The sequence below is a fragment of the Colias philodice genome, chromosome 8, assembly GCF_061535455.1.
Source record: "Colias philodice isolate Cphi_HAF_F1 chromosome 8, ilColPhil1 Martin Lab GWU primary, whole genome shotgun sequence".
NCBI classification, from domain to species: domain Eukaryota; kingdom Metazoa; phylum Arthropoda; class Insecta; order Lepidoptera; family Pieridae; genus Colias; species Colias philodice.
The window spans coordinates 2,477,972-2,707,430 of NC_143093.1; the positions used below are offsets into that span (position 1 = coordinate 2,477,972).

General features: G+C 34.5%; 17 protein-coding genes, 1 long non-coding RNA gene and 1 pseudogene across 26 annotated transcripts; 8 read left to right on the top strand and 11 right to left on the bottom strand.

Moving 5' to 3' along the window:
* Nucleotides 1–5,069: 5,069 nt before the first annotated feature.
* On the bottom strand, nucleotides 5,070–43,512 carry wash (WASH complex subunit washout). Of its 2 annotated transcripts, none has more exons than XM_089697973.1 (6): nucleotides 43,410–43,512; nucleotides 38,640–39,040; nucleotides 38,270–38,563; nucleotides 34,037–34,401; nucleotides 14,622–14,748; nucleotides 5,070–8,079 (listed from the first exon to the last, which is right to left on the bottom strand). In XM_089697973.1, exons 2-6 carry the CDS (start codon nucleotides 39,012–39,014, stop codon nucleotides 7,894–7,896), a joined length of 1,347 nt encoding a protein of 448 aa, XP_089554099.1. In that variant the 5' UTR covers nucleotides 39,015–39,040; nucleotides 43,410–43,512; the 3' UTR covers nucleotides 5,070–7,893. The 2 variants fall into 2 exon arrangements, with proteins under 2 accessions (XP_089554099.1, XP_089554100.1); XM_089697974.1 differs by lacking the exon at nucleotides 43,410–43,512 and adding an exon at nucleotides 39,144–39,283.
* On the bottom strand, nucleotides 21,853–22,714 carry LOC149486355 (uncharacterized). The gene is made up of 3 exons (XR_016315945.1): nucleotides 22,393–22,714; nucleotides 22,205–22,266; nucleotides 21,853–22,130 (listed from the first exon to the last, which is right to left on the bottom strand). It is a non-coding gene; the product is annotated as an uncharacterized LOC149486355 (long non-coding RNA).
* LOC149486356 (cytokine receptor-like) lies at nucleotides 39,324–43,402 on the bottom strand. Its single transcript, XM_089697972.1, has one exon. It carries the CDS (start codon nucleotides 43,083–43,085, stop codon nucleotides 39,324–39,326), a length of 3,762 nt encoding a protein of 1,253 aa, XP_089554098.1. The 5' UTR covers nucleotides 43,086–43,402.
* Nucleotides 43,513–43,939: 427 nt separating the features above from the next.
* l(2)k05819 (transmembrane protein 94-like protein l(2)k05819) lies at nucleotides 43,940–64,512 on the top strand. Of its 2 annotated transcripts, XM_089697685.1 has the most exons (27): nucleotides 43,940–44,159; nucleotides 44,612–44,868; nucleotides 45,340–45,447; nucleotides 45,947–46,095; nucleotides 46,466–46,618; nucleotides 46,989–47,197; nucleotides 47,490–47,709; nucleotides 47,936–48,139; nucleotides 48,676–48,860; nucleotides 49,702–49,825; nucleotides 50,048–50,182; nucleotides 50,409–50,554; nucleotides 50,936–51,066; nucleotides 53,262–53,338; nucleotides 53,547–53,743; nucleotides 54,885–54,986; nucleotides 56,396–56,528; nucleotides 57,036–57,197; nucleotides 58,442–58,570; nucleotides 58,772–58,851; nucleotides 59,058–59,181; nucleotides 60,371–60,493; nucleotides 61,482–61,649; nucleotides 63,148–63,424; nucleotides 63,718–63,811; nucleotides 64,026–64,196; nucleotides 64,326–64,512. In XM_089697685.1, the coding sequence occupies exons 1-27, from the start codon at nucleotides 44,047–44,049 to the stop codon at nucleotides 64,396–64,398; spliced, it is 4,044 nt and encodes a 1,347-aa protein (XP_089553811.1). In that variant the 5' UTR covers nucleotides 43,940–44,046; the 3' UTR covers nucleotides 64,399–64,512. The 2 variants fall into 2 exon arrangements, with proteins under 2 accessions (XP_089553811.1, XP_089553812.1); XM_089697686.1 differs by lacking the exon at nucleotides 54,885–54,986.
* A 93-nt stretch (nucleotides 64,513–64,605) lies between these two features.
* lic (dual specificity mitogen-activated protein kinase kinase lic) lies at nucleotides 64,606–67,840 on the bottom strand. Its single transcript, XM_089697744.1, has 3 exons — nucleotides 67,486–67,840; nucleotides 67,148–67,313; nucleotides 64,606–65,702 (listed from the first exon to the last, which is right to left on the bottom strand). The coding sequence occupies exons 1-3, from the start codon at nucleotides 67,551–67,553 to the stop codon at nucleotides 64,926–64,928; spliced, it is 1,011 nt and encodes a 336-aa protein (XP_089553870.1). The 5' UTR covers nucleotides 67,554–67,840; the 3' UTR covers nucleotides 64,606–64,925.
* A 303-nt stretch (nucleotides 67,841–68,143) lies between these two features.
* On the bottom strand, nucleotides 68,144–71,198 carry LOC149486359 (DNA excision repair protein ERCC-6-like). The gene has a single exon (XM_089697697.1). It carries the CDS (start codon nucleotides 71,059–71,061, stop codon nucleotides 68,272–68,274), a length of 2,790 nt encoding a protein of 929 aa, XP_089553823.1. The 5' UTR covers nucleotides 71,062–71,198; the 3' UTR covers nucleotides 68,144–68,271.
* Nucleotides 71,199–71,688: 490 nt separating this feature from the next.
* Nucleotides 71,689–76,689, top strand: peng (Pumilio and CPL domain-containing protein penguin). The gene is made up of 8 exons (XM_089697713.1): nucleotides 71,689–72,445; nucleotides 72,531–72,936; nucleotides 73,359–73,486; nucleotides 73,823–73,988; nucleotides 74,290–74,466; nucleotides 74,858–75,089; nucleotides 75,425–75,624; nucleotides 76,496–76,689. Exons 1-8 carry the CDS (start codon nucleotides 71,907–71,909, stop codon nucleotides 76,670–76,672), a joined length of 2,025 nt encoding a protein of 674 aa, XP_089553839.1. The 5' UTR covers nucleotides 71,689–71,906; the 3' UTR covers nucleotides 76,673–76,689.
* A 264-nt stretch (nucleotides 76,690–76,953) lies between these two features.
* On the bottom strand, nucleotides 76,954–85,070 carry LOC149486361 (thymidylate kinase). Of its 3 annotated transcripts, none has more exons than XM_089697755.1 (7): nucleotides 84,892–85,070; nucleotides 84,609–84,782; nucleotides 79,219–79,319; nucleotides 78,685–78,832; nucleotides 78,213–78,330; nucleotides 77,843–77,929; nucleotides 76,954–77,584 (listed from the first exon to the last, which is right to left on the bottom strand). In XM_089697755.1, the coding sequence occupies exons 2-7, from the start codon at nucleotides 84,685–84,687 to the stop codon at nucleotides 77,488–77,490; spliced, it is 630 nt and encodes a 209-aa protein (XP_089553881.1). In that variant the 5' UTR covers nucleotides 84,688–84,782; nucleotides 84,892–85,070; the 3' UTR covers nucleotides 76,954–77,487. The 3 variants fall into 3 exon arrangements, with proteins under 3 accessions (XP_089553881.1, XP_089553880.1, XP_089553879.1); XM_089697754.1 differs by having other exon boundaries at nucleotides 84,609–84,771; nucleotides 84,888–85,070; XM_089697753.1 differs by having other exon boundaries at nucleotides 76,955–77,584; nucleotides 84,609–84,777.
* A 540-nt stretch (nucleotides 85,071–85,610) lies between these two features.
* Nucleotides 85,611–88,413, top strand: Drep4 (DNA fragmentation factor-related protein 4). Of its 2 annotated transcripts, XM_089697740.1 has the most exons (5): nucleotides 85,611–85,822; nucleotides 85,985–86,120; nucleotides 86,593–86,781; nucleotides 86,901–87,035; nucleotides 87,118–87,285. In XM_089697740.1, the coding sequence occupies exons 1-5, from the start codon at nucleotides 85,718–85,720 to the stop codon at nucleotides 87,135–87,137; spliced, it is 585 nt and encodes a 194-aa protein (XP_089553866.1). In that variant the 5' UTR covers nucleotides 85,611–85,717; the 3' UTR covers nucleotides 87,138–87,285. The 2 variants fall into 2 exon arrangements, with proteins under 2 accessions (XP_089553866.1, XP_089553865.1); XM_089697739.1 differs by having other exon boundaries at nucleotides 86,901–88,413.
* Nucleotides 88,414–93,385: 4,972 nt separating this feature from the next.
* LOC149486363 (ribosome biogenesis regulatory protein homolog) lies at nucleotides 93,386–95,780 on the bottom strand. Its single transcript, XM_089697975.1, has 5 exons — nucleotides 95,550–95,780; nucleotides 95,070–95,348; nucleotides 94,592–94,811; nucleotides 93,867–94,129; nucleotides 93,386–93,585 (listed from the first exon to the last, which is right to left on the bottom strand). Exons 1-5 carry the CDS (start codon nucleotides 95,696–95,698, stop codon nucleotides 93,432–93,434), a joined length of 1,065 nt encoding a protein of 354 aa, XP_089554101.1. The 5' UTR covers nucleotides 95,699–95,780; the 3' UTR covers nucleotides 93,386–93,431.
* A 393-nt stretch (nucleotides 95,781–96,173) lies between these two features.
* On the top strand, nucleotides 96,174–97,088 carry LOC149486364 (INO80 complex subunit C). The gene is made up of 2 exons (XM_089697978.1): nucleotides 96,174–96,514; nucleotides 96,830–97,088. The coding sequence occupies exons 1-2, from the start codon at nucleotides 96,367–96,369 to the stop codon at nucleotides 97,027–97,029; spliced, it is 348 nt and encodes a 115-aa protein (XP_089554104.1). The 5' UTR covers nucleotides 96,174–96,366; the 3' UTR covers nucleotides 97,030–97,088.
* Nucleotides 97,089–97,394: 306 nt separating this feature from the next.
* Nucleotides 97,395–98,948, bottom strand: U3-55K (U3 small nuclear riboprotein factor 55K). Its single transcript, XM_089697976.1, has one exon. It carries the CDS (start codon nucleotides 98,768–98,770, stop codon nucleotides 97,415–97,417), a length of 1,356 nt encoding a protein of 451 aa, XP_089554102.1. The 5' UTR covers nucleotides 98,771–98,948; the 3' UTR covers nucleotides 97,395–97,414.
* A 774-nt stretch (nucleotides 98,949–99,722) lies between these two features.
* On the bottom strand, nucleotides 99,723–102,493 carry SC35 (SR family splicing factor SC35). Of its 3 annotated transcripts, XR_016315946.1 has the most exons (5): nucleotides 102,150–102,492; nucleotides 101,915–102,055; nucleotides 101,545–101,733; nucleotides 101,084–101,144; nucleotides 99,723–100,506 (listed from the first exon to the last, which is right to left on the bottom strand). XR_016315946.1 is itself a non-coding variant. In XM_089697980.1 (4 exons), exons 1-3 carry the CDS (start codon nucleotides 102,329–102,331, stop codon nucleotides 101,553–101,555), a joined length of 465 nt encoding a protein of 154 aa, XP_089554106.1. In that variant the 5' UTR covers nucleotides 102,332–102,493; the 3' UTR covers nucleotides 99,723–101,144; nucleotides 101,545–101,552. The 3 variants fall into 3 exon arrangements, 2 of the variants coding, with proteins under 2 accessions (XP_089554106.1, XP_089554105.1); XM_089697980.1 differs by having other exon boundaries at nucleotides 99,723–101,144; nucleotides 101,545–101,694; nucleotides 102,150–102,493; XM_089697979.1 differs by having other exon boundaries at nucleotides 99,723–101,144.
* A 356-nt stretch (nucleotides 102,494–102,849) lies between these two features.
* On the top strand, nucleotides 102,850–104,150 carry LOC149486367 (protein CFAP276). Its single transcript, XM_089697793.1, has 3 exons — nucleotides 102,850–103,195; nucleotides 103,523–103,691; nucleotides 103,901–104,150. The coding sequence occupies exons 1-3, from the start codon at nucleotides 103,002–103,004 to the stop codon at nucleotides 104,039–104,041; spliced, it is 504 nt and encodes a 167-aa protein (XP_089553919.1). The 5' UTR covers nucleotides 102,850–103,001; the 3' UTR covers nucleotides 104,042–104,150.
* Nucleotides 104,151–105,092: 942 nt separating this feature from the next.
* Nucleotides 105,093–108,748, top strand: LOC149486368 (uncharacterized). Its single transcript, XM_089697982.1, has 5 exons — nucleotides 105,093–105,188; nucleotides 105,303–106,040; nucleotides 106,128–106,211; nucleotides 108,177–108,319; nucleotides 108,399–108,748. The coding sequence occupies exons 1-5, from the start codon at nucleotides 105,167–105,169 to the stop codon at nucleotides 108,717–108,719; spliced, it is 1,308 nt and encodes a 435-aa protein (XP_089554108.1). The 5' UTR covers nucleotides 105,093–105,166; the 3' UTR covers nucleotides 108,720–108,748.
* A 785-nt stretch (nucleotides 108,749–109,533) lies between these two features.
* Nucleotides 109,534–123,377, bottom strand: stc (nuclear transcription factor, X-box binding stc). Of its 2 annotated transcripts, XR_016315947.1 has the most exons (18): nucleotides 123,234–123,377; nucleotides 121,759–123,123; nucleotides 121,375–121,551; nucleotides 120,886–121,105; nucleotides 120,451–120,614; nucleotides 119,713–119,914; nucleotides 118,826–118,935; nucleotides 118,581–118,708; nucleotides 118,041–118,194; nucleotides 117,526–117,722; nucleotides 116,975–117,099; nucleotides 116,169–116,354; nucleotides 115,353–115,442; nucleotides 114,795–114,993; nucleotides 114,012–114,164; nucleotides 113,197–113,342; nucleotides 111,085–112,778; nucleotides 109,534–109,981 (listed from the first exon to the last, which is right to left on the bottom strand). XR_016315947.1 is itself a non-coding variant. In XM_089697981.1 (17 exons), exons 2-17 carry the CDS (start codon nucleotides 122,981–122,983, stop codon nucleotides 112,649–112,651), a joined length of 3,606 nt encoding a protein of 1,201 aa, XP_089554107.1. In that variant the 5' UTR covers nucleotides 122,984–123,123; nucleotides 123,234–123,377; the 3' UTR covers nucleotides 110,067–112,648. The 2 variants fall into 2 exon arrangements, 1 of the variants encoding a protein (XP_089554107.1); XM_089697981.1 differs by lacking the exon at nucleotides 109,534–109,981 and having other exon boundaries at nucleotides 110,067–112,778.
* Nucleotides 123,378–124,722: 1,345 nt separating this feature from the next.
* Nucleotides 124,723–131,690, top strand: LOC149486370 (uncharacterized). The gene is made up of 9 exons (XM_089697794.1): nucleotides 124,723–125,062; nucleotides 125,623–125,769; nucleotides 125,899–125,970; nucleotides 126,046–126,126; nucleotides 126,386–126,512; nucleotides 126,727–126,913; nucleotides 127,842–128,015; nucleotides 128,277–128,349; nucleotides 131,526–131,690. The coding sequence occupies exons 1-9, from the start codon at nucleotides 125,015–125,017 to the stop codon at nucleotides 131,688–131,690; spliced, it is 1,074 nt and encodes a 357-aa protein (XP_089553920.1). The 5' UTR covers nucleotides 124,723–125,014.
* On the top strand, nucleotides 128,721–130,862 carry LOC149486371 (NADH-ubiquinone oxidoreductase 75 kDa subunit, mitochondrial pseudogene; annotated as a pseudogene).
* A 422-nt stretch (nucleotides 131,691–132,112) lies between the features above and the next one.
* LOC149486372 (thrombospondin type-1 domain-containing protein 7A-like) lies at nucleotides 132,113–214,961 on the bottom strand. The gene is made up of 29 exons (XM_089697983.1): nucleotides 214,847–214,961; nucleotides 186,879–186,976; nucleotides 164,697–164,787; nucleotides 164,100–164,207; nucleotides 162,859–163,004; nucleotides 159,190–159,318; nucleotides 158,792–158,997; nucleotides 158,465–158,570; nucleotides 158,068–158,276; nucleotides 157,480–157,675; nucleotides 156,905–157,059; nucleotides 156,560–156,672; nucleotides 156,080–156,189; nucleotides 155,609–155,794; nucleotides 155,112–155,256; nucleotides 141,230–141,328; nucleotides 140,902–141,002; nucleotides 140,463–140,643; nucleotides 140,122–140,283; nucleotides 137,605–137,755; nucleotides 136,982–137,135; nucleotides 136,572–136,660; nucleotides 136,260–136,402; nucleotides 135,572–135,695; nucleotides 135,216–135,389; nucleotides 134,379–134,533; nucleotides 133,980–134,113; nucleotides 133,725–133,815; nucleotides 132,113–133,559 (listed from the first exon to the last, which is right to left on the bottom strand). The coding sequence occupies exons 2-29, from the start codon at nucleotides 186,970–186,972 to the stop codon at nucleotides 133,517–133,519; spliced, it is 3,795 nt and encodes a 1,264-aa protein (XP_089554109.1). The 5' UTR covers nucleotides 186,973–186,976; nucleotides 214,847–214,961; the 3' UTR covers nucleotides 132,113–133,516.
* Nucleotides 214,962–229,459: the final 14,498 nt, after the last annotated feature.

Consider the following 229,459-nt stretch of genomic DNA (forward strand, 5'->3'; position numbering starts at 1 on the left):
ACGTTATTTACAATGTTTGAAATGAATAATTCAAACTAATTAAGTATATGGTATTCCCTAGTTGGAAGAGAAAACCGAGCACTCAAACGACAAAATATTAAATTTTGCGTTTTACCTGACGATCGAAAATTTTGTTGTTGTAATGATTAATTGCAATATTGCGATAAATAATTTTAAATAATAATGATTTAAAAATAGAAGAAACAGAAGATGCTACCTAACTACACATTTATGTTAGAAATAATTGAATATCATTAGATTATGATCAGAATTTTTTATTAAAATAAACCTTATAGGAAGATAGTTAACATTAAGAACACTTACTAAGCTAAATAAAATTGAAGTAAGTTCCTATACAGATTAGGATTGCTCGGCGAAATCTCGTATTCTTCTGTCCTGCTTAAAACTGTTGGCATCGCTATATAAATTATGTACCCACCAACCTATTCGACAATAACACATGGAAACAACAACAGTACATGTATCATTTCCATAGCAGAATCACATCACATCTCAATAGGAGCGAGAACATGACATGAGTTAAGACCTCTTGCGTATTACCTAAATATATCACTTAACCACAAACTGCTTCTAGTCGTTATCACAAATCTCCCTAATCTTCGCTAAAAGCTATCCGCTCGTTGAGACTTGAGGCCAGCCACTTCCCGGAACACTTTCTGATTCCGAAATACATTGCTACTGAGAAGTGCGTTATTCTGGGCCGGTACCCGAAACGCGGGGCTCTGCCTCCGTTATGAGATGTCGCTGACCGCTGTGATCGTCTTGCGGGAATCTCGAAGCTTATGTAGGTATCAGTATAGTTGCAAGTTCTAGGCAGACAAATGCATTGCACTATTGCAATTTTACGCATTGCTTTTCGCTACTTGCTAACTGCAAAAGGGGTAAACTTTTGATCAGATCTGTTCTTATGAACTTAAGAGGCAAAAAACATTGACCAGTGTAACTGATTACAGCTGATGTGGTGCTCTACCTCACTATATTTATTTTAAATTAAGATTACTCAATTACTCATAGGAAGTAACCTATAATTTTCTATTTTTACTGGTTAATACGTTTGTATACATTTTGAGTTGCATAACAGTAAAAGCTTGCTAAATTTGTCACGATAGGTTTATTGTAGGAAAAACCAACTTTGAAAAAACCGAACACGCCCTTCGCGGGGAAATATGTTAAATATTTGTAAACCATATTTGCAGTGATTTTTGTAATAGTAGCAAAACATTCTGCTGTCATAACAAGTTGTTTATTAGGTCACTCAATTATTGTGAATAGAAGCAACGTTTCTATGAACATATTTACTTAAGTCACTACCTGTTTTGTAATTTGTGAATTTATCATACAGGTTTATAATATTTTGCAACTTACCTCCATGATGCTGAAATCTGATAAGTTGACTTAAAAATCAAAATAAATAATATAAGTATACATAAATCCTGAAAACATATTTAATGTTTGTATGTGTGAGCTTCTTTATTCTGCAATAAGTTATAATCAGGCCTGGAATAAATCGAAGTCTTGTACTTTTTTATTTGTGAGTATTTACTACCATTTATAGATTAAATTTGCGATTTCAATTTCATAAAGATGAAGACAGGAACTGAGTCAGACTATAAACAAATATCAAGCACAAATTGAAAACATATACATGAGTAATCTCAAATCAGGACATCATTTGTATCATGCTTATGCATGTAAGACATGATTCGATACTAAATTAATCACCTTATATGATAAGATACTCAAGTTTTGAGATACTATCGAAGCATCAAGTAGTATGCAGACTTGCATTATCTCACGAAAGATCTTCATCTCGCGATTTTAACTGGGTCGAGTCCCGACTCCATATCACGGAAAACTATCTTCATTAACAGCAAATTATATGTGTCAAATACTCTACAATCGAGTGCATTATAATCTCAAAAGGTTCATAAAATAAAAGAGATTTAAAATTTCAATATTTTATTAGTTACATAATAACAGTTAAATTTCATTCGTACAACAAATACGCGTACATTTATCTGATTCAAAATGCGCTATATATACATCTTCCATGTTTCACTTACACCTAAATCGGAAAGTGCACTAACGTTACCAAATCAGCTATGGACAGACATTCAGACGGTTAAACAGATGACATTTACACTAATCAATGCTAAAAATAGCATATTATATTAATTGCATTGAGTTTTAACGCGAACTGTAGCGTGATACAACATAATTACGAACTTTGCTATCACACAGGACATTATTATAAACAGTTTTTAATTGCAAGCTCTAATAGTATTAAAAGTCCAAAATTACATCGCAATATCACATTACAGTTCGCTACTTGGACACTAGTCACTAATAATGACAATCGAACATTGTTTATGACAATATGGAACAAAAATAGAACATGAATCGTCACAATAACACGCAATAATTAACGACACGATATTTAATGCACTTTACACATTTACACACAACGTGCTATAAAAATGACCATCGACATTGTGAATTACATTAACTAGATCTGACTATTCGTTCAATAGCGGTTCATTTTGCGATGACTTTAAAAATGCAGTGTATAAATATAACACATAGATTAAAATCAATCAGTCAAAACTTAACATAATTATAATCTAAAATAAGGCAAGTAGCTAAATATTAAAATTACGAATATACTTAACGTTTATACAATAAAATATACCACTAATAGTATGTATGTACATTAACAAATTCATATAATAATATCATTGTAGTTAGTAGCTTCCGTTAAGCCGATTATAAAAGCGTCTTAAATTATTCAGATTTTATTCATATTTCAATACATTTCATAAGAGCGGGTATTTATTGATAAACATTCAATTCTTCCATATATAATTTAATACATAATTAATAAAAATAACGTGATCGTTAAATATTTCACTATAGTCTGTCCACTATAAGAATTGCTTTTTGACAGCTCGACGGGTGATACCAGAAGTGATGTCTAAAAGATTATCGATTGTCATACCATTTCAATTATAAATTCAAAATATTATCATAAATCGAATTAGGTACGTAAATAATAATTACAACGTAAACGTACTCATAAGATATGTGATAATAAGACCACTTATCTATGCATTTTATGTTAAAACTAAACTAAACTAATATTTTATTATTTATTGGTTTCTATCTTACAATTTGGTTGTCTTTATGTTTAAATTTTATAACTTATTAGAAGAGTTTTTCTGTATCGGATATATTTTACAGAGTATTTCTATCGATTATTATAATCTATCGACCCATCATTGAATAATTCTGTGTAGACATCACTAAGTGGGCGGGGCCTGTCCATGAAGTACGATAATTATTTGTATGACATTTTAACATAGACAATACAATCCTTCATAGGCGTGGAGCTGTCAAAAAGCAAATAATATAATGGACAGAGTATACACACATTAAATATCCACCCGCTTTTATGATTATGTTTGTTTGATTGCAGGCGATTCGACCTTAAGCTAATCTAAATACAATGGCATAAAGCACCCATAATCCGCGTGAGAAACGAAATAGCGTTTTAATTCGATTAAATGCTTTCTTTTAAGCTAATTCATTTCTATCTTGCTCTAACACAGGCAAATGCATGTGTCAGAGCGAGACGACACGATTTTTAAAAGTTCACACCGCAAACTGTTCACGAGAATAATTAATACCTACATCGTATTTATAAATTATAATGCAACACTCAACAGCTTAGCGAGTAAAACAGATTTAATTATAAAACACAAAACCCATTTTCCGCGTCGCAAAAGCTCGTTATACACTCAGCTGCACTCGATGCACGTGGTTTTATACTATTTTGTATTTTCTTTAGAACTTTAAAAGCAACTCCATATTTCCCGCTTGTTTTATTGAATTAAAAAGTGTTTCTAGTGAGATGTGATTCATGCTTTAGGCAAGAACCGGCTTAACTTAAATAAATGGAAAGTCGACGATTGTTGAGAAATTATATTTGCGCAACGATTTTTATGTCTACATAACATGGATTGACCAAATTAAATATTATATTGTCCAAGAATTGATAGTGTGAGATGAGATTATTTTTCAAAATAGCCATCTGTAAAAAATATACCATCGTTTTTGATTAATACACGTCTAAATCTTATGAATTATTTAGATACATTGTAAAAAACCCTATTAAACTTTCTGTAAAACGCGTTTAAAAAATTAATTGGTCTCTAAAATAAAATTGTCCGATTCTATGAATTGAATACAGTATAATTATTCATCCAAACTTCAATCATCAAAAAGTTCCAGGAACTGTGTGGCCGAAAAAAATTGACGTTGTCTATGATTTCTTTCGTTTAGTTTCAACTATCAAGTGACCATAGACTATAGAATACACGGTCATAATTGGAAACGCCAAACATGTCTGTCGTCTATGACACAGTATCGTTAATCCACGTCAAGTAGATCCACGTATAAGCTCTTTCCTCGGAACTAACTGTAGCGGCCACGAGTCTCCCGAGCGGCATACAAATGACGAAATCCAAAACACCAATACATTTTACAATTGACTAAATGTTCCCATTCGTTACCACCATTACCTACGTTGCTGCTTGTCCACAAAACAGTAACCCAGAATGCGAATTTTTAACGCAATTTACATATAAAATATTTCATAGGTACTATTCTAGCCTATTCACATATTAACATCTAATTATCTTAGCGACCATATGATCCGAACGTATTTTTTAACGCGTTATATAATCTTAGTGCCAGCGACCTGTCGTCCCGTAACACCATTATCCCAAACACATGTTGACATTTATCAGTATTTCACAAAAACTCCCAAAGGAGCCCTACGGCCCAAACACGTGACAACTCTAAATAAACTTTACATAATAAATCATCATCCCTTTACTTGAAATAAAATTTTTGTAAACCATCTACGAATACGTAATATAAATTTAATGATGAACAATTTTACTTTTACAATAAAAAAATTCGAATGTAAAACATTGATTAAAATTTTAAATTCAAATATAACGTTGAAACCATTAGTTTTTTCTAAAAGGAAAACAAAATGTAGCATCTACTCTTAGCACCCCTCTAGGCACGTCAATCACAATCTCATATTTCATTTTCCCTATCTAGATATTGTCTTCCTACCTAACAGATCTATGCACCATCTTCAGTCGTATATTTTTCCGATAAATATTTATATTTTCGAAGTTTCATACCTACTTAAAGATTACATCTTCCAATAAGATTAACATTACAATAACATAAAAATTTTAACGTAAAAACGTGGAAGCATCAGTAATAATTTTACGTTCGTTGTATTATCTATGGTATATTCATTAAAAATCAATATTTTATTTTTTTGAAGTGAAAACTTCTTTAGCGGCGTTGGGTATAAAATCTTAAACTCGCGTCAGGACACGTGGCCTGATCGAAAAAGCGTAAGACGGATTTTTTTTAGCCCTTATATTCCATGCGTAAGACGGATACCATTCCAAAATATCAAACATGCTGAACGTTAATAATCAAGTTTTCACTTCTGCCGGCACTCCCGGAGTGCAACCCGTCTTTTTTTTAAATAATATTTCTATCCAATAAAGACGCGACGATTCGAACAAAATTCTAGAACCCGTAGATTACAAAAAAAATCTAATACCATTCAACAGTACGCGTAAACGACATTTTGGAATACGTAAACCTTTTAAAAATTTTAAATGACATAACAACGCGCGTAAACAAAATTCTGGAATAAAAAGAACGTGCTTCTTTATAAAAATCGAATAATGACCATTTGAAAAAACGCGCGTAAAATATTCTGGAATACGAATTTAAAATTGGAATAACGAACACCGTTTGACAAACGCGCACAAACTTAAAGCTAAGCGCGACCGGTACTCGAGCGGCTGGTTCCGCGCTATCTCGGCGAGATTACGCTTTTTATTCTCAATTCTGGAAATGCTAATCACCCGAACCAGTTGATAGTTTGCGTCGAAGGCTGTTTATGTTGCGGTGCACCTTCCACGAAACGAAAGCGAGACGCTAGTGGGAAACGCGATTATCGTAATAACCTCCAGGAACTTGGCCCTTTCCGATTCGAAGCGAAGAGATGTACAATGCGCGCCACTTTATTACTGATATCTAATTGTTGTTACGTTTGATATACTTTATGTGTAGGACGATAAGTATAATTTATTACTTACATCCTGAGCCGGATTTAGTCTGAATTGTAAAAGTAATTTGTATAAGAGATTTTTTTAAGGATTTTCGGGCTTATTTATAAAAATATATAATGGTAAAAACAATAACATAAGTGAGGAAAGTGGAAACACAAACGAAACCCTCGTTTGTGTTTCCACTTTCCAACCAACCGTAATTTTTTTTTAATTGAAGAATAGCGAATTTGATTTACCTGTATTGCGTATTGCACAACAAAAACTGAATTCAACTATTGGTGACCCGAACCCTATGTCCGTTTTAGAAGCCATACTATACCATCACACTGCATAGTTATAACCGTTCGTATACACGCATATTCGTATCTGACATTTGACAGTCAAAGCCAGTCTATTCAAGCTAGTTACAATACAATCGATACAGAAACTCGACCCACTTCCGAGAAGCCGCACCAAAAACCGCACAAAACCGAAACATTGTACAACATCCTAAGCCAAAGTTCCAAAGTTCTAAACATCGGTGTTTCCTCAAAAACATTTATGTTTTACGAAAATACGCATTATATTGTCCAGTGATAACGGTTCGGAGAATGCATTACGTAAGCCGCCGATTAAAAGAATAAAGTAATCCCTTTAGTAATCAAATTTCTAATTATGTATGTAAATAATTTGTAAGCGCGCTATTTTATGAAATTATTATCAAGTGTTCTTGCATATATAGACTTCGTAGTATAGACTTTTAGAATTTGGTTCCGAAAACCTAAAATGACATATTTATATAAAATGAATATATTGATCAGATATTTCGAAACACAACCGCCGTTGCCGCTAACAAATATCCGATAAGAGTAACCGTTAAGAGAACTTAAAATTAAATTCTAATAACATGCTGTGACTACTGTTAAATAAACATGCGCTACCAGAACATGAAACCGTTCAATCAATCAATTTCAAAGGTTTCATGTTCGGATACATTCGTAAGCCTATGCTTGCATCTCTCGAGGCTTTTGTCTAAATATGTTACGAAATTCCTCTTTCATCAAGGTACCTATTGCTGGTCTAATAATTCATGTACAGTTAAATTGAATACAATACAAACTCTCAAATTATTCCATCAAATTATACAATTTATAACTTAACGCAGTTGAAAGAACTAGACACAGAACCCTAAAAATATAATATTAAGGTAAATAATAATAAATTTTCAGGTTGGGTATTTAGTTTATCAACTGCGATCAATACAATTTCAAATAATTTACACAGAAAACTTTACGTTAAATTTAACCATCTCAAACAATACCTCACGAAAATACAATTCATTATTTCATATTTTCGAACAAAATTATTGTTCTCTTCACAAAGGAAATATTATATTTTCAACTACATTTTCTCAATAAACACGAAACATTTTTAATAAAAGATATTTAATAACATAGACTTCTCTATTCGTAGATTCTGTTTTACATATTGAGAACACTGATGCACTATAAAGAACTAGACTCACAATTGCCTATTAAAATGATCATCAAAAATATCGAAGTGGCATTTTTTAAAACCATTTATTGAAATTAAAACCATAGAGAACTCTGCCTAAACACACGTAAGGAGAGTTTTGATCGGACACTTTTTAGGCTTGATTGTAAGTCTAGTTCTTCATACATCAATTAAGACCAACACACATCAATACAACTTCCACCATACCGCATCACTCCCAATCCTCGTCGCTCGAGGACTGCTGCGGGGAGGACTGATCCGGCTCCGGTATAACACTGGCCAGGGTATGTAGGACGGTGCCTCCAGCTCTCTCCGCGCCGGAGATGCCACGGCGACGCATGGACAGCTTCGCGTGAAGGTCTGCCATCAGATCACCCCCTATAGCTGGCTTGGTGTCCTGACAAACAAATATAACTTTGGAATCTTGGTAGTGTCATAGAGGTAAATGATAAATATTAAAAATATATAATGACGATTCAAAAGTGCTTCTAGAAGAAGTCTAATTGAATCGATAAATGATTGAGTTTGTGAGGGTTAATTATGTTTATGGATATGCGATAAATCTTGACAGATTAATTTAAAGAGAAACTTTTTTTCTAGGGTAATAGTATCAATAAATTGAGTTAGTCGTGAATGATGACAGCGGTATCTAATCTTTTCTTAGCTAGAGAAATAGTAATGATAATATGAATATTATATTTCACTTTCTTTTTAGGATACCTTGCTCAAAAATAAAAACATGGATAGTCAGATTTTACAATTGTAAATATTTCGATTGAATGTTGAAATATTCGGAGCCTAGATGGTAAAATTATTGCGTAAGAGATTCGATACTATGAAATATGAAAATATAATAAATAAAAAAGCGTTATGAGTATTGTGTACAATGTATTCTTATCGTTTAAATTTACATATCTGTAGCATGATAATAAATAGTGGAAATAACTTAATTAATTATCAATATAGTCCACTTATAAGAAATTTTCATGGCCAGGGTTAGTGCTGTTTTATTAATCGAGAGAAAATAAATCACTACTAAGAATTTATACAGGATCCATTTATCGTGGGATACAAGGTCAATGACATACTGATAAAACGTTATATGGAGATATCACAAAAATAACAATCAATTAGCGGAATAATAATAAACTAGTTATCTGTTATCGTGTGTTTGTTGCTTTTCTAATAATTCCACAATCAAACAATTAAAAAAGCGCTTCCAAGAATGACACTAAAAATATCAATGAGTTTTATTTAATGACGACTCGTGAGTAAGCGATGCATTTTTTTTGTTTCTCAATAACTACTGAGTAAAATTTGTTTGCGGTAAAACCCATAAGCGGCGATATTATAATGATGACGGTACACTTATCGATACATCGAAAGATAAAGGTGCACAAAATGCATAACACTACAGTCATTGAGTTCACAGAAGGGTCAACAATGTCGTACAAAACGGACGGATACATATTCTGTTAGCTCAATCTTTCCACACTTAACAATAACGAGCGCTATCTCCTGGCAATTTGCCATAACAGGATAACGTTCAATTGAATAATTTTAGTAATAAACATTTGGGCGTGGACCGCTTCGCCTCTTCCTTTTTAATACCAGGACATTTCACGAGCACCTACCGAGAAGCGACACAAAAAATACGAGAGTGAAGGCATTCTACGTAGTGCAAAATGTAAATTCTTAAGATGGTCATGATCATTCCAAGGATTCATAAATGCGTACGCGTGCACTCGCGTTTCGGTAATGGTAATCGTAATTGCTGCCTTCCTGTAATACATACGAATTCGTCAAATAACACGGATGCTTGCGTATTGAACGCCGATATCGGAAAGCCGGTTCCACCGATCGCACCTTACTGCGCCCTAGGTGTACAGTTTCAATACGGTTTTGTTTGACTAAACAATATAATGGGAGTCAGTTTAATGCAATCTTTCGCCACGGAGGAGTTAAAAGCCAACGTTTTACCGCCATGACACGGTCATTTTTTATTTACCTGACTTCATAAAAGCCTGCACTAACCGAGCATGCGGTATTGTATGGAACAATGGCCATTTGACACGGCTCCGAGTCCCGAGATGTCGCCCGCTAGAACGTACGCCGTACGGGCATTCTTTACAATTCCGAATAATCGAACCATTTTACGATTCTCTAGGACTCGTTTCATTTCCTTTGTGCTATGTTATTTGACGCTCATATGCTCCTATTTCCACGTACAAGGTAAAGAAATTAGTTTGTGAAATGATGACGTCAGTTTACGAGGTAAAGGTTAAGCGTGGCTTGTTATTTGAGTTCCATATTGTAATGATACAATCTCCACTCGGGATTGTTTAAGGTCGCACAAATATTAAACACGAGTGAGGAAATGTTTCAAATTTATAGAAACCGCAATACAGCCTATGCGGCTTATATTTATTATTGAATGTTAGTAAAAGCCTACGAGAACGTGAACTTCAATAAAGGATAGATGAGAATACTATTAATTCATACAACCGACGTCCGTTGACGTATTCAGCGAAAAATCTATAAAAACAATGAAACGCACAACGTGTGTCCAAAAGAAGCACACATACACAGAGGATATCTTCATTTGCGATTGATGATTTGGAGTCGTAACACAAAGCAAGAGGGACTATAATTACTTACACGAATTCACCAGTATACATACACGTATTCCCGGGAAGCGCACGACAAAAGCCGACTCATGAGAAATAATGCGTTCAGGCATTCATTGATTCTGTGTAAAAGTCCATTCGCTCGTAATTAGCGATGGTTTTAATAAATTCATTATGATCGTATGCGTGTTTTCGTTCATCATCTTATCTGATTCTAGGTAATATATCTCAATAAATGGCTAAGCCGTTCAATAAAAATCCTATAGTTCTGTTCGTCATAAGTCATAACAAGCAAAATTTGAAGCGCGTTATCGATGTCAAATCAACATCTTGATTCATGCGTAGCATTCGCGTGTGTTTTTATAAGCGGAGGGACAAGTTATGGAAGTGCGAGGACAAAATATAAATGTTTCAGCGAAGGAGGCTGCGGAATCCGCTGACATCGGACCGGTTAGCCGTGAATTGATACGGTCGCGACTTCATTACCTCGTCCGAAATATTCCATGTAAATCATAATCAAACTTTTCAACGAGTGTCAACTTATGTTTTTTATGATGATGATACTGTTTAAAAAATAATTTAGGCTGCTGTCGTAGATAATGTAAAAAGTTTATTAAGGATTTGATTAAATTTCATTAAAACAATGTAAAATAAAAAAAAATTATAAAGAAAAAAAATCTAATTTGACCTTTATTCTATTACATCAAACATTTTTCTATAATTATAAATTTATTTGTATAAAATTTTTATAATAATATTTTTTTTAATTTCGTTTCTACAGCCAAAACCTACACGCTTTACAAATTTTTCCTAAAATCGTTCATTAATTCTAAACAAAAGCGGCTATTGAGAAATATACTATAATAACAAAAACTAATAGTTCCACGGAGGGAAGTGTTATCTTACTGCGTGTTCCTGCCTATTAGTTCCTGTGATAACATTCCTTTACTCGATTAAAAAAGTAGCTACGATGGAAACTTAATTGCATACAAACTACTATTTTAAGCAGCTGTATGTAAATATCCTATTAATATTATAAAGGCGAAAGTTTGTAAGGATGTATGGATGTATGGATGTTTGTTACTCTTTCACGTAAAAACTACTGAACCGATTACAATGAAATTTAGCACACATATAGAGGGTAACTTGGATTAACACATAGGATAGGTTTTATCCCGGAAATCCCACGGGAACGGGAACTATGCGGGTTTTCCTTTGGAAACGCGGGCGAAGCCGCGGGCGGAAATCTAGTATGAAATATTTATACAACAATTAGCTTGCATTATACTATCACATTTAATTTCATCATTCAAATGAGACCTACATCTCTAAACTTTATCCCCCTATTTAGTATACTATTTAAGTTCCATTCGATCCCCTTTCCTGTGTACTTTTTATATTACACTAGGTTTCCGCCCGCGTTTTCAAAGAAAAACCCGTTCCCGTAGGATTTCCGGGATAAAACCTATCCTATGTCCTTTCTCGGGTATCAAAATATCTCCATACCAATTTTCATGCAAATTGGTTCAGTAGTTTAGGCGTGATTGAGTAACAGACAGACAGACAGAGTTACTTTCGCATTTATAATATTAGTAGGGAAAATACCAACTACAACACTTAATACCAAAACAAAATATTATTGGCATGTCATCTGCCTCAAAAATATTTGCCGCATTAATCTTACAAACTTTGCCTCTGCATAATACGTATACTAGTGTGAATTTATAGGCCTTATTTCCCTTGCATGCATAAGCAGTTGTGCGTACACCGCCGGCGCCTGTTGCCTCACAATGAATATCTTTACGCAATTTGTTTATGCGTCTACACGTGGAATCACAAACAATGATATGATTATCATTATTACGTTATCGTCTTCACATGATACCGTTCCGAGAAGCGGAATAGCCTCTACAATTATCACTTCGCCGAAGCAGCCTCCGATCGTAATTATAATGTACGATCGTTTCGTTCTAACAGAAATAGATTAAACACTTTTTATTTCAATGAGTCACCGGCGCCGGATAGTGGGGACAAAAAATTGTAGCAACGCACTTCGTGTCTGTTATATTTAGAGGTTATTTCAGAGGAAAATCTCGGTGGATGCATTCGGTGAAGATGAATTGTCAAACCATCCCAGACATCGTAAAATTAACGATCGTAACTACATATTATTTAACCTGTTGCTAAGTAAATTTCTGCGGCCTTAAACTTGTCCTAAGATTACAGTCTCTGACGTACTATACGCTATTGCGTTATACCGCAACATCTAATGAAGTTTAAGATCTTTGCACTCAAAGTGCTTCAAGAGGCGTTGAAATTGAAATAAATTATACTCATTTCAAAGGACTGTTGAGAATAAAAGCATCAGTTAATGAATTGGTATCCGCGCAAGGCTCTATAGAGTGGCGCCAGGAGAATTCATTCCGAGAAGCGTAGGTTTCCATCACATTTCCACCACAAACAGGTCTCGGAAAATAAACACATTTAACTCAGTTTCTAGCTACCGTGTTGCGGATGGATGCTTTGGATGTCTCAATGGGATCGCGTCGTGAGCGGTCAATTAAACTTTAGATAGCTTTTTATCGATTTTGTTCACGTTTTTTTCCAGGCGCATCGCGTCAATTCGCGCATTTTGCGCATAAAAATATCTGATTATTTCAGAATAATTGATAGCTGCTTTTCACTTTTAATTAGCTCCTAAAATAATTATTAAATTATAGATGGACAGATAATTTTCATAAACATGTATATTTGATAACCTATTTATTATCCAAATCCTTATTTAATGATATGCCAATAATAATAGGACATAGGCATAGTTATTTGTACAGAAATGAGGAAAACAACCAAACTTATATAATAGACGAATTGTTATTATTCTATTTGGTATACAATCAAATTAACCGTTGCCGTTAACAAGACAAGAATATTATACCGTAATATTAACGCAGTGAAGCTTTGAAAGAGAAATAGTTTATATTTGCATAAATCATTTAGCTTTGAAACAAATTTATGTACGTCAACATACCACTAAGCTAATTAACTATTTGTTTTTGTAACTTGTATTTGGTCTCTCACATGATTCCTCTGCTTTGCTCTAATATAACTCGTGTTCCGACGTATTTGCAGACTATCGTACAAGCAAAGGGAATGTTTGAGTTTATTTGATTGAAACTACATCGGGAATTCTAGAGATGTGGATACCATATAGATACTTTATATGTAAATAGAATGAATCAAGGGAAAACTAATTTGACTAATGAACTACCTACATTCCGATTGAACCCAGACGAACTATTAAATTAAAATGAATTAAATTTAATATTGATGAATAAATCTGTCCCCTTGTATTTTCATTAATCGCCATAAATAATAATCCAGACCGTTCATTAGGATATGATAGAACCTTAATTTGGACCATACAAATAAGGATATTTGTATATTTTCCTTAAGATAATTTAACTGTTATTGTAGTAAATTGGTACCTGTTATTGGCAGCTGTCTGAATGTCGTATGAGTAACTATTATTTGTCTATGGTTTCAACTTACAATTATTATTTCATTTGTATCAACGGATTTTAAACGAAATTAAAGAATTTGAAATCCAGTAATAAACCCCCATAATATATTATCTAGAAGAAAATTGATGTTGGTATATTTTTCTTGCTTACGATGTTTTTTAGTAGATATAATATATCATAGTACATTTCGGGTCTCCTTTGAACCAATTGAGAACGATAAAACTGATGACATCTGAAAATGACTTGCATGAAATGACGGTCATTGCCTCTTATATGAATTAAGGTTAGTCTATTTGTTGTGCCACAAAGTAAGTTGTGTTCTAAATATATTTTTCACAATAACCTGCTCAACTAGCATTCTAGAAGCATCCAATTAACATTAAGGTTACTTCATTTTTAGTGTATTATTTCTATTAACCAGGTATTTATTTAATTAAGCGTAAACTACAAAAGGGTACTTTATTTCTTATCAGCGATTTCTTCCAAGCTACCTATAAGCTGTAGTCATTATGTCTCAAAGATTATTGTCACATAAACTTGCTTAACTGGACTACCAGCTTATCACCAATACCATCTAATTAATATTAAGCTTACTTCATTTAAGCGCCATATTATTTGTATAATCTATTTATGTACCACACCATATAATTACACGTAAAGTATAATAGTTGACCTTATTTCCACAGCTGTTTCTACCAAGCTACCAGAAGTATAGTCGTTATATTTCAAAGATCTCTATCACAGGAACAGCTATGTAGTAGCAAACCAGTTCAACTAGAAGTGATAGTTACCTTATCAAGTGCAGTTTCGGCAGCTGGCTTCAGTTTAGCTCGACCCACGCCTCCCGCCTGGCGAATGGCCGCCATGAGGCTTGCGTGTGCGTCGCCCCCCGATGTAGACTTGGTTGCTGGTTCATCTCTATTGGACAAAAGGAGAATATATTCGTAGGGATCAAAATGTTTCTGTTAATGAGTCTAAATGTGGATATAGTTTTAAAAATAAGTTAGTCTTTGAATTCTTGTACAGAACAGTTTACTTTTACTACAAAGAAGACAAAACTTTTGCTTCATATTGGTCTTACAGAAGTGTCTCAATAAAACTAAAGCTCTAGAGTCTAGAGATAGACACGGCAATTCGCCCTAGTGTTTAGTTGTTTAGATAATTTTCAGTTTAAATAAACATCTATCGATATATTGTATTTTCAACTAGAAAGTATAAATTTGTCAAAGATAGTTTGAAATAAATATTTTAATTAAACTTTCGAATACTTGACACTGAGTCTGGTATCGTGTCTCAATTATATCTCGCACAATCTGCCATGCCATTTATTGAGCCACTCGCGTGATTCGTCAGCGAAGAAAACAAATAACTTATCTCTATAAATACATTTGTTTTGATTGTACCTTATTATCATTTGACTATTTCGTACAACTGTAGTACTTCCGCGAACATTTATGTTATGCATTATTTATCTTGTCTTATGTACGTCATGTATTGTTTCAATTTGTCCTTAACAAAAAACAATTATCATATTACTGATGTTTATGATCAACTAGCTGTGCCCTGCGGTTTTACACGCATTACTCTGCTCCTATTGGTAAAAGCATGATGATATATAGCCTACAGCCTTCCTCGATAAATGGACTATCTAACAGTGAAATAATTTTCCAAATCGGACCCTTGTTCCTGAGATTAGCGCGTTCAAGCAAACAAATATTATAATATTAGTAAAGATTATTGTACGGGCCCGGACAGCGACAAATAGTAGGGGAGGCCAAGAGGGGATTTTGGGATTTACTCGAGCGCGTCAGATTACTATAAGGGAAGGTACCTTAGCTATTCATTAGTACCTCTAGTCAATATGAGCAGTTATGGTTGGTGGGTGCGCTCAGGGGCCCCGCTGGAAAATTTGAATAATCCATAATTCCCTAAGGTTGAGCTCGAATCGTCAGATTAGCGAAATGGGGACTTCTTATATTGTAATTAACCCCCCCATATATTAATCTGACGCGCTCGAATAATATTACTTTAATTTTTTACCCTTTCTTCATAGCGATTAAATCGCCACTTAAATCGTCAGATTAACGTATACTTTTTTTCAGTGACGTCCTGGAGCATGCAAAATATCAATATCTAACGCGCTTGAGTATTTCCAAGCCAATTTTTTTCTTTTTTAAATTAAAAAAAATCAAAAAACCCTTCCCCACCGCTAAAAGTGAAAACATTATAGGACCTTTTTTTCTCGCTATGGTCTAATCTACCAATTCTAATAGGTTCCCGTGACGCTCGAGTAAATCCACATTTAGCATCCTGGGCTCCCCTACTAAAACGTCAAGATAAGTAATGTGTGGTACATGCACACTTCGCGATCAATATTCAACGAAGGGAGTCAAGGCCGTACGGCACCATGCTAATATGTTCATTGTATGCTGGCTAAATAATTAGCTAATGACTATGCGGGCTCGATGCGATGCCGCGCTAAAAACAAATGCGATTTTGCTAGGGCTGACAACATCGAATCACAGACAAGACGAATGTAGATAATAAATTATTCAAATTTCCAACGAAAAATGGCAATTACAATTATTAAACTTCGATTAGTACCTTCGCGTTGGTTCATTCCTCCTTTGCCATCATAGACATTTATATAGAAGTTGAAAGATTAATGGCTTAACAAGTTATTGACCGCGAAAATTACATTACTGAAAAGAATTGACGACCTCCGATACAATTTAACAATAGTTTCGTTAGTGTACCTACATGATTTTCAAGAATGTTTCAAAGAACCAAACAAGTCTAAAGGTGAATGTACACGAATGAAAGCAAAGGTGCTAATTTCGATGTAAGCATTGTATGAACTACGAAAGGTGACATTGTAAATAGTAATGAAGTCGTGAGTACCATCCTTACGACTGTCGTTTGCGAGTTAAAGGTTAACAGTGTAGTCTTGATGTATTTACACTGTTGCAGTTTAATTAACGTGTTCGTACATACAAAGATTAATACAGCTACATTGAAGAATTTTAATATCAGTGTTCATTATGTATATTTCTCCGCTTATGGACGCTTATGGACGCACGCATAAGTAAAAGTTCAACTTTTTTAGAAATTGCGTTTTGATTTTCAAAGTGTCTTTATAAGATAGAGAAGACATAATTATCTCACTACTAAAGTAGTAATGAATGAATAAAGCTTAGTACACTATATTCAGTATTTATACTGCAGCAATAAAAACCTTTAACCTGCTTGCCCTAACACATTTCGTTCAATAAACAAATGAATAATAATTAATACTGCATCGTATTAATTTCAAATTCTCGCTGCCAATCGCAGAGCCCTACATTCTGGTGTATCGATTATTCCCCGGTATCTGCCAATTAGAAGCTCCCAGAGGCAATGTTTTATACAACACCGGTGACTTAGTCACGTAGGCGAATCAATTGAACCACCGTTACTTTCCTACTGACTTATTGCCAGGAACTGGTTGCGGGCCGATAGCTGGAAGTTATAACGTTTAAATAAACAGCTCTATTTTATTTAGAAAATTGCAAGATGCCTTTAACGCACAACAAATTGCTAAAGGCTTGCCTTCTTGATAAGACGAAACCTGTTTAGATATTCTCTAACGTTAAACCTAACTTGCCGTGAATACGCGCCGGGTGAAGCACAATCTTGTTATTGTATATTCTGAAAGAAAACAACGCTAGCATACGTTTGAGCGTAATGAGCTTTATGTTTTCTCCGTATACATAAATTACATTATCGTACGAAGAGACACATAATAAAAGACCTAATAAAGACGTCATCTCTATCAATTAAGATCAAACAAACTAATTCCGACAGCGAGAACCTAAACGCCACTACAAATCACTTGCGATCTAATATTGTCTCATATAAACCGTTGCACCAAACGTTAGCTCATAAACCATACTGATTACAATTCAGACATAACAGAGGACATGAATATTTTAATCAACATCGTCTGAAACGCGTCTAAGGATCTAAAATATCTCATGGCAAGCAGCCAATCGTGAGCATCGTTGAATAAATAGGCGCCTCAATTACTAGAAGCCGCCGTTTATTTGCCAAACTAAAACAATGCTATCTATTTTAATTGTGTTCTTGATTACTTAGAAAAGATCGTTGCATTTTTTCAATCATCATCAATCTATTAATTGTTTATTGCATTATTGCTTATTAATTACTAGGTTCGTTGAAAATTATAACAGATACATGAAAACAGTTGAAAAAAAACTAATTGAATATATTATAGTGCCGTGATTATGATAATGGGAAATTCTGTTATAAAATAACTATTTACGTGTAACTACGGACACATGATTATATTTTCTGAGAAGCTGATACGGAGGGATATGAGAAGAACAACGGTGATTAAAACGTACCACTAGAAACTAGAGACAAATTAACAAAGATTAGGGTGTCCAAAAATACGCTACGCGCGCGTGTGTGTATGTGTAGAATTGAGATCAGGGAAAAAGGTGTTAAACTAGGGCTCCAAGAGACATTGACAGTGAAGTCGAAAATAGAAAATTTTCACGCGTACTACTCTCTCCGAGCGTTCCGGGAACGAGGCGGATCGTGACGGCATCGACACACACGAAACAGAAATAGAACTTCGTGGGAAAAACTACATGCTCTTACGTTTCCTTCCTTCATGTAAATTCATGATGGCGTTTATTAATCGCTGACTGCATGTATATTTGTTGTAATGCTTTAAGTAACAAGTTGAAATTTGAATTAAATAATCGTTCATCGTGTAATGAATATGTTTTATAAAATTTTAATGTATAATTATTATCTCATTTGTAAAATATATGTAATTGCTCAATTAAAGAAATGGTAATTGGACATGATACTTATTGACTTCATATATTTTTTTAAATTATCACCGACATTACTCAGTACATAATTATATTAATCTCTAGTATTTTGTATTTCGTCGTTAAAGCGTAATAGATAACCTTTGCTTTTTTATTTAAAAATAAACAATATCATTTCCTATTCGTTGAACTAGTTAGAACTATAATGGCAGCGAACTCATAATTCTTCGTGAAAATCGCAGTGCCATTTCAAAAAGTGGGCTGAGTGGATCCTTCACACGAGCCTTTAGAAACGTAGAACTTCTATCCTATTCACTTCAAACTTCAATTCACGTGTATCACATTATGCCTTACTAATTAACGTATGCCGAGTATCATTATCAATTTCATAATCACAGCAACCCCTGTTAAATTGCATCCCACCCCGTGCATCGAGTCGACCGGTTATTAGATTCCAATGCAAAATAAACAGATTAGGATTGTTCGTTTCACATCGCTCCCTTATTTAGATGCATTAGCTGTTCCGGCAAATGTTGTTCTGACACTATCACTTAGGGGTAAAAGATGTTCGATTCTACCTACCCGATATGCACACAAAATTTCATGAGAATCGGTCAAGCCATTTCGGAGGAGTTTAACTACAAACACCACGTCACGAGATTTTATGTTAGAAGATGTAAGATCGAAGTCATCAAAAGTTACAATACATTCTAATCATCTGAAATCCACAGATTACGGATCAGAGTTCGATATTAAAACCCACGTACAGTATAAACCAAGTTATGGTGCGTTGTGACGTCACCGCGTATCACATCCTAGACACGTCACGGCTACGTATGCCCACTTCTTTGAAACGGTCCATTAATTATATCGCTGTAATTACACGCTCATTGTATGGTTTTATACACAACTTACGGAGCTAATATATTAAAAAGAGTGGGTATCTAAATTTTAATTGGCATACGGATTCACAGAAGCGAGAGATAAAATTTTGATTGTGGTTAATTATAATTTCTGATGTAACGTTATTAATTTATTATGAACTAGCGACCCGCCCCGGCTTCGCACGGGTGCAATGCTGATACTAAATACACTACAGAAAAACTGTGAACGTTCGCGTTTTATATAAAAACATAGCGGCCCGGCCGGCCGGTACCGCCGCAAACGCTACGTCCCGCAATTTTTAAATCTGTAATATCTTCGAAAATATTCACTTAAATCATACGGTGTAAAGTGCCATATAGATCTATATTAAATGAACAATGTATTCAAGGTATTTAATTGGTTAAGGATTAATGCTGTATTGGTGAAAATCGCTTCGAAAATTAGCTATTATTTGTCGTAAAAAGTAAATGACAAAAAAATGTTATTGTGGGTTATCCATAAGAGATAGACATATACCATCGCGGACTTTTCTGTAGACCTTTTCAATGTGTATAATACTTAGTACATTATTTTGATAAAACTCGTAGGGTTCAGCCTGCGTTTGCAATATAAGCGGAAACAATCTAATTTTTTACGACATCACATTAGAAACCTCAAAAATAACAGTACTTCTCCACTATTTAATGGATGTTATTATACATATAAACCTTCCTCTTGAATCACTCTATCTATTAAAAAAAACCGCATCAAAATCCGTTGCGTAGTTTCAAAGATTTAAGCGTACAAAGGGACATAGGGACATAGGGACATAGGGACATAGGGACAGGGAAAGCGACTTTGTTTTATACTATGTAGTGATGCAAAGTAACTATCTATATATGTCGGTCACATCAGGGGCTTAGTATATGGGATAGTCTGAATTTTTAAGAACCCAATAAAACACCTCCCTGACCACGTAGTAAATGGCGTGGGCGCAATTTACGATTATTGTTTTTATTTTTAAGACACTAATAATTTTGGATTTTTTTTATAACCTCTATCTTTGACAATTTAAAAATATGAGTATTTATTTAGCATTCCAAATCTACATCAAATTGACTTAGTAAATTAATTAGCATGAAAATGCACTTAAGACGATACACAAAAAAAAATCCACTGCTTGGCGGGCGGAGTCTAATAGCTCGCCATCGCGAACGCGGGTGTGCGCGAAGTCATTCTTGCAAACTCGCCGCGCTGCCGCTGGCCGACTCGGGACAAACATGTATGGAGTCGTCATACAGTTATAATATTGTTATACATTTATTTAATTGTTGATTTATTGGTTTTATTTTCTTGCTTATAAACAAATAATCTTCTTTTTAACAACTAATTAGACATTATTAATAATTATTATTATTTCGTAATGTTTACTTTATTACAAAATAATACAGGTTATAAATAATCTTTAAAATAACAAAAAATATTGTTACTCTGAAAAAATGAAATGGTAGGTACTCAATAACGCGGACTACTGAATTCATTTAGATAGAATTTGATGCTGACGTAGATATTACATCATGCCCAGAAATGAAAGGTACTATTTCTGAAAGAAGTTATAAACCCTAATTCTTCTCAGTCAAAGTCAAGAGTGGAAGATATCACTAATACAGTAAAACTGATGCGAAACTTTGGATGTTAATTTGTATATTTTTTTGTTAGTTGTTACTCACGTCAAGACTACATTACCAATTTTGATAAAATATAGCTAATTGCCTGGATTTACACATAGGATACTTTTTATCCGAACTGAACACTTCTGTGGGAAAAAACAGGATTCACGATATAACCTAATTCCACGCGGGCAAAGCCGCGGTCAGAATAATATTTTTTTAAATAAAAAAATTGTTTTAAAAAAAACACAAAATATATTGACGCATGTATTTATTTTTTGCGCTCTATTATAATTGTAATTATTCATTACAAATAATCAAAATAAAATAGCCAGAACAAAGTTAGGCCCTGGTAGGGTAGGTAGGCAGGTACAGCAATGTGAGATGAACACTGGCTTATTTATACCAATAATAATGTATTATAAACATTAAATTAAGTTTACAACAAAAATACATAATATTAGCTAATGTGAAAACGAATCAACCAATGGCAATCATCACACAACAATGAAATGTGCACACAAATATTCATCCAAATCGGTTCATGTGATTAGGAGGAGTGACTGCAGCGCCATCTTCCGGGCCCAATTGTGTTTCCAGATCACCCAGGAACTCAATTTAATATTTACACAAAATTATTCGAAATGAAAACTCACATTACTATGTAAATATGAATATAAACCTGTTTTATTACTAAGCAATTTCCCGCACAGGTGTAGTAAGTATAAATGAAATAAATATCAACATCAAATTCTTTATACAACATACTTATCTACCACCTTCTAAGAAATGTAATTCTTGAAATTATTTCGTATTTTTTTTAAATATAATACTACTCCAATGAGCTCCTGTTCCATATTATGTCCGCCATACTTCCACTAAGTTCACCATGATTTTTTATTTCTTTGCACTTTGTTGCTTTTTGCTAAAAATGGAATCATGCGATAAAACCAGTAGAGCGTTGATAACATACATTTTTGACTGAATAAAGGTACTTACGAAGGAGTGGGTTCACATTGTGAACAATCAGTGGGTTTATTTTCCTTCTGGATTCCGGATTTCTGAAAAGATTATCTATGCTTTAAATGAAAAAATCTTACACGTTCGTTATGTACTTAAAACAGGGGTACATATCAAACATCGTCTATAATACAATTATCATCAAATTTAAAATAAAACCAACTTACTTCATTAATTTGTTCCAATTGTAAGCATTCTTTTTCCTCCAACCTTTATGTTTCTTCTTCTTATTTTCTTTATTGTCCCCATTTGTCTCATTTTGTCTTATCGTGTTGTCACCCTTTTTTACGATTGTGCGAGCGACACAAGTTCCCCGTGTGACGGCCGTAGCGGGAATGACTCGTGCAGCGATCGGGGTAGGAAGGTACAGGGCGGCTCTCGCTATATTGGCTGGTCGCGCGCTAATTTCAAGTATTTCTTGTTTATTTCAAAACCATCGCATATTTCAAAATTCTAAATCGGTAGACGTATCGGTTGTATATTTTATAGTTAATATCCAAAAAGTCGTAACTTTACGTTTGTTGTTTTGAAGATGCCAGAGATTAAAAAAAAATAACAATGAGAACTTTGTATTTTTTTTCTATCGAGAAAATATTATGGAATCATGTTTCTAAAACGGTAGACGTATTGTGTTACTATTGAACTTTCTTGTTAAGAATTTTCATCACGACAACTTTAATAATATAAAAATTACGAAGGTTTAAAAAGGGCCGTAAATGTTAGAAAAATTAATTCATCACCTTAAAACAATTATCTGAGTAAATCGATTACATACCTACATGAATCATATTCATGTGTCTAGATATTAGGTAACGAGGAACCACGCTTTATGCAAATTGTCCAGAAAAACAATTTTTAATTCAATAGGACAACAATTAAATCCTCTTCTTAATCCATCACAATGTTGTTAAAAGAATAATCTATTATATTGTCAATTATATTTAATGAGCTCACGAACGCAACAATAACACGAACTACACAAGAAGCAAGCTTTCCCTATCTCCTAACTACATTATATTTTATACAAGATATCATTTTTAGTTCCGCCATTATTCTCGTTTAGCTGAATACATCTTTAATGTGCTTGCACTAACGAATGTCTTTCATAAAAGTCCTTTTAAACTTATTCTTGCTCTATATTTTCACTAGCTACATTTTTCATGAACCATGATTAGACGATGCAATTTTGTATATATACAGTTTTGTATTCACATTCCCAGTATCATGGCTTGTAGCGTCAGCTATCATACAAAAATGTTATTTTCGATAATCAAATTAGATCCTAAAAATAACCTTGCCTAGGTCGAAGTATTGTGTGCTATAAAAGAGAAGCAAACACACACACATGCATACCAAATAGTAGAGACACTAATACAAATACATGTACCATGCATGTGAGTGGCACATCAACCAAAGTGACAACACACACACATGCACAGTCAACAGTGCAGTCGATGGTTCCGACTTATGTCTGTATATCACATGCACCATAATACAGGAAACTAGCAGACGTGAGTGTATGCACATAAATAACGACATTTATCTAAATTATCGCGGTTACATAAATTGTTCCATTGTTCTGCGAATTATGCAAGTACAATTAAACATCGCTAGCGTTGGCACGATAATAGTATAAACTTCTTATAAATTCGTTTAAAAAATTCCCTAGGACATATTCCGTTGAATTATCTGTAACAGCTTTTGGTATAGAAATACCTCATACTGTTTACTTGAGAACAAATTGCCGAGGATTCCCTACTGCGAAACAATTTAACAAACAACAAGGCTTAATTTGAAATATCAAGTTGGATTACGACTATCGATTTCCTGGTAAACATATAAATTGGAAAGAAATCGTGCACATATCTAATCGCGTGGCATTTAGCAGTGTGAGATTGTTATTGAGAAATGCAACCATAATTTGTAAGTACCATTTATTATGTGTTAAACAAGGTTAATCCACAATTTCTCAAAACTCAAGTTATCCATATAAAGCTTTACGTATATAGTAAAATCGTAAAAACTTGGAGCATGATTTTCAATCAATATCCAAGCTAAAACATATAGTTTTTAGAATTTTTGTTTTTACTTCAACTTTTGCATGAATATTACTAAACGGTCGGATCAACATATAGATTATAGGTTACGTATAATATCATCAGTCATCACGCTAAAACAAATAGAAGCAGAGCAATGCGGGTAAAACTCCGGGGCACAGCTTGTAAGACATAAATAATTTGGAAAATCCAAAAGTGCACGCCTCATATTTTTTTTTAATAAATATTTATTAATTATTATTTTTGTTTATTTAATAACAATTAAACCACATCGAATCAGACCCTGAAAAATGAAAGGGTTCTATTACTGAGCATACTCAAGCGTAAGAGAAAAAAAAAGACTCGATTAGTAAAGTATTTCGGTCGCTATCGTGTTAACAAGAAAAAGGATCCGCACATACAGACACACGGACGTCCAAGACAGAACTTTTTTAAACTGTTTTTTAACTAGTTTAAATAACAAAAATGACATCAAAAATATCATGAACGTTAAAAATAGTGTTTTTTCTTAATATGTGTGTGTATGTATTATCTTACAAGTGCAATGTATGATACATAAAGACATTTTAAGTTTGAAAAATCAGATGTTTTGCGCGAAGTGACAGTAGTACCCACCTCAACGCTTCGCTTATGAGGCGTGCAATATTTTAAATGGCGCTATCCCGTCTTGTACGTATGAGAAAATAAAACAAACACATTTCTATGAAAGAGTCCCAATTACCACATAAAATGCGTGCGTCACAACTCAAAAGTGGATTTCTGAGTTTCGCTTATCGTACATTTTTCTTTGCAGGACTATTACATAATGCGACACACAGAAGTATTTTAATTTATTCCTATCTAATCTTGCCATAACCGTAATGAGTTCTGTGAAAACATCTTTCTCTGTACAATTCTTGTACTGCCAATTTGTGAAGATACGTCATTTACCCTCTCGGTTTCCGAGTAAAGAATAACTCAGCATATTTTAGTTTCAGTCGTATCTTGGTTATATTAGAATTTCAAATACTCAGTTGAACTATATTTGCCATATTTTACGTATCATGTGGCATATGTTTTTTTTTTCTTAATTGCCATCTTAAATCTTAGAATCAAAGCGGATTCGAGCAAAGGTGCGGGCATCTTCTGTTATTTGGAACAATAACACCCACAAGATTATTGCCGTTTTTATTGATATTCGTATAATTTTACATACTCAATAAAAATATAAAATCATTCGCAATAAATATACCTTGAGCAAATTCTGAGAAACGTAAAGCCGTTCCTACATTTACATAAAATATTATCCAGTTTTGTCCAAATGTTCATTTGATTTTCAGAAACAATTTATTTGAAAAATGTTAAAGATTATAATAATATTAATTTTTTGTAATATTTATCATACAACTCGAATCGATAGCGGACGGAACCTGATATTAACGAGCCATTGCAGTAATTTTAACTTTACGTTTTGCTTATTAAGATCTAAATTACGTTATAAAGATGTAAGGGAGCAATACAGTGATTAAATTTCATGTTCGCAACATTTCGGAGAAAAATTTCATAGAAGCCAATTATAACTAGCTAACACGTTTTTTTGCATCTTAATATTACTAGGAAATGGAATTTTAATTACATACTATATTCACTAGTATAAGGTTAAAGCTGTCACTTACTATGTTAGAAATTTTTTATTATTTATTTGTGATAAAAATATGAATATTTAAATAAAAGTTAAGTAGAATTATGCTTAAGAAAATGTTTTAGAATTATATATGAAACGTAAAATATAACGTGTGTATATGAATTTGAGAATACAAAGCCTTTGAAGAAAAATAGACTATACCTACCACCGAAATTGATCGTATTTTCAATTTTGTAATACAAATAAAGTTAATGAGTCCACACTCCACAGTGTGTAAGTAAATAAGTGTACTGAAAACAACACTGCATCGTGTAAACACTTCTCAATAGGAAATATATTATCTTTTAATGAGAACCGCATTTACATGCAACTCGACCATTTAATTATTCATTGAAGCGATGAAAGCATAAACGCACAATAATGCGAATAAATAGATTTCTATATTTCTTTGAAATACTAATTATAATCCTTCCGTTTATCTATTTTCCATCAAACAATACAAACGTCACATAATATTATGTTGGGAGACATCACGTAAGAGCTAGCGCGCACGAGCAACTTTGTCTCCGCAACTATTTTGTCTCTCCCATCAATTTGTATGGGGAGTTGCGTCGCTACGTGCGCGCACTTTCATACTAGCCCATAGGTGGGAGAGACAAAATAGTTGCGGAGACAAAGTTGCTCGTGCGCGCTGGCTCTAATAATTTACTAGGTACCTATAACCCGGCCAATATAAACATTTCAAGTTACATTAATTACCAACAAGCTGATATGTAGTTAGAAAAATTGATTAAAACATAAAAAAATGAAAATTTGAGAGTTCCCCATCATTCCGTTACGAGCTAAAAAAACTATTCAAGGTCAAAGATATGAGTTTTTCGCTATTTTCTCGTAAACGGTAAGTTTCATCAAAAATTACTTCTGATAAAAATTCTAGATCTCAAAATTCTCTACAAAAAGCAGCAGCTTGATGGTAATTAATGTAATTTCACTCTTCTTGTTTGGCTTAATTTGCCCGGGGTACCTACTACTCGAGCTCCGTAAAGATATTTAACAAAAAATATATATTCATGTTTATACAAAGAATACATTGTAGATTTTTTATATTATATTCCAAGTTATATTGTTATAGAGGGACATATAAAAAAAAAAGATTTTTTTATAAAATGTACTGCTATGCCAACGCATTGATTCTAACCACCAACTAAAAGAATCCTCGTTTATTTTTTACATCGAAGCACTTTTATTACATAAAATTCCGCTCCATTCAAAGCATGCAATTCCAAAAATGAATATAAGTTAGAACTTATAACAAAGGACAATTCCCATTGCCTCGTCAAAGGGATTCGCCAAAAATGAAAATAATTTTCGTTTGTACACACAAAAATAACTCATATGCGCCGTTTTTATCACCGTGAACAAAAACGTGTGTTCCGCGAATTGATTAAAGGCCACCGGGATAAGCTTGAAAAGCTTTATATTTTCATTTATCGCTGCTAGTTTGTTTATTGAAACGAGCAAGTTCGCAGTACCACAACGGGTTCGGTTTCACTGTTTTCCCAACTCCTTTAAAATAACACCGTTCTCAATGGAAACTCCGACCGACTTCTGAGAACTATTGTTTGTATTAATTTAAGAAATGCTCGTTTCAAAAGTTTTAAATTCAAACGTTTTGTTTTGAAAACAATAAAAATATTGCGGTAGCCATTGACGGAAAATTCTCGACAAGTTTGCAACTGAAACACAATGTTAGTACAGAGAAGCTATTAAAATAACACGGTAAAAGCAGAAATTTACATAAGGCTGCGAGGAATTTATATTCAGATTCCAGTTGAAACTGCTGTTATCATAATATTCGAAATACTCAAAATAAACAGTGGATATTTTCATAATTCAGCCAATGTTTGATTTGCCAAAATAAGGCTTGCCACAATCACATCAGCGAATTTGAGGTCCATATCCGTACCTACGTGCGAACATTAATGGAATAATTAACGTCGATAATGCATGCTTTGTCACTCGAAGCCACTCATTAGCATCAAAGTCATGCCAAATTAAAATATCATGCATCCAAATACAAACTCTATTGAAGCTTAACCAGACATGTACATAAGCGGCCCCAAATCTGGCGCGCATTGTTAGAACAGCTTTGCTAATTATTTTCCTGTTATTTAAAACGTGTGTTTATTCTCCTCAAGATATAGCCCATATTATTGGCAATATATCTCTATTAGCTAATATGACCATTTAGTGTTAATAATATGTGATAAGAGGCATTTTGAGAAACGATAAAATTTATTGCGTATTTTTTCGGCATGTGTTGTCAATGTTGATACGTTGTGCGGACCCCACACAGTGGGACAAGGGCGAGAAGATGAGAAATGATACAAAGTCATCGGTTATGCAATACATATTTGTTTTTGAAGTTTGAATTGAATTAAATGGGCAATTGATTTAAATGTCTAGCACAGAATTTGCAATTTGTAAACCTTCTGGTAAAGTCTCTTTTCTAGAATCGGGCGAAAACAATTACATATAATAATTCCGACTTGCTTATTCTATCATAACAAGTAATAAAGATACCTTAAACAAAAATTCCTTACACAGCTAAGAAATAAAACAAAACACCAAACGTTTTAAAATATTACATCAAGAAATCTAGCAATTATATAAAATTCTCTCCTTTTCACGAGCGCCCACTGGGTTCAGAAATAACTTATTATAGCAAATTAAGAGGCGTAAGCGCTCTGAAGCATCTTAACAAGGTAAGCTTCTTACAATAAGCAAATATTGTTACACAGAGTATTACTAAAACCCACCCACTTTATAGCAGGAATCTTGTTGTACCTTTATTTGCAAGTCTTAAAATTTCAGGTTTACTTCGTCTTCAAAGGTTGCAATAGATATTAAAATTATAGAACATTTTATTAATCGTGTTGGCCTTAAAGTTAAATCATAAGAAAATAGTTTTGCAACTGCACATAATTTAAATAAACAAGCTTTAATTCGTAAGGTTTTAAGTACTAATTTATTCTACTTCGCATCAACATTATTTCAATTCACACATCCTAACATTTCGGGTAGGTACAAATTTCAAAGAATTCGCACTCAACATTACCGCAACCAGGCTCCACTAATTTGCGTAATCAAGTACATACTGTCAAACCAGCAGTGTGAGGCTAATGTTCAATTTCCAATCCAATCATGGCACCCCCGATAGCCGATTCAGTTAATACAATCTGTCGATCATCATCATTCGTCGATCCATCATATTTCGACGTCTAATCAATTTCTAATGACTTACATGTAATACTCGTAATCAATATCTCGGATATCTCGTGGGGGAAATGCACTTTTTCATCACGATATTGATAGCTGGGAAATATTTTTTGTTGGTATGTTTATGTTTCGCTTTCGAAGTAATAAAGAGGTATATTTAGACATTTCATTATAATTAATAATTCCTTAATCATTCTTTCATTATAATTAATAATTTAATTCCTTTTAACAACAGGGTGTAACATTCATCTTATAATGAATACGATGAATAGCTCTTTACGGGCATTGTTCGTCACGTAAAACATCTTTGAAAATCCTACTGTTGAAGAATTTTAAATACAGCTCTACAGCAGTTATCACGTTACACTATTATTTGAAAAAAAAATTAGTAGAATCAAAAAAAACACATTACCATGTAACGGAAACTTTTGAAACTTACAATGTTCGTACAGAAGAAATATCGAGCCTGATTTAAATACCGACAATACCTCGACCTTGGGCAGATATTAAAATGCATAATTACAATTGAATGAAACAATGTTATAAAAAATGGAACAATAGAATTGCTCAAAGGACACTTTCAATTGGTCTCAAATTGCTGACCGCGTCATAATTTTACTCAAAATCTATAAACTTGAATATGATTAATACATTGGATGTGTAATTTTACTTATATTGCAAACTATAGCTCCAATCAGCCTCGGAGCTGTATACAACCTTCGTATTTCTCTCGAATTTCAGATGAAAGCAAACACAGTCGAAATTAATACGTAGTGTATAGTTAACAACTCGTGTATCCCTTATTAATACACAAAACAACATTCCCAATCACAGGACTGCAGCAAAACAAATTGGAGCGTCATTGAAAATGACTAAATACCCGATAAGATAAAATTCGCTTCCGCTGTTCACCTCTGAAATGTTTAGAAATAGACATCCACAGGTGCGTATTAGGAATTCGCATTGTACTGTAGAGACAATAGGAAATAAAAAAAACAACGTGTAAGTCACGTCTATTTTATACTATTCCGAAGAATTTCGGGTGTAAACAACCATCACGTTCTGAGCTACATACAAATTAATGCTGAGTTGAAGCAACGTACGTTGGACTAAGCCTAGTGAGTGACCATTGTTCATTGTAAGATGAGCGTTGAGAATTACTTATGGAAAAGTTTTTATTAAACCACTTTTAAGGTTAGAAATTTGGTTAAAATTTTACTTTGCTTTCTAGAAGCAAAATAATGTTTAAGAATACACATATTATATGAACTCTTTACACTGGAAACTAAAAAGGAACTAAGACATAATAATTAATAAACTAATCAATAACTGAGATATCTTTAGTATTATCTTGATCTGTCAGCGGATATAGAGCTTAAGAATTACGACATAGAGCAGTTAAAATATTTTACCTAGTATTCAATCTTATCTTTTTAACATCTCAATTCCTCTTTAATTTATCATCTTTATCTTGAATATAATATTTACCATGTTCTACGTATCTATTTCAGAAAATTCACATTCGAATATTAATTTAAAACTTTCGTTTTATCCTGTACCTAATGTAAAATTTTCATTACTCATATTTTATATTGGTATATGACTAAAGTTGTGACAGTTGAGTTACAGAAATTTCTGGAATTTCCATAATATAGCTTCAAATCTGTAAACTGAATCGATTGCTTGTATAATTCACGTCTACCATCCCTTAAAAGGGAGTTTCAAGAAGCTATCTAAATATAGAATTCATACAGGACAGACAGGTAATCTATACAAATTTTATAAAGAGTTAAGATCCGAATGATTGTTTGTAGCGAACTTTCAAAACGTAATATTTAGCTTTAAAGCACTTTCAAAACGTAATATTTTTCATAGCATTAAATGTTTTTTGATATATTTTAAAAAGCGGAATAAATTAGATCACGAGGCGTGATTTGATCCCGCGTCTATTTGCCATACCGGGACAACATGGCGCTTTGGCCACCCGTGAACAATTTCGCCACTACTTGCTAATTATTTTACTTTATTCCTGCATTATATTTATGCACCCACAGCCGGGACAAGTATCTTCTATCTAGCATACAAAACATAACACAATATTCCGTTGATGACGTCACCAGCACACGCGCCGCGTATCTGCTCCTACAACTTGTCGTAAACACACGATAGCCCACGACGCGACGGGTCGGAGGTGAGAGGCGCTCGCGTTATTACTGATAACGGTTGGAGTTATTGAGCTTTGCATCGTAATTCAATGGAAACGATAAGACCGCACGCAATTAATCAATTTTCTTTAGGCTTAAATTTAACTATTGTTTATGTAAACAGATTAGGTTCGTGCTGTATCATTTTGCTGGTCATAAGTCAGACATTCCGCGTAGATAGTAAATTAAAAAAAATATTCATGTGTCTGTTAAGAAAAAAGATAATTATGAGAGAAAGCCATAAAATTGGTTCTACTCTCCGCGGGTTACTATCTCATTTCATACATTAGTTATTAGTAGAACCCACATTCCATGTAGACACGACTATAAACATAACAAATAGCATCTAGCATCAAAATAATTAATCAACGGCACCGGTTTGTCGTCGCACAAGCGGTGCCAAGTGAAGCCGCGTTATTTATTACGGCTCTTAAGATTCACTTCTGCGAATCACACAAGGATAGCAGCCTTAGCCAACCCGATGGCTTACAATTTCCAACCGAACGACCTTTGCCAAAAAATATCGACCGTAGCTAATGAGCAGTTATCGCAGCTCGCTATGCGTCATCGAACGCAAACAAAATGGTTATTTGTACTTACGTTCTAAGTAAATCGCACTGTTTTCAAAACTACGTCCACTCGAATACTCGGAAAAGTTGTAGTTTGTAAATTTTCCGATTTTATTATTGATAGTGTTATTACGAGAACGGTAAGAATGTTAAATGGCAAGGACATGATGTCGACGCCTGATAAACAAACGATATAGATTGACACGCGTTTACCACGCGATTTACTTACGAATACAGTATATTCTCCAGTGAATCTGATTATAGCACACGTTTAAAAATAATTTCAGCATTCACACCCACACACGCTATCAAAAATAAACTATTACCATAAATATATACCTACACACGTTAATTATTTTCATTCTCGCCCGTAAATAAACAGGTTGGATATACTTAGTGGTGTTAAAAATAATCACAAACATATTCTAGTGAGTTGATAAAAAATTAATTATAATATTCCAAGAACTCCGACAAGCATAGAATATTGTCGATTATGTTTTATGTTCAACAGAAAGGATAATAGATCAAAATAATAGATGCACGATGTAATTGAATCGCTGGGTGGTAGATATACCGACACTGCAACTCATTGTTATTGGATTTTTTTAACGACGGACTTTGTTAAGAATTTCATTGTAAATCTGGTTATTTTCAATTACATACACATGATGGTTATTGCGCTTGTTAGTATGAAATCCGCGAAGGCAGTAAAACACGAGTAAAGGGAACTCGAAACTTCGGAAGCGGGCGCGGCCGCGGCGCACCGAGATCCATTACACCTGAATAAACGGTGCGACGTGCGTCGTTTTAAAACGCTTTTGATGGCTTATTTATGCGACATTTACCCTATTTTATATTCCATCGACGGGCTAAGCAAGGGTCAAGTGACCCATAACTCTAATCCCGCTAGCGCTGTACATTCGATTTACATTTTTCTACGAAACGCCTTTCTAAAACGTCTCCTAACGATGCCACTTACGATTCACGCAATGCAACATCTGTAGAAGCCGGTTTACAAAATATATGAACGTTACGAGAATCCGAATATCTCGGAGAAGCTGAATCTAAATTCATCGCGAGTTCCCAGTTTACGGAAACAACGCTGCGCGCATTGAATTTACTGCTAGTTGGAAAAATGTCGTTACTGTTCGGTGTTCGCTTTACGCGTAAACCTCGTTCATTTACCGGTGTGCCTTTCTTGTATTCACTATTTTTATGTGGCCTCTTTCCCGTGGGGATAATATGACATTTTTAGTACATATACTAATTGACAGAACTGTTACACTTATAACTTTACAAAAAAACTCCAAAAGAAACTATAAACATTACTGTTTAAAGTATAACAAAAAATTATAATATTAGGCTAATTTAACAGCGACGAGATAAAACTGAGTGATGAATGATAATCGACTTTTTTGTAACGATCCATTTGGAACACATGGCAAGGGTTCCCGGGGAACAAAAAAACAGGTAACAAAGTGATAACAGGCAGGAACTAAAAAAAAAATTAATCAGTGCCGTTTACGTAGCATTTGGAAACCAAACTCCTATTTTAGCAGTATCTAGTGTCCAGTACACAACAAATATATGAATTATTAATGAAATTATAGGCCGCCTTTCTAATCCAGAAGTTGTAGTGATAAAGCAATGTTGTTTATAATTATACAGACATGGATTTTACTCCCGGTTGAACCAGAAGAACTGCCTGAGCCTGACCTTTTCGACTTTCCCCTACAGTGCCGCAGTAACAGGAATAAAATCGTATAAATACATAACTAATCTATACTTCTGATAAATAAGTACGATTAATTCCGATTCGTTCTGAGTTTATCTGGTTTATATAAAAAGGGTCTAAAAATTTAACACGTAAAATTGTTTTTGACAAAATAAAATCTGTACTTTGTAAAAGTGGTTTCGCAAATTATTTTGAGAACTGCCGATAACGTGAAACGGACGGCAATCGTGGTCGAGAAGCTAGTTTTATATTTATGTATTTGTTAAAAGAAAAGTCCAAACACACATTTTGTAATAATTTTGTTAATACAAACAGGAAGTGACATATATATTTTGCGACTTACCTCGTCTTTACTGGTGTTACGATGTCCATCGGTGGAGGCGGTGGCGGCGGCGGAGGCGGGGCCGGCATCGAAGCGATCGGTATCGTTGCCACCGGTATCGCCGGTACCGGTGCCATCGGTGGCGGTACCGGCAACGAATCCGGTATATCCTCGACTGGGACTGTACCCACTGTGACTGCACTGTCATCTGGCTTCACATCAGGCAGTTGAGATATATCCGGCAATTCTGGTAACGTCACAGTGGGTACAACTGGTGACGTCACGGCTGATGGAGCTATCGTGCCGTCTTCTGTTATGGAGTATTGTATGTCACCAGCAATACCCGGTAGATGGGGTAAGTCGAGGGGCATGTCTAGTTCTGGTACCTGATGAGCAAAAACCTTTATGTTTACAGGAACTTAGAATTTACAGCTAAAGTATTATACTCTGAATTGACAAATAAAGGAACCATTAATCATCAATGTCTAGCAGAATGAATTTATTACCTATAAACTACTTTGCCATATTAGGAATGCTATATGCATCTAACGAAATCATACTTCATTAAAATCAGAAGTAGCGGAAATAAACAGGCAAACAGGATGCGATTTAGCTTTCTATATCAAAAGGACATCAATTCAAGTTTCTCTGAAGCTAACAATCCGGCATTATACAAGCGATCCATCTCGTATAATGCAATTTAAATTGGTAAAGCGGTTGTCGTTTACAATCAAGTGACCCGCATACATAATAAAATTCGTACGCAAAACGTTGGCAGATGCATATCTTTCTGCCCACATAGGTAAGAACCCGAAACATTATGTCCAAATAAAGAAAATAACGGATTTACAATGCCGATAAAGCACAGGTTCCTACGAATTACAATATGACGTTTTTATTGCAAGGGATTAAGGTGATGAATTAATTTTTCTAACATTTACGGCCCTTTTCAAACCTTCGTAATTTTTATATTATTAAAGTTGTCGTGATGAAAATTCTTGACAAGAAAGTTCAATAGTAACACAATACGTCTACCGTTTTAGAAACATGATTCCATGATATTTTCTCGATAGAAAAAAAATACAAAGTTCTCATTGTTATTTTTTTATAATCTCTGGCATCTTCAAAATAACAAACGTAAAGTTACGACTTTTTGGATATTAACTATAAAATATACAACCTATACGTCTACCGATTTAGAATTTTGAAATACGCGATGGTTTTGAAATAAACAAGAAATACTTGAAATTAGCGCGCGACCAGCCAATATAGCGAGAGCCGCCCTGTACCTTCCTACCCCGATCGCTGCAAGAGTCATTCCCGCTACGGCCGTCACACGGGGAACTTGTGTCGCTCGCGCAATCGTAAAAAAGGGTGACAACACGATAAGACAAAATGAGACAAATGGGGACAATAAAGAAAATAAGAAGAAGAAACATAAAGGTTGGAGAAAAAAGAATGCTTACAATTGGAACAAATTAATGAAGAAGTTGGTTTTATTTTAAATTTGATGATAATTGTATTATAGACGATGTTTGATATGTACCCCTGTTTTAAGTACATAACGAATGTGTAAGATTTTTTTCATTTATAGCATAGATAATCTTTTCAGAAATCCGGAATCCAGAAGGAAAATAAACCCACTGATTGTTCACAATGTGAACCCACTCCTTCGTAAGTACCTTTATTCAGTCAAAAATGTATGTTATCAACGTTCTACTGGTTTTATCGCATGATTCCATTTTTAGCAAAAAGCAACAAAGTGCAAAGAAATAAAAAATCATGGTGAACTTAGTGGAAGTATGGCGGACGTGATATGGAACAGGAGCTCATTGGAGTAGTATTATATTTAAAAAAAATACGAAAAAATTTCAAGAATTACATTTCTTAGTAGGTGGTAGATAAGTATGTTGTATAAAGAATTTGATGTTGATATTTATTTAATTTATACTTACTACACCTGTGCGGGAAATTGCTTAGTACTAAAACAGGTTTATATTCATATTTACATAGTAATGTGAGTTTTAATTTCGAAAAATTTTGTGTAAGTATATTAAATTGAGTTCCTGGGTGATCTGGAAACACAATTGGGCCCGGAAGATGGCGCTGCAGTCACTCCTCCTAATCACATGAACCGATTTGGATGAATATTTGTGTGCACATTTCATTGTTGTGGGATGATTGGTTGATTCGTTTTCACATTAGCTAATATTATGTATTTTTGTTGTAAACTTAATTTAATGTTTATAATACATTATTATTGGTATAAATAAGCCAGTGTTCGTCTCACATTGCTGTACCTACCAGGGCCTAACTTTGTTCTGGCTATTTTATTTTGATTATTTGTAATGAATAATTACAATTATAATAGAGTGCAAAAAATAAATACATGCGTCAATATATTTTGTGTTTTTTTTAAAACAATTTTTCTATTTAAAAAATATCATTCCGACCGCAGCTTTGCCCGCTTGGAATTAGGTTATATCGTGAATCCTGTTTTATCCCACAGAAGTGTTCAGTTCGGATAAAAAGTATCCTATGTGTAAATCCAGGCAATTAGCTATATTTTATCAAAATTGGTAATGTAGTCTTGACGTGATTAAGTAACAACTAACAAAAAAATATACAAATTAACATCCAAAGTTTCGCATCAGTTTTACTGTATTAGTGATATCTTCCACTCTTGACTTTGACTGAGAAGAATTAGGGTTTATAACTTCTTTCAGAAATAGTACCTTTCATTTCTGGGCATGATGTAATATCTACGTCAGCATCAAATTCTATCTAAATCAATTCAGTAGTCCGCGTTATTGATTACCATTTCATTTTTTCAGAGTAACAATATTTTTTGTTATTTTAAAGATTATTTATAACCTGTATTATTTTGTAATAAAGTAAACATTACGAAATAATAATAATTATTAATAATGTCTAAGTAGTTGTTGGAAAGAAGATTATTTGTTTATAAGCAAGAAAATAAAACCAATAAATCAACAATTGAATACATGTATAACAATATTATAACTGTATGACGACTCCATACATGTTTGTCCCGAGTCGGCCAGCGGCAGCGCGGCGAGTTTGCAAGAATGACTTCGCGCACACCCGCGTTCGCGATAGCGAGCTATTAGACTCCGCCCGCCAAGCAGTGGATTTTTTTTTTGTGTATCGTCTTAAGGTTCATTTATGTTTAACGAGTATTTAAACATATTTTCCCTTACACTTTATCGACCAACTAATAAGGAGCTATAGTGTTTCGTAGAAAGAAATCCCATTCGTACTATTATTCTCGAACAGTAAGAGGCTATAAGTGGTGGCTTGATCTAAATACATAATCTAATAGTAATATAATATCTTTGAAACATAAACTCCCTATATATCTATTTCTGGAATGGAACTGTTAACCTGGACCGCTCTTATAGTACCGTTAATCGAAGTAATAAGGCAAAACACGCGATTTTTAAGACGCTTTTTTTATATCCATCGCGAACAAAACATAATATTATATGTAAACATAATATTATACCTATCTATCTATAGTTGCGGTAATTATGCGTTTATTTAATTATCATCGATTCGTGAAGAGGAAATACCCTCATACGAAATTATAAGAAACATCGACTTTGATTATGAATTCATTTTATCCTTCTCCGGTGAAAGATATGTATTAGAATTTTAATCAATGAATATCGTAGGCATCTACATCTAAACTGACTTGAATGAAATAATATATTCTAAGCAATTTGTATACAACAAGACGACACAAAAGGATTTATACATGTACAGGTGACCTTACTATAGAATTGAACGTTATAGAAACAGATTTTTTTTTTCTTTTTGTAAGATATAAATTATAAACGATGTTAATTAAGTTTGAATATTCATTAACGAAATTTGTAAAAAATATTATGTAATTTTTAAAAGTATATCAATTAGATAATAATCACCACATTATCGTAAACATGAATTAGTGATAGTTATTTTATTTATGATTTTAATTACATATATAATTTAACCGTTAACGACCGAAACATTAGATAAATATTAATATTTGCAATACTATTTCGCAAATTCAAAAACAATAACAATTTTGGCATAACTACGTACTACGTAAAAGTTGTTCGTATATATGTAATTTAAACTTCTTTATTTGAATTTAATCGTCATACCTAAATTCAGGCAGTTTTATAAACACATTCCAGACATCTCATTCATCCAAACAATATTATTGTCATGAAAACAAATAAAACTTACCACTCCCATGCCGGGTGCGTACATGTATTCATCGATTTCTCGCTTTAGCACATTTCTTTTCATGATAGAAGGCGGTGCTTCGTCCAACAGCGACTTCTGAACGTCAGTGTGTACCCTGGGCACGTAGGCTTGCTGCTTGCTGGGCAGCCCCACATACGGACTCTCCTCTGTATTGAAGATCAAAAGGTCTCCTACAGACGACACTTTGTCAATAACAGTTTTAATGTCGAAATCCTGTTTGGGCTTCGGATTTTTCGGTTCCGCAACTTTGACGTGGAAGAAGTGGAGCTTTTCCTAAAGAATAAGAATTGTTGTTACTAAATGAACTTGAAATAGAAATAATGAATCGAGCAACTTTCTAGGAGTTTACCTGTATTCCTTTTTCACTGGACGGCCTCTGCGATTTGCCGCTAAGAGTAACCTTTTTAGGCTCATAATGATAGGTGTTTGTGTCAAATATGGAATGATAATGGTCGTGTACAATAGACGAAGGATATTTAGCACTAGAGAACACCTTAATCGCCTTTTGCATTCCTGTTAATTTCTCGACTTTAGCTCTAGAAACGTCGATTTGCTCTCTGAGCTTTGTGGTCTTATCCATGTTTTGTTTGATCCTGCTCGATATACGTGAAAATACATCGTCGACTATTCCGTTGAGATTGTCTAACGTATCAGCGATTTGAAGAATTGTTTCCTCCACACTGAGATCGTTTGGTATCACATTAATTTTATAGATACCTTCCATTTCTATATTGAGTATGCAAATGATTTCTGAAACAATATATTTTCCAAATAAATATAATTGTTCAGTTTTACTTCAATGCCGTTCAACGAAAAGGCAAGCTTCTCTAATGTAGATAATGATAAATCTTACCTATAGATTCTATTTAATGACCTAAAATAAATTAATAAGGCACAAGAATTATCACTATACAACACATATATTTTCTTGTGTTAAATAATGTCCACTTTGTAAAGCTACATAAATGTATTTACAAATCACTACAAAATTTACATTTATCAGTACATTGTCACTTATGTCGACATAAATAATTTAATTCTTAGGGACGCTTCTCGAAGGTGAGTCCGCGAGTAACGAATGCAAGTTATCGTTCGCTGGATCCGTGCTCCATGAGAACCGGCAGTACGCGTCAGGGGACATCGTCGGATCGAGGATCGCAGACTCTTCAGATAGTTGTCCAGCAGACAGCATATTATTGAGATGCTTATTTATCACAACGTCGCCGGGGCTGACGTAACCATTGGAGGCAGGTGGTTTTAATGGCACAGTGTTTCGCACACTTGTTTTAAGACTAGGCAATGAATCCAATGATTGCAATTGTATATAGCTATTGTCTGCACTAGGTTTAACTGGCGGCGGCAAGGAAGGCAAGGTTGGCAAGCTTTCGGGACCCATAACTTTGGGTGCCGTCGGCGCTAGCTTCGGGAAGCCCATCATTGATTTGACTTGAGCTTCTTCGGGAAGAACATATCCCGACGATGGAGCAGGATTTAAGCCTTTTATTGGCGCTGCAGGCATCGTGAATAGCGGCGAAGGCAATCCGGCCATAACATAACTTGATGTAGTAGGTTGTGAATTTGGTATTTGAGGGGTGTTCTTATTAGCTGGGGCAGATTGTACATAGCCAGTAGCCGGATTTACTACTGGCTGTACATAGCCACTGGTAGGATTCTTTTTGAAATTCTTATCACTAAAGTATGGTGAGCTTTCACGAGAACTCTCTGTGTCCTCATTAGACGAGTCTTCTTCTTGCACTATTGTGCTGTCATCTCCTTTATCAGTTTCTGCTTCTAGATGAAGTGATGAGTTTGATCCATCATCTGATGTAGATACTTGTCTATCCACTGGACCGGCTGATGAATCTGACAGTGCTGTACTATCAGTATGATCACTTGCAGCACAGTTGTCATCTTTTTGTTTTATATCAGTTGATGATACAGTGCTTTTGCTGTTGGGTAATAACAACATTTCATCTGAGGATGGCTTTTCATCTTTATTAGATGGATTCCAATCTGGATAGGTAAATTTAGTTCTATCTTTCTCTGGTTCTCCTAACCCATAAGGTAGAACTGGCTTAATGTCTTCCATCTTCCTGTATTTTCTATACAATTTTATGGCCCCATATACAAAACCTCCAACAGCAAATAAGCCCATTAATATCAATATCATAGCAAGACCATCCCTGCTTCTACAAGCTACCAGGCTAGGTTCACTCCAGGGACCGGCATATATTTCAATATTACTGGAATTTCTTTCTGTTATATTAACATTTCCCATCACTCCATGATACAAATCTTCATCATAATTCAAAGCTCTTACTTGGTAAGTCTCTGATGAAAGAACTCCATCGCAGTGTGTAAGCGAATAAGACAAATTAGTTGTGTTTATGAATTCAGGTTCCTTATCATCTCTTATTCTCATTATTTGATACAAATCCACGGTACCACCTGGAATATCTGGCGGGTCCCATTTCAGTACATCTGGATTATTTGTAACGGTTGGAGCTCTTAGTCTACTTGGAGCACCAATTCTTGTTCTTACAAATATTCCATTCTTAGGACTTGGCTTGGAACATAACCCAATGGCAATATTGCATGCTTGGACTGACAAAGAATAGTTGTTAAAGCCTTGTAGCCCTAACAAAGTCACTTTTCTACTAGAAGTGTCAGTACCAGGGACACTATCAACATAGATTTCTTTATCATAATTGTAAATAACATATTTTCCTATATTACCATTCCGTTGCAACGGTGGATCCCATGAAATTACCAACGAATCATTCCTTACATTGGATATTACTACATTTGTAGGGCTAGTTGGTCTATCTTCTGAAGTAGTTAAAACTGCCGTGGCATTGCGAACAGTTTTCTGTCCATAAATTGTATCTATAGCAATTGTAAATTGATAAGTTCTGAACGGTAATAAATTTTCTATAGTAACATAAGTCTGTTTTGGATCTGGAATATACAAATCTTTGCTTGCAACAGATTTATCACACAAAGTACTAGTTTTTATAATAGGACAGTAACTTATATTAAATCCAGTAATGATCCCATCTTGCAGGATGCATTCCATTTGCCATCTTAAGGTAACAAAAGATTTTCCAGGTGCATCATAGTTTAGGTTGAGATTAAAGCGATACATAACAAAACCTTCCTTTGATATGTCACATTTTGCCCAAACCATTCCACTAGTTCTAGACCCATTGTTAGCAGATATAGCAAATTGATACCTATGTTCTCTTGGTAAGTCTATCACATGATGATTCTTGTGCGGCTCAAGCACAGCAAAGTCCATCTGACCAGCACAAATATTTGTACTATTATGCTGACACCAGAATAAAGTGTAATTATCAATATTTTTTATCCCAATCCACGATAGTTCATATGTTCCATTTTCATAGGCTAGCTTTGTAAATGAAGTTAGACCGAGTGAATGAATATCCCTTTCAGGTGGAATATACAAATGACTACTGTTCACTGAAGATCCATTTATATTGAAAGACCAAATATCCACATCCAATGAACTAAGAGAAGCGTTCAACATCACATAACTTAAACTTTTACTCTTATCTGGGAATAATGTCTGTGTTTTGTTATCTTGTGACACAAGAACTTTGTAAGTGAAATTAGCACCTGCCTCTTCATAGTATTCTAACTGCTTCCAGTATATATACAATATCCTTCTGTCAACATAAAGGGATCTATCAAAGGCACCTGCTGCTGTATCAGGAGGCCTCTGCGGTCTTTCACTAGCTGTATAGAATACAACATAACTAAAATCTGACCAGAAATCTGGAGAATCTGGAGCCATGACTGACTTGATATATATTCTGACCTCATACTGCATATGTGCATATTCAAGATTTGTTAAATTAAACTTGTATGTTTTATTCTTTATAGGAAGCATTGAAGTATCAACTTCATGAAAAGAAGTTTTATTATCTATTTTTGCAATCTGATACTGTATTTTATGCTGCACTCCACAAGGTACAAAATCATACATATTATTTGATATACTCCATTTGAGAACAACTTTATGGGTTCCTATTTTAATGGTTTTCAATTCTGATGGAGGCTGAGGCTTAACTATGGCATAGTGATTTATTGTAAAGTTTTGACTATTACAGCCAAAAACATTGCATGCAGTTAAGTTGAAGAATTGTACCTCTTCTTGTTGTCTATATCTAGGCTTACTTGTTGTATTCCATACACAGTACCTAGTCCTTGAGTTTTCTACCTTCTCTGCCACACATGGTTTCACAAAGTTACCATTAGCTGCAAATGTCAAATTATAAGTAGTGATACTTAAGGATTCTGGGCTTGTCCATGAGCAATTTAGAATCTCTAGATTTTTTGAAATACATTTAAAGTCTAAAATATCTTCAGGTGGTGAGTCAACAAGTACTCTGCTTACACATTTTTTGTTTGTCTTTGTATTTGCACAAAAGTATGGATAAACATTCTTTTCTAGTTTTTCAATATACAATCTCCGTGACGTGGAGTTGATCACTTCTGATTCCACTGGTTTTCCAGAAAGCGTAAACACGATATCACTCGAAGAGTAATTTTCAGCAACACAAATTAATTCTAAGGGTTGTCCATAAGGTAGTGGAAAATCTCCTTCTGGGTATATTCGAACTGTTAAATCCACAGTCAAGCATTTTGAAAATATACACGGGAAGCTTATTAAACACTGCAATACTAAAATCCAAATCCATGTTCGTAACTGCGGAACTCTTCCAGTTCTTGAAATACACTTTGTTGTTATACGCGAATCTATACAGTCTGCCATAACTGATACAATCGTCCTAAATATCTTCCATTTGCCACATAACGAACTAGTACACTAGCCGTTGTTTTAACAAAATTACGAGAAACGATAAACACATTCCTTATTTTTTATCTCACGAGCTCAATGGCGCACTGCACTTGAAATGTAGACACAAGACCGACTGACTATGCTCAGTCACGGAACCGTACTTTTATTTATCTATCATCACTGTTCATTTCGCGAAATCAAAACTACAAAATCTACACATCGCAATAGCATGTTAAGACCCGGATCCCTGAAGAATACATGAAAAACTGAAAATTTCGTAGACTAACAATTACTTACATAAAATTAAAAGAAAAACTTTGAAATGTTTCCAAGTAAACGCCAACTTCACTGCGATGTCGACAAGTCGATATTGAAATGTTGCCTATATTCAAAATATTTTTTATTAACAAAACAGTAATAACTCTATTAATAATTTTGAAATAAAATTCGTGCGTGGTTTTTTTATTAACCATACAATAATACAATAATATATTTCAATATAACTGTAAATATATTTCAATATAACTTTATACTGTGCTTCGCACCATCGCATTGGTAACACCAAAAAAACGTTCAACACTCGGCTATCAACACAGTTATTAGTTATCAATTATTTATTATCTGAACATTACCTGTATAAACGGCACACGCTGATATTTTTTTAAACAAAATATACTAAAATCTATATCTACAGTTTATCTTATGATATAGTATTAATTGTAAAAAATGTGATAAAAAATTAATAGAATATGGTCCAATTCTCTCTCATACATTTTTAAACTTAAAGGTATTTCAATCTACTGCTTTTGTCAATGTCCTGTGGTCAATGTCATTGTCATCATTCTCCTGTGTTTACTGTTTTTGAGGATTTACAATATTTTTGTATTAATAAATTTTAGAAATAGCAAATAATTATGTGATTTAATAGTTAAAAATGGGAGATCCTAATGAGCAGATACTTGGGTATTCTACAAAAAAAGCACTAACAAAATTGCGAGATGATATTCAAGCAGTAATAAAGGAACACAAACAAAAAAATCCAATCGGGTAAAATATTATATAATATAAAGTTTTTATTATATGAAGTAGAAGTAGGTTGTGAAGAACTTTTAGATCTTACGAATAATTTACGCTGGAACATATAGGTACTATTGAATTTAAACATCTAAGTACTGGTCTTTATTACATATATCGAAAAATTTAAACAGGACCGCTCGTATAGGCCTTTCCGATCATATGCTAGCTCATTATCGCATATTTCCAACAGAGTTTTAAAGATTTTGAGCATGCATATAATAGTAAAATATATAATATGATTATAATGATAAATCTGAAAAACACACCTTTAAAAGTATCTTTTTGTATATATGTATTCTATTTATTCGATTACAGACTGATAATTTTACAAGCCCCAACGAGAATGAATTATGCTATTATTTTTATTTTTAAAATGCAGTGCTTTAAAATGGACATCAAATAATATTAATTAAAAATTACAGGTTTGACATCATACGTAACATCATATCATTTGCCTCGGAGAAAGTTTTATTGTCAGGAGTTGCATATACCGTCACAATAATTAATATAGTATGTTTAGTTCTAACTTATTTAATTGGAGGAACTATTTTGGCACAAGGAGACTTATTGTGGGAGGCATTGTTTTTGTTTTTTATACTTGTAATTAACTTTTTGGTGGCCTTGAATGAAGAATATTTACACAGGAACGAGATACCTCATAGAGTAGCTAAAGTACTTGGTAAGTTATTTTTTGAAGTGAAACTTCTTTATCGGGGTTGGAAAAAAATTTAGTGTAACATTTTTTCGTTACGCGTGACATTTTTCCGTTACGCGCCATCTTTTTCTTATCCCTACCACGAGTGATTCGACGTATTTCTGTAAAGTTGCATATAGTAAATTTTTTTTGAAAATTAAGGTCATAAAGAAGTTTCACTTCTTACGTGTGTACACTAGTACACGCACACATGTTTTTAGTAATATAAATCACTATATCTCACAATCAATGTATCTCACTGATCAAAACTAAACATATCTCTTAAAATATGTGTAGCTATAGTATTTATTGCTTATTCTCAAAAGAACTTATATTTATTTTATCAATGTAATGTATGTAAAAATACTTCTTATCCATTTAACATGTTATTTACATGGGTATTTAACAATATACTTGGTATCAAAGACTATGACAAGTATAATCATTCTATTCCAGATACATTAAATGAAGCAATAGAGTCATGTAAGTGGAAAGAAGAGTTTTACCCACATTTATGTGCACCTTTCTCACCTTGTGTCATTCTGCAGTGGACATACAGAGATGGTAAGCTTATAACGTCTATTTGATTTTATACAAAAATAAAACTTTTGATCATAGAACTTGGATTTATACATATTTGATATAAATTACATTTTTTTTCTATAATTGTAACTGATTTAATTGTAAAGATAATATTTTACCAAAGGCAAATCCTACTAATCCTATGTAAATACGAAAGTTTGTGAGGATGTGTATGTGTGTTTGTTACTCTTTCACGCAAATACTACTGAACCGATTAGAATGAAATATAGCACAAATACAGAGGGTAACTTGGATTAACACATAGGATTGGTTTTATCCTGAAAATCCCAAGTGAACAGGAACTATACAGGTATTTCTTTGAAAACGCGGGCGACGCCGCGGGCGGAGGGCTAGTAAAATATAAAAGGCTATGTAGCATTTAAAATGTATGAAGATGACAAGTAGTATATATTTATATTTAAAAATAATAAGCTTTATTATACAAACAAGTACATATTCTCATCTTTATGACATATTCTAGGTACAATAGTGAATCTTCCATGGGCTTTACTAGTGGAAGGTGATATAATAGTTCTCCGACCAGGTCAAGAGGTGCCTGGTCACTGCCAGGGGCTGCAGGCTGATGATCCTGAGATGTTCTTTGGCCAAATATTTACGCCAGGGTCCCAGGTGTTTACAAAATTAAATTAAATTAAAAAGAAATTATAATTGGCTATCTGTATAATTGCGTATTTTCTTGTGTTTTAACTTATAAATATTAAGCATAATATGTCATTAAAGAAAAATGAAGCTTCCCTGATGTACAAACTGCAAACATTAGTTTATACATTGTGCATTATATTTTTTTGAATCTTAATTAAACATGTCAAATGTAAATGCAGAAACTAATCAAAAACAATTCTTATTCATAATTATATGCCTTTTTCATGTTATGCAAGAAGAAACGAAATAACAACATTAAGTTTCTGCCGCAATCTAATAATTTGATATCTATCACATTAATTTCTTGTAAAATATAAACTTTCTCATATTCTTACAGGTAAAAGAAAACTCCAATGTGCCAAGATCCCGAACACCTCACCCAAACAGAGCATACAAAATGTGTGAAACTCCATACTTGAAGAATTTGAAACTTGTTCTAGAACATTCTACTACAAGACCTGTCACAGTGTTTGAGAAACAGAGGTACTTGGTGAGTTAGCTCCAAGTTCAATATAATTAGTTAATGCAATATCTTTGTTGAATTAAAGCACAGAATATTGTTTACTTACCAATAAAATTAGTGAAATATTCCGAGGTCATAGTTTATTTTTATTTGAGACTAAAAACTTACAAATTTCTTGGCTATATTTACAGAAAATTGAAAATATACTTGCATAAATCGAACGCAATTACCTGGGAAAGTAGACAAACATTGAGCACAAACTATAAATAACTTTAATGTGGTAACTAGTATTTTATTTGTTCAACTCAAATGTTTCTTTCATACATTAACTAACTGTATAGTGTATAGAATGCAATTCAATTATTAATTAATTAATATGTATGTAATATCATTACAGTGCACAGTAAAAGTGATGGAAGGCATAGTATTACCGCTCGTAATTATCCTCATGGTAGTGGCAAGTTTCTTCCGCCATATATACCACTTGCCCGGCGTCGCTCATTGGACGGAGATATACTTCTTACAAACGATCGCTGCGTCTTTGCCCTTGTTACAAATTATTTTTCCTATCGCATGGGTGTCGTTGAATTGCTATGGACTAGCTAGGTAAGTTTATCTAGAATGGACATGAGTTAACTTGAACGGTGTGTCATGAAATCGATTGTATGACTTCCTTTTTTACAAAAAATGGCTTCCAAAAAGATAAATTTTTCGTATTAAATTTCTACAAGAGCTTCTTTCTACAATTGATATTATTGCGTATTCAAATTAGACCTAGATTTCCTTATTCAAATGCTGAATATATATTTTTTTCGTGTAGCTACCATTTTTTTTCCTACAATTGGCGTGTTTCTGGACAGATTGAACAATAAATCTAAATTCAAAATTCAAATTCCAGATTCAAATCGTTGTCAGAAGTGCGCCAAAAGTACACCCGTCCCAAATCGTGCTCCATATCAGAAGACGCAAGCGATCCTCTGATTAAAGCGCTCAGTGAATCTAATCTTAAGCCACAGAGTATAAAAACGTTGAGTAAAACGTTCTTCAATATCCTGATTGGTAGAGAAGATATGGTCACTAGAACGGCAAATATTGTACATGTTCTGGGATCATTATCGGTAAGTTTAATAAAAAGACTCCAAATTGTTATAAAGCTCTATCTATATGTTTCTTGTATCTACAGAATAAATAAATAACATAATGAAAAAACTTTATTTATTCGATTCTGATTTTATTGTTATTCTTTATGAAAGAGAAATACGAATAATAGGAAACACTTTAAATTTTAAAGTTTCCCGAGTCACCTTAATTGTTGTTATAAATTAAAAACTGCTTAAATTTTAGGCATTATGTTGTGTGGACAAAAAAGGCATATTATCATGGCCTAATCCTACAGCAGAGAAAGTGTTCTTCCTTCGCAACTCAAGCCCAGCGTCGAATAACTCGAGCAAAACCAGCTTAGTTGGATCTATGGGCCACCAAAGCCAAACCACGCTTGATCAGGCGGCAGATAGCAAACCAAATACGGAGCCATCTACTATTGTTGAGGTATTACTTGCTTTTTATAATGTTGTTTTTATTTTAGGTCGAGTTGAAGGAAAATGCACCAAATTTGGAATTGAATAATTAATATTAATATATTTTAATAAACTAAAAAACATGCTTAAACTCAGGATATTATTGTATTGTCACCGATCCATGATAAGGGTCCGAAGTTTGAATTAAATCTGTCCGATTAAAGTGAGTCAAAATTATGTCTAAACGAGTCTGGAATCATACAAAACAAACTTACAGGTGAAGCTTAAAAAGCGTGTTTAAGGTTGAAAATCCGCATTAATTTTTCTTTGACGCGACAGCGTCTTATAATTCGATAGAGCCGGCTGCACGCACGAAAAAACATGACTCATGCGGCGTTACCTCGCTCTGAGGCGTTCCGTAAGGTTTGAAGTGCAAGCGAGAGCGCGGAACGAACGACAAAGAAGCACAATCAGACGTTGTCACGTTCAACTGTCGTCAGTAAACCGACTTTACAGACAACCAATTTTTTTTTCAAAAATAGCTTTAAAAATCCCGTCTCATTGTAGGTGCTGGACCTGACGCACGACCAGAACGCGCCGTTCCGCGTGGAGTTCGACGAGCAGCGCTGGCGGCAGCACCTGGCGCGGCTCAAGCCGCTCGGTCTCGCGGCGCTGCTCAACACGTGCGCGCCCGCGCACACGCACACCTACGCGCACTTCTGCGCGCACCTCACGTGCGAGGCGCAGTACAGGTATATAAATATATAAATTATTAAATATAAATATTTCGGGACAATTTTCACACACGGCACGATCTGAACCCATACTAAGCTTTCGCTTGTGTTATGGAAACCAGATGGCTGATAAACATACATATCTAATTTTAAATAAATACTTATATAGATAATTAACACTCAGACACGGAGCAAACATCTATGTTCATCACACAAATATTTGCCCCGGGTGGGAATCGAACCCACGCTTGGAAGGCAGGATCACTACCAACCAAGCCAACCAATCAGTCATATTGTGTGTATACATGCACACACACACCCCATCACACATACGCGCGCGCGCACCCATACATACCCACGCAGTGCTACACGCACGCATACTATAGACAGACACGCACGCACGCGTTTGTACCCATACACAAATACAAAAAATATTAATTTTAAATGGATTTTTTTTAAACCGAAATTTGTGAATATTATTGTAAGAGCTTTGTTAAAAATATAAAAAAGCAGTACCATCTAATATTTAATTAAATAAATAAAAATATCATGTACACCGTCTCAAAAGCCAATTAAATTCCATCTTGGCTTGTGTATGTTTTATGAAACAAGTTCAATTTTCACATTTTAATGAAAAAAATTAGTTGTCTGTGAAGTCGGTTTACTGACGATAGTTGAACGTGACAACGTCCGATTATGCTTCTTTGTCGCTCTTTTCGCGCTCTCGCTTGCACTTCAAGTCTTACACGGAACGCCTCAGAGCGAGGTAACGCCGCATGAGTCATGTTTTTTCGTGCGTGCAGCCGGCTATATCGAATTATAAGACGTTGTCACGTCAAAAATATTATATTATTTTCAGTGAAGATTTGGTGCCCGTAACAAATCGCAGATGTCTCTGTGAGCTAGCGAAACAAATTGGCTTCACCGATGCTGTAGCAGACGCGTACCTTGTGCAAGAATGTTTAGCGGTTTTTAGGCACTTGGTAATTATACTTTTTAAGATTATCTAATGAACGTCGTAATGTATTTTTTTAATATGTAATGTAATGTAATCATTTTACTCATTAGGTAAAGTACTTTCGATATCAGTTTAAAGTTTTTTTGATATCTGTAATAGTTACGGAATAATCGCCTATGCACACTTAACGATTAGATCCGATATATTCGATGTAGAAATTACATCAATTTTTACTCCATTGTTATAGCAAGCAGACACGATAAGGCGCGAGACACGCTTCGTGCGTTCTTTGCACTTGAGCACGCGTGTGAAAGTGCCCTTACCGCACATGCTGGCTGTCATAGTGAAGGATCAGGCGAATCAGCTGCAAATGTTGACGCAGGTTTGTGGGAATATATAGATAAAAAATACTTTTTTTTAATGATAAGATACGTTTCCTCTTGTTTATCTGAGAACAATAGAATGAGAATATTAAACCTTATTTTTTTAATTTTGAATACTTCTACCCTTTTCAGGTTATTTTTTTAGTGATGTTATTTTTGCTAGGGTAAAATCAATCTTATGGCGCTTTATTTACGACGCATTTTTTTTGTATTTTTATTATACAGGGTACAGCAGACATAGTACTGGATTCGTGTGTAGACTACTGGAATGGGAAAGATCTAACCCCAATATCGCCATCGGATCGCAAGAAAATCATCGATTTCTACCAGAGGAACTCACTGACTGCTTATTGTACTGCATTTGCGTACAAGTAAGTGAATAATTTTAAATATATTCGAAATTTGAAACATAATATTTTAAAATAAAGGAAATTTTGTTTTATTTATAACTCAAGAATGGCTGGACGAATTTTAATATTTAGTTTGATGTATCTGTTATATTGCTCCATTCCAAGCGGGAATAAGAGTAAACACGCGAAATTTGAAAAATTTGCAAAAAAAATGTCTGCCAAACGAAATCCAGGAAAGAACTAGTGCTTGTTATGATCATGATTTGATAATGAAATTCCAAATTTCAATTTCATAAATAATTACATTAAAATACATAATTGTTACAGGCCGCTAATGGCGGTATAAAATCAACTACTAACCAAATAAAAAAAAAACATAATTTTCCTCCTTATTCCATACAGACCGCTAACCCGCGGTATAACATCAACACTAGCGCGCACATACCTTGAACTACCAGCTGACAGCCGCGCGCTATATGCTCCACGTGAACAGCGCTGGCACGATGCGCCCGCACTACACTTTCACTCTACTGGTAATGTATACATACATACATAAAAATCACTTATAAAGTTATAATGCACAAACACACACATATACGTAAATATGCACGCACATACCTCGAACTACCAGCTTATAGCCGCGCGCGAGAACAGCACTAGCATGATGCACCTTTACACTTCCATTCTACTGGTAATGTATGCACACACACACATGTATAAATACATACATAGACACACAGGCACATATACGTAAACGTGCACGCACAACTCACCGGCACGGAATCTTGGCCACTTACAAATTTGCCGATAAAAAAAGTTTGAAGTGTTTTTCACGGTTTTTTTGTATGCAGATATGTTAACTTATTATTTGTTTAATTTTTAGGTAAGAAATCATTAAGTTAGAGAATTATCTTTTACCACTTTTTAAGAGTTACTCGAAATTTGTGATTTGTGCGGTTAAGCCAAAGTTACGAATTGTTCGTTTTAAACTTTTTTCGATAACGTTTATGCCGTTTTAAGATATTGTTATTATTGTACTATTGTCAATGATCATAACAAACAATAAAAAATGCCGTTAACATCTGAACAACCTGCTCAGGCCATCACAATGTTAGACCAATGACTGCCGCAACATAAAGTACCTAATGTACAGTACGTACCACGTTCAGCGATGCACTTTACATGGAGAAGATACCAGGAGACTGGCAGCTCCACGTGCAGACCAGAAAATGAAGGTGTGAGGTGCACATCAGCTCGAGAAGACCCGTTTATTGTTCTAGAGATACTCAAAAATGGCTTTCTGACAGTTTATGAGATACGCCACCGACTCTAAAACACCAGGATAATAAATGTGAGTGTGCAATCGATGAGAAGACTAATGAAGGAAGTTAATTTGAAGGTTTGCAGACCAGCATGCCGTCCAGAACTCCTCAGACATCACAGAGAAGCACGTCTTCGTTTTGCACGAGAATATGAAAACTGGACCCACAGCCAGTGCGCTCGTGAAGTGTTCACAGATGACTGCTAAGGCACTTTACGAGCTTCTGATAGCCAAGAGTCAGTATAGAGAAGACGAGAAGAGAGGTTTTCACCCATCACCACACTCAAACTGCCATTTTTCATGGAGGGTCAAAAATGGTATGGGGAGGTATAAGTTCCGATGCTCGCACGGAGTTAGTTATCGTAGATAATGGCTTAAATTTGATCAGGTACATCGAGGAAATTCTCCAGAAACATGTTCAGCCCTATTACAGGTTTATCAGTGAAGAAAATTTGCTACTAATACACTATAACGCACGTCCGCGTGTCGTACGACGCGTATAAGAGTACCTTCAAGAGGTTATTATTGAAAAATTGGAGTGGCCAGCTCGTAGCCCGGATCTTAATCCAATAGAACACATCTGGGACATGCTTAAAAGAAACATAAAGTTCGATTTCAAACCAGCACCAATGTTAGATGAGCTTAGAAATACAGCTGGGGCCGTTTGGTACACTATAGCTTAAGTGGACATCAAAAATGTCTTCTATTGTATGCCAGACTGGATGCAAACAGTGTTTAAGGCAAGAGAAGGAAACACCCTATATTAAAAAGTTCAATTTTTTTTTATGGAAACGTTCTTTCTAATTTTTATGCATTTTTTAAGAAATCATTTAAATTTCACAGGAAAAGCGTAAATTCTTGTTTAATTCATATCTACGCGGTAGTACTTCTTATAAACTTCCAATGATTACTAAAAGTTAGTAAAAACATTAAAGAAACTAATTTTGATTAAATTTTTATTGAATTTTGTAGTAGAAAATAAATAGTGTTATTTTACGCAAAAATTTGCAGTGGCCAAGATTCCGTGCCGGTGAGTGTACGTAAAAAAAAGACGTATGGCACTCGGGGACTGCCGCGGTAAAGCTATTGCATAGCATGCCTTCAAGCCACACCTCCGTGCCCGTCGGAGTGGGGAGCGTGAGGTTTTTTCGTTACGGAATTTCTGGATTCGGTCCCCGCGCTCAAGGCCCGCGATAGAAGCTATGCAATAGCTTAACATGCACGCACCCACGGACACGTATACGCATACATGCGCATATGTACGTACCAAAAACAGAAATACAAAACACGCACTGTCACATGCACGTAGAATTCAAGCACACACCTTCATAGTGCAATGTGCAATAACAGAATATCATATATACCAATGTATTGAAATTTTCACGATATCGATCAATTCTTTTTCAGATTCTTTGCTCTTTAACGAAGTGACAGATGAAGATGTTAATGACGTTGATGGTTTTTTCGATCTGCAATGTAATCAGGTATAAGTACAATAATTATTTTATAATGAAATAATATTTGAAAGATTAATTTCCATATGAAGCTTGAAAGTTGTCATTTATTTAGAAAAAATGCCTATATCTTTGAACCAAAAAATGTCTGCCTTTTATAAAGCCGCCCTTTTGTTTAATATACTGTTTTCTCTATCTTTTCTGCTTATAATAAAATATAAGGAAATACAATTTCCAGGTGTTCATAGGAATGGTGACAATGCAGTACCAAGCGCAAAGTGACATGGTGGAACTTATAGAGCGTTTGGAGCGTGCGTGTATACGATTCGTTCACTTCAGCAAAGAAAATGAACTCAGATCGAGGGTTTTTAGTGAAAAAATGGGGCTGGAGTCTGGTTGGAACTGCCATATATCGCTCATGAGCCAGCCGTTGAGGTAACCTAGTGGTATCCTGGAAAATTTGGAAGTCATTTATAGGGTTAGATTAATGTTTTGACTGAGTCGAATTTAAAATTTTTAACTAAGACTTTGATATAACGCAAGTAAAATGTTTCGTAAAACGACGATGGACCTTAAAAACTTATCAATTTTTCTCTAGATTCTCCTCTATTCAATTTATGATTTGTACATATTTTGTGTGTAGCTTTAACAAGCACTTTTCATCGGATATATAGCAGACTATTATGGTCGTAATAACACCACTGGAATCAAGCATGTTTTAATGACATGAAAACAAATTTAAAAATGTCAAAGATTTGTCATCGATTTTTTAAGGGGAGCTCATAACATAATATAAAATGAAATAATTACATAATCTGTGGCAAGGATAAAACATCGTTCACGTTTGATACTAACAATTGGTTTGAATTCACGAACACAACACTTTACAAGTCTTCTGATTATAATTTTTTCTGAGCAACTGCGATTTTTTTTAGGTCCTGAAAAATAGTTGATGTTGTGATCCTTTTACCAGTAAAACTACACTATTTTATTTCTAGTCATAGATAATGTTTTAGGACTCCATTTAATTTTAATACTGTTTTATTTTTTGTATTAGAAGATAGCTGGCTAATATGTCCCAGTTATGTTATTTGAATTTTGCATGTGTTTCGATGGTGTCTAATTTTTTTTTAATTTGGTTTTTTGTAACATCTATGTTAAATCTTTAACAATGATGACGTGAATGCTTATACCCTTTAAACTTCAAGTAATATCAAGATTTCTACAATAGAAAAAGAGGATATATACCTGTGTATAGATTATTATAGATTGTATGAATGTTTCAAAGACATTTTACAACATGAATAACTAGACTCATATTAATGTTTAGAACTTTCCAGTAATGTATTTATTTTAGATAGAATTTGCCAAAAATTTAAAATATACAAATTATGCCAATTTTTACTTTTCTGCCTAGTGGTAGGCAGAAAAAGCATATTCAGCCTATTTAAAAAAGCATTAGAATGTATTTTTGCTCCCTTAATGTTTTTAATTACCTTCACACACTTGGGTGGATCCTAAAATTTTAAAAGGGTAAAAGTTAACTATCTAAGATTCTGAAACAAACCGTTAACAGCAAGCCGAGCTCGCCGCTGTCGTCCCAAACGTTGTCCCGCGAGCGCCCTAACACCGCAACGCAACTCACTAGGCCCGATACGGGCGACGCCTTTGCGCATAGGTTCGTCTCGCTAGACAACTGCGATGTGTTACATCTCTATCGCGGACGAATTATTGAAGTGTAAACTTCTTTAGCGGCGTTGAGCACTTTTTCTGTAATGGGTATAAAATCTTAAACTCGCGGCAGGACACGTGACCTGATCGAAAAAGCGTAAGACGGATACCATTCCAAAATATCAAACATGCTCAACGTTAATAATCAAGTTTTCACTTCTGCCGGCACTCCCGGAGTGCAACCCGTCTTTTTTTAGAAATGGTATTTCGTTAACTCCCGTATTCGTAGTAAACATTTGTTTAGCAACAATGTAATTTTCACATCATCATCATCATCATCAACCCAGTATGTTTCCACTGCCCGACACGGGCCTCCCGTAAGGGATCAGGCCGTAATCCACCACGCTAGCCAAGTGCAGGTTGGCGGGTTGCTCTAAAATTGTTTTAAATCATGAATACGAAACATGCAGCAAAAAATTATCTCTTTTTTTCTTTATGTCTGTATTTAGTCTATTGTATAATCTGGCGCGTTTTTTTTCGATAAATCATTTGCACGTGAAGACGAAGCTAAATTTTAATTTCTGTTTATGATGGCCTTTATTATTTACTTACTTTACTATATTATAAGATATCTAGGACAAGCCTTGATGCTTTTACTCTTTAATTTTATTAGAGATGTGACATATCGCAGGTGCTTTTCTAATATTTTTCATTTATTTCACTCGTTTTGTAGATATCATCCGCTACATCGCTTTACGCCCACTGAGTTCTTTATCTCTTTTTAATATTATTTGCAACTTGCTTATGTCTTATTTATAATAAACAATTTAATAAATTAATCATAAGCAAAATAATTTCTAGTTGTTTTGTTAGCTTTCTCTAACACACAGCAAACACAAACAAATCACTTAAACACGACACACTATAGCTAATCAAGTATCTATTATATCAATAGATACAAATGCATGGTTTTAAGCTTGGGTACCTGGAACAATGTCATCATACAATAGGTCAGGTTATGGTTTGCTTCAAAACGGGCTAATGCTAGTTATAATTATTAGGCCAATTAATGAAAAATAAATAGGTGATTAATCCGTTCTACATGGTATAAACGGAAATTACTAACAATTTTTTCCCGGCAAACTTAATGACAAAGCTAAAGTTGGTGCTCATTTATTTGTTCAATTGCTTTATTAAACTCCTTCTCAAACCTAAGTAACGATATCACAGGCTTGAATTTCTGTATTTTTATTTTTTTTGAGTTAAGAAGGCTGTCGTAAGTTTGGCGGGAAATTACTTCAGCTCCCGGGTTTTGGAATCGCATGTCGCATGCACCATATTTTATCGCCTAAAGCAATATAACCTGAGTTTGTATGAAAATTTAATTTTTTTTTTTCTAAATTATCTGTTGTGCAGCGGTAATATGGCGAATTCCAAAGTGTTATCCATGTCGGCACCGGGAGCCATAAACTTGGAACAAGGCACGGTCAAGTTTGACAATGAAATCAAGAAGAATAGAAATTCTATAACAGCACAAAACGCTTTAAAGGTAAGCATACAAAAATTGTTTAAAATTGAAAGATTTTTGATACCCTAAAGTAGCTTTGTAATAGACTATTCAAAAATTGTAAATATTTTTACCATTGTATAATAATTATACCCTATAGTAAAATATTTTGACTGATTGGATTTATAACTTCACAGGCGTGTGTCTTATTTCTTGCACATAATTCCAACTTATAAAAAACAAGTACATTCACATAAAAATCTCCAGTGTGATTAGTGGCTAGGCATCGGTCATTATACATACTTTTACAGCAAAAATTTTAATATTATTCCTCGATGTCATTTGTATTCAAATTATGGACTGTACTTCAGACATTGTTAAATACAATTTGCTACATTTTCAATGTGAAACTCTTTTGTCTATATAACTGAAGATCTTTACATATAAACCATTTTTCTCTCATCCATAAAAATATCAATATACCCTTAAACATCGATGCCTACCCACACGGATCATAACCTAAACCGGTATGAACCCGGGTTGTTCTAGCACCTAGAACGCAACAGTATCCCCGGAGGGAGGATGTCTACGGACTCTGTACTAGACGGGGAAGAAGGCACCGAGTCGCCGGGAGACGCGTGCCGGTCACTATCCTGTCTTACCGACTCTACTGACCATTCTGCTCCACTGCATTTCGATATGAGCAACCGGGTGAGTGTTCCAGTAGGATTGTATTAGCTGTTCTTTAGGTTTGTGTCCGTTTCCTGATGGTCTGTGGTAAAATTCAATAGCATCCTATTGGACCAGCACAGAAAGGAACTTGTGTCAAAAATTGAGAAATCGCTCGATGAAATCTCGATACGGGGGCAGAGTAACTTAGTCGAGTTCAACCCCTCAAAAACACAAGTCTGCGCTTTCACCGCGAAAAAGAAGCCTTTTGACGTTGCGCCCCAATTTCAAAACACTCTCCTTAAGCCCACGCCTTGTATCGGAATCCTCGGGGTTGACATTGCGAGCGACGTTCAGTTCAGGGGTCATCTGGAAGACAAGGCTAAACTAGCCTCAAAGAAGCTAGGGGTGCTCGCAAGAGCGAGACAGTATTTCACGCCAGCTCATCGCCTACAACTTTACAAGGCCCAAGTTAGGCCACATATGGAATACTGTTCTCATCTCTGGGCTGGAGCACCCCAATACCAGCTACTTCCTTTTGACCGCCTTCAACGTCGAGCCTCTCGAATCGTCAACCGACCCGAGCTCACCGATCGGCTGGATCCGCTTGCACTGCGGCGTGATGTTGCATCGCTGTGCGTATTTTATCGGATATACAATGGAGAGTTTTCTGACGAGCTTTTTGGACTAATACCATCCGCGCAATTCCACAACCGCACTGCACGACACAAACTGAAGTACCATCCACACCACCTGGATGCGTGGCGCTCGTCTACAGTGCGATTCTCGAGACACTTCTTACCGAGAACCACGCTGTTGTGGAATAAGTTACCTGCTTCGGTGTTTCCTAATCACTTTGACTTGGCCACCTTCAAGAAGAAAGCCTACAAATTCCTAAAAAGCCAACAAAGCGTTCGTAAAGTCTCTGACAATGCGAACGTTCATGGGCGGCGGCGAGCTTCCAGGAAGTGAGTCGCCCGCTCTTTTGTTGGAGTTAACATAAAAAAAAAAAAAGCATCCTCGGATGTTTTTAATGACATATAATAGCAAGTAATACAAGTTAGCAGATATTAAAGTCGAGACTTTCTTTCTTTGAAAAACAAAAATGTTTGAAAATGCTTTAAAACGACTTTGCTCTGGTCACAAAACCAGATAGTAAATGGTATTTTTTCTAAGCTAGACAAAACATAATATTCTTTTTACAACTTCTCCATTATTTCTGAAATATTATTATAAACACCAACATATCTCCTTTTGGTTAAAATTATGTTTAATTCTATTTACAGGCCAAATTACCTCGTGGCATTGAAAATATTCGTCCTCACATAGAACAAGTTGACAATGTGCCTTTACTTGTCTCTCTATTCACCGACTGCACTCCGCGGTCTGTACAAACAATGATACAAATTATGCAGGTAAGTTATTAAGAAATAGAAAAAAGTATCCTAGTATTATTTTCATTAATAATATTTAAATATATCTACTATACTGGACAGTATGTACTGGACGTTTTTAGGTGAATTCATGTCCAATAGATGCCCTGTTTTTTTTTTGAAACAGTTAACTTTTAGTCAAAAAATTTCTCAATGTTACTTATACTTATGTAAAACTTCCAGGATTACGGTGAAGTGGTTTGCGTAATGGGATCAGCTGCTAATTGTCTGAATATGGAAATATTTATGCAAGCTGATGCAAGGTGAGATATTCTGTACGAAAATGTTACTTCTAGATTTAATTTCCGTATAAAAATATAGCTTTACTTATTCAATAAAGTTCGACGCAAATGTCTCCATCCATTTTTTAACTGTCAATCATATTAATAGTCTGATTAACGAACTATGAAACGTGGAATTATTCCTCGGGTATTGCTTTGTACATAAAGCGTGAATATATTTGTTATAGCGTTGCAGTAGAGCCGCTATATCCAGTACTATGTCAGAAGTTGCCTCCATACAAAATACCGCAAGACTGCATCGGACCAATAGATTTGGCTCGAGCTTTGAATTCACTGCCGTGTTCTTTGTCGGTAAGGTTATCTTTATATTGACTTTAAGTAAGACAGTTTTGACGAATAAAGAGTACTTATGAGATTTAGCTAATGTTTATATGGAGTCAAATTTCAAAAAGATAAAATGTTTGATAAACGTGTTAGACGGTAGACCCCAGTTACCAATTGAGGATTATGTGTCTTGAAAATCAATAAAATAATATGCTTCTTCCTGTAGTTTATGGCACTTTTCAATTCCTAGGAGATATTGATATCGTTATATGTCACATTTATATTATGTATATGAATATCTGATTTAAAGAATAGGGAAATGAACCTAATCGTCTTTCTTTAAAATAACATTTTGGAGAAAGACGATTAAAAAAGTTGAATTATATTTAAATATTACTGTCTGATTTGACTCCTGGGTGTCAATTGAGAAAGTAAATAAAATCTTTAAAAAACATGTAATAATGGATTGGTTCACTGAAATATACTTGTAATAAATTGCTCTTGTCCTGCTTATTTCCAATGCCTAATGCTTTTTAATTTAACCTGATACTATAGCATTAGTATTGGCTATAATAACCATATTCAATACTCCATATATGTATATGTAACTTTTGCTTACCAGTATACTTCGATTCGAAGAATATCTGCTCCATTTATGTTATCTATGCCTATCTTACCTTATACATTTCCTCGCATGCCGCCTTTAAAGTTGAAAAATAAATGGCAACACAATTCTTTCACCAACTACTGCAGTTCTCAGGTATGGTATTTATTAAATCAACTGTAAATAGTATAGTTTTGGTATACTAAGGATATTTACATATAACCTATTGAAATATTTGTGTAAGGCATTATTTAAATTCATCTTCAATGCAATAACATATAGCTTATTTATTATAAATGAATTTCATTTTAAATGTGTCTCGACAATTATTTCGTCCTAAATTTTGTAAAACCTTAAATTATCTCTTATATATTGTACTTCCACATCTTTTTTCCAACCTTTTCCCCTAGCTAACAGATATTTAAACAACCATGTCATAACAATCTGTATATTTAAAATTGAGTTTCGACTATTCAGAGTTCAGACATATATTAGTTATTATCATAAAAAAGTTCTTTTGATCTGTTTTTTTCAAACTAAGCACTTAGTTCAAATAGCAAACTACCCTCGCATAGTATAGGAGAATATTCCATTCGATCATTTTCAAACCAGATGGCGCGCGAGACGGACGTGTCTCTATTCGCGCTGATCACAATGTCGCGTCACTTCACCGCGTGCTTGTGGAATTGCACGCAGTTCTGGATCTGTAGCGCTTGTTTTATATCGCTGTTGCAGGTACGTGGATGAACATTTTTTAAGTTATTTTTTTAAGTTGAGTGATACGATACAGTGATGAATACAAATTTTCTACAATATTTATTATTTTCAGGCTTCTTATCTTGCTTGTTGGTTTTGTGGATGTTCATATATTAGCCCCTGTAGTATTCAATAATTTTTTTAGAAATTTCGTGGTAACCTTAACTGGCCATTGGCCAATTTTACGCCCCTTATAAGAGCGTATACGCACTATGCGGGTAGCCGTCCGGCTGACCGCAAGCACAATTATGTACGTAATATTCATTTCTATGCGCACTGCGATGCGGCTACCGCAGACCGCAAAGTGCGCATAGAAATGAATATTACGTACATAATTGTGCTTGCGGTCAGCTGGACGGCTACCCGCAATGCGGCTACCCGCATAGTGCGTATACGCTCTAAGTATTTTGTCTATTAATTTTGTATGTATTAAGATTTCTTATTCCGTGTCTTTATAACTTCATTCACCGGAATGATATCCAAATTATATTTACCACCATAGACCGCGTCACCGGTTTCCATCAGATGGGTCTGTGGTCTAATGTCTATCTATACTTAATGTAATAAAGCTGAAGAGTGTTTGTTTGAACGCGCTAATCTCAGGAACTACTCGTCCGATTTGAAAAATTCTCTCGGTGTTAGATAGCCCATTTATCGAGGAAGCTGGCTATAGCTATAGGCTATATATCATCTCATTAAGACCAATAGAAATGAAGCAATGCGGGTAAAACCGCAGGGCGCAGCTAGTCTTGTATATAAAAAAAAAGACGGGTTGCACTCCGGGAGTGCCGGCAGAAGTGAAAACTTGATTATTAACGTTGAGCATGTTTGATATTTTGGAATGGTATCCGTCTTACGCTTTTTCGATCAGGTCACGTGTCCTGGCGCGAGTTTAAGATTTTATACCCATTACAGAAAAAGTGCTCAACGCCGCTAAAGAAGTTTTCACTTCAAAAAATGTGTTTAGGTGTCGTCGCTGTACGCGTTCCTGCCGCTCGCGCTGAGCACGGGCGGCGCGGTGTGGAGCAGCGCGGCGGGCGTGCCGCTGCTGGCCGCCGCGCTCGCGTTCGCGCCCGCGCACCGACACGTCATGCAGCGCGCCGCCACGCGCCCGCCGAGAGCCCTCACTGCCAAGGTGTTTGTACGGGCCAAGAAGCTTATATCTAACTAGCTTCCGCCCACGACTTTGTACGTGCATCCCAGTTTTTCCCCGTTCCCGCAAGAATTTCGGGAAATCCTTTCTTAGCGGATGCCTTCGTCCTAACATCTACCTGCATGCCAAATTTCAGCCCGATACGTCCAGTGGTTTGGGCTGTGCGTTGATAGATCACTATATCAGTCACCTTTGAGTTTTATATATATAGATACACTGGAGATTTCAGTATGAACATTAACTTGTAATAAGAAAATATGACCTTGAATGACGCCTGTATGTTTTTTTATCCCATTCACACCTAACTAACTACCTAGGTGTGAAAGGGATAAAAAAACATACAGGCGTCATTCAACGTCATATTTTCTTGTTACAAGTTAATGTTCATACTGAAATCTCCAGTGTATTAGATATAAGCTTCTTGGTACGGGCTAGCCGTACATCCTGAGTCAGCGATTTGCACGATCCTATTACATTACCGTAAAAACATCATCTTTACGAATCAGTCTGCGCTCGCGGCTCGTGTAAAGCGCTCGGGGTGTATGCGCTATATCAACTATCAAATCATATCATATTATCATCACTAGTTTATATTAATCAACAATAGTAGTGATCAAAAGCTGGTTTTACATCAAACTATCAATTTATCAAATAAAGGAGTGTATGTATCATATCAACTCAGCAGCTCATACAGTGTTTGACGACAAGTGTTCATCAAAACGTGTTATCAAACAAGATCAACAAGAATCATCGAAGCAGCAGATGACCTAGTTAAAGTCAGCTCAGCTTGGTGATCGGTAATGGAAATTGTAGCGACACCTCGCTCTGTATCGCGTAAGCGAAATGTTTTCGCTACTAAATTTATTATGGCCAATTTACTCATTAGGTTAAGTATTTTCGATATCAGGTTAAAGTTTTTTGATATCTGCAATAGTTACGGAATAATCGCTTGTGCACACTAACGATTACACCCTTTATAACTTTCCGACAACATCGGGGCCTTAACGGCCGGCCAGTCGAGTTGACTGGTCGAGGATCCTCCCTTTTTCGATGGAGGAATTCCACCTTCCTTCCTCCACAGAAATATATGGGGAGGCTATGTCCAATAGTGGACGTCCAAAGTGACAGGGAGCTGCTGGAGTCGGGCTGCTGGTGATCGATTATAGAAACCTTTGGGAAGACCAATGTCCCGAAAAGGCTGAAACGACATCGAACCTACCATAATAATTATTACAGCTTAACTATTATCTGCATCGTCATCCTTATCAGCATCATCATTTAGGCTGAAACGACATCGAAAGATACTGTTACAGCATATAATTCTTAGTAAAATCTTTGTCATCATCATCCTTATCAGCATCATCGAAATCAACAACGCTACCACCGATTTTGGCACAACTATTATCTTTCTCATCAGAACGAACTTATTCCTTCCTTCAAAATTTTTCAAAATAAAAAATTAACTCAAATCTCCCAACAGATGGCGGTATTCGTGTTCTGGTGTTACGCGTGCAAATTCCTACCGTCCGTGATCTCAATACTAGTGCTATACGGGTTCACGTTGCGCAGTTTCTGTCAGCAAATAGCGGAAGTGACGAATGCGACTGACTGTTGGCTTGTATATCCGGTGAATGTGGCCAACTTCACGGCGGAACATGACTTGACGCTGCGAAGTTGGCACGGGTGGGGAGATATATTTTATGATGGGTTCTACCTGGCGCAGCATATCACGCTCGCGCTGGTTACTTTGCATTTAAGTAAGTGGTAATGTTTTTTTGTTATTCTTTTTGCAAGTGCACAGATAGATTGAGTAGCTTTAAGCGAAATTTTATGCGTACTGGGTAAATGTATGATTGTGTTTAAGTCTAGATATATATTTATAGCGCTATTTTATTAGAAAATCAAATCCATTCATAGCATCCAGAATATTTCTTAATAATAATTAGAATAGGCAGAAATCTATTGTGATTTTTAATTCAACCATTTTAGGGAATTGTGAAGTGTATTTTAAGAATTTAGATCTTTTTACTTACATATTAATATATTTCAGTTATCATATCATTGTCGTTTATACACCGACATTCCTCTCTGTGGCAGAGAGGTTTCTGGTCAAACAGGGTTTGGTCCGTGGCGGTTATAGTTTTGTAAGTATTCGACTGTTTCAATTTTCTGAAGTTCTAAATCGATGTAAACTATTGATTATCTAATAGCTGGAAAGCCCTTCTGCACTATTTATATTTTGTGTTCGTCGTTAAACTATAAATTTAATTTAGTAATATGTAATTGTAAAAATTGGCATAAATTTGATTTAAGTATATTAAAAGATGTTCACATCTTACAACATCCATTACTATACAGGGTGATACTCCAAACCGCGTTCAGTACCGCACTGCTGCGCAAGCGCTACGGTGCGTGCGATTTATGGGCGTGTCCGCAATACTACGTGCCCGCACCACTATGGGCCGGTTATGCGATATCGCCTATACTCGTGCTCTTGTTGAACGAACTTATCAAGTACCAGGAGATCAAGTGAGTATGGGGAAAGGTTGGAAGTTCTAGGAGGGTACTTTTAAAATTGGACGTTTTTAAATTTGGAAAATTGTTTTTTCAAGGCAGTGTCTGTCTTAACTTATTAATTAGAGAATGTTTGCATTTCAGAGTGGATGAACGCAATCAGCGTCGTGCTCGACTAGACTTCGGCACAAAATTAGGAATGAATTCGCCGTTCTAACGAGCGATTCTTCTTCTAGTCAATTACGCTTAAATTTTACTATTAAATATAATTTTAATGATAAAACGACGTAACTAATATTATTTAAGAAATAAACGAGACAGTAATTTTTTATTTTGTACTTAACTTATTCAAACAGTCCTATTAAGCTGCCAATTTTTTCAATAAAAGTGTGAAATGAAGTGTTGTTTCAATAAAATACCTTAATTGTAAACAAATATTTTATTACGACTAATTTCCTTGTGATGTGTTAAAGTTAAATGCTATACGTATAGCAGTCGTCGTCGTAACAATACGCAAGCCAATTTAAGAGGCCACAGTTTGAGGTTAGCGTTACATTTGTTTCAAGTATATCTATTTTTACGTAATTATTATCGCCTGTTACTTCACTACACATCTACATGGCTAACCTTCTGCTTAACATAAATTAATGTGTTAATGACAAGAGTTATGTTCTCTCCATAATCTAAATTGTTAGTTACTAAACACTTGTACTTATAGGTAGGTAAAATAAACAAATCGTAGTACTAGGAGTCGTCAGGTATATCAAGTATGTCTTGAACAAATGATGCTACGTCTGTCTCCTTCTGACTGTGTTCCAAACAGAATGGATGTGTCAGTAAAGCGTCATAGTTGGGTCGTTTCTTGTAATCTTTTTGCAGCGATTTCGTTATCAAGTCTTCGAATTCGGGAGAAAATTGTCCAGTCGGAAGTCTTGGGGGGTCATCTTTGACCACTTGCTTTAATTGTTCGAAAGGAGTACCCCATGTGTTGTACGGGAATTTTCCAGTGGCTAATTCAATCAAAGATATACCGAGAGACCAGACATCGCTGCGGATGTCATACTGTCCTGGATTTCCACTGGGATCAATTCGTTCTGGTGCCATATATGGTTTGCAGCCAGCGTCAATAGTTTTTGCAACCGAGTCAACTAAATATCCAGATATACCAAAGTCGCACATTTTAACTTCACCCTTTCTATTTATAAGTATATTAGAAGGCTTCACATCTCTGTGTATGACTCTTAATTTGGAGTGTAAGTAATGCAAGGCACTGACAACGGAGAAGGCGATTTTTCCAAGAATATTCTCTGTAATTGTTTTGTTATTTTTGTAGACTTTTGTATAGAATTTGTCCAAGCTCATGTCCATGACCTCCATACAGATCCAAACATCACCCTCTCTGAACATAGCACCGTAGAAGTGAACTGTGTAGGGGCAAGCACTGGCTCTCATTGACACATCAAGATCCATGAGCAAGCGTTTTAATTCCAGTGATTGGCTGTTAAATGATGCGGAAATTCTCTGAAATAACAGTAAATTTTATAATGACTTTATGTAGAATTGTCATTGTAATGCAACTTTTATTAAATAAGGTCAATATTTTTGTTCAAACAAACTTATTTTAGGAATTAGTTGTTCAAATTAGAATAGGGTTTTATAACCTAATGCTATGCACAAAGCATAAATGAAATAAGTCCTTTAGAGAACAAATCATTCTTTATGAAATTGCATAGGTCAGCAAGTGCTTTTCTTATGGAGTATATAATTTATTGGGAGAAAATTGAAAAAATTTACTTTACAAATCATAAAATATATAGAATCAAAACTATTGCATCATTATACATTTTTTGAGTGCACACCTAAAGTATATTGATCATGGTCTATACAAATAAATATATATATATTCTGCTATGGGGCAGGGCTGCAGATATAGAAACTATATTTATATTACAGAAAAGAGCCATACGCTCTGTATATAATTTACGTGCTAGGGACTCACTAAGAGATCTCTTTAAGAATACTGGTATCCTCACTGTACCATCACAGTATATATTTAATAATATTTTATATGTACACAAAAACGCAGACTTACACACAAGAGTAGGAGATAGACACCGATATGGCACAAGGAACAGAAATAAAATTGAAATGCCATTTTACCGGTTAGCTAAAGTTAAAAATTCATTTATGGGCCAAGGTATACTTTTTTACAACAGAATTCCTCATAGTATTAAAGAGTTTAGTAGTGCTAAATTTAAAAATTATGTAAATAACGTATTAGTTCAGAGAGCCTATTACAGCATTAAGGAATATATGGAAGATAAAAGCCCATGGAGGGTTGTCGTGTAAAAACAACAGGACAGTTCTTTGGCATATTATGATAATATATACGTACAGTTACTTACATATTTTGTAAAATTAAAATTGTAATACTGAAATGATTTAAAAGAGCAACTATGGAGTTTCTTGCCGATTCTTCTCCATAGATACTGCTTTCCGAATCGGTGGTAAATTTTAAAAATATGTATTGACGTTTCAAAAGTGCTTCTCGAAGAAGTCTAATTGAATAAATAAATGTTTGAGTTTGAGTATATGTATATGAACATAATTTAATATTTTTTTGTATGTATAGGTTATTTACATAATGTTTTAATTAGTTAACAACATTTTTATAGTTTTTGGAAAACTGATGGCCCTGTTTGAAAGTTGGTATTGAGATCAATAATAGACTGGATAGGTACATGCTTATCTAATTTCTATACAGCTACCATTTCTGCAATCCAATTTGAAAAATAATGTATTGAAACTGACCGAGTTCTATTTTGTATAAAACTGTATACTATTTTGTTATTTTAGTGTTCAATTCCAGTTAAAATTTGATAATAAAAATTAATAATAATAGATGAAATATGAGACAAAGTATTCAAGCCCTAAATTGTACATAACCTGAGTAAAAAAATATTTACCTTAACAGCCATTGTGGTGTTACTGGGTTTATGATGCATCTTCTCAACAATACCATAAGCCCCTCGACCAAGGTCACATATTTTTACCAGATCATCTGCATGTACAGTAAATGTCTTATCATCTACTGTGATAGTTGTCTGCTTATCCAGATTTCTTGGAGGCGTCCTAAAAGGAACAAAGGCTAGTTCAAACTTTAAAAAGCTCAGAATAATCAAATTGTTTTACTTTGACAACCCTAAAAGCAACAAGGAAAATCATAAACAGATTTGATAACTTGAATTTTTATATTTTCGTAATATACATGTATGCAATTTAAGATTAATATTGTTCAACTCACACATCCACTTGCTCCTCCTGAGGTTTGAAACTAAAACCAGGCGGCGGAGGTTTTCTTCTGCCAGACATATTCGGTGCTATTTACGAACAATATAACACCGATTATGTCTCAAGTATGTTTCCAATAGGACCCAAACCAAATCACTAACGCGATATGATTACATTCACAATTTTCCACAAATAAAGTCGACCATGTTAAATTATATTTTTAGAAAATTGACACAAATTATAAACGTCGTGCTTGTTTCTCACTGTAAACGATTTTCTTTACGTTTTCAATGAAATCAAACCTCGATCTTGATTCTTGACTTTAATCCTCACTCCTCTTCCTCTTGGAATGTGACGTTTATGAGATAATGTTGCCACGCATCCACGGCATATAGACGCATTAAAAATTACCAGTACCATAAAAATCTCAGAGTGAGATAAAAATCGTGTAATTTCAAAATTTATGTTTTGCGATAAAAATCTATGTATGTAACTTGTATGTAACATAGTCGCTTTAATAAGAAGACCTTGTGTGTTAATTATATAGGTTCTCACAGTTCAAAAACAAGCAAGTAATATGTAATTCTTGTAATTATGAAATTTTGTAGAAAATATTGTGTACTTAGTACTTACCTATAAATACTTTTGGTTGATAATGATAACAAAGAAAACGGTTATAAATATTTATTTTGATAAAAATAAGTTTTGTATTTATTTCCCATAATTAAAAAAATCACTTATATTTAAGTATCACAAAGTATTAAATAGTTTATGCTTAACATAATATTATATAAAAGGTTTATGACGAAAATTTCAACGCCTTTACTGCTTTTTTAGCTTTCAAAACAGCTTCTTCTTTCATTCTAAGCCGTTTTTCTTTTTCCGCCAATCCCACAACAACATCATGTTGTAATGCATTTTTAACCCCAGCCTTAGCAAATAATTTTGTTAAAACATAATCATCATCATTCATTTTCATTTCTGATTCTTTTTTGCTCTTTTTATGCTTTACTTTCTTAATAGCTATCAGATTTTCTATTTCTGTTTCGCCTTCGGAATGTTTTCTCTTTCTTGATGTATTGGCAGTGATAGTTCCATTATCTCCAACTTCAGGAGCAGTTTTGTCTTTATCTAATTCAGTGTCTATAGTCTCATTATTAGGTACTGGTTCAGACTCAATCTTTTCACTGTTTAACACTTCATTAATTAAATTTTCTTCATAATCTCTTTTAACATGTTGGTTTACAATGTCTAATTCAGAAAGGACATTTTCAAAGGGAACGCTAACTTCCTTATCATCTAGAATATTTTTTGTTTCTGCTTCTTCAACTTCAGGTGGATTTAAAAGAATATCTCTTTTTTTCTTATAAGCTTCTCTAGGATCTTCTGGGGTAGTTACCTTAGTTTCACATGATTTTGATATTTTCTTACTAATTTCTTTTGCTAACTTTCTCATAGCTGCTAACTTATTTTTAGTGAATGAGTTCCCATTTTTTACTTTTGACTTCTTTTTTTCATTAATATTTACTTTTGTGTGTTTGAAAAGAGATGCTGTTTCTGTGTCTCCTTCACAATTGAGTTCTTCTAAAGTAAAAAGACCCTGTAAAGTACTGGTTGTGAGAACATTGTTTTGATTGGGATCCACAAGTATTCTATTGCTTAAAAAGTTTTTAAATATTTGTCTTTGATAAATTTTTTCCTCAATGGTACCAGCTGTTAACAGTCTGTACACAGTGACATCCCTTTGCTGTCCTATTCTCCATGCTCTCTCTTTGGCTTGATTATCAGTTGCTGGATTCCAATCTGGATCATATATTATAACCCTGTCAGCACCAGTCAAATTCACACCTAGACCACCAACCCTTGTTGTAGCAAGAAAAACTAAATATTCAGGATTTTCATTGAAAGTCTTAATTAAACTTTGTCTCTGCCCAACACTGACACTACCATCCATTCTTAAATATTTAAATTCAAAATTCTGTAAATGCTGTTCCAGAATGCACAACATAGCTCTTGATTGGGTAAAAATAAGTGTTCTGTGTCCTTGTTTTTGCCATATTTTAAGCAATGAATGAACAACAGACATCTTTCCAGACCTTTTCCAATGACCAAAAGATTGATGATCTATTTCTTCTGTCTCATCGAATGCTTCATACAAGTAAATATCTGGATGGTTACAAATTTTCCTCAAAGTAGACAGAGCAACCAAAATTCTTGCTCGCTGGGGTTCTCCAAACCTACTTTCTTTATCCAAAATGCCACGGACTGTTGCACTCATAAGATAGCCCATGTACAAATCTTTCTGCTCCTGACTAAGTGCACAAAACAGGACTTGTTCATTCTTCTCTGGCAAGTGAATTAAATCTTGAACTTCAGCTTTAGTTCTCCTCAGCATATATGGAGTTATTATTGCTTTAAGGGCCTTTGCAATTTCTAAAGCAGTGGCCTCCTGCATTTCTGTAGCATTTGCATAACCACCTTGAGTGATTGGGACGGCAAAATGCTCCATAAAAGCAGTATGTGTTCCCAACAGACCAGGTCTCATAAAGTCAAATAAAGACCATAGTTCCTGCAAACTATTCTGCATAGGCGACCCTGTTATCAACAATTTATGTGGAGTATCAAATTTCCTGACAAGTTTACTGACTTGAGTATCTGGATTTCTTATTTTATGTCCCTCATCCAAAATTATATAGTGCCACTTTCTAGTTTGAAGATCTTTAGCATATTTCACTACCCCTGCATATGTTATCATCAATATCCCATGTGATTCATGCAAGTCTCTAATGAGTTTATGATGAGTGCCGCCATGTGAGCCAGCTTGGTGTAGTACTGCAATCCTCAAAGAAGGGTTCCAATAATGGAAATGGGATACCCACTGGAATATGACTGTAGCTGGTGCAACTATGATAGAAGGACCTAGTCCTCCCCAAGTGCCACTATCTGTATTTGCCAATCCAGACAAAAATGCAATTATTTGAACAGTTTTACCTAATCCCATTTCATCGCCTAATAAACCACCACATTGAGTCTGATGTAGTTCCCATAACCATTTGACGCCAATTCTTTGATACTTATACAATTGCTTCCATATGTATACAGGTACACATAAACCATTTTGAAGTTCATGTTTTTCATCAGGGTTTTTGTTACCGTCTAATATATATTGAATGTCTGCTGACATATATGATGGGTTTGAATTTCCAGCTTCAACTTCACTTAAACTTTTTCTCCAATTTTCGACTCTCTCATTATAAAGTTTGATATCACCGTCATCTATTATTTTCTTTATATTTTGTTTTGAACGGGAAGATGTAGCTAAATTTGGTAAGCGCACTTCAACTTCGTCGTCAGAAGACGGAGTATATTCCTCATCTTCTTCATGTTCTGTAGACTTCTGGCGTTGGTCTTTACATTTACTAGAACTTTGTGATATTTTTGAATGTTTATCTTGTTTCTTAGCTATACGACCAGCAGCAGATTTACTTTTATCGGAAACTTGTTCATCATTGACAATTTTTGAAACTTGTTTTTGTTTAGCTAATTCTAATTGGGTTTCTAGATATTTATTTATTATAATATCAACCATTTTATTAAAATTATTCTTTCATCGGCAATAATAGGTAACAATTACTACAACAACAGTTTTCAATTCTAAAACTTTGTCTAACACTATTGTATTTTGTAAATTTAAAATAATATGCCAAAGGAAAACACTCGGTATTGTACAACCTGTGACATAGACTATAAAGATCACAGATTAGAATATACAAATTTACTGTACCATCTTTGGTACCATCTAGTCACCAGCTAGTATGATCTAGTACTTTATTGTTATTTCGTATTTGATCAAATCTAGATGTGAAGTAGATGATAAGGTAGATGATGAGTATAAACATGCTCAAGTCGATGACCTAATTAATAAGCATTACAACCAAATGCAAACATGTGGAAACTGGTGAGTTAGATATCACATGGGAAAGGTATTTAATATATTTAGGTGAGGATAAAATTTCTAAAAACACTAGGATTCGGAAAACCAGGTTGAGTTGATATATTTTTTGAATCAAAAAATCGTTGATGAGTGGATTATATACCATGGTCGTACCTGTGGTCGTACCACGCTGATTACAATTTTTCAAAGTTTTGGGGTATGCTTGACAGATAATTTTGACTTTTGAAGTGACATGGATGAAATTGACAATTGACATTTCAGTAAAATCGATTTTGTAATTTGTTGCCTTTGCTCAACGCTCATGTGGGATTTTCGCACGTGGAAAAACTTAATGTAAAGTAATGAAATTAGGATAATTTATGAGAAAATCGATTACTATTACTCATTTATTATTTATTCTCTCTTTGCGCCTATTGTTCACCTTTGATATTAATTAAAATCAAATCAAAATAAACCTGCAATAACCTCTTATAAAAATAATGCAGAAAGTTAAGAGAAAAGCTCCAGAAGATAGTGCATCGCCACCAAAGAAAAAGAAGGTACAATTCGATGAATCAAAACCTGACACAGTAACAGATTTTGACATCAAAAAGAATAACAAAGAAAAGTTTAATAAAAATGGAAAAAAGGACTTCACAAAAGGTAAAAAATTCAACAAACCGGCTTTTCAAAAGAATCAGAAAGATAAACCCAGTTTTGCAACGGGTAGACCTGCTTGGAAAAAAGATAATCAAGGTTATAAGGGCAAAAAAGCTCCAGGAGGAAAGGCAGGTGAACAAACAGACAAACCAAAATGGTCAGACACGAAGGGTAAACCTGGTTGGAAAAAAGACAACCAAGGTTTTAAAGGTAAGAAAGGTCCAGGTGCAAAAGAAGGTGAACAAACAGAAAAGCCAAAATGGTCAGAAATGAAAAAAGAAAAGAAGAATCTTAGACTGGAGAGGCGTAAAGCAAAGGCTACAGCGGAGATATTTGAAATATCACACAAAGCTAAACTACTATCAGCCCAAATACAAAGGTAAAAATCTAACTTTAATCTATAATATGCTTTAAATTTATGATATTTCTATTATATTTAATTTCAATAATAATACATTTTTAAGGAAAGTAGTGAAGCAAGATTTCCGTGAAAACTCATGTAAAGAACTGCATGGTCTTTTGAAAAACCAATACAAATCAATAGCACTTACTCACGATTTGAGTAGAGTTATACAGGTCTTGTTAAAATATGGTTCGGAAGAAATCAAGAGTGATATTACTAAAGAGATCATGGATATCATGGTACCAATGATGCAGTCCAAATATGCGCATCATTCTGTTAAACGCATATTGAAGTATGGGTCAGATGCTATTCGTCATCAGGTTATAAGCAAGTTGTTTGGTCATGTAGTTGTTCTGGCAGCCCACACTATCAGTGCCCCAGTTTTAGATTATGCATATGGCGAGTTTGCGAATAAGAAAGAGAAGTTGTATATGCAGCAAGAATTCTATGGAGATATGTATAAGAATGTAAGTTATAGATCATAATACTATATAAATTTATAAAGAATAGAAAAAAATTGATCACGAGGCGGGACTCGAACCCGCATCCTTTGTGTCCCGCCCGCAGTCCCGCCTCATGATCGAATTTTTTATATTCTTTATAAATTTATATTTATAAAGCATTTTAATGCCATAAAACCAAAATATAAATTTCATCATAATACTATTTGAGAATATTATAACCTGTATAGCACTTTCTTTAAATGTTTTTTTGAACCTTATGTGAGTGGATCCTATGTACAATTAGTTATTAGTAATTTATTGCTACATTTTTAAGTTGAAACCTCTATTGCTTTAATTTTAAAAGTGATAAATTTCCACATTTGTGTTGTATGTGTATTTATTATCTTCTTTTATTCAAATATATATTAAATTTAACTGTTTTCTAGACAAAAGATGACAAAGTAAAAACTCTGAGTGACACATACAAGGACAGTCCTGAAATGAAGTCGGCTATATTGCAGTCTTGTAAGGCCAATGTGCAGAGGATTCTTGACAAAAACCTCCATGATAGTGAGTAAGTACAGGCAGTGAGATAATAAGACACAACTTATGTTTATTATTGTGTGAATTGTTTATTTATTCATGTTTTTCAATCTCCACAAAATTGAATTTTGAATAGCTTAGTTCTGAATAGTATCCCTTTCCCATTTATAGTGTAAGCCTAAAGCTAGTATATTAAAAGTTACTTCATTCATTGTTAAGACTGAAAATATTTCTCGAAAATATTTATTGTAACAAAGGAAAATTGTATTCTTGAAATACCCACGAAAAATCTTGTAACAGCCATAATTTACTTTCATACATTTTTTATTTATTAAAAAAACAACTACAATTATAAATGTTATTACAGGCTCTTACATTCAGTCCTATATGACTACATAAGGGAATGTTCGGCAGAAGACAAGGCAGAAATGATATCCACACTCAGTCCTCTAATCGTACCTCTCAGTAATTCACTACCAGGTGTTAACGCTGCTTGCATATGTGTGTGGCAAGGCACTAATAAAGATAAAAAGGTAAGAAGTAATTTGTGTCATATTTAGAATGCATACTACATTTTTTTTTAGTTTTAAAATAGTGTTATGTGAATAATTTGTTATTGTGCATTTTGTATTATTTTCCTCCGGCTTAGAATAATAAAACAAATCAGTAAAAAAAAAATAGTCGGTATTTTTTTTTATTACTCAACACTCATACTTTTTAATAAAATTTTAGGCTATCACACAGAAAGGAAATTATTTCTAATAATAGTAAATAATATTTTAAATGGATTAAGTAGTTTATAGGTTTAGATTGATAACAGTACCTTTTTTTTAGACTATACTAAAAGTGGTAAAAGAGCATGTAGTACCCTTAAGTAAACACAAGACTGGATACAGGCTATTAATTGCCATATTTGACTCAGTTGATGACACAGTACTTGTGAAGAAAACTATTGTATCAACAATAGCAAGCAATTTGAAGGATATCGCGAAAGATCATTGGGGCAACATGGTAAGATATTTTTATTTATTTCTTTTCGCCTGCGGCTTCGCTCGCGTAGTCAAAGAAAAACCAGCATAGTCCCTGTTCCCGTGCGATTTCCGGGAAAAAACCTATTGTATGTCCTTCCTCAAGTCTCAAGCTATATCTGTACCAAATTTGAAGTAAATCCATACAGTTCTTTTTGAGTTTAGCTCGGAAATACATACAAAGAAACAGAAATACAGATAAACAAATAATAATTCTAAAAACTTTATTTTTGGCTTCGGAATCTATTGTAGATCACGCCCCAAGTATTCTTTAAAAAAAATATTCAATGTCCATTTTTTACTTTCCAACAAAATATGCAAAATTGTATCTTCAAAAAAAACACAAGCATTTTATCTTTCAATTAAATTTGCAGACACTCCACTGGCTCGTCAAACCGAAAGACTCGGCGGCATTCCACCCGACGTTCATCAAGTTCCTCGAGGAGGGTTTCAAAAGCGGCACATCCAAGAAGGACGCGGATATTCGTATCAATGAATTGCGTGAGGCAATATTGCCTGCGCTGAAGGAGGATATGGGAAGTGACCCGCAGTTCTGGCTGAGCAGCAAAGCGGCCATGTTGCTAGCGATCGCCGTGTTGTCTATCGGTAAGTGCTAATTTTTTATGGAAGAATAGATACATTAATATCTTTTATGATAGAATTATATATTATAGAGTATAGAGTAAGTCTATAGTGATTTCTCATACATTAATTATTTATTTAAAATTAACAACAATCTTGTGAAAATATTGCACACAAAATTTATGATAAATTTACCAAAACTACAATGATTTATTATTCGTGACATAATGTTTGTTTAACATTTTATACATTCTCTCTTTAGAGACATATTATTTTGAATTATTAGTTCCCATATATGCTTGAAATGTTTCAATTCTAAAATGTAACTATTAATCTTTAACACAAAATATAACTTACAGAATCATCAAAAGAAATATTAGAAGCTCTAGCTGGCGTCATTTGTAAGGAGGATTGGAAAATAAGCGTAAATGAAAAGGAAGTACTCGCCGTAGAAGACGCCGGCATTCACATGTGTTTGAAGAAACTTGCGGCGTTGGATCAAACTGCAGCCGACTTTACACTGGGCAATGCTGTTTGCGAATGTTTGTCAGCAGAAACGGTAAATGAAAAAATATATTAGTATCTAGTATTCATGTTATATAAACCTTTTTAGTTCGATTTAAAAGCATTTTGACTTCTTTAGGCGTGTTGAGAGTAAAATTCATCGCGTCATGACAATACCGTCACGTCGTGAAGTATGGAGACGATTTTAGTATCTGAATCTTGCCAAAAGAGTTTCACTTCTGACACGTGTGCTTGGCACACTCGCTCCTTTTTGTTTTGGTCTGTCTAATTATTAAAAATATTGTTTTCAAAATTAATTAACATAAAGTATGATTTATGCTACACCTGCCCCATATTGCGACCAAGCCTTGCCTCTCCGTGGCTCAATCAAACACTATTGTATGACATTGAGGTATTATTACTAGAGAGGGCACCACAAACGCCGCGCTTGTCGCAAAATCTATGCGACAAGCGCGGCGGCGCGGGACGGCTAGTGAGTCATACACTTTGTAGATATTCGGCCTCTTATTACTTATAAATTAAAACCAATCAATGTATTATGTAACAAATAAATATTGTTTATCTTATTGAAAAATATGAATAAACTTATCTTAAAACCAATCAATGTAACAAAAAAAAAATGATTTTGAGACGATTGACTCTAACTCGTGTTATAAATAGTGTAGTAGCGATGTCCTCACTAGTACGTAGTACATGTTACTCAATGTTGTATGAAGTGATTCATGCCTGAACGTGGCTCGAACGGGGCACCGCGTTGAAATGTGAATGAATATTGTTTCCGCCACCATGTAACATGAAATGCTTAAATGTTGAGGGGCCGTTCATAAAATACATCACACAAAATTCAGTAATCAACACTTTTTGATTTTACAATTTAAATTAAACAATTTTTTTTATATTTACAGCTGAATGCATGGCTCCCAACAAATAGAGGATGTTTCTTCCTACTGAAATTAATTGAGAACAATGCAGAGGCCATCTCCAAGAAGTTGAAGAAAAAGATATCTTCACACGCAAAAATATTAAAGCAGCAGTCGTCAGAAGGGGCAAAACTACTTCTTAAATCTATTGAAAATAAATAGACGACTTACTAAAATAAGGATTTTATTTATTTATTTCAACATTTGTTTATGATTATTACAATTTAACAGTAATTACACTTGGAAAACGTAAAGAAATGTAAAATTAATCATAACATTGTCTAGTTATATTTAACTTATTATGTTATTACATATTAATTATTAATGAATATTTTGAGGTACAATTATTAGAAATGCTACTAGTAACACTGCATCATTTAATGTTTAAGAGTCATATAAAATAATAAATATACATAATTAAATATGTAGTCATTCCAAAAAGTCTATTTATTATGATTCAAAATATGTATTTTCAATTTTGTATGTAGTAGTAATTTATCAAACATTGAAAAAACATGTATTTGTGTTATTATATTAGTACAGTAATAATAGTACTTGATAATTACTTTGAATAAAAGAAACATCAAGCACAGATGATGGAAATTAAAATTTGAGACAATTGAACCACTGTACTACAAATAGTAAATAAGACAGACGGATTCATTTATAACATACAATAATGATAAATCAGTAGAAGCTTATACATAATGAATGTCAAATTTTCTACACAATTAAAAAAAAAGTTTTAGTCACTAATGAATATTACACAATTAAATTGACTACTTATCGGCACACTTATAAAGGAAAATAGGAAAACAAATGCTATTAGATACATTAACTACATTTATTATCTAGATTTATTCTTATAATAAACTTATTCAATATCTTCTGTATATTATTCTAAAAGTTTAATTTACTGACAACCTCAGCACAGCTATTTATTTCAAAATACTTATAAAAAAGTTGGTTTTCACGAATTATTTCTTAGTCCAAATCTTCCCAATTGGATTTTCGATTGTATTCAGAATGTTTAATGTCCTTTTTAGTAAGTCTTCTTGAATTTCTTCCGGCGTCCTGGAAAACGAAAAACTAACATAGTCGCATAAGATAAAACATTAAAATTTAAAACCCATAATAGATCTCATATCTATTATGGGTTTTAAATTTTAATATATCACGTATTTTATATTGTACTAGCTTTCCGCCCGCTTTGTCTAAAATCTAATAAATTATATACTAAAACCTTCTTGAATTACTCTATATTTAATGAATATTAGTGACCAAAGATTTAATTAAATGTTTTTTAATGTATGTTTTAACAAGCAAGCCTACCTATCAGCGTCCAATACATCCCAATCGTCTTCTTTTAATTCCTGGTAAGTTTTGATAACTTTTTTCTGAAATTCTGGCACTTCATACCTAAAATTTGTAAAATAATGTATGTTAAAAGTACCAATAAAAGTTCATCAACACATTGAAATTAAAAAACATATAAGTATTCTGAGTGTGTTTGTATGAACTTTAGAAATAATGTATATTCTTCCTAAAGAAAATTAGTATAATACATTTCTTTAATGTAATAAGAAAACGAGTTGCCACAAATCAACTTCAAACAAAAACAAAACTTCTAAGGAACCACATCAAATTTGATAAATCTTTTTTGGGATAAAGCAAATAAATTAAAGATAAAATTAATTCTTACCTTTCATTTCCAAAACCTTTTCTTTTTTGCATCACTTCTAGTGGGATTGTTAAGTAAAATACTTTATCAGGTTTTGGTAGTCCAACATCTGATGACTTACACCAATTTAAATCCAGTCCTGTCAAATTTAAAATAAGTAATTAGAGTTAAGATCTGTTAATATGTAATACAAGAACACACAAAAATGTGCAGGTGTAATAAAAAAATTCCTAACTTAATTCTAATAATTAAAAAAAACATAAATAGTACAAAACTTTATCATCTTATATGTATATTATAAAATTCCCCTGTCACAATGTTAGTTACCATACTCTTCCAAAACGGCTGGACCGATTCTCATGAAATTTTGTGTGCATATTGGGTAGGTCTGAGAATCGGCTAACATCTATTTTTCATACCCCTAAATGATGAAGAGTAAGGCAGAACAATGTTTGCCGGGACTACTATGGTAAAGTTTTGTACTAATATTTACCTTTTGCAGCTGAAAATGCCACTCCAGAATAACAGTATCTATCTACAACAATGGTGGTGCCTGCCTCCAATGTTTTAATAATATCTCGTAACCTTTCCCAGCGATTGGCTGAGAACAATAGGTGAATGGCTTCATCTGGAAGGTCATTCTGTAAAATGTCTTGATATTATTAAATTTAGGGATTGATAGTTGAATGATAATTAATGTATTTTATGGAAATCATAAATAAAATATAAATGTGTCAAGTTGCACAAAATTTCATTATATTTGAGTAATTATAAAAATGAAGAAATAAGTAGAAATTTACAATATTTTGATGAATGATATCTGATGTACTTTTACATTTACATCTTGTTATTATCTTAATCACCAGTTTGACTTTGGTACTCAAACTCAAAAATATGCAGAATTATTTAATGAGATAAAAAAAAACACCTCACATAATTTATGGATGCCCCCTAATCCTTTCATAAGAAAACTTACTGACCTAAATCAATTCGAGGTATTGATTGCAAATATAAATCAGACATTTACCTTGGATGTTAAATAACTGTTGATCACTTTGCCTATTTCTGTATTGCGGTTTGGGAAATTTGTGTATTCAGCCAAAATGTTCCTTTTTCTTAAACTATCAACTGAAATACATATATTTATGTTGGAATCAATCAGATTTATTGAACTTACTATCTATGTTATTACAGTAGAGACTTGATCATCAAGCCATTTCAATTATAGAGATTCATGATATGATATTATGTGTTCCGTTTGACGTCCGTAGTCCATTATGAGAGAGTACATCGCCTTTTTCCCCGTGAAGTCGCTAGATGGTGCTAGTTTTAAGCCCGTCACGTGGTACCGCCGCCAGCGCCGCGAGTGGTGGGAGACAAAACTCACCACAGTTCCGGCAAGCCACCAGAAATATTCTCATTGTTGCGTCGTTTTTCAAACCGTACGCAAGTCGTTAGATTATATGTAATTTTAAAATACTGTATTTTAAATTACATATATACATAATTTAAATTAAATTTAAATAATAATTTTATACGAACTTTCGAGATTGAAGTAGAAAGTTCAGTTTTTTCTTTTTAAATAGTTTTTATTTAAGTCCGTTACGTTTCATAGTGAAATGAATATTCAAGTGTTACCTGCGTTATCGTTATTTCAAACGAATAACGAAAATCGGATTTATTTGAAGTATAAATCTGCAACCACGAGCGTGGCATCGCGACCATAAGTCTATAGCGCAGGCCATGGGCCTACCGAATCGTGTCGAGCGTCTTAACAGCGCGTTTTCTACGTGTTCCGAGCTGAGTTCTTCTTGTTCGGGGTCCAGCGACGACGAGGAGCCGCCGCAGCGCGTATAGCGCCGCCAGCGCGCGTTCAGCCGCTCGTGTGCAGGTTTGAGATTTGGTCTCAACACGGTGAGTCATGTTATTAATACATTATACGTGATTTACGATGATTTCAATACAAATCGTTCAACGTTAATGGTTATTACTGGATGTTACGCGTTAGATAACCTATTTTCACAAATATCGGTTTTAAGATAGTATATTAATTGCCGAAAGCAGATTCGAAACGTGTTTCGATCTTTTGATTTTATTCCTCCTTGAATCGTATTCGCTACGCGGACATTCTAAATGTATGTGAATTGTGCCTTCCTTTTCCGAATTGAGGGTAGATATCAAAAACGAATTCTCAATCTCGTTAGATTAGAAAATTCATCCGATACGAGTCGAATCAAGTAGAATGTAGTTGCCTATATCTTGTAAGCACAATAGAAATAGGTAAATTATTACGAATTCTTACAAATTTATCAATAATTTTTGCCTGACGCATTAAATTGGTCCGCGACTCTGTGCCTAATTACTGCTAAATTTAAAAGCGACTTCTATTCTCTATACAAATAAACTTAAGAATTAATAGAGATGCTTTGAAGGGGATTATTGATAAGTTTAAAGTCATATAAAATTCCTCCCGCTGTGGAAAGAATTTTTAACTTACTAACATGATTAGTAGCATATGCAGATAGGCGGATTTGATAAGTTGGTTTAAAACTCGTCACAATCAGTTTTTACCAGTACATTCAATAACCGTTAAGATCGACTTTTTAAGTCGTTTCAAATCATTTCATGAATACAAAAGGAAACACCAAAAGAATAAAAAAGGGGGGGGGGGGGAGATTTTCAACAAATAAAAGCTCAAATTAATCTCGTCACCCTCGAATACCATGTAATTCGAAAACCAGCCATAGTTTTCACATAAGAGGTAATAATACTTATTTATTCTTTAACTCTGACATCACACTTTATGTCTTTGAAGATTTAAGTCTCTATTGAAAATCAGGGGTTCGTCAAACGAACACCATGACTATTGTTAATCACCCCTTTTCATAATTAAGAAAAGCAAGTTCTGCAAATACAGAGTAATTTTCAATTTCACACCCACTGTTAACTGTGACATGACATACTCAACATAAAATCGTAAATTTTTGTATTTGCGAGGCTATCGACTACCCGTACGTATCGACGCCTCCTATATCCTTGTATCACTATTGTATACCATATCGATATTATAATTATAAATACATCATAAACGAAGGTCAATTACTTAAGATATCGTATCAGCCCTTCGGGCTAGCGTCAGCTCAAAGAATGTTTGAAGAACCAAGGGGCTGTGGCCTTTACTTGGTGATTTACATGGGCAATGATTTGCGCTCACCAGAACAGCATGTACACCACATTGAAACGAAATGAAATGATTTATTTTGCAAGAAATGTGAAAAATTTACATATGTTATATTGTTTCATTATTCCGCACAAATCGTCAATTGATTGGCTTGCAGAGACTTTGGAATTGCAATTCAACTCAATTCAATTCGAAATAAAGTTCGTCTCTAACCTACTTTGGAGTATCAATCCGATAGAATCTATTCTGACACCCGAGCGTTGCTAAGATTTTCTACGAATGGTTTGGAGCACGGAAGCAAATTTGAAATTGGCGATGGAAATTAAATTGAAAGTGTCAGTGCCTAAAAACAGGCTTAATAGCAGGCAGTTGGTCCCTCAAGCAGGCATACCACCTCTTAGGGTTTCTCAACTTTGCAACCTTCATCACCCTCCGGGGAAGGATGCACTGCCGCATGCTATAGCGCCAAGGGAACGCCTCTCGGGGCTTATTACCTTTGCAACCTTCATCACCCTCCGGGGAAGGATGCACTGGCGCACGCTGCAGCGCTACAGAAACGCCTCACAGGCTTATCACTTTTGCAACCTCTATCACCCTCCGGGTAAGGATGCACTGGAGCACGCTGCAGCGCTACACGAACGCCCCACGGGCTTATTATTATTTTTGCAACCTCCATCACCCTCCGGGGATGGATGCAGTGGCGCAGCACGCTGCAGGGGTACAGGAACGCCTCTCAGGCCTTTTATTTTGAAACCTTCATCACCCTCCGGGGATGGAAGCACTTACGCACGCTGCAGCGCCACAGGAACGCCTATCAAGGTTTGTCATCGTTGCAAATTTTATTACCCTCCGGGGAAGGATGAACTGACACACGCCACAGCGCTACAGGAACGCCTCTTTGGGCTAATCAACTTTGAAACCGTTGTCTCCCTCCGGGGAAGAATGAACTGCCGCTCTTGTTAAAGATCTAGTTCAAAAACATCTTTTAAAAGCAAGTAAGTAAAAAAACAAGTATAATATCTACCAGCCGTACCCAATTCACAGGATAGTCTTGGCAGTGAATGAAAGGACCTTGGACCCAGTGCCATTGAAATGTTTGCAGTAATAGCTTTCCTAATCTTGACTGTCGAGGTAGTAAGAAAAAATTTTATTCAAAGGCAGAACGAAATCTCTTTGACAAGAGTTATTAGTTTGAACGTTTGAACACTTCACAACCTTCTAGGGCTGTACAGCTAGGAAGCCGAATTCTAAAAATAAATTTTAATCACAGCTCAAACAGCTTACGTTATTTCAAGTAAGACAGTCATAAACAACCGGCTCTATTGCCTCTAGTTCATTATAATAGTACCCAAGTGGAAGAAACCCTCTTTGCACCCAGACCTCAAGAGGCGTGCTACTATCAGGATAAGTCCTCTCAATCTTTCACTGACAAACACGCACAGGTTCAACTCCAAAGCAAATACAGAACCTACAGCTGAAAGTATGGCTCATTTTGAATAGGTCAACCTGTTGTACACCTTGATGGACAGCTTAAAAAAATAAACATACATAGACTGCTGGTGGCCACTGACCAGGCTATAAAAGGATGCTAAATACTTAGCTAAATTATGTATAACTGACGGTTTAGTACACTATTCTTATACATAAAATCAGTCGGTTTGTATTAAAATAATATTTTATTAAAATTTCATCTGATCATTTAAGCAAACATTACCTTAGGGTATTTCCTTAGCTAGAACAAATCTTTCAAAATTACAAATCCGGAAAGTAAGGAAGGTTATTCAAAAACTCTTATCGAGATATTTTTAAAATAAATCAGCATAATAAAAATAATTATTTAACTATGTGATTTATAAAATTAATAAAAAATTGTTTGCATTTATTAACGCGCAGCTACTATACTGTTATTAGCTTTTGGACGTGTTCTCTATTTATTCCTGTTTACATTGCAATTCAAAACAATGGGTCGAGAGTGAAGACGCGTTTACCTCGCATTCCGCAAGTTAGCTAAATTTTTGTCACATATTATGTAAATATGAATCCAGTTTCAAGCGCATTTTCCAATCCATAAGAGGTTCTCTGACTAATCTGTTTATTACTACACAGCATCCGGTGAGACCAGCTACAGCGGCTATCATAGGTGGCAGGGTAAAGTGAGCTCTTTTAGAGTGGAGTTTGAAATCTGGGTAATGTTACACAGTTATAGTAGCATCATCAATCTATTTGGAGAAATATCTAGTTATATCTAGATATGTTTATAAACATTATTATTTACTTACAAATTTTTAAAGAATATAATAAATTCGATCACAAGGTGGGATTCGAACCCCCGTCTTTCCGCCACAGGGTGGAATTATTATTATATTATTGTCGTAGTGTATCTAATACTAATTCGTCATTAGTAATCACAATCGAGATATTTCAGCCTACTCAGGTTTAAGTGCATATTATACTGATTAAAATGTTGTCAAGATATACTTGTAGTATATTTATGGATGTATTTTATGCACGGTATTGAGACAAATTTTCAATAATTATCAGTCATGATTTTATACATTATATACTTTGTTTATAGGATGTATGTAAGCTTTTTGGGGCATTACTCTATCACATTGTTGCATCTTATTTATCAAGCCACCAGGAGATATCAAACAACTCTCTCATAATGGACTACGGACGTCAAACGGAACACATAATATATAAATTTTACCTTAAAATAAAATTTGTATTATGTTTCCTAAGACGTCCGTAGTCCAGATAAGGTCTTCCTGGTGTTATTTTTGCACCATTCATTCCGTATCATTTATGAGACGAACAATGAGAATATTTCTGGTGGCTTGCCGGAACTGTGGTGAGTTTTGTCTCCCACCACTCGCGGCGCTGGCGGCGGTACCACGTGACGGGCTTAAAACTAGCACCATCTAGCGACTTCACGGGGAAAAAGGCGATGTACTCTCTCATAATGGACTACGGACGTCTTAGGAAACATAATACAAATTTTATTTTAAGGTAAAATTTATATATTTATAATGTCAGATTGGACCCACACATGTACAATAATCATTTATCATGTTATGAAGAACTGTATCAAACATTTTTAAATTCATTAGACAGATCACACTACTAAATACATAAATGGTAAATAGTTAAATAAAGAAAACATTAAATTCTATTTTTAATTATATAAAATACAATTTGTTTGCATTGAAAGAATATTTAAAATATTAAAAAATTACCTAGTTGCTTCGCTTGTGTTGTTTTTCCGGTTCTGTCCACTCCTTCAATAACTATGAAGGCTCCTCGTTTCACTATCATTTTGTTAATATTTACTTATAACAGCTGACTGAATTTACTACCACCGTCACTTTGTTGTTATGAAAAATGAATTAATATTCAAACCTGAAACTGAACTGAACATATATCACAGGAATTTTCAATTTTGCAAAAAAGAAAATGTACTTAGTAGCTTAAATCGTATTCTGTGAAAATGTATCGATGAAGATTTTGTAGTTTACTTACTTTATTGCTGCGTTTGTGAAACTTACAATATCTTGTTTGTACAATAGAAATAACTAGGGTTAAACTGGTGAACTTAAAACAATACAAGGATAGTTTATTTCACAGAGCAAGTAATATTCAATTCAATTTGATAGCAGCCAGCTGATATGAATTATGAACTGTGATTATGAATCTTCAATTTTGGAGGGAAAAATGACATTACAATTTACAAAATATGTCACTACTGTCAAATTATAGGTTTCGTTCCAATCTGCACATACACTTGTCAATTATAAAAATAGTATTTTATAACGTAGCTGTAGGTCTTCTGTAGGTACTTTATATAGTTTACTGTAAATAAAATATAAATACGTTTACCTTTTTATGAAATACAAGGAAAATAATAACTTTTCAAATAAAACGACTATGGAATGTCTCTTATCATGCAAAATTAAATGGATTAATTAAATGGTACAGAGACAAAGCTTCATTTACTTATGTGACAATAGTATCTAGAACGCTATATTATATTAGTAGGTAACATGAAGACCGTGTATTTCTAGCCACTGGGCAATACGAGGGGCAATAGAATTTACCTTGAATATAAAATTATTACATTTTTTTTTTACCGCGTTATGCAGAAGCAATGACATATTGTGTTGACACTTGACAAGTGCTTGCAGCTTGACATTATGACAGATGACTCAAGTTTGAAATGTCCAATGTCCAGTTTAGTATGGAATTTCATAGTGATCGTTTGTTTGGTTAAAAATTTAGTCATAACATTTCTTTCATAATAATTTCTTTGTTTATAAAGTGATAATTTAGTAAATCGTTGTTATCGAAAATGAAGAAGGGATATAAGGTGACAGACGTTAAAAGAGAGAAAAAAATCGGCGTTGCCGCGGAAAACTTACAAGAGCTTATCGAGAAATCATGCAGAAAGTTAGGCGTAAGTAATATTATAATGTATATTTTGAGTTCAAAGTAAAGGCTTTGAATCGATGGCCTTTTACAGCTTTATGTGCTTGGTACCTGTTGGTTAATCGGGTCAAGGGTAGCAGCCTTGACATATATTCGTAGCCCTGACCTAATTCAGTATGTCGGTTTTCAGTTCAATGTCAGCTGCGCGGAGTGCCGGCTTCACGTCGCGGAGGACGGCACTCTGGTGGATGACGACGAATACCTGAAGACCTTGCCGCCGCAGACGCTGTTTATTTTGTTGCAGAAAAAAGAAAAAATGGTAACTGGTATGTTTAGTTATGAGCACGTTATGAGGCAATGTTCGTAAACCCTTCATTTGCTTGGAGGTCTTAGGAATCAATAATTATTATATAATTTTTTTATTTATTAAAATGTAATGTGATTTAAAAATTATTAAAATATCTGGACAGGATATTCAAAATTTCAAAATCAATTAAATATCAATAGAAAGCCTCACAGGGAGTAGTAGTACCTAGTAACAATTAAGAAATTCAGTGGTAATTGATTTCTTATCTTTAGTTTCCAATGAGACAAAAATTGTCTTTATCATTTATAGATAATATTATAACACATCAGTATATTTACTCTTTGTTTATTTTAATTTACAAGTTCTAATTAAATCACAGGTTTATCAGAAATATACATGAATAAAGTTTTGTTTGTCAATCAAGACTTGCCTAGTGACTAAAAAAATAATTTTTAAATTATTATTATACTTATTCAAAATTATTATTTCAGACTTTGATTACTACTACAATTTGATTAGATCAGCAAAGAAGGATTTCATTAATACTGGACGGGCTGCAAAAGAGTTCCTTGATACAAACTTGCGGGAAAAATTCAAGGTGTTCCAGAGATATATTACAGCAGCTGACGATGCTAAGACTATGGTTAGTGAGAGAAATCTACATCCAGAATGGTTTGAAGGTAAGAAAATTCCTTTAATTTCATTCATGATTTTAATTTCGTTCCATAAATTGAAAGTTTTTAATAATAATTTTGTTATGAATCTGTAGTGTTAATATAAACTAAAATTCGTTTTTCAGGTCTTGAGCCTTCAGAGAAAACAAAAGAGCAATCCATGTCGAAGCGAGTCAAAGAAAGAATGAGGGGTTATTATTACAAAACAAAAACAGCTTTACAATCTTCCGAACTGTATACACATTCCAAAAACGGGCACGGTAAGAAACTCATAGATCAGTTCCTTTTAGATCTACGTAAGTTGTTGGAGAGTAGCAAATATAATGAAGGATATTTTAACAGAAAGTTTGAGAAAAAGATGAGACTGTGTGATGAAACTGGTCTTTTTGAATGCGGAGGGCTGTGGAATAACGAAAAGTGTGCTTACGAAAACGAACATATCATAAACCCATACAGAAGTCGCGAAGAACGCATCATATTCCAAACATGGAATTTGGATCACAGAATCGAATTATCTAGAGCTATTATACCAAAGATAATCCAAGCCATAGACAAAATATGCAATGGTGTCGCGACCTGCGTAACTTGTAACAAAGATTCTCTCTGTTATAATATTGAAACTGATAGATATTATCTACAAATATTTACGCGGGAAAATTTGAAACTCGTTCACATTGTTTGCCATTATAAAGGCAAACATGAAGTAGAGACTGGTGTTTACACGATCTGCAATATGTGTCTGGTGAGAAAAGCTTGTATCTAAAAACGGATTATTTATGAGAATAATTTTGTTTATGGTCAGGATAATTAATAGAAAATTTAAGTCATATTAGTTATAATAATTTTTAAAGATTAGAAATTCAAACAAACAGAGTATATTTCGAAAAATATGTTAAATAATATGATTTATGGTCTACTAGTTGTTTAAATTTCATGAATTACATTAATAAATACAATCATTAAGAGCATTTATACTCGATAAATATATGTACTACTATTTAAGTATATAAAAAGCTTAAAACTTCTCTCGTCTTATTACAGTACATACTAAAATTTTACAATGTTTGTTTAAATGTATTGGGATCTAATCTGAATACATTTAGCAGATCAAAAAATCAATTAAATACACACTATTATTATTATAGTATATTTTTATAATGTATGTCTATATCATGGACGTATAAAAAAAGACGGACGCCGTATTACGAACAAACAACGTGAAGCCACCATAGTAAGCTAGCGATCGTGTAAAGACAATAAACACGCACACACTCTCACCATAGTAAGCTAGTCGGCCGCCATTACGACGTGAACTACCGACTGATTAACTGCGTCACTGTTTCACAAAAAATATTTAAAATGCCGTCTTGCGTGGTTAAATGGTGTCGCAACAGTACAATTTTAAATAACAAAACACGAGGGATTACATTCCACAGGGAAGCAAATTATTTCTTTTATGTTTTAATGACAAAATTATTACGGCAAAATTTATAGAAAAAAATACAGCCGCCATTGTCATCAGGACAGCTGTTGCCATGGCAACATGGCACACTCACATGGAAGTTTCGCCGCCATTACTAGGCTTCACTCAATGTTTAGGCGATATACCGTCCGTCTTTTTTTATACGTCCATGGTCTATATTTATTATTTTTGCATCTTTTTCATACACATATTGATTATTTTTTTATATTTGAAAGAATAGTTCAGAATCGATTTAAATCAGAGTTTCGTGTCATGTATAACTAAGGTAATGGAACAATAATAAAATTATTGCCCAAATTAAGGGCAATGTCCTTAATATATCAAGTAGCCTTTCTATGTAGTGATTATTTACATTATATTATTGTTGTAATTATTGTCATTAGATAAGTTTTCTATTCCTTAATTTGATCTCCTGTCCCTTGAGTTAGAATTAAGAATTTTGTTACTGGCTTTAGATAGTTTAATTTAATAAGATAAAAAAAAATTCGTAAATGTATATTTAAGTAACTACATTACGATAAGTATGTATCTTTTTTTTCTTTTGTATGGTAAGATAAAGCATCGTTTCGTGTTTGGATAAAATGAAGACAGCATTAGCATAATAATTTATAAGTCATATACTTTTATCAATTCCATTTATAATTTTATAGCAGATTTTACTATCTAAAGCCAGTGTCAAATAAAATATTATAGATATTATTTAAGTGTTAGAAATCACTTTTTAACATGTTAAACATGTATTCTGTAAACGATATGCAAACATGAAATTTAGTTTTTACACTATTTTATACCTAAGCGAATAATTTTATTATGACCTTTATGTAAATTTTTTACTAAACACAGGGTTGTAGATAGCAACAAAATTGGTTTGAAGTTGAGTTTTTAGGAGTTTATTTTTTCTTGATCTCAATAAATGTAATATTTACATAAATCAACACGGATTTTATTCGAAAAATTAATTAAAAATAAGTATTTTTGTATACATCTCAAGTACTTTCAATTTGAGACATCCTTCTGGATGCTGGAGCTTCTGCTCTATTAGTATTTATATATAAAAAAAATTAAGAAGATTGTCTTAAAATAATTATACCTCAACTCAGCTATTCCGTCATAAGATAGAAATTTCTCTGCCTCCAGATATAGAACAATAATAAAATTTAGATGCAAAGTGATTTGAACTTTTTCAATTTATTCTTTTGAACCAGTATATTTTTCCTTCATACTTGCGTTCTCTTAAACTTTTTAGTACTCATAGTAAGGAGTATTTATTTATTAGTACACATGTATAATTGAGTAGCTTTATTTTTAAGCTATTGCATAGCTTCTATGGGACCGAATCCAGAAATTCCGTAACGGGCTCGGAGGTGTGGCTTGAAGGCATAGCATGCAATAGCTTTACCGCGGCAGTCCCCGAGTGCCACACGTCTTTTTATTATTAAACAAATATCATAATACATAATACATACATAATTATATACATAATTCTTGAAATATATATTCTGTGCCAATTTTTCATATTTTCATTCAAAAGAAAGGGTTGTAATTTGTCGTGGAATAACAAGGAATTATTAAGAATAGAATATTTAATTTTAATTAATAAAATTAAATGTATACTAGAGTATAATTAATGTTATAGATGAAGAGATATTTTTATTACTATAAATGTTATTAGAGCAATATTATTGTGTAAGTACCTATAGAAGATGTAGTGATGTTTAATGCAATCTCCCAATAGAAAAAATAAAAGTCTCGGCCATTTTATGGCGATTAACTATAAAAAGGAGTCGTAAAACCACAAACTACATGAATTGTTCATAATATATTGCATATACATCACGACACCTTTGGGCTTAATAAAATGTACACGTAGACGCTTCCAAAATAGCTTTATAGAATTATTAGCTGTAGAATCTGTATCGACGTGATAATAAATAAATATTTACGACGGTTTTACGGCTTATTAGACCAACTTCGTGTTCATTAAACTATCGATTGTTAACGTCGTAAAACCCTATTGAGAATATATAAAAATGAATCGCAAAATGTGTTGGTAAGCGCATAACTCGAGAACGGCCGAACCGATTTCGATAATTCTTTTTTTATTATATTCCTTGAAGTACGAGGATGGTTTTTATGTAGAGAAAATGTAAATATGTACCACGGGCGAAGCCGGGGCGGACCGCTAGTTGAGAATAAAATTAAATAAGGTAAAAAACAAATATTTTAAAAGTATGTTTGTTCATCATAAATGTTAAGAAAACTTGGCGCATAAAGGTGCTTTTCCACCAATAATATGCGAGGATGTGAAGCGAGGAATCTGGAATGTGTTTGTAATTAATCAAAAGTACTACTAATACGCTTAAAAGTTCAAACTAAATGAAGCGATATGATTGGTTTTTTACAAACACATCCCTCGCTACGCATTTTCGCACGTCTGGTTGAAAAGCACCATAGGATGCATAGAGTATTGTTTTGGTACTAGTTAAATATGTATCACATACACATGCATTTTAATATGTGTAACTTAAATTATAATATAGTCGTAAATTATCACGTCGTTATAGTAATTGTTTTGTTGATGTAGATGTTAGGCGTTTTAGAAATTTTCGGTATACAGTATTAATATTACCTTCTCCGATGTTATAGAGCTTATATTTTCGTGATGTTAGTCGGTAAATAATTAAAAACATGTTCATTGCGATTGGTGTAATTAGAATATTAGTGTCATCAGGATCAGACGTACTGTAGAAGAATCTCAAAACAAATTTTCAATTAAGCTTTGTGATCTTATAGGTGCCTATGTTGTTTTGCACGCCTCATAAGCGAAGCGTTGAGGTGGGTACTACTGTCACTTCGCGCAAAACATCTGATTTTTCAAACTTAAAATGTCTTTATGTATCATACATTGCACTTGTAAGATAATACATACACACACATATAAAGAAAAAACACTATTTTTAACGTTCATGATATTTTTGATGTCATTTTTGTTATTTAAACTAGTTAAAAAACAGTTTAAAAAAGTTCTGTCTTGGACGTCCGTGTGTCTGTATGTGCGGATCCTTTTTCTTGTTAACACGATAGCGACCGAAATACTTTACTAATCGAGTCTTTTTTTTTCTCTTACGCTTGAGTATGCTCAGGAATAGAACCCTTTCATTTTTCAGGGTCTGATTCGATGTGGTTTAATTGTTATTAAATAAACAAAAATAATAATTAATAAATATTTATTAAAAAAAAATTATGAGGCGTGCACTTTTGGATTTTCCAAATTATTTTTTTTTGCTTTTATTTTTTAGAACTAACTAATTATTAGAATGTATAGTGAAACTATAAGCTATCTTGAGGGATTAAGTACTACTGGATGTATGATCTATGCCAGAACTAGAAGAGTTGGGTTTCAATAAAATATTATTGTATGGAGAGGAAGATGATTTGCTTATCAATAAAACCGTATATTATGTAATTATTGTAGTCAAATTAAGTCAATGGTCTTTTTACTAGAACTCTGCTTCTTACTTTTATAAACTGTGTTCTTTTAAATGTGATTTCAAGAGAATTTCATAGCGAATTTACATAATGATGGTATGTATTACATTCAAATGTGTCAATCATTTCAACTGTTACAAATTGTAATGATATAATACTTATATATATAAATATAATTTATGTATAAATTCTATGGATGTTATATTTTAAAACTACTATGTACCTAACATGTTACTGAATAAAATTATTTATCGAATATATGTGTGTTTTATTTCAAGTAGGTACCTACCTTTTAAAATAAACCATGAATAAACCACAAATATTACATCAATGCATATGTACCTACATCGAACTGAGTACCTAATCGTTTAAACAATAATAGATATGATTTTTTGTCAAATTCATGTCAGTAAATTATTCTGACCTAACTTTTATGAGCTGCGGCTACAGCCATGGTAGGTAGGAGGTGAAAGCCGCGTGTTAATTGAATCCCGTGTAATCGTATTTCATCTCTATGTCCCATCGGCCATCAAAATAATATTTTAAGTACAAGTATGTAATCATAATCTTAATATATATAAATCTCGTCAGATCACAATGTTTGTCCTCAATGGACTCCTAAACCACTTAACTGACTATAATAAAATTCGCACACCATGTGCAGTTCGATCCAACTTGAGAGATAGGATAGTTTAAACATGTAGGTACCACGGGCGAAGACGGGGCGGACGACTAGTAATATTATAATAAACAGTGTTTCATATAATTATTAGATTCTTTAACTATTATCTCAATAGGTGGCGTGGGTGTTCCTCAGAGTAAAATAAATTCAGGCAGGCGAAAGACGCGGATTCGATCCGCTAGGAGTATTCTGTGGGTTCGATCCAAGTAATTTTTTGTCCTACAACCCGAGATTTTTTTTAATAATTAATGAATAAAATGTTTGGGGTAAACACGTTTGTTTAAAATATCAGCCATAACTACACAGGTATTCGCTAGGGCTAGATCATAACAAAATACGAATTTCACTCAAAGCTGTCGGTCGTATTATGGACTTTGTAAACTAATATTCAGAACGCGTCAGGGCCGGTAAAAAATACCCTATGGTCAGGGCTTTTCTTCATTGCTACAACGCGTCGTGGTTGTTTACGGTTACGGCACGAATTTCGCTGTTTTTATTTCTCTATGACTTGGAGTTAACTTTTCGCTCAACGAACGGTTTCGTTAAAATATATTGTTACGATATATACTTCCCTATTTTTGTTTGTATATTCTTTAGTATTTTATGAGACACAACTCACACAGTAATTCATGTGGTTGTAATCTATACTGTTTGTTTATGTGAATGCGCTAATCTCGGGAACTACTGGTCCGATTTGAAAAATTCTTTCGGTGTTAGATAGCGCATTTATTGAGGAAGGCTATAGGCTATCATCTATACATCTACGCTAACGCTAAGACCAACAGAGCGGAGCCACGCGGGTAAAATCGCGAGGCACAGCTAGTTTAAAGATATTCCTCAATGGGATACAAATATTTGTTTCAAATGTTCTGTGTTTAATGCATTTCTGTCTGGTTTCTTTGGGATAGAGGTGTTAAGATAAGTAGAGAAATACGATGTTAGAAATAAAACCAAACTTTTAAAGTATAATATTGTTTATTACGTTTTAGACTTATAACTACTTCACCGCCTCTTTCTTCCTGGGTTCTTTTTGTTAGGATTCCGTTGTCCCTTGCCACCTTTGGGTTTCTTTGCAGAGAAGTTTGTGGCATTCCCTTTACCCTTAGCTTTGCGTGGCCCTTTCATTGGTTTAGTGTTCTTTTTCTCTTCCGATCTCCTGGAAAATAGATAGAAACATAAGTTTAAAACAATCAAGTACATTGTAGTATAAAATACAGTTGTAGATTGAAAGGAAGTCAATATCTCTATTGCATGTAAATAAAAAAGTTTTAATAACACCATATAGAGATGGAAATATTCTTTGCCGAAAACTGTCTAGTTCTACACTATACGGAAAATACCCAAAAGATAAAATATGGACATTGTGCAAAATTTTAATATGTATTATTAATTATTTTTTTCAGATACATAATGTAGCAAAGTATATATTTTACTCACTGCACTTGCTCCTGGTGTATATGCTTCGACACAGCCTTTTCCATATCAATTTTGGGCCGTTTCCTCAAGATCCTGTCAATCATGTTCAGATTGTTTTCCTTCTCTGCTTGAGGAGTAGGCACTGGCAATCTCCGTTTCCTTTCCTTTCCTGGGATCAGCTCGTGTACTCCCTTGCCTCTCGCTTCTTTCTCTTTGGGAAGTTTGTCTTGGAACTTCCCTAAGGATGCTGTTGAAGCTTTCGCTACTGTTGTTGCTGTGGCTAACTGTAAAAATATAAAAATATGTTAGAATGGCTTGTTTGTGTTTGTGATGGTGTAGCAAAGGATCATATAGGTCTACTAGATTTCCGCCCGCGGCTTCGCCCGCGTTTTCCGTGGGATTTCCGGGATAAAACCTATCCTATGTGTTAATCCAAGTTACCCTCTATATGTGTGCTAAATTTCATTGTAATCGGTTCAGTAGTTTTTACGTGAAAGAGTAACATTAGTAGTATAATATTAGTAGGATTGCATGTGAACTGGCGGTTGAGGGATAATGATAGCTGTGACATATTATATACAACATAACAACTGTGGCTTTTTTTAATTAAATTAAATTTTTTTCAAAATTGTTCATAATAATGATTAAGTTGTTTTTTTCGATTTTGAGTAAAAGTTAAACAACAAGCTTTTAAGTTATAATATTAGTATGTAGTAGTAGTAGTAAGACTTTGACATGCTTGTTACCTGAGAAGATGTGGCTTTATCTGAAGTGATTGGAATTCCCACTCTTGGTATTTTGACTTTCCTAGCTCTGGCAATATTCTTCAACCTCTGCAGCTCATTTTTGGCAACTTTCTCAGATTTCTCAGAGGCTTTCTTCTCATACATATCTGTCATAGGATCTAAATTTTGTGGCACTTCTATCAACCAATTTTTCTCTTTTTCCGCAGCTGACTTTTTGAATCTGTAAGTTGATACAAAATAGAATTTCTCCACTGAGTTATAAGTAGCAATAAGCAGATATCTATGATCATTTATCATTTGTTGTTATAAAATGCTTTTTTTTTATTTAGAATACATCTTACTTGTAAATATACAAAAATAAGATAGTGAACAAGTGAAATAGTGACATTGCTTTTCTTTTATTTTTGTTAATAATAACTTCTAAGGTTGCATTCAACTATATTCAAGCAATAAGCTATTTAATTATAACAGTCCTTACCCATATAAAGGCACCCATTTTTGCAACTGTTCATCCCATTCTAACTTGGATTTCTTCTGCTTAGTAATACCCTTAGCTTTAGCAAACTCCTGCCACTTGGTCAGCGGCTTCGGTTTGGGAACTGGTTTAGCTCGCGGCAACACAGTTGTGGGCTGCGGAAGACGGACTACAATAGCTTCATCTATCCTCTCCGTTGGAAGCTCCCATATTTTGTTTAGCAATAATTGTGTGTTGTCGCGCGTTAACGCTTGCAAATATGCGTCTCTGTCCTTTTCTGATCTGCAAAATTTTAATTGTTAATGTGACTACACATATAATATGTATATGTCCATGATATTACTATAAACTATTTAAATATTTAATAAATATTTTTTATTAATTATAAATACAAGACATGATTTAAGATTTTTATTATTATAAAATGGTCTCCAAAAATTAAAAATAATATATAATATACAGTAAAATGTAAAAGCTTCTTACTTTATTGGTTTGCTTTCTAAATCATTTGTGTCGCACGCTACAAGTGTGCCGATATCAAATTCCACATCCAAATGCTTTTCAACAGTGATAGGTTTATATTTCTCCGCCTTCTTCTGTTCCCGTTCTAAGATTTCATTGACTATATCCATTTTAGTTTATTTAAAATAACTATTTTAACCTATCATAATTTTCAACGTTTACAACAAGAACATGTGGTAATATCGAATGTCAAGTTGAAGTTTTCTCATTTCTGAAGTACGACTGACAGTTGAGATTCGTTCTGAAATCTACATTAAATTTTTTTACAAACAAATATATTTTTTTTAATATGCCCAGATTGTAATCACGAAAGAATCAGATGATGCATTATTATTTAATATTTAATTATCTATATATATAAAAATGAAACCCGTTTTCCGTGGTCATCACGCGTGAACGGTTGGACCGATTTCGATAATTCTTTGTTTATTATATTCCTTGAAGTACGAGGATGGTTCTTATGTAGAAAAAAACGTAAATATGTACCACGGGCGAAGCCGGGGCGGAGCGCTAGTTATATCTCGTTCATGGACGATGAAAATTAAAAAATTAAATCACGTCATAACTCATAACTCATAATGACGTCTGACGTCTCTGACTACTGAAGACGTTGACTTATTTGTATTTACTATTTTGTTGTTGTTGATCAAATTTATTTGCAAATGTGTTTTTTATTCAGGCTTCAATAGTTCCTAATTCCTTAACAATTCATGACAAAAATTATAAATAGACAAGAATAAAATAATATACTTCAAGTAATAATTGTACAGAAACAAACATGACCGGGGAAACCGAAAAATCCTACAGCTTTAAAACCGAAAACAAATTTATAGTGAAAAGTGGTTGCAAGAAACGAATGTGGAGGTCTTTAAAACAAATTTTAGCTGCTGACAGAACTTTACCTTGGCCTGATGATGCCGTTCTATGTTAGTTAACCTTTTTTTAACCTAAATCTTAATCAAAATACAATCTTTAAATAAAATACAATAACACCATTGTGTTTTCAATTTGTAGTGATTTTTTATGAGAAAAATAATTACTTGAATATTTTGATTTCATCCAGCACCAAACAAATGTGTATGCTCTCTCCATCCTGATTTGAACAACCATTGCATTGTGTTACTATTTCTCACTGGCCTGTTAGGGTTTCAAAATATAAGTCACAAATATTTCATTTTTTAAATTCGTAGATAAATTCATGTGTAAAGCAACAACAATAAGTCTAATTATATTATTTACAGATTATTCAATAAACGCACCACCAACATTCAAACCCACCAAGAAATATTCAGATATATCAGGCTTACCTGCGCCCTATGTGGATAGACATTCCAAGCTCTACTACAGTAATGCTGAAGAATTTGCCACTGTGAGAAATCTGCCGATGGACATAACAGCTGGATACCTTCAATTAAGAGGAGCTAGTACTATAGTAGGATGATTGGGTAACAACTGCTGGAAGGCCTCTTAACATAAATATCAGTATGTAACTATCATGAAGTTACTTATAATGTTATTAATTTATTATTACTGGCCTGTATTAAGATGCTCCCTACCATTGGACTGTGTTATGTCAAGGTATTATTTAATAAATAGTTTTATATTCATTGTTTCTTTTTTATTGAACCCTTTATTAATAAAAACAAACTGAAAATAATGGAGATATATGTAAGCTAATTTATATAAGTAAATACTCAATTTAGTTTGAAGTAAGAAATAACTCCTCGCATTATCACAGAGTAAATAAAAGTAATAAATCAAATGCTAGTAAGTGTTGTCAGTAAGAAGTAAAGAAAAAATAACAAAATGAAAAATAATATATTTTATTACGCTTGTAAATTAATATTAAAATTGATAACTAAAAAACCATTCTTGGCACTGTTTTCTTTGAACCATCTCCCTGACTTGTGTTCCTGCCCCACTGCTGCATACAATTGTTTACTATCACTGCTAAATTGCATGCAGTTAACAAAACCATTTGCTTCTATACTAAACATTGGTTCAAATTTTCTGTACGAATCAAAAACTTTCCATAGCCTAATATGATTGTCATACGATCCTGAAGCAAATAGATCTGAATTTAATAAAGTAGCAAGACTTGTTATCCATCTTGGTATACCATTATCAGAACCATGTGCTTCTAGTACAGTATAAAGAGGTTTCTTTTTAAGTACACTCCATAAACACAAAGTACCATTGTCACTTCCTGATATAAAGTGTTCTTCATCAAGCAGTTTAACTTCATCTAAGCTGCCTTGTGGACCATTGAATATGAGCTGTGACTCTTCTACTATTTTCCATATTCTTATTGTTGTATCTCTACCTCCAGCTGTGATTGCTCTCTCCCTTGTTAAAGCATCTATTGCAGTGATTGGTGACTGGTGACCAAACAGTGTTTCAACGTATGCCATTTCATCCAATGACCAAATTTTCACTGATCTATCTTTAGATGCTGAATATAAATCATGTGTGTTTTTCCTAAATACTAGACCAATAACAATGTCCTTGTGTCCTTTAAATGTATGTAGGTGTTTTAATGTGTGTGGATCCCAAATTTGGATATCATTAGAGTTATCAGATGAGGCAAAGAATTTAGAATCAGTTGATATAGCTATAGACGTAATACCTCCTTTTAGGAACTTGGAATGTGTTTTGTATGTTAGAGTGCCGAGCTTTTTCTTTTCTTTTATGCCCCATTTAATGATGGTTCCTGTTTTGCAGCCGCTAAATATATATAATCCATCATTACTGACACAAATGCACGTTAGTGGAAGCCGGTGTTCCTTGGCGCGAATTAATCTGACGTCATCTTTTGCTGGCGCACTGTAATTGCTCGCAACTTCAACACGTAATTTACCTTTTTGTTCCAAGTAGTCTCTTTGTAAACGTTTTTCAACTGCATCGTCTAGTTCCTTAAATTCAGCTCTCTTCGCCTCTTCCTTCTCTATTTCTTCTAAATATTTCTTAGCTAATCTTAACTTCTTTTGTTCGGCGGTTTCGTGGTCGCTTTCAGACTGTTCGCCATCGGAGAACTTTTTAATATCCAAATCACTGTCCGACGATTCGTGACCATTTTCGAGGTTAGGGGCATTTGCCTTTTTTGGCTTCTTTTTATTTATTTTCTCACCCTTTCTTTTATGAACTTGTCTTGATTTACCTTTTAGGAAAAATGAAGAAGACATTTCATAAGGCTTAATTTATAAGAATAATTATTTAACGATTTTTTGAAGTGAACATTGAAGACAGGCACCACGTTTATTTGAAGTTGACTTGTATCTTGTACTATTTTGACAGTTGACAATTATTATGAATATGGCATTGACACTTTCAATTTTTTAATTAGAACAGGCGGACGGCAATAGCACGCAATTAGTGTTTTGGTTCGACATCAATTTCCTTATTCATTGGTCAATAATAAACGAAAACGATTTGAGATTAAATGGCGCTAAATATTATTTACTAACCATGTTTTACTATTACGTACTAATTACTCTAAAATATTATACATGAAGACTGATGCAGACATTACACAGAGACACTCGGAGCAATTATCAAGCCGGCTTGTTAATTGCTCCGAGCAGAGAAAAGACATGTGGGAAGCATTACATGCTCTGTGCGAGAAGCGACTTTGCTTCTAAGGCCGCGTTTCCATCTGCAAGAAATGTCCGACAGTCAGCAGTCTGTCTGACAGCAGCTTGCAAGTCTACTTGCAGGTGGAAACGCGGAATTAACTTGCAAGCTGCTGTCACAGACTGTCGGAAATTTCTTGCGGAAGTTTTCTTGCAGATGGAAACGCGGCCTAATGCTATGCAGTGATTCCATTAAAGCCTCTAGATGTAAATTTAGCTTTTTGATTATAAAATGACCTAAAATACTTTACTTTTAACGACAGGTAAATTTTTCTTTGCTTTAGTCAAGTCTGTTTGTTCTTTTGTTCTAAAGTCTTTCGCTCAGCTCATGCTCATTGAGCGGCCACTACGCGTTGCAAGCGTTCTCATCAGAGCTACAGCACGAATCCGCATTGTGCCTCTTTTAGTGTAATAAAAATAACGACGCCTTGTTTTTTTTTTGCTCAATGAGCGTTTCCTGTCTTTGAGTGTTAAGGAGGCATAAAGGTGGAATAAAAAACACACATTCTAAGAATACTTTATTTAAGACAACTCGTAAACCTAGGTACAATATGTGTCACATAATATCCATGTCTGTAGACTCTTCATTCTTGATGATAATTTTAAAGAAAGGCCAGTGGCATAGACGAAAAATAAATCATAAAATTGTGCTTTACCCTTTCTTTAAAACCTAAAAAAATTAATGTTGCCCTAGACATGTACTTTGTTAGTTTTAAAGCAGGGAGGGAGTATCCGTCATTTTACCGAGAAACCTAGACGCGATCTGCAAATCACAGGAAACAGCACAGCAAACTGCCACAGCATACAGGCCAGCGGCAGCACCGGCCTGCCAAACAAATCCATATGTTAGATTCCACTAAACTGCTGAATTCCAAACTTTAATGAAACTGGCAAGATGATTATGTAAATACCACAGACAGAAATCGTAAAGCTATCACTAAATGTTGGGATTAGAACATCAAGCGTTTAGAGGACAAACAATTGAACTGTTTACCCACAAATTTCTTCAAAATTCAAACCCCAAATTCAGTCATACCTTTACGAAATCGTGAAGTAATCGTGGTGGTATTAACAAAATACATCTTACACCTTTGTGAATTAATATTGAAAATGAAATGGATAAATGGCCCCACCATAGAGCCGATGCGTGTCTCGGTTTGTCAATAAATAGTAAAATATTACTCATAACTTATGCACTGCAACAACAGCAATTCAGCAGTTGTCAGCAATCAGCAAGAACCACCCCCCCTCCCCGCAAACCGCCTCGCTCCCCGCGATCTCCTCGCGTCCTGAGCATACCAACATGTTAATTAATTCTTTTAATTACATTAACAATACTAAGATACTTAACTAATGCAGACAATTAAAACAATCAAGTGATTACAATTTATTGGAAAAAAAAACTTATTCAAGGTTTGTTCAAGATTAAAACATAAATAGCAGTAATAAAGAGGTTTTTATGTAGTTACCGAATGAAAAATTGTCGTTTTAAACATCCAATTAAGACAAGATGCCCAAAATTAAGGTTTCTCTGGAAGAATAATTGTCTCTAGGGTTGATATTAAATGCAAATTTATAATCAGATACTTATGCATACATTTATTTAATTTTGAAAACAGATGTTTTGTATTTAGTGAAAGAACATAAAATAAAAATATATTTTTATATCTGACATGAATTGACTTTGGATTACAATTTTACAGCCAAAGCATTTGAGTATTGCTTGAAAAAAAAAAAGAGTGTGTTTTACAATACAAGTTTGAAGTAACTTAAAACTAAAAAGTTTTTTGTAACATAATATTTATGCCACTATGTTGATCATAGTTATGTCTGTGGTTCTTAAAATAAATTGAAGTTGGATAGTACCTTAGCCCAAGCTGCTTGAGTCAGGACAATGCAGCTTTTCAGCTATTAATCGGCACTCAACCTGTACACATACAATTATAATTAAAATAAACAATCACATAAATAGGTACTGAAGTTATTTACTTGTAGAAAAATCTTAATTGCAATGTTTTAATTATTTGGTCTTCTTGATTCTATTTGCACATCATTTTAAACAATTTTGACTGTGTGAAAATATGTGAACATTTTAGCTATGTTACGCATTTAAATCCAAGACAATGCAATTTATTGTTAGTTCCATTTAAACTAAAAGTAGTTTCTTAATTCTTTTGAATTATTATTAATATTCTTCCAAAAAGTACCTATTCTTAAATTCTGAATGCTTTGTTCTACAATATACACATTTTTAAGGAAACTGTTCATTTTTAATAACACAAGGATGAAGCTATTATAAAAAGTAACAAACAAATGCTAATGCTTACCCAACACATCAATGCCTGGAGCGCGAACGGGATCTGGAGTGGCTGCGAGAGCGTCCCCTGGAGCTCTTGGAGTCCGAGCGGGACCGAGACCGGGAGCGAGAGCGCGAGCGGCTGCGGGAGTACGACCGGCGGCGCGAGCGGGATTTAGACCTGGATCGACGACGTGAACGAGACCGTGAACGGGAATTGCTAAAAAAATACCATCACACACAAATATAAACACGCGCAAAAACTACATTCGGGACCTTCGTAGCGCTGGAAATTTAATGCAATCAAAGCTCGTTAATTATATTTCAATGCTGTACTACAATGTGTAGCACTTCAAGTTAACGCAATTAAAAGGCCATGTACATCAATAGCGCGTAAGTACCTGCGGCGGCGATCGTATCTGCTGCGGTAGGGTGACGATGGTCGACCGTAACGCGCCATCTGAACGCGGAGCTCCCTGCCATCCAACATCCGTCCATCCAAAGAATCTAGCGCCTCCTCAGCATCGCGCCGATCGTAAAATCTGCAATAATTAGTTATATACAATCAACATAACTAACCTCTGAATCATATTACGTCATGGCTTGTTCTAACTGATAATATTCAAATTATTATACCTGACGAATGCAAATCCTCTGCTTTCTCTAGTATACCGGTCTCTGGGGATATATATGTCTCCAACATCACCGCATCTTTCGAAAACGCGGCGTAAATCATCAGGTGTCGTGCGATACGTTAAATTGTCCACTTTTAATGACACCATCCCGTCAATACGGGGTGGTGGTCGTCCGTAACTCATTTTTAATAACTTTTATTACCGTTTTAGTTAAAAACACAAACTATAAAGTTCACTTTCAAACTTTGATCCACACAAAACAAAATGGCGTCACAAGTAAGTAGGATTATTCCACGCGGTGAAAATAGCGTCTGTCTCTCGTTCTTTTTGCAATGAAAATGACAGGGCTTGAACGAATGACGAATCACGAATGACAGCTCACAACTCGCAAGTCACTGTTCCGGCTGCACAGAGTATAAAGTAAAAAGACTCATTCACTCTTTATGTTAGTACTGTGTATAACACAGGTGTATAATCCCGATTTGTCTTTCCCAAGCTTGATTTGTCTTTCCCAACCCAAGCTCACTTATCACAATTTATTTACTAATGAATATAACTGACTCATCTGCTGAATTTTGAATTTATATATAGTACAATGTGTACATAGGTTAAATATATTTTATTTTTATAAGATTAATACGTGATCAATATTGAAATTTGATAACTGCATTACATTATACAGTCCTAGATTACAAAATAAATACAGTCATTCAAACTTGTTTTATCACTTCCATTTGTTTACAGAAGAAAACATCTTAGTTACCATGACAATATTGGTATAATACATTGCTGACGACTTGTAGGTTAATAATTTTTTATCTAATTAATCAAAATTCCAAAAGTAAAACCATTCATGGCTGACAGAATGAAAGGAATAAAGCAAGTTAGGAATAAAAAACTTTTACCCGATTTACGAAAAGAGGGAGAACTGAGCAAGGACATTGTGTTGTCTACTAAAGAAAAGCACGGAGTTTCCGCAGGATCCCGTCTTTACTCTCATCATACTTTAGCCAGCGTCAGAAAACTAAGTTTCTTTCATCCGTTTTTGTAAGTTTTATATAGGATTCATGTCAATTCAATTTCGTAACAATAATAAAGTTGATGGACATGAGTAGAGGAAGCATATATACCATTTACCTGTATACTGTATGGGTACGGTATGTTAGAGCTGCATTCCGTGCGATGACCAAATTTTTCGAGATCCCTATTCCTGCTTTCCAATCCTTTATCCCAATTCGCCTTTGGCAAATCGACTACACTCCTTTACGATGCTTAGGAACTAGTCCTAAGCAATATTTCAAGCTTAATTATGATAATGAGTACCCCTACTAAAGTATAAGTAAACACGTTAAAGCTTCTTAATGACTTTATCAGCTTGCCAGAAGACAGTCTCGATATAGTCCTTGCTGCTGTATACAATCACTCAACTGAACGCTTCGCTGACAAGGAGGATCTTTACTTACAACCCGAAACAATCGGCTGCGATACGTGGAGACGTTTAAGAAATACTTATGATAAGCTACCGCCAGTTGTTATTCCTCTGGTATTGTATTTCCTACTAAATTATTTAAATAGGTACATCCTATTGCAGTTATATATTAGGGCATTTCATACCCAATCAAGAGCAATATATAGAGCCTTCCATATCTATATGCCAGCTGTATTATATTTTTTGTAGTATCCGCAATATTGTTTTAGGTTTATTAATATTAATCCTCATCGTTTTAAGTAAATATTATCCATGCTTTTCAGGGTCATCCTATGAAACGTGGAGGTATCACGGAAAAACGGTCACCCTTTAGCGTAAAGTTGATGAATTCTGGAGTGCATTCTTCACAAACCAATCCAGGATACAGTAGACAGCCAGCTGGAGGCGCTATATTCTTCTATTAAATTATTTGAAACATAATAAAATCAACCCTCAGAACTTTAGGGCAAAAAGTTGGTTTTTATAAAGTATAGGAAGAAAATTAATTTGCTCAATATTGTTGTAGTATACTCATTTTTTTAAAAGTATTCGGAATTATAATTTTCATAAGTTGAATTGTTTTAGTTCATGTCTTATTTTCAGCTAATCCACCGTAACGTAATTTGCATTAGTAGGTAGGTAAGGTACAAGGTAGACACCTATATGTACTTACCAGGGAGTAAATCATAGTAAAGGACACGTACTATCAATGTACTTTGTTCAAAATAAAATATTAAATGTGAAAATTAACATCTTTGATTTTATCTTACACAATTTTAACTAGAAAGGATGTATGCACACTGCATACATGTATATGTTTGATGGTTTTTATCGATATTTTGATGTATTTAGGAGTTAAGGTCAATATATGGCTTCTAAATAAATAATAAAAAACGATTTAATTATTTTACTTTCACTCTCACTCAACAATTCAACCAATTTGGAATGAAAATAGGTGACGACCCAGACCTAGACCCAGACTCATTCTAGAGAAGTCGTTCCGTAAGAAGTCCTACCGGGTAGTTAGTAGGAATTATAAGTGGTAACTATTTCTTTTTTAAAAGAAACAACCGCCAAAGGATTGAACCGTCAACTTTTTGTGAAACTGCGGGTAACTAAATACACATTTTGATTAGCAGCTCACAACGTATATCTTTTTATTACTTAGGCAAGTACTTGAAAATGTAGTTACGCGTATTACGCGTATACTTTATAAAACCACATGTAAATATTATATCAATGGTATAGTTGAACCACAGACTAATAATATACATACTACGATCATATAAGCTTCTTGACTACGATACAATTAAAAGTTAAAACATTGAGAAAATACTTTTTGCAAACATTTCTAATTTTCTACTTGCTTTGACAGGATGTGATGGAAGGGAAAGATATATTTTGTCATTTATTTATTTTCTCCCACTTTTCTCCATTATCGGTGATTGCAAATAATTATTCATATTAGATATACTTAGAAGAATTTTTTTCAAAATTATTTTTATCGTTATTATAATTAACTATCAATTAATGTAATTATATAACATTGGATGGAGTATTCAAAATCTTTAGGTATGTTAAGTTTTACAATTATTATTGTATATCTAACAAATAAAATCAATCTGTTATAATTTTTCAATATTCACATAGTTACTTACTTACCTATACATTCAACAATGTCGATAGATAACTCACGGAAGAAGGCCCGAAGAGTGCGGTCATGGTACCTCTACGAACAGTTTAAATCTCTTGAAAAGAGCCAATCAGATGCAGCTCAGAGACTGAAAGACAAATCATACCAAGAGAGGATTTTGCACCAAGAATTAAGTGAGAGAAGGGCACGAAGAAGATTGTGCGATCAATTTGGTCTTTGTCAAAGCGAATCGAGGATTGATAAAGGTGTTGATAGTATACCATCTACTACCTTATTTAGTTCAAGTACAGATGACCTGTATCAGAGTTTCTGTAAACTGCACGGGGATCATGAAAATATAGATTCAAGCAGTTGCGATGGCTCTCAGTCAAGCAAATTTTATAATGATTGCAAAACAGCCCGTTGCTCTGACGAAGCCAGCAAAGAGAACAGTGTCACAAGCGTCGTCCAGAATCTAAAATTCGAAGATAATCTCACAGATAACGTAAAAGAAGATTTACAAACTGTACAGAGGAATATAGCAGAAAATATAAATATTCAACTCGAAACTGTTAAAGAAAATATTGAGTGTCTTGAGAAGTATACAAAGTTATGTTGTGAAGAAGGGAAAATATCCGAAGATGAGAGCTTTGATTCCGTCTTCGCCTGTGAATGTGAAAGGAAAAGAGAAGATGCAATGAAACTAAAGCATAAGAATACTGAATGCAATTTGTTTCTAGTTTGGTCAAAATTGGTTACATTTTCGTACAATCTGATGCAAATGAGCTCAGGTTTGCCCTCTTCTATTTTTTAATTATTTCATTTATTATTATTAAGGACATCTATTGTCTACGAAATAACCGGTTTTTTTCTTCCAGGAAATTGTTACAATGACTACAGCACGCAACTTCTTACTGCAGTTTTAGCGTGTGATATTCTTCGGCGAGCTTTGAACAAAATGTGTAAATAATAATTAAGTATAAGTATCTAGATACTATGTTTGATATCCAATTTTGTGCCTTGATAATTGGGGACCTTATTCACTGTTAATAATTCTTAACTACTTAGCGCAAAATGTTAAACCCATAACAAGTTTACTTGGGCTTAGCCGTTATATTTCGCATTTTCGCAGGTTTCTTGAGGGTTTTCTTTCACTAGATCCTTCTCCTGACCATAACGACCACATCTAAATATTATTGAAATCGGTCCAGACGCAAACGCGTGCTGCCGTGACCAACGGAAATAGGGATATAGAAGATGTATATGGGTCGTTTTCAAAATAATTGTACATTACTACAAAATGTTTGTCCCCCTAAAAAATCTTCGAAAAAAATATGGTTACGACTGAAATAAATCATTGTTAACGTTTTACAGACTAAACTTAAGCATACTGCATATCATTTCTGATGAAAAGCAATGAATTGCGATTCAAATTCTTACATAAATTTAATGTGAAAATAAAGTAACAAAAAAAGCTCCATACATTTTTTTATTGTCCCCTATGTGGACGACAATGAAAACCAATATTTTTATCAGAATTTTTGTATGAAACTTCCTATTTTTTTGTATCATAATTAAAAAGCAATGTTTGAAGTGTTATATCTGATAGATTAAACTATTTAAATTACCTTAAATAAACGAAGAATGACATATTATAAAATGTCCCTATCAATCGTTACAATTTCGTGACACTGATTTATTGACTTATTTAACCAACTTCTTGTATCACAAAGAAGAGGAATCTAACTCTAATCATTGGCAAAACTGGTCATGTCACGAAAAGTAAGGTCACATTAACGCGCCGCCATTTTGTTCGTCGTCCAGACATGGAAGAAGTCCTGTAGTGTGCTGTGCAAAAAATTTAGTTACATTTTCCTAACGACGTATTCTCAACAAAAGTAAGTACATTTTGAAGAATTCACCTACCGCAATTGTAATATACTTAAATTATGACTAGAGTAATAGATTACACTTTCAATCTAATGGTAAATGTGATTATGTTTTGTGTAAAAGTATTTCTTAGGTTATTTTTTACATGTTACTGACGAACAATTTCTTGACATTTACTGACGTCAGTAAATTGTAGACGGTAAAGCTGTGGTCTCATGTGTAAAGTATGAAAATAAGATATTAAAATGTGTGTTAAATTAATGTAACGAATAAAAATAAAGGAGAAAAACAATAAATCTCTCAAGATTATTTTTTTGTAACTACAGGCCATACTTTTTTAAACCATGATGTAGGGTTAGTAAAGTCGGGCTTAGGGACTTGACTTTTCCTGGGATCTGATAACTTTTTTATAGTGAAAGCGGATCAGTGAGTCTTGGCCTCCAATTTTACAAGTGGTTTCTGATGGGATAACGCTTGCCTTATTGCATTTAGTGTTGATCGCTTTTCCACCCACACGAGTGATGCTTACTTTTGTTTTTATTTTTATTCAAAATACATATATCCAACAGCTTTTTTTAGTTTCAGAATGCCGCTAACCGGTGCCGAACGGCAAAAAAATACATTGAAAAACTAAAAAAGCAAAACCCTGAAAAATATGAAAAGAAAAGGAAAAAACACCTCGAGAAAGTGAAACAAAGACAAAGAAAAATATCAGATCTTAATGACAGTGAAAAAGAAGCTCGAAGACAAAAATGGAAAGAAGCTAATGATAGAAGAAAATAAAAGGAAAACCAAACAGAGAATTATAAAAATTGATTGTTTCTTGATTATTTTGTAACTAAAAATATATTTTTTTTTAACTAGTGACTTCTTACTTTTTTATATGTAATATTACCGTATTCTGAATACAGCCTTACTTTTACAACTTCCTGACATTTCCTAACGAAACAGTTTACTGACAATTTCGTGATGTACAAATATTTTGAAAATGACCCATATAATCTACCCATGCTTCAATTATCAAATTTTAATTTTAGGTTATATTTTGCAGCCTTACGTTTCTCCAATAAAATTTGCTCCTAGTGAACAAGATGTTTCAATAGATACAAAATCATATAAAAATGCAAAAGCGACGTTTGAACACGGTAAAAAACAAAAAAATAAGCAACCGAAACTTGAGGTAGCTTTAATTTTAGTTTGTGTTTTCATAAAAGTACATAGGCATTTATGATTTAACAAAATTATAACTGTATTTTTAGATTCGATCCAGTCAAAATTCATATGAAAAAAGATATAATGCGTCTGAGAGAAAATGGCATTCACTTGAAAACAGAATAAATGAAAAGAAATGCCAAATGAATGAACCAAAGAGTGAATCAATGCGCAGTATTGCCAGGTTTCATGACTCGTGGAAATCGACCGAAAAATCTGGGAGCACCATTTGGCCTGATGATTTTAAAACTTACAATCGCAAACCAAATTGTAGATGTTATAATATAAAAGGAGTTGTTAATTCAATGTTGCAATTGTCTAGATGTTTGGATAATGCATTGCGTGATATACAAAGCTCAGCTTTGTGATTCATTTTGATATATTTACGTTTATAGCGGGACGGTATTTGTTTTGATACTTTTTGTCTTGAATTTTAATAAAATAGCTTCAACAAGTAGAATTTGTGTATCTTTTAATTTTTTAAATGCCTCATTGAATATATCGCAAGGGTTTATGACAAATGAAACGAAAACTACAAAACAAATAGGTAACACTTTAATACAATGTGTCGACTGTACAACAGCGAAATTTACATAACAGAGTTTTATATCAGTATGTATCGTAAAATCATAAGAATATTCCCCTGCACATTTGCAATTTGTATTATTGTTAGAATAATAATTCAGTGATGACACGAATCACGGGGTTTCCTAAAAATGGTGCGTTAAAAATTACTTAGTATTAAGTAATGTAGCTTGAAACCGTATTTCCCATGAAACGAACTACCCACTCGAATGTTAAATAAAACTGTTCATATATGTATTGCGAAATAGCCAATAGGTACACTTGAAAATCTAATTCTTCACTTTATCTATTACCCTCATTAGACATCCCGTGTTTGCACTGAAACTATTTGAGAAAAACAATTATTTTTTTAATCTCTGAAGGCTGATTACATAGCACTTCCATCAGTATAAGGCAATCGGAATATTTATTTTTCTATAGGCTTATTTGGTATTATTTTAATTTCATTTCCTATATATAATGGTGCATTATAATATGAATATAGAAAATATACTCGTTTTTAGTGTGTCATTATTAAGTCTATGATACACGTATGTAGCCCGTAAAAAGCTAATTATAATAATATATTCGTTGCACTATATAATAAACAAACATTTTTCAAATACGTACGGTACAAAAGATTTAATAACAGGCACGTTTCTAATTTATAATTAGATCGATATGGGTGTATCACATCTTAGTATACCTAAAATCTACAGGCACGTGTATCATTGGCTTTTCGCTACAATAAAAACAGAGCACAGATTCAATAACTAGTAAACATAAACTCATAAATAAACTGCATGGCAAAAATATTATATACTTGATACTGGCAATGCCGTATAGAAAGAAAAAAAAAGAAGCTAAAAATTAATTCCATTCCATTTTTGAAAAGGGCGCCGAATTAGTAAGAATCAAATTTTTATTTTCAATTTTCATTGTATGTATTCATGCTGGGTTTTACATTGTAAAATCATACAATATTTTTGTCTATTAAAATAATCATTTTACAATACAGAGTATTGCTTGGTTGTCTAATATTTCTAAGTCTACAAGCAAAGTCTAACTAGAGCAGGCTCCAAGGAGATGTTCGTTTGCATAAATAGCGGACCTAAATCTGACTTCTGATATTATATTGTATAGATCCCAGACATCCTATAAACAGATGTTGCCAACCAGTTTTGTGGTCCCCTTCCCCGCACCCCGGTAATTAAATATGGCATACAAAGAAAAAAATAAACATTTCCAAAACATGCCGCGTGGGGTATCAAATGAAAGAGCTTATTGAGTAGATCACGAATATATAGCATACTATAACATTTCTTACACTTTCTCTAAGATTTTTTAGAAAATTTACGAAAATGGTCCATTTTTGAGTTAACTTTAAACCACTATAGATTGAAAACTCATGAATATATTTTTTAAATTATTATTTTAAATAATTAACAATAGTCCATTGTTGACGATTCAATAGTTCGTACAGTGAAATAGTTGCATGGGGGAGTGGGGGAAGCATTCAAAGATGGCGAGTACATTTTCAAGTTTATGCCAGAAATAAAGGCCTAATACAAAAATATCAGTGTCAGGGCTTAGAATAATTATCTCTGCACTGTCGTTGTGTTTGACAGAATGAAAAATATGGCAGAACATTCTTGAATCAGCCTCTTAACTTCATCAGCCTCTTCTAAACTTGAAAATATACTCGCCATCTTTGAATGCTCCCCCCACTCCCCCATGCAACTATTTCACTGTACGAACTATTGAATCGTAAACAATGGACTATTGTTAATTATTTAAAATAATAATTAAAAAAATATATTCATGAGTTTTCAATCTATAGTGGTTTAAAGTTAACTCAAAAATGGACCATTTTCGTAAATTTTCTAAAAAATCTTAGAGAAAGTGTAAGAAATGTTATAGTATGCTATATATTCGTGATCTACTCAATAAGCTCTTTCATTTGATACCCCACGCGGCATGTTTTGGAAATTTTTATTTTTTTCTTTATATGCCATATTTAATTACCGTTGTGGGGAGAGGGGGACCACAAAACTGGTTGGCAACATCTGTCTATAGGATGTCTGGGATCTATACAATATATATCAGAAGTCAGATTTAGGTCCGGTATTTTTGCAAACGAAACTCCACTGAGAGTCCGGTCTAAACGGCCGGCCGCTATAGCCAATATAATATCATTGATGTGGTAATGTATAATTTTATATTTAAATGTATATGTTTAAAAAATTGACGCTACATATTTTCAGCGATCTTAATATTATTATTATATTCAAAAAGATATGAGAAGTAGATAAAGAAATAAGATAAAGATCTCAATTGGTGTTTATTTTTCCATTTAACAATGTCAAGTTAAATAATAATTATACAACGTGTTTTATTAGGTATTTATGAAGTTTATTATTATATATTTTATTAAATTAAAATCACTGAAACCTCTTACATTAAAAGACACAGACGAGTGCAATAATTAAATTCTAATATAATATATTATGTAGGATACTGAGTATAATTATGTGTTGATTATATCCCTTAGTAAATTATGCATTGCGTTATTAAAATACAAAATTTACTGGGAATTATATAAAATTGAAAAACTTAACAGAAACGGAGTAAATTTTATAGGACCTATCTTATATGAAAACCTATTTTTGTTTATTTAGTGGTCTGGTGTATTTTATTGTCTTGCAATTGATGAACATAAATATATGTTTTCAATAATAATGAACGATAAAACGAACATTTGAAATGTAATATGAACAAGATTGAGGTGTTTGGTATCACCGAGTTATACAACAGGGTAGGGTGAAAAACACAACTACTATGGGCTATCCGAAAACACGTCAACGCCAAGAAGTTAGTAGGGAAATATGAGACCAAATTGTATAGGTACATGTAACTATTTAAGATGTCCTTGCACGCAAGTATTTGAGTATTATAAACGAAATTCATTTAATATCAAAATAAAACATACAGTGTGCGTAGATCGTTCAAAAGGAGACGTGATCCCTTGCTGTAAAGTATTCTGACGTTAATATAAAATTGATTTCTAATTTTTTTACGACTTAATATTTGTAAGGACTGTTCAAGGTGTCGAGTATAAATTGGTCAGTATTCAATGGGTTGTATCATGGACAAATATAATTTATATTTGTCTATGGTTGTGTTGCTTTTAGCACCAGACCACGTAATAATATAGGTTTTTAGTATAAAGTGCTATACCTATCTAAATATATTAGCTAATATAATAATAAACAACTACGTGTCAATATGAAATTGCAGTAAATGGCAGTGTACAATGTCTTAATTGGTATTTGTCCTTCGGACAGTTGCTTCATTTTTTTTGTATTTTTTTCAGTGATTACAAAACCTAACAATATAATGGTTATTTAGTATAGTCTTTTAATTTTTCGTTTATTCAAAGTAAGTTCATTAAATAAAGATAATTTCAACTAATAAAAACAAAAAGTAATTATGAAAGTAAAGACAATAGAAATGAGGGTTTTAATAAATAAATAATAATTACATATAATTACCATAACCAAAGACAAATAAGCATACAATGTTTTACAAAAACAAAAATAGAACGCGTATAACGAACTTTTTTTAATTTTTATATTTTTCAATGTTTTTTATTGTTTTTCTTTAGCAATTTTTCATTTGTATTATCTTGCTACGTTTCTCCGAGCACTCGCCTGGTCTATATTGAACTAATAGCCTAGTTTTCTGGTGGATTGTCGAAATAATCGATTTTCGCTTCTTTTGGTTCAGGTTTAGTCGATGTTGAGGGTTGGCTGCGGCTCGCCCATGCGTTCGTTGATGTTAGAGTCGCCCATCCACTGAAGGATCTGAAAAAAATATTATAAGCATGTGTGATCTCATTTTTCGTAATAAGCTTCTGTGATAATGATGATGATAATTTGATCTATAGTTAATCTACATCTCCTGATATAAATGAATAGAATATATACCCATCACCCATCCAAACACATTTACCATATCAACCTCACTATACAAAATTTATTACAGGGACTAAAATTCTACATGATTACACAAAAAATTGGTTGTCTGTAAAGTCAAGTTTACTGACGATCGTTGAACGTGACAACGATTGTGCTTCTTTGTTGCTCGTTCCGTTCTCGCTTGCACTTCAAGCCTAACATGGAACGCCTCAGAGCGAGGTAACGCCGCATGAGTCATGTTTTTTCGTGCGTACAGCCGGCTCTATCGAATTATAAGACGTTGTCACGTCAAAAAAACACTAACTTGCTAGTAGATGGCGCAGTGTTAGTGGCCGTCGTGGTAGCACTAGTTGTGTGCGGCGGCGGCGCTCGCAGCACTGGGCCGGGGACGCGCCGCTTGCCAGCTTCTCGGGCTAGCACTTCGAGCACGCTCATCGCTGGTAGCCATGACTAGGGATGAGAATAATAAATTATAGTGTAATCCCTCAATATACATACTATTAATTACTTTTGACCGAATTTCAATTCGGTATCTGTGTATTGTTTTATTCGAACTATCAATTTGTGATCAACAATGTATTTGTAATAGGTTATGTAATTTCATCAGTGTACACTTTTTTAAATAAATAACAAATTTCAGCATCAGCCGAGAGCGATTGACACGTGCATCCGTCTTAACAAATATGTGGTGTGGTGTGTGTACTCCGTTGTATCACTTTTATTTTTAAAGTGTTTTTATTTTTTAAAGGAAATCTCATAAACATGTAATCTAATTATAAAGTGTTCTTGTCTGAATAGATATTTTCAACCAGGTACGTTATAACCTACATCATGGTCTATTCAATATTATAGCTGATCTATGATTACAAATACCCCTGCGTTACCAGATAATGAAAACAATACAATATTTAATGGTTAAAAGCGCTTTGTTATATAGTTAAATAACTAGTGGTCCGCCCCAGCTTCGCCCGTAATACCTACATGTTTAAACTATCCTATCTCTCAAGTTGGATCGAACTGCACATAGTGTGCGAATTTTATTATAATCGGTTAAGTGGTTTAGGAGTCCATTGAGGACAAACATTGTGACACGAGATTTATATATTATATTAAGATTACCTTCTCTTTATCAGCCGTAGCAACGACGTTCCTATTCGGTTCAGCGTCATACGCAACACTCTCGCAGCCAAAGTGCTCGCACATTTCGTGAATGAACTGACGCTTCTGGCGGTTCATCGATGGGAACGAGTGAGCTCGGGTCTTTTGTTTTGACTGTAAAAAAATAATTGATAAGAGATATTAGAGATGTAATAAATAATAATGTATTTTAACAGCTTTGTATACCATGTTCACTTGCAAATAAACGATTATATTTGATTTCAATATTTCATATATCAATTAATTTGTCACTAATATTTCATGTTTATTTTTCTTGAAATAACTTCATTTTTAGTTTGCACGTCACAAAGGTCACCACATGTTGTGTGAAAGTGAGGCGTGTTTAACGCATCGCATCAAACATGTGTCAGATTCGGAGCCTTTCATGGCGTGCCATCGTACCAAACATGTGCCAGGTGCGGATCGAGTCGGTGTAGCGTGCTAAAACTAGCGAGTCGCACAGCGTGCCACTAACGAACTCTTAATGGTCTAAGATCCGAGTATAGGTCGACCTTCACCGGCGTGATAATAGAATGAGACCAATTTTATAATAAATGTAGTCTATTAAAAAATCTATAAAAGATGGGTTGACTGAAAAAATCCTGGACAGGACATTTTAATTAATTTTAAAAAAAATATTTCTATTTATTTAAAAAATTGGTCTCATTCTATTATCAGGCCGGTACAGGTCGACCTATATTCGGATCTTAGACCATAACGAATTTCACGTAGCTCGCTACGTACCTTCTTGGCGAGTTGCACCAGGTCGGTGAGCCTGTCGTGCACGTGGTGCGCGAAGGCGGGCTCGCGCGCGGCCATGGCGCGCAGCGTGTCGCTGTAGCGCGGCGCCAGCTTGGCGGACACGTCCGGGTTGCGGATCTGCAGCGCCAGCGCCAGCTGCCGGCTGCGCGCCTCCTGCCGGCACGAGTCGTCGCACTCCAGCCTGCAAACGACGATAACAATAAATTATTATTTAAAAAAATTGGTTGTTTGTAAAGTAGGTTTACGATCGAGATGTTTACGTGATAACGTCTCATTGGTGGCAGCGCTCGAGATGAGACGGGAGATCGGTCCGTCTCTCTCTCGTTATACCTGCGATCACGCTCGTGAGGTTTTGGTGTGACACAAGTTTCTGAACATGTCACCCGACTAAAACGATTTTAAAAACGTTATCACGTCAAAATGGCCTTAAAGATATAGAGATCATAAAATTAAAGAAAATATGAAATACTTACGAATAATTTAAAAAATGGGCTTAAAGATATAGAGATCATAAAATTAAAGAAAATATGAAATACTTACGTTTTCAACATAGCGCTAGGACGTTGCGCATCCGATAGGTCAACGGAACCACCTTCTTGAATTTTCGTCGCTGCAAGGGCGTTTAATATTCTGTTGACAAAATATGATCAAAATATTTATTTGTTCAAGATACAAAGCGTTTAAAGTTAGACAAAATAAAAGCTACAACACGTTTAATAGATCGTGTGTATTACGAGTAAGTCAAAATTAAACGAACGTTATCTTACGTTTAATGTCACTCACTATGAGTGACATTTAACGTCAGCAAGTACCACAAAAGCTTGCGTTGTTGCAAAACGTCACGTCATAACGGTGACAAATTGATAACGTATGGATCACACACGCACACACACGCTGAGTGCGTGCATTTCAGAGTAGTTACTGAGGCATGTTGCACACTACTCGCGCTTGCATACACACATAACTGTAAATGAAAAAAAAAAAGACGTGTGGCACTCGGGGACTGCCGCGGTAAAGCTATTGCATGCTATGCCTTCAAGCCACACCTCCGCGCCCGTCGGAGTGGGGAGCGTGAGGTTTTTTCGTTACGGAATTTCTGGATTCGGTCCCCGCGCTCAAGGCCCGCGATAGAAGCTATGCAATAGCTTAAAAAAAAGACGGGTTGCACTCCGGGAGAGCCGGCAGAAGTGAAAACTAGATTATTAACGTTGAGCATGTTTGATATTTCGGAATGGTATCCGTCTTACGCTTTTTCGATCAGGTCACGTGTCCTGACGCGAGTTTAAGATTTTATACCCATTACAGAAAAAGTGCTCAACGCTAAAGAAGTTTTCACTTCAAAAACTGCGCACTCACTTGGCATAGTCCCTCGCGTTGTCGCAGCACGTGCGCTCTGCCCGGCGACGACCGCACGGGCACGTGGCGCACACGGGCCGCCTGCAGGGCCCGCCGCTGGGGCAGTGCCCGCCGTTGCTCGCGTGGCACGGCGCCGCGCACGGGTGCCCGCACGTGGCGCGCTTCTCGTTGCACGGTTGGTTGCACCTGGAATAATACTCGTTGTACTAGCAGGCCGCGGCTTGGTGTTCTCTGAGCCAGCATCGGATTTTATGGCCAATAAAAACGTTCGAAATTGTTTGGTCAGATGATAAATAATGCTTATACGCGAAGCGACTATGCACTGTGTATTTATCAAATATCAAATCTACAGCTCGCGCATAATTGTCGTCAGCTGAAGCTCCGAATAGTGTAGATAATTTCGGAATATATAATAATATAAAAATAAAATATTGAATGTAAAATATTGCAAAAAGAATTTAAAATTTAGATTACTAGAGTTTGGCCTGCCAAAGCTGAACCCAGTGTTTTTTGTAGCGGCCACACTATGAAATGTCATCATGGCGTTTCGGCGTAGTTAGTTGTCAGTTTTGTTGAAAACGGTTCAAATCATTTGCTTTAATAACGTTTAAATCCTGCTGTGTTGTGTACCTAATGTACCTTTAAACTATGATCACCTCTAAGAATATCAAAAGTATCAAAATGTTTTTTTCCTACTAAAGCCGATGTTACCAGATCCATATTTTTTAAATTTGCCGCCTTTTACTGGGTTCAGCTTTGGCTGGCCAGACTCTAGTTCAATCCTAAAAAAGAAGATCAATACTTACTTGTCAGTATCACAGGGTCCTTTATGACAGGTCTTGATGCATGTGTGTTTGCCGCAAGGTAAGGGCTTGCCGCACGGCAGACCGCACGAGAACTCTTCTTGCGAACACGGAATCGTTTTTCGCTCCTATTGGATAAATATAACAGTAAAGGAAAAAAGTTAATAATAATATGCCGATGGAACATTCACACGTAGAAGCTTTTTTCATTATTTATATAATAAATGTTAATGATTAATCAAAATAAACATGGAGTGACATAATTTTATAATGAAGTAAATATTTCAAATTCCAAAATTATTGCTTGATTTAAAGTTTTTACTTTATTGAAGTGAAACTTCTTTATCGGGGTTGGAAAAAAATTTAGTGTAACATTTTTTCGTTACGCGCCATCTTTTTCTTATCCCTACCACGCGTGATTCGACGTATTTCTGTAAAGTTGCATATAGTAAATTATTTTTTGAAAAATAAGGTTATAAAGAAGTTTCACTTCTTACGTGTGTACACTAGTAATCGCACACATTTTTTTAGTTTAATCTTTATCCAAAACCTACCTCATGTCTTCCATGACACATCTTGGTAGTAAGCACGACACAGGGGGGGCAGTCCCCCGAGTGGCACGTGTGGTGTGGGGCGTGTCCGCACGGCCGCTCGCGCCGGCACGGGGCGCTGCAGGGCGGGGGCTTCGCCCCGCACCGTACGGGCGGCAGGATCACCTCGAGCCCACACTCGCAGCGGAGTTCTTCGAAATCTGGTAGATAATTTTGTCTTTATATATTGTTTTCGATAGCGCGTGGTGATGTGACGATGTGTAATTATAGAGAATTGATATAATTTAAAATAAATTATAGGACATTTCATGTTTCAACTTACATAAAAATGATCAATGAAGTAATTCACCGATCATTTTTATGTTAGTTAGATTTATATACACAGGTTATTTATATTTATAAAATCATTATTATTTTAGAACCATTCATCACAGCATAATATTATAAGATGTTACCTATGGAAGGCGAATTTTAAACATCAATAAAAAAATAAAACTAATCTATAAATGTAAACCCACCGAGCCTTGGGCACGGCGCGCAGTGTCCCGTGTGACAGAAGTCCTCGCAGCGGTGCAGCTGGCACGAGAGCGTGCGGCCGCACACCACGGCGCAGCGGTGCGACTGCGCCGCGCAGCACGCCGTGCGGCAGCGGTGCCGACCGCAGGACAGCTTCTGGAGTTTTAAAAGAATATGTTAATGATTTGGTATAGTGAAAATTTTTCGACAGTCTCCTATCGCACGAGATTAATTAAAAAAAACAGTATATATCATCTGACGGTAACCCAAACTTTAACATGAACTCATAACGTATTGTCGGTTGTTGTCATAGTGCAGTGCGTTGTATATGTAGTTGCAGGGCGGCAGAGACAGTGAGCGCGTGAAGTATAGTTGCAAGGAGCATGTGAAATTATACATTGGTTAAAAATAAGACTATTTGTTTATTATTTTAATCGTAATTTCGTGATTTGAGTAAGAACTTTAGAAAATGATGACTTGTTACAAAATGTTTACACATGTCAATTTATGTTCATTCAATTAATAAGTTAATAAATACTTACTTTATTACATTTCCTTGTACACAACACATTATTATACATATCGGGAAGCTCAGAGCACGGCACATCGCGCGTCGAGTGACCGCAGCGGCATTGCAGGGTTGTTGTGTCTGGGCACACTCGGCATGCATCTAGTAAAAATATATATTTTATAAACTAAACATGTACTTACATGAGTAAAAATAAAAACATGTGCATTATCACATTGAATTAAACTTTAAAAAATGTTTTTGATCAATAAAAGTTACCTTCATGACACTTTTCTTTGCAGAAGTGTCCACAGGGCAAAGGTTTGTTACAAGTATTGCCACACAATGGGATTGGATCTGTGCATGTTTTACGCTGGCCATCTTTTAACCTAAAAATATAACAAAATTCTAATTATCACACATCACTGCTGAATTATTCATAAGATACCCATGTAATTTGATGTAAGAGCGGGTTATTTAAAAATGACTTTTTTTATTGTTAATTTTTGTCAAAAAAAAATCATCTCAATCAATTCATTTGTCTCATTTTTCAATACATAATATTATGTAGCATGTCCATTGTCCATCGTTTTCATAATGGTTAGTATGGGATTACATAAGTATTTAATTATTAAGATTTTAGAGTGTCTATTTCATTATGTGATTTCATTATACCCAATTATTTCCTTACGTTCGCGTAGGCACGTTATTCAGCCCGCGTTGCGCGAACAGTGCACATCGCCTGTGATATCACTACATAGTATAAAACAAAGTCGCTTTCTCTGTCCCTATGTCCCTTTGTATGCTTAAATCTCTAAAACTACGCAACGGATTTTGATGCGGTTTTTTTAATAGATAGAGTGATTCAAGAGGAAGGTTTTAGTATATAATTTATTCGGTTTTAGACCAAGCGGGCGAAGAAACCACAGGACAGTTCTTTGGCATATTATGATATGTAATATTGACATGATTTTAAAGAGCAACTATGGAGTTTCTTGCCGATTCGTCTCCATAGATACTGCTTTCCGAATCGGTGGTAAATGTTAAAAATACTTATGTAATGACGATTCGAAAGTGCTACTAAATAGTAGTCTAATTGAATAAATGAATGTTTGAGTTTGAGTTTGAAGCCGCGGGCGGGTCGCTAGTTTCTTAGCAACTCTCACCTGGTGTTGCCGCACGGGCACGTGGGCACGTTGTCCGGCCGCAGCGGGCACGCGGCGCACGGCGGCGGGTGGCACGCGCCGCGGCACACGTGCGCGCCGCACGCGAGCACGCGCGCGCACTCCGCGCCGCACGACCAGTGCTCGCCGCCCGTGTCCGCTGTGCACGGGACTGAGCGCGACTTCGCGGCGGGGCAGTAGCAGACTGGAAAGAAGTAGAGAAAGATTTTAATAACACTTTTTTTTCTGTATCCATCTCAACACATTCTGTTAAAAAAAATAAGTTTTTTTATTTTGTTAGTGCGAGAAATTTATCATTTATTACAGAGATAAAGCTCGTCATTTGCAACACTAATTTGTATACATTTTGATATCAATCAAGTTATTATAACAAACTTTTAACAGGTGGTACTGAGTGTCCATATAAGGATTGCTGAAATTAGATTGTAGTTTTCATTGTTATTAATAATTTAATCATTGCATATTGTGATAATTTGACCGCCTCCTTGGTACAGTGGTTGACGCGTGAGCGTAGAACTGAGGGGTCCTGGGTTCAATTCCCGGTGGAGACGAAGAAATGTCTCGGTCTGGCAGGAAACAGAAGGCTGATCACCTACTTGTCCCTAAAGGAAATGGATCAGTGAATCAGATGTATGCATAATGCATCTGTCCCTTACCCCACTAGGGGACATGGGACTTCACTTTTTATATTGTGATAATAAATGTTAATATCTGACTTACTCTGTTCAACAATTTCCGCGCATGGTTCACAGGGTCCTTCGTGACAATCCTTAGTGCATACATGGGTTTGACAGTTTAACAATCGGTTACACTGTCTCCCACATTCCTGGGCCAGCTTGCTGCTGCACAGCACTGATCGAGTTTCCGCTCCACAGCCACATTTTCTAAACATTAATTTAGATTATTAATTACAAAAATGAAATGAAGTGTTTGTAAACAAGTATTTTTATATGTTGATAGCAGTGTTTTGATAAGAGCTAAAAATGTTAAACATTTGATAATGTAAGTAGAATAAATTTATTTCAATTAAGAAAAATATAATATAAATCTATGATACATATCACTTAAGTTAGTTAATTCAATTACATACTTAATTTTTTGATTGGGTATAAAATTTCAACTTGACTTTTATGATAAAATAAATGTTTCACTCACTTAGAAACAGTAGCCTGACAAGGTGGACAGGGACCAGGATGACAAAGCAATGTGCAAGGGTGCGGACAGTTCCTGGGACGTTTGCACGCCTTGCCACAAGTGTGGGCACCGTTCGATCCCCTCTGGTACTCCGGATTACGAATTGCACCGCACATGCAGCGGTACTCGGTTGGTATATCTTGGCTCGTGTTTTGACACGCGGGGCAGCGCCATTTACCCTCTGAAATAAGAAATTGGAATAATACAGTGTACATGGTATTAAAAAATAAGATATTTAGTTGATATTTTGCTGGTTTCTCCTCATTATATAGGAATTCATATTTTAAATATGTTTGATGCACATGATAAGGTTGGTAGCTAAAAAACAGAGTTCATATGTGGAGAATTTGTTAGAATATTAACTTGCGTCGAGAAGCAAATTAAACATAGGCACCTGGATCTAATAAACATGTATTTCACATATTTAATTAACAATTATTTCTAACTCACCAACCATACTGCTGACAGCCCACTTTCGAATACATCTCAAATGTAGCACATGGTAGCAATTGCTGCAATACCACACCGGGTCTATTTGCTTCACTCTCTCGCAGCAAACCAAGCACTCTAATGTTCCTTTATCAAGTTGCTCAACGAGCCGTTCACGCTGTGTCATTTCTTTATTACCTGTAAAAGATAGAATGGTTAGTTAAATAATTATTGTAGTTTTTAATTAATTCAATACACTATAATCATCTCATCTCTTGTCTCTTTTACCAGAAATATAGCAAAATTATGTTTTACAGATCCTTTTTATCAAACTTAAACAATGTCAATTTGATAATAAAATGAGAAAGGTTTATGAATATTTATCGTAAATGTGCATTAGCTTACCTCCACTATTATTATTGTTATTATTTTGCACAGCTTTTTTATTTCGTGATGGGCTAGGCATGTGATTATCTCTCTGGACTCTAGACCTTTCCTCCCTGTAATGAAGGTATGAACTGGCATATTGTTCATCTTCAATACTATTGCGCTCTGCAGCTCTCAATCTTTGGGACCCTGCCCAATGTCTTTGCCTTCCGGAACCTTCTCCTCTACCATTCCTAACATCTTGACTATCCTTAGGCTGTTTACTATTATAAAATGTACGACTAGGGTCCAATTCCTTGTTTCTTCCTTTCGATGTAGATTTACCTTGGCCCCCTTCTTTATAATGATCATTGCGATTATGTGAATCACTATTACTATTAGTTTCATGTTTATTTCTCTTATATGTACTTGAATCACTGTTTCTAGAAGATTCTGGAAGATTGTTGCTGGATTCAGATTTGTTATAATAAGAGTTTTGGCTACCATTACTTTCATATTTTCGGTTTTTATTTTCATAACGATTAGATGGCCCCCCATTGGCTTCATGGTGGCTAGAGGGTCTATTGTAAGTCTTTTGTTCTCCTCTATAACTGGTATCTGGATTATCATAACCATTAGCGGTATTATGAGATGAGGTACTTTGGCTATTGCTTTGGGGTCTTTCTCTCCAATTCTTAGATTCTGATGGTTTTGTTGGAATGCTACTTGCCTCACTTACACCATTTCTTACTTCTTGTTGTTCTGTTGTTGGTTCATTCTTACTATTTGTTGGCTTTTGAGAACTCTTGGGCACAAATTCTGTAGCTGTTGGTGTCAATTTGGATTTTGATACCATATCACTTGTGTAACTTTGAGGCTCTAAAGCTGGGTTATACTGGGCTTGAGAAGTGCTCTGATAAGATTCTACATTATTAGGATAGTTTGAAGAATTAGCACCATACCCATAATTTACTTGGGCATTTTGATTAGCTGGTATATTTTGATAATTACCTACATTACTATATTGGCTAGGTGGATAATTCTGATATTGTACATTATTGTATTGGGCAGTGTTAACAGCAGGAACTCCAGACACTTGCATTTGTGAAATAAATTCGTTAAAACTAACATATTGGTTTCCACTGGGATCTAGTTGTCTGTTGTAATATGCTTGATTAACATACTGGCCATTTGGATCAGAATTCCAATTGTTTGAGGCTGGATATTGGTTGTTATAAGTATAAGTATTATTCCACTGAGACATGGTGAAGTAGGAAATTACTGGGTTAAATTCGGGTGTTGTAAATGGTTTTAAGGAAGTGTTGAGATCTTTTTGTGAATGTTTTCCCTAATAGGTGGTCACAGGCCGAAGCCTGAGGCCCCGTTGTGTGTTGTCTAGGCTATCTGTAAAGCAAAATAGAATATTTCATAATAAAATTGATACTATTGATATTGAAATACGTCTTACCGACATGTGGCACTTTTGGTTTTTTTAGACTATTTCGTACACTTACCACTGATAGGACTTTTTTAACACACGTGTTAATGAAATATAAACCTACAAAAATAAAAATTAAACAAAAAATAATTTAGCAAATCAAAAAATATAACTTTAAAACGATGTGACAAGATGAATCGGTTTCTGACGAATGGGTTGGGGAGGGGAGTTCAACGTTGACAAATCTATGAGTTTGACAGATTATTTTTTATAATCATAGCGTTCTAGATACATGGATTTTTGTTATTTTCGCAAATATTTTTTTTAGAATGAAAATCTCAACGGAAAATCTTAATAAAGCATTCAGAAATCAGAATGAATGTATAATTAATGCAGCAGTTCTAACTTAATGACATTATAATTCTGAAGATATAATTTTATGTAATATTAAGAACACATGGAATGTAAATTAACTCCTATCAAATATTTTTTTAAGCTATTGCATAATAGCATAATAGCTTAAAAATCTTTGATTACCGCGACAGTCCTCGAGTACCACACGTATTTTTTTTTATGTGTGAAGATGGCGGCCGCTGGCGAAAATTTTATTATTCGCAGTTAAAAACTTCAAAATTCGTTTAAATACAATATGAAGAAAGTCATAGCAAAGAATTTACGACGAAGAGGTTCGAGTACTATGGAAACTGTAGATACTTAATATTCAAGAAAAAATGCGTCTAGAATCCTATAACTATATTTAAATACCTATCCTACTATATTATTGCACGCCTCATAAGCGAAGCGTTGAGGTGGGTACTACTGTCACTTCGCGCAAAACATCTGATTTTTCAAACTTAAAATGTCTTTATGTATCATACATTGCACTTGTAAGATAATACATACACACACATATTAAGAAAAAACACTATTTTTAACGTTCATGATATTTTTGATGTCATTTTTGTTATTTAAACTAGTTAAAAAACAGTTTAAAAAAGTTCTGTCTTGGACGTCCGTGTGTCTGTATGTGCGGATCCTTTTTCTTGTTAACACGATAGCGACCGAAATACTTTACTAATCGAGTCTTTTTTTTTCTCTTACGCTTGAGTATGCTCAGGAATAGAACCCTTTCATTTTTCAGGGTCTGATTCGATGTGGTTTAATTGTTATTAAATAAACAAAAATAATAATTAATAAATATTTATTAAAAAAAAATTATGAGGCTTGCACTTTTGGATTTTCCAAATTTTTATTATAATTGTTTCTTTTCATAAAAGCGATTCGCTTCTGCACTCGCCGACCGCTGCCACTGCACTAACTTAAATGACTGATGACAATAAACAAGTTCTTAAAATATTCTGAATTTTTTAAATATTTTATGGACTATATTTTATACGATCTGGCCAAATGTGGATGACAAAATCGTGAAACGTTGACGATTCAACGATCTGGTCAAACCACAGGTCAAACTATGTTGGCCGTATCATGAAATGCGACGATCAATCATTTTATGAAATGAGCAAATCTACGATATAGCCACGACATATACACTTTTCCACTTTAATTCAAAATGTGTTTGAACAGTAATCAGGCCAAGGTTCCGTGAAAAAAGTGTATTCAATACATGTATGCAAGTGTAAGTATAGCACGGATACCCTTTATAAGAGAAAATAAAAAAATTACTCAGCCTTATCACCCGAACCCCGTGCCAGTCATTGCTTAGTGATTAGTTCTAGTTTTCTAACAAAAGCGAGCAGCTTGAATCACCGTACACAAGTCCTTGACACGAACTAGTTAAAGAAACGAAAATATTGTCAGTTACTATTAAATATTGGCGTGGTACAGAGGTGGGATGGTATGGGCTCCGTTCCGAGTTCTCAAGATAAGGATTCTTCAGTGGTTTATGTGAGCTTTTAGCAATTCTTACAATTATTTAAGCTTCTAATTATTTAATGGCTGCATGAAGGCTACATGCTAGCTGTTATAATTTCTTCTAAAAAATTCTCTTCTCTTCTTAAACATTATAAGTTATAACATGAATTAATCCTTACTTATAATAACACTACCCACTTGAAATAAGATGTGTGCGTAGGTACCGTAATGTAATATACCTAATTACACCAAAACAGCCCTGGGACTGACTGCGATTTGCGATATACGTATTTTAGCGCGAAAATAAAAGGCTTAAAAAATAAAGAGGGTAAGTAGAGAATTCGGAGGAGTCGCTGTCGTTCGAGCAAAATAAGCATACAGAGAAAAAATAAAGTAAAGGATATATGTGTGTGTAGTGTATACTGTATACCTATACCTAATGATAATTGATTACGTATAACCGCGAAACATATTTTTTGTTGAAGTTGAAAATAAACTCTGCTACATTTCTTCTTGTAAAGATCAGAACGTAGTCCTTTTCATTCAGGTAAGTTGCATAATATAAACAATATTTAAAACCAAACTTTAATCAGTCTAACAGCTCCTGGATGCAATCACACAGCAAAGAAACTGTCCTTGCAGCGTTAAATAGACTTGAAGAAGAAATTGCCAATAGCGAGAAGCAATACCCGATGCAAAGGCATGCCGTGGTAATGGCTGAATTGAAAAGCATTGAAATAGTAAGTTTGGAATTAAAACATAAGTCCAGTATTTTCTTCAGGATAAAGTTTATCTTCTCCATTATTTTATAATCGATTATATGGTTATGTAGACTCACTTTGGAGCTAATAACTTTTTGTGAATTTCAGGAACTTAAGGAATACGATATAGACAAGGCTGTAACACCTGATAAAGAATTCTACGCAAAAACAATGCATCAGGTAACCAATTTTAAAATATAAATAATAAGTACCTGTCTAAAAACGAATGTATATTATAACATTTTTCCCTTTTAGGTTATAGTAGGTTTGGACTTGTATAGACGTCCTTTGTTAGCAGCTGAAAATGAAGATTTCATCGCCAATGTTAACAGAAAGGTAACAAATAGGCATCTAAATTTTTCGTAGACTTGTAAAACATAGTTCTTAGAAATATGCCTATTTATCGTCTATGGAAAATGTGATTCGTTTTTCTAATTTAAATCGTCCATTTTTGAAGCAAAGTAAGAAACATTTTTATTTTAATTTCTATTAAAATAAATATAAAAGCTAGAAAAAGTTAGGCAGGTGCGCATAAAATTTAGTTATTATAATGCAGCCCACAGTAAAATATGACACATTGTTCTTCTGACTTTAGGAAATGCGCCGTTTCGAATTAAAGTGGCTGAAAGTCAGACAAAAAGAGTTGCAGCAGGAGAGTCAGCTGCTACAGACTCGGATGGAGCAATTAAAAACTTTACACACGAAATATCGTCAGCTTTTAGGTAATTTTTATTTTAGACTGAATTGCATACATATTATTTTTTTAGTTAAGTATTTCGATACAGTGTCTTAATAGTTGGTTATACTTATAATTACAGTAGCTATAAATGCGGTTATGAAAAATATATAAATTCACATTTCAACAAACGCATAAAACTACCTTCCACAATCTTCCACCAATCTTAAAGCATATAATGTAAATCTACATTCTCGTAGATTCAATTTGGTTCAACAAAACTCGACCTGGCTCATCCCTAGAGAGAGCAGTAACCCGATGTAAGGAATTACGCGACGCGCTTGCTTCAGTGAGCGTGAGATTACGCGCGGCCGCTGATTACGTACAAAATGCGCTACGGTTGCTAGATGACGCACTACCAGCTTGGAAAATGGCGTCTATTGGAAAGTAAGTTGGAAATACTTATGAAAATTTGAGCGGTTTTCCTAATGCACTTTAAAATATAAGCTAACTTCAAGGATAAGGTCACAAGGGTTTCAGGCATGAGATTAAAATACACGTTGTCATAAATATTATGCATTCAGTATATTTAGTAAAAAAGCTTACAAATACATATTTCGACTTTACAAACAGACTCTTATATTGCACGCCTCATAAGCGAAGCGTTGAGGTGGGTACTACTGTCACTTCGCGCAAAACATCTGATTTTTCAAACTTAAAATGTCTTTATGTATCATACATTGCACTTGTAAGATAAAACATACACACACAGTCATATTAAGAAAAAACACTATTTTTAACATTCATGATATTTTTGATGTCATTTTTGTTATTTAAACTATTTAAAAAACAGTTTAAAAAAGTTCTGTCTTGGACGTCCGTGTGTCTGTATGTGCGGAGGATTTTCTTGTTAACACGATAGCGACCGAAATACTTTACTAATCGAGTCTTTTTTTTTCTCTTACGCTTGAGTATGCTCAGGAATAGAACCCTTTCATTTTTCAGGGTCTGATTCGATGTGGTTTAATTGTTATTAAATAAACAAAAATAATAATTAATAAATAATTATTAAAAAAAATTATGAGGCGTGCACTTTTGGATTTTCCAAATTATTACTTTGTATTATAACATGACTAAAAGTTATAATCCCGGTTACATAAGTGGTTGGGAGCGCACCTACTCATGCGCGGTTGCTTGCAGCGAGCTTGTAGCGCGTGGCTTACAACGGAGTGCTCAGGTTACGCAGACATTCCAATTGACTTTTTATTATGCGTTACTTACAAATATACACATTTATAATGTTGGAGTTTGGATATTACATTTTTGTAATAAAAACTAAGAATTCAAGAACTTATTCACATAATTTGGGGTATAGAAGTGGTTGGGAGCGCACCCAATCGTGCGCACACGCGTGTAGCGAGCTCGTACACGCGCGGTGTCTAGAGCGAAGTGCCCGTCGCGTGCTCGTCGCTCGAGCTGCGCCAAGGGCTGCAAGGACCTTCCGTTTGGCCCTTGATTACGCGTTCACTGATACTTTTCATGATCATAGGTAAGTGTTGTTTGATGTGGGTATATATTGTGTATGTTTTAATGTAGATGCTGTTTAGAATTATTTATTAATATTTTTTTCTTCTTTTGTTAATTTAATTATATGTTTGGGAGTTTGTGTAGATAGAGATACGTATACTGAAATAATTTTATACATTACCGGTTAATTGCCAAATTCAGAACTGATCAAATTTTTTATTTTAAATCTGTCAACTCTCTTAGTCTGATCCTTGGTCTGATCACAAATACAATTTTTTAACAGGTACCAAAGAGCAACTGAAACCTTCGTTCAATTCAAGAAAGCTTTAATTCAACTGGTTTCTTCAATTCACAAGGTACATTATATATTCCGGGTACATTATGTATGTACATATAACATATTCCGGGTTGGAGATGTATTGCAATCTGAATGTACTAAAGTTACCTTGAAGTTACTTTAGAAGTTTAGATGATCTATTTGTAATGTAAATAAAATGCAAATACAATTGTACACGGTCTACCCCATTAAATGAGTCATGTTCTCAGGAAATGTGGGAATTTACGTTTATTGTTGCAAAGCTTTGCAAAGTATTTTGGATTTCTGTTACTGCGTCTTTTAAAAGTTAATTTAAACCTTTTCAATGCAAACTCATTTTAGCGTTTAGGTCATCCAATATTTCGCCTGTCAAACTTATTTCGTTAAAATTAATATTTTAATATCATCAAAATGTTACGAATTTTAAACAAACTCTTGAATCGTAACGTTATGAATAAAATACAAAAAAGGACGAAATCTGATGACGTCCCAATATTTATAAATGGAAAAACTGTTTCAGTTCCAAAACATTTTACGATATTGCAAGCGCTCCGCAGAGAAGGAGTAGCTGTACCGACCTTTTGTTATCACGACAGGTTATCAATAGCAGGGAATTGTAGAATGTGTTTAGTAGAAGTGGAAGGTATGTTTAAACCACAAATAGCATGTGCTATGCCTATAATGAAAAATATGAAGGTGTGGACGAATACAGACATCACGCAGAGAGCTCAAGAGAGCGTTTTGGAATTCCTTTTAATTAATCATCCACTTGATTGTCCGATATGCGATCAAGGAGGTGAATGTGATTTACAGGATTTGTCCATGAAGTTTGGCAATGATCGTAGTAGATTTACTGATATTCATTTCGAAGGTAAAAGAGCCGTTGAGGACAAATATTTAGGACCTCTCATACGTACTGAAATGACGCGCTGCATTCAATGCACAAGATGCATCAGATTTGCTTCTCAAGTATGCGGTATGGATGTCCTAGGCACAACTGGACGAGGCACTGATATGCTAGTTGGAACATATGTAGATAAAATGTTTCTTTCTGAAATGTCAGGAAATATTATAGATCTTTGTCCCGTTGGAGCTCTGACAGCTATCCCTTATATGTTTAAAGCAAGACCGTGGGAGATAAAAAAAGCAAACTCGATAGATGTAACTGACGCAACAGGTACTAATATAGTATTGAATTATCGGTTTAATAGAGTTCTGAGAGTTTTACCTCGGGAACATGAAGAAATCAATCAAGAATGGGTTTCTGATAAGGGCAGGTGGTCTATCGATTCTTTGGAAATGCAAAGATTAGTATCACCCATGACACGTAGTGATAATTGTTTAATTCCTATTGAATGGAAATGCGCCCTCAAGTTAGTCGCTTCTGCGATAAGATCTGTAAGTCCTGGTAAAATAATGGCGATTGCAGGGCCATACTGTAACGCGGAAACTTTAGTAGTCGCAAAGGATTATTTGAATATACTTGGTTGTGAAAACACGTATATAGAAAGGGATTTAATGCATTTAAATGGAAATATTGATTTGAGAGCAAGTTATTCGTTAAATGTTAAAATGAATGATGTAGCAAAAGCTGATAAAATCCTATTAGTGGGGACAAATCCTCGATTCGAAGCCCCAATATTGAATACTTGGATAAGATTAGCCTACACACACAATGAGTGTGATATATACGTAATTGGACCACAATGTGAATATAATTATTATGTTAATTATATCGGCCAAGATGTAAATTCAATATCAAAAGCAAAGGATATTTTTAAAAGTGCTAAAATGCCTTTAATATTTGTTGGAATAGATCAGTTGGAATCGCAGAATGCTGGTGTGATTATGAGTAGTTTATATAACTTGGCGTCAGGTTTTAAAGGTGACAAAGAATGGGGAGTGTTGAATGTTGTAACAAGAGAAGCTAGTTTTGCTGCTGCGCTTGAATGTGGATGGAAACCAGGCGCATTGAAAGCAATGCAAACGATTTGCCCGAGTGTAATAATATCATTAGGAGCGGATGACATATTTTACAAATCGAAGCCACCAAAAGATTCAACAACTATATATATTGGCTTTCAAGGAGATGTGGGATCAGAGATTGCAAATATAATTTTGCCAGGCTGTGCCTTCACAGAATCAGGTGGTACGTTTTTGAATATGGAGTGTCGCAGTCAATTCGCGATGCCTGCTGTTACACCGCCTGGCAAAGCTCGTTACGATTGGAAAATAATTAGAGCTTTAGCAGAGTATAGCGGAATTTGTTTATTCTACAGTGACGCAATTACTCTATGTTGTAGAATGGCACAAATAAGTCCAAATTTTGTTAATTTTGGACCATATCAACATAAGTTATTCGCGGAATTGGTGCCGTCCATAATTGAGCAAGGCAAAGCAGCAGGTGGCCCTGTAAATGTAGCAATGAAGGAGTTACAAGACTATTATTGTTCAAATATCTATACTTGTAACTCTCTCACGATGCTTAAGGCTATGAAAGCCGTTGCAGAATATAAGTGTTCAGATTATGCTGCCAATTAGTGATATCGTGTTTCATCATATTTATTATTATGTTAAATATATTTTTATATTTGTATAAATAGCGTTTTAATTATTGAAAAAAAAATCGCAGACTTTTATGAAGAAAATAGAAATTATAAATTATTTTTCTTCCAGTTTCTTTCACACTTTCTGAAGAATAATCACGATGACTGTCTTATTATAATATACCTACATTTTCTTATTCTTAAAAATTAATGTTGTGTATTATCTGGGCCGATCTTTATTTTATTTAATACTAGCTTTCCGCCCGCGGCTTCGCCCGCGTTTTCAAAGAAAAACCCGTTCCCGTAGGATTTCCGGTATAAAACCTATCCTATGTCCTTTCTCGGGTATCAGAATATCTCTATACCAAATTTCATGAAAATTGGTTCAGTAGTTTAGGCGTGATTGAGTAACAGACAGACAGACAGACAGAGTTACTTTCGCATTTATAATATTAGTATGGATGGCAGGTGTTATGTTAATAATGTAGATATTTTATATCACGAAATTGTCAAGTTACAAAAAATTATATTTATTACCTACCCAACGAATGGAACACGACAAAACCATTTAACCATGAGCATGATAGTTTTTAATTTTTCTTTTGTCATTATCTTGCAGTCACAAACGCAATATGTTTATAGGTTAATTCCTTCTTATTACATTCATCAGGTACTGTTAAATAACGTGGACAATTTGGTTGCTGCTGAAAAGGATCTGGTCGAGAAGAGGCGGGAACTTCGAGTGTTACGAGTGAACACTATCATACGACAGGGCTTGGCTGAAATGCAATATATGAATGTAGATAATAAAACGCAGCAAAATAAATGTTTTTAAATTAGTTTGACAATATTTATTTAACTCTAACAATATTTGTTCATCTCATTGTTTTTGATCAGGTTATAGGTACAGCTCCTACGAAGAATGGACTCGAAATAAGTATCATTTGGAAAATTTGTTTACCAACAACTAGCGTTAGTTAAGTTAGGTTAAGTTATTAAGTATTCTGTGCTACAACTGAGGAAATCTTTCTTTTATTTTCCCTTTACATCCCTAATTAATTAAAATTATTTTGTCGATTATCGTTGTCAATCGACTGGTGGATGATCAAACATTTTATATTAATTTTGATCGTTAACAAAAAAGGAGTCAGTGCTGAAAATGAAAAACCGTGAATAGTCAAGCCCAATAAACAACGGCTACGGCAACGGCAGCTTATTCATTAGGATGTGTGTAAAGGATGTAATAAATAAAACACATTTTTACAAAAACACAATCAAATTTTATTAAATATCAAATATTGTATTGTCTAACACGATCCCTTAACTAACATGTTTCACATCAATATCTTATAATGTTATGGTTATAATATATAGATTGTAGGGCGAAATTCAGATGGAAGAGAAGTGTGAAAGGACAGACAAAGCTTGAAACTGTGATAACAATAAAGTAAATGTACTTATCATAATAGAAATATTCAATTAATTCTATATTGTCATGAAGGAACAAGAAGTAGGTGATAGTCATACCCGTACTCAAATAAACAAAGTGTTTTATCTTTAAGCATATGAAAATAAATAAGCAATAGAAAGGAAAGAAGAGAGACGAAAAGATTTAGAAAGAGTAGAAAAGTAGACAGTTGAAGTAATTAAGAACACATTCACGATATAAATACTCGTACACAATACATGGCCTTAAATGCAAAATCTACAAAAATTGTTATATGATGAGTATGATCTTCAATAGTACGATTAATAATAGGGCTTAAAACTATCAAGTACAATATTTTTGTGCGACAAAGCTCGGGTTGAAACTTTGTAAGCATCGGAAATCTCCGCAATGGACTAGAATACGTTGCAGATGAACTACAAGATTTAAGACGAATATTAAAATGTTGATATGTGGTATGATGTGTCACGTCTTACTTGGTCGCTACTTGCCCTATGTATATGGAATAAGAAATTATACGATAGATACAACAATAAAATGCAACTCAGACTATGACTATATTGTCAATAATTATACATTTTCAAATCTATTTGAGATTAAATCATTTATACATGACTTATACGTGTCTTTTAAAATCATTTTCACAGAACAGAAAATCTGTGTTCTATATTTTGAAAACGCTCTTTCTATCTTGTTTTAAAATTTCAATATCGATTTCGACCAAATCTAAGCTACAATGTATCAATGTAGCTACAGCTAGTAATATTGTCAATCCAAAAAGCCCGAACAATGCGGCGAATTTTGCTTGTTAGCAAAATTTGTCTAAAGCATTTTCAAATACATTTTAAAAACATGGAAGCACTCTCGCGGACAGACTGATTGCTGATGTTAAAATTGTAAATTTACGAATTATTTATTATAAGATAGTGCGTTGGCTACTTTGTAATTTAGTGATACACATTTTGATATGATTTGGTAATTGGGATGCCTCAAGGAACCGCTCTCGGACCACTTTCATTTAACAAACACGGTTATAGCAAATAAATAACAAACACTATACTAGACTTTAATAACTATCAAAAAACAATTTTTGGTGCGTACACAATAACAAAACGGAAACTTTGGTATCATTGTTAACAGTTAAATTACTGTGAAATTAGCAATTGTGTCGTAGTTGTTTAACATAAAGCTGCCAACATAGCATTCCTGCCCGTTTACACTTTGGTGATTGTCTTCATCCGACGGCTTCGTAGACACCTGTTAATTCATCAATATTAATTTGATTCATTCTTAACACTTTATTTCAAAATACAGATAGCAAAACCATAATAAATAAAACTAGAACGGATCTTTGAAAAAAAATCATTTACAAATTAATAATAAAACAAAATATATAAAATAGGTTATTGTTAAAACTCTTACCTAAGAAGTCCGCGATAAAGCATGAACGCCCCGTATAAGCTTAGTATAATAGTGGCAGTCCACACCACAGCCAAAAGCGATGTGCTTCCCTCTGTGTAGATAAAAAAAAGAATAGTAAGTATCCAAAAAAAGGCTTGAGTATTGTAGACCATACTGGCCAGTAACGATAAGATTATCTATAGTTAGTAGGTAATTTAACCTATGATGAATCTATACTAATTTTTCTTTGCCGTAGAAAGTCGTGCCGTATCTTACCGATATATCCGTCATGGTACACCTCCCGTTCGTGCACGGCGCGGCGCGGCTTGTCCTCGCGCGGCTCCACCGCGAGCAGGTCGGGGATCTCGTCCGCGTCGCCGCTGCAGTTGGCCCACTCGATCGTCACGTATCTATGCATTTTTACAAAATGTTAAGTTAATTAATTTTCAAAACGAATGATATTAATAAGCTTCTCACAACGTCATCTAATTTCATATCAAGGGATGTTCTTCAGTAACAAAGTAAGCGAAAACTTTTTGATTTTCAAATTTCGATTTCAAATCATTCACATAAAATACATAATGAGAAGATATTGAAATATGTTCAAATAAAAATATATTTTTCAATTTTTCTTTTCTTTTAAATTGTAAAGCCCTAAACATTCTTAATACATACCTGGAAGAAGTCCGGCAAGCGCGTCGCGGCGGTACCAACAGTTGTCGTGTGCGAGATCGAGCCCCGCCGCGGCACGGGCCCCACGAGCCCCAGGGGCCCGGTTGTCCCAGCTCCGACTCGTTGCACCCACATTCCACTTCACATAGTTCATCCTCCTGGAATAAATGTTAAATATATTGAAATGTATAATTTTTAGTGAATGGGCAGTTGCGGTTTGCTTTATTAGTGAACAGTTTTGTAGCTAGGTTGTGAGATTTTTTCATAAGCCTAAAACTTATACCTAGATATAGATGAAATGAAATAATACTCGGATAAGTATTAAAAGGTAGGTAACGAAAAAATGGATTCCTACAGCTTACTGCAGTGTTGGTTACATGATTGAAATGTCAAGTCAGGTATATTATATACCAGCCATATATACCGTATATATGGCGTGGGTAGTAAATGCGTATAAAAATTGCTTGACTTTATTTTTTCTTATAGCTGCCCTTCAATAATAGGTATTGTAGGCAATAATGAAATGTTTTTTGCTATCTCGGTTATCATTAACTATGAGTTGATAAACCTAAATTGCCTGTGGTTAAATGCTTACGATTCTGGACGTAATCTTATCTATATGTATATAAATCTCGTATCACAATGTTTGTCCTCAATGGACTCCTAAACCACTTAACCGATTATAATAAAATTCGCACACCATGTGCAGTTCGATCCAACTTGAGAGATAGGATAGTTTAAACATGTAGGTACCACGGGCGAAGCCGGGGCGGACCACTAGTATAAAATATAGAGATGATTTGTGCGAAATCCGCACTGCCTTTTGTTGCCAATAATCACCTGGTGCTGCAGCGGCGGTGCTACAATGCGTCCCGGCAGCGCGGTGGAGCAGCGCCACGGCTCCAGGAACGCGTCCGCGAGCGGCTCGTCCGACACGCTGGCGAGCTCGCAGCGCGCGTGAGATACTCGCACCCCCCAACCACAGGCTCCTTCCGCTTCTTCACCGGATGACGTCTGTACAAACATAAGAACAAAATTTAAATTAAATAATACTTATAATGCTATTCGAAATGCAATTTAGAACATGTTTTAAATAGGAATTTGTTCGAACAAAATTTAATAAAACGTGAATATTTTTGAAAGAACAGAAATAGACATTTACGATTTATTAAAGTTCCCATTAATTAATAATTTACCTGCACATGGCAACCCAGCATAGGTCTAGCAACGAGTCGCAAGCATGGCTCCCGTGGGCACGGCGCGCGCTGCTCAGTGGGCGGGCAAGCTCGTCCAGGCCACACCGCTGAGCTTAGGTGTTGTCTGCGATATCGTAAAAACACGTACATTAAACTCAAACATTTATTTATTCGACTAGATTTTGTTATGAAGCATATGAAAAGTTTGTCCAAAAGTGTACGAACAGCGTTCATACCTAAAAAAAAAGATGGGTTGCACTCTGGGAGTGCCGGCAGAAGTGAAAACTTGATTATTAACGTTGAGCATGTTTGATATTTTGGAATGGTATCCGTCTTACGCTTTTTCGATCAGGTAACGTGTCCTGACGCGAGTTTAAGATTTTATACCCATTACAGAAAAAGTGCTCAACGCCGCTAAAGAAGTTTTCACTTCAAGAATTGAAATTATCACCTTATTTCGCAGTAGTAATGTCCAATGTCTGTTGTATCGTTCATTAGAAAGTTCTACCTAGTACACGCGAAGGCAGTTTTGCTACATCTATTTGCGTGCTTGTGAGTCTTTGTACGTCATAAAGTCTTATATATTTGAATCGTAAAGCACAAAAAAACATTATTTACCAAACAAAAGCCGGGAAGAAACCTAATACATTATGATTTTATTGTTCTGTAATCATTATTGTAATTATACCTTGTGCGGCGCATGTGCCTCGCGGTGGAGGCGTCCCCACAGGAGCAGGCGCTTGTGTCCCACGCGGCCCACTCGCCTACCTCGCAGTCCACGCCACACGGCACGTAGCACCACGACTCGCGCGCCTCGCTCGCGGTCGCATTCTGATATATTATTTTTATTATTAAAAACAAAGACGCTGCAACTTTACAATGACTGTGGTTGACTTGCAAGAAAAATTAGTTAGGGTTACAGAGTGACAAAGGCTACGCGAGAAAAGCTGCGGGTGGAAAATATATTTGTATATTTGTAGATCTATAAACAATGTCTTACAGGGCAGAAGGTATCGTTCACAAAAACTCCATCACTACGCAAGCAACGCACGGCTCTTCTCTTGGTCCCTTCTCCACATGGAGAGCCCCCTGAAATTTAAATTTACATAAATTATTTAAATGACGTCCGTGGCTTTTCAGCGTATTCCATTAATTAAATAGCACTAAATTATTTATTCGTTAGCACATTAGCAGCTAGCTTTCAAATTTCAATACTTAATCCCCTAGGAAGGATTTGCAGCATATCGTTTATGCGAATTCGCATCTCGCTAGTAAGCTCTTGATGTTGTTTTATTGCATTTTAAACTTATGAAAATAAATAACAATTTATTTTCATGAAAATAGATAAGTGTCGATCACCGATACATTAGTTAATTTTATATATTGTTAGTAGCTTTTTTTTATAGATACCTAATGGCTGGCAGTCGTCCCAGGGCGCGGTGTGCCACGCGTATGCGAGCGGCTCGCACGGCTCAGCAGCCACGAGCGGCGAGCAACGCATGCCGCCAGCTTCCGCGGGACGCAGGACCACGCGTGTGCGGTCGCGACGCCCGCCCCATTTCGTCTGAGGATAAGCCGGATTGTGATATGGAGGAAAATAAAATGTTTGTGGTGATGTGCGATTATGCAAAATGAGTAACATGGGAAAATGATATCAAAAATAGTACAGGCTCTACGTATAATAAGTCCCACCATTCTATACGTCGAGAGGTTAATTAGAAAAGGTATTTATCCGAAGAAAGAAGAGTAATTGCTTGTGAAATAAAAGGTTTAAAATTATTATTTTTTTATCATAAATTGTACTTTTAGCAAATAATCTTATAAAAAAATACCAGCCGAATTGATAACCTCCTCCTTTTTTTAAGTCGTTTAAAAATTGTAACTCCCATTGTAAAAAACGCTTTAGAAAGATTGTTTTATCTGAAAAATGTAATTTAATAAAGTTAACATTTGCAATTGCAAATCTACTGCCTAATAACATTAAGATAATCCAATCAAAAGTGTCTTTAAGTCAATATCAAAAAGACCATTACCATCTCACAAGGGCTCCACTCAGACCACGGACTAAGCACGCAGTCCGCAGGGCACGGCATGTGGCACGTCGACACGCGGTCCGGTGTCACGCCGGCACCAGACGCTTCGCACACAGAGTCGTCCAGTTTGGTGCCTTGCCCGTCCACGCACCTGTCGTGTTAGCGTGTTAGTTGCGAAGTGGTTTTACATACATGATTAATATTAAGGAGGAAAGGCTTTAGTTTTATTATAGTAAGTAATATAATACAATACAATACAATACAAAAGATTTATTGCAACCAACAGAACATACATAATAATACACGATACAAAAAAAGGAAAACAGACATAAAATAACACAAAATTATAAGGAATTTACAACACTTACAGTTATTAGTTACACTTATAGTTAAAAAAGTACACGAATGTATTATCTGTGTTGCGCGCTGGCTGCAATTAGGCCCTGGCTCAGCATAGTGTTGTGGGAGCAAGCTCCACAACGCTGATAATTCTGCCAGATACCCAGATGAATAGTTTGCGCCTCCAATCAAGTAGGTATATATAAGTATAATAAAAATAGAATAATTAATTATGAATGTAAAGAAATAATAAATGTGTAATAATAATAATATATAAGCAGTAGAATAGATATATTTGGTCAAGTAAAATCAGTATTTATATGTAGGTATATAGGTAGGTATGTATGTATGTATAATGTGTTAATTTATAAGTTTGGATACGTATAGTGAAAGGAAATAAAATTATGATGATTGTAATTTGAGCAGTAGTGATTTGTAAGTGCGACGAAAGTTGGATTTGCACTTGAGTTTTTTTATTGGAGGTGGTATGTTGTTCCAACATTTCGTCGCATTATATTTAAATGACCCACGAAAGGCGGTAGTTTTATGTTGGGGGATGGACAAATCTTGAGTTCCACTTCTTATTTCACCCCTTTTAGTATCCTTACGCCATAATAGTTTTGTGTACAGATATCCAGGCTGCTTTGTATGGATCGTATCAAATAAAAGGCAAGCCAATAATAAATCTTGCCGACCTTTCATTTTTAAAAACTTTATGCTATTAAGAAAAGGGGTGACATGAGACCTGGGTGGGATTGTCACGCAAAATCTGGCACAGGAGTTTTGCACTCTCTGAATAAGACGCTGCACTTTTGCCGTTAGACAAGGTCCATAAACAGGGAGAGCGTAATTTAATTTAGAAAGTACGATGCTTTCGCACAACCTTATTCGTAGGTCAACACTCAAGAAAGGTCGAATATTGTAAAGCACTTTGAGTCTATAAAAGCAATTGCTAACTAAATTAGTGACATAATTTTCGAACCTTAACTGGCCGTCAAAATCGATGCCCAGGTTACGAGCAACTGTAACCCGCTCTATAGGAGTGGAGTTTACAAAAACAGTAGGATCAGCTGTGACCAAATTAGAGACTTGCTTCTTAGAGCCAATAACAAGATATTTAGACTTGGATGGATTTAGAACCAACGAGTTTTTGCGAGACCAGTCAGATATGCGTTCCAAATCCTCATTCATTTTCCTGGTGCATTCTTCTATTCGATCTCTATCAACAGGCATGTAAAGTTGCAAATCATCGGCATATAAATGATATTGGGAGTTATGTATGCAAGAGGTGATATCTGCCGTATATATTATAAATAAAAGAGGACCGAGAATGGAGCCCTGGGGAACTCCTCTATTGACAGGCACCAGCGAAGAAAAGTCTCTGTTTCCGTCACCTTTAACCAGCATTACTCTTTGGTGACGTTGGCGAAGATAGCTATCAAACCAAGATGAAGAAATAGGATTGAAACCATAGAAATTAAGCTTTGAGAGAAGAAGAGAAATATTTATACAGTCAAAGGCCCTAGAAAAATCGAGCAGGGTTAGAATCGATGGCTGGCCATTGTCGCGTGCAGAGAGCAAGTTATCCACAACATCAATCAAAGCAGTGCAGGTGCTAGCAGTTTTCTAAAACCTGACTGGTACTCCGGCAAGATATTATTTAATTCACAGTACTTAGTGACTTGGTTGTAGACAACTCGCTCTAAGATCTTTGAAAGGTAGGGGAGAATACTGATCGGCCTAAGGTCTTTGAGGGCAGTAGGAAATAGTAATATTTATACAGGAAACTTAAGCAGAGGTCCATCATTAACTGCCGAATGTTAATAATGGCAAAATTTCATTAGGCTAGTGGAGATTGCAGGCTCTGCAGGCTAATTAAATAGACACATGCTATAGAAAAGTATTATTTGGCATATTATGCATGATGCGTTATCGGTTAAGCGTACTTTTACACGGTATGGGCACATGGTATATAGTTCTTGAAGAACATTTCAATCAATCATGATCATATGTGATTGCAATAGTGATTGCAATCCCGTAGACACATAAAAATTAAGATTTCCTCTTAATAGAACCGCAGGTTCAGCTACAAATACTATTACATTTACACTGCCGCGCCGTGCAGTCGATTCTTTTTTCACTTCTCTGTTAACCGTAACCATAGCAACCAGTACTCACGCCACGTCCCGCTTGATGTACGAGGGCCCGCAGAGCGTGCGGTCGGGCGCGCACACGTCCCAGCTGCCCACGCGCCAGCGCGGCTCCAGCTCGGTGCACGTGGCGCGCTGCAGTGTCGCACCACACTCGCGTCCACCAGCTGAACCTTCCTCGATCACTTCTCTGTTACATACAAATAAAAAACAATAATTAGTGTTGATCAACTCCTTGTTTATTTCGTGCGGGAATACGACGTAGGTACCAAATTTTGGGCTTGTTTTAAATATTTGTGGCATATATTTAAAAACTATTTGTCTAAGAAAATAAAACGACACACATTCCATTCGTAAGCTCAAACTCACCTAGTACGGAACCGGAAGGCCGCTTTGGATCCCGGCTCTGACGCGCAGGGGCCCCACGAGGCCCAGGGCCCCGCGGTACAGTCGCGCGCGCACCGCACACTACACGTGCCGCGGAGGAGCGAGCCGAATTCAGTGTCGTATGTGAAACCGTCGGTGGACGCTTCCCGGACCCGGCGGGGCCCTATGTAATTAGAAAAGAAATTTAGCTGCAGTAAATACAGAATTGGACGTGGAAGTCCTCGAAATGTGTGGATTCCTAAATCTCAATTCACAAAAGGTACTTAAAATGAATTCGACATAAAAAAAGGTTGAAACGATTTGTTTTATTGTAAAAATTCCTATGTTCCTATAAAAACTTTATATGTTAATTCTAATTAAACATGTTTTCGATAAAAAATCAAAAATAAATTCATTCGTAAGAAATAAATTGTAAATGTACCTGTAAGTGGATGGAACTTCTTGCATACATCCATTGGTACATCTCTACCGGCGACCATACAGCGGGCAGCTCGGAGTGACCTTCCCTCTCCACATTCCATCCTATTACAATAATGATTTAATATATTTTTGTCGAAAATAATCGTCATTAATTATAGAGCATAGTTGTAGAATCTACAATGTAGAGCATTGGTGTAGAGTTTTAAGAATATAATACTAAATTAAATTCGTAGGTTATGCGTATGTTGCGAATAATAAGAGAACAACATTATAAAATATACAATTATAATTAGAATAATTATTATACAAATAAATAAAATATATCTTACCCAGATGGAAGAATGCAATCGGAGTCAGCAGGTAACAGTTCCAAGCTAACGTTTTTGCACACGCAAGCCGGAATGTCGGGGTCCGATGCATCTAAATACCTGTTATTAATATTATTTTAATTAATAAATATTGAATTCAATTACTCATAATATATTTAAACGGTGACATAATTTCATACTAAATTGGCAGTAAACTAATAATTAATTATAGCTAACATTTGCATAAACATTAATTACGTAGTTTATAAAGGTTCAGTGATTTTTTTTTCGAAAATAAAAATTCACTGTTAATCACTGAAAATCTTACTCTAATGTCTTTTTTGTTAATATGAAATCATGGTGAAATTTTTATTTATTTATTTTATTTATTTATTTATTTAGACATACCAACAGAGTACACATAAAAATTATAACAATTAGATCTTAACAACTAACGAATATTAATGTTCACCAATTACAGGTATGCACAAGAAAACTTATACATATAATTACGTTACTGTTATTTTAAGTGCTTAATAAATAAATTTAATTACAAAAATAAAAATAAATATGTAAATCGTTAAACATTTTTTTTTACTGAATTTTTGTACCAAACAAGAATTTAGTAATTTTTTTGCGAAAAACTACAAGTGAATCAAAATTTATGTCTATTATACCACCCAACGACTTACATAGGTCATTAAAAGTACTACATATACGAGTTACTGGAGAGTTTCTACCAACATTATTACGATAATTTGGAAGGTCAAAAACTTTAAAAACAGGATAACGTGGTAATTTATTTGGAACAGCAAACCTAACTAGACTTAAGATTTGCGGGCTATGATTTATATTTCTGAGGATTTTAAACAGGAACATAGTATCGCGCAACAATCTACGATTCTACGATTACGAAGTGAAATCATTTTGAAGAATGTGATAATCGATATTCATAAGGCGATCTGTGTGAAATTCCTGGTGAAAGGAAAGCTATATGTCTGGTAAATATACGCTGAATGTTTTCAATTCTTTGAGAGTGAACAGCATAGAACGGATTCCAAACTACACTTGCATATTCTAAATGGCTTCTAACTAATGAATTAAAGAGTAAAATTTTGGTCTTTGATTTAAAGCATTTTGTGTTTCTTTTAAGAAAACCTAACAATCTACTGGCCTTTTCATTTTTATAAAGATTAAAATCTTGATTATCGAATACGTGAATAATATCCAACTTATTAATTTTGAAATTAATCTGGAAAGCTATTCATCACTTTACTATGCGTAGACATTGACCTCAATAATGGTGAAATATAATTTGGAAAATCCAAAAGTGCACGCCTCATAATTTTTTTTTAATAAATATTTATTAATTATTATTTTTGTTTATTTAATAACAATTAAACCACATCGAATCAGACCCTGAAAAATGAAAGGGTTCTATTCCTGAGCATACTCAAGCGTAAGAGAAAAAAAAAGACTCGATTAGTAAAGTATTTCGGTCGCTATCGTGTTAACAAGAAAAAGGATCCGCACATACAGACACACGGACGTCCAAGACAGAACTTTTTTAAACTGTTTTTTAACTAGTTTAAATAACAAAAATGACATCAAAAATATCATGAACGTTAAAAATAGTGTTTTTTCTTAATATGTGTGTGTATGTATTATCTTACAAGTGCAATGTATGATACATAAAGACATTTTAAGTTTGAAAAATCAGATGTTTTGCGCGAAGTGACAGTAGTACCCACCTCAACGCTTCGCTTATGAGGCGTGCAATAGTATATCGAATAATGAAGGTCAGTGACCCATATTTATACCGTGATACTGGTAAGAGAAAGAAGCTTAACTTCAAACCATAGATTTTTATTATTTTCCATAGGTCTATTCCATAGGATAGCAGTGTATTATTAAATAATTTGGAAAATCCAAAAGTGCACGCCTCATATTTTTTTTTAATAATTATTTATTAATTATTATTTTTGTTTATTTAATAACAATTAAACCACATCGAATCAGACCCTGAAAAATGAAAGGGTTCTATTCCTGAGCATACTCAAGCGTAAGAAAAAAAAAAGACTCGATTAGTAAAGTATTTCGGTCGCTATTGTAGGGGCTTGTTATGTGCGGGTGTAATAAAAGATGAATAACTACGCAAAGGTTATATTTCGTTAACTACATATATTTATCCGTATGTAATTAATATTCGACCTATGCGACCCACCCGCGTCCCGACAAGCCCGTGACTAACTGTGCATAACGCACAAACTGTTTATATACGAGTTACCGTGTGAACCTATGGTGGGAACTTTCTTAGTAGGTACTACACTTGAAATATTTCGGTAACTCGTAAATTGGCTTGTCGTCGCTACATCATTCCCCCCTTAAAATAAAAAGGGTATACAAGTAAAAAAATCTTACAATAAAATTAAACAATAAACAGATGTATATAAAATGTCGCTATAAGGTTAGGTACAAAATGTTTACAATATAAAGTATAAAAAAATGTTCACAATATAAATCAATCATAACGTATACAAGTGGTTAACAGTTAACACCTAATTTCGTTAAACTATTTATGTTATTACAAAAACTCGGTTGGGTCTTCTAAGTGGCGTGCGATAATTGTTACACGTCAATTAACACTTAGTAACGTCAACATCTCAAATCTCAATACGTTCTTTACACTTGTATCGTTTAATATTACAAAGGCTATTACTATACACTCATAAGCCATAAATCAAAAGTACTTAAATTTCTAAGTAGTAAACATTACAATAAAAACTCAACACAAACATAAATTTGAAATACCATACTTAAAACGTTAAACAATGAATAAAAAACTCGTTTCAAATATCATAAGTGCTATTATTTATTAAATACGATGTGTTGATTACTAAGTATTTATTATACATTTCTAAGAAAACTTAAGAATACTTATAATCATTGTAATTCTAATAAATATAAAATAGTTGAAACAATTACAAATACAATACTATTACCTAAATCGTACTGGTAATCGTATAGCTCTTCCACTACGCGTGGTATGTGTATTAGGCAATTCGCTACTTGGAATTTGTAACGGAACCTTAGTATCTGCCCCAGATATCGTGTCACTATCATCATTCAAATAATATGCAGGTTTTAGACGGTCTACAGATATTCTAACTTTCCTGCCAGTCATTTGAATGTAAAATACCTTTTCCTCTCGACTCAACACACGATAAGGACCGTCGTATGTTGGTTATAAAGGCTTACGTACTGCGTCGTTTCTTACAAAAACATAATCGCACTTTTCTAAATCGGGGTGAATAAATATGTTCCGTCTTTCATTCTGCCTAATAGCTACTGACTGATATTTTCTAATAGAGTCTCGTAATTTACTTACATACTCAAGACTGCTATCTATTTCAAAACTCGATTTTTTATCGTAATAATCACCTGGTAATCGTAAAGTTGTTCCGTACGTAATTTCTGCTGCGCTTATGCCGGTATCACTTCTTACTGCTGTTCTAAGTCCTAGCAACACAGTTGGTAATTCCGTAACCCAAGATGATGATATATTGCATAAGCGAGCCGTTAATGCCGCTTTAAGCGACCTATGCCAACGCTCTGCCGCCCCGTTACTCTGTGGGTGGTAAGGTGTCGTACGCAACTTATTAATACCTAATAACTTCATTAGTGTAGCAAATAATTGACTTTCGAATTGGCGTCCTTGATCGCTTGTTAGCCTTTTCGGACAACCAAAACGAGAGATCCATCCTTCATATATTACACGCGAAATCGTTTCAGCAGTTATATATCTCGTAGGAAAACATTCTGGCCATCGCGTCCCCCTGTCACTATGGTTAGGCAATACGTCCTAAAACCTTCGGGTGAAGTGGGTAAAGGTCCAATTAAATCAACATGAATATGTTCAAACCTATCGCACTGCAGAAACGATCCTAAACCTTACACTGTATGTCGATTAACTTTCGATCGTTGACATTCAATGCATGTTTTAGCCCATTGGCCAACGTGACGATTCATATTTGGCCAATAAAAACGATTTTAAATCAATTTGCGTGTAGTCCTTATTCCGGGATGACATAAATTATGTACACTATCAAAAGCAATACGTCGAAATTTATCAGTCAAATAGGGTCTAATTTTAACATTATCTAAATTACAATAAATAAATGTACCGCTTTCAAGTAACATTATTTTCTTTGACCTATTATTAGCGTCTTTCGAATTAGATAATTGTAACATATAAGAATCTTGTTGTTGATTCTAAGCAAGTTCTGCGTAATCTATTACAGTGGGACAACTTATTGTTGCGACTCGTGATAACAAATCTGCAACGACATTATCTTGCCCACTAACGTGTTTCAAATCCGTTGTGAACTCACAAATGAATATCAAGTGTCGTGTACGTCTGGGTAACTCTTTCTCGCTATTTACTTTAGAAAACGCGTAAATTAACGGTTTGTTATCCGTATACACCGTTAATTGTCGTCCTTCGACCATATTCCGAAAATGACGAATAGCTAAGTAAATTGCTAATAACTCCCTATCATACGTACTATACTTGCGTTCAATCTTAGATAGATTCTTAGAAAAATAACCTACATGAGTATCCGATGCGTCCGTCATAAGTGCGAGCGATGCATCGGCCTTAGGGTGCTAAAAAAATCTGCACTTTATAAACAAAAACATTGGCGATAATAAATAACCATTTATACGGTCGCCGTAAACTAAGATCTAAAGTCATTAACTTAGTACCAAATGTCTTAATTGCACTAAACTACACTTTATAATCACTACACAGTACACTCACTCGCGGATTGGTTATTTTTCGACACTGGTAAAATTATTAAAAGTCGGCTCTCCTGCTGCTTCTGCCACGCACAAGGTTGACGATAGTACAATCTGGCGATATGCTTAAAGCAGTAATGAAAAAACATAGCCAATTGGGATTTTTCTGTTTTGATATCCCTGCACGATCGCGACTTCGGGATGCGGAGCGATGCGTGCGATTTCCGTACTTTCGACCGCTAAACGATTTGCCTCTCGAGCCTGCACATTCCAGCTGGTTTACCCGCTGCTTTAGTTGTGCTAACTGCTCGAGAAGGTTTAACTGTACCGACGAAACTGCTCGAACTGGAACTGCCGGATTCATTTTTAATTGTTAACAAACGATATCTATGCAATTCACTAATATAATGTTCACTTTTCGTCGGGAGTCACCAATATTGGACTCACCAATGTAGGGGCTTGTTATGTGCGGGTGTAATAAAAGATGAATAACTACGCAAAGGTTATATTTCGTTAACTACATATATTTATCCGTATGTAATTAATATTCGACCTATGCGACCCACCCGCGTCCCGACAAGCCCGTGACTAACTGTGCATAACGCACAAACTGTTTATATACGAGTTACCGTGTGAACCTATGGTGGGAACTTTCTTAGTAGGTACTACACTTGAAATATTTCGGTAACTCGTAAATTGGCTTGTCGTCGCTACACTATCATGTTAACAAGAAAAAGGATCCGCACATACAGACACACGGACGTCCAAGACAGAACTTTTTTAAACTGTTTTTTAACTAGTTTAAATAACAAAAATGACATCAAAAATATCATGAACGTTAAAAATAGTGTTTTTTCTTAATATGTGTGTGTATGTATTATCTTACAAGTGCAATGTATGATACATAAAGACATTTTAAGTTTGAAAAATCAGATGTTTTGCGCGAAGTGACAGTAGTACCCACCTCAACGCTTCGCTTATGAGGCGTGCAAAAGGCCTTATTTGATTAGGCTTTTCAAATTAACTCATAATGACAAAATTATTCAGCTCTATGTTACTGTTGATAAGTAAAAAGCATACTTATTCTACCGTAAAGTATGAAGAATTAATTATATAAATAACATTTACTTATCAGTAAGTCACATTTTATTAAAAAGGGACATATATCAATCGTCGACAAGGGCTTTATATCATGACCCTATACAATAGAAACCGTTATAGAGTTAAAATTGGGGTAACAATTAATGTTGAAGAATAGTTTACTCATATCCCTAAAAGATGGCGCTAGTATGTTCCTACATCGCGCTAGAGATATTTTTTACAAATCCCATATATATAACTGCTTCAAGAAAATTTTATCTTATCGATCAGTGAAACAAAAAATAATTTTTCTTGACGAATCGTGTAGAGGTTAACTCCTACGCGCTTCGTCCATAATCCATATAAACAAAAAACATTCTAAGTGATCGTTACAAAGTCCGGAGGATTAGTTAGAACATGTACATTACATAATATGAGGAAAACAGCTTTTCAGGAGGGTATGCTGAAAAGTTACCTGCTATAGTCTAAATTAACAAAATATGAAAATTAAACAGAAGGCAATTTAAAGTACAGTTCATATTACAAGAATTGTTGTTGAGCTATAATTAATTATTGGATTTTTAACATTCCAATTGTACGGTGCAACCGCACAGAGTGCAAAATCATCATTTTTGTATATCACAGCATTTTCATTTACATATAGCATTAGTTCACATTAAAACGTCGCGAGCCGCGTACGTATGTAACTCATTACAGCATAGCAATAAAATCATATTATTTAGCAGCTTAGTTTTATTAGTAGCAGCAGCATCCCAGGTGTACGAACCATAGTCCGTACATCTTTATGGTCCTTCGAGCTTAAACGTAAGCAGGACCCATTCGCGTGTGATAAATCATACCTCGTGTAGTGGGAACTGCCACGTAAGTTCCAGCAGCAGCGGTGAGTCCACAGCTTTTTACCTATACAATCTATCGAAGCGAAGTAGCATTTTCATCATGGAAGATCTAGTAGCTAGCCAAAACATGATCATCGGAGCGATGGAAAAACTTCAAATCAATTTTAAGAAAGACGGTGTCGAACGCAAGACCCCGGCTCATATTAATAAGCGATTAAGTGTGTTAGATTCTTACTGGCAAGAATTTCAATGCAATCATATTAAAATATGTGAATATGATAATAAATCGCATGAATATTTTAGCAATAACATTTATAAGCAAACGGCCGATTTTTATCATGAAACGCGGTCTTACATAATGCGGCACTTGCCAGCGGAAAGCAAGGAAAGCCCTATAAGACCTGCAACACCTGGCTTATTGTCTCAGCCGGGAACAAGCAAGCAGCAACAGGATTTAAATCCTCAGCCATCATTTAAATCGCAAGGTACATCGAGCAAACTTGATGAATTATTCCATAAACAAGCAATTAACTTTAAGGCTTTTAAAAGAACTGTAACAAGTATTGATGTTGAAAAAATATGCACTAAGTGGAAATTCGAGGATGCCCTTCAACAGTTAAATTCCCGATGGAGCGTTATTGACTCCCTTCATTGGGAAATCGACAGCATTTTGGACGGGGAAGACGTTGAATATGAGAATTCTTTCACTCGACACGAAAGCATTTTCAATAACCTCAAAGAAGCGATAAACACAAAGCTCTGGTCAGTCTCTCACAGAGAAAATATAACACCAAAGGTTGACATTCCGATTTTCAATGGAAACTATCAGCATTGGGTATCTTTTAAAAATCTATTCAACGAAGCTGTTCATCTTAATCCTTCCTTATCAAATTCACAAAAAATGCAGTATCTGAAAAGTAAGATCAAAGGCGAGGCAGAACGCCTCATACAGCATTTATCTATAAGCTCACAAAATTATACTTCCTGTTGGGAAATATTAAATCACAGGTACGAGAATAAAAAGCTTATTTTTACATCTCATATTAATATTATTTTAGGCCTACCCAACATGCAGCAGCAATCGCTAACACAAATTAAAAACATGCACGACGCGACAAAGGAATGCCTGAATGCCATTAAAAACCTTGGTGTTGATACAAGCACGTGGGACCCGATGATCGTTCATATCTTAGCGCTTAAATTAGATACCGACACTCATAACGATTACATCGAGTCATTGAAAAATCCTAGAGAGCTACCGACACTGCAAGAATTTCTAAGTTTCCTCGAGATGAAATTTACTGCATTAGAATCATCTAAGCGCAAGCAAGATCCACCTAAAACATTCCAGCACCCTCAAAAACCAACACCAGCAGCATATCCTAAAGCATTCCATAAATCGCATTTATTTAAATCATTCGCTAGCAACTATAATAATTCATCGCAAAACGGAAAAGGTATCAATTACACAACGCAAAATTGTCCAATATGCAACAATAATCATGGAATAATATATTGCAATAAATTCGCCGAATCTCAACCTAAACTGCAATTACAAACAATTACGAGGTTACAGCTATGTCAAAACTGCCTGTATAATCATAATGGTAATAAGTGTTTTTCCACTAAAAGATGTCGAGTATGCAATGAGAACCATCATACTTTGGTTCATGAAGCGTTCGCACAGCGGACATCCCAAAATACAGCCAGCACAACAAGCCCCGAAAAACAACCGAATAACAGCTCTCACGTGTCTCTGGATGAAACGCAGGAAATTTTATTAGCAACAGCTCAAGTTACCGTTCAAGCTGCAGATGGTACATCATTAATCATGCGTGCTCTCATAGATCAAGGATCACAGACTTCCCTTATAACCGAAAATGCAGCCCAGAGACTTGGTCTGTCGCGTCAGCATTGTAAGGGAGTGATTTTAGGTTTAGGCGCGAAAGAGAACACGTGTAAAGGCTTTATGAACATAAAAATATCTTCTCAATACAGCGATTATTCATTAAATACAGGAGTTTTTATAATGAATCATGCGGTGAACAATCTACCAAACAAATCATTCAGCAAACCAGCGTGGTCATTTATTAACGACATACAGCTAGCCGATCCAGAGTTTTATCGACGCCGACCAGTTGACTTATTGTTAGGTGCCGATGTCTATTCATCTATTATCATGGAGGGAATTATTAAGCAAAGCGAATCTATTCCTGTAGCGCAGCAAACACGCCTTGGGTGGATTTTATGCGGCAACGTAAAGTCGTTCCAATGTAACGTTGTAATGGTCGACGTGGATAGCCTTCAAAAATTTTGGTCAATCGAAGACATTAACGAAAACGTAGATATATCACAAGAGGATTATCAATGTATTCAGCAATATAAATCAACAACAACTCGTCAATCAGATGGAAAATACGTTGTTCGTCTCCCTTTACATCCAGACGCAAATGAAAAGCTAGGTTTATCGAAAGCAAAAGCATGCGCTCAATTTTATCAATTAGAACGTAAGCTACAAAAAGACGACAATTTATTCAATAAATATAAATCATTCATAAACGAATACAAAGAATTGGGTCACATGCACTTAACAATAGCGCGTAACATGAAACCTGCCTACTACATGCCGCACCACGGTGTACATCGAGCCGATTCGAGTACTACGTCATTACGAGTTGTGTTTAATGCATCCGAAAAAACATCGACGGGTGTAAGCCTTAATGACGTCATGTATAGAGGTCCGAATTTACAGCAGGATATCTTATTATTAATTTTAAATTGGAGACAATATCCTTACGCATTTATAGCAGATATCGAAAAAATGTTTCGACAGATTTTAATTTCAAAGCAAGATCAACGTTATCAGCAAATAGTTTGGCGCGAAAATCCGAATCAACCACTGAAGGAATATACTTTGTCAACTGTTACGTATGGTACAAAAGCAGCGCCCTTTTTAGCAATGATGACGCTCAAGCAGTTAGCCAAGGACGAATGCAACCGTTACCCGATAGCAGCGAGGGTGTTAGAAGAACAATTCTACATGGATGATCTTCTTAGCGGTGCATTTGACATCATATCAGCGAAGCAATTGCAAAGAAATCTCATCGATTTACTCAAATCGGGAGGATTTAATCTCCGCAAATGGTCAGCGAATGATTCATCATTATTAGAAGACGTTGATAAAGCAGAAAACCTAGCAAGCGATACGTACAATTTTAAGCATCAGGAATCAACGAAAGCACTCGGTCTTAGTTGGAATGCACGAGATGACAATTTTAAGTTTATGTGCAAACTATCTCCGCAAATCGATTTACAGCCTACGAAACGAGAACTACTAGGAGAAATATCAAAGATATTTGATCCTCTTGGTTGGTTGGCACCAGCTGTAGTTCAACTAAAACTATTATTTCAAAGCGTATGGTTAACTAATTTAAATTGGGATGACGTCATACCGGACAAAATTAACCTTGAATGGCAAAAATTAAGAGCAGACATAGAGAACATTGGAAATATCGAAATCCCGAGATGGATTTGCAGCGGGAGAGACGACCGCATCGAATTACACGGTTTTTGCGATGCGTCGTTGAAGGCATATGCATGCGTAGTATATGCACGGATAGTGCGTAAAGATCAAACGCACATATCACTTTTAGCCGCCAAAACGAAACTTGTCCCCGTCAGCAAAACTAGCCCTTCGTCAAAGACCGACGTATCGTTACCGAGACTAGAGTTAAGCGGTGCACTCTTGCTCTCAAAACTTATGATAAAGGTCAAGCAAAGTTTCAGCGATCGCGATGTAAAAATGTCTGCGTGGTGTGACTCAACAGCTGTACTTGGATGGCTACAGGGCGAGCCCAGCCGCTGGAAGCCTTTCGTCGCAAACAGAGTGATTAAAATAACAACAACTTTACCACCACAGACTTGGCGTTATGTTAAGTCCAGCGATAATCCCGCAGATTGTGCTAGCCGTGGCATGAGCATCGCGCTTTTAGAAAAACATGACCTATGGTGGAAAGGGCCCACCTGGCTACTCAGTGATATTAAACATCAGCAACAATTAACGTATGATACTAAATTAGAAGCAAAGAAAATGTTATCAAACGTAGTTACGAAGAATAATAATATTTCAGCGAACTTTATTAGCGATTTTATAGACAAATACAGCAGTTTTACATATGCGTCACGAGTACTAGCATGGATATTGCGAATATTCTCGTCCGTAACTAAACAAAATTATCTTACTATACAAGAGTTGCAAAATTCACAATTAAAAATTATAAAAGCTATACAATATTTAGAATTTCGTCAAGAAATAAATGATTTAAATAGCTTAAGTAGAGTTGATTCAAAGAGCAAGTTATTATGTCTTAATCCATTTCTAGACGAAGAAGGTTTATTAAGAGTTGGAGGTCGTCTAAAAAACAGCAACATCTCATATAACATGAAACATCCCTACATAATACCACAGAGCAGTCATCTTACAAATTTATTAATTGATTTAGCACATAAGTCAACATTCCACGGTGGAGCGAGGTTGACGAACTCTTGGCTACGTCAGCGATATTGGATACTCGGCGGAAACAGAGCGGTTAAGAAACGTTTATATAATTGTGTAATATGCAAGCGACACAGCCCGGTAAAACAACTACAAATAATGGGAGATTTACCGGGAGCAAGAACGAAACCTACAAGACCGTTTTACCACACGGGGGTTGACTTCACGGGACATGTAGACGTGAAATCAAGCAAGGGTCGCGGTATCAAAACAAGCAAAGGATATGTGGCCGTATTTATCTGTATCGTCACAAAAGCAGTTCACTTAGAGTTAGTATCAGACTTATCATCATCTACTTTTTTAGCAGCGTTACGTAGATTAGCAGCAAGAAGAGGAACTCCTCGTCACATATACAGTGACAACGGAACGAATTTCGTAGGAGCCAGCAAAATTTTAGCGAATGAGTTTATTGACCAACAATCTATTTTAACAGAGGAATTTTTCACGGAAATTAGCGAGATGCAAATTGAGTGGCACTTCAATGCACCTTCCTGGCCTAGCGCGGGAGGACTTTGGGAAGCAGCGGTTAAAAGCCTAAAATTTCATTTACGTAGAGTCCTAGGCGATCAAAAGCTTACGTACGAAGAGTTCGCCACTCTACTTTATCAGCTAGAAGCTTGTCTAAATTCGAGACCCCTATCTCCTCTATCTGAAGATCCTGATGACTTAGCATATCTCACACCTTCCCACTTTTTAGCGAGCGGTCCAATTTTAACAATCATAGAAACTGAGAGAGATGAGAGAACGAGGTGGCAATTGACGCAAAAAATATTTAGTGATATTTGGAAACGGTGGCGAGCTGAATATTTAACGTCATTATCAGCCAGAAGCAAGTGGAAAACATCAAAGCCTAATATCAAGTTGAACGACATCGTGATTATACACGACGCTCTTCTACCTCCAGGAAAATGGGCGTTGGGTCGTGTGATTGAATTACATCCTGGATCAGACGGCTACGTCAGAGTCGTAAGCGTAAAAACTAAGACGGGTATTATCAAGCGACCGGTTATTAAATTGTCCATTGTTCCTGTTAACACAGAAGAAACAAATCAGCAAAAGCTACAGAATCATACCAGCAGCTTATCACCAGCAAGCACCCCGAAAAAAGCGCATTCCAATTAAATCATTTCATATAAACTTATTATCTATCGTTCATATTAACATTACTTATTTTAATGCTCACGTCAGCTACAAACGTAATATTATACAGTAACAACTTCAATATAACAAGAATAAACGTCGACAAACATTTTATATTCTTCAATAAATTAACATAGTTGAAGATGTATAGAAATTAATTAAATACGCCAATAAGCAACCAAACTTCAAAATTTATTAATAATTAATTATATCATCTGGATATCATCAGCTTTATGAAACTTTAAAAAGTAATATACATTGTAACATCGTATTATACAAATAAGCCACGGTTGTAAACAATTGGAGTTCCATGACCGCATGTTACTGAATCAGCATTTCGATTCAACGAGGCGCACGCGACCAGGCCTTATCGATGGTGTCAGATATATTATTGCGAATACATTGTCTGAGATTAAAGCTAAATATTCATGATTAATTCACATAAACAACACACTTATAAGATAAATATTGAGCCGGAGGTGTATCCGAAATCCAACCGATTCAGTATTTTATAAACACCGGATCAAATTTGGAGCTGGCAAAAAAGCTACAACGACTCCCTGCTAGCTCTTGGGAAGCGCATTCAGGGGATAGCAGCAGCAGCGGGCCTGTGGTGTGCGTGGCGGCCGGCGGCGGCGAGCGCCCTCCGCGGCGCGAGCGCCTGCCGCGTACCAGCGCGCAGCGTGCCATCAGTGACCCATGTGTTAGTTTTAGTGAAAAGTGTGTGAGTGTAATGTGTGTGAAACAAAAAAGCAGAGCAATGTGTGTGTGCGTCATTCAGTGAATCAATAAAAGACAATTCCCTATTTTAGAACAGTGTAGCCTTAAGATCGATATCTAATGATTGTCGGGCATCATTTGTTAATAGCTTTTAAGAATATTGTTTTCACCTTGTAATAGGTTAGCTCATCGTCATATCTATCATAGCTTTCATTTCCATCACTCTTGTTGCCCGGGAGCATGTACGGTGCAACCGCACAGAGTGCAAAATCATCATTTTTGTATATCACAGCATTTTCATTTACATATAGCATTAGTTCACATTAAAACGTCGCGAGCCGCGTACGTATGTAACTCATTACAGCATAGCAATAAAATCATATTATTTAGCAGCTTAGTTTTATTAGTAGCAGCAGCATCCCAGGTGTACGAACCATAGTCCGTACACCAATAATATTACAAATAGGCTTTCATTATAACATAATAATTTATAGGGGTCAAATAATTACCGTACATAATCTTAAATAAAAATATTATGACCCACTCCACGCGAGTTAAATAATTATCAAGTACCTGTCTATTATCTGAATATTAGATATTTCCTCCAACTTAAGAATCTTTAATTGAAATTTCTCAATGAAATATAATTCTATGTAGTGTCAGTCCAATGAAAATCGGTTCAGCAGTATTTGCCTGGAAGAGAAACAAACAAAAATACAAGCTTTCGCATTTATAATATTAGTAGGATACATACTTGAGCGGGTCCGCACACACGGTGGAGCAGTCAAGCGGCGCAGCTGCGTCACAGCTGACGCGGCACGGCGCGACGCTGGCCGGCACGCTCTCGCCCGCGCACGAGCCAGCTTCCACGCGGTGCGACTCGGAACCGCACCAGATGCCTGCGAATTGATTTAATATAATTCACGGAAATCATAACGTGTTGGTATTTTTAAGAGCTAGGTAAAATAAAAGCTAGGTTCAAACATTTTATATAATTCACGTAAATGATAAAGCATATATTTTTATGATAAGAATGGAAGAGCTGCTGGCCCGTTTGCTTTTCTTCATATTTCGTAGTCAATTTCCGTCATCAATACTTTTATTTTCTTTTTCGATTAAAAAAATACTTACGTCTATATACCTGATGCTTGGCAGCGCGACGACTCTTGTAGGCAGTGGGGGCCCCCGTGCATGCGACATATATATATGCACTTGTGTGACTGAAACTGGTAGAATATTCAATATACTCACTTCTAACTCGATAACCGATGCCGCAGCGTTGTGCAGGCGGCAACCTACACGTGCTCCACTCGCCAGTGACCCAGCCGGGGCTTCGCGCACCGCAGGAACGCGGTACGGGGCAGTCGCGTGACTCTTGTAGCGGCCCGCAGTTGGGGCCCCCGTGCACACGGCGGATTCGCACTTGCTTGCCGGGATCTGTGGAATATGCATTATTAAAATGAATTTGCTATATTAAAATTGAAATTTCTAATGATCTATATTACTTTAACTGCGTCAATTTATTTTGTACGCTCAAAATAACGAACATAACAAGTTATGTTAAGCATTTTCATGCATTTTTAGAAGCGGTGATACAAGATAGTTTGAATAGCTTTTGGTTAGTTAGAAACGAATATTTTTTTTATGCTAAATAAAATAATTACTTATTTGTTTTGATTGATAAGTATAAAACATTCATAAGTATGAAATAAAATTACTTACCACAAGTGTTAGGACACGTGGACCAAGGCATCCAGGCTTCGACGCGGCACCCTCTTTTGCAACGAATTGTGCACGCACGACGTGATGCAGGCCGTTTTAGGGGCGCACAACTGTGGGACAATTTTTATTCAGTGCTTCCTTTATGATAGAGCTATGGAAGAGCACTCTAAGCGCGATATTTTTTTATGGAAGAGCGATATTTTTTTAGGTAAGTCGCGATTGACTAGTGTAGATTAAGATATACAAATAAAGATAATACATAATTCTACACGACGTTCTTTTTAAACTCACAAAACAAACATTCTTACTTGTAAAAATAAAACCGAATATTGATTACATAATATTGTGTCTGTATAGTCTACCAATTATATGAGTGCAATAATTATCGATAAGGATTTTATTCTTAGTCTATAAAATTGCTAATACTGTGTAACTTATGCTTAGAATAATATAATGGAGATTTTATACTTTATCACTTACAGAGCTTCTCTTACAACATCAGCGTTGTTTTGGACGCACATCACATCTCTCGTCATTTCGCCTTCTTCGATACAAGGTTCCTCATCATCGCTTTGGTTGAAAACATCAGTATCCTAAGAGCATTTTAAAATATTAAATAATTAAATTAAATTTACTTAAATTTAAGTTGAGACTTATAATTTTCTTGCAAACTGTTTAATATAACGTATTTTTTTTATTTGCCACAAATTTCTAATAAATGAAAATGCCGCCCACTGCCTAGAGGCTTAATAATTAATATCAAAATGCATTGGCTTTCATTTCATTACGTTTATTTCATGTCGATCACATATAACATCAATTTACCAGTAAATCAGTGTAATTATTAGCAGGGACGTAATCTTGATTGCGTCGCTCACAGGGCCCCCACGGCGTTGCGAGCCACGAGTAAGTGCCACACGCGTGAGTGTTGCATGTTTCGTTTTGTATTAGCAGCTCTTGGGCGGGACATGGCCAGCCATCTAGCAAAATCAACGATGAATAAGAAGATTAGCGATATTATACAGCATATTGTTAATCGTATAGTGTAATAATATTAATTGTTAAATTAGTTGTATATTTTATATTTTTACCCAATTATAGTATACGGAACGAGAGTACGATGTAAGTTTAAATATGGTTTAAATGGCATTGGCAATTGAATTTTAAATTAGACGATGTTTAAATTAGGAATTACTATGCGAGAGGCGCATTGAATTTGCGATCAAATACAGAACTTTAATATCGTGTTGTTTAGAAAATTTCTCTACATATGAGATAAAAACAATTATAATATAAATTGTTGATAAGATGCTAGAACATGTAGAGTTGAAAGAAGTTAAACAAAGAACTGTCTTATCAGAGAGTATCGGTCTTATTTTAATGGATCACAAGTTACTAACTAGGCGAGGCATGTGCCACAATGAATCTCTTCCTAGTACGCGTAGGTCTCGCATGTCCGGGCGCGAGGCAGGCAGCAGAGCACGCCGACCAGGGGCCCCATGAAGTAACCACACAGTCACCGGGACACGCGATGCGGCACCGCTCAGTACGAGCGGGAGCTCCGCTGCCGCTACACCAAGCACGCTGTGCTTCTTTCTGTGGAAGTATATAATATAATGGTATATAAGTATATAATGGTTATGTGAGTGCTTGCAGGGACATTGATTGCATTTATGATATTATATGTATAACAACATTAAAATTTTATATTTTGTGATTGTACAGTATACGTACGTTATTGTAATCGGAAAAATATAGATATGTAAGTTTTAATTTAATAAGACAGCAAAGAGAAAAAGAAACGTAATTCCAATACTATCGAATAGAGTACTATCGACATAGAATATATTATAATATCGATTATATACTCTTAATGTTTTTTTATTTAATAAAATATGGTCTTCATATTTACTCTACATTTGAACTGTCAGCATGCTATGCAATGGATCACAAAAACTTATACGACACCCATAGAAAAAAGGACTTACTCCATCATGTCCCACACATCTCAACTCGCGACTCCGCCGTCCCGGTCCACAAGTGTTATGTTGTTGGTTGAGCACGCAGGGGCCCCAAGGTAACGCTTTCCACGACGCGCATCGTGGTGTGCTACACGTTCGCTTTTCTTCTAGCGGAGGACACGGGGCCCCACCGCCGGATGCTGCTGCGATGATGCGACGACGACGTACGCTATAGCCTGTGGAAAAAATGTTTTTGAAGCTGTATTATTATTATTTTTTAATAAAAGCTTGTTTTTTTAATAGCGTCTACTTAAATTGTAATCAAGCAGTTCGTTTTACGCGCTCTTTCATTTGATTTTTTTTTATTTGATTCGTCCTTCTTTAAATAAATTGAGTTTGACTGCCTCATATAGAAATAAATTACCTGTAGTAGTGAGTTGCTGTACGGGGAACAGTGGACAGCCATCGGTTGGTTGACATGCTCCCCAATCACTCCATTCACCTACCTCACAGTCACGGGGACATGGTACCTGTTAACCATATTCAAATATTATAGAATACAATCTTTGCAATAAAAAGATCAAATTGAATGATTCGTGATATATTTAAAAACCATTGAATAATTTCATCTACACAATAATATGCTTGCAAAACATAATATATTGCTCGCTCTTTTATATCGTTTTTAGCAGCTCTATCGCAAACCGCACAAGTGAACTTGCGGTGTCTATAGCGAAGTGTTGTCACTGACCTCGCACGGCTGCACCAGGGTTGGCATGGGTGCATGTGCACACTGCGCGGGGTGCAGCGCTCTCCCGTCCGCGCGCACGCACGTGGCCTCGCGCCGCTGCACGCCGCCGCCGCAGCTCGCGTTACTGTCCTTGTCTGCTTCGTCCGATTCGTCGTCCTCGTCGTAGATCGCGTTGTCGTCGTCTGCATCGTCTTCTTCGTCATTGGCTAATACATAAGTGGGTAAGGGAATTAATGAAACTCAAAAGTAAAAATGGATTCTATACAAAAATTTAAATTGCGAAAAATAGGAAATAAAAGTATTATTGTAATCCAACAAGTTGGATTATAAACAAAAAAGAAAGACAAATAAAAAAGTAGTTCAATATTTGTGACATTGCCTTTAAAACTACGACTTACGTGGTGCGGGCGTGGCGGATTGTTCAACAGCGACCCTACAGGAGCCCCAAGGGCCCGGCGTCCAGTGAGCACTCGCTTCCATCGCAGCGGGCCTCACCTCCTCTACCACGTCGCATTCCTTTCCACCGCCTGACGGAAATGTAATTAAAAACGAAGTTAGAGATTAGAATAATAATGTAGAGAAATAAAATGGACTGAAAATTAATGTATTTACTTAGTACAATAGACAGTGCGTAGACCTGTGGCGTAGACATAACAATAACATTAGAGAGAAAACAAATGAATATAGATTTTCAATCAAAACACGAAGTTTATCTTAATTTTAGTAGTACCTTAAAAAATATATAAGGTGGAGTCTTGTAATTGCAACTAAAAATATTGGAGTCATTACTTCATCTCAACATAATTCTATAAATATACGGAAAAAAATATTTCTTAAAAATTTGTGAATAAGTAAATTTAATGCGGATATTATTTCACCGTCATAATCACGAAAAACTGTGAAGAATAAAAAAGTATTTCCAAAAGTTCTTAAAAAGACAGCAATAGTTGCAATTACCCGTCCTGGCGGGTAATTGCAACTAATTGCTTGTTTTACTTATTTTTCTATGTGTGTTTTCTGCGCGTGTATTTTAATAACAAGCTTTGAAACATATTCATAGGATTATGATATCTAGGCTCTTGAAATAAAGACCAATTTCGCAAAAAAATACTTTTTAGCTGTGGGGCGGGATATTGCAACTATTTTCTCAAAAATAGTGATGGGAACCTTATCGTAATTTTATCGACTGCCATGGTAGCAGAATTAAAACTCAGGGATATAACTGTTTTATATATATTTTAATTAGAATATATCTAATCACATAACAAATTCTTAATTTATTTAAATTAACGAAACATTTTAAACACAGTAGGTACTTAACAATTATTTAGTAATGAAAAAGGCTGTTTTTACTCTTATTTCTAAATTCTACACTATTTTTTTACTTTATTTAAAACACACTAAAAGCCTTTTAGTTATCAAACAGTCTTATTTTACTCTTCCTTTGAACTCTTTACTATTTTACCTAGCTTCATTTTAATTAATTAGAATAATTAAATCTCAATCAGAATACCTAATCAAATTTCCCAACAGAAGAACTCCAAGTACTTGTTTACTTACATTCAAATATCTCTACCTTGTAAGGAAAGATTACCATGTCTTCTTCATTTATCACAGCATCGGGTAATCGTGAGATCACATCTTCTTTTTCTATAATGGAAATACTTATCCCATCAAAAACATCCTGTAAAAAACCCAAGTCTCGCAGCTCAGTCTTTCTACCGTCAAAAGTTGTGAGATCCATGTAATACCAAGTCGGTTAATCTATTTAGTGTCTACTTGAAGGACCTTCTGTCTTAAGTTATTACATAAGTTATTATCATGCCAATATTAAAAATATTTAACGTTTTAAACAAATAGATCGACTTGGACATCGCTTGATTTTATTATTAGTATGTATCACACTACACAGCACGACGGGCCAGCGACCAACAGGAACGAGAGTTTCAATCGCGTGAGGCGCGAGAGACTAAAGAATCTAATATAATATTGTAATATTCATTTTGTTTTCATGCGATGTCCAAGTCGATCTATTTGTTTAAAACGTTAAATATTTTTAATATTGGCATGATAATAACTTATGTAATAACTTAAGACAGAAGGTCCTTCAAGTAGACACTAAATAGATTAACCGACTTGGTATTACATGGATCTCACAACTTTTGACGGTAGAAAGACTGAGCTGCGAGACTTGGGTTTTTTACAGGATGTTTTTGATGGGATCTCACTTCTTTTTGTAGAGCCTTTCTTTTTGATACCATCTACTTCTAACGAATTTTGTTAAAGGTCTTATGATATTTTCTTATTTTTATATGTAGTCTTCCTCCGACCGACACTATTAAGTAATTATATTTGAAGACTAAGGTATTTATGTAAGTTCCTTAAAATTAACCAAACAACATCCCAATCGTAAGCAAATAATATCAGTAAACTAATGAGCAAGCCTTTTAGTCGTAAATGTAATTTATCAATCGAAATTATAAATGAAAATCGCAAACTTATAGGTTAGGTTTCGAGGCACATCCGAACAGCATGAGGGCGCTCGCACGTATGCGTGCGGCTGCCGCTCGCCTCGAAGGCATTCACATTTCATTGTTCTGTCATTTTGGCGTATATTTTGCTTGTCAGTCATAGAGTAAAATAGAGGCCAGTCTGTCTGTAAGGAGGCTAGTCGCGCCAACAATTTATATATAACAGATTTAAATTATAATATATTGTTTTATTAGATTTTCGTACTTCAAGACATGTCCAATCATGTGTTTTTCATTACGTCGACCATTTTACAAGTAATAATGTTGTTCAGTTTCATGGGCTAAACACACCCTTACCCACCCTATACCCCCTCCCTTGCCTCATATGGTAGGTACCTATCTACACCTATTAAATTTATAACCACCACCAACCACCAACTGCATAAATAACTTTGTAATCCGATACATATATATGGGATTACAAAGTTATTGATGCAGTTGGTGTATTTGGAAAACTGGACCGAAATTACAAAATATTTAAGTTTTCCCATGATTAAGACACTAAACTCTATATGTATTCCAAATATGAAGCTTCTAAGTCTGCTAGAAGTGCCTTGGACTTTTGATGATCGGTGAGTCAGTGAGTGACAAAATTTAGAAACTTTAACAAGTTGTCATTCTTAAACTACTGGTTCAAATTGACTGAAATTTTAAATATTCCGTGTTTATACAATGCCGGATTAGTTACTGAAGATTCAGGTTTCTTGCTTTATCCACAACCGAATTATAGGGGGTCGAAAAAGGCCCGAATTGCTTCGAGAAAAGGATGGTACGGCCGTGCCGCTTTTTTTTTGCTCGACTTGGCGGGGGCACTGCCGTGCCCCCAGATATCAATAAGTCACTGAGTAACAATCATCGAAAAATAGCAATCAGGCGTTTTATAATTTAAGTTTAATATCATTGGGTTGTATCGACCTCATCGACATATTTATGTCCACTGTCACATCACTAACATTTTCATACTTCATACAAAAACTGTCAGATAATTGCAACTAACCTAAAAATAAAAAAAATAGTTGCATTAATAAGACTTTTCATATTTGGTCTGGTAAATGTAACTGCACAGAAAATTCGGAGTAGAAGCATCGTAGAATAAAACAAGCACGTACAAAACGACTTACCGTGGTTGATTAATACACTCCTTGTAAAAAAACCCGCGAAAAACCACAAAAAACAGTATTTTTGATCAAATTACGCACCGCGTGCATTCAGCGCTGGCAATAACAAAATGGTGGAATGACAAAAAGCCCTGTCACTCACACAATTCTTGACCGATGAGCGCCATATATATTTTTTTATTAATATTTTTACTAGCAGAACAATATCACGCCTGTTGTTGTGCAGAACAGCAATCCTAGAGGGCGTTATTTAAGATAGTTGCATTAACCAGATAGTTGCAATTACAAGACTTGACCTTAATTGAGCTCACAAATATGTTGTACCAATGTTTATCCTAAAATGTATTATCAAAATTACTATTAACTATCTAAATTTTCCATAACAAACAAAATACATTTAAAATAAATAACATATCACCTTGCGGCAGCCGGCGCAGCCTCCTGGTGCGTACGAGCGAGCCGTCCGGCCGCGGTCTCCATGGCAACCATTCGCCTAACGAACAGTTTTCACGCATCACGCACACACGCGTCGCACCTATGTTTGATACTGCAGCACCGCAATACCTGTGAAAATCAATTATCATTATATTAACATAAATATTATAACATAAACTACATTTCTAAGGAATATAAAAAATTCCATCACTAGGTGGGATTCGAACCCACGTCTTTCGTCATTTCGTGGCGACGCTTTTGACCTCTCGGCCAACCGTGATGCAGAGCAATCGAATTTATTCAAACTCTTTCGTAATAAAACATTTAATACATAACCATATTAAAATTTAAAAACTTTTCTTAGACCAACTTATGTACTAAAGGCTAAGATAAACTAAGTTAAAGCAGGTAAGCGATAAAATCAGTGCTTAGTTTGCTAAAGTACTCTTTTTCACAACTTAGCTTAGCTTAGTTTCCGTTAAGTTCAAGTGTTACTTAAAACGATTATTATAAGCGTTTAAAATTAATTTATTAAATGTTAAGAAACCTAATGAAATAAATTACCTTTCATACTTTAACGATAATTTTTGCGCATAATTCTCGTACACAATATAACCCAATTCAAGGTTCTCCATTAGTAATAAAATACCGAATTCAGTTGACTCATTTGTCACCTTTAGGCTTTATATAATTCATCGATTCACAAGTCATGCTTTTGCGATAGCATCAACAAAATGGCGCTCGATTGACGCGCTAACGATAATATGACCCAGTTGGATCTTGTCAATATTCTCGACGCGAATCCGGTTCATCTTCAACGCTCTTATTTTAAGGGAAACATATTTTTTCCGAACAAATACTGAAGTTTTGGGGCATGATAAATGCTAGGCTTAGGAATTATTCATGAAAGCTTCGAACGTGAGCTTAAAATTATATAAAAAATCTCGTTTAGAAGATGTTCTAAATTTCTAAATTTAAAGTAACCTTGGATCGTTATGCTAAAGTTACCTTGGACAAAAGAATGCAGAATTTCGTTTTCTGACAACGACTATGGCAATTGGTCCACAAACGAAAAATAAAGCAGTCGAAGGCGATAATTAGATACAATAGATACATAGAGCTTTACGTTTTGCAAACTTATATTATGTATCTCTGTTATGAATAATTAAGAGCTGTGTTTTTTTTGGGTTTTATATTCTTAAGGAAATTATTAATTTTACTCACATATTCTCGACAAATTGTCCATCTTTCCGCCGACATTGCACCTGCCTGCGCTGGAGACCAAGCCGTGGTGTGTGTACTAGCGAATCGGTCTCTATTCGTATGTTATACCTTTGAAAAATAACATAAACCTTGATGAGATATTTTAAGGAATTATTGTCTAAAAATATGTTGACCTTTGGATTTTTTAAAGAAGATATTGTGGCGTAGCTTGCTACGCAGCGTAGAGGCAACATTATATTCTTAGGTTTAGTTATATCTTATTATATGTATGTTAGTCTATAAGGTATTTATTCTATGGGTCTGTACAATTTATTGTCTGTCACCTGAAATAAATGTAATAAATAAATAAATAATGTTATTTTAATGATGAGTTTTACTTCAATTACTGATAGGAAATTTACACAGGAAATATTAGTTTTACTAACATTTATGACCAATTTTAATGATTTGTTCTATAAGTATAAAGAAATTACGTCAAGTGTTGTATTAAATGTTCTTGGGAAAATTCCTGTACAAAAAACTTAGAAGTAAAGTTTGTCACATATTATGATAAATTATTGAACAATTATTATTGCTTTTAGATAAGATCACCTTTACCTTTCGATAGTTTTAATATTCTCTACGTCAGTTACGGAGCATTCTGTCCAGCGACCGACGTACACCGTAAATTCCTCAGGCGATGCCGTTTCTGAAATAAAAGAACATAAATAAGTCTTGTGCAAAATGTGTTTCAAATTGTATGTAATTATAAAATATATTCGTATCTTAGTATATGAAACGTTTGAAAGGAACTTCATCCTTTTATAATACGCAACGTTTTAAACTTTATCCCATTTTTTTATTAAGCTACACTTTGAACAATATTCAAACAACTAATAAATTATAATCAAAATGTTGTACACAAAATTGTTCTGAATAACATTGTTTTAAAAAGAATCTCGAACAATCTCGAAGTATAAAAGCGATATAAGAATCCAATTAGTGTCTGTTTTTGTTTTTGTTATGCACACGTACATAAATATGATTGGCATTTCCGAACAAAGATAATAATTCCATACAAATGGAAGTATCACTAATAATTGTAATATTCAATTATATTCTATTAAAACAATCGTTAATAAACCAAATTAATAAAATACAGTTCGATATTTGTTATTAACACAAATATGTCAATAGTTTATGGCCCAAAGAAGAATTTTGATTTAAAAAGTTGATTAGGTTTTTTTTTTAAATACTCTTTTATACACAATTTTTCTAGTTTACTGTAAAAAGACTTCACATAATCAAGTTTAGGAAGTCAAATAATCATCTGAATTTTTTTATTATATTCATCGCTTTCGTATACAATTTTATTTTATCAACTTACATCAAAATATACAATCAACGTAAACAAACGCAATTTTGCACATTAAATCTAAAAAGCAATAAGTGAAAGTGTGCAAACATAATTTTCCATCAAGGAAAACGCCGCCAAAGCCGTTAAAGCCAACGTAGCGCCTGGAGCGAATTAACGAGACGCCTCTACAGTTTTCTTTAGATATTTCATTTAATTACGGCGTTCGCGCCATCGATAAACTCGACTTAAGTACTAATATTTAAAAGCGAATATTTACGTATAATCGATTAAGCCAAGAGCCGTTTCAATTGAGGTTAACGACTTGTTAAAACAAACTTATAGTTAAACGTTAAAAATGGAGAGGCAAATTTGTATTTTTTGTTTAATATTTTATTTTGGTAATTTATAATAGATGTTCCTATTATTACTGCACACCAATATTAAGATTCTTCATGCGTTTTTTACACAATTACTTTAATTGAAGTAGGATTTGAAAGTTAAACACTTACAAACAATAAGAACTTAACTTAAACTTGTAAAAATTTATTCTGGTTATTCTGTTAAACAGGATATTGGTGTGATACTTTTTTTATAACATTGCCTATATGAAAAACCTATATATTTATAAAAGTTATATAAAATTATGCGAATATATAACATTATATAATTATATGAAGTAAATATTTCAATTTCGTAGAAGGAAGAAGGTAACACATTCCAAGTTTACAATGAAAAGGCGCTGTGGCGTACTGCCGGGACGCAATTATGTCTCTCCTTGAATAGTTTCGCACGTCGCGAGCGTAAACAAACTCTCGCAGCACTTTAATTTAAATATTTAACAAAGCTTTTGTTATAAATTTCCAACATACATTGTGAAAATCTCGTTAATTTATCGTAATTATGAATCATAATAGATGTAGAGCCGAAATAACGAAAAATATTGAAATACAGCGAGAATATATTAATCTCAGGAATACAGAAAATGTCGTTATAATCCCGCAGATTATTACAGCCTCTCAGAAAGGGTTAAGCTGATAAACATGCAAATAGGCGTCTGCGCCACGATCACAAAATCTTTCTTACGCCCGCCTCAGATTTATCTCGAAAACACTATTTGCATGTTATTAAGGAACATTCTACATTATGGTCTGAAAGCAACGTTTCACCAAATTAAAACTGTATTTTAAATAGGGCTTGATATCAAGAGAATCTTTAAAATATTTAGAAAGGGTAAAATATGTTACAATTGTGAGTTAAAAGATAAGAAGAATATAAAGCACATTTTGTGGAATAATGGAGCACCGGGAGCGGTAGAAGTCGCCAAATATTCTAGGATTAAAAGTACGTGCCTTCCAACATAAGTCGTGACATAAAAATACTTTACATTTTCCAGTGAAAAATTCGTTTCCAGCAGGCATTAGTTCGTGTTTTGTATCAAGAGCTTGTAACATGCAAGAGGCATGATAAAGAGCGACCTTCTTTGTTCTGACATAAAGAAATCTTTCCTACTTTACAGTATTATCTATTTCCATCAAGATAATATATCTCAATCCTTTACTCGGCGCTATGTGGAGTTTCTTTGTTCCTTCCTTTTTATTCAATAGCGGATTTGTTTTCTACAAGCATTAAATATAGGTACCTATTTTTGCATTTCAATCTAGGTTATCTACTTATCGGTTTTGCTTATAAAAAACTAGTGGTTCGCCCCGGCTTCGCCCGTGGTACATATTTAGTATCCTATGTCCTTCTCCTGGCTCTAAACTACCTCCCTGCCAATTTTCAGCTAAATCGGTTCAGCCGTTCTTGAGTTATAAGTGGAGTAACTAACACGACTTTCTTTTGTATATATATATAGATTTAATAAATAAATAACATTCATCCTACACAATAAAAATTTAAGTAACTTAAATTGGAAGGATGGAGTAAATATCTTCTATTACAACAAAAGCATTAAATTGCGGATATGTTGCCAACCCCATTAGGAAATGGGATGTGCATGGGATTATTAAATAGGAAGAGATTTATTGAGCGGAAGGAAATACTGTTTTCCTGCCCCTACTCCACGGAGTAGGCGTGACCTATATCATGCTGAAACTAGATCGATTAATATTTGTAGTTTGTGTATTAATTTATAGATATTAACAGAAGTGTAAAATGATAATGATATTACCAGTGTTCCTTTGAAGCGTCTTATTGATTTTACTGGTTAGGTTATCTATCCAAATATACAGGCGATGAGAAGAAAGGTAAATATAATTGAAATCATTCCATAACAATCTTTTAGAATGTAGTTTTAAGTATCTCGACAACTTTATTCTTATTAAGATAAATCTTCTATTAAAAATGGTATGTTAGAGAAAAATCTCATAGCAAACCACAACATTATAGGAAAATTACAGAAAAAGTTTCGGAACAGTTTTCTGCATTTGCAAACGGTTCAACAACTTTTACTATGTGGTTCCTTCTAAAGCAGGCAAAGTTTTCCACAGTTAATGTAAATCCTATCACGTTGAACTACTTAACTGAATACCATAGAAATCTAAATAACAAGACACATAGAAGTGCTCTAATGTCATAATTCGTATGAAAACCGCTGTCGCCAAAATCAACACATTCAAACCGAAAGCTAAACAGTACACACAAGTAAACTATGCCTTTTATTGGACAGCTTGATTTTAGTGAAAACTAACTTATCTATTAAATTAAGCTTTTGAATATGTATCCTAACGCACGAATTTACGGTTTATTTTAGAATAAGATCCCTAAGTATATGAGACTTTTTGCTCCAATACGAACAAACGTGATAATAAGAATGGTCGAATGTGTCATTCATTGTTATTTCGATTACTATGGTGACACTCGTAATACTTGTAAATATTCTATAATTTTAAGGAAAAACGGCATTATTTCTAAAAAAATATATTTTCCGATGAAATATTATTCCTTTAGGGTGCACTCACACACATCAGTCACCGTCAAGTCACCGATGACTGATCGGTGACGGTTTGTGTACGTATCCACAAACACCAGTCACCGTCATGTTGTCCGTCAGTCACGTCGCCGGTTTGACTGAATCATTGAACACATACATCAGGTTAGTCAGTGATTGGACGTGTGTCACGCTAGAGAACATGTAGCAATTGACGGTAGCACGACGCTGACTGAACTGAGACGTGACGGCACCGGGTGAGTGGGGATAAAAGTATGATACATGTATGGAAAGATTATTTGACGTGCCTGACCGGTGACGTCACTGATAGATTTCGTGCCGGCGACTGTCGTGTGGGAACAGAGTCATACTAGAACTATTGATACATATTTTTTTTTAATCCTGTCCGGTGACGTGCCGTGACGGTGACTGATGTGTGTGAGTGCACCCTTATAAGTATAATTACAACTTGTGGAAGAATTTCCGCAATGGGAATTGCTGAAACACACCATGTATACACTCATACGTCTCCAGAGCAACTGAACAGTGACGAATGCACTGGTGATGTGCAAATCACCAGAGTGGCGACAAGGTCACGCACGCTTACGACTTCTAGTGTCTTGTTATTTAGATTTCTATGCTGAATACTTAATGTTATTCTTACTCAGTAAATGGGTGTGCGTAGATGTCTTTCTCTGTAGGCGTGTGAATAGGATCGATTAGTTACCATGGTTACCAAATTTGTATGAAAAGAAAGAAGTGTGAGTTCCTTTATATACTTTATAAAACAGTATTTTCTCTTTTATTAAATTTAATTAAGTGTAATTAATGCTAATTAAATAAAACAACTGCCTTATATTTATGCAGAAGGTTGACGCATTTTTGTACACACGATATACATATCTCAAGCTATAAGATCTCAAGTAAAATTTATATGCAAATATACTTACTGCTTACATACATGTCTCAGTCCCATGTCTCAGTCTCAATAAATTTGTAAATAACAAGAATAAATAAATACATCATATATTACAGTCACCCATTACATAATAAACAACTGACCACATTTGATAAATTTAGCTTGGATAGGCAAACGGTCTCGGAGAATTGGAATGAAACGTGTTTAAATTTAATTTTATTCACAGCATAGATTAACACATATACATATAGTGAAATATAACAGCACAAAAACTGTCTTACTTTGTAAATATTCACGTAAACATGAAGAAGTATAAATTCTAGGTACACTATATTCAATACTGTATACTATAAAGGGTCAATTCAACACTGACCCGATTTAAGTTCGTGGCATTCTTACAATGTAACATTCGATTGTTAAGGATGAGTTTATAACACATGAAAATGTGAACATTTGAAGAAACTACCATACTCTAATGAATACATTGAATTATCACTATTTGCAGTATATTAAATATTTGTGTAAAGTATTCCGATGCAGCTGCGGCGGACCGTAACTCAATTTGCGCGTGCAATAGACAGAATTGCATTGAATGCAGTTATTAGATTACCTTCAGTGACTTTCCACAAGCTTTCGATGTGTGTTTGTTATCCCCTAATATAATTTAAACGACGTGTTTTATTGTGGTATAACTTATATGGATTAAATTATGTTTTGTTCATTGTAGAATATTGTTTTTTCTTTCCTGTGGTAAGTGTATCGTACTTATTTATTTTTAAAAATTTGTTTCAATTAGTCGTAAGTCACTACAAAGTCTAAAATATAATATTATTATTGTATTTAATAGTTGTAGTCCAATTCGTGATAAATTATTCGCTATTTAGTTGTAAAAGCTGCTATTCTGGCCTAAACTAAAAAGTTTAGAATGCAATTTTAACCAAAATTCAAGCTGAAAGCTCTATTGAAAATTACAATTCGGTTGTGGTTGTGACGCGGTTGACCCGAGACCGCGATTCAATCAGCGCCTATACAAGGTATAATGCATTTCAAATTGATATTAGATTTGTATGGTTGGCTTCATCATTGAAAATTGTGACTGAATTCTGAGTGAGACTACATTATTTTCAAATAATGAAATACTTAAAAATTTTATGTGGAAATATGTTCATTCGTCAATTTGGTTTGTTTTATTTTCATTCTTACTTGTTGAAAAATTTGTTACCTTCAATTATAACTAAGAATACTTAATTTACGATAATAATGATTAATATTTAAGACAGAAGGATCAATATGCACCTAAAATAATAAAATTAAAACTTTACAGCGTTTGACTTTTGTTTTCTAAATGATAATATTAGGTAACATAAGTGTACCTAATATTATCATTAATTTATATTCCTTGTTCAGATTCCAATATGCATGGAAAGCTTTTATTTAAATGTACTAAATACCAACGGAAAAGCTAATCTCTAATTGTGTAAACAAATGAAGCTTGTTATGCCAGTTGTTCATGTTTAGTGACAGCCCTTAAGTTCGTACCGCGAGTGTCAAATCAGGCCAAGGGTGGAATGATGAGCACGATTCGTGGTTGGAAGGTCGAGTGCTTGGAACTAGAGCGTAGCCCTTGGGTGCTGGGAAGATTTAGAAATAAAAGGTTTTACTAGGTTTTATTTGGTTGAATTGTTACTGTTGATTGCTCTACGTTTTTAACGTAGATCTTGTTACAAATAACTTGGGTAGCAGGAATAAGGTAAGTGTGAAACGTAAATTCTTAAAATTTTAATGATTCACGTTTTATATAAGTAATGTAGAGCTGTGAAATAACGATGTAAGTATTATGTTATAAGAATTTTTATAAGAAATTAATTTTTCTTAAAATTTTGTGTTAATACTGACAAAAAAGACAATCTTTCAAACGCCATTGTTATGTATCTTTTATAATTATATTTCCTCGAATCCCGTAACAAAACATCTTTACTGGAATAGTGAATAAATGACGGAGAATAAGGTAGAAAGATATATTCCCGACATTATTGATAGCATACGTAAATAACTTTCAAAGAGCTGTCTTCTAAGAATTCTGACGCGAAACTTTTCCAATTCTCGCGAAGTCAATACCCGCGAACTTTCTAGGCTTCAACGATATTAGCTATATACATATCAAACTGGAATTATATTCCAGGGAACTTTTCGTCGTATTTACCTTAAATATATATACGGAAAAGAAATGCGATATTACACGTTTTTTGTAACCTCAATTTATTTAGATTAATGAGATATGAATGATTACATGATACGTCTTCTGATCGAAATACCTTCTAAATTATGTTCAAATATTGCGAAATAAAGTCAAATATGTAACCTTGCTGATACATCATAATAATTGGGCATGATGTTTGTGTGAGAAGATGTGTTTTACAAACATTTGAATGGTCTAATTAATAAAATTTTATCAAACCTATAGAAACTTTCAATTAAATAATACATTAAGTAATACATAATAGTAAACGTGTAATATCTAGTAGAGATAAGTATGGTATACATATCTAAGAATACAAAAGGCTTCGATAATAATCTAGGCGACATTTGCTAGATTGAAGAGTGAATAAAAAAATATAAAGAGTCGTTTCAAACGATAGGAAACCCTTCAAAGATAGTATGAAATATTGATTGTAAGAACGGGAAACTTGAATAGTTTTTGTGAAAAACGAGATTTATCTTCCATTGTTAGTCTCACGTTTCGACCTTTACGACTCCTTCGAGATTTCTTGTATGGTTTTTCTTTTTCGGAATTTAAGTGTTCTTGAGGCTTAAAGTAATAATTACGAACCTTTCAACTGTTTAATAAGAACGTGTTTGTTGGTTTAGTATCTATGTTTAAATAGATATTTTTTATCACCTAAAGATTTTAGGATTGTTAACGGAAAGACGTGTTATTAGTGGAAAATAGTAACGTTTTTACGTAAGTATTTAATAAGCCTAATATTGGTTTGAAATTATAAAATAAAGGCTTATGTATATGAGTTGGTTTACATATATTTTAGCTAATTCCTTTAAAATGAAGGTAGACTTGTTTCTGTCTATAAATTTTGTTCCAGTTAAAGCTCTGAATGAACGACAAGATGGATGTTGGCAAATTTTGTGTTTATCCAGTAACGTATAAAAAGCAAACAAACCGTAGACAATGTCAGCAACTAAATATATATCAGAGAGCTAGAGTATAAAAGAAAGCGCTTATAAAATGAGTTAAAATAAATCTCCCTTTTATAAAGACAAATGTTGTTTTTTCTCATCATCTAAAACGATTCAAATTGAAAATAATAGCATGTAAATTGTCACAGCGATTAAATTAACTTAACCTACATTCTCGTATTTTATTGTTGCTATTTTTCCGAGTGACCCGGAGAGGAGACGGAGGAAAAATGTCACTGAATGCATTAACTATTCAAAGAATAACGAATATAAATCTTTTTTTGCAGAAATACCGTAATCTGCTGCTACGAAAGATAAGAGACTAGTGTGTGTGAATAGCCAGTTATAGAACATATTATTTATATTCCGCCCGCGGCTTCGCCCGCTTTGTCTAAAACCTAATAAATTATATACTAAAACCTTCCTCTATAATCACTCTTTCTTGAAAAAAAAAACACATCAAAGTCCGTTGTGTAGTTTTACAGATTTAAACATACATAGGGACATAGGGAAGAGAAAGCGACTATGATTTATACTTAGTGATGAAATTTTCATAATGTTCTATACTTATACTGTGATACCAAGTTCGTGCGTAGGTACATAAATGTATATTTGTATTTATTTGCTTTAGGGCCGATTTTTCAATCCTTGGATAAAACTTATTCGTCGAATAATGTATAAAACTACCATTTTAAAAACGTATTCTAATTGCCCGTATTTGACAGTTTACGTAACATTATAATATTGTCGTGTAATAATTTATTGGACCGATAAGTTTTAACCAGGCATTGAAAAATCGGCCCTAAAGAACAATAATATTTGCTTGGCAACAATTGTATGCACTTCTGGCATAGAAACAAAAGAATAGCTGATGTAATAACGGAAGCGAGGTTTCAATTGATAAATTATTCAAGCTTAGAGTTCTCTCTGCTTCAGTAATTAATGAAATTTTCCTAATGATTGTCCGCGGATGGACCATTATCTTTAATGAGCAATTACGTTTGCCCTCCGTAACCCTGGATATTGAGGTCTGTTGCTGCTGTCTGCACCTTTTCATAATTTATTTCATTTTTCAGTTGAGTGCCGTTATTAGATATCGAATTCAAATTTTATAGAGGAGTTTCTAATTTTAAATTAAAATATGAACCGCGTATAAGTGTTTTATTTTGTAGATTATGTTCATAAAGATTGTTTATTTATTTAAATTAAATACACATAAATAGAAACGAATACTAACATCATAAATAAAACAGTTTTCTTTTTGAATAAAATAAAACATGATGCTATTTTATAAAACTGTGAAGACTATACTCAACCTCGACTCCCGTCAACATTATGAATTCTCCCAAACTGGTGTTCGTAAAAGTTAAAGTGACTTCAGCAGTAACGTGTAACATTAAATATTGCCTTTTACACAGAAGTAACTAGGTAGAATCATTGTTCTACTTCACAAAGGGGCTTATGTTCATAAATCACGAAGGACATGATAAAGTTCTACGCTCACACAATAGATGGTAAGCAATTGTGCTACGTGCTTCGTTTTATAAAGCAATCAGACCAGAGTAGGCTTATAGCAATATTCTTGTATGTGACTAGCCGCTTGCCCTGGATTTTCCGGGGATTGGAACTAAAAGTCTATGGTATGTACCTACTTAATAGATACTTATTTATATTTTGTACTTGTAATGTATGCTTGAGCAGGCGAGGAAGTCACACAACATTTTTTAAAATTAATGTTTATATTTTTCTTTTGCTTTAACCTCTCTTTGTCTGGACGTCTTATAAAAAACAGTACCTAATGGAAACTTAAGCTCACTGTTTAGACTTTAAGATCTCTTATAGATTGTATCATTAAAAATCTAAAACACGTCTTTGTCGTCTGGTCTCCTCTCGAAACAAAGACGTTTAAATAACGATAATATTTTCAATACAAAGGTAGGAAGTAAAGGAATGGAAAAATACCTGATTGAATTTGAGTTTATTCTGAATAGATTTACAACTAATGAAACTGATTAAAAACTTTATCTATTAAATATAAGAAATAAATATTATAATTAATGTGAAGCGCACTTCCAGGTTGCGGTTTTGTGCGTGTTATTTTCAATTATTTCTTACATTCTATTCATTACTCCTTATTATCAAAGTCCTAATAGACAATGGCAGATTCCCCAAAAGAATTAAATAAATAAATAAATAAAAATCGTTTATTTCGAAACAATACGGAACGAATTCATAGCGCAACTCTTGAAATCAAACCTGAATAATGCATTTCCTTACTTTATTTTTACTACCATTGGAATATTAGACCTCATTATGCCTTGACTAAGTTCATGTCTCGCAGGTAAGAACTTCTGGGTAATTCCCGACGTGTTCCTGAAACTTTGCCTGTTGAAGTTCGAATGTTGTTAAAAATTCACAACGAGTGAACGCCATGACGCCGTATCATTTTTTACAAACGTGGAGGAAATGAGGGATTACGGACTTTCAAAGAGAAACTGTAGTTATAGCATACATGAAAAGCGTCTGGCAAACTAATGATTTGATGTAAAGAGAGACTTAAGTAATTTTGTTGTGGCTGGAGGAAAGCAAGAAACGTTGAATGCTATTTGGTTTTTAACATTTAGGTCTTTTACTTTCAAGTTTGGACACTATAAGCTTTATTAGCTGAAAGGTGATTTTGTTGACGCTAATATCATCATTCATCGTAGTACAAGCAGGATAAACTGAACTATGTGTAGGAAAAAAATGTTATCATAAGAAAAATATTCCATTTGCAAAGGTACATAATGATGATGATAAAATATTTGAGCACATAAAAACCTCTGTATCACAAATCCAGATCAGACTAGGTCGAAAGAGACCGACATCGTAATAAGTGATCGTCTGTGGAGATATTTCTAGTAAAAGGATTTTAGTATCCTTTGACACATTGATGCTTTTGTAGGCGACGAACATTTTCTGCTAGTTTATCTAAAAATATTTATCGTTTACCACATATCTACAGCTAACTTTACCTATTACTGTAAAACGTCTGGCTTGATATTATTTTATCTTTGATTTATTGAAATAGTTACTATAATAAGCCTGAATAGATATTACTTTCACACGAAGTTCGTCGAAACTGTTAAATAGGTACATAGGTAGATAGTATGTAGCCTTTATGTAGCTTATAAATCTTTCATTTATAATAAGATTTATTTATATCGAAATCAACTGCCATACAATAATTATATACATACGTAGATTTTCATGAACACAAACCGTAATTTGTAAAGGCGATTACTTATAAGGGCTTTCGAGATTTGCTTTGAAGTTCGCGCTTGTAAACTCTACTTCATTGAATACAAGTGAGGTTCAGAATCAACTAATTAAGGGCACACTGTAATAATATTATGTAATATATTATCAACACTCTTAGTCCATAATTAGCCTTGCCTTTAGGGAATTATTGTAAAAATATATAGGGTTTTTTACTATTGTGTTTGTATATTTCTGTGACCTATATATGCACACATTTTTTGGTTGTAATATAAGAAGTAAATAAAGTAGAATATTGTTTAATTTATTTATAAATCCATAAAAGTTTCATGACAATATTTTTTAACCTTATCTGTACATACGTCAGATACAGTGTGAGGAAGAAAGAAAATTATTATTAAACAAGTTTACCCGTATAGGTACTTAAACTTGTTTTAGAACCACATCGAACCAACTTCACAGATTTTTTTAAATACACAAGGAAATTGTACCTTTTATCTTCATATTCACGTTAAAATACGGTCGGTAAAACCGTTAGACCGAAGATGGAATGATTTGTTGCGTAAACTCCATCGGGGCTATAAAAGCCAACGATCGATTATTATGCAAGGCGCTAGGGAGAAGCCTGCCTTGTACATCAGAATATGTTGTTGACTTTCAATCATAGGAAAACGCTTGGACAACGTGTGTTTTAGAAAGGCAATAAACAGATGATTTGGTGAATGTGTCAAAGAAAATGCGAAAATGAGTATAATTTCTGGTGAAGGTTTATTGGTATTTAGAAAATCTATTTAATATATGTTCACTGATATTTCACTATTTGTTATATATTATTCCAGTATCGGGTAATTGCCAAAAGGGTTCCATTGTCTGTAATATTTATTGATGTCCTGTTTAGTGGGCAGATTGGTGGAAAGTCTTCTGTAACCAGTCAGAGTCCATTTAAGTAAACTCCATCTTAATACTTAGCTAGCTACAATATTGTTGAAGATCCTGGTTCCTGGTACAATTTTTATTTATTTACCTATATACGTTTTTGATTTAAGCATATACTACATATGTTACAAAGATAAATTATCATAAGCTTCGGTTGTTAAACAACATGGTACGGGAGCTATTAACGTTTTAAAAAAAGTCATTTTAGTATAGTTGGGTTTTTGATATACTGTTTCTCTTGCTATTTCGGTTAGAGTCCGCGCTGTCTGGCTGGCGGTAGTGGTTGCGTTTATTAGTGCGCACAGGAAAATATCCGTAATTTAAAGTCATTTATTAACGCGTAATTTTTAATCTTTTTCCTTTAGATAGATCCATCAGACATAAATTAGTTATTGCAAGACGTTTTTTTCGTTGTTAAATAGGTGCCATACGCAATTTTTTATTTCAAAATCATTAAAATGTCATCGAAATAAGTGAAATTACATGAACATGATTCCGCTTAAAGGTAAGTAATAACTTTATTACTTATATTATATTATCCTTTTTTAATACTTATATTGAATAATTAGTAAACTAATATTTTAATATATGGTTTCATATTTATTAGACTTTTGGGTATTAATATGAATTTGATGATATTTGGTTTTTATCAAGTTTACATTAACGTCCTATTTGAGGTTCGTTGGGAAAAGGAGGCACCATGGTAGATTGTTGCTAAAAAACTGTAAATAGTAAAATGAATATTATACATAGTATATACTTCACGGGGACTCATGTTGATGGAATTTCACTTATTTCGATGACATTTTAATGGTTTTGAAATAAAAAATTGCGTCTGGCACCTATTTAACAACGAAAAAAACGTCTTGCAATAAAAAAATTATGTCTCATGGATCTATCTAAAGGCAAAAGATTAAAAATTACGCGTTAAAAAATGACTTTAAATTAAGGATATTTTCCTGTGCAGATAAGATGCGCACTAATAAACGCAACCACTGCGACCAGCCAGACAGCCCGGACTCTAACCGAAATAGCAAGAAGAACAGTATATCAAAGAACCAACTATACTAAAATGCTCTCTTGTCAACGTTGGTAGCTCCTACACGAACACTCGGACTTCACTCGGAATTATGCGCAAAAACGTCAAAAACATCAAATAAAACTTTACACACCACGTAAAAGAAAAAATAATATGTTTTCAGTCCTCATTCTTATTCAATGAATAATATTTTTCATGGGAAGCCGATTTATGTCTTGTAATACACATTTACAAGAAATTTCATTGTTCCTATAGATACAATCACCGTCCCAATCTCGAGCTTATTTTTTATCGTAATAAATGGGATCGGAGGGACGGGCGAATATTGCCAGTATAATAAAGTGATACTGATCCTTCGCCTCTATAGAGAACAAAAAAAAAGTATCGCTAGTTTATTTTTAATCTGTATTTTCGATGGGCTGTTTTGAATTGGAGGGAAAATATTGATGTAAAAAGAAGAACATTTATTAACTATGTACTATCAAAATGAATAGTAAAATCATTATTTAATTATTCATGCATGCTCTACACTCTTGCTACATTAAAAGTTTTCATCATTTTTCACACATAATAAAACGCACCTGAAATTCGAGAGAAAATAAAGAAAATGATCGAGCTTTTAAATAGCTCGATCATTCGAACGATTCGGTTTATTTAACAAAAGCATAAAGCGAATTTAACATCGCTACAATAATTCCTATATCGAATGAACGGATAACAGGAATTCTGTCGGGCAATCCATTTATGTATCTACATAAACCTTTTAGTTAGGGAGCCAGGTGCAAATTTGGTTAACTATTTCCTCTCAAGAGATAATTCGTCAGACGCATGAGAGTATAGTATTATAAAGCCTCGTGAACGTCAGCTGGCGCTCGGTTGGGGGGGTGAGCGGTTGTAGCCTCCCACGCACATAGGAAAAAAAATACATTCATTCATTCATTTCCTCTCAGCTAAAAATTTGTCAAATTGTAGCTAACCCAATATCTCAACGAAAAAAAATAGTCAGCTGGTTACAACATGGTGTATTATACGTCAGCTGGTGTCTCGAACATGAAAGTTAAATTTCAAGAAAAATTTATTTTCCGTTATTTCCTCTCAAACAAAAATTTACCTGATGATAGCTTATATGTAACTGTGGATAAATATATATGTCAGCTGGCTGTATCTTGGTGGAAAAACCGTCAGCTGATACGGGAGGCTACAACCGCTCTTCCCCCCAACCGAGCTCCAGCTGACGTTCACGAGGCTTCATAATACTATACTTTGATGCATTTTACTAATTACCGCTTGAGAGGAACTTGGTCATAAAATCTGCTGCTGGCTCCCGGACCATATTGGCTGTCAGCGGCAGATCGTCTGCGATATGTTTGCAGTTTTGTAGTAAATAAGTGTTTATTTCCTTGACTATTTATTCAGAATATGTTGGGTAAATAATAATATAATTGTGTGTAATATTTGTGCATGATATATGTACATATATACTCTAATAAGGTATGATCAATATCATTACATTTGCATGCTATGTAGCATAGCGTTGCATTCCATCTCAGATTCTTTAGCACTTATCTATGAGTAAAAAGTTATCTTACTAGTCAAGCATACTAAAAGCTTTTGTTAAAATAAATTTTAATTATTAAGTATCTATGATTAGAATAATAAACGATTTACGATATCCTGACATCTTGCTTACAACGCGAAAGTCTGAATAATTAAAGTAGGTTCTTCAAGAAGCTTCTTTGATAGAAGATACCTTTGAGCAATCGTGTAAACATACACCAAGACGTGAACTAATTTATTGCACGCCTCATAAGCGAAGCGTTGAGGTGGGTACTACTGTCACTTCGCGCAAAACGTCTGATTTTTCAAACTTAAAATGTCTTTATGTATCATACATTGCACTTGTAAGATAATACATACACACACATATTAAGAAAAAACACTATTTTTAACGTTCATGATATTTTTGATGTCATTTTTGTTATTTAAACTAGTTAAAAAACAGTTTAAAAAAGTTCTGTCTTGGACGTCCGTGTGTCTGTATGTGCGGATCCTTTTTCTTGTTAACACGATAGCGACCGAAATACTTTACTAATCGAGTCTTTTTTTTTCTCTTACGCTTGAGTATGCTCAGGAATAGAACCCTTTCATTTTTCAGGGTCTGATTCGATGTGGTTTAATTGTTATTAAATAAACAAAAATAATAATTAATAAATATTTATTAAAAAAAAATTATGAGGCGTGCACTTTTGGATTTTCCAAATTATTTTAACGTTCACAGCGCTATAATGTATAAAACTAAACATGTACCTAACCACTTCCACTAAGTACTAAACAGCAAATGTGTCTCACAAACAGCCCACCAAGCTAGCTCCAAACTCGTTACAGCGACAATTATCCTCATAATGTTTTAGCACTTATCACATAGTGATAGAAGCTAATTTCGCCCGCATCATTTCGCTCCCTGTTATGTATCTCTGTTGCCAGGCTGTTAGAAGCGCCCCTAATGCACACTAATGGAATCAATTTTCCGTGTTTTGTAAACGGGACCGGGATTTTCTATATATTCGGTAGCTAATTTGCTTTATCGGAAATCGTTTAGTCTCGAATAATGTTCGTTAACTGTTTAAAGGTTTTAGTAATAATGTACGGTTAACATAAACTCTAGGAAGGCTAATTAAGAGTATAGCAGAAAAATAAGGAGTATTTTTGTTGAGGCAAAAACATAAACCTAGCCAGAAATATTGATTTCCTTTTATCTTCCTATTTTATCTTTACCACTATTGACGAGTTTGTTAAATGTTACTGTTACCGTTAATGTTACGACCTATGATGTGATATCACTCAAATAAATACATTCTTACTTCTTTAAATAAGCTTCGGTTGAACTAAATGACAGAATAACAAAAAAATGTAGAGAAAGGGTTTGAAAAAGCGGTATGTGAAGAATGATTCGACACAAAAGGAAAAATATTTCGAAGTTATGCATGTGTCTAACATAAACATACGCATGCATGGATTCCAGATTTTTTGGTGTGGAATGGAGTTGAAAAATATATCCAAATTTTTTGTGTAGCTCAGTTCTCAATTATAATGATATTTTTACTCACAGATTTTTGTTATAGTGTTATTTTTTTTCAACAGTGAACGCGAATCCAAATAAATATTCGAGGGAATGGTTTTGATAGTTAAATAAAATTTAAGGGTGGTTATAACATGTATTTTGTGAAATTTTGTCTTTGTAACCAACAGCATCGTGATTATCCACCTTATATTTAAATTCACAAACTATTCAAGAAAATATGCTTACAATACTTGAAATGTTTTGCGGACAGCGGTTACCGTTTCATTACCTCAGCTCCTATACAGCGTCAAGCGGACAGCGCTGTAACCTCAAAACTTGATATAAAAATACAACCTATTTGGCACAGTTTCAAACCGAAATTTGTAAAGGTCGTCAAAAATGATGGTCCAATTCAAAAGTATGTTACTCGTAATGTATAGAATAGCATTGTTAGGTTTTGGAGTACAGTTAAAATTTGATTATCTCGCTTGATATTAATTGTAATCATGAGAAACTGTACTTAGCTTTGAATAAATTAACAATGCAGTGGCTTCTACTTCTAGAACAGATAATTATTATTTTAAATGCGCACATAACTATTGTCTTTCAATAACTGCCAATTAAAATTACACAAAAATATATACGTAAATAGACGTAAATTAATAAATTAAACCTACATCATTACCATTTCATATTATTTCATTGCTCTACATTTTAAATTTGATATAGAACCACATAAATAGGATGCGATATAACAGTTTTTGCACAGGACATTTTTATACAATTTCCTACAAGTGGATAGCGTATATCGTTGTTTTCACAAATAAACTGATCCTTTTAACCTCATATAGGTACACTTCGACCGCGCTGTTCACATAATCCGATCCGTGTAAGCTGATTATTCCCTCCTCACCTTTGGTGTTCTTGGAGCAACTTTCCATTAAAAATGTATGAAAATCTGGTGAAGTTGGAACCAATGGGAAGTAAGTATATAGTTGGTTTCAACAATGTGTACCTAGATAGAATAAAAACGGTTTTATTATGTCCTTTTAAGTCTATGCTTTTAGATATTAAACAAATTTCGATCTTATATTAGATAGTGTATTTCATGTTGGTGTAGTTTAGTAGAGACTACAACAGTTAATTGCGTGTGGTTTTGCGAACCTTATGTAATTGGCAGAATTCAGGATTGTACATTGCAGTAAATGAAGATTCCTGTGGTATGTTACATTATACTGATTATACCAATATAGTTCTGTGGATTATACAATGTATGTATTAGAAATAATACGGTGATTGTATCAAAAAGTTAACGTTTCTATTTTCTAATACTGCAGAAACTGTGAGCGTTGCAAGCTTAGAGTTGCAAGTTACAAACCGAAAGAATGCAATTTCTATATTACCAATAAGATTTCACAATACTAAATATCCATTAAAAATGACAATAAATATAAATCCAATATAAAATAACCACGTATTTATATATTATTGTTATCGTCTCTAACATGCTAATGTATGGCGAGATTTTCTTCGTAGCGAATAAAATATTAACTCCCTTCGTAGCGCTTATCGCAACACACAGGCGTGCATTTTGTTCACAACGCGTACTTTATTACCCGACTGTATACCAAGGGGCGTAGTGTTTTTTTATGTTTATATGAGTTGCTTATTTTTAATTTTGTTTAGTTTTAGTTTAATATAAAAGATTTTGACAAAATGCAGAAGAGCATAACCAAGAAACGTAGCGTGCGAAGCGTGCATAGTGTGCCTACTGATTAGTTAAAAATCCATACTTAAATATTATAAATGCGAAAGTAACTCTGTCTGTCTGTCTGTTACTCAATCACGCCTAAACTACTGAACCAATTTTCATGAAATTTGGTATGGAGATATTTTGATACCCGAGAACGGACATAGGCTACTTTTTATCCCGGGAAAATGACGCAATCCCGGAAATCCCACGGGAACGGGAACTATGCGGGTTTTTCTTTGACTGCGCGGGCGAAGCCGCGGGCGGAAAGCTAGTAATAAATAAGAATTAAAAATATTATGTTTTGATTATTTTTTATTCAGAAGTCCATATCTGTTATCGCGTGTATCCATCATGATCGAAAATAAATAGGAAAAGTATCTATCTACGCTCGTTCGCGGGTATTGTTGGTGTCATAAATACTAATATCACAGACTATAAATAATAATATACTACGTATTCAACTAATATTCTATTTAAAAATTGTTACTAATTTAGAAGTAGTAGATAGGGTTATTTTTAAATGTTTCTAAATTAACATGATTTCAGTTCAAGATCATGAAAATAATACTTATTCATGGAATTTTAGGCAAAAGCGCGTGCACCTGTAATAGTGTGTGTAATATCCACTTATTATATCTTCGATAGTATGCAAACACCCTGTGACATCGTTAATCGTATATGTTAAACATGGTAATATAACCGATACCGGTAATGTTATTTAAATTCCCGTATATAATCTGAACGGTAATATAATATTGCGATGACAAACACGAGACAGGGTGAAACTTGAGAGGAATTCATTAAAGGGGGTTGGTAACGCAACCACCCTCGTATCAAGGGTTTCTGAATCGTTTCAAATTCACGCTTCATAATTTTGATGTCATTTTGTGTGAACTGTATGTAATACCACTGATTCTATAATGTTGTCTGTCTGTCTAAATTACTGGCAAATGGGGGGGGGGGGGTTAACATGTTATGATTAAAGTAGAGGTACTTAAAATAAACTCATGCTACGGTTGTTTTGTTTGAATTAATTTTTGATACAGAAAATTATGTACGTCCTCGTATTGGCATTTATATAAACGAAATGTATGTACAATTCTATAAATTTAAATTTAAAAGGTGCATTAAAATTGCCAAGTTTTCTGGAAATATAACCGTTTGGGTTTTTATATTTATAAAATAACATTCGCATAATATCTTTCAAATTTCAACACTTTTATCAGTTTACGAAGACAATTACCCTAGATGCATACTGGAATTATAATTGCCTTTTTAGCAAAAACCTAAATTAGGTCACTATTAATATGCAAAGGGTGGAAAGCTCATTTATTATTCCAACCACATATTTCTGTTACTTTCTTGACGTTTTAAGTGATATACGTAATTTTATACAGAGTGCTTTATTTTGATAAGAATTTTTCATGTCACGTTGAAATAAATTGTATTATGATTATACGTGAATATATGTCAGAAGTAATAATACTTAGATAATAATACTTACCTTTTAAGAGCAAAAGATGGAAAAAATATTAGATAGTGATTTGAACCCGTGTCTCCGATAAATTGGAGTGACGCGCTTTGACCAATTTGGTCTCGCAATCTCTATAATACATTGAATTTCCTCAGTCCTTCCTTGTTTGCTATAGAAAATTTTCTCCTATGACTCTTCACACTGCCTTTAATTGAGGTCGTATTTTTAGGTAAAATATCACAAATTTCACATTGTATTATATAATAATTATTTTCATTGAATTAAGCGCGTCACACACGGTGAAGATACTATAATATTTTATCTTAAGATACTGTAATATAAAATATTGACCCACAAAATTTCGGGTCATTTGTAACAGGATGGCGGTTCTACAGGGGTCTTAGTACGCAATGACAAAAAGAAAAATGATGGTCAGAACGCTGATACCGGATACCTTAAGATACTGTAATATAAAATATTACAGTATCTTCAGATAAAATATTATAGTATCTTCACCGTGTGTGACGCGCTTAATTCAATGAAAATAATTATTATATAATACAATGTGAAATTTGTGATATTTTACCTAAAAATACGACCTCAATTAAAGGCAGTGTGAAGAGTCATAGGAGAAAATTATCTTTAGCAAACAAACAAGGAAGGACTGAGAAAATTCAATGTATTATAGACATCGCGAGACCAAATTGGTCAAAGCGCGTCGTGTGTGACGCGCTTTAATTATGTCATACTTCAGTATTAAACAATTAATTATAATTTTGTAACGGATGTTAATCAAAAACAATAATTTAATTAAGTAATTCACACAAATAAGTCAGTCGTCATAATCTATTAGAGAATCAATTATTTCAATCATGTCAATTACTACACTAGTTAGTAACGCTATTAGAATAGCTAGATCCGGGTTTTAGATCTAATCCCATTGAGTTTCGACCTAACAGAGCGAACATATAGCACAGATTACTAGATAGTTATTAACCTATAGGTGGAGTATCTATCAACTGGCTCGTAAAGGACATCGATCAGAAACAAATGAAATAAGTCTCTATACCGTAACTTCTACATAAATTCACTTTATGAATAAATTGCAATGACTTGCTACAATATACGTTATTAATAAGATTACTGTTGTACTAGTTTTTCATATCAATCGATACAGTAGGCTTGAACATGTGTATTTTAAATGGTCTAAGCTTCAAACAAACAAAGGTTTAAATACACAGAAAATAACAATAACATTTAGACATTAGTTTGCCCGTGACCAAGCTCGCTGCAATGTGTGCGAAATGTCGGGATTATCTATACTAAAATTATAAAGCTGAAGAGTTTGTTTGTTTGTTTGAACGCGCTAATCTCGGGAACTACTGGTCCGATTTGAAAAATTCTTTCGGTGTTAGATAGCCCATTTATCGAGGAAGGCTATAGGCTATATATCATCACGCTAAGACCAACAGGAGCGGAGCCACGCGGGTGAAACCTCGCGGCACAGCTAGTAATATAATATAACGAAAACGAAACGTCGGCATATAATGAATAAATCGCGTTTTAAATCCGTTAAAATCTTTAATTTCGAAACATAGAGTCAGAGTAGAGTAGGTACCTATTTCTACTAATTATACACTCTTAATAACTACAGTGAAAATTGTGAACGTTCATACTATGAAAAATGCTTATATAAAGTGATAGCCGTTAACTAACAAATAAGCCTTCAATAATTCATTCCTTATTACTTTTCCAGTAAACCAGTTTCCAGAAAATAGCTTCAGACTAATAAAGTGTAAGAAGCAATAAGCTCAGTGAGTAATTAAAATCTTAATTAAAGAACGAAGCGATGCAGCCAAGCTCGGATAGATATTTTATACTCAAAGAATTTTTCATCATTTTAATATCGAAGTCGTATCATACCTTCTATAATATAGAGGCACAGATAATATAATACTGTACTATAGACTATAGATATACTGTATACTTTACTATAAATGAAAAGAAGCATTTTCTTTAAATACGTGCATATTAATTGGCATTAAGTTCAGATTTTACCAATAGTAATATTCACTAATGATATAAAGATCAATCGAATATACATATATGATTTTAATATTATTTTGACAATAGAGTAAATAAAATAGCATCTAAAGCCTGTATTTCTTAACATATTTTTTTGCCTTTTGAAGAGATTATTTCTGTAACAAGCTGACGAATTTTCCTGCTCTCAAAGTTTGTTTTGATTCCACACAGCTCAAGTTATTAGGTTTTATCGCTCCAAAATATGAAGATTACGTTTCTCGTCAAACGATTTTTAATTATCTCAAAAATGAAGCGGCTCAATAATAATTGAGAGCGGATAAATTCAAATCTCATTATTTTAACATAAATCCAGCTTATGATATGGATGGACTTTTATTAAAATTTTTGTGTTAAATAAATTTACGTGTTTACGTACGCTTTTATTTGTTAGGTGGATAGTTTTTTAACTTTTTTAAATACTTAAATGTGTTTTTGTTGTTTGTTCAATCTAGTGCAAATTATGGGAAAATTCCAACTCTACCATAGAGTTCATATGTTATTTCTTCTCAGCCCGTTTTAACCCAAAGTTGGGTATAGGCCTCTTCATGTGCACGCCATTCCTTTCTGTATGTTATTTACTACATGACTATTATTTTTACTCAAAGAAAAAAGCTAAGAATCTTTATTAAATAAAGCTTTAACATTATAAAGTTGAAAAAAAAAAAATTATAAACTGAGATAAAAATAAACGTTAGAACCTAGTTAACTCTTACATTTTAATCTCACTGGCCTTAACCAACAAATTTTAGTTCCCTAAAAGTTAATGGCTTGAAATTTATAGATAACACCCTACTTACCAGAAGCTGCTTCGAGTAGTCCTTGAGGATCGGAGGCTTCATCGGCAGCAACCGTTGCTATGGCAACGAGGACCACCCACAGCCGACCCGCCATCCTGCTGTGAACAAATTTTCGGTCCTTGAATGTTTTCTTTGATTTTATGAGTCGTAAAGGAGTTTGTTTGTAGCCTTATGAAAGGGAATTCCTTATATGGCTTTAAAACCAATCGTTCTCGTATTGTGCTCATAAATATGTATAACAATTATATTACCAACATAAGAAAAAAGACAGTTAAACTGAATGCGGTTTTTTTAAGTTACATGCACGAGTTATAAAAGCATTTTAAAGATTATTATGCATCCCAATTTGGAAGTCAGATATACATTGAAATGTACAATTACATATACCATCACCAGCTTTCAGGCAAAATGAAATTGGTTCTACGAAGCGTTTCCAATATAAGCGGCTTAAAAACTTTCCATAAACCCACTCAGTTCATTAATAATTTTATACACACACACACATACATATTATGTACACACACTCCGGACAAAGCGTACCTATCGCTGTTTGCATTATTTTAGAATGGTAATACGGATAAATAAAAAATCCTTTGTATCTAGGTCTTGTATGTAATATTAAAAATCCAATCTCAAGCTCAGTGCACGGAGAAGAATAGAAGGCAATTATTCTATTCTTTGTGGAGGCAGAGTGCATGCGACGTATTAAACATTTAACCGTCACAACGAGATTTACAGTGTCAGTTGCAGTTGTTACGTATGTTTGTAGTAGATAATAATAATATAAGGCCACGATTAGGTACATTAAACCTGTAAAGTTATAATTCAATGTTAGCTCAAAAATCTATACTGAAAATCTTAATTTTTGTGGTTTATTTTTTGTTCAATTTTAGGCAAATATATGTATTTTCATTCCTTTAAAATAATAGTTAAAAAGTTATAAATACAATTGTGATTCGGAAATCTATTTTCATTTTAATGCGAAGATCGTCTCGCCAATTAAATGTCTTTGAAGCAATTTGTGATTTATTCGGAAACAAGCCCGATTTTCCGCAGAACAAATAATACGACTTAGCTGTATATTGGCTGTATATTAGCAAGCAATGTCTCAAGACGAATGTCTTGTAATATTCAACATTCTTCCGCATTTTACAAATGGGAAAATGTGTCACATGTGCGCGTTATTTCCTCGTTTCTAATGCTTGGATCAAATCCTCATTTTAAAAACACTTGAAAACATTAAAGATAACATTAATAAAATCTGTAATGGATTTTTATCTTTAATGTATGGTTTATTTCGTGTAATATTTTTATTAGTATAGTGCAGACGAATTAAGGACGAGCTGGTAATGAAATAACGCTTAATTTCAGCAAAAATAACTTTTCAAGTCAAATGATTACATAGCATTATCTGAATAACGAGAAACTTTCCAACAAGATCGTCTTAACAATGAACGTTCAGAAAGTGCAAAATAACGGTTTTAAAACTACAATATTTAGACAGATAATGTAAGATAACCTACTATTTTCTTCACAGAAGTCACATTGTTAAGGCGTGTGTACAAAGGCTTAAGAAATACTGTGTGCAAAGGCGAAGTGGGTCATTCGAAACTTCTCTCGGGACTTAGTTCCCTTTACCAATAAAGTTCAAAGCTGAGTCCATACTGTGGTTTTAAACATTCATATGCCTTTGAGCGGGAAATGATCAAAGGACTTTATAACTAAGTTTAGGTGTGTTTATCAATGTTTAAAATAGAGGTCCTGACATTATATGGTAGATGCGTTACCTTTGAATCATATCCCATAGGAAAGTTTTTTTATTGGTACTCGATAGACGTTCATAGTATCAAATAGAGGAAATAAGTAAGAAAGTCAAACAGAATCTGGCCGAAGTCCAGAATTGTAAGATTGAAAGAATGATGTGAATTCGGCAGTTTTACAAAATGTCATATTTTCTGCACCATCTGTTTATTATATGTATTACATGTATTATAATACATGTATTATACAATGTAGAGCAATTACATCTATTTTAAATTGTGTCAAAAACAAAATATGTATCACCACAATATCACATCACATCACAAAATCACGCAACATATTATGTATTTTCTGATTATATACTGCACGAGTATTCCCAAATTCTACAATACCAGCTGTGTGATGTTGGAACGTGACTAGTAAGTCAAAGAACTTACATTTCGATGTACGCTGCCAAATAGATGAGACAGCTTGAGGTAGTATTATCCTCACATAAATAACCATCAACCTATTTCAATATGGCATATTCTTTGAGATTTTATATCTCTACAGGATTTATTCTATGTATAACCAGAGAATACCTAATAGTACTAGTTTAACCTTAAAATTAAGTTTAATATTCTCTTTAATTTATGAGCAAAACAAATTCACATTTCTGAATAAGCTCATCAAGGCGCTTTTGATACGAATTTAACACATGCATAGCGTATGATGAAACCTATTAATTCATTTGAGTCACGTTCAGTTCTCAAATCCGCTGCTATTTACTTCGAGACTAAAATGACATTCTTAATAAGGTTTGAAAATTTAACATTTACTATCTTGTTTCAGATACATTCATGCTATGTGAGTTCTAAGAAAAAATACGAATTTCCATATGATAAAATTCCGGTGATTTACAGTTACGTAACAAGGTTACCAGATGCTTTTCAGCGCGTAAAGCATGAAATTAGTTTTCCGGGCTGGAGAGGTTATTATAAAAGTTAACTGCAGTTTGCAGTTTTTGAGCCTTGGTAACTGGTTTGTTACTTATGTTCTTAGGTGAAAGAATTTAATGAGGTGTTTCGCATCACTGGTTAACTTGCGAGAGTTTATATTTTAGTTTTATCTTGTTAATTCTGTTTAATCTGCTTTCGCTTTCCGCGTTTTGAAATAGTTTTTGTTTATAGAAGATAACTTGTTATAAAATGATCATACTTTTTGTCAAACACTATTTTATTTTCTATATAGGCATACCGAGTTTAATTTACTTTTCAATTTAGAGTTGTGTAAAATTTGAAGAAATACTTTAAATCAGAAAGCTTTTATAATTCTATAAAGTACAAGATGTAAAAACCGGTAAATCAAACATAAAGTCTGAAAAATTTCATATTTCCGTACTTACATACAATTAAAATTTCTCTCGCACGCTGACATTTAAAAAACGTTTTATTTAACGAGTCATTACATACAAAATGGGAGTTGCAGGTTACCTATTTGTTTGGAAAAATGATGCGGTGAGACATATGAAAATCCAGTGAGGATCGTTTGTCTTATTTTCATAACGAGTACGAATCGGGGCCAACGACCTCATTATCCTGAGGGTCTGAGTCGCCAGTCGCCACGTGTGCAAATTGTTTCTAGACGGGATATTTAAGCCTCCCCATTTGTAAACATTTGTCTCGTTTCGGGTATTTGTCATAAGTGAGTTATAGGTTTGTATGGGTCAGCGTTTACAGGTTTATTGAAGTGAAACTTCTTTATCGGGGTTGAAAAAAATTTTGTGTAACATTTTTTCGTTACGCGTGACATTTTTCCGTTACGCGCCATCTTTTTCTTATCCCTACCACGCGTGATTCGACGTATTTCTGTAAAGTTGAATATAGTAATTTTTTTTTGTAAAATAAGGTCATAAAGAAGTTTCACTTCTTACGTGTGTACACTAGTACACGCACACATTTTTTATACAATATTCTGTTGTAATAGCCAGTTGGAAATATAAAAACGTATTACGCGCGTATTAGCGCTCTACATAAGGAAAAATTTATATCTTAAAAGGGCTTTATTGGTTTCATTGATAAAATATATTTTCAATAAGCACATAATATAATATATTAAAATCATCTAATGCTATAATTTCAATTTTATTTACTAATTAAAATTAATTTGAAATCTATGTTACACTAAATTTCTAACGACTTTTCTACTGAATCAATATTTTTTTTACTATACAAAAGCAGAAGGCTATAATGAAAATTCATACATATATTGAATCAAGCATCCCCATGTCAAGTGAAAACTTATTTAATAACATTTCCTATTCTATAGAGTCCCTACATCACACAAGGTTCAGACGTCGAGCCTTATCGACGTGTTATATCTTTTCGGAGACAGAATGAGGTCATTCCAACTTATGACCATTAAGGGTTGTTTATTTTGCTCACTAAAGCGTGTGATGTGAAATAATTAGTGAATATGTGGACGTGTTTATTACAAGAAAAACCGATACAAAATAAAAAAGTGAAGTCCTCGTTATTCCAATATACGTTGCAACCCGCGATACACATTACACACTCGATAGCGGTTAAAAATCCAAAAAAGAAAAAAATGAACACATGCACCACAGATAACGAAACTTGCAAACTGTGCACATAACTATTAATGGCGGCAGATAGCGTTGCACGTAAAAGTAAATTGCGCGGAACTAGTTCTTAAAACTATAAAAGTTTATGGACACATTTTGCGGAGATGTAGACAATGGTGTATAATGTCACAATTTTGCTTCCAGTAGTAGTCCGTTTTCTTATGGGAAAAGGTATACATTTTTGAGTAAAGCAATGCCATTTGGTACGAATGTTGTATTCGTCCACCTAAGCCCAAATCGCCTGGTAGCCAGTGTCTACTCCCCGGCAGAATGGAGGGAGGGGGGGGTTATAGAACAGAGCGCCCGGCGCTCGGAAAAAAAATTCTGGCGGATTCATTTGGCCCTTTGAGTCGAGTTTGGTGTCGTTATCAGGTAACTAGATGATGCCCAATTCATTCCCCATACCAGTTTTTTAGGGTTCCGTAGCAAAATATGTCACAATCTTTAAAATAATAAACTTTTGGCAGTGGCAAAATCCAAACAAACCAGTATATTTTTATATTTTTGTATCAAACTTGGTTTATAAAATAATACTGTCTGAAAGGCCATTTCATGCAGATTATAAAAACATTAACATGTAACATATATTTTACCATTTTCAATGTGAAATAAATTATAGAAAGTACAGGAACGTTCGTCAGCGCAGCGTAGGGGACGGCTAATAGACCCGAAAAATAAGCAATAAGATAAAACAAAAAACAGTCAAGTGCGAGTCTGACTCGCCCAACGAGTGTTTCGTACTTATTTGTCCTATACCATGTTATCTTGTCTGGTAGGACCTGGTTAACTGATACACACACACTTTCGTCTTAATAATATTAGTGTGATTTTTAATCATCTTTAAATTATAAATGAAGTCAGGTAACATTGTTAAAAATAAAGATATATAATAATAGAACGTTTTTGTGTTAATAATAATGACAACCACCTCCACAATTACATAATTCGGTACATTTGAGCTGGCGTATAAAACACTTCAATCTGGAATTGCAAGATTTCACACACCGACATCTTATCAATTCAAAGCTTCTCTTTTCTCTTTATTTCAGATGGGCAAGGAATATTTAGATTTTTTAGGTCCCTAAATATAATCCCTAAATAAAATACAGCCTGTAAAACTGCCCTTAAGGTGTGTTGTTAAAGGGCAGCTTCTGTGGGAGGCAAATTTTCGATTTGACTGTCCGTTTTTGTTAAAAATTTGTTTGCGACCCTCATTTATTGTCACAGCGGGGTACAATGTGAAAAACAAACATGTACTTATGGTAATAATTATAAAAAAATATAAGTTCTGGATAAGAGTATCCTTAAAATATCGTGACCGTCCTTACCTATCATGCATTGTAATCACATTCTTTTCAATTTCACTGTCTGCATATTTGCCACTGTAAAGTGCTTCAAATCCTCTTGTGACATTCGGATATGCCTTCCATACCTCAAATGCAGGTGTACCTATAGTTCTTTTAGACCTTCTAGCTTTGGAACACACGATATAGTAGTAGTAGCCAAAATAATGTTAAGAACAGTCGACAGATATGGCTAGTACAGAATATCATGTATTCCAAGCTAGAAGGTCTAAAAGAACTATAGGTACACCTGCATTTGAGGTATGGAAGGCACATCCGAATATCACACGAGGATTTGAAGCACTTTACAGTGGCAAATATGCAGACAGTGAAATTGACATTGTGCATGATAGGTAAGGACGGTCACGATATTTTAAGGATACTCTTATCCAGAACTTATATTTTTTTATAATTATTATAAGTAAGACATGTTTGTTTTTCACATTGTACCCCGCTGTGACAATAAATGAGGGTCGCAAACAAATTTTTAACAAAAACGGACAGTCAAATCGAAAATTTGCCTCCCACAGAAGCTTAAACAACGCACCTTAAGGGCAGTTTTACAGGCTGTATTTTATTTAGGGATTTTATTTAGGGACCTAAAAAATCTAAATATTCCTTGCCCATCTGAAATAAAAAGAAAAGAGAAGCTTTGAATTGATAAGATGTCGGTGTGTGAAATCTTGCAATTCCAGATTGAAGTGTTTTATACGCCAGCTCAAATGTACCGAATTATGTAATTTTGGAGGTGGTTGTCACTATTATTAATACAAAAACGTTCTATTATTATCTATCTTTATTTTTAACAATGTTACCTGACTTCATTTATAATTTAAAGATTATTAAAAATCACACTAATATTATAAAGACGAAAGTGTGTGTGTATCAGTTAACCAGGTCCTACCAGACAAGATAACATGGTATAGGACAAATAAGTACGAAACACTCGTTGGGCGAGTCAGACTCGCACTTGACTGTTTTTTGTTTTATCTTATTGCTTATTTTTCGGGTCTATTAGCCGTCCCCTACGCTGCGCTGACGAACGTTCCTGTACTTTCTATAATTTATTTCACATTGAAAATGGTAAAATATATGTTACATGTTAATGTTTTTATAATCTGCATGAAATGGCCTTTTAGACAGTATTTTTTTATAAACCAAGTTTGATACAAAAATATAAAATATACTGGTTTGTTTGGATTTTGCCACTGCCAAAAGTTTATTATTTTAAAGATTGTGACATATTTTGCTATGGAACCCTAAAAAACAGGTATGGGGAATGAATCGGGCATCATCTAGTTACCTGATAACGACACCAAACTCGACTCAAAGGGCCAAATGAATCCGCCAGAATTTTTTTTCCGAGCGCCGGGCGCTCTGTTCTATAACCCCCCCTCCCTCCATTCTGCCGGGGAGTAGACACTGGCTACCAGGCGATTTGGGCTTAGGTGGACGAGTACAACATTCGAACCAAATTTCATTGCTTTACTCAAAAATGTATACCTTTCCATACAAGCATGCCCATAAGAAAACGGACTATAGCTGTGTATCAGCAATTTCGTACTTATTTACATATTTTGTCGACATTTATGATGGCGGTGAAAAATGTAATGTGTAATTTGAGAGTGTTGAGATATTAATTGTCATTTTAAATGGGATATTAAGAATGTTTTGGATTTTTTATAGCTATTGTATGAGCAACAGAAATGAGAAAAGCTCCGCGATTTGTAGAAAATTAGCTATATAGATTTTAGAAATATTGCATTAGATAATATTGTGAACTCTTAAAATGAATAGTCAACTGCTAAATAGCAACATAATTGTTGACGATTTTACGTATGCTTTTTGATTTCTAGCTCTACCATATAAAATTTAGTATTCTCTTTCTGTGTAATATTTCTAGCATTTTAGAGTGTACATTTGGGTCGTCGGTTTTGGCTGGGGAATACTGCTGCTCTATGCGATCGACAAAAAGCAATAACCTATTTTGTTGCTACTGTTTTATTTTCTATTTCCCCTAGGACAAAGGCTACATGTACTCTAAAATATTCCACAAGACGGCCGCCTGCAGAAGTTATCATTTTTCTCAATTATATAATTTTATCTTACGTACGGTTCTATCCCATCATAATTCATAATAATTTATTCTTTTAGTATTTCAAATAAGTGAAAGCTTGTAAGAACCCGTTTCTTATAACCTTTCACATGTAATAGAAGTTTGTTTTGAAAGTGTTTTTGATGAAACAAACACAAAGGAGGAACGGTTTCACCCTTTTAAAAGTCCACTGTCCCCATCCAGTCTAGAAGCTATTTCCTTTCCCTAATCGAAAATCGATTGACGTTTTGCATGCAATAACTAACCTAGAAATATTCCTGCAAAATCAATATTCTATACATTAGATTAAATGCTCGTTCAAATTTCAAGGTTTGCGTCGTTTGTACTAAAGTCCAACAGTTAGTGTCAGGTACAATCATTAGAAGTTCAAAAAGTTAAAATTGACAACATTAAACCTGGCACATGGAAGCTATTAGCGTCCGTAAATTACATGAAATCATTTGGCACGGTTTCAAACCGGAGCAAGTTTAATTAAACTACCATTAACCAAATCCCCACTAAGATTGGATAGTGTTCACGCATGAACTATCCCTAACTTATATTAGCATAGTTTGATTGTATAGGCGACGTCAACGTGACAATATACCGCATGTAATGTGAATCCATCATTAATAACTTTAGTTTCACAATATGATGTTACTGTATTGATATATGTGTTGATGGGAGAAATTGATACACGAGAAATGTGCGAATGTGAAGCATGAAATACAGTTATCAACGTTATTCTAAAAAAATAGTCAATTTGAACAAAGCACAGCTCTATGAAAACATTTGTTGCTCTTAGTCAAAGCTTAGGAAAACCATTCAAATTCGTCTGAATAACATTAAAAGTTTAAAATAAAGTATTTTAAAATCTGTAGCTTTATTGCACAACATTACAACAACGATATAACAAAATGAAAAGGCGTTCTAGCTATAACGCAGCGACATGGCTAGTTGGCTGAAAATTTCGCTCAGAGACGAGGCGGATATTGGAAATTTTGGAGGGGCATCCAATACTGTCACTTGACGAGTATTGCTACGCGATAGCTGCTCTATTTGAGTGCACAATAAAGGCAAAACAATACTCGTGTGTTGAAAAAGCTCTTTTTAAGCTTACGTGCCTTACCTTCGTTTTATAGAGCAATGATTTTAGTTGTGAAAAGACGGCCATGTTTTTGTGATATACATATTTTGTGATATGTAATTCTTTAATTTGTGTATAAGTTCAATAGCAACAACATACACAAACAATAATTCCTTATTTTAATCGAAATTTACGATGCTCTCTTTTTAAACAGATTTAAAAATACGCTTTTTGTGAGAACAGAGATTGCATCTAAACATCTTTTACATTCGTTTCCCCGGGGTAAATGATTTTTATTCAAATTACAAACAAACTGTAATAAAAACGAGATTCTTCGCTGTTTCAAGACTTGCATTGTTTTAAGTTCAACGAAGCAAGCTAGGTTAAAAGGTGGAGTCACAAAGAATAAAAATTTGTATATGCTTAGTACAAACTCAGCGAGGACAGCGGTGACAGTGTTTGCTTTTAATTAAATTTCTCCCACCGGGAGGTGAGGGGGGAGGCTTAACAGCGTAATTAATAGACCTCTGTATTTCGCTAAATTGTCACGTGTGTGGTGTCCTGATTATGTTTGTTGTTATATGGAAATTCTGAGTTATGAGTTATGAACACGTAGACGTGGAAATATTACGTTTTTTTGTTTATTGGATCATTTTATTACAGGCCTTGAATTAGCAAAAGGTGATAATGAATTAGTTGTTTAAACTGTGTACACGTAGAAATTATTTAAGGTAGAATAGAAACACAAATTCATGCATATTTCAATAAAACCATTTTATTATAAAATACTTCACATACGACAGTTCTAAATTTAAAAACAAATTGCATTTCCACATGAAACCAATCGGATACTCGTAAAGAAAATGTAATATAAAAATGCAGCGGATACAGCGTTATTGGCGTTATCGATGGTATATAATAGATAGTACAAGGTGGGCCAAAAGAAATCACCCTATTGGAAGATGCTCTCATTTTTGCAAATGGCCGCCAATGTCAAATCTGTTTTGACATTTGTGTACTGGACAGATGTAGAATACAAGTGAACAAGCCATGGAGCGATACAGTACCCAATAACTTGGAATAATCGTGTCAACTTTTTTGCGTAACAATTCGTCGCCGATTCCCCGGCCGTCCGACACTGACTGCGCAAACACTGCGCCGTTTGGCCACCAACCTTGAAGAGTATGGGACCACACGAGACGTTGCCAAGAGTGGCCGGCCCCGGAGCACCCGTTCTGCCGAGAATATCGCCGCTGTCGCCGGAAACATGCTACGGGCACGGTGCACGCTATAGAGCCATGTTGACTGAGTTTTTTTCTGCCGCAATTGGACGAATTAGGACTGGAGATTATGTGGTTCCAACAGGACGGAGCAACGGCACACACTGCGCGAGCCACAACCGATATTCTGAGGGCGGCTTTCCCGGGTCGCCTCATCTCTCGTTTTAGCGATTTGTACTGGCCCGAAAGATCGCCCGATTTAACCGTTCCAGACTTTTTTGTGGGGTTTTTTTGTTTACATGAACAAGGCTGAGACCTTGGAAGCCCTCAAGGACAATATTAGACACGAGTGCGAGAATATGTCGCCCGAAGTTCTCGCTGAAGTGATGAGAAATGCCATAAAACGAGCCCGTATGGCAATCAATTGTGACGGCGCCCATTTGGCCGATATCATCTTCTCGACTTAACCAATAAAATTTTAAAGGTTCAAATAAACATAATCAAAAAACAGAATCGAAGTTTTTAATTTAGAAAAAAAATGAGAGCCAAACAACATCGGATGACTTCTTTTGGTCCACCTTGTAATATCGATGGAATCGGATACTCAAATGCGTTGTTTGAGGTAGGTAGGTCATTTCGAGTTATTGGATATCCAATGTACTGAATTAAGTGTTGCAATTTATTCGTGATTATATTGAAATATGAGATGAGTTTTGTATATTATAGGTTGCCGATTATATTTTACATGCTTATCGTTTATTTTATTCAGTATATACATTGTTTCAATTTAAAACTAGCTTATCTCATAAAAAAGGGTTACTTAGAAATGGCTCACATTAATCATGATTTAGAAAATGTTCAGTCAATACTTTTGTAAGACAATTTAAATTTTTTAACAATAATTATTATCTTATATTATAACTCTGTTAGTTCTATAATAGCATTTGTTTGTAATTTATGTTATATTTTTCTCATTAACAAAACTTCTGTCCCCTGTATTGACCTGCATCTAACGTAAATAATTACGACACTTTCCTACAAGCTAAGTCGTCAAGGAATAATGAACACAGGGCTTGAATAGCACTCGATTCCTCTTACTGTTGGCGAAACATCCGCTCCATTGAAAGCTTCACGAGCTTGGAGGGCTTTTGCCTTTATGGGGTTTGAGAATCAATGGTGATTTGTGAACTTAATTTCGGAAGAAATTGTAGGGCGAAAATATTTATGAAGATAGTATTGAGTTTTGTGGTTGAGTATTAGATACATTTGGTATTTACTAGTGAAGCATAGGAAGGTCGTATTATATGTATTTGCTTGCTGGGTTAATAATATCACCATCTGAATTTTCCTGTCTCATAATATTGGTCTCTGATTTTTTGTTGTAGTTTTTATATTTATTCTATTTTATATGATGGATATATTATAAGGCACAATTACAAAATTATAAGATCTATTGTGAGTAGTGTAATTAATTCGTTCATATTCGTTTTGAACGTAACGATTAAAAAAAAATCTTCGTGTTAAAAATTAATTCGTTACAATTTTGTTACTATGTTAAAATTTCCAAATTTGTGCTTTTGTTGATAAATATCTACATATCATATGGAAAAACGAACAAGAACAGAATATATCATAGTATAGTTTCAAAATCACCTGAAATTGGATAAGAGAAAACAATCACTGATTAAAACACAATATATATGTATTTTTATAGCAAGAAACCATACAAAGAACAACGCGACAATACCAATTTTATTTAAATGTTGCCACACGTTTTATTCGTTTTCGATAAAATACGGAACAATAGCGTTAATCTAAAGCAAAATTGTCGAAATTTGTTTCGAAGCATCGAATATTGCGGGCTTATTGCCCAGTGGCATATTTGGCACGGCGTGGGTTCATTGAACGTTGATACATATTCATATGCCTTGTATGCTGGTAATCGATACTCGGCCAGGTTATGCTGATGTGTTATGGATGTATACTAAATGGTCATACTAATTAGCTTTTTATGTAAGGTATAAATATTTCTTGAGAATAGAAATGCTTACCTATTGTGTGTTCTTCATGATACCCCTTCATGATGAAATCCCACTTAATGACTTAAAAACTTATGAAATTATTGTGTACTATTTCTTTATGACGCACCAAATATTAAGGTTTTCTTTCTATATATTACGTATATTTTTTAAATGCACTAAAAATAATATACTCAAAATAGTAGCATAAAATCACAACAGACAATAATCCTTTATGTACAATGTACATGTAATAGAGTAAAAAATACATACATATCTTTATACCTAATTCCATAGATACATTACGTATATATAGTATTGAAGTACATATATAATTCCTTTGTATGTATTTCCGTTCTTATTGTGCTTAACAAACACATCACAATGATCCCATTCTATTGGAGTAACGCCAATCTCATTTGTATTATGCAGGATTTCAATAATCCATGTAATACTCCATTTACACGAAAATCGAATTTCAATATAGTCTGTACTGTACGTAAACATAATTTAACATTTAACATCATAATATCATCGACCTCGTCGAGTTTAACTTTAATAACCTTTCATTGAGATATCTCTTTGTTTATTTTAAACCATTTTGTGTTATTATTTCAGTTATTAAAATTGAATGTGTTTACGAAGTTTTTCATAAATATAAATAAGCTTTATTGTTTTAAGTTTGTTTAACCTATAATAATACATAAATTAAGCGATGAATGATTAAAAGGATTAAATCATTATGTTAATTTAAAATATAATCTGTTTCGTAGAGTTTGACTTACATAGTGTGCGTGACTCATATTTTATTGATGGCTGTGAGTGTGCGTGTCTAGTTCCCCAAGGAGTGGTCTCAAATGTATAGTAGGGAACTAAAAGTGCAGCAACGCCAAGTGTCTTGTTATCAGTTTAACGAGCCATTGTAAACGAGAATTATAAACATTCCCGTAAAGCGGTACAAAGAGCCATTGTCGCAGGACTGTACTACATATTCTCGAACGTTATATAAAAGTTTGAAAACGATGCATTGATAAACTAATAACCTAGATTAGCAGCACATTGTTCCACTTTCAATATCTTTGCTACGCGATTTTTACGTAGCGCAAGCGCTACGCTTATAACTCTGCTACGACATTACATACTTCGTAGCTATCTTGAGATGCACCACCGTTTTGACACTTTCTTAAAAATATGTTCTGTAAAATAATACATCTTATATATAAAATTCTCGTGTCACAATGTTAGTCTGCATACTCCTCCGAAACGGGTGGACCGATTCTCATGAAATTTTCTGTGCATATCGGGTAAGTCTGAGAATCGGCCAACATCTATTTTTCATATGTACCACGGGCGAAGCCGGGGCGAACCGCTAGTATTATATGAAATAGTACGTAATGTATGTTCTTCTATATTCTATTTTATTACTCCGTAGTAATAGTAGTAGTATGTCATGTGTAAATTCATCATTTCTTAATAAAAATTTTCAATCGAAAATGACTTCCTTCGATTACTTCTTTACTATGTACTCGACTCACATAGATGTCGATTACGACTTATACTCATTCAAAAATCTGTCTCCAATGGTAGTGGTAAAGCTAACATGTTCGCCGTCCATGAAAAAGAAGACAAACAGATTAAACCCTAACACGCCAACCAACTTGTCTCGCTGACTGATGGTGTTTACGACTGTACTTCTGTCTGCTTTTGAACACGTCTGTACACTTATTTGCTGTACTAAATTGCTTACGGCGCTTGTACTTTTACGGTATTGACTCGTAGAATAGTTATATAATATATGTAATTGCTTAGTGATGGGAATTTCGTTCGGAAATGTTTTCAAATAGTCATGAAAATCGGATGAGACCTGTCAGTTTCGCTCACAAGATTTTAATTTGTCATAGTTTTACTCGATAAAACATATACATACATACTGTATCATTGTAAATGGGTTCCAATATCTACATTGAAAATAGGATGAAATTTTATTTTACGATCACAGATTATCCTGAAATATATTCAAATGTTATAGAATTCTCTTCTTGTAAAAATAACTAAATAGCTACCTTGCATGCTGTACCAAATTGTCTATTGTTTTACATAAATACCTCCAACGTTATTCCCATACAATTTACAACTGAAACTTTCAATTTATACATAATGTGCGCTTAACTTGCCGCACGAGAATAATTTTCCGTGGAAGTTTAGAATTCTGCGAAATAGATAAACTCCCAAACAATGGTCTAAATTAACAATACTAAAGTTATTGTAGAAATCCACAATGCCGAATATTAAACGAGAAATGTAATTATACTCAATTTGGTTTTCCCTCGAAATTGGCTTTTTTGAATTATGATAATGGATAATCAACTTTATTTCTTGGTACAACTTATTATTTCTGAAAATATGGTTAATTTAAAAGAACCTTTGTCTTTAAACAATTAAAATTAAAATTTTAAATACACTATTAACTCATTCAATTTAATTTGAATTCGGGGGGCGATGTTACTCGCGTCCGTAGGTTTTAACTCTCGATTCCCTACACGTGTCCCCCGGGTTGTGCCAAACGAGTAACCGAACATTCTGGTGGAAGACAGTTGTCCCGGCTAGTTACCACCCACCCAACAAAGCCTTGCCGCCAAGCGATTCGTCGTGTTCCGGCATGATGTTGGGTGAAGCCCTTCTGGTGAATGGTTGGGTCCGAACAGTAGCTTTGCATTTAAGAACCGAATCCAGTGCAGCAGTGCTTTTCTGCATCTGGCGTCTAGTCTTGGAGGGTAGCGGGATCCGAAGAAACGGTTTACCGCTGGCCGACCGCAGGTTGTAGGGGGCCCAATTAGCGGGTTAGCCACCCGTGAAAGGCTGCCCCGCCGCCTGTGTATAATCCCGAGTTGGCTCCAACGTGCCGGTTGGCGACCGGATGAGAGGACCCGTTGGCAATATTCGGGGGGTTTCGGGCGTCCCCGCAGTCTCCAAACTAGACCCCATCAATGTAGATCCTGCCTGCATTCGGGTGGTTCTATATGCAAAGCCTCGTTCAACTACCAACAGTTCCCGCCTATTCACTCTACCAAACAAATAAAAGTAAAGATGAAAAAGTCTCATAAAGGAAATAAGGTTTTACAGCGGCTGCACTTCCTCTCTTTCAAAGTGCACCTCACCAACATCCGAGGCTTGCACTCTAATCTACTTTCAGTCCATCACCATCTTGAGACAGAGAAGCCGCATCTACTATTCCTTACGGAGACGCAAATTAAGAACCCCGCTGATGCAACATACCTGAAGTATCCAGGCTATTCTATTGAATACAATTTCAAGCCAAAAGCCGGAGTTTGTGTTTATGTTCGCGATGATATTTGCCTTTTGCGTCTTCGTCAACTTGAAGAGCCCAGTTTTTCAGTCCTGTGGTCGATGGTGGACATGGGCACTCATAAAATTATATATGCCTGTGTATATCGATCGCACAGTGGTGACTTTGAGACAACTAGGTTACTTAACTACCTCAGTGAAGCTGCTGATGTGATTGGAAGTCGGTACCCTGACGCAGAATTGGTCTTTCTGGGAGACTTTAACGCCTGTCACGCCGAATGGCTATTTCCATTCCAAAAGACCGACCATGCGGGTAGAGAAACTTTCAACCTTGCGCTGACTCATAACCTCTCCCAGCTGGTTCAAGAAGCGACACGTGTTCCTGACATTGAAGACCACACAGCAAACTGCCTCGACCTTCTGTTAACAACAGATCCAGACAGACACTCAATATCAATCTCTGCACCTTTAGGATCATCTGACCACTGTCTGGTGAAGACTGTATCGAACTATCCTCCTCCAGACACTACCACCAGTTATAAGCGGAGAGTATGGAAATACAAGTTAGCAGATTGGGAAGAGATGCGTCACTTTTTTGCAAGTTATCCATGGCGACAAGTCTGCTTCTCGTCGGCCGATCCTTCCAGCTGCGCGGATAATGTCGTTGATGTTATTCGTCAGGGAATGGAGTATTATATCCCTTTCTCAGACGTTAACTTCGATGGCAAAGCTAAACCTTGGTTTAACTCCGACTGCATCACCGCAGAGAAACGGAAGTTCTTAGCTTATAAAGCCTGGGTCGATGCTCGACTACGCAAAGCTCCAGATCTGCGCTCGAAAAAGAGGGCATTTAATAAGGCCGCCAAATACTGCAAAAAGGTGCTCAAAAAAGCCCGATTCGACCGAATTGAGAGTATTGGCAAGAAACTGATATCCTACCCTTCAGGTAGTAAGGCTTTTTGGTCTCTTGCCAAGATTGTCGAGTCAAACTTCTGTCGTCCTTCACTGCCACCGTTACTTAAGTCTGATGGTTCGTTGGCACATAGCGCGAAGGAAAAAGCCGATTTACTGGCATCACTTTTTGCAAATAATTCGCGTCTAGATTCTGGTAATAAATGTCCACCAATAATTCCCCATTGTGGCTCATATATGTCTAACATACATATAACACAAAAGACAGTTCTTAAAACCCTTCGTAATCTAGACGTGAATAAAGCCAGCGGACCAGATGGCTTGCCTGCGGTAGTATTTAAGAACTGTGCACCAGAGTTGTCTCCTGTCCTCACACGCCTTTTCCGCTTATCTTTAAAATCCGGAATAGTTCCCAGGAGTTGGAAAGTGGCAAACGTTCAACCTGTACCCAAAAAAGGTAATCGTGCTGAACCCACGAACTATCGGCCAATATCAATAACCTCCATACTCTCTAAGATTATGGAGCGTATATTGAATGAACAACTTCTCGAACACCTAGAAGCCAATGACCTCCTCAGCGACCGCCAATACGGCTTTCGCAAAAAGAGGTCGACTGGCGATCTTCTAGCGCACGCTACACACCAATGGGGCGAAGCCTTGGAGAATCACGGAGAGGCGTTGGCCGTCTCTCTAGACATCTCCAAGGCATTTGATAAGGTTTGGCATGCTGGCTTACTGAACAAGCTTCCAGCGTACGGTATTCCCCATGTCCTTTGTGCTTGGATAGAAGATTTCCTGAAAGAACGCACGATACGTGTCATTATTGATGGTTGTTCATCAGATGAAATGACTATTAATGCCGGTGTTCCTCAGGGATCCGTCCTCTCTGCAACTTTATTTCTTCTGCACATAAACGACCTTCTCAAACCCAACATGTTCGGATATGCAGATGATACTACTGTTGTGGAGAGGTATCTGTCCAATGCCCAAGCATCCCAAATCATCACCAAATCCGAGCGGCAGGCTATGGTTACGCGTATGAACTCAGCCTTACAGGATGTCGCTAGTTGGGGCGACGCTAATCTGGTAGAGTTTAACGCGAAAAAAACACAAGCGTGTTTTTTCACTGCCAAACGGACTTCTCTCCATCTAACTCCATCTTTCTGTGATGTACCGATCTCATTAACTGACAGCCTTGATCTACTTGGTGTATCGATTTCTGCAAATCTCAATTTCGGACAATTCATCGAGTCCAAAGCCCATATAGCAGCCAAAAAACTTGGAATACTTGCTAAAGTGAGACAATACTTCACACCGGAACAGCTTCTAAAACTTTATCAAGCTCAAGTTCGGTCGTGTGTGGAGTATTGTAGTCATCTTTGGGCGGGTTCCGCCAAAACTCACCTTGGAGCTTTGGACTCCATCGAGCGACGAGCTTGCAGAATTATTGCCGATCCCTCGTTGATTCGTCGTAACCTTCAAAGTTTAGATCACCGCCGACAAGTTGCATGTCTGTCGGTCTTCTATAGAATACATTTCGGTGAATGTGCGTACGAACTCCACCACCTTATTCCACCTTCTCCATTTCTTTATCGAACATCCAGGCGTGGAATGGGGTTCCATCCCTTCACAGTCGATATACCGCACACACGCACTCAGCGTTATGCGAATTCATTTTTCATTCGAACTGCGAAGGTGTGGAATTCTCTTCCATCGTCAGTATTCCCGGACCATTATAATCTGCAGCTCTTCAAGTCTAGAGTGAATAGGCTTCTTCTAGGCAGACGTGCTCCTTCATAGATCACATCACCGCTTTACATCAGGCGGGATAGTGGTCAAACGCCTGCCTATCATGTATAAAAAAAAAAAAAAAAAAAAAAAAAAAAAATCTCGAAAAATAATATTAGATATGCATTATATATATACCTTTTCGAAATTAGTATGAGCATAAAATATTGAATGAATTTACCAAGAAAAATGTAAATCTACGGACAAAGACATCGGACATTTCTCTCTTTTCAATACGGACGTTTAAAATCCATTTAAATATGATTGTAGAGAGAAATTTAGTTTAAAATGTCGTCCATATTTTGCCAGTTTTATTCGGCGTTCAGCTAAAATGGCGGTCACAACGAGCGTCGAGCACACTCGACTCATTGTTATGTTGAATTATATTGTGAATACCTGAACTGTGCATTATTCACTTCTTCCTTTCAGCAAAATTATTAGCATGAGTACGGTTTAGTTGCTTATTTATTATGAAGTTAGTTGGTTTGAGGATTAGGTTGCGTCATGTGAATTTACTGTTTAGGTGGTATGGACAAAAATTAATAATGTTCAGTCGACTTTAGGTAGGTATAGCAAGTTAATCATGATTAATATTATACTTTATGGAAACAATTTGAAAATGTTGTTTGTTCTATGAGTCTTATAGGTACTTCCGTTGTGTGTGGAATAAATAAAAAAAAAGACGTGTGGCACTCGGGGACTGCCGCGGTAAAGCTATTGCATGCTATGCCTTCAAGCCACACCTCCGCGCCCGTCGGAGTGGGGAGCGTGAGGTTTTTCGTTACGCAATTTCTGGATTCGGTCCCCGCGCTCAAGGCCCGCGATAGAAGCTATGCAATAGCTTAAAATTCCTAGAGCATTTTATGTATGAATGCGAATGGATACGAGATCTATCGTTGAGTTTTTAAAAACGAATGAAATAGTGTAATTTTTATTTTTCAGTAAGTAATACCTTCAAGTACCATTAAATTTAAAAAACGAAATTAAAAGTTAGATTAAAATTATGCCTATCCCTCGTAACGTTTGTGATAAAAGTGTCCATAAAATTAAAAATTCAATTTCTTACTTCAAGAGAATTTTATTGCTTCCAGTAAAAACGTGGTAATAAAACTGTTCGAGAGAAATTTTCAAAAAATTTTTAACTACTGTCTGCTTTTCTTTTATAAGTGCTCTTCGGATTAATGTGATGCAATATCAAAGACAGTTATTTTTCTTGCTCATGTAAATTGAATAAAGAGTTGTCATCTAAAAAAGCTAGATATTCCTTTGTTGGCTTCAACAGTGCAGAATGTTATTTCTTGAAATTCTAAATCAAAGCCTTGTTTATGCTAAATTGTACTTAAAAGACAAAATCGTAGTGGCTTCTGGTTAGTAAAACAAAATATCCAAAACTGTGGGAAAGGTTTAAAAGAAGTTTTTAATAGTCGCCCCATTTAGTACGGAAAACATAAAAGGACTAAAAAATTGCATGTCCGCCATAATTCAATTATGTGGACGGGCTAGCTTTTTCGCCGCTTCTTTTGTCGAAACGCTGAAAAATGTAAAGTTAAGTTTTGTTTTTTCATCGAGTTCAAACCATAATACTTACCCGATCGTTAGCTTTGAATCAAGATGTTTTTTAAAGTACAGAAGAATACAGATTAATTTTTATCGTGAATCGAGTAAAAAGTATTACAATTGTGACTATAAATGTTTTGCATGTTTATATACATATATTACATTTCTGTCCTTGAACATCTAAAATTGTAGAAATAATTTTTCAAGAGCTTTTTTGATTTGTGCTTTAATTAGTAGAAATGAAGGTTCATTAAAGAAAATGCTTCAAGATTTTATTTTAATCAGCGATATTAGTAATTTATATAAAGAGATGCTTTTCCCGATTAACTGTTTCTGTCATTCGCTTTCAATTCCTTTCGAAGCGGGAAACTTGGAAAATTTGTGGGAAATCTTTTCATAAATGAATTTTCTTTGAATCTTGAGCATTATTAGTTGATGAACTCGCATCTGCGGAAAGCAGAAATAGAAAAGCAAAAAGAAAAATAACGAAGAAATGTGTTTTAAGAAATTAATTAATTAAATTATCTATATCCATCGTATAAAATGTTCACAATGTTGTATACACACTAATATTAATTTGGTTGATAAATGCTTAAAAAAGTCCTCAATTACAGCACAAAGCAAAATTATTAAAATTACCGTAAAATAATTAAGCATTTCATTAAACAATCGAGCGTTTCCGGCAAAAACAATAGTAGGTTTCCAATTACAAAGGTTTTAGTTTTAATTTGGTGGTGACGTGGAGTAGGCGGGGAATGGCACCTCTTTACTGGAGGGCCCTCCCGCACTCGCATCAACGAGGGACACTCGTATATAATGATGTTTTGTTGATTTCCAGTTTTATACAAACGACCATCCTTTAAGCCTACTTACACCTACGTTAAATATAAAGAATAAGCGTAACTCACTGATATGTTTTTTTAGCTTATCTGTCAGATTATATGGTAAATTATGTATGAAAGTAGTAGGCGGAAAAGTATCAGGTATCAGGGAAACAATCAGTAAGTGAAAGAAGCCCTAAGATCTTTATATCTACTAGACCTTTAAGCATAAAGGTTTATTAGAAACAAAACCTGAAGAATAAACCTGTATATCCTGTCTGCATTGAGGTTCTTTTAATAGAAGACGTGGGTTGATCACTATTGATCGACTCCTTTTGTAAGAAAGCTTGATACAATGTTCTTGAAAATATTCTCCAAGAAATAGGACGCTATAAACAAAAAAAAAAAATCAAAGTAAAACCATAACTCTATTTTGCACAAACTGCTTTAGAATATTTATAATATGTCTACTGGTATTGTATGAAGTTTTTCAAAATATTTTCATGCATTTCGTAATAAAGACCTAAAACCTTGTAACCAGACTGTAGGTAACTGAAAAGTTTTTTCACTATTCTGATCAAGCCACTATTCTACATGTAACATTGTTTATTACACTGGCAACAATAATCCCGAAGAACAAAAGGTTTAATTCCAACAAGTAGGCCAAACGACGGTTATATTATAGCAACCCTATTCACAATGGCGGCTGGTCGCGCGTAATGAGCGGTTACTCCAGGTCGACCATTACACCGCTAGATGACGATTACCTGTGGTTTACTTATTTTCTGTTGTTTTTATTTGCTGCTATTTATATTTCGTATTAAGGTTACATACTGAATTCTCCTTTTATTTTAATAAACATTTATGGCATGAATGTAAAATTGTTTTAATTTCTGAATGAAAAAACTGTACCAATATTTTCGCTTTTTTGTCCTGATGCTTTATGTCTATAGCGACGTCTTTTTGTTTTATATATTAAATTACTAAACACTTTTAATTTTCACTAAATTTCTAGGTACTGACCCCAATTAAGTATTATAAGGAACTAGCTGTGCCCCGTGGTTTTACCCGCGTGATGAATGAGCTATCTAACACCGAAAGAATCTTTCAAATTGGACCAGTAGTACCTGAGATTAGCGCGTTCAAACAAACAAACTCTTCAGCTTTATAATATTATTACCATTACTATAGATATGTAAATAAGCGACGGATTGATAAATACAAAACAGTAAACTATGCTAAATTTAAAACAGATCGAGCTTTATGTGTGGCCGAGTAAAAACCAATGAATAAATTTATAAGAACTTAAAATTAAACTTTTAACAACATTCACTACAATCGTAAACTTGCATATATTTCATTCGTTTCAATCAGTACAACGCAATTATTTTGATTGCATGTTAGGATATGAGGTAGTTTACAGAAGTATGTAAATGCTAAAGCCCCACAAGCGCTTGCATAGAAAATGCAGAAAATTTACCTTTTTTTTTTTTTTTTTTTTTTTTTTATGGTAGAAGAAGGCAAACGAGCCGACGCCTTGCCTGATGGTAAGCTAAGTGCGCCGCCCATAGACTACCGTAACTGGGTTACGGGTGTTGCCTACTGGTAGAGGGAGAGGGACAGGATATTTAGTAAAACGAAAAATATTGGCCCTTCAGGTAGTCATAAGCTCTCTTTTTGAAGGCCTCCATATTGAAGCTGTTCGGGAATACAGACTTTGGTAGTTTGTTCCAAAGTACAGCAGTACGCGGAAGAAAGTTGCGCATAAAGCGCACAGTTGTGCTTCGCCAACCGTCCAGGTGGTGTGGATGGAAGAGGTTCTTGTGACGGGATGTGCGGTGGTGAAACTGTGCTGCAGGGATGAGGTTAAATAGTTCTTTAGAACACTCCCCATAATAAAATCGGTAGAATATGCAAAGAGACCCTAAGTCCCTTCTTAATGACAGAGGGTCAAGCTTATCAGTAATCCTGGGATCGGCGATAATTCGAGCTGCCCGACGTTGAATGCGGTCAAGTGGAAGAAGGTGGCACTGCGGGGCGCCAGCCCATAGATGAGAACAGTACTCCAAGTGAGGACGTACCTGCGCCTTATACAATAATAGGAGGTGACTTGGCTCAAAGTACTTTCTCGATCTATTGAGGACGCCCAACTTTTTGGAGGCCAGTTTTGCTTTTTCTTCCAAATGACCACGGAATTGCACGTCACTCGAAATATCGACGCCAAGAATTCCGATGGACGGCGAAATATTAAGGGGAGTATTCTGAAAGCGAGGTGAATGGACAAATGGGGACCGTTTCGCGGAGAACGCGCAAACTTGAGTCTTATTGGGGTTAAATTCGACTAAATTTAGTTTACCCCATTCTGAAACTTTTTCAAGGGAAGTTTCAATTGATGAAACAAGTTTGTTTCGACACTCAAAAACAGTTTCGCTGGAGGATTTTGCCTGGCCGGTATAGCTAGCATCCCCTGTACTGTCGTCTGCATAGCAATGTATGTTGCTAACTTGCAACATATCATTGATATGCAGAAGGAACAGAGTAGGAGATAGCACGCAGCCTTGAGGGACACCAGCATTTATCGGCAGAGGATCGGAGCATGATCCGTCGATAACGACCTTGATGCTCCTCTCCGCGAGAAAGCTGGCAATCCATTCGCACAATCCTCCAGGTAGCCCGTAAGATGGTAGTTTTGAAAGAAGCGCTTTGTGCCAAACCCGATCGAAGGCTTTCGCGACATCCAAACTAACAGCCAACGCCTCTCCCTTACTCTCAACTGCTTCCGCCCATTTGTGTGTTAAATAGGATAGTAAGTCGCCAGCTGATCGGCCGCGTCTAAAGCCGTATTGGCGATCATTTAACAGCTGATTTTCTTCTAGATAACACAGAAGCTGGCAGTTAATAATGTTTTCCATTATTTTTGAGAGTAAGGAGGTTATGGCGATAGGTCTGTAGTTTGTTGGATCAGTGCGATCACCTTTTTTAGGGATCGGGTGGACCATGGCAGTCTTCCAACAATTCGGAACCACGCGTTTTGTGTATGAGAGTCGAAATAAGCGCGTTAATATTGGTGTCAACTCCGGAGCGCACGTTTTCAAGACAGTAGGGGAAATGCCATCTAGCCCGCTCGACTTAGAGGTGTCCAAGGAGAACAGTGCTTTACGAACGGCACGTTGTGTGAAACGAATCTCAGGCATTGTCGTATTACACCGTGGGATTGAAGGTGGTGAGGTTCCTCTATCGTCCAAGGTCGAGTTTGCTGCAAAGATAGAGCCCAAGAGGTCAGCTTTGTCTTTTGCAAGATGGGCCAGACTGTGATCCCCCCTGCGCATGGTTGGAAAGGACGATTGACTGAAATTATTTTGGATCGCCTTAGCCAGCGACCAAAATGCACGGGTACCAGATGGAAGTCTAGCAAGTCTCTGTCCAAGCCTCTTAATATAATCTGCCTTCGCCAAGGCAATTTCTTTTTTGTAAGCCCGGGAGGCCGAATTATACTTTTTTTTATACGATTTAAGGTTAGGATCAGATAACGCCTGCGCCTGAGCCCAAACTCGAAAGTGTTCCTGCTTTCGGCGGGACGCCCTAGAACAGGCACGATCGAACCAAGGCTTAGTTTTGCCACCAACGGGCACTACTGAGGATGGAATAAAGAGTTCCATACCCTGCAGGACCACGTCGGCAACAGAACTGGCACAGTCGTTAGGATCATCCGTTGAAAAGCAAATTCGGCTCCATGGGTAGGACGCGTGACGCATAGAAAGTTCGCAGTCCATCCCAATCCGCTGATTTGAAATGCCAAACTCGGCGGCAGGCTGCCTGTCCTTGCCGTTGAACGAGACCGACGGGCACTACACTACGGATCAGGCAGTGATCAGACGATCCAATTGGAGCGTCAACCGATACTTGGTAGTTTTCTGGGTGTGTAGTCAACAGCAAGTCCAGTAGAGAGGGGCTGTGGTCGTCTATATCTGGTATTCGTGTAGGTTTCGTTACCTATACCTTAATCAAAATATGAACTGAGATCTTGATAGTTCCAAGACGACAATCTTATATTTAATTTTTTCTATAAAATATTTCTTTACTTTTTCCATCAAATATTTCTAAAGTAAAATAAACAAATCGTATCGATTGAAAAACTTTCCTTTGAATGAACTGTATTGTAACTGTATTCTATTGATTCTTTGTTTCAGTGCAATGTCACAGACAGGCGGAAATGATTCTCACTACTACTTCGAAAAAGACTACAACACAATGTCTCCATACAAAAATCAGACAACATTTGGAAAACTTTAGTTTTTTGCAAATACCACGTAAACATCAAACATCAATTTTATTTTTCAGCTCGCATATTTCGATAACAAAAAACGTTGAGTGAATTATTTTCTCCTTTTTTCGTTTTACGTTGTTCCCTTTTAAGGTAAATTGTTTATAAAATGTTATTAGTTCGTCAGCTTTTAACAACATGTAAGCTAATAGCCCCGATGGAGCGGTTCTACCATCACTAATTCAGTTTGACTAATAGGTTTGACACAGGGCTACGTAATGACTCCACGTGTTATGTGTCGCCTAAAACTATAGCAATCATTTTCTAATTTTCTGTTTATTTACCTGTAGTTAAGGCTTTCAAATAACTATGTAAATGGATTTATAATTGAAATGTTTATTTGTGATGTGAATTTAAGCATTTTATTTATACCATAATATTATGTTTAGCTATTTTTATGTGGAGTCATAAAACAATAATTATTAAAATATTTGACTAGTTGTTTCAGTTTTTCTTTGTATATACTGGACGGATTTTTACATAACTGAGATATAGCTGATATCCGAATTAATAATAAACACAACTATTCCTAAAATAGGTAGGTATTAAATAAAATAAATAATTAATGAAAGCTGAAGGAGGTTGTTTTAGTGAATATTCATTGAGTATTAGAATTTTACGCAACGGTAATAGGTTTTTGTTTTCTAATTTTCCATTTCAATACACTGTATCGCACTTTTATGAAAAATGTATTTCTACTAGAACATAATAAAGAAAAATAGCATTACAATTTACAAGAACTTTACTTCGTTGAAGCCGGTAAAGGAATACAAAAAGTCAGGAACCGTGGAAATAAGAGCAAAATCGTTCTAGAAACAGTATCTTATAAGTCGACCATGAATAGCGGGGAAACTTATATAAAAAGTAAAGGTTTGAAATATGAATTTCCAGCTCCCACGACACAAGTTCTCTTAGTGTGGAAGCTATAGTTAATTATTATATATAAGCAACAGCAACTTCTTTTATGTATCGTTAAATTTGTTTTTTTACCTACTGTATTTTTGCTGAAATGAAAAAAAATTTCATTTTCATTTTTCATTTTTTTTTCATGAATGGAATGGAAAATAAAACTTTATACAAATTATTTGAATGTCTCTCTTTTGTACAGTTAAAGCTTTTTACAATTTCCGCTTATTCTTTAGCTGCGCACCGCGGTTTCACCCGTGTGGATCCGCTTCTGTTGGTCTTAGCGTGATGATATTATATAGCCTGTAGCCTTCTTCGGTTGGGCTATCCAACATCGAAAGAATTTTTCAAATCGGACCAGTAGTTCTTGAGATTAATGCGTTCAAACAAACTCTCCAGCTTTATAATATTAGTATAGATTAGGTTTCCCATTTCATAAGTAGTCCCAGAGTAAAACATTTAGAGGAAGACTATAATATGAAACCACTGCCAAAAAAGCAATAATTTTAAATGATGTAAAGACATAAATCGCATGGCTCCCATAACACCCCAGATTTTACGGAATTTCATAAAAACTGCATTATTTCCGACGGCCGATAAGAATTTTATGTTTTTAGTTATGAGCCTAGCGAAATGAAATAACCCATGGCGTGTAGTCGAATTTACTGAGAAGTGATATTACGTCGTTGCTTTTGAATACTACCAATCAAATCCAATTTATATCAATGCATTTGATGTTTTATTTTGTAGAATCGCTTAGAAAACATGAAAGTAGAGACTTATTTGCTTTAATAATATTTTTAGTTTTTCCAAATTACATTGAATTCTCATTATAATAAAGATTGCCCGTAGGCCGTAATAATATGACAAAGAGATTTAAATTTTGGGAGAGTAGGTTATAGCCCCTCAAAAGTAACTAATAATAATTTAAATACTCGAATCTCCGGTTTTAGGACGCAATTTTAGATGAATCATTCAAAAATCTATTAACGAAAGTGTAATCTACATCCAGATGCCTTAATCGAATAACTTGTACACTCGTTAAGGAGGAAAGCAAATAATTGGCAAAGCCTGAAGAGGCGTTATAATCGAATCGCGCTTAATGAACCAATGCTGAAACGTTTTTCATTCTCCAGAAAACGGACTGTTTAACACAAATCATTGCTGTTTAATGACTTGTGGTTAATTAAGAGTGTATATTTTAATGTGGAAGAAGTTTAATATATATTTAAGGAAGAGAAATAAGTGTTTGGATCATATTTTAAATTGCTCACGAAACCGTCGGCGCAGAACCTACATAAGAACATAAAAGGGTATAAATCCATGAAAAAGACATAAAAATCAGTTACAATTCGCGATAAAATTTCGAAACTATATATTATCTACCTTTTAAATACGTTAGCAAGTCATTTTTAGGTTTCAGGTGATTAACTCTACCAACGGTAGAGTTATTACCCGATTGCGACACGGTCAAAGAAATGAGATTATGGGGTTCAAAAATGTGAGGCCTGTTATAACGAAAAATAAGATTTTAGGAAGCTCAATGTCATACGTTTTTTTTAATATAAGCACTAAAATTTAGGACGGTATATAATTATAAAATTATATAAGATTAATAAAGCCACAGGTCTTAATTAAGTTGTAGAGGCAATATTGAAGCACATTGAAATTTATAATAAAATTGAAAAGTAAAATCTATTAATGTATAAATATATTCCATTCACTGTACAAAAGGATGCAAGTATACCCCTCTGGGACACGCAGAATCGATCCGTATATAAATAGACTGCCTCTCGGTAAGGTTTGTTATCTTTCATCATTCAATGTTTCAAAGGAAACTCGATATTCGTATAATATTATAACGAACGATACTGGAAAATACCTTGAGTGGCAAAATTAATGGATGTTTTTGTTTGACTCCGCAACACGACGGTAAAATATCTTATGGCAAGGCAACAAAAGGGTTGCAATAGGTACCTATACATGTGCTTTAATTGTATGATATATGTATAGAAAATTAAGCAATTAAATTCGAATTTGATTTATAAACGGTACATCTTCACGCTACAGTAATTTTTCTGCGTATATTCATATGAATTGACCATGAAACGATACAAACAAATCACGTTAAGCCGAATAAAATATTTATTTACAAACAATGGACGACACTTTAACGTGTGCAAAAAATAAATTTCTCTGTCACGTACCTGATATATTTGTGCTGAACGACCTAGCTTGTAGCGTACATAATTCGATTAACACAAACGCACAACTAAACAATATATTATATTATATTCGAGCAGTACGTGTGTGTGCTACCGCGACGCGCAGAGCACTGACCACTCAGTTCCCCGCGTCGCCCTTGCAAAGAATACAGCCTGAAACGAACAGGTGTGCTAAATCTGAACTTTGTACCTTGTATTATTGCATAATTTTTACGTAAATTAGTAATATTTTGTGTATATTCAAGCGTTGTATACTGAGTACTCTTTGTTGTTGCTTGTCTTAGGCTCTACGGTTTTGTAGAGCACGCTTGCTACGAGCGACATTACGTATTTTTGGAAATTGTGCGGTATTGTTTTGTATGATATTTAGAGACTTTAAATGGTGTATTTTGAACATCGCAAATTATACAATTTATTTCTTCGTTTTTAATATATTTTCCATTGACGTAAAACCGAAACATATATTTTTGCTTTGTTTGAAATGTTCTTCTGTAAAAAAGTAAATAGTCAGAGAGATTTACGTGTACTTATCACTAAACTATCTATTATGTATTACATAGTACATTTATTTTATAACTATTTGCGCGTCTGCTGCTTGTTTATTCTTTGTCTCTAGGGGTGGGTTGGATTCGATACTGCGCGCTTCATCCGGAAACCGCTCGCCCTTTTCAGACCTTTGTTTTGCCTAACGTCGACGATTTTGATCATTTCACGATTAGGACCGATCATAGAAATCTAAATAACAAGACACATAGAAGTGCTATTATGTCATAATTAGTATGAAAACCACTGTCGCCAAAATCCACACATTTAAAACGATATCTAGACAGTTCACACAAGTAAACTATGCCTTTTATTGGACAGCTTCATTTTAATGAAAACTAACATAAATAATAAATTTCGCATTTTAATATGTACCCTAAATCACGACTTTACGGTTTATTTTAGTATAACATCCCTAGGGTACGTAAGATGTTTTGTTTCCTTTTGCTTAGAAACTTCAAATACGAAAAAGTTCGGCTACTCGACAACAGAGGGCGTTAATTTTTGATAGATATAACTTTTAACCTCAACGCATAGAAATAAGGTTGAAATTTCATTAACGTTCATTCAACGCTTTAGTGATGTAAGACTTCATCAGCCTTGTTATCGATAGTTAAGTGATAGTTAACAAGTAAGAAATATATAGTTGTTGATTTTAATACAGTGGTAGGCTCATCTCGTGGGCCCACGGCAGACTGTAGGTACATATAGGTATAAGAAATAAAAACATGTTATGTACTTAAATATTTATTTATCTATATATACAAACTAGTATATACAAATAATAAAACAGTGTCTGTACATTATATATTAAAAAAAATGGAGGGGGTTTAGAAACTGAGAGTTTAAATTTGAAAATCTCGAACACCTGATGCAGAACCGCGCCAGACCACCAAAAATTATAAGAGTTATAACAATTACTTAATGTACGTCTTTTTGTTGTGACATTGAAATCATCTTCTTTGAAATGTTTTTAACATATCCTACTATAGCCTGTAGGGAACCAATTTCTTTTCCCAGTCGCGGATATCCATTCGTCCTTAATGTCAGGACGGCGTTGTGGAAATCTACAAAGAATATATTTAACATAAAATAGTTTTGTCAACCTAAGTGAAGAATGTCCTTTATTGTATATTTAATTAATGTGATTCTGTATCGACAGTAAAATTGTCCGAAAATGATTGTATCGATGTACTTAGTTTAAAAAGTTATATATCAGTTATAAAAATAAAATAGAATTCAAATTAAAATATAATCCAATTATTCCATCAGTCGTCATATTACGCAAAAAAACATCGTATTACGATATCGAAAAATTTTAACACATCACATCACTAGCTTGCGACTATTTACTCTTTATCGTTAACAATGCAGTACATTGCTTCTTGTAATTGTCATTTGATAACATCTGGCCGTTATAACAACCGACCTGTCAGATGTTGACAATAGTAAAAGGCAATGTATAGCTAAACGTGATGAGAGGAACGGTTGACTGTGTCATTCGTATTGCTTGTAAATATTGTTTAATTTTAAGGAAAAACGGCAATATTTATAAACAAAAATACTTGCCGGTGAAATGTTATTCCTTTATTAGTATAATTACAATTTATGGAAGAATTTCCGCACTGGGAAATGCTGCAACACACCATGTTTACTCACGCACGTGTCAGAAACAACTGAACAAGCGACCACCAAGCGACGAACAGACTTGTGGAATGGTAACCACCTGAGTGGCGACAATGTCACGCGCGCTTACGACTTCTAGTGTCTTGTTATTTAGATTTCTATGGGACCGATTCTCGGTTTCATTATGATGCTGTTCACAAGTTGAAACTCGCTGTCTAAAGCTTAGATTAAAAATATTTCAGATTAATTTGTTGTATACCAAACTATAAAATTGTGCGAACATAAAGACAGTGTGGAATGTTAAACTTAAATACTGAAAGATGAAAATCACAAAGAGATTTGAAATTAATAATAATACAAATTGAATATTAAGGAGGTGATTTTTATAAAAACTAGGCGTATTTTGTCTACATTTTCTTGTCTTCCGACTTTTTAATGTGAATATAGATAAGGTTCTTTAGAACTAACACTAAAATTATCGGTATTGTACAATGTACATGTCGTATTGACTTAGAAAATTAATATCAAATATTGATAAAGCCTACACGTAGTTTCTCTCAATATTTCATATATTTGGAGAGAGTAATTCCTAAGAAATTCATGCTAGACAAATAATATAGAAAACTGATGTATTATTTTCAGTAAAATGTATGTACCGTTAATTCATTTAAAGTTTTAGTATCATTGTTAATAATTATCCTTAGTATTACATTTCAAAATGGCGATAGTCAAGTTAATTCGTTTAATGATAAATTCCATCAATGACAGTGATAATTTACCGTAGGTAACTACTGGCTGCATATTACACCCGACATTAGCATTATGGGCTCTGTAATCTGATGAAATAATTACTAATAAAGGGGTTCAGTTTTATTAATCCGAGTTGTAAAAAAGGTTAAAATATTATCAAAAATACATAGAGTGTACATAAAAGCATATTTCAAGTACTTATGTATAGTGAAATAATCTAAAAAAAACAATATATCTAAATATTTATAACAATAATATAAAATACATAATGTTTTCATAACAAACGGTAGATTCAAACGAATCTATTTTTAAACCTAATCCCATTTAAAGGAACTTTTATATACTTCTATATATATTATATATATATAGGTAGGAACACGATTTCCTGTTCATTGCAATCTCAGACATGTAGCCAGTGAAAACCCTCGTGAATCTCGTATATTCCGCATTGTGTTGATCGAAACCTTACGACTGACCACGTAAGCGATAGCTCTGCTCGATCCGCCTTTGATTCCATTACTGCATCTAGAGGAAACGGCACGTAATTAATCTTTTATTTATATATAGCTTTGTAAATTGTAAGGTGTATTGGATAAATGCTTGAAACGTCTAGTTGAAATATTTTTATACTTTGGTGCTACGCAGCTACGATATGTTGAATAGAAAACTGAAACGCATGTTTTTTTAAATACAGTCTTATGAGTGTGAATCTTATTGCGATGTTTTAGTTTCAAAATACATATATAAATGAAAACCGCCTCTATAACGACAAAAGATAATATTATGATTGATCCTTCAAAAGCAAATTGTTATAGTCTGCTCTACCTGTACCTCTCTAGTAGTAACTACATAGATTCAGTTACCTACACTCTTACCGCAATATTATTATAGAAAAATGGTTCTAAAGTTGATAACGAAGGAAGAAATATTACAGGAAAGGCTATATTTCACAAACACATTAATCTAACTCCGCGGACGGGAAGCGGGTAATATTGTACAGGAACAATGCATGTAGCGTATCCGTTCAACTTCTTGGTATGTTTAAAAATATTTTTAACGTTTTTCAATTGTATTAATCTTTTGCATTCATAATATGATCTCTGTAGTAATATGGGTTTTACCAATATATGTAAGCAATGTGTCACCGAGGCCCGCAAATTTTGGCGTAGTGTTTAAGCATTGTTTAAGATATCGGGAAATGAATTCATAAATTAATTTTAAAACATTGTATTGGTACTGGATTACATGTAAATAGTAAAAAGATTTGAGAACTGAGAAACAGAAGAGGGCCCGTAGACAAAGGAACAATTAAAAAACGATAACGAAGTTAGAAAAGGAAAAATGTATGGAATTGACATTAGATAGACCACGTGATCTAACGCGGCGTATGTCAATCCCATACATTTTTGCCTTTTCTAACTTCGTTATCGTTTTTTAATTGTTACTTTGTCTAAGGCCCAAGTTTACTAAACCAATGAATACTGAATTTTCTTTCAAGATAATACGCTAATCAAAATTGTACAAAACCATACAAAACTGTATATAATGCAAAAGTACCTAATACACGAAAAGACTCAGAGTACCTACTAACCACACGCTACACTCAAAAATACCAATAACACTGCTTTAAAATTGGAGCGGCCTTAAATGAATTCTTACTTCATTACACCCAAAATGTTTTCAACGATTTATCGAGGGTACTCATTTTCTCTCATAACAGTGGGAGCTGGGTAATATAAACGCTGGACCAATCACAACGACTTATTTTTAGACGTTACGTCAATCAATATTCCGGAAGGGGACTCAGGACTCACGGTCTTGCTTAAGCCTCATGGTAAAGATGAGATAATAATAAATATTAACCGGCAAAATTTACGAAGATTTCCGAGATTCGGGAACGAAATATTTAATATATTTTGGCTACATGTGGTTTAGATTATAGAATTATTTATGCTTGAATCAAGATGATTTAATAAAATACTTACCTTAATAACCTACGGCTACGTTTGTAGATCGATTGTAGGTCGATTAAATATACCAATTTTAATAGGAATAAACATTAAGAATATTGTAGTAAATAATTATAGAAATAATAATTAGTCAACTTCGGTTTGTGAATATGTTATAGTCGAGAAGAAGAAGAATACTTCATTACAAGATCAGAGTACCTAGATAGTTATAGTCACTTGTTAAATACAAACAATACCCAGGAATTCAATTACTTCCATTTTTTGGGCTTAATAATTGGTAGTTTATTATTTCAGTACGAAAGCTCTACGGCACACTTCCTTTTAACTCTTTATGTGATATAATCCAATTAAAAGTTTGTACGAAAACCATAATAAATTCAAAACAATACGGAACGAAACATAAGTAACTTACTTAAAATAAGGATATTCGATAGCAATTATGTTATATTACATCGAAAACGTTCGATTTACATAATGTAAAGTAGGTAAATAAAGTTCTCTCAACAGGGATCTGTATAACTTTTGCAGTCAGATTATAAAAATAATTTAAACATTACTAATTTACTATTTGAACTAATCTTGTAGGTACTTATAGACATAATGCTTAAACATTCAATCCTAGATGTAAGGATATATTGAGGATATTAATGCTGTCATTTCATACAATACTTATTTAGCATCCAGCCCTAAACCCCTTTTCTTTCCTAGTGTAAAATTCACAAGAGTGCTCCAGTTTTAACGAGGCAAGTGTAAGAGCTGTGAAGCGTGCTCAAGCCACCTGTGTTACGTGATCGATATTCTGAAGTCGTAACAGTTTGACTTTGGCTTTATTAAACATGTAGGGATGTTGATGGAATATGTACATTTAGAACAGGTACTGCGGTGATGAGATCAATGTATTTGTAATAGAACTTAAATGCATCTCTACATCTCTATGAGGAGACGCGGCGACCGAGTCACCGACACACGCCCAACATTTCGGATTCTTCTGTATAGTAAGCTGTTAAAAGTGGTAAAAGAAGATTGCGTTTATTGTTTTAGAACTAAATAGCCGCTTCATTGACTTTAGAATAATGAAATATACATTGCTATAAAATAGAAGATAGGAATAAACATGTTACTGGTATTATCAATCACTGTAAGCACTAAGCCATCTGTAAGCCTTGTAAATAACAACCTGTCCCCTGGTAGGTTGCAGTGAAATACAACTACGACATGTGTTTGATTTTAAAAATAAATGAATATAATGGTATTTATACAAAAATCTGATATTTGATACATGATAATTCATAAGTTGATAAGAATGACTATGAATGAGTAGTATTCTCCTTTTAGACTGGTACAAATCCAAATCTTTAGCGTAGTTTAATTTCATCGGAAACAAAAGTCGATTTAGTTGGAGGGAACAAAAGATTCGCTGTTAATCAAATGGCGGAGCTATCGAGAAATTTCCCCATTCCATGAACATTGCGATTACTTTTTTGTCTAGTTTTTCATCCAAGATCCTTTCACAGTCAGCCAGTGAAATTGGATGCATACTGGAGCTATTGCATTTTGTTAGGTTACTATAAGTACTCATCAATATGTCGACTCTGAAATGATAAAAATGAAAAAAAAAACTGTACAGAAATTTTCTCGTAGTAGAGAGCTGACAATAACATTAGGGATACCTCGAAAACAAAAATATATATTTAAATATGAGTTAAAGCTACGTATTTTTCAGTAACATCAATGTTATCAAAAGTATGAAAACTATTTATAACATAAACTTTCACCACAATATGAGTCTTACACATAATTTAAATTAATAAATTCAATATAATTTATGCAGGGTTTACGCAGAATTACGTTGTATAAAAATATACCAATGAAACAAAAGATATTACAGTTGCGAGGACAACAAAGAAAAAAAAGCCACCATGTATTTATTTTAATTTTTGTTCTAACCCATACAGATGATTAATGATAATTGTTTTATTTAATGGTCACCTTTTTTCAAACTGTATGTGAAATATTTACAAAATTTGATTAATTTTGATGTTTTAAGCAGACATAATAACGTCTCGCATTCAGTTTAATTCACTCTTCTTCCGTGAGTTATGGAATTTTCGTTAGAAAGTGTGTCTTCTCGTTCAAGGCGAAGAAAGTGAGAAATCGTAGTTGCGCCACGATTGTGATTGCCTTTAAAAAACATTTTACCGGGAATAGCTCTTTTGACGTAACTCCGGAGGGAATTTGTGGGCACTGACAGAATAAATAGCATGCAAAACCATTGTACTTACTGTTTTAGATCTAGCATTAAAATAAAAATGAATGCACGTGTTTACCTGAAAAGTCCATGGTCTTACTGGAAAATTTATTAAATGAGGAATATTTCATTGGAAAATCAATAAGAAAGTTCTAGAAAACAATACTCATTGTTTTATGTTTAGAAAACTCAAATATTCTTTATTAAATTTTTCTATAACATATTTTATGGAACTAGAAATTACACTATATTATAGAGTGGAACATGCACTTATAAAATGCTATCCAATTCATGTTTCATATAAGAACTAAGAGTAAGTAAATAGCCTTGGATAATACATATCTACATCGTATAAGATAAAGGAAAGGGCGTCAAAAACGCTTCAATTGTCTTTACTCGTAGTTTCACACTAGTCGGGATGTGAGAATATTTTCCGAGCTGTGTTATGTGCGCCTCCGGCTCTCAGAAAGTTTCTAAGTAAGAGTTGAGACATTTGCTAACATACTTATAACACATTCTATAGTACATAACAGCTTCCAGATTACTTTGTTGGTATAATATGGTTCGTGGAACAATAATTGCGGGAGGTTCGAAATTCCAAAGAAAGAAACTGAAAATATACTCCATGTATAAAAGCAATCACTGTCAAGCAGATGTGATTTATTTGATTAGTCATCTGGATTTAGGGTGTGAGCAATGCGCATTAAAACTTTTGGATTCATAATATTTTTCTTGCAAAGTATGTTTTATTACTTTCTTAATAAATAGGAGTTTGCCTTAATACTAGAGTTATACGAGTAGATAGTTACTACACCCCCACAGAATCGACATTCAAGACTGATAGATATTTGGCTGTTTGGTGACTCAGAGAGTTTTCCCAATCTGTCTAATATGATAAAATGCGAAATATCGATAGTCAGAAATATTTTTTTTAACTATTAGGTGCAAATATAGCTGAAATCGGACTTTAAATTTTAACTATGTTATAGCTGAAATGGATTATGCATATAAAATTGACTTTGGTTGGATCATCATAAATCCTACCCTATCCAACACAACGTAACTATTTTGAAATCTGTGGTGCAACTTGAAAAGGTGGTATGAAACATGTCTGCTGAAAACAGGGCATTACGACTCACGATGATATTAGGTACATATTAAAATAAGAGGGTCATACCTCCGCGGTACATGACACTTAAATAATAACACAGTATTTGTAGCGAGAAAATGTGAATGAACATACAAACGTGAAAAGTATAAGTCTCTATTATAGGAAAACATTATAAAGAACGTCTTGCCAGTTCAGTTAGGAACATAAATTTCACTTGCAACTTTTGGCATGATATCCAGACTCGGTTTCTATCGCTCTAACTTGGACAAAATGCAGTGTTTCGGAAACTATTGTTTTCGCTATCGGGACTGAAAATAATACACTGAAAGAATAGTTCTGAAAAGTAAAAGCGGTGATATTGTTTTTTATTTAATGCTGCTCTGCTTGGTGTGAAAAATTGCTTTTTTATTATATACTGCCTTAAAAATACGAATGTTAACAAACATTTCCCAAATACAGTTTTCTTCGAAAAGCGTAGCAAAGTGAACATAAGTCACAATTTCATTACGAAGTATGAGCTCACGTAGAAATTATAGATAAGTCCCATACATTTCCGTATTTCCTCGAAATAATTGGAACAAGTTGATCATATTATTCAGTTAACATCGTGACTCAGTAGATTAATATTCATGAACTTTATAAATTCGAATCAAAGGCATACTGCGATGAAATTTTATTATAATTTTGACATGACAAACAGAGGCACGAATTCTGTGATTAGATAATTTGTTTTGAATCTTTACAAATTTACCTACCTTTGGTTAGTATTACTAAAAATAATATATATCAATATACAATACAATTTTCAGTAATTATAATATTTAACAACTTATATTTAATCCGTCAGTCCTCGGATCACAGACACAATAGAAAATCTATTGTGTCTCGGCCCGATCGGGCCGCTCGGTGGTCAATGGGTTAAAAAATACACGATTTTACACATTTTTGTTTTAAATGTAGATAAATTAAGTAATATGTACTCTACGTATTTAATATTAATATTAAAAATAACGATAATGGATTATGATGCTCAGTTACATTCCTTTACAAACATGCTTATTATTAAGTAACATGTACCTAGGTATAATTTAAGCTAGATTATGTAAATTTTTATAACAAATTGCGGGGACTCTACCTACTGTGACAAATTGAAAATGTGCAAATCAGTACTGTAGTCTGTAAAGCTTACAAATTCGAGGGATTGGAAAGTTTTCACCAAAACGGTTTTGCGAAAAGGAATAAACGTTGTACTGAAAAACGAGTCCCTTTTATAGAAAACCAATGTTCTGTTTTAAATATTCTATGACAGATGTTAGTAGTATACAAACATGCTTTAAGATTTAAATATGAAGTAGTTCGACTGTGACCCAATTCATGCTTGCTGAAACTTACGCATTTATATAATTTTAACTTGACCTGAAAAACGTTGAACCGCAATGCCAACTTTATTAAAAGTTCTCATTGGAAACACAAAATTTTAAAATGGATTTTAATACATTATTTATTATTTTACATACTTTTAAGCTTAATAAAAAGCTTGAACCGGTGCTTCGTGTGAACAAGTTTACGGTTTATAGTTTGTTTTCTAAAAAAATAAAAAAGTATGCTGAAAATTGAAATCCATCCATGTATAAACTTTTCGTAGCAACAAAAAAATTGTACGTGTACTTTCAAACATATTTTTGTTGTTTTAATTGACAGGAAAATGATCAATCTTTTTTATACTTATTGCAGGAGTCTTTTTTTATTATTGCTTATTATTATTCCAGACCTTTTGATTACAGTTCTCATACGTAACAGTGTATACCTTATACCTTTTTTATACCTACCTACTTCCAACCAACAGTAAATGGAAATGACTCAGAGGAATAATGTATTGATTATATTGATAATTTCACAACAACCCCACATCACAAGGACGCATTACTCAGAGTTCATGGCAATTTCTGTATGTTTTATACAACTCACAAACAATGAGTCAGTAGCTAGGTTAAGGTCGCGTAATTATGCGAAGGCTTACCAGCTTACATAATTAAATAGCTCACTGTAAAATGACTAATAAAATAATTCTAGTTTATTTTGTAGTCATGGAAATGTTTTTCATTTTGTTATTTGCTTTTGCTATGAAATGGTCTAGGCCATAGGGTCATGATTATATATTGTATAATTTATTGTATATTATTGTATGAAACAATGAGTGAAAATCAATGAATTTATAGAGCCTTGAAGGACGTAATGTATTTGATAATATAAATACCTACTTATGATATATATTTGGACTTGCATCACTCCTGGTATCGTATTAATCATGTATAAACTTAATATTTTTTTAAAATTACTGAAACCAATTTCATGAAAATAAATAGTCCATATCACAAGAATATCATTTGGAAAACGCCTTCGTAATAACGACAGAGATATCAAGTGTAACCTTAAATCGTAAGCATCAAAGCAATTTATCACCGCGTTCCAAAGAACGATTTCATCTCAGAAAATGTCCAAAAAAGCTCATTTATACGCAAATATTTGATTTAATTATATATTTTCTGACGTCCCGGAGAAAGCATGGAATTTAATTTGGTCGGCTTCTGATCTTGGTGACGTTTTGAATAAATCCCGTTGTTCACGAATAAAATTATTATAAAGATATTCCGAAATGAATTCCTACAAGCTGCCTATTTCTCGAAGGTAAAAAACCTTCGAATGGATAAAAAATGTTGTATTATTGAGAGGCGATTTTTTTGTATATTTAGATAAAGCATCGATTTATTATTATTTTTACACTGAAGTTTTAATTTTTATAATGGATGGTCTATGCACATAATAATATGTACCACCTACTACCGACACCTACACCTACACGACAGTTAATTTTAATTTGTTGATGATTTGATTAATTTCGAGATGTTTTGGGAAAACGAATGGACACTAATTAATTATGCAGCATATCCCTTTTAAGGACATGGAAATAATACCGGTAGTAAGCGGATTATTCAGTCCTACTGGAGTTTCAGAGGTAAAACGCAAATTAGTTATGTTAATGATGTAAGTAAGCTCCAGAAATTTAAATCCGGATAAATCACATTCACAAAAATATTCATATCGACATTTAGAAAAAGATAAAATATTTCAGTAAGGTCTACTTCAAGACTTACTAATGTAACTGTAGCGATTTTCAAAAGTATACCAGTTATTTCCGCTGATTTTACTTATTTTCTCTGACTACATTAGTAGAAAAACTAAACAATCTTATATATACATAGGTACAATTACCACTAAGGCTCAACAATGGCTAACATTAATCTGAAGACAATAGAAACAGCACCTGAAAACACAATTCACAAACAATACGTGACTAAGAATTAACCAATATTTAAGGTACCCAATTAAAATTAAATTCCCAAGTAATCTAGTATTTGCTTCACAAAGAGGATGATCAGATAAGGCGGGCAAACTAACCCACAGAGAATAATGTGATTTATAATGTGATCCTGAAAGTTCTCGCTTGTTTTAATTAAATTTCCTGAGATAAACAAAATTAAACTACACGAAGGATGTAACAATGTTTCCTTTTACTGATTAATTTACTAAGTTCTATGTATCGTTACCCTTCAAAGGTTATTTGGCGAAGTATTGAAGCCACGTCAATAATGACTAGATGTGTTCACTTAAGTTACAGCAAGAAGACAACTTAAAAACAGGAATTACCTACACAAAAATATTGGACATCTAATCTAGGTACATACATCGGCAATAAAAAATAGACACATTTCTACCTTTCTACACACGTATTATGCGTATTCTCGTTTAAAGTCCATACATACTTCGGATTACGGCAGGAAATGATTTGAAAAATGTTCCTGCAGCAAAAATGCGTTATATTCTGAAACGTGACTAAAAACGCATTCCGTTTTTTGTGCAAACGTTGTGCGATAAAACTTGATAAAACCGTTTGAAAATTGAAAACCAGTCTGCTAGTAGAACAAACATCATATGCAAAATGAAGAGCAAAAATCGAAATCCCTGTGACCACAAATTCTTTAAGGGATCTTTTATAAGACACGTACAAAAACCTTCTTTAAATGTAACAGCATAACACAAACATCGGTAATTAAAATCAATATTAAAGCCAGACATGCTCGTACAATTTGTCAAACAATTTCATAAAGCTGTCTGCGAGTGGTAAAGTTACTTCTCAGAACACCGTTTATTAGGTTGGTGTTGTGCAGATGCAAGATGCGCTCGACAGCAATCGATGTAGCCATGGTAACGTCGCCGCCCGTGAAGCGATCCTTTATATCTAACGTTTACGAGAAACGACTGGGTTTTTCTTGAAATATTTCCCTTGATATTATGAAAATAGTAACTGGAAATGGGATCTTGATCTAGTCAGATTTTTTGTATGTTTTGATAAAACTGAAATTTATTTGTTTGCTTGCTTTATAAAAAATATTTCAGTGATAAATAGGCTATATTTTATAGGCTACTAGCGATCCGCCCTTGCTTCGCCCGTGGTACCTACATGTTTAAACTATCCTATCTCTCAAGTTGGATCGAACTGCACATGGTGTGCGAATTTTATTATAATCGGTTAAGTGGTTTAGGAGTCCATTGAGGACAAACATTGTGACACGAGATTTATAAGAAGGCATGTTATTCAGATTTCTATGATTAAGATATACGATACAATAAGAGCGGAGCAATGCGGGATAAACCGGGAGCAGCAGCTAGTGTAAAATAAATCTTCCAGTGGAATATTGAAAACAATTAATTCAACTTCAGTTGTTTTTAATTTCAATTTATTTAAAAACACAGAGTTAAACACATTTTTAAACACAGGTTTAGATATTTAAAAACACACCTTTCCTATTGACGTTCAGTTTTCCGTCTGACTTTATTCTGTCCTATAAACTGCGATTATTTAAATTTCAATGCACAAATATCTTTATTTTTGTATCTATAATATTTAAATCTTTCTTCTATCTAAAAATTAATCTGTAAATAACAATAACCTAAAATGTTATTAAGGATAGCAAAGGATTCTGTATCAAACAGTAATCCCAAGATTGTCAACCTAGTAATCCTCTACTAACGAACAGCTACACTCAACAACATAATAATCGTGTCGTAGACGTCACGGGTTCTATAAGTCGGCTCGCAGAACACAATATACCCACAAACGCTCTGCCGTCTTCTCTCGATTCCTAACAGGATAATGTAGTTTCGCGGTTATGCCTCGCTCGACACATACCGCTAACAATGTTGCCTATCTACTTATGGGTTATGTATAACAAATTACCCGGGTGCCGTTACAACTAATATGCCTATATACATTTAACAGTAGTTTATAAATGAAATTTATCTGATAGATCAGAATGTAGGAACTACGAATATTAAAAAACATCTAATTACGCACTAACTCAGTCTGTTTATGTATATGTTTTCCATATAACCACTTGGGCCCAATATTTATGAGTTTTGGAAAAAATATATCATTGGAGAACTAAGTGGGTGTTCAACCTAAAATATCAGATTTCAATTTCTACATAGCCTACTAGGTCGGTCCGCGGTCGGCAAAGCAATACATTTCATTAGGATATTTTACTTCATACATTTTTGGAGCACAAAATACGCCACTCAAATTTCACATTGTAAGGAAAATCATTCATCACAAAAGGATACGAACGACATCCCATTTGTAGGTTAAGTAATCCGGGTGCGGTTAGCGAACAATCCTTTACAAGGATCCCATAAATATGTAAAAATAATCCTTTTTATTTCCGCTCATTGTTTATTCACTCTGTTTTAAGATACATTATTTGAGTAGGGTCATTGGGGTCATTGCCTGTCTACGGTTATGCCAAAATCTTGACGAAATTTAATTAAATGTTCATGAGATGACACAGATAAGATTCTTTGCGTTCTTCGCTATTATCGGACCATGATATTTGAATCCAAAAGTTCTTCTAACTTAAGTAGTCGTACTTCTAGTCATACTAGCCACTTGTTCCGGCTTCGTTCAGGTTGATACGGGATACAAAATTAGCAAGCTACTCAGTAAAGAGGGAATTCTAACGGTAATTTCAAAATCAGTCGAGTGGTTTTTGAGTTTTATAATACTTAACAGACAAAAAAACACCGGAAGGAAGTTAGCGCGGAAAGTTTATTTTTTTTAATTATTAATATCTCAAAAAATTGCTCCTTAAATGCTCCATCAGAATCTGTAATTGCTCCACTTCTACAATTATTAGTTTATTTATAATAAATTAAAAAAAAAATTCAAATACTGAAAACTTGATTTCCCTATAGAATGAAAAATATTCACTTTTCATAGAAAATTTTTTTGC

Excerpts from the sequence above, each read along its gene's own strand:
- wash (XM_089697973.1), bottom strand. The coding sequence starts at position 39,014 with ATGGAAGGTATCTATAAAATTAATGTGATACCAAACGATCTCAGTGTG. Across the intron at positions 38,564-38,639 it reads CCAGTGAAAAAGGAATACAG|GAAAAGCTCCACTTCTTCCA; the intron begins GTAAACTCCTAG and ends CTTATTCTTTAG. Across the intron at positions 8,080-14,621 it reads CCGAAACTGCACTTGATAAG|GACACCAAGCCAGCTATAGG; the intron begins GTAACTATCACT and ends TTTGTTTGTCAG.
- LOC149486356 (XM_089697972.1), bottom strand. The coding sequence starts at position 43,085 with ATGGCAGACTGTATAGATTCGCGTATAACAACAAAGTGTATTTCAAGA.
- lic (XM_089697744.1), bottom strand. The coding sequence starts at position 67,553 with ATGTCTGGCAGAAGAAAACCTCCGCCGCCTGGTTTTAGTTTCAAACCT. Across the intron at positions 67,314-67,485 it reads CAGGAGGAGCAAGTGGATGT|GACGCCTCCAAGAAATCTGG; the intron begins GTGAGTTGAACA and ends TGTTCCTTTTAG. Across the intron at positions 65,703-67,147 it reads ACACCACAATGGCTGTTAAG|AGAATTTCCGCATCATTTAA; the intron begins GTAAATATTTTT and ends CTGTTATTTCAG.
- LOC149486359 (XM_089697697.1), bottom strand. The coding sequence starts at position 71,061 with ATGGTTGATATTATAATAAATAAATATCTAGAAACCCAATTAGAATTA.
- peng (XM_089697713.1), top strand. The coding sequence starts at position 71,907 with ATGCAGAAAGTTAAGAGAAAAGCTCCAGAAGATAGTGCATCGCCACCA. Across the intron at positions 74,467-74,857 it reads AAGATCATTGGGGCAACATG|ACACTCCACTGGCTCGTCAA; the intron begins GTAAGATATTTT and ends TTAAATTTGCAG. Across the intron at positions 75,625-76,495 it reads AATGTTTGTCAGCAGAAACG|CTGAATGCATGGCTCCCAAC; the intron begins GTAAATGAAAAA and ends TTATATTTACAG.
- LOC149486361 (XM_089697755.1), bottom strand. The coding sequence starts at position 84,687 with ATGATAGTGAAACGAGGAGCCTTCATAGTTATTGAAGGAGTGGACAGA. Across the intron at positions 78,331-78,684 it reads GGCATTTTCAGCTGCAAAAG|GACTGGATTTAAATTGGTGT; the intron begins GTAAATATTAGT and ends TAAATTTGACAG. Across the intron at positions 77,930-78,212 it reads AAAGGTTTTGGAAATGAAAG|GTATGAAGTGCCAGAATTTC; the intron begins GTAAGAATTAAT and ends TACAAATTTTAG.
- Drep4 (XM_089697739.1), top strand. The coding sequence starts at position 85,718 with ATGAAGAAGGGATATAAGGTGACAGACGTTAAAAGAGAGAAAAAAATC. Across the intron at positions 85,823-85,984 it reads AATCATGCAGAAAGTTAGGC|TTCAATGTCAGCTGCGCGGA; the intron begins GTAAGTAATATT and ends GTCGGTTTTCAG. Across the intron at positions 86,782-86,900 it reads ACATCCAGAATGGTTTGAAG|GTCTTGAGCCTTCAGAGAAA; the intron begins GTAAGAAAATTC and ends TTCGTTTTTCAG.
- LOC149486363 (XM_089697975.1), bottom strand. The coding sequence starts at position 95,698 with ATGGATATAGTCAATGAAATCTTAGAACGGGAACAGAAGAAGGCGGAG. Across the intron at positions 95,349-95,549 it reads TTAGAAAGCAAACCAATAAA|ATCAGAAAAGGACAGAGACG; the intron begins GTAAGAAGCTTT and ends AAAATTTTGCAG. Across the intron at positions 94,130-94,591 it reads ATAAAGCCACATCTTCTCAG|TTAGCCACAGCAACAACAGT; the intron begins GTAACAAGCATG and ends ATATTTTTACAG.
- LOC149486364 (XM_089697978.1), top strand. The coding sequence starts at position 96,367 with ATGACCGGGGAAACCGAAAAATCCTACAGCTTTAAAACCGAAAACAAA. Across the intron at positions 96,515-96,829 it reads GCCTGATGATGCCGTTCTAT|ATTATTCAATAAACGCACCA; the intron begins GTTAGTTAACCT and ends TATTATTTACAG.
- U3-55K (XM_089697976.1), bottom strand. The coding sequence starts at position 98,770 with ATGTCTTCTTCATTTTTCCTAAAAGGTAAATCAAGACAAGTTCATAAA.
- SC35 (XM_089697979.1), bottom strand. The coding sequence starts at position 102,331 with ATGAGTTACGGACGACCACCACCCCGTATTGACGGGATGGTGTCATTA. Across the intron at positions 102,056-102,149 it reads AGAGGATTTGCATTCGTCAG|ATTTTACGATCGGCGCGATG; the intron begins GTATAATAATTT and ends TAATTATTGCAG. Across the intron at positions 101,734-101,914 it reads AGATACGATCGCCGCCGCAG|CAATTCCCGTTCACGGTCTC; the intron begins GTACTTACGCGC and ends GTATTTTTTTAG.
- LOC149486367 (XM_089697793.1), top strand. The coding sequence starts at position 103,002 with ATGGCTGACAGAATGAAAGGAATAAAGCAAGTTAGGAATAAAAAACTT. Across the intron at positions 103,196-103,522 it reads AGTTTCTTTCATCCGTTTTT|CTTGCCAGAAGACAGTCTCG; the intron begins GTAAGTTTTATA and ends TGACTTTATCAG. Across the intron at positions 103,692-103,900 it reads CGCCAGTTGTTATTCCTCTG|GGTCATCCTATGAAACGTGG; the intron begins GTATTGTATTTC and ends CATGCTTTTCAG.
- LOC149486368 (XM_089697982.1), top strand. The coding sequence starts at position 105,167 with ATGGAGTATTCAAAATCTTTAG. Across the intron at positions 105,189-105,302 it reads GGAGTATTCAAAATCTTTAG|ATAACTCACGGAAGAAGGCC; the intron begins GTATGTTAAGTT and ends CAATGTCGATAG. Across the intron at positions 108,320-108,398 it reads ATAAGCAACCGAAACTTGAG|ATTCGATCCAGTCAAAATTC; the intron begins GTAGCTTTAATT and ends CTGTATTTTTAG.
- stc (XM_089697981.1), bottom strand. The coding sequence starts at position 122,983 with ATGTCTCAGTGGAATAATACTTATACTTATAACAACCAATATCCAGCC. Across the intron at positions 120,615-120,885 it reads TGTCAGGCTACTGTTTCTAA|AAAATGTGGCTGTGGAGCGG; the intron begins GTGAGTGAAACA and ends ATTAATGTTTAG. Across the intron at positions 114,994-115,352 it reads CCTAGCGCTATGTTGAAAAC|GCTGGAGTGCGACGACTCGT; the intron begins GTAAGTATTTCA and ends CGTCGTTTGCAG.
- LOC149486370 (XM_089697794.1), top strand. The coding sequence starts at position 125,015 with ATGGGCTCCGTTCCGAGTTCTCAAGATAAGGATTCTTCAGTGGTTTAT. Across the intron at positions 125,063-125,622 it reads AGGATTCTTCAGTGGTTTAT|TCTAACAGCTCCTGGATGCA; the intron begins GTGAGCTTTTAG and ends AACTTTAATCAG. Across the intron at positions 126,914-127,841 it reads AAAATGGCGTCTATTGGAAA|AAGTGGTTGGGAGCGCACCC; the intron begins GTAAGTTGGAAA and ends TTTGGGGTATAG.
- LOC149486372 (XM_089697983.1), bottom strand. The coding sequence starts at position 186,972 with ATGGCGGGTCGGCTGTGGGTGGTCCTCGTTGCCATAGCAACGGTTGCT. Across the intron at positions 141,003-141,229 it reads GATTGCATTCTTCCATCTGG|GATGGAATGTGGAGAGGGAA; the intron begins GTAAGATATATT and ends TTATTGTAATAG. Across the intron at positions 140,644-140,901 it reads GAAGTTCCATCCACTTACAG|GGCCCCGCCGGGTCCGGGAA; the intron begins GTACATTTACAA and ends CTAATTACATAG.